We start from the raw sequence: 205,975 nt of genomic DNA, 5'->3' as shown, positions 1-205,975 counted from the left end.
GGTTCCATTTTCAGCACTTTGCAGAAGCATTTACAGAGTTGATACCAAACGGTGTCTCTCTCCAGTGTTGTGCTTCATTCCATTCTCCCTCCTCTCCAGCTGGGCAAACTCTGCCCATGCCAGCCTCCTGCCTGCGAGGGAGGAGGAAGCAAACGAAGCAGAAAACCTGACTTGGAAGCACCAGGAGGAGCTGCTTCCTGCCTGCTTTGCTGGCAGGAGGGAAGGAGCTGTTTGTACACCTCAAAAGGAGGAGAAGCTGGGAGCCCCTCAGACTATTTCATAGACCTGAAGAAAAAGATTCAGGATGCACGCCTGTTCTTTGTCCCTGTTACTTAGTAGAACCCCATTTATTCATTCAAGTTGCTTTTCCTGGGTTTATTTCATTTTAAATTAATAGACATCATCTCCTAACAGCCAGAAGCAAAGCTTTCAAATTAGCCCCTCTCGCTGAGCAAAGGTAGTCTAGTTTGATCTAAAGCAAGTTACTTTAACTCACCTTTTACTTCCAGCTTTCCAAGTGACCAGGGAAAGGCAAGATTTTTTGGAACGATGTTCTGGATGTAATGCTAGTGCTTTGTGGGCATCCCTAGTGTATTAATAGTGCTTGCAAGAAGATTGCCAGGGACATGAGCTGTAGTGTGCTAGGGACAGAGCGCTCTCCATGCACCGTGCCATGTCTCTGCCCTTGTTTCAGTGCAGGGCAGGATGGGCAAGAAGACATTTATCCTCTGTAAGAGATTTCTGGACCTTTTTTTTTTCCTCTCTCTCTCTCTCTCTTTTTTTTTTTTTTTTTTTTTTTTTGTATGCTGGCAGTTTTCTGATATGGTGCTTCCAGTGTTGGGAATGTACTATCAGAAGGAAAACAGGCTGATCTAATGTCAGCTCTGATTAAGGTATATATCTACTACCTAAAAGCTGTGATTGCTGTCTCTCCAGAAAGGAAATACAGCCTGTTCATTTCTGCTTTAAGCCTCCAGATGGCACATGATACCACCGTTCTTTCCAGGGAAAGCTTTTCCTGCCAGGCTGCTCGCTTTTTTACTTCCTTCCCAGATTCTGATAACCTCCCTCCACCACATATGCTGTTTCCCCTTCCTTCTCCTCACTCTGTAGGTGCAAAGCCTGTCTTCTCCAGCCCTGCCTAACGTCTCCTCCAGCCCTGGTGCATGTCAGTGATTAAGCCCAGGCCACCGTGCCTGTGTAAGGCTGTCTGCCTTCTCCACAGGGGCTAGGTACCTCATGCTCATCTGTAGAGTGTTGTACACCTGATCAGATGACTTTTTTCAGAAACTCTGAAGTTCAGCAATAGCCTGACAATGCCAAAGAATCCTTTGCTTCCTTGGGAAGTGCTCTTACACTTGAGTCTTGCTGATACTTAAACATTTTCTGATGGTGTGTGTAGTCTGAGGTGTAAGGGCTCTGGCTCCGACCAGCCTGGAGCTGGTTATTCCGCATTATCAGCTGTGTGCTTGTTTCCCAGTTTATCAGTCTGCTCTGCAGCTGTTCCCAGCAATAATGGATTTATAGGATTGCTAAACACAGTGCAGATACATCAATAAAGAGCAAACAATGACTTGCTTGCTCATACTGCTCAATATGAATAACAGTTAAAAGGCTATTTCAGTTAATGGATCTGTTGATGTGTGTGTGTAACACTAACAGTGATTCTTCCATGCCTTTTTTTGCATAAGTCCTTGGGGAGGTTTTAAATGCACCTTTCAAAGCATCCAGCAACATCTGCTGAGTTACTTTGGCTTCTTCCGTCTCCAGCCTAAAATACAGCGAGATTTCAATGCAAAGCTCTAGTGATGTATATGGTTTTTATGAGTGCAGCTATAATGGAGATGGCTGTGTGAGGGAGCTTCAGCAAATGCTCTAAATCTACAGAAGATGTATCTACAACTACCCAGCTGCTTACAAACTCTTCTGCTTTTGAATGAGGAATAAATCACAACTAGAAATAACACTTCACATCCAAACTTCTGATGCTTGTGTATCAGTACCAGTCCTGTGGAAGATCTGCTCTGAGCAGGATTTGGCCAGGCTGACCGGCTCTCAGCTGCTGCCCCCTGCCCTGAGCGATGCACCCAGCGCTGACAGTGACAGGCCAGGTTGGCACGTGCTGGAGGAAAGCTGAGCTCTGGAGGTCAGTTACCAAAATACAGAGAAAAATTTCTGAACAATAAGGGTCAATCCAATGTTTAAAACCATTGTAATTTAATAATAAACCATGTCTAAAGCTATTGTTCTTTCTTTGCATGATGATCTCCTAAAATGTGACTGAGATGCCAGCAAAACAGATTTCATAGTGTTAGCTGCAGCGAGACCATCAATATTTTCATTTGTCAAGCTCACTGCCAGCACATTAGTACCAGTCATGTTATTTCTGTTAAGACACTTAATGTTGCCACTTGGTATTTTGAAAATGAGCTTTTTTGGGTTTTAGAAAGCATTGCCTTTAAAAAATGCCCCCAAACAAAGATTTGAACAGTTCACAGTACCTGAAAAAAATCTTTCTTGGGAATTTCTTTCCATTTTATTTTTCACTGTTTGGACATTTTTTTAAAGCAGTTTAAAGTAAAGATGAATGTTGACTGTTTCAATCAGGATCTAAGAGTATATTCCATTTTTGTTTCTCTAAAATGTGTTTTGTAGTCAAGGGGACTGAAGCACTGAGAAATCCAAAGAAAGCACCAGTTTCAGTGGAACACGACCTTATCTCTGCTCCCCTACCCTTGCAAGTCAGATTAGAGAGGGAACGGAGGCATACCCAGAACAAACAGCTTGCACAGGGCCTTGGCAAACTGAGCTTACTTTTTTTTTTTTGAGCAAAATTAAGCACCCAGATAGAAAATGGTGGGACAGAGAATAGGGAATCTGACTATATCTGGATGTCAATCAGTAATACCCCTTCAAACTTTCTGCAGATTGTAACCTGAACTATGTAGAACCGAAGACAAATTACCGTAACACTGATAGCTCTCCTATGTGTAGATTTTGGTATTGAAATAGATCAATGCACATAAGATCTATTTTTTCCACAGTATTCTCTGATCTAATTTATAGATTTGAGTTAAGGCCTTATTTTAAGCAACTGTGGAAAGTATATGCTTTTTCCTGAAGAGCATTGCACTGAGCCATCCATCATGTGTATTTAGGTACTCAACTTTCCATTCCACAGCCAGAAGTTAGATATCTTTTTTTAATTTTTTTTTTCCTCTAGCCAAGTTACTTCAGTGCAAGGTAAGAATGCATGGCTGAGTAGGCTGATATTTTACAAATCAGTCTGAGGAAGGCAGAATGTTATTACCAAACCAGAGCCTTAAGGCTCTCTCAGAGTCACTGGCTTTAAATGATATTAGAAGTACATGGAAGTATTATTCTATAGAATACGGTCAATTGGTTCTAGATGAAACACTATTATAGTTGCAATTTATACATAAAGTGATCAATATGTTGTAAATGCTTTTACTAGGTAGAGCCAGAATCTGTATGAAAAAACAACCACCAGCACCACTGTCTGCAGAGGCTGCTCTCTCTGCCCTCAGAGAAAACACCACACTGCAATTTTTCCTGGGATTGGGCTTTCCCTCAGCGAACATTTCAACTTTCAAGGACTTTGTTGTTTAGTTTACTTTGGAAAAGGCAGAATGGCTCTGGAGGCATCAAGCTGGCTGCTTTCTGGACTGGGGACAGAGCTGCTGAGGAGGGAAGGACCATCTCCTGATGAGAGTTTGCATTCAATGATACGACCAGAGGCAGGACATAAATACAACCAGCAGCAGAGTGAGGCACAAGACAGCAGTGTGATGACCATGGTCACCCTAATAAGCAGCATTTGCAATTGTCTACCATTTTCTGGACTTCTTAGATACAAAAATTTTAGGAGACATTTGAAGGCAGTTTTGCAAAATGTTCAGAAGCAGTTCCCTTCAGCAACATGGGCGGAGTGGGAATAACATCAGAGGGGTTTGTGGACAATTCAAAGCCTGGACAATGTATGTTGGTATCATTAACAAAGACACACAATCACCTATGAAATACCACAAAAAAGATTGGCTAAATGAATTGACATCTTTTCCAGCAGCTGCATTGTGGGGCTGAATCGCTTTCCCATGGGCTGGGGGAAGCAGAATGCACTCTTGCTGTGCCAGAGCTGAGGGGCTCTGGTGGGGAAAACCTGCATGTTTCGCTGCAGGTGTATACTCCAAATATTCACAGAAGTGAGGGTGCAGTTCCTTTTCTTCTTGTTTCGCACAACAGAGAAGGGGAAAAATAAAGCATTTCCACATAGTTAAATAATTCCATTGCAATGAATATAACATCTCAATAACCTGGGACTGTACCAGAAACCAGCAGGCAAACAGCAGGGTGAGATTAGTGTGGAGTCTCTCATCAGCCTCCATAGGGAAGGCATCATGCTCCAAGCTGACAGTGGCCTTTTAACTGTGCTGGTGCGTAAGGAAAATTCTTACATGCTAATAGTCGAATTATGATTTCCCATGATTGAAAGTTAGGAGCTGCTAAGCATAACAAAGTGAGCTTCTCCTGCTCACTAGGATATCTGCCAGTGCTGTGATCAAATCATGGCTTTCCTTGGCCCACAGTCAGGAGCAAACTGCATATTCTTGATCAAAAGCACAGTCTGCTTGGGCGGAGACCATTTAATTATTGGTGACAAATCTGACAAAAGTCCTTTGAAGTGACAGTCTCAGGATGGCTCAATATTCGCATATGGGGGAATCAATTGACTAATTACAACAATAAATAACCTCAGCGATAAAACTGAAACATAAGGTGGGGGTCAGAGCTGTGCAGTCACAGGCAGCAGGCGTGACAGTCAGGCTAGGAGGACTTGCTGGTGCTGAAGACTGTGGGTGGGGGAAGACTTGTTTGGGGTAAATCAGTCATCCGAGGATGTGTCTGGCTTTTGGATCTGGTTCTTGCTATGCAAAAGCAGCTGAGGGGCCAGCCCAAGAAGTCACAGTGGACAGAGCAGCGTTTCTCTTCACCAGCAAGAGCTGGTGCCTTGCCAGCCTTGCAAAGGAGCTGGCAGGGCTCTGTCTCCATGTCATGGGCTGGTCCCCAGGAACAGCTGAGGGCCCTCCGTGCCAAGCAGCACCACAGCACAGGAAACCAGGAGATACTATAGGGCTGGAATGGATGGGAAAACCCAAAATAACTCGTACAGTTAAACGAAATGCCAACTACTCCTAAGTAACTTCACAGCAAGGGAAGAAAGCAAACAGAAAACACGGTGGTGATTAGGGTCTTGCTACACCTGGGCAAATCCCTCTGCCCTGGAAGCTGACTGTTTTAGTTGCAAGGACGGGTTTGTGAGCAGCCTGAGTATGCCTGCTGTCCCAAATCCTCCCTGCTCCGCTGGTAAACCAAAACCAGGCAGGCATCCTGAATGTGGCCGCAGGCCTGCTGCCTGCTAACGGGTGTGGGGAGGACTCATTTCAAAGGACGGAAGTCTTGGCACCCAGATGGATTCCCCTTTGGCAGCAGATGAAAGCCGTGTGGTTTCAGAACAAAGAGCTCGATTTTTGCATGTAGGAAATTAAGAGATCAGCTGAGTAATGTTATGCAAGCTGGAGGGGAAGCCTTAAAAGTTAAAAAAAGCACATTATACTTGATGCATTTGCCAGTGATGCTGACTGGGGCATTCTGTGCTAACTGAAGTTGCGATACAGCGCAGGTGAGGGTGCTGGGCCAGCAGAACAGTGGTGACAACAGATTTATACCTCTTCTACACTGCAGCACATCGCTGTCACTAAAAGGAGGAGAAACGGGGTTTTTAACACAAATCTGTTTGTGACTGTTTGGAAATGGGGGCTGGAATAAAATGCAAGCAGTGGTACCTAGTACTTAAATTATAGAAGCCAGTAATAATTCCTTCCTTTTTCTGAGTTTAGCTGTGCCTATGGACTTCCATGCTGGGGAGCTGACTCGGAAGGACCAGGCCGGCATCAAAGGTTTTCTTCTAAGGAAGGCTTCATGGCTCTCATGCACGATCCGGTTGAGCGTATACGTCAGTTAAAGCAAGGTTCCTGTGGCACTGACAGTTGCAAGCAACTTTTAAGATATGGGCTCACATAAAAAGCTACTGTGCTGTACATAGTACCTTATTCCATGGGTTTATACATAAGAGCGCCCTGAAAACAGCGGACTAAACACAGAGGTGGTACTACTGTGGAAGCAAAGATGTACCTGCCACCCTGAGGGTACGTACCTTGAGATGCAGAGATGTGGAGAAACCCGAGTGCGCTGGAGAGAGAAAAACACACAAGGAAATTGTCCATGTTGGCCACAAAAAACACATACAGCAAATCTAAAGAATAAATAGTGGAGAGACAGTCACGAAGCTAACAGGAGAGAAAAGAACAAGTACAAGACTTGTAGTTTGATGATTAATAATATACATTGAGTTGACCTTGGCTGGCTGGAGACCCTCACCCAACTGCTCTCCCACTCCCCCCCCCCCCCCCCCAACAGGATGGGGGAGAAAATAAGATAAAAAAGCTCATGGGCCGAAATAAAGACAGGCAGACTGCCTACAAATTACCATCATGGGCAAAATGGGCTCGGTGTGGGGAAAATTAATGTATTGCTGATTCAAATAGGTTTGGATAGTGAGAAACAAAGACAAATTAGAACACACACACACCCCTTTTCCTCAGGCTCAACTCTGCTCCCTCATTCCCAACTGGTCTGCCTGGGGAGGCGCAGGGTGATGGTGAGTGGGGCTGTGGCCAGCCATAACGGTCCCTCTCCGCCCTCCCTCCTCACACCTTCCTGGGCGGTGGGAGGGGGGATCCCTGCTCCAGCCACCCGAGCTCCCCCTGCCCCTCTTCCCCCACCCGGCCTGGCTGCTGGCAGGGCTGTTCCTCACACTCTGTCCCTCACTCCTCGCTGCCCGTGTGGCATTTTCTGGAGAACGTTTTCCCAGAGGTGCCACCATCTTGGCTGTCGGGCTGGGCAGTGCCCTATGGTGGGGCCGTTGAGGAACCGGCTGGGTCCAGCACGGGGCAGCCCCCGGCCGCCTCTCCTCACAGCGGCCGCCCCGTGGCGCCCCCGCCGCCAGCACCGGGGCACCAACACCTGGTGTGGACCTTCTCCTCACCACCACGCCGCCATTAGGCCCAGGCTCCTTGTCCGACCTGGCCACCACATCCAATCTACGCCGCTCCCTCCATTGCTCAAGACAGGACAGGCACGGCCCCGCAGCTGTCACCCAGCCCTGAGGTGGCGCCCGGCCCTTGTGTCACCCGGCGGGTAAGTCTCGCTCCTTCAGACGTTTCCCTTCCAATAGAAATGAAGTGAAAATGTTGCTGAGAGAAACAGGGAGCCCCATCCCAGGCACGAGCGCCCTCAGGGTCCTCTGGGGCTGGCGTTGCCCTGGAGCAGGTGGCAGGGGATGCTGAGGCAGCTCCTTGGGCCCCCCGCCACTTTGGGGGCTGAGGGGAGGTTGTTTTGGATCTCGCATTGGGGTTTCTGGGGCACGTGTTGGTGGCCGCGCCACATTTTTGGGGGTACACCGGGCTGTCCCCAGCCCACATCACCGGCTTGAGGGCCAGGAGGGTTGTTAGGGAGACCACAGCGAGGCTGACATTTCCATGCATCAGCTTCCTAGTCTAACACAGTGCTTCTATGCCTTCCCGAGGTCTGAACCAAACCGGTCAGTAAACACGCAGGATTTTGGGTTCTCTGGCAGAAGTTAGCAATGCCCAGAGCTGGGCCAGGCTGCAGGCTCACACCCTTGAGAGCTGGTGGCGATGAAGGGCTTGAGTTGATGAGTCGTGCTGATTGATCCTCTTGCAAGTGGAAGGGGAGAGGGGGTGAGGGTGGATGGATTCATGAATAATTAAACACTGAGATGGAGCAACATACATAATGCATGATAAATTAGTCCAAGCGCAGCAGAGGAAGCATGCGTAAAGTTTGTTTCAACAAGCATAAAATGGGGTGTGACAAGGTATTTATGCCAGAACAGCTGTTTGCTAAAATTTTTCATTTATTTATATGGATTTCCTCCCCCTCGCAGTTAGGGGTTCTGCTTAGAGTGGGACAGAAATCAGCAACTGAGCTGGAAAATAAATTGATTCCTGCTGGGTCCCAGTCCAGCACTCTCCCTGCCTGGGAGATCTCCGTCCTTGCTTGGTACTAGACTTTCCTATTTGATAATCTGATGCAATATTTCCCATGCTGAGAGTCAGCCCAGTCATTTGGGCAGCGGTTTGATTGCAGTTAAGGTGGGTAGGGTAACGCTCATAATTCCATGGAAACAGAGAGGCCCGTGTTCACTCACTCTAGCCTTTTCTGATCCCAGTTTCCCCAAATGTCTTCTTCCTTCCAAACTGTATTTGCTGTTGCAACATAAATTATTTATAATTTAAGATGTTACATTTATTACAGATGGTAATGAGTCTGCCAACCAGAGGGCATCGACTCTATACTGCAGTGTCAAACTGATTTAAGCGGGGGGCAGGGTGGTGTGTGTAAAAAAAACCCCGGTCCTTCCTTTTTTTAAACAAGCTTGGCAGGTCTGTTCAAATTCAGTTTTCCTGTAAATAACACTAAAGGCCAAAAGCTGCATTATTAGACTTGCAAAGTTGCTTCATCTGAATCAAAGTGAGTTCTGAGCAACATGACTTTTTTTTTTGCACTGTGAATCACTTAAGGTCTCCTTTCCTGTGTTAATGAATAAGCTAGGTATTTGTCATGATAGATCACAGGACACCATACACAGAAGGTGTTTGTTACAGATAGCTGGTACAGCTACTCTGACACAAAAAAAACCCAGCTTTGGCAGAGCTGGCTTCATCCCTTTCGCTCATGATGGGCTGCACATGGAGTAGGATTGTGTGAAGCCACCAGGAGCTGAGCACTGAGCCTTTCCTACCACTCCTGCACCCTTCACACGAGGGCTTACTGAAACACCAGTCCTTTCATCTTGTCTCTCCTTCCAAGCTCTACCCGCTCCAAAGCAGCCTTCCCCCTTAAAGCAAAGGCCACTGAGTGTCATGCCTGCTGACTTGCCTGCTCCAAGAGAGGGTATCTTACTTCTCACAGGTGTAAACAATACACAGGGAAATAATTTTCTGTTTCTCTCTGCAGGCTGCATTTTTCTACTCTAGGACTGATGCATGGTTTCTGGTGGGTATTGCATTTCTTTGCCTGGGATTGCACTTGGATTTCTCCATGTTTCTGGAGTTGACAGAACAGTACCCTCAAGCAGGGACTGCTTAAACTTGAGGTGGGGGAAAAAATAGTCTGAGTTCTTCTGATTGTTTTACTATTTTTTCCTATACGTGGTCTTTCATCATTCCTTGCTAGAAAGGGTAGAACTATGGAAAGTGACACTGTCCCGCTGTCACTTGTGCACAAAGTAGATGTGAGGGGTTGAGTATAAAACAGCTATATGTTCTCTTTAAACATTAAGGTCCTCTCTCTCTATCAAAATATAAATATTAAAAAAAACATGCAAATACTGAGCTCATAAAATATGCAAAAACAGGAGACTGCTATTAAAAGGCTTAGCCTGCACAATCCCCTCACTGAGGACACACAGATGCAGTTGCATATGCAGGTGCTGGAAGGGATGGGGAAGAGGGAAGCAGCTTTTGATCTTGCCTTACAGAGAAGCCCAATGCAGTTTTAACAGCCTTAGCTGTAACTACAAAGATATGCTTCAGTTCCTTGAAGTGTCGTAGGCTTCCTGCACGCTGCTGGGCTCTCCCTGTAGTAAGAAAGTAATGTAACTCTCCCAGAAGTAATGCCCTACTTCACAAAGCCATCCTAAGGATAAATGCACTAAAGAGAATAAAAATGTGCTATGGCAGGTAAAGCACAAGCATGCTATGGAAACTCCTCAGTGAGCAGGTTCAGCAGGCAAGCAGAGCTCTGCTTCTTTCTTTTTTTTTTTTTTCTTTCTCCAGGGTTTTTCCTCTTCAGCTGTTGCAATGACTCACTGATTTGCACCGCCACTCATGTTTTGGTTTCTGAAAAGCTTTAAGCACACAATTGTGATGACGAAGTGCCCTGTCAGCTGCCTCTAATTCAGCTAGATTTTTTTCTTCCTCTCCCTTCTCCTCCTAGTGCCTTAATCTAGATGGGCCTTACCACTTTAAAAATAAAGTGGGACACAGGGATGTGAGAGAGAAAAGGAAAATTTCTGAACTCCCTGCTCTGTTCCAAATTAATTAGAGCCGAAACCACCTCAAATATGTGTAGAAAGCAGCTTAGAAAATGCTCTCCATTACTGCATTTAAACACCAAATCTAAAGTTTATGGTAAATGATAAACCAAATTCTGCATCAGCAGCTCTCTGTGCAGTTTGACCACACTCGAAATGCACAGGAGGAGAAAATGTAGGTATTTACCGGGTTTCTAGTGCAATGTGCACAACTTGCAGAATAAATCAACACAATGCTTGCCAGTGGGATGGGATACAGCATAGCTGCCTGGCCAACTGATTTTTCTTTTATCAGGTATATGAAAACTAAGAAGTTCCTGGAGGCAGGGTGCTGTAGTAGGCTGCTTGGCATTCTGTTCTTTCGTATGCCACTGCTGTGGGTCCTGGCCTCCTGCTGGCTGTGTGCTCCCCTACTCCCAAAGGTATGGGGGCTCCTCAATTGTTTGTCATGTTTCCCTTAGTCTCCTTAAGACAGCTGCTTCCAGTAAGTGTATGTCCTGCTCCTCTTTGCAGTCAAGACACTGTTTTCCTAAGCTACTACTTGACAAGCCTCTTTCCACAGCACCAAGACCGCCTTTGAGGGAGCACCCAGCATGTAATTGCCTTCAGGGTGGCGTGTATTCCCTGCCCAGCACTGCCATTGAATGGACAATATGGTAGTGTACAGTGGCTTCAAATGAAACCCCATGTTTTCCAAAGATAGCAGAAGATCCCCAGCTGGAAGAAAAGCCTGTGTGAATTGGTGTGGGTCTATGCCAATTCACATCAAAGGAAAATCCAGATCATAAATGCTTGCACATGTAGCTTTCCAAGATCAGAGTACAAAGTCCAGGCTGTTGAATTCAGTTAGGCTGTGCCTCTGTGCTGCCTGATTCTAGCATTTAGGAGCCTCTTTTCCAGCTCCTCCAGTGTAACACAGCCTTCAGAGCTGTGGGGGTAACATCTTTGGTTTGTGGTCCTCCAAAGGGCTGTAGTATCAGCATGTAAAGAGAGCAGAAGCAGCACTGTCTCGCATAAATAAGTGAAAATACATCCATGTCAAAACAGGAGCTTAAAGGCAACGGCACATGAAAGGGAAAAGTGGCTATTGTTAATAACAGTCTTGCTGACCCTATTCTAATGTAACTCTTTTTTCCTTACCATTTGATTTTTCATTAAGAAACCCCTCCCATTTCAAGATGCAGTGTAGCTTTCTGCAAAATCTTAACTTTCCAAGGGGTTGTCTGCGCTACAGACAACTTTGTTCTCTAATACATATAGGTGAGGGTAAGTAATGTTACTGGTGAAGACTGGATGGTATTTTCTTTTCACTTGTATCAGGAGACTGAAATAAATGTTGCTGGAAACATGGGCCTTGGCCTGGACTGCCTTCAGATTGGGTGGCAAGTCAGCTTTGCAGATGAAGCACCTTGGTACAAAACGTCTCTGGAAACGTATCCAAATAGTTTTTACCTCAAAGAAGTTAGGAGAGGTAAATGCCAGCAAGGGAGCAAAACAGTGTGCAGAGACCACCTGTGCGTTTTCTCTATTAGGATTTCATAGCAAAATGGGCCATCTGCTGTTAAAATACACATTTTCAGACTGGTGACATACAGGCCTGGTCTTCCTCATAGTGATAATTTAGAAGTAAAGACCTCCTAAGGCCTTTCGTGACATGTTAACATGCATAACTGCAACGAATGCTTTGTCATCTTTAGGATTCACTGTAGGTTAGCTAACACATAGACTGACTTTTTTTTCCTAGTAAAGGCAAGACCTAAGGTTTCCCAGATGTCCCCAGATGTCAGCCGGCTCTGACTGCCGCCTCTGTGAAGTCTTTTTGTACGCTGGGATGTTTTGCTGCTGCTGTAGGACTGGCAGCGTGAAATCAAGGGCTCTTCCGAACAGCAATGAAGTCCAGGACAAACACATGGGTCTAAGGACAGAATGGCTTCATGCAGCCACTGCAGCAGGTCAAACTGTGGAAGATAAAATCGAGGTAAGATTTCAATGGTCTCCATACTGCCCACCACAAACAACATCTCTGTCCTCAAGTGAATGCTAGGTTGTTTGAGCTGTAATTCCCACTGCTCCCTACAAAGCTAGGTCTGATGTGGAACCCCCACTAGCAGCGTGAATTTGCGGCTCCGGATGTCGCTATACTGCTTCCCAGCACATGAGGCACCTGCTTGACTGATTCCTTTACCCTTGTCAGTGTTCAGAATAGCTATGCATCTCTTTTAGCCAGGCAAGTCAAGTGCAAGTTGTTTTTCATGTAGGATGACTGTGTACAGCAGCACAGGCAGGGGAAAGCTGAATTTTTGGAGAGCATACCCTTAGTATGGGGCAAAATGCTCACCCGCACTCTGATGCTGATTTTCTTCTTTATTGGCTGCTCCTGAGTCTGCAGCCGGAGGAACGGTCTCCTGTGGAACGGCAGCTTTAGACAATTTTATTGGCTGATGAATCTGATCTTGCCTGGCCACCTTCCAGAAACACTGACTTGCCCGAAATGAGAGTGAGGGGAAGGTTGCTCTGCCTGGGGCTGTAAAGCAATTGTTTCAAGACCAACGTAACACCCATGCCTTGCTGCACAGTAAGTATATAAAGATAGGTCCGTATACACACATATATATGTGTAAAGTGCTTTATAATATAACTGCTGACACAATTAAATGTGCAGATCCTGTGGACTGTGTCTTGTTTGCTGCTTAATTATGTGAAAATGTACTTGGTAAATTGCTTGCTGTCACAAAATGCTCAATTAACTGTTGCAATGATCTAAGTTGAAACACTGCATTTATCTCCTCCTCTGATTATTTCCTGTGCTGCAAGACATTGATTTAAGCTTTTTGCCACGAGACAACAAAATACAGCTGCAAGACGTTGATATTAAAATGTTTTCTTCAGCTTTATTCTTTTGCTAGTGGAAACTTAAAATACCAGAGCTGCTTGCTAATATTTGCTCAAGTCTTCTAAAAATTGCTGATTAATCTTGCCCTTTCTTTTTAAGGGTAACTTCTGTGAAGTTTGATGCTATGGGCTGTTTTGCAAATTGTCCTTTCAAGAGAGCAAAAATAGGGCAGAGCTAAGGAAGAGAATGTTTTTAATGTAGCCCCCAAAGTGTGTGGTGCTCAAAGTGGCAGGATACTGCATTGCACCTACATCAGTTGCAAACAGCTTTCCAGATGAACATTTCTAGAAGAGCCTCCAAAACTATTGCTACCTAAGGAATTGATGGTTGACCCACAGCACTAGAACAGATTGAAGGAATGCAGCTTTTTAGACTGCAGCAGCTCTATAATATTTAAAGATGCAGCTAATCCTGAGAGCACAGCATACCTGCTGCTTCAGAAGTGATACCAAATATTTTAAGTCTCACTCTAACAACCTGCAGAGTGGAGCTGGAAACTGTGACTTTTTGACAGCTTTGGGAAACAACCTTTTATCACTGTACTTGTTCAAAATACCTCTCTCTCATGTTTCATTGTTCTTTGTTAGGAGAGGTGGGGGAGGAAGTGGGGTGGCAGTGTTTTCTGCAAACAGATCCCCACTGAGCATAGTGCAGGGACAATATAGTATCCTCAGGGCTAAGACAAACTATTAATTTAAAAGATGAGTAAAGCTATATACAATCCCCAAACGCTTCCTGAGCTAGAACTTTCCATACTCTTCGGCTGTGCTTAGCACAGCTGTGTTGATGGCAATGATGCTTTTCTTTGTTGTTCTTCCAGAGGGCCAAGGGGAAACCTGATCAGCTTTATGATTTGCCTTGGCTGGAATAGCTTTGCAGTACCATACTGGCCTGGGATGCAATGGGTTCCTTAAGGAGCCAGAAATAGATGGCATGGTGCTGCCTATAGCCTCTTAAAATCACCTGCACCGCAGCTGCCTTTCCAACCTGTGTTTTAGTTATGTTTTGAGAACTATGGGAAGAGGTTGGAGCAGGAGGACCAAGTTTTGCAGGTGAAGGAGAGACATGTGCCTTGATTTGCAGCTGTAGTTGTAAGGAAGATTTTCCCCATTATGTCCAAGTAGGGAGGAGGGGAGGCTCACTTGGTGCAGTTCCTAGCTGTGTTTCAGCTGCAGGAGGAAATAACCTTGTTGAAGTGGCTCCCAAGACAAGTGGAATGGCTGTATACGAAGTCATGTAGCTCTGTTATCAGCTGCGGTTATGAGAGTGAAATAGGACCTTATCTTAATGAGAAATTATGCGGCAAATGTGTTTTAGTATGACTTTGGTGCAATTGTGCCAGGTAGCATTGACAAACTTTGGTGCTGTGTCTTCTAAACATTCATTTTGTTGGCCCTGTAAGTAGTCTAAACTACTTTTTTGCTTGCTTCTGTGTTTCTGCACTACTCCTGCTTCTGTTCTTGCTCGCTGAGGTTTCTAAGGGAGCCACAGGAAGCTGACATTCATACTTACTGGATTTCAAACATCACTTCTAGAAACCACAGGCACTGCCATTATATGGAAGGTGAGGCAGTATCTGCAAAACAGAATTTTCTAGTTTTATAGATGTGTTTGTAATTTCCTGGGATTTCATTGTAGAATTTCAATTAGTGTTTCTTTCAGGTTCAGATTTAATTTTAATACCTGTGGAAAACATAGTATTGACATACCAGTTTGGTACCTGTTCACCCTCCTGGAAAAGTTTTTTGTTTTAATGTCAGACATGCATCTGTGAATTTGCAATCTTTGGCTGTTGTAGGAAGGAAAAGGGGAGGAAACTGTGTATGAAGATGTGAATTCTGCTAGTTTTAGGTTTAGATGAGAAGCATTTGAAAGCAACCCATGGTAGAAATGGAGCTTTACCACTAAGAAGGATGCAACTTACTTGGGGGGGAATGCATGGTCCTCTTGTTTCTCCAAAGGGCTCATTGATACCCTGTTACTGGTATGCTGCTGGTGTGTTTCTGCAGGACAGCAATTGTGCAAGAGCTAAATAGAGGCTGCTTATTTATTTTTTGAGCATTTGCAATCACTCTAGGTGCCACAACAGTTAAAATGCTGGTGACTTCTGTCACTGTCAAGCCAAAGGTAGAGGTGGCCTCACTTTGGGCACCATGGAACCCAAGGAGCGTTCCTTGTGCCTGCGCTGTGCCGGTGGCCTCTGTGAGCAGTCTCCAGGAAGCGAGGGTGGGTCAGGGCCCTGTGGCAGGGCAAGGGATGAGGACAGGTCACATCAGGTGCGTCGCCCTTTCCTGGCCTGCTCCAGAGCTCGTAGGAGTGGAAGGCCACAACTGCAGCCAGCCTTAAAACAACGTGGCAGAGTTTTGCTGTTCTGCTGTCCGTCATCTGCTGAGGTGCTCTGCACCCCAGTTGCCTCCCTCAGCCTTGTAAATGTGCCAGGATCTTGATCTCCCAGTTTTCTTGGAGTAGATAAAAGATAAGGGCATTTCTAGCCCTTTTGCCTTGAGGGGGAAAATGGAGAAAAGTGGAAAAATCTCAGAAGAGGAGGCAACTAAAAATACCATAAAGCTTGTGATCTTTGTTAATGGTTATATTTGGCAATTCTGTAGAAATGGATCTGAGAGAAAACTATGATTCTCAGACTTTTAAAAAAGTATTTCTTTGGAAATGTTTTGTTTTTAAATTAAGATGTGAGTGAAAGTGGAAATACATTGATTTGTATTTTGACAGTTTAAAATAGCTTTTGCACAATGCTTTTACAATATGTTAGTTTAGAATGTGGACTTGCAAATTACAGTAGTATTTTAAAGCACTTGAAATTCAGAATGACACATAAACTGACTGCAGTGATTTTATTTTTATCTTGGTTGGTTTTGTGTTAGTTTGGATGTGAATTTGTATTTCTGTATATGTATATAAACATAATCCTATTAACATGTATGTAAGTAGGAAGCTGGTAGGCAATGTGCTTACATATATATCAGCATATTATTGAACCATAATATGAAATATTTACTACCAATATCCATTTGTAAACCTGATGTGCTGTGAATTCATGCTAGGAGTAATAAGGCAAGAAACTGTTTATGCTCTGTGATACAAATAGCCAGATCAACAATGGGAGTGAAAACTGGAATATTGTTCTTCAGTTTTAATTACAGCCTGACAAATGGTGCATTCATTTTTCATTGTTAATAAATGGCCCATATGGCATCCTTTGATCACATGCTCTGCAGCTTCTGCAACAGTAGGGCACTTATTTTCAGGGAACACAGAACATAACATTTAACCTGGGCTTTCTGAGCAGAAGATTGTCTAGAGTGAGAAAATGAACACTACCAGGAGAAGGTACCTTAGGTAGCTCAGAGTTTTCCAGTCTGAAGGCTTGGTGCATGTTGCACGCACCTCAGGAGCAGGGCCAGCAAATTCCTCACGTTCCAAATCAAACTGGGTAAAACCAGGAAGGATTTTTCCCCACCAGCAAAATTCTTTCTTTCACAGAATGTGTAAGGATGGTTTTTCCATAGTGCACAAGCCGGATTACAGGATGCCTGGCATGCAGGAACAGATGAAAACTAACCAGAGAAAGGGGCTTTATTTAGAAAGCAAAGCAAAGCAAAATTAGAATGTCTTTGTGTGTGAGAAATATGCATCACAAAAACACCACCAACCCAACCCGCCCCCCTGCACACCTCAGAATAAAGACAACCTATTTGCTTTTAATCACAGTATTTATCATACCTTTTAGAAACAAAACTGAAATCCATAGCCAGGACACCAGCTGGAGACATTCGGGAATATCTCCATGGAAATACCATCTTGGAAAGCAAAGCTTGCTGAAGTTTGCTCATTATTATCTTCAGAGCATTGCTGTTGGGGAGAAAACAGGAGCTAGGCGACAACTAGTCTCTCTGTTTTCTCACCCACTGTCACAACAGATGGATGGGTGATAGGATCTCTCCAGAGCAGCTCGTTTCCTCCCTTACAGTGTAGCTCTTGTAGCCACTTTGATCTGAGTGGGCAGCCAGTGTTTGGGGCCTTCCTGGGGCGTTTCTTCAAGAAAATGATACTGATTTTACACGACTCATATCTCTGACATAATCTTATGTGTTTACAAAGCATGCTTGTATGTATGCTTCTGTTTCCCCAAACACAAGAGGTTTCCTCCCTCACAGATTTCATGTGATCCTTCCAGGGGCAAGGAGATGCAGGAACGAAGCAGGGAGAAGGAGAGAGGGGAAAGCCTATTGGTCTCACTTTGGGAAAGCTTCATCAGTAAGGCAGCAACCTACAACCACTCATAACCTGCTGCAACACTGTCAGCCCCCCCAGAGTAGTTTGAACTTCTGGTTTGACAGTAGCCTATGACCAGACTGCACAGACTCACTCATTGCTCCATATAAGCAAAGATTTGTGTCCCCTTAACATTTTGCAAATGATGGGTACAACATGATAGCTTAAAACCCAAGGCAGATGGCGCATTTCCGTACCATACATCATTTCATATGTATGATGAAGTGTGGCTGGCTAAGTGTGTCCAGATGGGCATTGCTCCTTTGATGAAGAAATCATTAAAATGTGGCAATTTATGGGAATCTAGGCTAAAATAAGCTCTCACATAGAGTGTTAGTACAAGGCACAAAGTTGAAAAAATCATTCTCCACATATGTAACTAAAGTGGGGAAAAAAACCTTTAAAAGATTGTGTAATAATTTAAGTTACTTCTTCATGGAACTCAAATACAGGGCACTGAAAACACTGAAAACAAGGAGTGTTGTGAACTTTCAGCCAGTACTCTAGTGCTAATATAAAAAATGTTTTCCCAACATACCTGATTTCTCCTTTCAGCTGACTTTTTAGGAAGGATTTTTGAGGAAAATATTCTATCTGCTGTTACTTGCCTATAATTTTCAGGCTAGACTACAGAGGGATTATTGTTATATTGGTTTCCCTTCAGAGAGTTCTGCAATGTTTCATAAATCCAGATGACTGCTACATGTTTTAGGGAATAGGTAATTTGCCATGTGGAATATATGCTGGTCACTACCTCTGTTCTTAGAGGAGATGGCAGCTAACAAAAATGATGTCTAACAGGCTGTTTCAGACTGTGTGGAACGATCTGTCACCTCTGCAGGTTCTTGTAAATTGCTGTAGCTCAAGATTGGGGTAAAATGTTTAAAGTTGTCAGAAGTAGGTTTAAAGCCACGGACTTCCTAACTTTTAAAAGTGGTTTAGATTGGGGCTTATGCTGTTGAATCCTGTAATCACCTTTGAAATGTTTTTCTAGTCCATCTTCCTTGAATGAATAGAAAGTTCTTTACCAGAAGTAAAAAGTGCCTGACTTTGGCTACAAAGCATTGCTGATCATGAACTTGCTGAAATGTTATCTGTAAGGAGTAAAATTTGGAAGTGACTTGCTGAACTGATTAGATTGTCAGGGACAGTAATGGGTAAATGCCTCAGCCTTTGTAATATAAATGATTGCATTTGAAACTAAGCATGGGGGGAAAATGCACTTGTCTCAGGAAAGTAACAGTGAGCACTTGAATTATTTTTCCTTCTTCCAGAATCCACGACAGAAACAGGAATTTCCTCAAGCATTTCTATCACAGCAGATTAGGTTTTTATATTAAATGTTCCTGCCTGGGCTGCAAACCAAACCAAGCCTCATTCCTCTTGCCCTTATTTAATATGGTGGACATTGAAGTTTGATACAAAAAAGGAAACATTTAGTCAGCTTCTTACCCTCCTTTTGTGGTACAAGCCTCTGGGTGGAAGGACAAAGACATGATACATGAAAACAAGACTGATTTGTTTTCAAGTTTATGTTATATGTCAGCTCCAATATATGGGCATTGCACTTTCATCAGAGTACCACAGAAATGCCATGAAGACCCTATATGATGATTTCTGCATGAGAGCAAAGGTAACAAACTTGACCCAGTCAAGTCTATAATATATATAGACACCCACTGCAGCAACTTGCACCAACACAAGCTCTGAGTTGCAGGTAAGCCGTGTGGCTATATCTCGGCAGCTACTCCATACTTCATACTGCAGTTAAGCTGCACTGGCTTCTAGGAGGTTATTGCATTTGCATCAGGCATTTGCACTGGTGCAACAGCTGTGTTTCAGGCTTTCCCTGAACACCACAGAAACGCACCAGCTGGTCCCAGGAAAAGTCTCTTCTGTGTGAAGTTTTGGTAAAATATGCCTAGATTTCCGAAAAATAAAATTAAAAGGGAAGTAACACTGAGTAATCTGGGAGATGTCTTTCTATCCAGGCTTTATTAATAATTGTTTCCTACTGTGGTTATTTGCGTACATTTACTCAGCCCAGCAGAGCTATTTTCCTTGCTCTGGTTTTGTCTCATAAAATTCCACAGTATAGAGCTGTCACTCATGCTTGCCAGGGATGAAATGTTGGTGTGATGTAATTTAACTATAGGTAATGTGGCTTAATTAACACTTACAGTTTGTCTTTAATAGGCAGGTTTAGGATATGCAATTTTGTTTTGTAGTAACTTTCAATTTTTCTTTTACATCTTCCCTTTTCCACTGTAGCAGTGGAAAAAGAGCTCATGTGCTCTTTAGCTGTCATATGACCATGCAGCTCCACAGAGGTACAGGGAAGGCTCTGTTCAAGAAAAGTCAATGTATTGGGGGCAGGACACAGCAAATTAACTGGGACCCTGTTTTTCTAAAGGCTGATTTATGCCAACAAGGAGATCCTCATACAGTGTGAAGCAGCACTGCGCTGATCTCAACAGAGCTACTTTGTTTGGTGGCGGTTAAAAATCTGGTCCCAAGCACGTGTGATTCTCTCCTTATGCTGATGCAGTTATTACCGCTGTGCCTGGGGAAGGTTTTGCCTCTGCCTCTGCCTCTTCCTGTCCTCTCTTTATGGCCTAGCAACCCTACAATGCACTGTTTATCCCCTTGTTTTTTTGAAGGTTATCCATACTCAATGTGGTGAGCTGTGTTTGTGGCTGGGTGTTGCTACTTGTGTGAGCTTTGACGCCATGGGCTTGGTGGCAGAGGAAGCACAGCAGCACTGGCTTTGCTGCAGCCTTACTGCCTGTAACGGGACCCCAGGACCTGGTTTGTCCAGCTCAGCCCATGCTGCCATCTCACTTACTGCTTGCTTGGTTTGCCTCCACATACCAAGAGTGTGCTTTCCTCCCTGCAGCACAGCATGTTGAGGAGGTAGGAGTTACTCTGAGATGTGCTTCCCTGCCAGCAGTGGCTTATTGTGCTATATTGAACTGGTTTGCTTCTTACATATGGCTGCAGGAAAAGCCTGGCCCCATGCTGCTGCTTCTGCTCAGTTTATCATTTTAAAAGACATGGTCCGTTTGACTAGCAATCCTTCTGTGTTTGTAGGTTAGACAGAACTCCCTGTGGGTCAGCTTTACATCTTCAGCTGTAAATGTAGGTCAGCTGGCTGCTGTGCAGTATATTCCTTATCCTTAAAAGCACAGGTCCTCACATGCAACTTCACAGTACATTGCATTTGCTTGTCTTGTAAGAAAGCTCATTTTGCTAGCATAGCAAGTGGTTCAGCTGCTCTTGTGACATTAGCAGTACTGCCAGCATGGTAGCAAAATATTTTTCAGTCTATGTGTTGCAGACGTGTAATGAGAGCATTTTCTGCTGTTTCACTTGAGGGTTTTCCTGCCACTTTTTTTGGTAAGGAGACACTGATCTCACCCCTGTTAATGAAATCAATTATTATAGAGTGTGACAGTTGGTGCCTATAAAACAAAGTGAGTCCTTCAGCTTTTCTGCTGTGCTCAGGGTCTGTCTCTTCTGATGCTAAACCTAAGATTTGTTCATTCCTGCATCCTAGACAGCCCATCAGAGGTTTGAAGTCTAGATGTGAAAGAGATTTTCATGAGCTTGCAAGGAGCCAGTTGGGTTCAGTTACACTGCTGAAGGGCCTGCTGTTTCCTTTATAGCACACATTTGGTTTACATATCCCTGCCTGCAGACTCTAATCTTAGATATGACACTTAATATGCTTTGAATTTTTTTTAGTCCAGTTTCCTAAGAAGTTGAGGCTTCTGCAATCCTTATGCAAAAGGAGAAGCTCCAAAAGGTTTCCCAAAAAAGACAGCACAAACCAGCCAATGCTTTCATGAATTGAAAAAATTAAGTTTCACACAGAAGAAGTAGGACGGTGCGGGGCTCCCTTTGTCCATGGCTACAGGGACCTTCCAACTGCTTGTAGGATCACGACAAGGTACAGAGAAGATGGATGGTGTGGAGCTTCCTTTGTCCACAGCTGCAGGGACCTTCCAGCTGCTTGTAGGGCCATGGCAGGGTACAGACTGGGGCTCTGGATGACCTCCAGAGGTCCCTTCCAACCTCAACCATTCTGTGATTCTGTTGTCGATGTCGTATTAACTTTTCATCAAAATTTAGCAGAGGAGCACAGCTCTCAAAGGCAAACAAGTTATGACAAGTGTGTGCACTGGGGGAAGGCTGTAGCACAGAGGGAGCAGTTGGATGTCTTGATTGGCACAAGTATGCTTAGAGTCACCAAGTGTTCACAATACCCCAGAGCCACTGGTGGTTGGTGGATATAGAAAAAGAGTAAGGGGATACACTGGAGGAGACATATATGGAAATACAAGACCTATTAGGACTCTGTGGGGAGATAAGGAGGTGGTGTATCAATGCACAGGGTGTTTCTAGACTGATTACTCCTGCTGGCAGGACAACTTGTCTGCAGTATTTAGAGAGAAGGAGATGCAGATGTGGCTATAGTAGCTAACCAGGAAAGGAGTGTGGTCCCTTTTGTGTATCTTACATTTGTCTTCAACAAACCAAATTTGCAGAGACATCATCAGCATGGCCAGCAAAACAAACATAGTCTGTTTGTAATATAGTAATCCCTCTATTCAAATATAAGATAGGTTGGCAACTTTATTAGGGTAAAATTGTCTTTCTAACAAATGGAAACTTCTCAAAAAAAAAAAAATTATTTTTTCCCCAATCTGAAATTTCTTAATAACTGAGACTTGAAATATTACTGTTTTATTGAAATGAATTTATTTGGCTACCAGAAAGGGGAAAACAAATTCAGGAAAAAATAAGAAAAGGTTTTTTAAAATTAAATATCTTGCTTTTTTTTTGAGAAAATATCTCTGTATAGTAGTTTATTGAGATTATATGAAATGAAGTCAAATCTCATTAAAAATTGCTTGGTTCTATTCCTTCAATAGCAGGATGCTACTTTATCCTGCTTGTGAATCTTCAATTCACTGCTTTTTTTTTGCAACCTCTGTCTCCTCCTTGAGCACAAAACAGAAATGCAAAACCCCAAGTGGGAAACTGAAATCCCAGAATTCTACTGCAAACAAGTCTGCTAAAGTGATGCCAATTTCATAAGTCCTATGCAGGGCCACTTCACTTAAAAGAAAAGAAACTTTTAAGGGCATCCTTGAGATCAGTCTGACCTGTTACCTCTGAGGCAAGCTATCCTTCCTGGAGGACACCCTCAAGATGAGACCAATAGCTAAACATTTGAAAAAAGCAACCTCAGACTTTGGGGCAGAATTTTGCCTGGTACCATTTGGTGGGGTGCTGCCGAAGCCAGCTGAGTTCACCACCCAGTGGGTACCCAGTCCTGGGGGGAGATATTGATGACATTCATTGATCACTTACAAAGACAAGTGCCATTCAAGCTTCATTCAACTGTAAGTAAATACATGGTGCTCGCAGAGTAGTTACCATTTTCCTGCAGCAGAGAATTAGGCAATTTGGAACTTTAACCAATTTTCTTGCACAAAATTACAGGAGGATAAAGTAGGGCTTCATAATGGAAATGATGTAGCATTAAATATGGATTGTCCCTTGCCTCCCCATAAGAAACAAAAGACATTTTTTATCTGACAATTATGTAAAAACCCTGTATTTTTCCCCACATTTCCCTAACCATAAATAGCAAATCTTCAAGAGTAACTCTATATATCTTAGCAGCCGTTTCCATCTGGGAAAAGAAGCATTGCTGGTCAGATGTTAGAGCACTGGCCCAAGAAAATGTTGGGGAAATTCTGATCAAGGGCCAATTGCTGAGAATATATTACCAATCTGGAGGTATGACAGGCTGCCCAGCCTGCAGTGGAAGGCAGAGGCAAGCCTGTCCAACTTGGCCCTGGGTTCCCCATCAAAAAATCACTGGCAGGGTACATTGCAGCTTTCTGCATTGGTGCTCCTTGCTCTGCCAGCCAGGGATTTGCTCTTCCCTCTGCCCCCCACGGTGCAGCAGGATGTGGTTTGCCAAGTTCATCAGCTTCCTCTGGAAAAGGCATTTCTGGCCTGGCCATGGCTGCATGCAGAATAAGATTTATCTGAGCACTGCCAGAGCTGAAATTACTGGAGACAGGCTTTTGCATCTTCAGGGAGAGTCCCATGTACTGACCGTGGCCCAGCCTGCGTCAGCTGGACCACATCCCCAAAATCTCTGGGGTGGAGAAAGAAATGGCACCCCTCTGGAGAGAAGCTGACTGGTTTTGTGTGCACAAGGATCAGCCAGGTGCAACACAAAAGAGTTGTGCAGTAGCTGTTCAGACCCTCATGAGCAATGAGATGTCAGGGGATTCTTCCCTTGAAAGGCTCTGCAGAGAAATATTCCTCTAAAAATGCTTCACTGGAAACACATCTGCGATTATAATCTATTAAATAGATGTGAACTAGACTTCATTAGGAGTTTTGATGGGTCTAAGCAGTTTCAGGGCAGCAATCAGACTGTGACCTAACAAATCTGTCTCCTCTTTTACTCCTCCAGTAACTACCTGAAGTTGATTTGCTTTTGTTATAGGAGTCTATTTGGGCAGCAGTAAGCATGGGTGGGGAGCAGATGTTCAGTGAGCAGCAGAAATGGGGAGGAAAAGGGTTTTTCCAGTGGCTGCTATAACATTCTTGAATGGTGATGGGGAAGGTACCTGAGCTTTTATTGCTACTGCTAACACGTGCATGTGGCAGGAATTGGGAGGGGGAAGGATCTGCCTGCTTTGCTGTCAGCTGAGGGTCAGGCTGCCAGCAGCAAATGCTAACGGTGGCTGTTTTAAATCTGACTGTGTCAAGGTTTTGGAGGTGGAGGGAACATGCTTTTAGAGCCAGGGCAGTGACCTGGAAGGAAGCAGCAAAAGCACTGCCGACACTGGCAGCAGATGACATGTAGGTCAGAGGCAGCACGAAACAGAAGATGGTTGCTGGGCCAGGGCTGTCTGCCTTGGCTGGAGGTGGGCACAGGAAGCAAACTCTATGTGTTTCTATGTGGCCATGTCTCTGTGCTATGAATGTAAGAGGAGGGGGAGGAAGGAGTCTCCTCGGGCATTCGAACCAGGTGAGCTGAAGCACAGTGAGGGAAGTCAGGTGCAGTGGGTTTTTGGAGTCTTCTCACCAAAGATTGCAGTTTGGGAAGGAGCTGTCTGTCTTGCCTCCTACCAATGTGCCAGAAGGAGCTCCTTTCCCACGCCACCTGACTGCAGCCCGTGGGTGTTGGCAGCATGAGAGGATGCCATGTAGAGACACCCAAACTGCTTCCCTGTGGCTTTTTCTGGGCACCAGAAGCAGCATAACTGCCTTAGCTCAGCCTGAAGTCAGGGCTAAGTTAGCCTGCCTTTTAATGAGACTGATTCGGCTAGGTGGGGAGCAGTATCTGGAGGCTGTGCTGCTGGTTGCTCTTGACTTACCCTGACTGTGTCTGCCCAGCACTGCATCCTGCTGCGGGGAACGCTTATCAGAGATGACAGCACATCAGAGGTCAGCACTGGGACTGGAGGATAAGCAGATAACCATAATCTTTACATGAAAGAGGGAAATCAATCACTGAAACAACTTGTTGTGGACTCTTCACCACTTACAATTGCTAAATCAAGATGATATATGTTTTTTAAAATATAAAATACATATGTATGAGTTCAGTGGCATCTTCTGCCTTGTTCCAAACAAGAAGCCAGACTATGATCACAGTGATCTTTTCTGGCCTTATAAAAATGACTCTGTACATAATTTATAGAGTTACAATGAATATTAGAAGTTTATTATTAATTTTCTCTTGAAACATGTCTACTCTTATGTCTGGATCCTTACTCTGACACACAAGAACATTTAATAACAAGTTAGTTCTTCATAGCTAGTTAATGTGACCTTCATTTATTCTGGCATAAAAGGACTAACATTTTTCCAAGTATTTCATAATCTCCTTATAGAATTAAGCGTGGAAAGCTGAAGTGAAGTCTCAGAGTCCAGAACTGCTGAAGAACAGCGGACCTGGTATGAAATAAATTGTCTCCTTAATATTAGCAGAGTTGAGTATGACCAAACATGAATTTCAGTAAGATCAGGATTTATGTAAATTAGGGGACTTTGAATATGGAGCCAAAATCCTCTGAACAGATGGGAGGAGCTTCCCTGGAAAAGGTTTCACCATGTTTCAGGCCCATTAGGTCTGTTGCTTCTTTTCCATACACCTGCTCATTACTTCCAGCTGTGGCAATCAGCAGAAACAGTTATTTTTGAAGATGATTTGCTAGGATGTATCTATGTGTAGGTTACTAGTGATTCCAAGGAGGTAGCTCACCAGGGCTGCTCAGAGTAGAGCTGGATCTGGGGCTTCTGGCCCTCTGGTGTGCCCAGCTGCTGCCTTCCCAAATGCCTGAGCAGATGTGGGACCGGCACCAGGGTCCACTTTGGAGGGGACTGACACTGGAAGCAGGGCTGCCCATGGTGCCAGCACACCCTGCAAAAGGCCAGGAGGGCCTAAGGCATTGAACTTTGGGACCAGGCAAGGTGCCGCAAGTCAGGAGCACACTTCTGCGTGGCTTTGGCTCTGCTGTATTTGTAGTCAAGGAATTTTATAAACACCTTGTTCATGGTTAAGTGTTGTTGTCTTGTTAGTGACTGCCTCATGGAAGAGGGGCCAGTTGTATCCCAAAGTAAAATACATTTATCAGGAGCTTTGCAAATTAAATTACTACTTTACGTTAGACTTTTTTCCAGTGGTTGTGAATTCCTTGGGGATGCCTTGCTTTATTAACAAGAGAAGTGTGTACTCTGCCAGAAGCTGAGAAGAAATAGGTTACAGATTTCCGGAGGATAGGATTACAGAAGCCTTTGCAGCTGCTAAGGTATAGTTTAAACCTTTTCTGCCTGGGCATTGCAGGTGCTATGCTTGCCAGGTTGGGTCCCGGCCTAAGAATGTCAAACATCAGCTCTCACACACTAATTCTTTGCCTTGTGGTTTCCTGGTGTGTCAACAGAGGGAATACACTGCTCTGCTGTGCTCTTATATTGGTCCCAGTAAAGGTCCAAATATGCAAATTCAGGTCTACTGTAAGCTTTTTGCAAAAACTCTTATAAACTCACTGAACTGAATTGTCAATTGCTATAAACATGAATTATTCCACTGAAATGATTTCCAATGACTTCAGGATTTATGCCAGACATAGATAAGGCCAGCAACGTAGTGAAGTAAATTCAGAGAAATGGAGTTCAGTTGTTTTTAATTTGGGCAACAGAGCCCTTCTCTTCTATCAAACAAAAGACAATCCACTCTTTAGTTGTTTCTGGACATGCCCAGAGGCACTAATATTTTTGCAGCTTGATTTTTACCTCGTATTCCCTCTACTTTGAAGAACAATGTACCCTTAGCCTTGGCTTTTAAACTTGCAAACCTCTTCTCTGGCCTCACACTAAATATATTTTTATTAGATTATATTTGGCAGTGTCATAGTTTACAGACTTCGTTTTGGTAGACTATAATCTCAACCCTAGTGTGACAGTGTGTGCTTCATGGCACTGTGCAGAGTCTATGGAGGGAATGCAAGGATAGCTGGTCCCAACTCATAGCAATCCCAAGATTGCAACCAAGACACCGGCTACTCTCAAAAGAGAGCGCCCTGCCAAGGAGGTTTTATCACTGATTGTTCTTGGTGCCTTCCCTTGGTCAGGATTGAAGAGCTGGCTGTGGGGGAAGGTCCTAGAGCAGGTAGGATGGGGAAGAAGGAAAAACTCTACCATTACACCCTTCAGGAATACCTGGGCAGTCCTCATCTTTTCTCAGATTACTGTTTTAGAGACTGAATTTTGCTGTAACTGTGGGTCAACACTGGGGTAAGAACGAATTTCTTTATCTTTTTTTCAGTGTGTTACAGGAAAAGCCAGTTCTCTCTCCTTTCTGTGATTGTTTTTAGGATGGTGAAGAAGCCTTTGGCATAAGAAGGATGATTTTCCAATGAAATATAAAGGCAGGTCATACCTGGCTCCTTCTCAGCTGGTCTGTTGGTCTGTGCAGCAAGGTGCCAGGCAGTGTTGGCTAGTGTCTTTCTAGTAAAAAAAGGCAATCAAACTAGATTCTGAATGCTCCCCTTGTGAGGAGCTGCTTTAAACCCCTTCAGTTAACCAATTTTCTTGTGGAGATGTGATATCTGATGAACCTCTGCATAAAACCCAGGATATAATTGTATCTTTTAGTGTGGTTTGTTGCAGACCAAATTAAATCACTGGAGGAAGTCCAGCTCTCTTTCTCATAGCACTGCCTTAAAGATCATTGATTTTACACATGAATATAATGAACATAACGTTCTCAAAATTTTCAGCATTAATGTGAATGTTCTTCCATTGGAGTCAATCATAAAATGATCTTCATTTCAATGAAAACAAATCTGAAATGCCATGTCAGAAAAGCCTTCCAGGCAAATTTTAACTCTACAGAAGTCATTAACTTGTCAGACTAGCAGAGAGACTTTTTTATCTGACTTTAGACTCCTGGTTAGTAGGAATCTCCCAATAGTCAGTGGAGAGTGAGCATTTCCAGAGGGCAAATCATTGTACCCACCAGTGATGCCCTTTTTAAAATAGGATTAACTACACTGTGAAGATCTGGGTCACTGTGAACTGACTGGGGCGATTACACCATTGACTAGATGGCTATAGTTGCCTGTAGTTCACTCCAAATGTTTGTTCCTTACCATATATGCTTAGGTGCTTATAAAAAGGGTTCAACTTAATCAGTCTGTCTCTGTCAAAATGTGTGTATATATAGTTGCAGTTCATACTAGCAGAGATTTAATTTAAAAGAACTCAGATTACCCATTCTTTTAAAGCCTTCACCTTGATCACCTTGATCATGGCCAATTTTCTAGGCAATGAATGCAAATAATACTTTTATTTCTGTTTACATTTCCATTACACATTGCCTTTGCTACTCAGATATTTTTCTCCTTGTTTTTGTTTATTTGCTTTCTCATCTGTACTCCCAGAAAGCTGTAAGCTCTTGCAAGGCAGTGCTGGTTTAAAGCTTAGTGAAATCATGTCTCAGACATGTTCGTCTCAAAGCCCCATACTGCAGTGTTGTGACTCTCCCTCATGCTAGTGGGATTCATGCACCTCAAGTCTTGTATGCCATTTTGAAAATATTGGAGCAGATTTAGTCTTTTAAGGCATATTGTACTTCCTTCATTTCTTGGATGATTTCCATTTCTGAACAATGTGCTAATTTCTGTGCATTTAAGCCACTTGCTGTGGAGAGCAGCAGAAAGAAGCAATTTCCTGTAGTTATTCTGTCATTTCCATTCGAGTCAGGGCTAGAAGTGGGTGAATCTTGTTCAGCAAAAAATGTAAATTGAAAATCAGCAAAACACTTTGCAAATTTGTGTTGATTTTGCAAATAATTCAGGGAAGAGAAAAAAAAAGGTTTTATCTAAATATACCCCAAATCTTGAGCAGTATATCCTTTCTTATCAGGCCTTATTAACTGTGTTACCTGTAGACCTGAGTAATTTTCTCTGGTCAGGGACATGTTTTTCAGTCTCCTTTCTTTTTTATTCATTCACTTCGCATGGGAGACCCATTATGACTTTGTTGAAAGCTAAGGCTATATCTGCATGATACAGGGTTGGGCTGTGTAAAGACAGCAAGCTTGTTCTGCGCAGGGTACCCTGAGTGCCGGAGAAGTCAAATAGCTGTGGTGAATGATGCCAGTGTATCCTGTTTTTCAGCTGGGCTGGCAGAAAAGCTGTGTTGCTGGTATATGTTGTACTGCAAGACAAATTTACCGTCTTCTGGCTAAAACGCAGCTCCCTGCCTCAGTACTCCTGTAGCCTTCATGAAATGGCCAACATGACTCAGAAAGGCTCAAGCTTTGTCCTGGAACAACTTCCACAAACACGAAGCCAACCCTCAAAGACACGCACTGATGTGCACACACCCATTGCTAATTTGGGCACAGTAAATATCGTCCTAACATATCTATTGGCTTTCTCTGCCACTCTTTCTGAAGAACAAGAGGACTGCAGCGCAGGTTTAAGGGACAGTGTTTCTAACATGCAAATCAAATGCTTCAAGCCTGCAGAAAAACTAGTCACATCGCCTTCTCAGTACTAAAACTTCTACATAATCCTGACTGAAAAAAAAATTACATGAAGGTATAGTTCTGGAAATATATCTAGAGGTAGGCTCCAAGGGGAAGATTCTTTAAGGTTATTTTTATTCTTATAATCAGATGTCTGAGAAAGGAGGAAAATCTCTCTGCGGGAGTATAAAGTGCTTACCAGCTAATGAAATGGAATCAATATCAGGAATGTTAAGTGACTACATTATGTTCTCCATTAATTTGCTTTGCACTCATTTATCTTGAAGCCTCTTAAAAGAGCTGGTGATTGAAAAGACATATCTCTTGAAAGCGTAAGGTTTTATTCTTGAAAAGCGTCTATTGTTAACAGTCCCATGTGACAACCATCTAATTGTATCGTTGGTAGCACTGGGGTCTCATTTATCTTTTTTTAGTAATTCCAAGGTTTAGTTACATTAGCTTCTATTTGTACTAGTCAATCTCTCTGGGGCTGGAATAATATTCCCTCTCTAAAAAGCTCTTTCAGGGAGAAAAGGGCCATAAGGAAAATGAGAGAGCTCTATATTCTGGAGAGACATTTATCTCAGTCCTAAGGCTGGCACAAAGCTTACAAATCTCCTAAACCCTCCCTTTAAGCCTTCCCAAAAGGGATCTGACTCTGAACGCTTCCAGGTGTGGGTTCCCTGTGCAGGGCTGTGTTTCACTGCATAGGGCATTTCTGGAAGATGTGCCTAGAAGAAAAGTCAGAAGCATTAATGTGCAAAAGTAGCACCTTCCTTGTTTGTTTGCTTGGCTTTTTTAATCTCACCCCCCAAATTTTCTGAGAGTCAGGTGTGATATCTCTAAATGTGAGACAGCCAAAATCACCATGAAGAAGCTGGCTTAAAGTGAGCTGTGGTGGTGACCATGGCAAGCCTGCTGCCCAAGAGAAACGTCTAGTAAAGATAAGAAAGGCACACAATTTACAGGTAGAAGGCAGCATCTTGAACAGAAAGCATTGTTCTCTTTTATTTCTAGCACCTGAGCAGCCCCCATGCTGGCACATACTGGGCCCAGCCCTCAGCTGGTAGCCAAGGGATGGGCTTTTTCTTCCACTTTGCTAAGTGAGCACTGAGCTCAGCATGAGCGACAGCCCCCAGAGTGCCTTCCTATTAAAGATGTCCTCTGGTGCACTGCATGGGTCAGAGAGCAAAGCTTTGTCCAAACTTTGTGCTAGGTATTTCTGGAGTGTTTCTGACGGCTTGTCTCCTGTTTTTTAAATTCTGTTTGTACGAGACTATACAGGATCCAGAAAAGATTAAGCACAGCATTTTTTTTCCCCTCTTGGGATGGGGAGATAGGCCAGCAGCCTGCAGGCACTTTTCCTTAAAATTTATTGAAACCTTTCAGCTTCAACAGCTCTACATGTGCCTGTGCTGAACCAGACCTGCCCAACTAATTTTTTACAGGTGGAAAAATGAGGTGCCTGAAGTATTTGCACATGTGCCCAATGTATTGCAACCCACACTGTAACATTTTACCTTGAGCCATAGGCCCTTGTCCCATGCAAGAAAATGAGGTAGAATAAATAAGTGCAAAGCACTGATGCTTCTGAGATAGATTTATTCTAGCTAGCTGGAGATCAAGTAGTGCTGAAGCAGACTTTATGCTGCAAGGCAGTACAAGCCTGTCCAAGACCCTGAATATGGAAGTACTGAGTGATTATTTCAAAGATTTTACTGCGTGAAAGGTTACAGCTCCTGGGAAGAGGCAGGCTTTCCATCTGCACTCTTAAAGTCCCAGTGCAACGTCATACCTACGATGATTTTTCTTCCCTAGAATAAAGGGTGTGACAAAACTAATGGGTATTTTCCCATGTCAGTAGTGTTTTGGAGTGGTTTAGTGCATAAATACATTAGCAGTGGCTCCCATTAACCAAGGTAGTCGCACATGCTGAGTTTCATCAAGGCTTAATGACAAATACCATGGGCTAATCACTATCTTGTTTCTGTTAATTGTTAACAATTATGTTTTCCACTATCACCCACTTGCGCACACCACCCAGACTCACTAAGGTGTGTGTGTCCTCCCCACCCACCTAAGGTGGGTTCCCCCCCCACATCACCCTCTCACTTCTACTTCTCTTTATCTCACCATGGATGTTTTCCTCCCGCACTCCTACTCCTACAATTTGATCCTAGGCCCTCCTGTAGATGCCTGCTGTTGGTACATACAACAGTGGGGAATAGCGGCTTGCTGCTCTGGGAGGTCTTGCCTGTGCATTTGTGCTGGGCTAATTAATATCAAGCACCTCCATAGGGTTTAGTCTAGTACAAACAGATAACAAAAAGGAGGTCTTTCCCAGACCCTGGGTTTGACAAACAGGGAGAAGTGGAAGTGCATGCAAAGGGATTTGAAGAGACTGTGGTCAACATGGGTCTTCAGCTAGCATGGCATCAGCCAGACATGTGAAGCTGGCATTACTTTTAAAATAATTTAGGCCTGAGGTGAATATATTAGCCTTCCTTCCTCCCTGAATGTTGTCAAGGGAAAGGAGACTTTTATTTGGCTTCTAGAAAAGGGGCAGATCCTGAATATGGGAAGGGTTTTTGTGTGGGGGTTTTTTTCCTGTAGAGAATTCAAAGAGGATTTTCTGTTTTGGAAAACTGGAAGTTGACTCTCTTGACTGAAGAATGACAAAGGGAAAACAAGGTGAATATACATAACGCTGGGTTACCAAGAAGCTTTCTGGCATGCTGATTCTGTAAGCATCCCATTAGAAACTAGTTCTGAAGCAAGTTGTGGATCTTTTTATGTTCTTGTCTTACAGGGCAATTTAAACATCAAATGATTATCTATTCTGCTATCCATGATGTTGGTATGAATTAGTGTGCTATTTTTTTGTAGTATATAAAAAAGTGGTGAAATTGTCTTTTTCCTTTCTCTTTTTCTTTTTGATGTGGATTTCTTAGAAGTTGCTCCAGTTCTTATAGGTTCCAGAAGTTGGTGTGTTATTCTTCACTGAAATGAGCAATGTTAAGGCATAACCTACCTCATAACAGGGTGTTGTCTAATCTCAGCTCCACTTCAATGAGAGTGAAACACATGTTGAGCTATTTTGCTGAATTGCAGTATTTATGATTTAGACATACAACATCTTTTCTGATGTTTTACAGTAATAACAGTCTAAGAATATCTGGTCAGCCTGAATAACTCTTAGCAGTTACCAGCTGCTGCATTTTTCTGTGGAATCAGTTCATGTCATTCATTAAGTATCATTTAATGTTATGCACAAAGTTTGCTGCATTTTAGCTTTTGTCCCAAGAATTTGGGCTGTATTTTGGCCTCTGACTCCTGCAGAGTCATTGCTAGCTGATGAGAACCAGAGTAGGAAATGGCTGAAAAGACAAATTCTGTTTGTCATAATATAGCACAGTGTAATTTCTTGGTGAAAGATAACACCATTTGTTCTAACAGCTCATCGGCAGTAGCAGTTTACCTTCCACCCTGGAGTATATGATTTTGACCTCTTGCACCTCTTTTATACCAGTGTAGTTTTAAGAGCCTTAGTAGACTTTTGATTTAGGCACAAATGCAGCAATATGATTAAACACACATTGATTTCAATCAGGATGAAGCCTGTACTTAAAGCTAATTATGTACTTAAATATGCTGCTGAAGATGACTTTTCTACTGATTTATGCAAGGGGTAAATAGAGCCCCAAAATACATATGAAATAAGACAGGTATCTATTTCTTTTGAGATACCATATCCTATCTCCTCTTCTTTTTCCCATTTCTCTAGACTAAAAGACTATTTTTTTTTGGATTTCCAAAGACTTGATGATGGCATTTTCTGCAGCTATGCTGATGTCCCCAGATTTATGCCAATAAATCTAATCCATATGCTTTCCATCTTTCCTTAGCAGTCTCACTAGACCTACAGTAGCTGTTAAAGCAGTTTTGCTGCTAAAACTTCTGTTTTCTGGTTTTTGTTCTTTCTTTTGGAAAGACTGATGTCTACAGAGACTGTTAAACTTTAAATCTTCGGGTTTCTTCAGCCTCATAATTAGTGATGATGGGGCACTTGCTGCTCTCACAGAGCCTCTGCAGGATATACCAAGCCTGCCTGAGCTCAGTGAACTCTCTGCTCACTCCTTTGTGAGTGCAGCCAGCTCCTCTGCTCCAAAGATGTGGAGTAACAAGGGGAGGCCAAAGCCTTTGGGCTTTCACAGCACACTCTAGTATTGGAGCACTTTGCCTGTGTTCCACTGCTCTGATGTTTTCCAAAGCACAGGGCCTGACCCAGTGTGGGCAGACTGGGAGATCTGCTTAGCCGTGGCTAACTGGTGTGAAATTAGATGGTACCTCCAGCCTGTTCCTGCCTAACACTCTGTTTCTAGGATGGCTGTTCTGCACAGTCACTCTTGCTGTTAGTGGGAAGAGGCCCTCTTGCTGGCAGTTGCAGTAGAGCACCTGAACAAAGCCCAGGGAACAATTTTTTTGTTCATTTCCAGGCATGGTGCTTTGCTGAGGATTTATCTGACTTTGTGGCTACTCCAGGCTAGTAAATAATGCCTTATTGTAAGATATGGGAAGTCTTTCCCCATGCCAGGTCAACCTATAATGCCTCACAATCTACAATTGTGGAGAAAACTGAGATAACCTTTGCCCAGAAGTCACTGGACTGCTGCAATCAGGGCAATTCATCCACCCCTTACCTTGAAGTGTATTAAAACCACACAGTCTTTCCTGTTGAGCAGTGATAGTCAATAGCAAATATTAACTCAAAAGGTATAAATCTATGACAGGCCTTCTGGCACACTGCTTGATATGTCATGCTGAGTGTGGTTGTAATTCTACCCCAAGCCTTGGTGCTTTGCTGCCATGCCCTTGAGCTACTCGTTAATATCTGTGCAAAGTGCCTGAAATATGAGCTCACCAGAATATGCGTTGATAGCCAAATGATGTGCACCAGTGGCACACACTTCACTAGGTCCAGAGTGAGCATAGGCGGTTCAGTCTGCTTTGTTTGGTCACACTTTTTGTCTTCCCAAGACAAATGCATCCCTGCAAGCAGGGCAGAGAGGCATGTTACACCCCCAGTGCACAGGAGAGAGGCTGCAACCCCTTTAGTACATTTACACTTGGTGACAGAAGCATGCTTACTTCCTGCACCGGCATACCTGACAGCAGAAAGGGGATCCCTTCTAAGTCGTTTGCAAAAAGAAGGCATAACCTGGTTTTGAGGGTGGAGATACCAAAGTGCATGATGATGGGAAGGTGCTCCCCAGCCCTTTCTCTGGAGCACTAACCCAGAGCTGTGCAGCTCATGGTGAACCAGTGCTTCCAGGGGGATGATGCAGGATGCAGCCTATGGCAAAGGTTGCTAGTGAGAGCTCTAAAAAGAAAATGTGCAGAGTCCCTGAGGACAGCTGAGAGCAGTTCTTAAAGAGGTCAAACGTGAATCTTGATGTTTGCCTTGGAAACCTGCTCTCATGAGCTGCTTTCATTCTGTGTCTGTATAGAAACAACCCAGCATATTGGGGCCTCAGTTTGGCTCAGGCTGCCTCAATATCATGAGTGAAGAATAATCAGAAGATCCTGTCTCTTTAAAATAGAAAAGCCAGAAAATATTCTTGCTGAGCATTCTGGTTATCACAGAGGTTTACAATTTATGTGGTATTTGTCTTTTAACCCTGAAAAAAATGGGTAACCGCAAACTGTGTTCAGATGTGCAGGTAAGTTCTGATATACTGAACGAATCCAATACTCAGGAAAAGCTCTCTATGGCTTCCAATATATAATCTTGCCTAAGAAAAAAAATCAGGCTTGTGCCCAGAATATGTATTTGGGGATTTATAGGAGGGAGATAATACTCTAGTTTGAAAGGGAAGCAGGGACGTTTTGAGGGGCAATGTTTTTCTTCAGTGTCCAAACCAAGAGCTACAAGGGGACAACTCCCAGACCTGGCCCCATCTATTTAGCAAGAACTCATCAACTTAGGACCCAAGCACTAATTGATGCTGCTGATTGAAACAATTTACTTACGCAGTGGTGAACACACACATACAACCTCTACCCCTTGTGACTAGACACTCAGATCTTCAGGTGGCCAGGAAAGAAGCATGTGGAGATCAGTACTCCTCTGCTCTGGAGCCATAGGGTGAGCACAAACACGCAGGAAGTTCTCTCCTTTATTTTCAACTTTGTGGCAGTGTACTTAGCAGCTCTTAACACCTGGGCAAAGAGCTCAGACTTTGGCCACTGCAGAGAAGAATTGAAGGGAACCAATAGTGTAGCTATTCTTCAGTCCTCTTTTCTTTTTAAGCTATGCATGATTCATGGGTTACATTAGCATCCCTCCAACAGAAGGACATGGATCATTAATGTACCAGTCCAGAGGAGATGTGAGTGACAGCTTTCTGCTTTGATTACAAATCACATTGGTTTTGTTGCATAGGGCCAACCTTGTTTGTGGCTTTAGTCTGTGCAGCACTCCCCATTTACAAGTGAATTCTCCAGGCTCCGATGTGTTGTGCTAGATACACGTTCTTTATGAGGAAATCCTGCTGCTTCAGGAAAATGTGCACTGATGAAAGCAGTCAGCATTGGGCCAGCATACAGAAAGAGTTATGCAGAGTGGCTTAACTTGTTGGCATGCTAGAGCAGGTCACACTAATGTAATTGCTAGTGCTGACCTTCTGCCTTTGGGCATGGAGCTCAGTGTCTATGTTAGTGTTGCAGTACTGCCAGCTGCCCTGGGTGGAGAGGATGCCTGTCTCCCAGCTCACCTTTTGTTCAGGTCAGACAAAAGCATGCTGTGTGTCAAACTTGAAGAGCATCACAGACTTTAAATCATTTTTTTCACCCACTGTGTGTTCTCTTTGCAAAACAGTAGCTGCACAAGACATGAAGAATTGTTGCCTAAGGTGTCTGTTTTGACATTAAAAAGTTATAGATTAATAAATTAGTAAACAGGCCAGGGACAGGCAGACTGAAAATGCCAAGAAGTACCAGATAGATCGTTGGTGGAGCACAATGTGATCAAAGGTAAATTTATTTGAGATGGAGTATGCATATAGGAAAATCAGATGTTTCTACTGTTCTGAGTGGCTGTAAATTTGCACAGTATCCCCAACGTCTGGGGTTGTACATGCATGAGTGCTCAAGATCAGACCTCTTTGCTAAATGTGCTCTCTTTCTCAGTTAAGCTCCAGCCTATTCAGTGAGTTAATGCCCTGCCTAGCACAGCCTGCTTGTCTTCCCAGCACGTTCCCCTGAGAATGAATAGGGGGTGTCTTTCCCCCTGCAGTTGGGGGAACCTCGCTGTGTGCCCCTGTGCTCTGCGACTGGGGTTGCATGGGAGCGGGACTTGCAGTCCAGCCCCTTAAAGGGCTTCTGCCACAGTGAAATGCAAGTATTGTGCCCTGGAGTCACACCACAGCTGCATCTACAACTTGCCCTCAAGCAAAGATGAGATCACTGTCACTAATAATAAAATATTTTAATATAAATTTCCACCTTCATCTTTACTGCTCTTACAGGGAGGATCTTGCTGTTTAAGTGTGACTTCCCACCTCCCGCCAGTTAGCAATTTCAGGAAATCAAAATACGTGTTGGGAGACGTGAAAGCTTACAGATTTGTGGCCATCTGGGACTCATCTCCTGCCCAGTCTCCAGAAAGATCACACTTTTCAGGGTACTGCCTGCTGGCAGCTGCAGTGTGCTTGGGTAGCATTTCTTGTGTGCTCACCATTTCTTGGCAACCAGCTTCCAAATATCTCACTTGACTCCTACACATAGGTAAAAACAGCTGCAGAAAACTTAAGACTGGCTTGGTCTATTTTTGTCCCAGAAGGTGTCACTGAAGAGCCAGGAAAAGTGCAGGTTTAGTAATAGTCTTAACTAGGGTCTTAACTGCAGCCTCATGAAGTGGAGCCTGGAGAAGGTTAAAAGCAATTTGAAGCCAGAGATCCCTGCAGCTACCTGAGGACTGAAAAGCTGGGGATTTTTGCATCAGAGAATGAATACCCTGAAATTTGCAATGCTGTGTTATTCCTCAGCTAAATGATTCTTGGGAGGTGGTGGGAAGAGGTTCATGAGTTTGGAAGTGCTTTTTTATAACATACCTTTAAAGGAATATGTTTACCTTCTTGCTCTTCACTTCATACCTGTTGTGTCAACATTACATTATAAAGTGCAACCATCGTGCTTTTTTTGCAAAGTCTATGACTTTAGGCCTATTTGGAAAAGGTAGTTTGAGTTACTGTTTTAATAGTCTTTTCTCCAATTTTAAGTGTCTCATGAGACTTGATTTGATACATAAAGCAGAGACATTTAGGCTACGTGCCTCCATGATGGGTTTTGGAAAAAAATTCATCATTAATGTAGCTAGAGTAGAAAACCCTCTCAAAAGGATATTAAATACTCTGCTTTAGGCCAGTTTCTTAACTACTGAAGACCAGGCTGTGATATGATGTGGGGCTAAGATTATCCTACACCAGCCTACTGCATTTTGTTATTTCCTTCCCCAGAAACATCTGCTACTGTCTGAGGCAGGATAATGGACTAGACTATTGCACCCATGTTGCCATTCCTGTGCTTAAAAGAGAATAATTGGAGGGTCTTAAAAAAAAAAGAGATTTAGTTGATATGTTGAGCTATATAGCTGGTACATACCTAGCCAGTTCTCTGTTCTTCAGGGTACTGATGCTGCAGATCTTGTCCTTTTCTCTCAATTTCCAATAGCATGCCCTCAGCCAAGGCAGTTTATCTTGCCTATAATTTAATACACCACAGCTTTTTGAGATGTTGTTAGCTCTCTGAGATAAAGAGCAAAGGAAGGAGAGTCTTTAAGTTTTTCCCTGACTGACAGAGCTATGCTAGGTTCATTGCTCCAAAGGATTTCCAAGGTCTGAAGGAAGGAGTACAAAAAATAGGCCCAAATTCTCTAAAAAGTGTGTCATCTTACTTGATAAAAGCCACTCAAAATTTCATTTAAGAGAAGATTGAAATACTTTTCCTAAACCACCTCAGCACAGCTGCAGGTACATTTAATGGCAGAAATAGCATAAACTCATAGGAATGTATAAGAAAAACGTTATTGTTGTTTTAATAAAGAGAAAATAAGCTGGGAAAACCCATTTTTAACAACATAATAGAGTCTACACAGTGACATTCTGCTAAAAAGATATGTGGTCACAGTGAGGCAGTCCAGCAGAGGAGAGTTGCAGGTCTCAGTGCTGGAATTTTGCCATTTAATCTTTACTCTGGCAGATTAGCACAGAGATTACATAGCCTCTGTGCATTGTTATCCACAGAAATAAAAGCTATAAGAGTTTGTTCACTCATATTCCCCACTTTATTTATCCGTTTTTTATTTCAGCCACTAATCTGCTAAGGATTTCAGCCTTTAGCTCAGGATTATCAGAATGGCATTGTGAGTGGATAACATCTGTTTCAGCTTTCATCCGTCTAGAACACAAGCATTAATCACTAGAAATGGAGTGTGAAATGAAAAGAAGAGTTAAATGCACATTTGATTCTGAACACTCTCAGAGAAAATGTCTTTTGGGATCTGACCAGATAGAGAGCTTTGTTGTGCTATAGCTGGGGTTGCCAGTGCAGCTTGCATGCAAAGCCAGTCATATTATCTGACAGAAATTCTCCTTCTTTCAGTTTGTTTTAAAGACACAATAAAACTTTGTCCTGTCTATTTTAGAAGAAATGTTAAAAACAACAAACCCGAAAACAGTGTGTCTGTTTAGTTCAGTTTGGTTGTGGTTATCAGAGTGTGGAGAAAAATAATCTTCTCTTTCCAGGTTTTCTGTGCCCCAGTTGCTATCTCCAGCCCTGAGTGGTTGCAACCACATGCTGCAAATGGGTAGCTGTGGCCAGGCTCTCCTGGGGGAGGTGAAGAAAATATAGCGAAGACTAGGAACGCTCTTGGGCCAAGACACAATGGGCTGACTTAATAGGTCTTTTCCATCCAGAGTTTCTAGATTTTCACAGATCTTGGCTAGATTTGGTGAGGAACTGTGTTGATTCTTCTTACTGGTCTGGCATGCCTCATGGTAGCTGAACTCAAATTAATTTTTAAGTCATTTTAAGAACAATCACCAGCCCTGCCTGCATGGGAGCAATAGGCATGAGGTACCATGAGACTGCTTAATTTTCTCTCCAAGTTCAGTTGCTATTGTATACTTAAATCTTTTTTAGTGAACTTCATCCATCTCTAGTTTGCCCTTCCACCACACTTCCTCCTTTTGTCTGGTAAAGATTTGCCTTCCTAGCTAGAAATATGAGTCTCAAAAAGCAGCACTGTTGGAAGGAATGTACAGTCAGTAAATCAGTGTTTACGTGGTGTCAAAGAGCTACTGCAGAGAGACGTCTTGTTTCTTCAAGGAGGTTTGTGAAGGGCCATGAGTTTTACTCCTGTAAGCAAATTTTTGCAGAGTTAAGACCCTCACTTTGGGTGCTTTCTTGGGCTTGTGACTGACCATGTGTACTTCTCTGACAGTTGCATGGGAAATATTTACAGCACAATGGGCTAAATTTGCTCCGTTTTCTGAGGATTTATGCGTACCAGGTACCTTCTCTGCACTGGAAAACCTGTTGGGTGTTGTGGTGGCTCTGGAAAACTGGAGGTGGAAGACAGCTATATTAAAACCTAGCTGGTGGTATGTGTTTTGTATGTATGCCCTTTTGTAGAGGTGATTTCCATCTTTGCTTCTTACGTCATGAGATGCTTAGAAAACTGGCAGTAATTATTCTCTGAAACTTTCAGAGAAGGCTTCTCAGAGAATTCCTCCAAACCCACAGAATATAATTCATCCAGAGCAGTCAATACTACCTACTTCTGTAGTTTTAAAACCTCTTTTTTCATCCACAGACAGTTAACTGAGTTTGTCAAGGTGTAATTTCTGTGCAGTGCAATGAAATCAGCAGACTACCTGCCCTTGTTTCCTTTATCACTCCTCCCCCTTGTCATACTTCGAGATAAACTGTTCTTAGCATCTTAAGCTCTAGAAGTCCCTGAAGAAAGCCATTGCAGCTCATGAAAAACACCCTAACAACCCTTGCCCACCCATCAGGTCAGTGCTACACCTTGGGGGGGGGGGGGGTGCGCACTGGAAGTGCCCTGTTTCCAGAGCCTAAGAGGGGTGTCTCTCTCAGAACAAGAGAACCATATTAACAAGAGTATTATTTCTCTAGCATTTGAAAGCTGAGCCTACTTCTAACCTCTTCCAGAAAAATGACTTCATTTGGTGCCCTCCCCCCAACTTCCTTGCAGTTTCACTGTAGGTAGACTTAAATATATTGGTTTCATGGATACCAGCAGCCAAGCTCTGTATTCTGGGAAGCATTTCCACAGGCCTACGTCCTTTGGACCTTTGATTTCCTTGTGTGCTTTGTTGAGAAGTGAAATAGTTAATGTTTACTGGCATTACAGTTACAATACTTGTCAGCTGAGTTGGCATCCCTTCAAGCGAAGGTGAATATCATGCAGCAGAGCCATCAGTTCAGTCTCTTTTCAAACTTGGCTTATCAACATGGGGTAGTTATAATAGAAAGGGAAAGGGAGAGACTTTCAACCTCTGTCATTAAACCAGCAGTAGTTCCCAGGAGGACACTTTGTGTCTAAAATCAAGGCCTGCCCTTTTTACTTTATATTGCTGCATTAATTCTTTAAGCTATCCTGACAAAATCCATTCTTCACCTAAAATCAGAATGTCCACCCTGGTCTAACATGAGCCATTTAATTAGACCAGTATAACCAGGGAAAAAAATCTGCATAGACAAGCTCGCAGGTATCTATTTATATTCATTTTGTGTTTAGAAAGGTCCCTTCCCATTTGAACAGAACAGAATTTTCTTTTACGAGTGAGCTGAGAGTCTGCCAAGCAACTGCCAGACATCAAATCCTATGTGTTTTCTGGAGCAGATGCCATTTACCTGTGCTTTGAGTAAGAATTGAGAGTCTGCTCCCTCCCCAGACAGTGTTCTCCTACGTTTCCACCCGCAGTCTCCCTCTACCAAGCATACTGCTCCCATACCAAGCAAGCTTTTCTTTCTGTTAGAAAAAAGAGAGGAGAGGGGAAGAGAAGTTATTGCCAGTTTGTGGCCTTATGCTTTTGGGGTTATGTTATTTAGGGTATATCTTACTGGCTCTCTTATAAAAAAGGCATAGAAAGACCTTTATTAGTTTTTTTTCTAGGCAGGCAACAGCCTAAAGACAGAAATAGAGACACCGTCTGTGACTGATTTGTCTCTTCTCTAAAGGTAACTTTTCTTCTTTGCAGGTCCTTTTAGTTTTGGAAAATAATAGCTTCCATTCTAAAAACTCATTGGTATTTTTTGTGTTTTTTAAGGGAAAATCTAATGAACCCACAGGAAAGCAATAGAGGAGAACAAGTCAGTGACTGTTTCTCTCTACAAGTGATAAAGTGCAATACTGAACTGAAATAAAATGTTATTTATATCAGAATAGGAGTAATTGCAGTTCTAGACATGGTAGGTAAGACATCCATTTACGACAAGAGTTTAAAATGTAAGTAAACAAAGTCTGTGGGAAAGGCTCCACCCTGCAGATGGGGAACTGTGAGCGGGTAAAAGGTTCGGAGAGGCATTCAGTAGCAGAGGCCAGAACTGGGACCTGGTCTGAAAAGGACAATTTTTTCCTCACCAGACTCTCCTTTCTTTCCTTTGGGCTCTATGCTTTGTACCAGCTCACAGAGTAGGCTTTTTGAAACTATTTAGTATTCATCACAGATTAATTTTGTGAAAAGTAACATCTGTTCAGGGAGAAACTGTGTGTACATGTATAAGCAGGTTTCTAAGACACGTATTTGAGAGAAGAAGAGAAAACAGTTTTCCTCGAATATCCCTAAAATTTACCAACCCATTCAACATAATCCAGTGACCCAACCTCAGAGCAATCTTCTCAGGTAAAGAAAAAGAATATATAATGATCTCCAAACCTGCAGCTCACATCAAATGGCATTGCTCCATTCTAGATCTAGTCCATTATGTTTTTGCTGCCTGGTGAAAAGAATTTCCCACCACTGGCAAGTGGAATTTTTCAAAACCAATCTATATGCTGGACTTCACTCTGGCTTTAACCAGCATAGCCTTGTATCCGTGCTGCTGCTAATACTGGTCTCCTATGAGCTTCCTGACTGAGTCCAGAACTCCTGAATTTCATCTGGTTTCACTGGAAATTTTGACAGAGTTGTGGGGAGCATAGAGTTTTGCTGCAGAACCACAAGCTGGCTAAGATGCTTGGCACAGCACTCATGAAAATAAGCTGAATTTTAAGGTTTTAATATGACCCCACACCCAGGAAGCTTCATCTGGATTCTGCTCTGCTTTTAAAAAAAAACTATTTTGCTAAGGGTTACTCAAGGTACTTTTGCAAAGTACTACAAAGTTAGCTCTCCATGCTCAAATGCAATTATTTGACTCCCCCTGAGATCAGCTAAAGAGAATATTTTATTCTTCTCTTTATTCTACTCTCTCCTTTGTACCCAAGGACCTGATGGGAAGCACGACAAGGATTAAATGCATGTCATGGAGTCCCAGAGGATCTCTTGTTCTGGGTAGTAAGAGATCATTGATGGTCTTGAACTCTGGTTTCATTCAAATATGCCTGATGAACATTACTCCTCTAGTCCTGTAGTCATACAAATATAAATATGAATAATAACACTTTAACCTAACACATTCATATATTTCTAGGTCTATGTAACCACAGATAGCATTTGTTGTTCAAAACTATGGTATGTTTTTCACTGACTGACGTTTTAGAAAGACATCTGTTCTTAGAAGTTGGTCTTACTTTTAATGCCTGTATCTTTACTGTGAGAGTTCAAAGTGGCTGGCTCCTACATTTAACATGGTTCATCTTCAAAACAGTAGCGTAAAAACACCATATGATAGTGGTGGATTGAAGAAAGCAGCCTTTGGCTTGCACCCAGTGGAGGTCTGGGTGGAATATGGGGCTGCAGTGCTCCAGCTGTGGGTTCCGCTTCCAGCAGTGCCTCATGTGGGCTAGCTGCCCCGCTAGCTGCACAGACCCTAGGTGTAAAGTGCGGATGAGTAGCCCAACCCTCACTGCCACGTAGTAATAGAGGGAGCCTATGATAGAAGGGCTAAGCAATGTTCTCCAGGGCTTGTACAAACCCAAGGAGCTATTAACAGTCAGCAGATAAGGTGACATGTTATCCTAAAATCTGTCTCTGCATTCAGCAGTATTTTTTTCCACCCGTATCTCTTTCTTCAGTCAGCAGCCTGCTTATATCTCAGATGTGTCACTCTCTTTTTTTCAGACAGATCAGCAATGTGGTTTTGAGGTAAATCTCCAGATCGTCTTTGTTTACTGCTCTTTGATTCATACCCAGAGCAGTCTCAGAGTACATGCACCTGGACACCCTTCCAGTGAAACAGCATGGGAATATGTACTTTAGGAGCGTACCTCATTCACTGTAGCTGCTGACAGATGCTGACTTGATGGGAGCAGACTAAAGCTAGTCCAAAGCCAGCTCTCTGAAATGCAAATAGTGTGGATGTTGCATCCTCACTATCAATTTCTTCACCCTCCAGATCTGCTCCTGCTTGCTAGCGTAGCAACAGCATGAGAAAGCCACACACCGCAGCAAGTCTGATTTTACTGTATGAGAGAATCAGGAGACATAATATATGGCAGTGGAACAATAAAGTTCATCGGGGCTGAAAACAGCTGGGACATTAATAATTTTATTTGCAAAACGATGGAGCAAATATCTACACTTTTCTGTGGTCACCATCATATTTCCCAAGCTATTATTCCACTATTTCAAAACTCAAATAGTAGCTAAATCCAGCCATCCTCTGTGAGACTACCTTTGTGTTCGGACTTCAATAGCACAGATCTAATCAGTGACAGATCAAATCAGGTCCTCTATGGCATAAAAGAGATGGACGTTTTGCTCTGGAACAAACATTTGTGTGTTGCTCTTTTGGGCTGTAAGTCAGAGTATCATCTTTGATAGTGTTAGGTCTGTTCTGGGGAAACAGATTTTTTCTTCCAGGCTTCCCTCTTTTGTGTTTTACTTCTACAGTTGTAATTTGTGACAGGAACATTGGACAGTCTCCCTGCTTGAAGCAAAAGGAGGACAAAATACTGGCATCCCTCTGAGCAGACAAACTAGTAAGCCAGCTGCCCTTCAGCAGTAGCAGAAAATATTATTGTACTTTCTCTTCCTGATCTCTTTCAAGCCCCTGTGGCACGTGCAGGTGTCCTGTTTACAGGAGGCATCAGCAATAAGAAAGAATCCTTAAAATGAATTGCAACAGTCAAGGAGACTTTTTTGCTTGATCACGAATAGAGACAGAAGATGGATTTCAGAGACCAGAGCAAGAAAGAAGCTGTGAGAGGTTCCATAATTTATCAGAGATGAGCTGGCTGCAAGAGTGAGTCAAGAGTCAGGCAAAATAAAAAGGGTCAAGTGTGAGAACAAAAACATCCTGTAATGTTTGGAAGCAGCTGCAAGCTTGGGAATATGATATAGTGTTATTACTAAGCTACTAATAGATCAGATTTGTGACTCTCTGGCCTGACCTCCAGATCAATAGCATACGTTGGGTGTCAGGAGCTAGATTCAGTCATCTGTAAGTCAAAATGCCCCTCTCTGGAGAGAATGAAGTCATGAACAAAGCAGAACTAAGTTGTGACTTTCTGCCTGCCTAGATCCAGATCTGTCTATGGACAGAGTATCAATCAGTCAATAAATAAATAGATATGTGTAGAGAGATTGGTACCAGCCTATACAAAGATCTCTGTCTGTATCTATGAGTTTGATAATCAAACCCTTTCTAGAGAGATATGTGTTTATGTTTCTTCTCACTGTAATGTTTCCTGTATGACAACAGCACTCAGTCCAGACTGATTAAACTTGTTGGCATTTGTTCCAAAGTTTATCTGGGGCAGGAAGAAAAATAAACTAAAAAAACCTGGCTGTTTATAAAGTTTGACTTCATATGGACATTTCCCATTAGCTGTTGAGGAAACCTGTGATCATTCAGAAACATGTCAGCTATCCATACTGATGTGGATGTTCCAATCTTATCCAGCTATGCAAAAAGTTCATTTACATATATATTTGTATGCATGTATGCATATATTTGCATATACATTTATGTTTTAGTTTTATCCTTCAAGGCTTCATAACAGCTAGCTTGCTTTGCAATTAGCTTGAAATATGACCAAGAACAAGGGCTATTGGAATGTTTTTGAATAGCAAATTGGTTTCATGTCATGTCTTCTCAAGCGCTTTGAAATCTAGCCCAGATTTCACTGGACAATTTGTCAGATCATGGATATCTCGGCTGCTTTCCAGCCTGCTGCTAGCTGCAGAGGGAACCTTGCTCACCAGATCAGCTCAGTGTGTTGGGCTGCCATCTGAGAGGAGACTTGCAGTTAGTCACTAGCCAGGCCTGCAGGAGCAAATCAATGGCAACCAAACTCTTTGATCTATTTTTCACGCCAAAGCCATAATGGCAGCATTCAGCTTAATTTGTTATCTTAGACACTTAGAGGAAAACAAAATAGGCTCATGGTGCTTGATGTGAACAGCCTTCAGATAAGCAATAAGAAATTAGGACCTTGGGTAGTCACAGCTAAACCTCATTTGACTCCAGCTGTAGCAAGACCAAGGTGTGTGGAAGAACAGTCTTAGCTCCCAGCACAGACCTAAATCTAGGACTCCTGAGGGTGAGCCCCCTTGAAACAGAAGTTTATGTTAGCGAGGGTGCAGGGTAGGCAAGGTGATATCTGCTCAAGAAGTCTTGTTTAATATAAGATATCTGAGATCATGAAAGACCTCTCTGGGATGAGATCTGGGTAGAAGTAGTTGAAATGACACTGTGTTTAGACTCCTGAAAAACACCCTTGGGGTTAAGGTTATAGAAAGCAGACCACCACCCAAGCATATGACAGGTCCTATAGAGAAAACGAAGCAGGTGAGAACATGTGTCATCTTTTATCTTGTTACTGGCAGGTCTTCGAAATGGCCTCTGAAGCCTCTGCTGCATCTATTGCTGGAGTATCTTTCCTGAAAGCTCAAACCCCTTCTTACAGGGCCATCAGAGTGGCTCGTGAGCCCTTTGGAGGCTTAGCCCACTGGGTGAAATTCCTAGCCAGATAACCTCTTTACTGTAACACAAAGCCCAAACCCAGGCATTTGAAAATCTTCTGACCACAACATGTGGGTAAAGAAAGACCCTCAGATTGTTTACTTACCCCATCTTCTGTAGTACTGCTCCAGACAGGGAGCATGGCGCTCACATGATCAACATCCATCATTCACACAAAATGTCTCCTAAGCTGAATTCAAAGCAGTCCGTAGGGACTATTGCAGGTAGAAAACAACACAGCAGAAAAGGAGATGAAATACAGAGCAGCAGGTTCTAAACAAGATCTTAGAACTGTGTTATCTCCCCATCTCAGCAGCAGACTGACAAGAAGAAGGACAGGAGCTGGCCTGTGTTACTGTATGGTGAATATATTAGCCAGGAGAAAAGTTCTCGCTAGCAAAACACTCATGAAAGATTACCTCTGCTAACAGAGGAAAAAAACCCAACCAGAAACATCATCTCAGCAGGGAACACACACTAACAGACAGGAGCTGCTAAAGTAAGCAGAAGCGCCGTCTGAAGTATCAAAACACAGTGGCATTCTGCTCCTTTTGATGCTTGCCCACTGCCAGCTGTGAAGCCTTCATGCTGCTGCTTTTATGCTCTGCAATGTGATGTGATACTCTTTGCAGAGCTGATACTCACTGTATCTGTTACTCACCGTGCAGCCTCCTGTGTAGATCCCCAACTTTCACCAGTCATCAGTTGCTGAAAATTTTCCTCTGTCTTTTGCCACAAGAGGACTCCAATCTCCAGTGGCTCCTAGGGAGACGTTTGTGGTTTTTTTTCTAACTAACCTCCCCAGAGACCTGTTCTAGCAACCTTGCAATTAGGAACCTGGTTTAGCAGCAGCTCTTGATTTTAAAAATGTAAAATGAGCAAACATGTTTAGCTGTGGACTTACTTTTCAGAGCTCTAAACAGACTGACTACTATTTATTAACATGAAACACCAGCTATAGCATTAAATATTTTTGCTAAGGAACTTTGCACTGGAAAATGCATGTGGGTAAAAGTGATCTCTTTCTTATCATTAATTGTATACACCTGTGTTGAAGCTTATGGCTAATGATAAAGACCTGTGTTTAATAACTTCTTTTTTAACTTATTTCTTTTAAAGCTTCCTGCTTCTTGTCTCACTATGTGCCATGAGCTTAAGGGCAAGTATCTTGCAATGCTAACAACCATTCATATGATGTCTGATTAATGTGGTTATGGCTGTAGAGACATTGTACTAATTACAATGATAGGAATATGATTGTTCCTCTCAATTTCCACTTTAATAGAGGCCAATAAATATATCTGATGGCTTTTATGGTGTTTAATAAACTTTCTAGTCATAAACAGGAGCTTGTAGAACTATTGTAGATATGTTGTGAGATATAGGAAAGCATAAAATTCAAGTCTTGTGGACACTGCAAAATGAGTATGTATTTGCATTTCACATAGGTGGGGTCTGATCTCTGTTGGAGAGAAGAGGAGCTCAGCAGTTAGCAAAAGGTGAAGGATACAAAAAGGAAGATGCAGGGGAAAGTGCCGCAATAATTTCCTAGAGTAAACAGCAGACTGCTGACTTGAAATAACTGAGTGATCTGTCTGTTGCTGCAGCTCACCTCCCTGTCTGCCTTTATCACAATTTCTAAACAGCACTGGTACTGTGTTCTTGCACATCTCCTAGGGTTGTCATAAAAAGATATTAGATACTGTTTTTAAGTGCCCTGACTATTAAGCTCTCTGGGTTGCATTATTGGATTGTAAGGACTGGGGTAACACAACTGAATCCCTCTGACTTCACTCTCCCAGCACTACAATTACAGCTTATTGTGCTTTGCTGTTTTTGTTACCCTTGCTTATGATAGAGTTCACACCAGTTTACAAGCCCTCTTAGGACAGAGTTACATTGCTGTGGTGAGAAAGGTAAGTGTTGCAAACACTGGCAAATGCCCAAAGAAAATATCACAGCTGCAGACCCCCTAAAAGGAAGGCTGGTTTCTTGCAAAGGAGAGTGGAAGACAAAAGGGACCTCAGCCCTAACCGCCAGGTACATCCGTCAGCTTTTGTCAAAGGGATATGCCATATCTGGGGACACTGATGAATTAGCTTTAAGCTAGGGAGCTCAGATAGTGGTAGGACAGAAGCTGGTGCACACAGCAAACCTCACCCCAAATGCAGGGTTAGGTCATGAGGTTTGTACTCCACAGCTACCTCGTTAGGGTTTTACAGGCAGCTCAGGTATATCTGCAGGACCTGCAGATGGTGCAGGCAAGGTAATCATAACCCGCAGAGCCCGAGCAAATGTGTTGTCTGCTGAATGCCTGTTAACAGAACAGACACTAGAGGGCTGTGGAAAATAGTCTTTAAAAATATTAAGTGTTTGCATGGTTCAGTTTACTCACTTTTCTGTAGGGGATTTATAAGGGGGAGAACTGGCTCAGGTCCTGACTTTGACAGACAGACAGGGAAGTGATGGATGTTGCTCTTGTCTAACTGAGAGTCAGAGAACCTATCATCTGGTGCAAGGTCTGAAGACACAGCAAATCCAATTTCAGTGCTCCCTGGACCACATCAGAAATGCCATGGCTACATGATGCAAAGCATCAGTCTGATGTAAATTTTCTCTGATGGTCCAGTTTTACTTACAAAATATTGACATTTTAACTGGCAAGCCTTTTGCTCTGTGTATCCACATCACTAATGTCATATGTGCTATCCTAGAGGACACAGGAAAACATATTATTCTTTATCAGGGTCTGTAACTGTTATGACAAGGCTGTTTGTGGATGCTCTTTTTTTTATCAAATGAGCTCTGTGTGGTGATGTGGCAGTGAACAGACAAAATATTAATAATCATGGAATGATTGCCCAAGAAGAAAATAGTTTAGTGGAAAACTTTAGCCAAAACACTCTTAAAAGGGTTTTAAAAACTTTTAAAACAGAAGTCCTTGGGAAGTGGACTCTGAGACCCACTGTGACTTGTGTAGGGCTGCTAGAAACCCTAGATCTCTGTACCAAAGTAGCCAAGGAGCCACTTCTGTTGCCACAGCTGGACAAAGCCAATCTGGACACAGACAGCAGGATCAACGTCAAGCCTATATCGTTTAGGGAAAAAGCCATTTGAACCAGGCAAGGTGCTGGCAAACTACCTGGCTGCATTTGAGTGAGTCAACCCTAAAAGCAGAAGGGTGAAGGGAGTGGAGGGCACAGAGAGAAGCCTGGTGTGGCCTGGAGCAGATGGGGCAGGACGCAGCAGGGAGATACGCTATGAGCCAGGCTAAGTTGTTTCTGCCTTCAACACAGCGGCTCTGCCTGGCAGTGCCCTGAGCCAGGGTGACGACAGGCCTTGGCTCATGTTTGTTCTGGCATCTCCATGCAGTGTCCTGCCCCATTGCACAGTACAGGCTTGCTGTAGTGGTAAAATTTTGGTGAGGATTAAGTCAAAATCCCAACCGACTTGAAGGCAGCTGGAATCATGACAAGTCTCCACACCTTGCAGATGATGGCAGAAATCACTACAAATACAGGTGAGTTTAATAACTACTTGCCTATGCAAGTGATTCAGGGGCTTATTTAATGGTTAAAGAAGGACTATTGTGGCTCTTGAATAGTAGGGATGGCTTAGGCTGTGGGATCTGTTTATAGTCCTGTTTTGTACTAGAACTTCTAGGAAAGAGCAAAAATAGATGGTGAATTTTCTCTCCAGTACCATGCTGTACTCCTAGCTAGGTATAGTGCATATTGCTCTATGTCCCACCAAGCTCATTAGAAGAAAATCAGCTACCTCTACTGGCTAAGGTTAGGTGCCTGGATATAAGCGATGCAGGGTGAAGCCTTGTAGTGCGTGGATGGGCTGTAGCTGGCTGGAGGCAGTGAGTGAGAGAAATTATGTCCTGGTCCAAGCTGAGCTTGCAGCTTTGAATGAATTCAGGATTTTTCTCTTGGATCTGGGAGACCTTTTCAATTAATGAGTTGTTGCCCTTTAGAGTTGAAAGCTGGCTTCCTGGGTAGCATGGGGAACATCAGAGCTGGTTGGTCTTTGTCTTGGTATAGGGGCTGCACACACTAAAGAGAAAAAGGATCTAGCTTTTTTTGTGAAGGGTGGGATAGCAGAGCACTTCAGGCGTCTGGTTTAACACTTCTGGTTTCAGAAGCATGAGTCTGAGCTCCATGCTCGATTTTGCACCAAGGGCTCAGCTGTACGTGGGTGATTCAGACTTGGTGATCAAAGTCAGACGTGCATGTTGGTCACATTATCCTCTCATGTGATTTTGGTTTCAGAAAGTTTGTGTGCCTTTTAGCTCTGCTACTCTGAGTCTGGGTGGACTTTCGGCATTACCTTTTCCCATGGCAATGAAGGAGGCATGAAGTCCCTCTTAGCTTCCTGCTCTTGGTCCAGCACTGAACTGTGGGACCTGCAGGGTAGAGGGAAGAGGAAGCAGCAGTTAAATGCATGTGGCTGGGTTGTTTTCTGCTCGTGATGTTTTACCAGATACTGTACTGCCTGTAAAGTCATGCCTCCCCCAAGGGGCAGGCAGGCTGTGGCCAGGGATGCGATGATTGGACTGTCCTCCTCGTCTGGAGGAGCTTAGGGGTCTGTGCTTGCCATGGGATTGATTTTTCTCTCTGGACGCACAGGCGAAGCTGGGAGCGTGCCCGGCTGCTTGTCAGGGCTGCATATTGCACGGGTGCCTTTGAGTCACGGTGTCGGAGGAGGCATATGGCTGGATGCTGAGACAAAGTGCTCCTGCAGCTGGAGGGCTTCAGCGTGGCAACTTCCCCAGGTTGACTTTTCTCCATTACCTTGCACATGGCAATGGCATCAGTGAACCCCAAGGAAGGCTAGTTGCTTGCTTGGGGGGGGGTGTCTGCATGATTTTTGTTTAGGCGGTTGGGGTTGGATTTTTTGCTTTATTTACTCTGCCTTGGGTTCAGCCTCTCCCTGTGTCGAGGAGAAGAAAGAAACAAACTCCGGGGGGGGGGGGGGGGGGGGATCACAAACCAAACCGAGCCGAGCCCCAGCCGGGGCGGTCCCGGGGGCGCTGCGGCGGGCCCCGGCGCGGCGCGGAGAGCCGAGCACACCGCCCCCGCTCCGCGCCGATCCCGCCCGGATTTTGCACGTTTCCTTTCTTTTTTTTCTCCCTTTTTTTTTCCTCCCCCTTCTATTTTTTCCTCTATTCCCCCCTCTCTTCCCTCCCTCCCTCCCTCCCTCCCTCCCTAGCGTGGTTGGATCAGTCTTTTGGTATTTCCTGCCGCCGCTGCCTCCCCCCGAGCAGCTGTCCGGCCGCGGCCCGCCGCTCCGCGCTTTCCGTGCCGCGGGAGGAGAGGCTCCGCGGGGCCCACGCGTGTCCGCTCCACCCCATCCCACGCGTGTCCTGGCGGCGGCGATGCGGGCGGCGCGGCGGCGGCGGCCGGGCGCGGCGTGCTGAAGGCGGCGGCGCCGCGCGGGGGGCTCGGCCGCCCCGACCAGGTAAGACGCGCCGGGCTCCCCCCTTCTCCAGCCTGGGGGTCGGCTGTCTCCAAGCCCTTCACCCCTAAAAAGCCACTTCCCCCCGCCCGCCGTACCCCCAAAAGCCATCCTTCCAAAAATACCCTCTAAAAGCAAATATCTCCCCCCCCCCCCCCGCATTACCCCAATAAATCCACCCCCCCCCCCCAAGCCAGTCCTTCTTCCTGTCCCCCGCACAGCCAGGCTGCCTGTTTTTAACCATAACGTGGTACCCCCGAGTCGTCTTATGAGCGAGGCGATTCCAGTTAGAGGCTGAGCGTTGGCAGCTCTGGGAAGGTAACCCTGCTCTGCCCATGCTTTGTGCCCAGGCTGTGCGTAGCAAGGGTGTTTTGCTGTTTCTGTGTGTGCCTGTTGCAGTTTGGGGTTTGGTGGTGGGAGCTGTGGGGTGTCGTGTCCGTCGTTGTGTCCTGTCCCCCCCCCCAGCATCTGTGCATGGCAGGGCTGGACGGCCCGGTGTGTGGCTGGCATGGCATGGGGGATTGCAGGCTGTCAAGGTGACATCGTTTCTTTAGATGTGTGGGCATATCTGGTCAATGGAACCCATTTTTAACATACTTCTTCCAGGATGGTGAGGAAATAGTAAGGGGGCTGTCTGCACTGATACTAATTGGCTATGTGTAAGTGATGGTAGTATTACCTTTCTTATAGGCACTTGTACAGATACCATACTAGAGGCCATTTGCATTGCTATCTAAAAACCAGGTAGACCCGAGTTTGGAAATGCTTTTAGCTTGCACTAAGTACAGCAAGGCAGCATTCCTGGAGAAATAAATATATAAGCACATACAACTGTCTGCTGGATCAGAAACCATGTTTTTCAAGTGCCATGCATACCTAAAGTGCTGTAGTGTGAAACAATTGTTTAACATAAGTGAGGAGGAAACTTCTTTAAGCTGTGCAGTCACCTCTTCACTTCATCCAGCTGCAGCAGTATCTTTGTTGTCAAAATATTCCTTCCCTCTTTTTGCACTGATGCAGAAGATAGTAGTATTCAGCAATGTCTGTACAGCAGAGAGCAGCCGCTGCATTGGATGTGTCCCAGCTGCCACCTTTCTTCCTTGGCAGCAAGTTTCCAAAGAGGTGTGAGTGGGGAGGGAGGGAGATAAGTCTCAAGTCACGGTTTGCGGCAGCTTCCCCTCTGCGTGTGGTAAGTTTTCTTGCTGAAAGTGAAGAATGGGTGTTCTCTGCAGGGCAACTCATGGTGGGATCATAGGTGACCCTGAGAGTACGCTCGCCCCAGCCTGGTGAGGAGGGTGATGGCTGAGCTGGGCCAAAAGGCATGGGGACAGCAAAGGAGTCTGGTTCAGTGCCAGGGTTTAGTTTATGCCACTATTGATCAAGATAGGGATGGCAATTCTCTGATTCAAGGGAAAAAAATGCAGGCCTTAGTCCTGCCCGCAGCCTGTTTTGGTCTGAAGTGGACAACGTGAACCTAAGGAATGATTTAATCATGGTGCTACGTGAATGTAACTGAAAGGCGTATTTACTGCTGTAATCTTTTCATGGTACTTAATTTAATTTCCATGTGCTTTATTGCAACACTGATTCATCAGACGGGTGGGAGGGAGGCTTGTACAGTACAGGTGGTTCAGTTTCCATTGCTGGGTTAGGTATTTAGCAAGGTGCTTTCTGGGCTACAGCAGGGGAAAAATGGGTCCGTGTCCAATATGGCGTTGTGGTTTGGAATCTGGGATATGTGTAGGGAGAGGCCGTTCCTGTAATCTGTAATGGGCAGTGTTTGAAGTCAGTGTGCTGTGTTCAGAGCAAAACTCAGACTCGACTAATTCATACGGTGTTCATAGATCATAAAAGTTTTAGTTAAGCTGATCTGAATTGGGTTCGTCTATCTTCATGTCCAAGGGACCTGTTATCTGCTGGAGGCAATTGTGAGATTGTCAGTGTTGCCAGTGGTGCAGGTCTCTTAGGCCTGGATCAGGGGCTTAAGAGGTGAAAATGAGAGTGCCCTGAACTGTGTCAGCAGGGTCCTGCTGCTTCTGAGCCATGGAGCACAGACCTCCTTCTGCAACTGCACGGATTTGTGCTATTTGATCTCCCGTTTTATTTGAGGAAAAAGCTGCATTCAGTGTTTCTTCTCCTGACCTCCCTGCCTTTGGAGCATCAATAGCACAGTGTTTTCTCAGCCAGAAATGCTGCTCCTCACGCCTCCGCTCCTAAACATGAGATGTCTCTGGCAGCACATTGTAGGTGTTTGTGCATGCCTGCTGTGGTTACTAAGGTAAAGGAAACACAAGCAGCAGCTCAGGGAATGGGAACAGACAATCCAAATGCCAAGTACATGTGGGTTTAGGCAAGAATGATGGTGACCTGCTATGCCAGCCTGTCTCAGTGTGGGGCTGGGCTTGCTTACTCCTCATGCAGGCTCCTGACTGTCATTGCTGGCATTTGTGCTGTGCTTTCCAGAGCACCAAGCTTCTGAGACTGAGCAAACTCCTCCCAGGTGCTGCTGTGTGTGGAGCTCACAGCCCTCCTTACGGAGCAGTGTTGCTGTGGTACATTTAATTGTACAGGGCTGACTCTAAATCACAGGTTCGGCCCTCATCCCAGCCCCTCCTCACCACTGTGGTTCTTTCTGGCCATGCAATGAAGGAGGAAGGAGACAACCATCCTGAAAAACACCCTTTTGATAAGCAGCTGCTGAGCCTCTGTGGAGGGCTAAGGAGCAGTGTACATCCTGCCCAGACCTTCCCGCCTACTGCTTTATTGCTCCAGAGGATGAGCTGCTGAGGACCCAAATTCCAAGTGGTTCTCTTCACACCTGGCTACACACTGACCTGGCTTTGCAATCTCATCTTCCCATTGTACCTGCCTGCCTTCTTCATGTCTCCCCTGCCATGGTGATGGGTTACTCTTCAGGAGCAGTTTTCCCATCTGCAAAATTTACTATCCATGTGCTTCCGCTACAATACTGATCGGACACAGCACATTTTAGCATACTATATATTTTAAGCCAGCCTTCAATTAGTAGCAGCTCTGAGACTCCTTGTTGAAATGCTTCTCTCCATTGCTACTCTGGGGGTGGTGGGAGCAAAATTAATTCATGGATGCTCTCTCCCAAGCTTGGAACGTGAGATCAGGTGAGCCAGGAAATAGGAAAAACTTCTCAAAATAATGCCTGCTGACAGGAGTATTTTATCACTGAGGAACTCAAAAGCCAAGACTGCTTCAATAACTTTCACATTTCTGAATTACTGGAATACTGTTTCAAGGTGTAGGGGTGTCATGCTTGCATTGGGCTCTAGGTACTATATATGCATCTGTGTAATAAGAAAAGATCAAGGGATTAAAGGGGAATATTTTGCAAAATGGGAAGCAGCTGACAGCAGGCTACTAAGAGTTACCCTTAAATTGTTTCTGCCCATCATGAAAGGAGAATGATGTGGAAAACAGATTTTTTTTTTTTTTTTTTTTTTAGGTTAGAATAGTCCAGCCACTTATGTGTTTGATTTTTTTTTTTCTTGCAACCTGGATAAGAAATGTGGGCATATCCCTTGTTCCCTAGTCTCAGATAGCCTTGTATTGTGTTTGCAGAGCTATAGTTGAAGTTGTGCCATTAGTTCCTTTGTGCTCCTTTTGGATTGAAGGATTTATAGACATGTAAATCAAACTCTCAATTTAAAAGGCTCTTTTTTCCTCCTTGTTTAATAAACAGCTAGGTGTATACCTAGGCTTCCTTTTTGAAATGTGTCACTGAGGTCTGTGCTATGGGCCAATATCAATAGCCTCATTGTGCTGGCAGCCTTATTGATAATAGTTTTTGTATGTGTTTTGTTAAAGTTCAAGCCAAGTTTTGACTTCTTGGGAATTGGCTGTAGGGCTGTGTGAATTTGGGTGTTTTGGCAACCTGGTTACCATTTGCATGATTATAGTATCAGTGTAAAATTAACCAACTAAAGGCAAGAGAAATACACACATCCTTAATAAACTGGCACATGTGCAGCTATCCTTGTGGGGGGAAAAAACCCAACACTGAGTCTGCCTGCTGCATCCTGCCTAATCTGTCAATGAATCAATCAATGTGAAATTGTACCCCCAAGGAATAATGTAATAGCTATTTTGTGTGTATTCCCAAAATGGGATGCTACTGTAGTAGAGTCCCAAAGGGTATGCTGTCTAAATTGATCAGCAGAGGCTAAGATAAAAGCAGACTTGCTGCTTGTCTTTATAAGATGTGGAAGAGGCATTGAGTGATGAAATGTCTAGTTCTGTGTTGAGTGGAAAGCTTGAATGTGAACTTGGTCCTTCTGTATCCTAGCACTTTGAGCACAAAAACAGTGTCCTCCTAGCTCTCTTTCACTGCAAAAACCATGAGATTGCTCTAAGAGGCACTTTAATTTCCATGCTAATGCAGTTTGTTTCAGACAACTGTTCATGTGTTGTTGCTCCTTCCCACCTCCAGTGCTGCAGAGACAGTTTGGCTTTTGTTGTTTGATGCCAGTTAAGAGTGCAAAGCCTACACTAGTGTTGCACTATACAATTGTTTTGCTCTTTTCTCAGATTATAATGACAGGGAATTCTTACCACACGGCAAACAATTTCCATTTCCCAGTGACGAGAGGAAGGGAACTCTGCTGCATTGCATAGTGCGGGTAACTGTTACTCACCATGGTTAATCTTGGCAGAATGAAAAGAGCAATTTAATTTTAAGTCTTTTCTTTTTGTCTTTTTTCTTTTTGGTATGGCTTTCAGGATTAGGAGAGAATCACTTTTATGTAGTAATGGGAGGTGACTGAGGCTTTTTGACACTTTATCAAACATTCTGCAGTTTACTCAGGGAGCTGCCGCTGGCTCATCTGTAAAATCCCTGGAAGCTGAATGTGAAATTGTCACTGGAATTAATGCTGGGCTGGTGGGGGGTGGTGGTGGTGGTTATTCTGGTAAGCTCCTGGCATGGATGCAATTAGGTGAGATTTACATTCTATAAGATGAATCTTTCTGCCTTTTCTTGCTGTGTTGCTTTGAAAAGAATCTCATGCAATGCTGCAAGGCTGACAGTTGCTGATACAGGGAATAATTTTTTTTCCCCTTACCTTACTAAGGAAAGAAATCTCGATTTGCAGATTGTTTCAAGACCTTTTCTTTCATATGTGGGTCAAAGACAGTTCAGGTCTGAGCAATATAATTTTTTTTCCATAAAGTTGTAAATCCTTACTTGGATTATGAAGGCTTTCTGTAAACACTGAACGCACCATACAAATTGCAGCACTAGTGAGCAAGGCAATAATTTAAGCTGCCTTTCATGGAGCTCTCTGTTATTGTCGATCTAGAGCAGGACACAGGTGTGTTAGGCATGAAATACACAATCTTTGTACTTTTGAGTTTGGTTAAAATAGATTTTCTTCTTTCTGTTTTAACATCTGTTAATTTGGACTAACCTCCTTGTCTTGCTCGGCCTTTGTGACATCCCTCACTGAAGAGGAGATATAATTTGATAAGAAAGGATATAAATGGATTTTTTGTTTTGTTTTGTTTTAATTCAGGTTCTGTGGATGCAACCCAGGCCCTGTATTTTTTTGACTGGTGATCCACCCAGGCTTTGTTGCATATAATCACTCTGCTGTTACCACCTGAATTTCTCTCTGGACTCTAGGTCATGGGAGGCACATTGGCATACCTGCGCTCATTTATTCATACATCTATGCATTGCAGTAGACTCGGGGAGCTCTAGCTGCGGACAGGGCTGGAGGCTGTATAAACCAAGCCCAGACTGTCAGGCATCTAACCTAATTTTTTCCAGGCTGGTATTCAAGTTCTGGCTTGTGGAAACCCTCAGCGTAGGTGCCAAAAGCTTTCTTTTCCAAGAGGGTGAGGTGTGCTGAGAAGCTGGGAGGATCCCCTAGCCATGAGTGTATCTGAGAAGTGTGGTGTAGGGTCTCCTATTCCTGAGTGCCCCAAGAAGGTAGGTGGCCAGGGTGTATTAACTTCAGCTTCCCATGCCTTTTTCATCTTCTCTTATGTCTACTTGAATTACATGTTCTTTGGTGTCAAGGTCTATCTTTTATTGTAAGTCCACACAATGTCTAATGCAATGTGGCCTTGGCTTCTGCTGGGCTGTTCTGTAATATAAACAAAAATAATCCCATTGTGTAAGCAAGACACTGAATAACTCCTCTAAATTAGCTACAAGAGCGGGTGTGACAGTGCCAGTTTTATTCTCTACTCCGAACAGGTGCATCCTCATGAGGAAATAAAAGGTAGGTAGGGACCAAGTGAGAATCATTGAGCAACAACTGACTGTGACTCAGAAGCAATTTAACCACAATCATCCCCACAGTGCTAAAGATTTCTTTTCCCAGAAATGCACAATATGCTGTTCTCTGCTATAAAGCTGTTGTCAGTTGACATCATTGTGTTAATATGAGCCTTGCTGTTATTCACAAGATGCACAGTTAGCAGAGAGCAGGTCTAGTACCGGCTGCTAATTATTGCTAATGTTTTCCCAATTGTTGAACAACAATATAATAAAGATATGTCCTGCTTATTATTTTATTCCTGAAGGCTGGTATGCTTACATTGTGTTTAAAAATAATGCTTCTAATATCAGCTCAAGTATTACCAAGCCAGTGTTTGATTTATTTATGAGAACATAGAATGACCATTTACTAAGAGCCTCTCTTGGATACCTCTTGTAGATGCTTTGTCTTTTTTTTTTTTTTTTTTTTTTCTTTTCTGAGTAGCAGTGTAGAAATTAATTGCTTTAAACAGACTGGTTTTCTAGGAGAGATCTGTGTTTGGGATTATCACATCCTTCCATGGTACAGATGTGAATAGGCATGAAATCCATGTCTGCTTTGTCCTCACAAAAGAAATTTGACTGCAGTGGGATTGCTCTAAATAGGGACTTGTTTGTGTGAGTCAATGTTTGCAGAACTGGATCTTCCAAGCTTTTACCGCTTATCACCATATATTTATTAGATGGCATGTAAATGCATGTGGCTTCTTACCTGATTTCCTCCTGGTCTCTGTAGTTTGATCTCCTGTGTTGTGTTTGACATCTGATGCTCTTGACATCTGTGTGTTTTCCATTGACTGCACGGCAGCCAAGTGCTTTTTATCCTGTGTGTCTCAGAGAAATCACGTTGACAATACACCACTAGTCAGAGAGAACTTTTGCTGAAAGCACACAAAGGCAGTCATTTGCTGTGTTATTTTGTAAAATGCAAATTTTTTCCTCATATAAAAAACTGAAATTTTGTTGAGGTGAATGAAAGTGAACAGAGAATTGGTGCTTAAGTACTGTCTCTGCAATGCGAAAGGGACATTGTGCTATCATTAATGAGATTCTCCTGTTTTCCCGTGGAGATGTGGTATTGAATTTGGAAATGGAATTTGAACAATTTTCAGCTTTTCTGCTCACTGAATAGATACAAACCCTTATTGTTTAATAGCTAGATTAACTTTTAACTGATAGAGTTTCACAGAGGTAAGATAATAGCTCTGAAAAAGTAAGACTTTTTTCTAGACGCTATTTAATTTGCCATAATTATAATAAGTGCTAAATTGAAAGGGGCTTTTCTAGTTACGATGAGGATAATGAATGGTTGTGCATTATTACCATAGCCACGATGAGGGAAGAATGAAGAGATTTAAGTTTTGCTCCAGACAGAAAGAAAATCTACATCAATGTGGTCCTTGATGATTTATTTTCCCCTCTCTACTACCAACTCCCAGGTTTTGCTAGAAGAGTTTTCTGCCGTTTGTACCTCAGGGACCCAGCAGTTTTTTGAAATGAAACAGCAGGCATTCCAAGTGAAAATGGCTGTGGAAATAGAGTGGAGAAGCAGATTGCACCTTCAAGCCAAGCCTGGAGCTACATAAGCAGCGGCACTGCACGAAAAATCCTACTGCAGGAGTCAGCTCTGAAGGCACTGGATTGTAGCCTTGCTCTCTGGAGACTCTGCTCCCTCCGTGCTTTGCCCATGCTGCACGGCAAGGTGTAGTTTGCTGCTGTTTTCTGCTTGTAGCAAGTTGCAACAGCTCAGATCCCCAGGCTGGTTGAGTGGGTGCACACCAGCTCGCTGTGCCATCTGCCAGCACCTGCCTCTGCTGTTCCTCCCTGGCTGGAGCTGTGGGCCGCTTATGCAGACAGTCGCTTCCCTCTGGCTCCCTTGTTTGAGTGCCTGAGCAAATCACAAGGTGTGTTGAGTTGTGTATCCTGTGTAAAAACTCACCAGCTCTTTGTTTTGGCATGTTTGGTGCAAATAAGAATGGCATCTTTACGCTTTTAATGCGGAGCTGCTGTAAGCACACCCTGCCTCTCCATGTGGTAAGAGTGATTTATTTGGGACAGGATTTCACTGGGTCTTCAGAAGTTGAAACTGTCAAGGGGAAGCCAAAGCCTGTTCCCTCGTTTATTCACCTCTGTACCCTGGGGTCCAAGACACCACTTCTCAGCAGTATTCCTTCCACTGGCTTCTCTTGCTGTCCTGCTAGGACTGCTGCCAAGCTGATCCACAGGGACTTGTCCCACACAAGCATTTGTCTTCTGGGAATTGTACTCAGGCCATTCTCTTACCTCTCAAACTCTATCAAGAGTGCGCGTGATTGTACTTGACATTTGTGGTCTGGGCTGGATGTGAACCCCCGGGGAAAGGCAGTGTGTGAATTATTTAATCTCTTGAGCATTCCAGTCCCCTGTCTAAAAAGCATTAAGCAGTGTTGGGCTTTTTGCTTGATTTAATAGAGGGTCTGTGTCAGCCTCACTTGAACTTCAGAAAGCTGAGTATTTTGAGCACTAAAAGTTCATACCTTTGTTCCAAATTCCTTGGACTGCAACATGGGAGACCTACATCAATGTAAGCAGTGTCTGCTTCTAGGTGGGTCAGAAATATTCCTGATAAATGTTCTGTTTTCTTCCCTTCCCTCCCCTAGTAATTTGGTACTTCTGGATTCAGACAGGTTGAGGCAATGAAAGTAGGATAATGTTGTGGTTATGGCATTTGGCTTTGGATTCAGGAGATCAGTATTAGTTCCTGCTTCCATCACAGGCCTCCTGTAACTGTGGGGAGATTGCTTGCACCTTTGTGCCTCTGCACTGGAAAATAATGAACAGAAAGTAAGTTTTGGGATTGGGTTTTTGTTTATTTTCCTGTGTTGCTGGCCTACAAAACTGTGTTATGAGGGTAGGGAGAGGGTCTGATCTCTTCTCTGGGTTATTTGGCCTTGTCTGCCTGCCCTGGCCCAGCCAGAGTATGCCTGTTTACTCTCTGGTTAAAGCTAGTGGGAAATCTTCAGGCTCATCTTTTTGTTTTTTTCACTGCCACTTTTTCATCATGCTCTTTGCTTTCATTTAACATCAAAATTAAATGGTGAGTTAAGTAGCGTAGCTCTTAATAATGTTTTGAAAATGAGCTGAGCTGCACACATAGATGGTGCCCGCAGGAAGCCTTGAATTATACCATTGTATTTTTAATGGGCAATCCTACTGTGCTCCTAGCCGTTGGCTCAGTGAGTCTATCTTAGATGAGCTACAGATGAGACTCCCAGTACTGTAAATATCTGTACATTTAGTTTTGAGTACCAGAAAATGAAACAGCATATGAAATAATAAAAAGGTTTATTTTACTGAAGTCAGTAAAGCAATTTTTTTCTTTGGGCTGATTTGGAAACGGACCTTAGAAGAATTAAGTGGAGAATAAATGCAGTATTTAGAGGCTAGAAATGTTTAACAAGCAACACAAGCTGCCCATCGCAGGCTGCCCTGCTGCTTGCTTATAGCGCAGTGAGGTACGGCACTCAGCCTGGAGAAAGACTCTGCAGCACTTGGCATGGTGATCTGGTAAGGTGTTTATCTGGTGAGTAAGTGGGCTCAGGTAGGAAGGCTGGAGCTTGCTTTTTGGACAATTCAGCTTTTCTTTGCATCTGGGATTTTAAAGCCAGAAGTATCAGTCCTACTGATCTCATTTGACTTTGCATCTGCAAGCCACAGGATTTTAGCCTGGGATTCTTACCTCATGTCTAGTAACTTCTGGTTGAATTCCAGTATGTATCTTAGGCATGCAGTGCATTTTAATTTTTGTTGGTGATTCTTTTGTGCTCTTCAGCAACGTGTGCAAAGGGTAAATATCTTTACAATAAAAGATGTGTACTTTCTCTCTAATCTGGCTTTTTTCTAGCTTCATTTGTCCAGCTTTCTGACATCTTTTCCCTCTAAGTAATTGCAGTCTATGATCAGGTGATGCTTTAAGTGTCTTTGATTAGTTAAGTAGGTTGAACACCTTAAATCTCTCATTGCAGTTGATTTAAGACCTGGAGACAGCCTTGTGGTTTTTTGCTGAGTCCTTTCCAATTTTTCATGATGCTGTGTTTCAGGTAAAGATAAAGATTACATGTGTTATGCCAGCAGTGATCCTGCAGCTGCCACATACAGAAGTAAGGCTGCATTCTGGCTCTTGGTTTTTTGTTCCTTTCCCCCCTTGTTTATGCTTCCAGGAATTGAGCAAGCCCTGATCACCCATGGTATTGCACTTGGCATTCAGACTCTGTTATCTATAATTCTTTATAAATCAAAGCCATTTTGGAAAACTAAGGTACATGTCTGGACAGAGAAAAGGAGGTGTTTTGGTCTGGTATGTGGCAACACAATGTTATTTATCATAGGTTGTGCTCTCTGCACTTTAATAATCTGCTGACATTTTGTTAGTAATAAAAAGGTCAAGGAAAAAAGTTACTTCCTACAAATCATGGCATTTGATTGTTCTTATTATTAAACAGAGCATGGTTTCCTTGCAATGAAATTTCAGCCATCCACAGCTTTTTAAAAGATGAATTACCAGCTGGTACAAATGTATAAAAATAAAAGTTAGAGCAGCTTTCCCAAGCATCCTTGGTATGCCACTGGCCCCTGTCCCAGTGATTTGTCCTTTCCTGAAGTAGGATATAGGGAAGATGCAAGGAAAAAGTGTGCCTTGAACACTGAATACAGTAGCGAAAAGAAATGATCAGAAGTTGGTGCTTGGAAAGTGAGACATTAAGTTGATTTAAAAGGCTGCTAGAATCATCTCTCTGCTCTCAGGTTCACAAGATCTTATATATTCCTAATTTTTAGCAATAGTTTTCCATGTTACCTACGAAGAATCCTCTGTTACGTCCAAAGTACAGTAATTCAGTGAAATACACCATGGCATCCTTTTTTTTTTTTTTTTTTCTTTCCTTTGCCTCCGAACTTCCCTATTGATTTTTGTCTGAGATGCCTCAGTTTGAAACTGCAGTGCTGTTTTTCTTGTAACCCCAAATGGCCCTTACTGATAGAGAAATCATACTGTTGGAGGCAAGGCTGTGGCTTAAATATAACAGTAGTAGTTGGGCAGCAGATGAGTATTGGCAGTCAAGTTGGAGATGCTGTAACTGTGGCCATGATAGAGAGCATGGGTGGGTGTGTGAGAGCTTGAAGGGAAAGGTGCTGGTTCTTTGCAGGATTGCTGTTTGTAGGGGAGCAGGCACTTGTGGCAGGTTGATGAGTGTTAGTGCTGTGAATTAGGGTAGTTTGTTATTTTGCGCAGAGGCAGCGCAACTGGTGTATTTTTGTTAAAGGAAATGAACAGAAGTGTCTTGCAGGGGAGGAAAAAGTGTACCCCTCCTTCAAGTGTCTCTCTAGATATCTAAGAATGCATGCCTAGAAAGCTGAATTATAACAATTATATGGCTACAGTGGACAGAGGAATTGTGCTGCAGTTTTTACTGCTAAACCACCCTCAAAATGAATTTGAATGTAAATACTTTCAAAAAAGGGAGTGTTGAATGGTCTGTATTGGGGAAAACAGCATATGTAGTCTTTGGCTAAGTGAGTCAGGTTTTTTTTAGCGTTTTACAGTGTCATTGCATGAAAGTCCAGTGGGTAGAAGCTGCATATTTAGCTGCCCAAGAATTCAATATTACTGTTAATTGGTGTTGGAAACAAGCCAGATCCACTTGAAGTTGATTTATTTCAAAAAGTGCTGTTTTGCTGTTTGAATTACTTCAGCCAAAGCACTCTTGGGCAACTCAGTGGGTTTTACTTCTTTACAGAGCATTGTATGTGTTGGGACTCTGCATGTATTAGTCCTGGCAGTGGCTTCTGCATTATAAAAAGCTGAAATGTGCTGGAGCTGGAGTGAGCTGCTGGCTGTGTGAGGGCTGAGGGAGCATTCCCAGCTTCCTGCCATCCCAAGGGATATGGGGAGTCACATTCATGCCTGCTTTTCTAGCCTTTTATATTTAAATGTTTTAAAAGCTTATCATGCTTGTGCAGAATAACACAGTGTGTTTCTGTAGTTGCTTTCTACCAAACAAACATGTTGCTGCTCTTCACCCAGCAAATGTGTGCAGAGTACCTAAACAGACTTATTAGGAAACCCCTAAGGGTTTACATTTAGCACATGAAGTACAAAAATCTTGAGCTTTACCTTTAAAGAACCTTTTTCTTAGGATGATGTACATCTGGAGGTCATTTTTTCCAAAGATCATTTCTACTGCAAGAAAGGATGCAGAAGGTTTCCCTTGTGAAAGCATTGGATGTTGCTGTGTTTGGTTTTGTGTGCTGGTCTTCCTGCTATCTCAAGTATGTCTCTCAAAATACAGTCATTTCCACTCCGAAATTACTTCATTTAGCCTGCACTGTCTTTAGGCAGGTTTAGAGATGTATTGGTTTTGTGTGGCAAGGTTTTGGTAGCGGGGGGGGGGGGTTACAGGGGTGGCTTCTGTAAGAAGCTGCTGGAAGCTTCCCCTGTGTTCGAGAGAGCCAATACCAGCCAGCTCTAAGACGGACCTGCCGCTGGCCAAGGCTGAGCCAATCAGCGATAGTGGTAACGCCTCTGTGATAACATTTTTAAGAAGGGAAAAAAAGTTGGGACAGACGGAAACGGCAGCTGGAGAGAGGAGTGAGAACATGTAAGAGAAACAACCCTGCAGACCCCCAGGTCAGTGAAGAAGGAGGGGGAGGAGGTGCTCCAGGCACCAGAGCAGAGATTCCCCTGCAGCCCGTGGGGAAGACCATGGTGAGGCAGGCTGTCCCCCTGCAGCCCGGGGAGGACCCCACGCCGGAGCAGGTGGGTCCCCGAAGGAGGCTGTGACCCTGTGGGAACCCCGCGCTGGAGCATGCTCCTGGCAGGACCTGCGGATCTGTGGAGAGAGGAGCCCACGGAGCAGCTTTTCTGGCAGGACTTGTGACCCCGTGGGGGACCCACGCTGGAGCAGTGTGCTCCTGAAGGACTGCACGCTGTGGAAAGGACCCATGCTGGAGCAGTTTGTGAAGAACTGCAGCCCGTGGGAAGGACCCACGTTGGAGAAGTTTGTGGAGGACTGTCTCCCGTGGGAGGGACCCCACGCTGGAGCAGGGGAAGAGTGTGATGAGTCCTCCCCCTGAGGAGGATGAAGTGGCAGAAAATAATGTGATGAACTGACCATAAACCCCGTTCCCTGTCCCCCTGTGCCGCTGGGGGGGGTTGGTAGAGAATCCGGGAGTGAAGTTGTGCCTGGGAAGAAGGGAGGGGTGGAGGGAAGGTGTTCTGAGATTTGGTTTTATTTCTCATTACCCTACTCTGGTTGATTTGTAATAAATTGAGTTAATTTTCCCCAAGCTGAGTCTGTTTTGCCCATGACAGTAATTGGTGAGTGATCTCTCCTGTCCTTATCTTGACCCACAAGCTCTTTGTTATATTTTCTCTCCCCTGTCCAGCTGAGGAGGGGGAGTGATAGAACAGCTTTGGTGTTTGGTGGGCACATGGCGTCCATAAAAGTGGAAACTTTGAATGAGACTGGAGAAATGGGCCTAATTTCACAAAGGTCTGAGCTGAGTAGGAAGGGAGCAGGTGGGTAGGATGCTCTAGGGCAAACACATTGTGTAATGCTGGCGCCTGTGTACACATGACGGTGATATCTTTCTTACAAGTCTGATTGATGTTACATTTCTCATTAATCAGATACCAGTGTTATCTCATCCTGGGAATTTCTGTGGCTTGTCTCCACCACAGCTTAAAATTAGACTTAATGAGCAGCTTCTGGAAAGTGGGGAAAAGAGTATGTCATGGACCGCCACTGTTTTCAATCACAGGTGATTTTCTGGGCCTTTTCTTGGTGTTTTTACTAGTTCTTCATAGACTTTTGATGGATTGTTAACAAAAAAACCATTTATCAGGTTATGGTTTTTTTGTAAATGTAATTCAAGGAAATGTCTCCCACTTCTATTTAAAAACTAATAACAAATCAACCAGTTATGCAAATATCAGAGGCTATCTCAATGGTCACAGAAAAGAAAGATGGAGCCAAGGAAAGGACGGCGGGCTAAAACCATGGCATTTGAAACACTTTTTTGTTTTCATTTAGATATTTTTAGCTAATGCTGATTTCTCCTTTATGTGAGTTGACACGTTGTGTCAGTGCTAGAAGTTGCCGGTGTAGATGTCTGTCCCAGGGAAAAGATACCAACTGACATTGAATACATTCCAGGGACTGCTGGATAAAATGATGTTAAGGAAACATAAGGAATGCTTCTGCAGCTTTCCTTATTAGTAGTAATAAAACCCAGATTAAAAATTTCAGCCCCAGTTAAATCAGGGTTCAATTAGACTTGCAGTAGTCCAGTGCCTTTGCTTTATTTCCACAACTATCTTCCTGCTGTTTCAGACACCCCACTCAGGTAGACACCTGTTACTTTCCTTCCTTTGGTGCAGTCCTTCCCAGGAAAGGTGGTCTAAATACTGTCAAAGAAAGTGATAAATTGTTTCCAATCTCTCTTTAGCTTGAAATGGATTTTTTGATTCTATATATCCATTTAGGCCCTGATCTAAATCCCACTGAAGTCATTGGGGGCAGGGGGACACAAATGTTGGGAGCAAGAAGTAAATCAAGCCCATTTGTTGTACTCATGGCTTGAATATGTAAAGGCATTATCTTCGTACACATTTGGGCTTTCATTGTGGTCTTGTTTTCTGAGCCATGCACATTTCATGGACTGACAGTGTGAAGCAGTGGACCTGTAGAATGTCAGGGACCTGCCATGTTTGTAGGTACAAGCAGGACATGCCCTTTACTACGTGTTTATGAATTTTCCTGTATGCAAGACAGCAGCTGCTCTAGAAGTGTAAAATGATGCAAAATGCATGTAAAATCGGGGCAGAGAACCTTCCCCTGTCTCCCCCAGGGCATGCAGAGCTCAGGTACCTTGTGCTGAAAAGGTTTTCTTCCGTGAAGTTTTATCTGCACACTGGGGAGCCCTGGCTGGGTATGTATTCAGCACTGTCCCTTCTCGGGGCGAGGAAAGCTGGGAGCAGTGATACAACATCTTTTGTCAAAAAGAAATAGCACTAGACACACAAAAAAATCCCGTTCCTTGCAGGATAAGTGAAGGTGGCCCCAAGACTGCTATAATTTATGTGCTTTCCTTTTTTGATGCTGTCGCTGGGGAAAATAACAGTGTGCCTGCTTGCTGTCCAGAGATCTGCTGTGCCAAAGCAAATAATTGCAGCACGTGGCAAGCAGAGAAGGCACCAAGGTGTTTGATGGATGAGTGTTCCTCCCCCAAGCAGAGAGGAGTATTTGTGAGAAGCTAGTAATATACTGTGGTTGAAATGGCCCACTGCATAAAATTCCCACTCAAGTTGCCCAGCAGAGACTTGAACAGCTGGTGTAGGAACAGAAATCACTGTAGATAAATCAGGTTGGCACCTAAATGATTGTGGGCCCTGATCAGGCCATGTTACCATTTTGTCTTTGGTGGATGAAGTCAGGGAAGATTTCATTGTGCCATGACTAATATTTCCCCCAGCTCCTTCCCTTCCTCTTACAGCTGACTTAGTTCATCTGAAACAAGATGCTTGGCAAGTTATGCTACTGTTGAGATACTGATATTGCAGTAGTGTCCCAAAGCCCTTATCCTTGATCAGAGCAAGCTGCTGCTCAAACAGGTCCCAGAGAGCCGGTGGTGGAGGACAGCCATAAGCTGGCTGGAGACCTGGAGCGTCGATGTGGATGAGCGTGGCTGCTGAAGAGCTCTCCAGAAGTGAGAGCAGTTACAGCTAGCTGTGAGGGCAGAGGCAGGCTCCTGTGCTGTAATTACAGAGGCTGGTGTTTTAATTGCTACTACTTGCTTCAGAGGTGTGCTTGAAATTAAGAAGGTGCTTTACAATAGCAGCATTTAACTTTTCTGTCATATGCCTTTTTAATTGATCCGGGCTGGAATTTACTAAGGGAGGCTTCCTGAGCTGTGTAAATCCCTTGAAAGGGTGTGGGCACTGGGTTCCTAACTCTTCTGGAGGTGATTTGATGTTCCCCCTAAGCCAGAGTGATTGGGCTCCTCTGCACACCTGGTTGTGTAAGCCCACTGAGTCCCATGTATAAAACCCAATGACTACTTGAGCTGATCTGAGGGAAAGCTGGCCGAACTTTCTGTTGCATAAACCAAGGGATATCCCTGGAGGCCACCTGATTGCTGGATGTAAGGCAAGAGGAGAGAGAGGGGAAAGCCTGTGTGCAGTTAGGTGGGGCATTGAACTCTGCAGCCCTTTGAAAATTGCGGGTAGGAGAGTGAGCAAAACTGGCTTATTTCAAAGCTCCTAGCCATTCTTCCAGTTTTTTTCCAAATTTAAATAAGACAGAGACCACTTCAAGGCTGGAGAGACAGATTGCATATGACTAGATATTCAAAATTAAAGCTCTAGTATGCAGGTATAGTCAAAATAGCTGGGACAGTGCTTCTCAAAAAGTACTTTGCTCATCCATTTGTTAGGGATAATGTTGAATATTCAGGAAAATATTGTCAGTCTCAGAGATCCTGAAGTTGTTAGAAATTGTGAAGCTCAGCTTAAAAATAGAAACTTTAAGGAGGGAGGTTAAGGAGCCCTCTTTACTGTTAAATTTTTAAAATTCTAGCGTATGTTCCATGCACACTTCCAAGCTTTTCTCTCCAACCAGAAGAGGTTTTTTTCAGGTTTTACTAGCAAACAAACACACATTTTTTCAAAGCAATCCCCTAAGGTTTAAAAGGAAAAAAAATACTGTGAAATTGATTATGAAATGGCAAATCATAGCAGACCTAGTTGAAACACAGAATAGAGCCAACATCTCTTTAGTATCCTCTTTCACACTCCTGAAACCTTTGAAGTTTATGAATAGTAGCTTTAGTGCCAGAGGAAGCCATATGCTCATAGGACAACAAAATATATTAGACTTAGCTCCAAGATAACACTATGGGTGGGTCATAGGCCTCTCTATTGGCATGTAAACTGTGGGTACATGCAGATAAGAGCATGGATACAGGTTTGTCCATAGGAAGTGGTCAGTACCAGCACACTTACTTGTAGTCTGGTAGCAAGGTAGCCATGTGTGCCAGGTGGTCCTCCTGGGCTGCTGCATCTCCTTTCTCAGGAGCCAGGCAGAGTACATAGCAATGTGCATAACTATGTCTGGTACTTGGAGCGTGCTTGCAGGTGTCTTATACAGCACTATGCTGTGCTTTTGTTCACTTAATATGATTGGAAGACTTTATTCAGGATAACAGTCTTGCCAATTGATGTGGTGGTAATTAAAGTCCCTGTTATACATTATGTACTCACTATTGTACATTACGTACTCATTGGAGGAAGAAGGGAAAACAGGCGAGGAAATGCTAGCTTTGAAGAAGAGGAGTGGTTGTGCCAATTATCTTGGATGAGTTGTTCAGTGACAGTTAATCCATGTGAGTGAAAACAAGTCCTCTCTGATGCTATGCCAAGGTCAGGAATTTGAGCTCTATTTGGAGAGTGAAAGTTACAGTCTTGCAGATTAAAGCTCCTTGGAAGAAAACATCTTTATTGCATAAATTGAAGCAGAGCTTTTCTAACTCTGTCATCCATATAATCTTTTCCCCTTGACGCCCAGAAAAGGACCATGGCAGAGTAGAGCTAAGACCCCCTCATCTGAAGTGTTTGGCAGCGCAGGGATGTAACACAATGAGTTTGTGAAACTTGTCTTAGTGTGGGTATGCCCACGTGCATGCGTACACATGTGGGCTGCCAGAGGAGATCAAGCAATGTGGGTACTTGATTTTGTGGGAGAGCAACTACTGCAAAATACATTATCCTTTGCCATCTGTGGTGACAACAGAGCTGTACTGACTTATACCACCTGGAGCTCCTGCTCAGTATGCCGCTACATTTTTACCAGGTGGAAAATAGTCAAGTTCAGAAAGGTGACTAACTTTATTTTGTCCATGTTTTCTCATTTTGCAAATAGGGTTGAGTCAGCACTTGATAACGTTGGAGGTTGAGCTGCATTTGCAATACAGTTCTCCTACTAGCTGCTAATTTGGGGTATCTGGTTCATCCATATGAATCACTCTATTGTGCAGAACAAGGTCATTTTCCTCTCTGTCTCTGCCTTCTGTCTATCTAGCCGGACACCATCTCATAGACATTTGGTTCAATATCTGTGAAATCATTTTCAGTTCACTTCATATTTGGGTTATATGTGTCTGTCCATGTCCCCCTGCCCCCCTTGCCCTGTTATTGGCAGATATATTATATAGGCTATCCAGAAACTGACATTTCATTTTAGTCTCTGAAAAATAATGCTATAAATTCCACGATAGACTGCCATTTGTAGGACATGTGGTCTGTCATGCTAACCGAGGAGATGCCCCTTTATCTCATTATGTTGGCCTTGCTCATATGTGAACACATGCATTTTCCACTTGGTGGATAAGGAATTGGCTGGATGGTTGCACTCAAAGAGTTGTGGTCAACAGCTCAGCGTCCAAGTGGAGAGCGGTGATGGGTGGCGTTCCTCAGGGGTTGGTATTGGCACCAGCCCTGTTTAACATCTTTGTCAGTGAGATGGACAGTGGGATTGAGTGTACCCTCAGAAAGTTTGCCGACAGCACTAAGCTGTGTGGTGCGCTTGGCATGCTGGAGGGAAGAAGGGATGCCATGCAGAGGGACTTTGACAGGCTTGAGAGGTGGACCCGTGCAAACCTCATGAAGTTCAACAGGGCCAAGTGCAAGGTGCTGCACATGGGTCAGGGCAATCCCAGGCACAAATACAAGCTGGGTGATGACTGGATTGAGAGCAGCCCTGAGGAGAAGGACTTGGGGGTGTTCGTTGACAAGAAACTCAATGTGACCCAGTAATGTGCATTTGCAGCCCAGAAAGCCAACCGTATCCTGGGCTCATCTGGAGAAGTGTGACCAGCAGGTCAAGGGAGGTGTCTGTCCACCTCTACTTGGCTCTCGTGAGACCCCGCCTGGAATACTGCCTTGAGCTCTGGGGCCCCCAACATAAGAAAGACATGGACCTGTTGGAGCGAGTCCAGAGGAGGGTCACAAAGACGATCAGGGGGCTGGAGCACCTCTCCTATGAAGACAGGCTGAGGGAGTTGGGGTTGTTCAGCATGGAGAAGAGAAGGCCCTGGGAAAAACCTTATAGCAGCCTTCTGGTACCTAAAGGGGGCCTACAGGAGAGATAGGGAGGGACTTTTTACAAGGGCATGTAGTGATAGGACAAGGGGTAATGGCTTTAAGCTGAAGGAGGGTAAATTCAGATTAGATAAAAGGAAGAAGTTCTTCACTGTGAGGGTGGTGAGGCACTGGAACAGGTTGCCCAGAGAGGTTGTGGATGCCCCATCCCTGGCAGTGTTCAAGGCCAGGTTGGACGGGGCTTTGAGCAACCTTGTCTCGTGGAAGGTGTCCCTGCCCATGGCAGGGGGGTTGGAACTAGATGATCTTTAAGATCCCTTCCAACCCAAAACATTCTATGATTTTAGTATGTACTAGTACTGTGTATTTTAATATCCATAGCAGAGTATAAATACAGTACTTTCTGTATATAGCTTTTTTCCTTAATTTTGTATAAATGGTACTGGTTTTCATGCAGAGATTTCTATGTGTTCACTTGCCTGTACAGATGAGCGTGTAAGGTCCTGGATATGGAATCTCACTGACTTCATTATCCACTTACATTGGTGTGCTTGAAAGAAAGAGACCTCAGCATATAAGATGCCATCATATAGTTTACACTTGCCTCTCCTGGAACGTCTGTGTATAGAAGGGAATTGATGGCCTTAAAGATAGTTATCTCCAAGTATTAAGAGCTTGTTCATTGCAAAGAACAAGTTGGATAGATTGGTCCTTCAAATATGAAGTGTTGCTGGAGCTCGGCACCATCAGTACTTGTAGTGCAGTGTGAAAGCAAATACTGAGGCCCTGAACTCCTTTGCAAAACAGGATTGCTGTGTTCCAGGCAGTCCCGCTGGCGGGTGCCTCCACCAGCCCCAGGGTCACCCGTCCTTTGCAGCGTGGGTGCTCTGGCTGCCAGCCTCCTCTCTCCTCTGCTCTTCCCTGCAGTCTCCAGTGCAGCCTGATAAATTAGTCCTTCCAAGTTTGTTGTGGGAAATGGCTCCCAGCAGCTTCTTTCCTTATTGCTTGTCCATCCAGGGAAAGTCACTACCACTTGACTCTTTTCTAACCTATCCGTAAGTAACTTTTATTTGTCTCTCAGTCTTGGGCTTGTTTTTCCTTGCATGTTTGGGATGATACCCCCTTCTGGCACTGAAGCTTGCTTAATATGTACCAAATGCACTGGAAAACCTGAAGGGCATTCGGCTGTTTGGTTGGGGTAAAATACTGTTGTCAAACAGTAAGATTTTTCAAGTGGCAGTACCCCACTGCTCACACATAATTGAAACCAGGCTTTTCCAGAGTGTCTCACTTGCACAGGGATCTGCCAGTGCTGGAGAGCTGTGCGTACAGACACGCCCTGTAGTTGCGTAAATCCAGAATAAATCTAAGGGGGAGAAAGTCTATTAAAGTTATATTTTGGAAGGTAGAATTGTTGTTAGGGTTTTGAGGGTTGGGGGTTGTTAACTGTTGTGAACAGAAAAGCTGCCATTGCTCTGAAGTCTCTGTGAGTGTCCCTGAGAGGGGATGAGCCTGGGCAGTTTTGGGGATGAGGCTTGGGCTCCCTTTGCTGCTGCTGAACACAGGCACTCACACCAGTGCTGGGTGGTGTGTACCAAAGCCAACTGGGCAGAAGGGCAATGCAAATCAGATAAAGCAGGTTCTTGAACAGATTGAGCTCTATGCTTTACTAAATCGGAGTATAAATGTCAAATTCCTTATAAATACAAGGCAGTGCGCAGCTGCATTGAGCTAGTATAGCTGCTGTGGTCTGCTGGGTGGGAGAGCAGGGTCGAGCTGTTTCCCCATGAACCAGAAATATGGTGGTTGTGCTTCTCAAAAGCAATTATCTGCATTTCCCCCTGGCCTGAGGCAATGGGTCACCCCCTTCTTAGCATGGTGAAGAATGTGTCCAGTCAGCAATGGGGGAAATCCTGGAATAGCCCAGAAGTGCCAAGCATGCAAACACAATACCGGCATTGGCAAATCAGCGTGAATAGCTTCGGAGCCCTGTAATGTGGGCTGCAAATTGCAAGGCTGACTCCTTACAAAGACCACAGATCCATCCCTTTGCAATGTCAGGCCTTTGTCACCCAAAATAGGCTTTTGTCCTCCTTTTCCATGCACGCATGGAATGGAATTTTTTCTTTTTTGCTTTGTGTCATACAGTATAATTGGAAAGGAGTCTGGGCAGTTCACACTGAGAAGCTCAGCTAGGAAGAAAGGCTCCTTCCTAGTTGCTTGCTGACCAAAGACATGCAGGTGCAGTTGAGTTGCAGTCAAGGCAGGCAACCGAGAGACAGCTCTTGGAACTCCTCATAGAGTGTTACAATGCTCTCCCCTCTCTGCCCACTGCAATGCTGTGTATGTAGGGTCTAGGAGAACCACTACTGAGCAGTTATGTCTGAAACCCAAAACCTAAATTTCCCTTTTTAATGGCTTGAGTTGTGGCCCAGGCTGCCACTTTTGCATTTTCAATAATCGGATTGTGAGAATAGTCTCTCTCCCTCTAGCTTACCTGCATGAATGAGGCATGTATGGATCCTGTGCGAAAATATGGTATGTGGTGTTAGTAAGAGGGAGCTGTGATCCCCCTCAAGATCTCAGCTGTGGTGATTTTCTGAGTCTTGATTAGATGAGGTTGTGTGTGAGTTAAAAGTCTCAGAAAAGAAAGAAAAACCAAGTCTCTCTTTTTACATGCATGTGTGTATCACCAGAATTATAGCATGTACTGAAGTGTAGTCTATACTTAAGGTCTCGTCTGGTTTTGAGGTTGACAGCTGTGCTGTGCATGGTGCAGTGGGAGGAGATTCAGGGTGTGTCCAGTAGCATTTTTGTTCAGGTAAGGATTGTGCTTTGCAGATACAGTCTCCGCTTGTGGAGTAATCTTCACTTCCTGTGCTCTATTTCGTGTTGTGGAGCAGTCCTGGAGTATGCAAACTGGATTACCTTCAGGTGAAAATAAGTTGTACTTATGATAACCAGAAGAGATAGGCCAGAGTAAAACCTGTCCTGTAACTTGATTCCCTAATCTGGATTCATCTGCAGTCTCAGTAATTACAGTTCATGAGTTTGGATCTTTGTGTTTGCGAAAGACATCAGTCCATCAGCAGTCTTGGAGAAATCAGCCTGGTGTTAAAGTCATTGGTCCCTGTGCTGTGTGGGAGCCTGGAGGAGACAGGTTGTCTGAGGGCCTTTCACAAGTGTGGTGGAAGATTAATAGCCTTGAAGTATTGTGGATTATCACATTGCTCCTAAGTTTGGCCCCAGCAGAGTGGGACATATTTTTAATGTGGTCACTGGTGGTGTTGAGTTCTGAGCAATGTCAGAGCTCAGTTTTGTTCTCATGGGTCTTCTGTGCTCCAGGGCAAACTGGAGGGCTTTTAACCTTCTCAAAACTGGAGTTCAGTATTTGTGCTTTTTCTTGTAGCTAACACCTAAACTTATAGGAGGCAGTACTCTTGGGCTGTTTCAGTGTAATTATTACTAACAAATATCACAGAGGAAGCACAGAATACTGAAAATTATCTTGGCAGCAGAGTAGATGGAGAACAGACTTTCATTTGTAAATTTAATCTCTAAATATACTTTTTTCTTTTTAGATTGGGAACCTTTCCTATATCAATTAATTTCAGGTAAGAAAGGGTGGGTTGATGAGGGTTTAGTTTTTTGGTTTTGTTCTTATCTCACCATTCTACTCTCCTGGGTTAGCTGCATGTGCATAAGTTCCTTCTGTAGAAGGAGGCGTACAAACCCAACCAACTCCACCCTCCACTTTTTTTTTAAGGTATGAACATAAATGCTTCTTCCCCCTTTACTGGGAGGCCGGGCATGAGCACTGCGTAACTCTCTGAGTGAGTGGCAGAGGGAAGTGGATGTGTCACTGGTAATGGCAGGCTACCCAGCACTGAAAGGCACGCAAGAGTAGCTTTTTCTAAGTTTGCAGTGCCCTTCTCAGAAATGTCATGCGAGTCCCCTTTTCATATGCCAGCATCCCTTTCCAGTAAGTTGAAGGACACCCAGCAGCTCTTGTTTCCAGGATGAGACATGTGAAGGAAAGAGTGTATTTCTGGGAAGATATTAAATAAGTAAAAGCCCCACATCCAAGCATAACTTTAGGGGAAGAGGATTCCCCCCCCCATGTTAATATAGGTTGTAGTTGATTGGCTGTGTCACGTGTTATGCTTGAAAAGTCTACTAAGAGTCTCCTTAGCTTGATCAGAGTTGAATTTGACCAAGTTATTCATACCATGCTATTTTCTTATGCATCATAACATAGTGTCAGAGGCTGTACCAGTGAAATTAGGCCCTGGTTTTCTGGGACATATGAAAACCCAGAACTATACCCCTAAGAATTCACATTTGGGGGCCCAGTCCTGATACTTGCCCCACTGCCCCAACACTGTCACATCACTGGTGCCTTTGCAAAGCCCTGTGTGATTCAGCTGTAGGGCCAGAAATTCCGCTCCCATCTATTGGTCTGTAGGAGAGGGTCAAGACATTTTAAGGTGTGAGCAAAAATCCCCTACCAGCCCAAAAGAGAAAATGGTAACCAGAGTGTTAGGCTTCTGTTTTGGGGGAAGAAGACCAGCAGCAGGTGTGCAATCACTGCTTCACTGTCGTTGCTAATGCCTTAGCATTTATATCATGTTTTCTGCTTGGCCTTGGACAGGGGATTGTTTGCCATGTGAACCATTTGCTCATACCTTTCTAAAGCCAGGAAGTTTTAAAAATCTAACCATGCCAGTGTTTGAGTCAGCTCCGACCACCACTAAAGCCTTTGGCAGACTCTGAAAGAGGGCCAGAGCTCAGTGGCTCATCATCCCATCCCAGGGCTTTCTTTTGCAGGGATGCCCTCTGCAAGTGCTTCTCTCCATCTGCTCTTAGGCTATTGCCCTTTCTGGTTACACAGAAGCTGCACAGTCAGACCTCCAAGACATGGGGAAGGGTGTTAGTGTCCTGTATTTCATGGGACCTGTGGGATAAGGTCCTCTTGGTTGCAGTGAGGTGCATAGGTGTTAGTGGAACAGTGGAGCTGACCTCAATCCCAAAATCATCTTTGTGCTGCAGCTCTCTGCCGATGAAGTCCTTATTGGTGTAAAATGTTATATGGACCAGAAGCAGCTCGCAGCTGTCATCTGAAAAGGTTATGGTTTACCAGCGGCTTGAGTTTCCTTATTTTCATAATGTCGGGTGAACCTGTTTTAAATTTCACTGGGACAACCAGGAACACTGACTGATAACCTCAGAGCATCCTGTAGCTGAATCTTATGAGCAGATTTACAGTTAATAAAGTGGCAAGGCTTTTCACAGAACTCCTGAGGGGTAATGATGGAGATCCTCTTCAGCACTCTATGTATTATGTGAACAATGTTGCAAGTAATAGGTTGCTGTGAGGAGACGCTGATCCTTTTTTTCTTTAATATGCTCTTTGTTTTTTTTCTTTTAAATGGGGTGGGGAGGGGGGGGGGTTGTTTTTTGGTTTTTTTTATTATTATTATTATTTTTATTATTTTGGTGGTTAGCAAGTAGAAAGTTGTTCCTGCTGGGCTGGAACAGGCTGGTGTAGTCTAAGCTGTTGCTTGTTGACTTATCCTTGCACAACTCCCAGGAAAATGTACCGCAGGCTTTGTTCTATCTGGCTAAATGCCCCATCCTCTGTGAGGCACAAGTTGAATTAAGAAACAAATCTATTTTCTACAGTCTGGCTGTTGCTACTCAGTCAGACACTGTTAGAAACCATTTTAAACATGGATCCCAAAGCTGATTTCATGTCAAGTACAAATAGGTGCTAGAAAGTGATACCTCTGTAGCTAAAGGTTGAACGTGGTGTTGATTTTTCCCATCTTTGGTGCCAGCTTTGGAATATGAACACGGCCTGTGTCCTAGGCAGACTTGCTTGGTAATAAATACTTCCATGTATTATTCAGGTGCCTGAATTGGCAGCAGGATCCTTGGAGATCTTGGCTTACTCTTGAGAATTAAAATGTAGAAAATCAGTCTGAATTTTGCCAGCATACCTACCTACAAACAGCTCCAAGGTAGGAGTGGGATGGGGCTCCTGTAGTTTTGTGAATTCACCCTCCTTTGTTCTGTATCTCTGGGACTTGCTGGAAAGTAAATCTACTTTTCCTCAATCTGCATTTTAAAAGGAAGCTCTTTTGTTATGTGTGTGCGTTTCTGTTTTCTTTGGACCCCTCCACACACACACAATCTCCAAACTGTAACTACTATGGAACAAAAGCTCCTCTCCTTTTGTGTTCTTGACAGCACTAGGTTTTAAGCCCCCTCAGGGTGATATGAGTGGTGCTGAGCAGAGGGATCACAATGCAACCCTAACCTGGTGTCAGGGCTCCCATCCAGGCACTGGCAATAAAGATAGTGTCTCCTAAGCTTTGGGGATGGAAGAGCTTGGGAAACAAAGCACTGTTTTAGCAGATGCATGAGTTTAAACAAAATAAAGGGAAGCTGTCGGCCCTTTCCCCAGACACACTGGTGACTTGAGGTCAATACTGAGTCTGGGCACTACCACTAGGAGCCCAGGAGTCCAGAGGTATGTCTCTCAGCTGACCCAATCTGCTTCTCAAGGCTGAGATGAATCTGTGGTGGTGGTAGGGTTTATTGGTTAACTGCCAAGGTGTAGACTGTTGTGTCAACAGGGAAAGGTACCATGTGAAGATATATCATAAAAATTGAATTCCCTCTCCCTTAAGGTCATGAAATATGAAGCTGTTGGCCATGGAGCTCTGGGGGAAGTGATTAATGGGGACCTCAGAAATCTGAAAGCTGCACTGCTGAGCCTGTTGGCTATACGAGCTGAAAGGTCGTCCATCCCTACAACTGTGAGCTAATAGGAAATGTGAGATAGCATTGCTGCCTTGGCCTCTCCTCTGTCATCTCCCCCCCTCCTTTGCAGCTCAATCCAATCTCAAGATGGATCCAGAGTATAGATACAAGCTGGCAAATTTCTGAGTGAACAGTGTTCTTCCCCGCATCCCTTTGTTGTATCTGCACCAGCTCTGTTAAATGAGATATGCTTTGTGGAGCAGAAGTGTTTAAATGCATTTAGTAGTGACTTAGCTTAATTTCTTTTACTCCTCTGTCATTCTCAGAAATAGGCAGCAAGTGGTTGGATCATGTTGTTGCTATGGTGAGTTTTAAGATACACGTTTGATCATAGTTGATAGGTGCCAGCCAGCATCTCAATTCTAAGCCATCCATATGGTTCCAGACCAAAATATCTCTCTCTTGCTACTCTTCATTTTGTTGAACACTTAGCCAGCTAGCTCACAGACTACTGTGTCTTATTGTGCTGCTCTAAGGAATTGGATCAGGTGTGGTATTTCCTTTTCTCATTGGAGCAGCAGCTGGCAGAATTAAAGCTGAGTTTCTTTCCATTTGTGAGAGTAGTGGTCAGGTCACTGTATCTTCTTCAGAGCTGACTTTGGCAGTTCTTTAAGATTTGGGGTAAACAGTACATTAGGAGATGGGAGGAGAAAGGCTCTGTGTGGAGAAACATAGAATCATAGAATCATTTCGGTTGGAAAAGACCTTCAAGATCATCGAGTCCAACCATTAACCATGCCCCCTAAACCATGCCCTGGAGTACCCTGTCCACTCGCTTTTTGAATACCTCCAGGGATGGTGACTCAACCACTTCCCTGGGCAGCCCATTCCAATGTTTGACAACCCTCTCAGTAAAAAAATTTTTCCTAATATCTAACCTAAATCTCCCTTGCCTCAACTTGAGGCTATTTCCTCTTGTCCTATCTCCAGCCACCTGACAGAAGAGACCAACACCCACCTCACTACAACCCCCTTTCAGGTAGTTGTAGAGAGCGATAAGGTCTCCCCTCAGCCTCCTCTTTTCTAGACTGAACAACCCCAGATCCCTCAGCCGCTCCTCATAAGACTTGTGCTCAAGGCCCCTCACCAACTTGGTTGCCCTTCTCTGGAACCATCAGTGTAGACTTAGTGATTTAAATCGCTTATACCCTTGTCTCTTGCTTTTTTAGTCTTCCTGTTGCACTGTTCACTCATACCGAAGTGCATGTATATGCAGAAGTGATTTCCCTGAAATCAGGGGCCCTCTTATATGAACAAGTGTTTGCTGATGTGAGTATATTGCATAGTCAAGCCCTGGCATTTGTGTTGATCTATTCTGTAGTGGTGGGGAAGTGTTGTGCTGCTCAGTATTGACTCTTCTAGCCAATTCAGCAGCAGAATTAATTGGAAGGAAGAATCCTGTTTGATTTTTCCTTTGGTACCAGCTGCAAGAAAAGGCCCTACTGATAAACATTGCAGTGCATGCAGATTAGGGTCATACTGTGATGTACCCTTGATGGTGAAGTGTAAGGAGAGAAAGTGAAGGCTTCGGAGGGGTGATAGGAGGAATCAGAAAGTGTTCCTCATTAGACTGTGGGAATATGAGTGTTTGCACACTGAGAGCCCAAGAACCAGGTGGGACTGGTTTCCAAGAAACAGTGTTTCCAGATAAGCAAGCACTTCATGTATGGTACTTTAAAAAAGCATCTGGAAACTCCTCAGCAGAAGTGAAGCAGCAGATAAATGAGGTTGCCTGGCTTAAAATCAGCCTCTTCTTGGGTGAAGCATCTTAGTAAAGGAGTAACTTTAATATCAGTAATACCAGTGTTGTCCTTAATGAACATGGAAAGGACCCTTTCTGCTCATGGACTTCAGGATTGTTACCAGAGGGTTTTGCTGAGGTAGCTGGCTTCAGGTTACCTCCTGTAGATTTAGCTATTTAATGTGAACTTCTGGGTATGTGAAATAAGATGCCGTGATTCCTCCCCTGAAAATCAGTAGCAGAACTCCTACTACAGACAGAGGAGACAAGGTCAGATGCTTTTGTCCCAGCAAGCATAATTAAGTGTACAAAATGATTCAGCTAGGAATATGTCTGGAGTGGCAGCTCATCCCATCTGCCTTGATTATGTTGGCCAAAGAGGAGCCCATAGCTCCAAAGCCTTACTAAACCACTTGAATCTTCTCACTGAATTGAAAGCAAAAGCCCTGCTGAGGTCAGGGGGCCTTGGGGATCACCCAGTTTTAGGCAAATATCTGAAAGTTACTAACGCATTTTAGCTTGCCTGTATTACTTGGAGATGATGCAGGAATGACTGGATTTGTGCAAAAATGTGGGAGCAAGTGCTGTAATTCAGAAACACTGTCAAAAATCAGCATTTTCCTTGTTCCTGTTTGGGGGAAGTCTGGCCTGCTGATTTAGCAATGCTGCTCTGCAGCAAGGTGCTGGTTTTCTGGCCTTTGACTTTGCTTGTTCTGCAATGGTTAAATGCCTCCTACCTCTGAAAATATTTTGCTGTCCTGTGTGGTTTTATACAAATATGACTGAAAAGCCAAGTGACAGGGAATGTGGTGCTCAGTTATTTTCAGTGATTTATGCTCTGGTTTATCCAGTGAGGCAGCCTACGTACCCGAGAGAACAGTCTGAATATCTGTGTGAGCAGAGATCAGATAGCGGTCTGCCATGGCTTGCTGGGCTGGAGGGCTTAATCAGCTATTAGAAGATGATATTAGGAAATACAATTTACAAAGAGACTCTGTTCAGAGAGTTTTGAGTCTTTTGTCAGTTCTAATAGAATATTCAAGAGGAAGTTTGCAATTTCAGTCTAATCCTTTTGGTTTTATTTTTCATTTTTGTGTGCTTGTTTTTCTGCCAAGCAATTGCCCGCTGCAACTATTTGCTAGGGCTTGCTTATCTAGGCTTCTGTTATTATCCTGGTTGAATATTATTATTTACTGGTATGGTAATACCTAGAGCTTCTGATCTGGGATCAAAGCTCCATTGTGCTAGATATGACGCAGACCTATTTTATTATAGACGAGTATTCACTGTCCTAGGAATGTATGGGCTTACCTTATGATATCAAGAAGGGATAGGACAAGGTAACAGGAAAACATTCACATGCAATATAATAAGTAATGGTCAATGCACACCAGCTGTCTTGTTTTGAAATGGCAAAGGTTTGTGCCTGCAAAAAAAAATTATAATGGCTAGAAAATGTTATTTTCCTCAGCAAAACAGCAATTATCAAAGTTTTTTCATTTTTGTTGCCTCTGCGAAATACTTGCAGTGCTTTTTCAGTGCAGAACGGTTTTTGCTACTATTTTCGGGACTACAGCCAACTTCACCCATCAGTGGACACAAGAGGTTTCTTTTAAACAGAAATTAGGAAATCCCAGGGAAGAAGTTTGCATGACAAACTTTAGTCAAATGTATACTCCTTTGAATTAAAACCTGGCCTGAGCCTTGAGTAAGTCCTTGCTTTGGTCCAGATCCTGCAACCTTCTGCATCTTCTGACCACTTCTGCAAAGCAGTTGGCACGGCTCGTGACTCCTACTTCACATAAGTCTGCTACAATTGTATTACAAGAGGCAGCATCACCAACCTTAAAGGCATTAAATGGATATGGTTTTTGGATAAATCTGAGTATTTGTCATATGCTGAACTGGACAGTAGCATTAGCGAGGCTGGGAATGGGCTGGTTCATGTGCAGCCCTACCAAGAAGGACCAGAGTCATTGCGGACACAATGTTAAAGATGAGCCAACATTGTGAACAAGGCAAACTACATGCTGGGCTGCACTATGAAGAGCATTGCCAGCAGATTGAAGGAGATTAATATTTTCTTCTACCATTTGGTGCCCTCCCACTTCAGGGGGGTTGTGGAGAAGCTGAAGGGGCCCAAACCTGCTGACCACATTTGGTGTGCGAGAACAGCAGTAGCAGTGAGTTTGAGCCATTTTCAGAGTATGACAAAGTGAAAGCTGAATTGTGTCCCAGCAAGCACAAAGTCTAGGAATTTCCTGTTCTGTGGGAATGAAGGTTTGAAATGTTACCTTCCCCATCCTAAATGCCTTCTCAGCAAGCCTGCCTGTACCACTGGGATTTGTCCACCTAAGTCTGGTGGTGTCCTTAGAAAAAAATCAGCTTTTGCATTATCAGCCTCAATAGGAGGGTGCCTAAAGCTTGCAGGGTCAGGTTTGTTTTGTTTGTTGTCTTGTTTTGGGATTTATTTTTTTCCTTTTTTTGGAACAACAGTGTATTTCTCCTGCCAGCAGGGAGGCAAACATCTTATCCACCTTGGAACTGTGCAGCCTGCACTTCTGTTCTTCTGCTGGCTCCCACACTTGGCTTTCTGTTGTTGCTGCTGCTGGTGAGCTTAATTTCAGAGGCTTAGCAGACAGATCCAAATTTAGGTCTCTCTGCCTTTAAAACAGAACAAAGTCTACAGAAGGCATTTTTTAGGGTAGCTATTCAGAATAGCTAATAACAGAGGCTTATTGGCTGCGCGTGAGACTACATGGCATCCCTGGACACAGCTGTGCTGGGCACTTGGCTTTTCTTCTTTTATGCCTTCATTACTTGCCATGGTGATGGCCCTAGGTGACAGCAGTCCCAGGGAGAAGTTGGGAGCAGAAGCCTCCAGCCAGGCTTGATGTGGGACTAGAGTTACTTTTACTTCTCAAGGCTCTGGATCACCTCATCCCACCCAGGCCTGTTTCCTTGCTCAACTTACATACCGATCTCCTGATGCATCTCCTCTCTTCTTCATATTCCTAGTGAAATGCTGGTGCAGTGAGTTTTATTCTAACCTGGCAGGGAAAGATGTTTCCTGAGCGGAAGATAGCATAAAAGGGTGGAGCAGAGATAATTTTGCTAATGCAAACTGGATTAGTGTATACCTTTGTAAGGACTGTAGCCAGGAGGGCTGTATTATGTAGCTCTTAGACTGCTTTGAATTGCAGAATGATTGGAGATAGGAGCTGGGGCATTTTAAGAATCAGAGAGCCATTTCTGGCTTGTTTGGGTAGAGTTGAGAAGCAAGAGGGAGGGGGCTGAAAATGAACAGGCTGGGGAGAAGCTTAATGTGGCATGTAACTAATTGCAAGACAAATGTTGTTGTCTTGTATGCGTGTTAATTATTTTATTTTAAAATTGGCTAGCAGTTAACTACTTATTACTTGAAGTCCTTTATGTCTTCAGTTTAAAATCTAAACTGTAAGGGAATTCAAGAGCTCTCCACAGTTGACTAGAAGCACATTTTAAAAGGTAGCCTGCAAGCTTGAATTTAGTTCACTTTGCCTATGTTCTTTGGTAAACGTGTAGCTTCAGGAGTCTACCTGTAGGTGTGTCTGGTTACTGTATTTTTTTCTTCTTAGATTTTTAAGTAGCTAATAGTTGAGTAAGCGAAAGCTGGGCAAAGGTATTGTGTTATTATCGGTTGCTTTATTCAATACTCAAGCCTCCTTCACTTTTTTCTTTAAAGGGATTTGAGCCTGACAGCCTGCTGGGTTGTATAATGGCTGTGCCAGGTGAGTAGCACCCTGTGCCACAGCTGCCAACTGCATGCTGCACCCACCTTCCTCTCCTTCCAAAATACTGCTCTGGCTCTGGAAATGTCTACATTTGAACCTGGTCCAGGTCTTGTGACAGTTCTTTACATGGCTTCTTGAATGCACAAGTTTAGCCAGAAAATAATGAAATATGCTTTGAATCTTGCCTCACATGCTGAAGATCTGTGGGAGGAAGATGGTAGTAGCTACTTGAATGATTTCCAATGTTGCATGTAAGTCTTGGGTGGAATTAAACTGCTATAAAATGAGCTACTGCCACAGGAGCAATGTAGTAATGATTTCAGGGTGCTGAAGAATGCTTAGTCAGGATTTGGGAGAATAGCCACGCTGGACCATTACCTCCTGTGCCTTTGTTTCTTGTTTTTCTATCATGATGTTCCTGCTTATGGCCTTAACATCAGTGAGTGAGACGTGGGAAGGAGCTAAGGATGCCTTTAGAACTGTGAGGCATTTCAGTGCGGTGATAAATGGCAGAAATGACTCCTGAACTGTCCTTTGAAGAATTTCACCCTTCTGTTTGATACTACTTGCTCTGTGCTGCTTCTTCCTGTGCTGAAATGATTGCTGTTGAGGATACAGCTGTGAAAAGGAGCTGGGAGTGTGGCTGGTTTGTCTTTATCAGCAAATGCTATGCTTGAGGGGGGATTTGGGGTAGGTTGGGTAAAGGAACAGAGGCCCAGAGTCCTCCCCTTAAACTTCAGGCTCTTCAGTGAGGTATGAAGGGTACGGGGCTGTTGCTGGTCTCCAAGCATCTCTCAAGGGTAATTCTTTGCAGGGGTATTGGTAATAAGATTGCATAAATCTGGACCAAAGTGTGTCATCTTTATGCCATTAGCTCCATCCCCAGCCTAATTCAGAAGGGACCAGAGAACCATCTTTTTTCTATTTTAGGGTCAAATACCTCCTTTGCTGGCATTTCTATCCTTGGTTCATTGAAATTAGAACTGTTCTGTAAGACCTCAGCCATTCATTAAGCTAACAAACCAGTCCTGATTTTAATTTCTGTGGCCGGAATTTAATTTTGCACAAGCCCTGGTGCACAGGAAGCTTATAGACACTTCTGTGATTGCCTTTCAGCGGGCTCATTGGTACTTATGCCACAATATTGTTATTACTAGCAGGGACACACTAATGCCTTCGTACTTAAACCTGTCTAGGAATCTATTAATGGGGTGGCCTTCTTTCAAATTGCAAAGAGGAGCAAAAGCTCATCAGACAGTGTAAATGGTGATAATTTCAGCAAATGCTTTCTGTGTAAGGAGATTGATGTTTTAAGTGTCTCGGCAAATTGGTAATGATGATCGGCAATTCTCTACCATTCTTCACAAAGGAACAGGTCCTTGAAAGAAGCAATTAAGTGCAGCCACCTTCTAGACTGAGCTAATGCAGACGTTTCCTGTTGTCCTCTAAGTTAACTATTAGACCTACAAGTCATGTTTAATGAGCTTTCTGCTTCTAGACCAGCAAGGAGCCTGCAATGAAGCTGGGGAAATGTGACCAGCATTATGGCAAGTGCCTACTGCAGCTTTCAAATTACACTGGACAAAGCTGTGATTTCCTCATAGTGGAAATGGGATAAACCAGGAGATGAGCAATAATTCTGCAGCAGCTGCTGTTCCTGTCGTGCTGTTTGCTCATCTTACAGGTAGCAACTGCAGAATGAACATCAGCTGGTTCCCTAATGCAACATATGGAAAGATTACAACTTGGATGTCTGTGTACATCTTGACTCTGTATTCATAAACGTGAGGAAGAGATCTAAATCAAAGGTAAAAATGAATGCAGTATTATGTAGAAGCTTCAGTGTAGGGCTCCTTTTACTTTGCTACAGGAGACATCATTAGCACGGTCTATATGTTGCAGTAGCCCCTGAACAGCTTCACCTGCCCAGCTGCAAGATGATCAAATTTAAAGCCCTGATTGAGTAGGGAAACCCAGAGAGCAGTTTCCAGATTCATTGTTCTGTTTAACAACAAAACTCAGCTTCCTGGTTCAGTCTCCTTCTGAGCCAATGTAAACTTCTTGCACCCACAGTGTCCTTTCACAGGGTGATCCTGCTTGTGTGAAGAACAGAGATGCTGTCAGCTTTGCTGTGTAGACTCAAGGTCCTGCCTTGGAAAAGACAGCAAGCAATCAGTTGTTATCCACATGGATGCTGGTCATACTTTTACAGACCTTTCTTTTGTCCCCCTAAGTCAGGTGTTTTCCAGACTAGTAAGCACATGTGTTTATGTAGGTATCTGTTGTCCTTTATTATAGGCTTCACAAAGTTGCCAGACACAAACATTAGTGATATAGGCCTGTAGTTCCCCAGATCCTCCCAAAATCTTTTCTAAAGGCTTTATGTTTTTCACTTTCCAGTAATCCAGCTATCTCAACTATGAGTGTTCTTAAAATTCTCAAGTGAATGCCATCTAGTCCTGATTTGTTACTATTCCTTTTTCCTGTTTGTACCAGAAGTCCTCTTGTGATCATTGAAATTTCAGATAGATCCTGAAAAGGCTCCACTGTGAGAACCTCCCCAGTTTCTGTTTGTGTTTCTCTTGCAATTAGATCTACGGAGGTTTTAATGGATATGGTTTTTGTTACTTACTTGAAAGAGCTTTTAGATTAATTCCTGCTGTAAAGAATATCAAGAGCCTAGCTATGTTTCTTTCCCCTGTTTGTCACATTTTATTTTCACGTCGTTTCAGTTCTCTTTAAAAGGAGAAAAAAAGCCCAGACAAACATCTCACACTTGGGATGGTTTTTGTTGCTCTGGCAAGGCAAAGGGATCTTCAGATTTGGAAAATTACATTTATGTCTTTTTACCCTGACAGATCAGTGGAAAACAGTTGCTGCTGTAAACGAGAATTACACCCCATAGTTTTCTTCTGGCAAGACAGAGAATACTTTAATACAGATACGTAGTACTTAAATTGTTCATAAAAGTCACTTCATTGCTCTAAATGTAAGCGGTCACATTTAAAGAAAAATTAAGTGCTGCTCTTTCCACATTGAAGACAGCTCATCTAGGTATGACTTACTTCTCTCCTGCGTTTACCCAGTTCCATCTCATAAGACCATCTATCTTTTGATTGTGATGGGACTGAACTTTGTGCAGACAGGCTCACAGCTCACTTTCACACTGTGAAGACAGCTTATGGCTTTTCACATTGATTTCTCTGTGCCATTATAATGTCATCAGCTTGTTTTCATCCCCTGGAGGTATGCAGAAATGCAAACGCTAACCTAGCGCTCTCAATTTCTAGAAGTAGCTGAAGCCACTGAGTTTTGTATGGAACTAAATTTCTTTCCATATCATCTGTTGTAACATGGAGTCTTCGAAATGGTACCCAAATCGCGCAATTGGCAGGCAGGTAAATGACATTTCAGCACACAGGGCAAATTTTTTTTGCCTCTACTCTGATTTCAAATTGCAACATTTTGGTTGCATTTTTTGCAAGTCCAAGCAGGATAGTAAATACTGAATTGCCAATGCTAGTGAAAAAGTGTGCTTTAGGCTTCCTCAGCACCTGAGCTGTTTTAACAATCAGCTCTCTTAATTTGTTGTTGGGCTTTTTATAAATGTCTTCACTTTTCATGTTTTTGTTATCATGAGAGCTAGAAGCCTGTATTTGCTTAAATAAAAGCTGATATGATTTGTATTCACATGTCCCCAAGAACACAGACTTGAGGAAATGTACTGAATCCCTTTAAATTGAAAATGAAATGGCAAGTTTTCACAACAAAGTAAATGGTACAATACCAACACTTTATTATTTTATAAATGTATTTTTTATTATTATGTAACACTGGTTTCTGAACTTTTCAATAGGAAAAAAGAAATTTAGGATGTTCAAAGCTGGGTGCCTTGGAGCTGCGAGGTCCTCTAGGCACTTGTATAAAAACTGTTGGCTTTCAGAAGTGCTGACTCTTGCAATAGCTGCTGGAGTTGGTAAAATCTGTGGCTGCCTTTGAAAACCAGGCGGGTTTTGTTCAGGTGAGCAGATGTGGAGTTAGACATGGACATCTGGGCATCACATTCTGGAATTAGGTCTGCAGTATCATCTTTACTCCCCAGTCTGCCTCTCCACCTTGTTTGTGTTCACCTGTAGCTTGGTCTTTCATCTGCTGAAGCCACTGACAAAACTCCTTTTTTTTTGTTTGTTTTGGGTTTTTTTTCCCCAGTATGGCATGATTGGGCTGTATACTCTTCTATCTTTTAATCTAAGATCCGGTAAGGTAAACAGGAAGACTCCAACTGACTTTGGAAAGTTTTAGGCCAGATCCTTTCATGATTCTCTCTAATCACCTGCGGAAAGTTGTATGAAGAGGCAATTCCTGATAACTTTCCTGAAGTTCCCTTTGCTTTTAGAGATCATTCCATTATTTTAATAAGGCCAACACCAAGGTAAGTGTGGTATTAGCTGAGAGGTTGTTAGCTTTGATGTTTATTAGTGCAGCAGACGTTACTGGAGTTCCTTTTGGTTATATACTTGTGTTTGTAAAATTTGGCAGGAGGTACCAGGAAGAAAGGTAGGCATTCTGACTTGGGCATATGAACTGAAAGAAAATAAATCGAGTTTCAAGTCACAAAGTTTCCTGTCCAATGCAGTGTTATACCTCATAACACAGAATACAGTGAATACAAGAGCCCCAAACTACATTTGAGATCCAGTTGAAGCCCATCTTCCCAGACTAGATGGGAAGACTGAAAATATTCAGTATTTGGGAGGTTGCAGAAACATTTATTGAAGGTGAGAAAGTTTCAAGGCTGAAAGAGGCGCCTAGTAATAATATCCCAGAGCTCAGGTAATTTATAGGCCTTTACATGCTGAAGGCTATTGTTGATGACAGTTTTACACCCAGACTCAAGCAAGTAGTCCTGCTCTGCAAACCACTGATGTACATTTTAGTCTACATAGGCTTGATTAGCCTATACCCTGCTGGTGCTTTGTGTGCTTAGATACTTGTGTTTTGCTGAACTGGAATATTTAAGCATGCACTTGAATATTTTGCTGAATTGCTGCTATAGAAAGGTGGTATAAATTGAGCTTATGTCATTTCTAAAACATTGCAATGAGTACTTCAGAGAAAGATGCTTCTCTGGATCCTTTTATGCTAGCACTTATGTAGTAGGGTTTTTTGGTGTTTTGTTTCTCAAAGTTAGACATTCTGTCACATTATTCTTATACTGTGTTAATTCTTTTTGCTTTTCATTCAGAGACATTTTTGGAGACTGTATTCTTCTGTTAAGTGAAATAAAACTTTAATCTATCCTTAGACATCTCAGACAATGACATCTATTTATTTTCAGCTGAGGACATTTTGTTTTGAACTATTAGTCTCAAGATTTATTTCTGCATTTCCCTGTCTCCTTTTCATCAGATCTAAATGCAGAGTCATGATTGTTCTCCTTCAGTGTCCTCTCTTCTTGGTTTCAGTTTGATTACAGCTACACCAGGAATACTGTCTTGAAATCCAGACCCCAAATATGTGGCTTTCTTCCACTGAGTGAAGTACATTCTTCCATGAAATCCAATGTGCAAAGTGATTTCTGGGCATGAGCCAAAAAGGATTCACAGATGTGGAGTGGTCAAGATTTTTCAAATGTCAGTCCTGATTTCAGGTTATCTTAAGTCTCTGATATGTCACTTGGAAGTGCTGGAGAAGATCCTGGCTTGCAAAATGTGGCTGCTGAGCTCTTTGAAATTAGGATCTCTTACGTTCTCTCCACTTTGGATGTCCAAGTTGTTAGGTGCTTTTCACCACTGATATAACAAAAATGGCCCATTCTTTTTTCCTCAAACTGAGGAATATGACTGACACTCTTAAATAACTAAGGAAGACTGTTAGCTATATTCAGAGAAGTGTGAGGTCTGTTTCTCTTTCAAATTTGCAGTTTATTTAAAACTAATTATTGAAAGTCCTAACCACTTGTATATGTCTGTAAGCTGAGGTGCCTGTGGAATCTGTCTTTTCTGTATCTAAAGGAGGAGACATAGGTGTATTGCACTGATGGATAAGTGGCAGACAGAGTTGTTACTTGTAGGCAAAGAAATAAAACTGTATTATATGTCTATCCCATCTGTTGTGGAGAGATGCCAAATAGCACCAAGACTTGGGGTGTAGGTTCATATCACACTCAGCTGATGTGAGGGCCAGCTGCCCCTCCATTGACCTCCCTTTACATCGCCATTTGCTCTTGTCTCTTTTTCTGAACTGGTACCCATGCACATAAAAAAAGGTCCTACAAAACCATCTATTTATTTTGGGATGGTTAAACTCCCTGAATCAGCTCACTGTGCCTCTCAGCGAAGATGCAAGAGCTTGGAGCTGCCTTCCCTCCCAGTGAGGAGCAGACATTACCCCTCTTGGGAGCAGCTCTCTGTCGAAGCCATGCTGTTGTGTGATGAAGCCTGCATCCCAGGAGCAAAGCCTGTGTCCTGGGTTCACAGTCCCACCTTGGGATGCTTTGGATGGCCAAAAGCCAGGGAGGGTGCACCAGGCCCACTCTTACTATCTCTGCAGTCAGTTGGGTAGGAGGGAGGATTGCTGCTATGGGGCAGTTCAGACCAGGGACTGGCAGGCTTTTCTGAGCCATCATGTGGAGGAGATGATTACTGATTCATAAAGAAGGGACCAAAGTGAGTATATTCCCAGCCAGCTTTCATAAATGTGCTCCTAAATCTCACTGTCTGAAACCTTCCACCACAGACATTTACTCACCAGCGTTCTGGATCATCCTAGCTGTTTTGACGTATGGTATTTAGAGGCAAACATCCAGCCTAGCCTCTGTTTCACAAAAGTTCAGTAATCACTGCAAATCATTGTGCGTATAGTTTGGAATTGCAGTTTAGATGGTTCTGAAATGACCCTTGAAAATGCTATTAAGTGAGGCTGTGGGCAAGGATGAATCAGTTCTCACTGTTTGAAATCCTCTGGGCTGGTTAAAATAGTGATTGATGTTTTCTCTTACACAGTCCAGTCATCTTCCCAAGCATTTTACTGAGCTGTATCTTCTGGAAATTGATGGATAAGCTCTGGACAATCTTGCTACCGCGGTTGTAAAAGGTATTACTCCCTGCTCCTGTTTCTTTCCTGGGGGTACTGGACTCAGAAACAGCGGATGGAAACATGCATTAGTAGCTGCAGTAAAAAATCCAGCATCTCAGCCTAAAAACACTTCTTAAGCTGCCCCAAGGAAATTCTTCAAAGCCAGGGCACAGTTAGCACCCCTGTTTAAGACAGGGCACAGCTCCTTTGTTAATGTTGCATTCTCAGGTATACCATTGTAAAGCTTAATTGATTTTTCTTAAGCTGGCTTTTTTTTGTTTGTTTTGACAAGGACTGGAGAAAAGCCAAAGTGGTATCTGCTGGGCCTTTCCCTCCCTAGGGTGTTTGGGGGCAGGAGGCATGGAGGCTTCTCTTAAAATGCACGGTACAATTCCAGATGATTTAAACAGACTAAGAACCAACTTCACGCTCTTGTCTCAGATAGGTGTCTTGCTAAGTTGTTGCTTTCCTTTTCCTGTCACGTTAGGCCTGGGGTAGCTGATATTTTCCTTTAGGCCCCAGTTCTGGGAACTAGGGGATTGCCCAGAAATGCAACCAGTGCTGAAACATCTTGAATATCTTGCCTCTCCTACTTGAAAAAGAGGAAGGAAATAAAAGAACAGAAAAATTACTATATTTTAAAATCTCATGGTTTTGTTGTTTGGTTTTTTGTTGTGTGTTGGGTTTTTTTTGTTGGTTTGGGGTTTTTTTTTGTTTGGTTGGGGTTTTTTTTTGTTAGCCTCGTGAGTTTTATGGTTTGACTCATGAGTATATAGTGCTGTGTCTTGGCAGTTCTGTGAGCATGCAGGAGTCTTTTGGCCGTCATGGGGAGTTATGCTGAAGGGCAAATACAGCCTCATAATTATTCTAGTTTTTCTGTACAAGCCAGATGCCTTAGTGTCTGGAACTGCATAGTTTCCAAGCTTCCGTGATGTTCCCCCTCATGTCTTGTGACATCTCCAGCAGGAAAACAGAAGATAATGTTAGCCAACCAGCTAGGTATTCTGGGCAGATTGCTCTTGCTTAGTGCTGTGGTGCTGTGTAACAGGATGTTGTTTCTTTTTTCATGTTGCTACCTGGTCTGCTTGGAAGAAGATGATGGTATCTATTTCAAAAGCACTGTTTACGCATGTATCCTTTGTCCTCAGCATGTTGGTTATACTTCAAGGTGAGAGAAACTTCTCTCTAGGAAGAACTTATGTGGGAAACAGGAGCTGCATTTTTAGCACAGAAGCTCCAAACAATCTTGGTCATCTGGAATGGGACACTTATGGGGTTTTGACTTTTTAAATAGGGGCTCCATCCTGGAAGCTCTTGTTGCTTCACAAAGCAAAGTCATGGCCAAGGATCTCAATGAAGAGCTGTCAAACATGGGCTTGCTGTAAAGTGATATGGAGTTTCCTGACACAGAGCAGCTCTCCTGCAGACTTTCCACGTGCCCTGCACCCCAGGGTGTGGGGCTCCATTTCTCAGCTTGGTCTTGACAAACATTCTCTCTCCTGTGAGTCTTACCCAGAGCCTGTCTCTTTGAAGGTGAAGTCAGTAGCAACACCTGTAATCTCTGATGCTTACTGATTCTGGGGGTGGAGAGTGGTTTCAGGGCTCCATATTAAGAATTTGTTGCAGTGTAATGAACCAGGCGTCATCTCGCCTCTTAAATCAGAGAGCCCAGGAAAAATTGTCTCACTGCTGTCTCTTCAGGACAATGTTGGCAGACGAACTGGACACTCTGTGGCCTCTGCAGACTATGACAGCAGCACAAATCATGACCTAGAGGACAGTAATTGTAGCTAAATTATTCCCTTACTGCTTCTATCAGCAGCATTTTTCATTTCACAGACGTGGCTTTTGTCCGACACCCGTGCTCTCTTTCTATTCTGCTGATAATCCTCCAGTTGCATGTTTTCTTTATACATCTCCTGTTGTATTATTTTTCTTGCTGGAAAAGCCTTTCACATGCCAGCAAGGAGTTTCACTCTCAGAATATGTATTTTGAAAAAAATCTCCATGCAAAGACCAACTTTGCTTTTATAACAGATGTCTGTTTGTCAATCCAGACACAAAACAGGTAATGACTTGGGATCTTGCCGGTAACCCCCATTCCTCCACCTATAATAGTGAGATAATGTGTTGCAAATTAACTCTTTGTCTTATACTGGCAGATCCCAGAAGAATCTCCAAATGTGTTTGCTGAGTTTGTAAAACACTGTTAATGTAGATCGATCTCTCCCTTTCTTCACAGACACCCCCATGTTGAGTTGTGGGCTTAGGTTTTATTTCTGAATTAAATTCAGTAGCCAGGAATAGGAGAGGAGAAAAATTAAGAGCTGGGAGAAGATTTTGCTGGTTGTGATTTGAGAAGGAATAATGGAACAGATACTTTGGGCCAGATACAACAGTCTATTTAGGTTCTTAATTCTAAGTGAAATAAATGGAAAAGCCAATAAAATACAGACCCATTCTGATGAAATCAATGGTAACATAAGGAATGTAACATAAGGAATGTAAATAGCTTGTTGAATATGGTCCCTACTGTGGTTTATGAGGAAAACGGATGAGAAAGTTCTTCCATCAAAACATGTCCGTATTGTAGTAACAAAAATGAAGATGTGAGTATGAACCAAGCAAATGGGAAGCAAAAAATTAGTTTCTCTTCTCTTTTGAACAAAAGCAAGCAGGATAAAAAGTGTCTTTTGGTACTAGAAATCTCTATGCTAAGTTTCAGCCAGGGAAGAATGTTATTTGCACCAGGTAAAAACATGTTCCAAATTCCAGAAAATGAGTCCTTAGTATGGAAATGCTGGTCCAGTCCTGAGTACAGCTCTATAAATAACACATTAAAAAGAACAAAACCAAATCTCTTTAAACCACTCCCAGTGGTCTGCATTAGATGAACTACAACTGGCAGAAGCAGAGATATTAAATCTTTAATCACTTTCACAAAGAGGGGGAGACCTCTAAAGATGTATAGCTCTCTAAGATTGAGCCACTTTTAGGAATTATTAATTTAAATTTGACCACCAAAGCCTTTTTGTTCTTTCTAAATAGTTGTAACCTGGAGAATACTAAAAGGTCTACTTTTCTCAGAATGTATGCTGATGTGATCTTAGCTGAGACATCTGTCTGCGTACATTGAAATACAGTGTGAGCTATGGGAGAGAAGATGAATTTTAGCCAAAGATAAATACGAACAGTGCATTTCAAGCTTTAGCAGAACATATTTCTGGTCACAGCCTAATAGGCAGCTGTCTCTTGGTTGCAGCATTGCTTTGGCTCCTGCCAAATGGGCGAAGGTGACGTGCTTTAAATTTTTCTGCCAATTTTAGAGTCCTGCTACTTTGAGCATCTCTGCATTTGTTGAGCAGTGCACACGTGTATTCCTGCTCCTTCTGAGGGCACTCTTTGTGCAGGTGTCCTGCATTGAGACTATCCATCAGTCTTTGCAGAATGAGAGCATAAATCATTTACAAATTAAGAGACTGAGATGCAATACAGTGCTACAGATGCAGTACTGTATAAAGTACTGTTAATTGACGTGGCTGTTGCAAAAGCATCTACTCAAATGTATTTACTTTGCCCACTGTTCCTGGATTTAATGGACAAAACCTGTCATAAAATAAGTGCAAGTAGTTAGCAAATCAGGTTTTTCATTGTCAGTTCTGCTCATGTGGAATATAAGCGACCTCTTGGAATGTATGTAGATAGATCAGGTCCTTGGATGATCAAATTCAGCCCAGTTCCTCTGGAATGAGAAATTCAGTGGGAGACATAAGAGACAGACCAAACTGCAGCTGAAAATTATTTGACATGTCTCTCTGTAAGGTTCTATAAGGTGCTTAAAACTGCTCAAATGGTGTTGATGGAGGGCAGTTCTGTAAGGAGCCAGGCATTCTGAGCCGCTCCAAATGATGTGAGCTGAAGGTCTGGCTCATTAAAGCTGATAGTCACAGGTCCTGAGGATGCATACGCATAGCTACCTTAAACATGCTGTGGGAGAAAATACCTTTTTGAGCATGAATATGTGCTAGTATCTTTCTTCATGTCCTCTTCCGTATATGTGTGTGTATATACATGCATATATGTATTTACATGTTTATATTTGAGAAAAGGGAAGAGGTGCAATATACTTCAATTAGCTTATTTCATATTTGCATGTCTTTAAGAGAGTTGTGTGTCAGAGGTAGCAGAAGGAAGGGTTAGAGTTGGGAGCACTGCCTTGGAGCTAGGAGAATGTGCAGTTTGTTACTAGATGCAAACAATTTCAGGCTAGTGAAAATGGTCAGATATAATTTTAATAACCCTGGGAAGATCACTGGTTTGACTGTCTTCTCATTATGTGCCTTGGGAATGGACTCAATGAGATTGCTGGTGTGTTCTTTTATTAGTTTGCCTTTCTATTACAGCAAAGCTGATGGGCTTACAGCATTAGGCTTTTTTTGCAGGAGATGCTGAATGAATGTGTAGAAAACAGCAATCTCAGAATACTGTCAGTTCATTGCTGTTAACAAGTGGGGAGCTGGTCCTGATGCAGGACCAAAATGAAGTTGCCTTCAGTTCAACATGAGTCATGTGAAACAAATACTCTGCAATTCTGAGTGAATGACTCCTCCCTCTTGCACTTCATCCAAACCAATTCAAAAAGCCACATCATCAACTGGAAAGAAAATGCTTGCAGTCACGAAGCAAGCAGGGCACCAAAAGGGGTCTGTTTAATCATTTTCATGTGTTGCTAATGGGAAAATACAGAAAGCAAGTCGTCTGCAGTAGCAGGCATTTTTAAGGCTCCCACAAGCCAAGGTTTTTTAATGCTTATATGACTGCACAGTAATTGGTGTCATAACTTTTACTGGTCACTGTCCTGCAGAGAAATTACAGTCTGTACCTGAGAGATGCAGTCAGAGCTCTTGCCCCAGGGTGTTTCATGTCATAGCCCAGACCCGATATAACATAGGCAGCAGAAGGTTAACGGGACAGAAAGCAGAAAATATAATCAGGAGACCTGGGGGTGACAGTAGGGGAGGGAACAGTCACATCTTGCAACCAAATCCATCTGAAGAGTCATGTCAGACTGCTGAAGATAACTGGTTCATAAGATCAGTTAGTCACCTGGAGAGCTCCATAACCAGAGACTATCCTTATAAGAGTGGTTGTGATAGAAAATGTAGAAATCCTGGACTGAAACTTATATTTGAAGTATATTGGGAGTTTTGAACATACGACAACTATTTTAGAACGTAATATGTACCATATACTGCTGCTGACTTTTGGTGTTGCATATTTCCCTCGTCTTTCTCAGTTCACAGACTAATTTTCCCAGCTGTGTGGCAGCAAAACCACTCCTAGTCACCAGGTCAGTTGATACTGGGTTTTTGTTAGCAAATAACATTGCTTCCACTGGTCCCAGCAGAGGTTTTCTTGGTCATTTGAAACACAAAGGCAATCTAATGTTTTCCTCTGTTTGGTAAATCTCCTTAGGCCTGTCTCAAGGTACCAAGGGGTACAAGACCTGGGATCTCATTTATCTTACAAAGTACCTACCTACTTATGAAATTAGTCCATGTGGTCAGCCAACTTGTGTTCTGGACTGAGATTCTTGGTTAGGTGTCACTGTGGGTTAGGTGTCACTGTGGGCTGCTGCCCTAGAAAAGTGGTTTGAAATTGAAAGAAGTCCAAAGAAGCTTTTCTTGGTTGGTCCTGCCCAAACTGGCATTGCGGTGTGTTAGTCGCAGTCCTCGGATATATATTGCCATTTAATTTTTAGGGCTCTTTCTGTTTTACAGCAGTCATAACTGCTTGCAAGGGGGGAAAAAAACCCCAACTACATTATGAAGTAGATTAACTTTCATTTCAGTTGCCCTTTTCCTCTCAGTGCCTTCCATCATTGCCAGGAACCTCTGTCTCAGGCAGCACATTGAAAACAAAAGCCTAAACTTTTCCTTGTTACCGTTCTGGGTGAGCTGTCGTGTATAAACCAGCAGTACCTTTTGCAGTGATTTTTCACGTTGACAGCAAGCAGATACTGTTTGTTTACCTTAGTCATTCTACAGGAGGCAGGGCTGGGGGAATGTCAGCTTATTTTCTGAAATGCTAGCCTTTTCAGCTGAGAGCTTTCACTTTGCTATATGTTCAGAGCTGTTGGTGCATTTGGGGAAAGCCTGCTAGTTTGGGGTCATTTTGAATAAGTACCTACCTAACAGCTGTTTATGAAAAATTGCTACTTTGCATAATTTTTGCATATTTTTTTGTCTCATTCGTTCTAAAGGCCAGCTTTCGTAATATATGTTAAGGGTACAAATCATGTTTGCTGAAGCCTGTTAAAACCACAGAAAATAGCCCTGTGTTTCACTGTAAGAGGTGTTTCCCTCTGATCAGTTATGGTGTCTTCTGAAACCAGAGAAGTTCCCCTCCTGAAGAAGAGGTTGATTCTGATTTGCTTGTCTTAAAAATAGCGTAGTGCAGAGCATGGGTTTGGTTTTGCAGCTTTCTCTCCATGTAGTTCCAAGCTGACAAGATGCTTGTTTATGAAACTGAGAGCTTGAATATCTGGCTGTTATCAAAATGCCAGTGCTATAATTGGGAGCATATGCTAAAAGAGTTGAAAAATGTAAGAAGGCCTTTTACATGATTAAGTCCACTTCCTTACAAAGATATGACAGATTCCAATAAAGGTTTTTCTCCAGCATTAAAGTGACACTGCAGTGATTAGAACCAAAAAGCTCCTCTCTCAGTTTTTCACATGCTTGCTCGCACAAATAATTTTTGAATTGGAGAAAACATGATAAAATAAGTGTTTGATCATTTTGGAGTTTTTGAAGTCATAAAATGATGCTTTTCTCCATTTTTGTGTTTAGAAATTTGAGTAATACAGAAAACTTGTCTGTAAAAGTTTACATGGCCTTCAGCAAGGACAGGCTCCTGGAACTGCCTGTAGAAAGTTGTTCTAGAGACGTGAGGTTTTAAATGAGAGCTACATCCCCAGTAGCGCAGCAACGTTCTTGCTCTTTATACATTGGCAATGCTCTTCCAGATGGCAGAGGTTTGAATCCTGCACGGTCTGAACAGGAACACACACATAGCAGAGTCCAAACACAGCTGTGCTTATTTCAGCCCTTACGCATTCAGATGCCCCTGGATGTGCTTGTTATGTGTATGTGAGACCTGTCAAATAGACTCACTCATTGGCTTATGCTTTGTAATCAGATGTATGTGGGAAGCTTACAGTGACAGGCCCCTCTTTTGCAAACGTTTGCACACTTCAGTAATTTCACTGGTGTGAATAGGTCTGTTAGGCAGGAAAGCACTTGAGGCTTTTCATTTTTTCAACTTGGGGGAGTTTTAGTTTGAAAGACAGGCTGAGGGGACTCTCTCCTTTGTCTTGGACACAGTCTGAATAGGATTCTTTTCTGTCACTTAATATTATTCCTGCAGGAGTGAAGTGAAAGAAGAGAACTTAAGATATGTAGAGACCTGTATACATAAATGTTAGATTCAGATATAGGTATAGATGTAGATGGAACTAAGAGGAATGATCACAGAAATGAAGTTACTTATCAGTGTAAAACCAGGAATGAAGAAAAGATTTGGAGATTAGTCCAAGTTTAATAAAAGTCATTGCTGTATGCCCTCTTGAAATGCTGTATCTTTGCTAGAACCCCCCTAAGGTGCAAAATGTCACACAGCATTTCATATAGGCAAGATAGATGACAGTACCTCCAGGTACTGGGTTTCTGTAGGGGTTCTGCCCTTGCTTATCTTCCTCTCTTGACTTGTGTGTTGTTATATTATGGCTAATTACATCATAAGAGATCAAAGGGGTTTTTTCCAAATCTTGTTATCTGGCCACAAAGTTGCTGGTAGCCCATTTAAGGTTTTATTTGTTTCCCTTTCACTGAGTGACTGCAAATTGAGAACTTCCTCCTAAGTGGTCCCTTTGAAAAATGCTGATGTGATTCCTGCCCCTTCCCATGCTCTAGCTGTGAAAAGCTCCCTGCTTGTGTGGAATGACCCTCCAGGCAGTGTGCCGGTGAGCGTCCATTCTATACATTGTGATGGAAAGCAATGGGAAAAGGTAATTAGAGTGGGATTTAATGTGATACATCAAGCATCTGTGAGATTGAGTTTACAGCTGCAGATTGGAGCATATTATGCCTTCAGCTCGATTGATCTATTAATTTTACAAACTTTATACCCATGAAGAGAGACACATGACAGCACTCAGGACTGCAGTACCCCATTTATTTGCAGACAGATTACCATACTCAAAGCAGGGACATGTGCTTTTTTGCTGCCTTGCCTTGCCAGCGTACCTCATCTTTGAACTGGGGGGATCACAAGAGAGGTGGAAGGGCAGACTGTGAGTAAAGTACTAGGAAGCAGCTTCTGCTCCACCGAGATTATTGGGGGGGTTGCCACCGAGTTCAGAGTGAATAACATCCGGTCCTAGACTGTGTTCTTGGAGACTTAGTTCTGGTTGTATCGTCCCTTCTATCTTACTCCATTGTTCTCAGTACACCTCCAGCCTTCAGTGTGCCAAGGCCAGGCTCCCAGTTGATAGCTGGAAAGGCTCAGTGTGGAAGATATGTCCTTTGTCCAACCTGTGTGTGGTTCTGAGCTGTTGGTGGCTTGTTTTGGATCTGCTGCCATGTAAGCTAGGTTCAGCTGCCATTGATTTTACCTTCCTTCACTTGTGAAGTGGCTGCACCAGCAGTTAATGCCTGAGCCCCTTCAGTGGTGGGTTGGAAGGCTGGAATGAAAATGCACAGCTTGGCCAAATTTCGGTACTTTTCCATAGGAGCAGCGCTAGGCTGTATTTGTAAGTTCCTGCTTCCAAAAGCGGGGGTGGGGGGATGTCAGGGGAGGGTTTCAGTACTGAAGTTTTCAAAGAGAAGGTCTCTGGCTAGTGTGCAAAATTCACAGTATCTCTACTTATTCATAGAAATCACTGATTATCTCTGGTTGAAATATCCTTTAAACCAGCCCTAAGGCAGGTAACTGAGATGCTGAATTTCAACACAAATAGTTGAAATTCAGTTGAGTAGAAGTCCTCTACTGGGAAGTCTTGGGTAACTTTAATTATAAGCTATTGTCGTGATGTTAATAAGTTTGTCTACCACTGCCCATGGCACTCTTGTTCTTAGTGTAAATAAATGAGTCAGATGAAGCATTAGGAAAAACCATGTAACTGTAGAGATGATGAATCAGTAGAAGAGGCTGTGGAGGAAAAGCTGTGCAGTTTTCCTCACTGGAGGTCTTTAAGAGCATCCTGGAGAAATACCTGCCAGGCATGAGCTGAGTACACTCAGTCTTGCTTTGGGCAGAGGCATGGGGAAGAAATGCATTACAGGACTTTTTGAGATCTCTTTCAGCCTGTGATGGAAGGATAACATGTTCATGAGTTAGTAACCATTTCACATAATTTTCTCACATGTCTGTCACTTCTACATAATGAATGTTGCCTTAAAAGCTAATTTGCTTTCCCTTGCAGCACCCTATCAAAAAGGCACCATAACTATAGTTAATTGGCCCTCCCTGCCAGGTGCAGTAGATTAAGGATAACAGTGAGTGATACAGGTTCAGAAAACCCAACAAACAGGAGATGCTCTGCTGAGTGTCCTTGTAGCTTTGTGTGGGTAACGGCAGCTGTTGTGGAACAGAGCAGAGATCACCCTGTTTGCAGGAAGCATTTGGGTGGAAAGCATATCAGCTGGTGTTTGTTGCTGTGTACCTACCAAATGGAAGTCTTCTGGGGCAGCTGCTTCTGCATGATGATCTGCTAGTGTTTGGGGTTGGTTTTTGTTGTACTTCTGCGGATAAAGGCAGCAAGCACAGCCAACTGCTATACAGCCACAAAGAGACATAGTGGTAAAGGTCTAGGATTGCATCTTGCATTTACGCCACATAGCATGTATCAAGAGTCACTGCAGTGGCATTTCTCAAATGTTACAGTCTTGCCTGCTGCATCAAATTCTGCTCCAGGTCATGAGTTGCAAATCTTGAAAACCTCCAAACTTGGGATTCTCCCCTTCCCTCCCAATATTTCCATTTGTGCATGAGGCTTCCACATGCAGCTGCAGCCAGTCTTGGGGGAGAGAGTAGCACAGCCTTTACCCAAGTGCATCCCTGCATGGGTACTTTAGTGGTAGAAGGGTACAAGGGTACTTCAAACAGCTGTTTAGGAGCCAAAATTGCATAGCCAAAGGTAGTGCTCCCTTCCCAAAAAAGGGTATACGTGAGGGGAATGGAAAGGAGCTTCAGTGCATGTTTTCACTTGCTGCCTTTAGGTGTCTGACTTCGATGTCTGCCCTAAGAGTATAGGGATGCTAGTGTCCTGCTAAGAGAGGCTGCTGCTTTGAGTCACTGTTGGCAGGAGCCTCTCTCCTTCCACTAAAACCAGAGAGACTAATTTCCTAATTTAGGAGCCATAATTAGTTACCAGAAGTTGGGCAATGTAAATACCAGCAACAAGGATCCTCCTGAAAGAGGAGAGCACTGCTAGAATGCTTACCTACTGGATGTACAGTTCTTGGGATTCTGCTGCAGATGGGGCATGATTTACGGCCACCTGAAAGCTGCCATAACTACTCTGGGGTTGAATTTGCCATTAGCTATTATTAAAATTAGGCTCCTGTGTTGTGGTGTATAACTAGGTTTATTCTCAGTGTATGTGTGTTAGTACTGCTGATCTTCCCAGGTCCTAGTCTGCTCCTAGTAGATGTCTGCTTGGAAAGCCTGGGTATCATTTTTGGTTGATATTGTGGTCTCTCTGCAGGCTGGAGCAATAGTCTTTTTGCTCCTTAGTTCCCCTGCTGCTGGAGTTGCATGTCAGGGATTTGCATAGCAGAGAGCTAGAGAAGAAAAGTAGGGCAGGATTTGGGCTGCTGCTTGTTTTCCATCAGTCTTCTTGTTAATGCTATTCCAGGCATAAGATGCACCCTGAGTCTGCTCTATTCCACCTGCTAATAGTTTCAACTCTTTTTCCAGTTTAAGGGTTTTTTTCTTTTCAGTCTGAGATTTATACTTTTATTTGTGAACCGAGCAGCCTGAAAGTTGGGGATGTAGTTTGCTGCCAAGAAGTAGGGTGAGTGTAAAGAAAGGGCTGTTGGTAATGCCTTATGTTGTGTGACGTGTGACAGTTTCAGGTAGGAGGAAGAAAGCTGGGAAATAAAATGCTGAGCTGCTTACATACCTTAGCTTGTCTTTGCTTGGAAAGCCCACCACATTTGGAAAATGATTGCAAGGAATCACTACCTGGGTGGTCATTTAGGTGGTGAACACATCTTCAAAAAATATGTTCTTCCAAATTAAAGGCATCTGCATAGGGTTGTAATTTTTGGAATAACACCCCTTGTGAACAAGTCTGACAGTATGTCAAGACTTCTCATGAGATCAGAAACCAAATGTGTTCATGGTTTGCCCAACAGGAAGAGTGAAAGTCCCCACCCTACCTGTTTGTACACTTAAACATGGACTAGAAAACAGAAATGCAGAAGGTGTGGGGTTTGGAGTTTTATTTTTAACTTCCAATCCCATGTTACATCCACAAGACCATCAGATCTGTAGGACAAGGTGTTGCATGTGTCGAGTCATCTGGATATTCAGCATCAGTGCTGACTACACCAGCTGACCCTTTCCAAGTGTGGTTACACTTAAAGTGTTCTGGAGCAAACAAAGCTGAAGTGGTCAGAATGAAGCTGTGAGAGAAGCTGAAGTGGGAGAGATTTTTCCCTTGTATTAGAAAGTTAAAGCAAAGTGTTTGGTTTCATTTTTGACTGCTTGTTATTTCTGGAAACATCAGTACTATCATGCTGGTAAGAGATTTGTGGAGTGTTGCAGGAGTTCATTTCATTCAGATCCTTTTGTACTGCATAATAATAGGTTAGTAAGAGAGAAATTTAGGACAATATGTGCAAAAATGTTACTTTTCTGCAAAGTGATGGTGTTAATTACTTCAACGTCCTGCAAAAGCTGTTGTGGGCACTTACACAGGATACCTGTTCGGCCCTCAGACCACTTTAGGGCATTGTGTAGGGCAATAGGTAACTGGCTGCTTAGGGCAGGACCCCGGGCTGTTGTTTGGTGTGAGGACAGCAGGAAGTATCGGCTCCAGGATGGGTTATTACCATGTCCAATGCCCTTTTTAGATATTTGAAACTTACTGACTCAATATGTTCATCAGCAAACACTTGTGGCAGGCTGTCATGTGTTCAACGTACCTGTGCGTGTATATCTGTCATTTAAATTATGTAAAGCAGAGGACACAGGAATCGCATTCCCTGCTTACCTAAAGACACTGAATCCACTCTGTACACAAGGTAAAAATCCACTTTTTCCCTTTTTTCTTTTTTTTTTTTGTGTGTGTGTAATAGTCTTTCTAAAGATAAGACACACCTAAAACATGAGTCAGTTCCCTACATGCCATTAGTCTCATATATGCAATAGTAGAAGGCCACCTCTTTCTGATAACTGGAAAGAAACAGATTTTTGTATCACCTTTGCTCACCATGAGTAGTACCTTACTCATCATAACCACCCATTCAGATCAGTCAGGCTATTTGTGGAGTACAGCATTAATCACTGTGTGGGAGACTATCAGAGATTGGTCCCTATTAAAAAAGATACCTCTTGCACTAGAATGGTTCCAGTGGGATTACCTCATTTATTCAGGGAACATTTGTGAAAACAACTCCCTGTTGTAAATGAATTGTGATTTCAATGGAGCAGTGTCCAGCTGTGGCAGCTTAGGAACCACTGCTCTGCTCTTAACTTAGGTGCATGGACTCAGACTGTCCTGGAAAAGAAACCTGCATGGATTTTATGGTGTGCTGTGATTCCAGCTTTCACCAGGGCAGGATCTGAACCCTGATGCTTCATAATTATTGTTTTATTTGCATTGATAAAGATGCCTGGATTTGTTAGCTCCTTCAATGTTCAATTGATCTGAGTAGTCTAATTAAAGGAAATTTTCTTCTGTTTTGGTAAAAGTCAACTCAGTGCACAGAGCTCGTGAGATGCCAAGAAGATGTGTTTTTCTGAAGCCAGAGCTCTGTTTTGTGTCAATGTCATGTAAGGACTGTGAGGTGAGTTGATGGAAGAAGAGGGAAGCCCTTTTTTCGTCAGGAAAATCCTAGCAGTGATTTTGTTTAAGACCAGATACTGCCGTAGCTCACTGGTGACTCAGGATCAAAGAGAAGCTTTTGCTAGCTTAGTGACTGGAAGTGCTCCCAGATGGAGACTGCAGTATTAAGAGCAACTTGCTGGTTTTGAGCCAGCAGAAATTTAGCTATTGTTCTCTTTAGGGAGAATGAACACCTAGTGCTTTTCACAGTTCTGATATATTTAATTTTTGTAACATAATTTCTATGAAGTGAATGTAAAAATATTTCATTTATAGCCTCTGTAGCGCAATATGGAGTAGTCAGAGTTTGAGGTCAAATCGTCAGTCATGCTGTGTAGCTTCATTGGAGTGTTCCCCTGGAAAGGTGTAGAAGACCGCATGTTCACTTTTGATTCGCTTCCTTTGCGGTGTGCATGACTGGGTCCAGCCTGGGATGCAGAGCCTCTTACAGGCCACCAGAAGGTGCCTGCAGTTCCTTCGTGTCTCAGTAGTGCTTGTCCATCTAGAGAAGGGCATGATAGGGGAATTTCCTATTTTAGTTTCCTGGAGGAACCTACCAATTGACATTAAGCTCTTGTGAAGTATAAATTTTTGCAGTCATGATTGATTTTTCTAGTTTGATTCTATCACTTCGAAGTTACTTTTAATGCATGTTCATAACCTTAACTATGCCTCTCCACACACCATAAGTTAATCTGTACTACTACCTTGCTGATTAAATTGCAGTGATCTTTTTTGTTTATAAGCAGAAAATTTTGATATGCAAGAGTTGAGATGCAGTAATAGGAATTTTCTGATGCTTTTTATGCATGGAATTATAGCACCAAACTTTCTCAATCTTGAGCTTTCTCTTTTGTTATAGGTAATGTATCTACATAGATAATATTTTTTTTCCTGTGAATGATTTTTTTTTAATATAAATTTTCCATTCATTGTCCATTAATATCATTTGGCACAAAGACAGACTAATTGCATGGGCAGGCACAGTGATAGGTATATAAATCTTTCCTAGTGACAGTGTCTTGAAATAGCAATCAATTAAGATATCATCACTGCTAATATTGTGGGTAGATCTTGCTGCCTTTCTGTCAGGATGAGTATTGTGTTGAATCCATACATGTGTGTATGCATATATATGTATTAGTGTGCGTGTGTAATATATTGTCGTGGTTTAACCCCAGCCAGCAACTAAACACCACGCAGCCGCTCACTCACTCCCCCCCACCCAGTGGGATGGGGGAGAAAATTGGGAAAAGAAGCAAAACCCGTGGGTTGAGATAAGAACGGTTTAATAGAACAGAAAAGAAGAAACTAATAATGATAATGATAACACTAATAAAATGACAACAGCAATAATGAAAGGATTGGAATGTACAAATGATGCGCAGTGCAATTGCTCACCACCTGCCGACCGACACCCAGCCAGTCCCCGAGCAGTGATTCCCCCGCCCCCACTTCCCAATTCCTATACTAGATGGGACATCACATGGTATGGAATACCCCGTTGGCCAGTTTGGGTCAGGTGCCCTGGCTGTGTCCTGTGCCAGCTTCTTGTGCCTCTCCAGCTTTTCTCGCTGGCTGGGCATGAGAAGCTGAAAAATCCTTGACTTTAGTCTAAACACTACTGAGCAACAACTGAAAACATCAGTGTTATCAACATTCTTCACATACTGAACTCAAAACATAGCACTGTACCAGCTACTAGGAAGACAGTTAACTCTATCCCAGCTGAAACCAGGACATATATACATGTATGTATTGTGTGTGCAGTTGTGGAGAGTTTGTGTTGGATCCTTCTGCCACTGAACCATTAGGGTATGGTGGATGTTATCACATAGCCAGAGATTTAAGCAAAAACCAGCCTCTTGGCTACTTTCTGTCCAGCTTCATCCACATTGTAACACCTCCGTTGTGCTGTCACTGTCAGCTGTTGCCCAGAGCACTCAGGAGGGAGACGAAGGCCTCGACTGTGAGGAGTGTGATGGTGTCAGCCCAACTGGTCCTGCCTGCAGATCTGGGTGGGTTGGGCGCAGATGGCACTGAACGCGTTTCAGCCCCGTTCACTGGTGCATTTTGCAGGTTTGGCTTTCCCCAAGCACCGCCTTAATGCCATGGTCCTGCAAAGCATGTTCTGGTCCTGAGCTTGTAATGTGGATGTGGCCCTTCCAGGCCACATTAAGCTATCCGAGGCCTATTTAACATCCCTGGAAATCCTGACCTGGGGTTCACCAGCTGTGAACTCAAGATTTGAAGCCAGATTTCAAGGGATTAAATGTACACTTGGCTTGTTTTATTTCTTGACTGATTTCTACCACCAGGTCCCAGGTTAGCCACCTGCTTGCCTGTCCCCACAGGGAAGCACTTTGCACCATTTCTCCTGTTGTCAGACCCTAAACTGAATAATGGCAGTCCGTGAACTCAGTCCACTTGGAAAAGCCGTAAAATGCATAGACCAGGAGCAGTGGGCATGAGGACTACATAGGTCTTGTCTTCCACTGTTGTGGTCACGAGCTGATCGATGCAGGGAGCTGCAGAGAAAGAGCATTTGTGTTGCCCTTCCTCCACTGCCACGTTCCAGCTATGGGATCACAGCTCACAATCTGTTTTTGCATTCACTGATGTATTTACTCTGTTTAATAAAAGAAAAAATATTCCAGAAGCCAACACAGCTCAGATGTGTCAGTTCTGGTTCCCCACTTTCTTGAGTGGATCTCCCCTTCTTGCCCATGCTGCCACTGGGTCACCAATGGGACAAGTCTGGGGACTCGGCACCAGGGAATCTCTGAGTCACTGATGGCACAGCTGCAGAAAAGGATTTTTCTTGGCAGAAGAGTCTATAACAGGCTTATCTCTAGTTTCAGAGAAAAAATCCTTTGGCAAACGAGTTACATTGCCACTTTAAAAATGGCATGTTCTGTCAGAAACATTTCTTCTGAGCACTCTTGCTTTAGATTTAGAAACATGCCCTTTGATGTGGAGAGCAGACTTGGGGCCAGAGGTCCTTCTTTTGGGTGTCCACCCTTTCAAGGGAAAGGCTATTTTCTAAATCACAGGGTTCAAGCCTGACTGTCTTCATTCTGACAAAGTTAGCTGCCACATGTCATACTCCTGAGCCTCTGGCACATACAGCACTCTCCTAGCTGGAGTGCAGGCACTGGCGGTTCTCTTTGGTTGCGAGTCATTCCCTCCTTGCTGTGCAGCCACTCTGCTTAACCACAGGAGCACAGTTTAAAACCAGAAGCCAATGAAACACATGATACCCAGCTATCTGTAGCATGAAATGGTATGTTAGCTCTTCAAAGACAGCCTCGAGCCTCACGGTTGCCCTCTTGAACAGATCCTGCTCTCTGCTAAACATAAAAAGACATCATGTAAATAGCCTCACTTGCATCAAAGTCAGTTCACCAGCTGTGGATCTGGCTCCATTTGTCTGGTACGTTCTTTACCAACAGAGATAATGGTATTTAAAGTAACCTTTACTGAGGTTTTTGACTCTCTCTGTTGTTTCTTACTGCATCTGGCTCTGTTATTGGCTTTCTTACCATTCCTATAACATCTTTTTCTTTCTGGGAGCTGGTTTAAAAGCAAAACCTTGTAGATCTGAAAGCATTAAAGCAAAAGGGTTCATGAACAGGGAGCAGAACAGGCTGTTTCTGACTCTGGTTGCTTATAGCTGGATTCAAAAAAAGCTGACACATCGGTTATCTTGTATGCAGTCCCATGGTTCTGGCTTCATTTTAAGCTACAATACACAATGTTTGTCTCTGTAAAAGGCCACAATGAAAACAAAAGTGTTGGAAGAAATAAGGTGGTTTACTTTTTATGGGTGTTCCTTCCTTCCTAGTTTAATGAAACACTGTATCCTCATGTAGCTCCAGACAATAAACTCATCTTTAAGCAGTTACATTAAACTGCTCATTAGGCTTAATTTGCATTAACTGTAAGTGCCCAATACATTCAACTAGTCAGCACTGGCTGTGCTGAAAAAACTGACCATTGAACAAGTTATTGGCATGGTCTGAAGTACATGGTTTTTATTGTGTAAAGTAGGATCAAAGTCATGTTAGGAGGCATGAAAATTACTTCAGTCTACCAAGTTTTCTGATACAAACCCACAAGCTTTTGAACATTTGAAAGCTGAGTTTCTGAAGGTTTTGATAAATATGTCTTTTGCTGGAATTTGTTAAATCTGAATAAATCTTACCAAGAAAAGCCTTTCTTGTGCCATTTTATCCTCAGTGGCCCTGTTTCTTATCAGAAGTCCTCTGTGGTATGCTACTATAAAGAAGTACTTAGAACAAAACGTCTTGGCACCAAGCACTAAGTGTGAATCTGAAAATGGACAAAAGCTGTGGATGCAGTTACAATTTTTGCAAATGAGTGATTGGATTTGGAACAAAACCCTTCCAAAGCTGCGGAGACATGCTGTTTCATGGAAGCAGGCTGACACTGCTGAGAAGGCAAGGTCACGATTTAATAAACAACACTTTTTCATTCTCCCTTCTTAATTGCAGAAGTCAGTTGGAGTTCAGCTCTTGCCTGTTAGGCAACAGGGAAAAACAATTTCCTCTTTGTCGCTTTTGCTGTCTTTTTCTCACAGTATGTATAAAACTAAAGGGTGATTTTTTCCTACCTCTTTCAGTAACTAAAGTTACAGCAAACAATTCAGGATTGCACATAATAATGACAGGTCAGTGTGTTTAGAAAGTTTACTTTTCCTTGTAGCAGCCTGCACATGTTTCACCATACGGAGTTTTTCAATCTAAACCTCCTGTTGTGCTCTATAGCTGGTGGGAGCAGAGGAGAGGACTTGGGTGGGCAAGCAGCACCCTTGTCCTGCCTTCACTCTGCGCTGGGGTGCAGTGGCCTCTGAAAAGGGTCCCAGTAGCTTCTGCCCTGATTTTCAACAGGCTGAGCATCTGGTTTGCCTGGTTTAGTGACCCATTTGCCCATGGCTTACTGAACTCGCCCAGCCATGGCCGTTGTCCTTCAGTTCTCAACCCAGCAGCTCTTGGGGCTGCCAGTCCTCTTCATCTCTTTTCTGCTGGCAGCAGTTGGGTAGTTGGGCTTGCCCATCTACTTTTCCCCTGTTTGCCCCCGATGTGGGGCTGATCTTTGTAGGGTAGTGTTGCTCTGGCAGCGCAGTCCTGCTCTTGCTGCAAGTGAACCATGCTGCTGTAATTCCTCAAGACTGGGCTGGGTGCTGCAGAGGGTTCTGTGTGCATGTGAGTCCTCATGGGGTGTGTCGCTAGACTCTCTGTACCTTCCAGCTTGGCTAGAGCTTTGCTGGTTTCCGTGGGCATGAAACTGCATCTTGGTTCACAGTTCTGTGGTGGCTTTTACTTTTCAAAGACAAACTCTCTCCTATTCTTTCCTTCTCCTTTGCAGATTTGCAGTCTGCCTTGAAGAAAGAGACTTCTTCCTGCAGTTTTTTTTATTAAAATAAACTGAGGAAAAAGAACAACCTCCCAAAATCAAAACACTCTCATTTATTGGCACCATGGCAGTGATTCAGGCTAACTGGTTGCCAAGCACAAATCCTCTCTTGACTACATCGTGTCATTTGGGAATATCATTACAATAGTGCACATTTCACACAGTGGTATTTCCTCAGTGTCCTAGCCCTGGAAAACCTCCTGTTACTGGACACTCACCAAATTGTTAATGGAGAATTTGGAAGCAGCGATCAGATGTGGCAAGATTTATAGACACATTAGCTATCTTCTTGCTTCTTCCTGGATCATGGGACCTAATACTTGGAAAAAGGTTTGCATTTTCTCCAAAACTAGGGCCCAAAGGCCCAGACCTACCTGTACTTTCTAGCAGGCTTATTTTTCATAGCTACATTCCCAGAAACAGGTGCGGAGAATGTAAAAAAGGTATTTCCAAGATTAGCCTGTTAGCCAGAAACATCCTGGGAAGAGTAATTTGCCTAGAGGGATGGGTGGTGAACATATTCTTGCTGCTCTTAGTTCTCCCCCATTGCTGCCATTTGAGGCTTCTCTATTATTTTCTGATAGCTTTTATTTTCAGATGCTTTTCTGGCTAGCTGTCCTTGCAAGCCTCTCTTGACTCCTGGGATCCTGGATTCTTTGAACTATAAGAAATACTGGCTGTAATTCTTTCACTCTCTCTTTTTTAAAAAAAAAAGTATCTTCAAGTGTCTGTCTGTGAATCTCCAGAATGGTACCTCTCTAATCTGATCCTTCCATTGCTGCTAGAGTATAACACCTTGCATTTTCTCACTTTTCTACCTTGTATACCTTGTACAGTATTTTACTGCTTAGGTACAGTGGAGCCCCTGTGAGGGCATGAAGATATGGCTTTTCTGAAAGTCAGCTCTGTAGTGGAATAGCAAAGCATCACATGCATTGATAGTGGTGGTGGCAGGGAAGTTCCTGTGTTGTATAATAGATGTTAATGCTACAGATCAGTCAAGTTCTGAATTTGTGTTCTTTCAGGGGACTGTATTCATAGAAAAGCCCGCAGTCACCTTTTCAGACCTGGTTATGGCATCGGTGCTGTTGCTAATTCTATTATGCTTCAGGAATGAGAGTGCTCTGATTTAGAAAGATTACTTTCTTTACATGAGCTAAATTGCTGACAGCGGCAGCATTGCTGGTCAAAAGCAGCATCCCATCAAAGCTGTACTTCACATAAAGCAGCAAGCATGCCTTAGTACTGTCAATAACCCACTTCCTGTGGGTCTATTAATTTGCAGACAGAAAAGGGTGCTATTTAGGCAAAAGGCGCTCTTTAGCATGTAGGACTGTTAGCATAATAAAGGAGGGTTGGCATATCTCCAGCCTGCTCCCTCTGACCCAGGGCTTCCTCAAAAGCAAAGCTGTGGTGGTTTCAGTGCGAGAGAGCAGACCCTTCCCAGAGGAGCTCCTTCTCCCAGCTGGTGCTTGGGGCAGCCAGGAGCACGTCTGCACGCTGATTTCCTTGTCACCAGTGTAAATCAGGAGTGACTTCAGTGAAGCCACAGGAGCAGGCCATTGTCACACGCAACTGAGAGAAATAGGATTAAATGAAAGAACTGGGATAAATTATACTTCTTGTGTGAAATGCTGTCACTGCTGAAGTTGTTGTCAGAACCTTATTTGGTTTCTATGGCCTCTGTTTTATACCTATGGTTGTCTTGATATATCTGAATGTCAAATAAAAACTGCAACAGCCATTTTAAATATAGGAGAGGCTTGAGATGAGTGTATGGAATTAGGGAAATAGCAGGAGATTTGTTTGGCTGCCGTATTGGTAAAGTCACTGGCGCAACCTATTAAGAATTGTCTTAAATCATAGCAGTAAAAGCATGTATTTTTTTGTTTGAAATGTTAGTTTCTATACTTTTTTTTTATGTATGGCATGATAAGGAGCTGGTTAAGACTTGGCCCTGTTTACAGAGCATCTTGGAAGCTGTTTAAGAAAACAGGTGAATTAATTATATTTGTTTAAAAAAATAGCTTTAGTTTGAAAATAGCATGAGAAGGTGCAGCATGAAAGATATTGTAAGAATGTTTGAGAACAGCAATTTAGAACCAAAAGTTTTTTCTTTATCAAAATTCTGGATATAAAATGGTTTAATCTGCTGCTTACTAGAAACCGAGAGCTTGCCTGTGTCATTCCAAAATGTGCAGTTGTGAAAATGTGCAGTTAATGGGGAGTCTGGAAGCAGTGAGAAAGCATGGCCAAGCACACACCAGAAGGCAATTCTTCCTCTGTCTCCTCCTCATCTTGCTTAATGGAAAAGCAGCTCTGTAGAGCCTGGCATGTTGCTTTTGTGTCAATATGTGTGTGTTTGCACTCTGTAACCACTGAAAAAATGCAAAGCCCAAATCTCTTTCACCTCAATGATATTTCAAAAGGATTCCAGATTTACAATGAGAAAGAAAAATATGTTGTTTCTGGCTTGTCTGCTTTGGTTTGGTCTTTTTAGAGCTAGAAATACACCATGCAGAGTGTACAAACAGGGGAAGGCCTGGTAGGCTCAGTTGTGCTAAGCCATCCTTTCCAGAGCCACTGGAGAAGACGTCATGGCATCTCCGCACTGGGATGGCCAAAGGCTCCTGGGGCTGGAGGGCTGAGCAGGGATGTAGGGAGTCTCTCCCAGCACTGCCTACATCCTGCTGCCTGGCCAGAAGAGGGTTAAAGGACTGCCCATCCGCTCCGTGATTCAGAGGGATTTGAAGGAAAAAGGTGTGCCTTTTTTTTCCAGGAAATCAGAAGACACAAAGAGAGATGCATTTGCTACTTCGGTGTAGGAAGAAGCTGTGTTTTATGTTACTTGAGCATTGTCTTTGGCTAAGTAAGTCACGCCCAGAGGAAAAGGGCCGGCGTAGACTTTGAGGCGGGAGTGTGCTGAGATTTTCCTAGCCAGGTTAACAAGCTCTTCCCAATTTGTAGTGTCTTTGAAAGCAGCTTCGCTACTGGACCATGAGCTGCTCTTTGTTCTGTTTTTACACTGTTAATTTAGCAACACAAAGCTGCATGTGCTACTTGCCCTTTTTCTAACAGCATTTAATAGTGGTCTGTTGTCCACAGTTGTTTGACTGTTGTCTTTTATTTTTTGAAGATCAAGATGTTTCACATGCTTTTGAGGAAGGCAAACAGTACAGCCAAACTTAAAAAGAAAATCACCTGGTATAAGCTTGAGGACCCAGACGTGCTTTTCCAAGTACAGGAAGGAAGCTGTTGCTCGGCAGAAATGGAGCATAAACAAAGAAAGAAACAGTGGGAACGTGATTACCAGGCACGTGGAAAACAACTTTCAAGCAAGTCTCTTTAAGATCAAGAAGCGTTAAGACTGATCCTGTCCGCACTGACCCCAAGCAAGTTACCACTGACCAAAGTCCAGCCGAGCGGTATGAGCTAGCAAGAGAGCAACCACATACCAGTTTGCAGAACTAGGCTGTGTAAGGAAGAGGCAGGACACCTTAGAAGGGAGGTGTAATAGCTTCCTTCTGGGAAGAAATTTGAGAATTTCCTCTTGGTGTGGCTGAGATGGTGGAGGTAGCTGCGTCATTGCTCACAAGTAATGCAGTGGCAGTTTCCCTCTCCGGACTGTCATGCCCTGCATGGAGCCAGCGACTCTTGTGGCTGCCAAGGGCAGACCACAGTCCAAAACAGTTTGTGGGGAGCCTCCAGGTTGCTGTGACATTAGTGGTTCAATACAGTGAAGGGCTTGCTTAGAGCTGCCTCTGCATCTACCCGTTCAAAAATTCCTCACCGTCTCTCAGAGGCGACCGGCTGCAGCGCTGTTGGATTTGCTGGCATTGCTGCAAATGTCAAACAGCCTGAGCAAGTGCTAAAGACTGACTTATCTTTGCAGTGCAGGGCAATGAAAACGGGGGAATTATGAACCAAAGGAATCATAGGGCTGGAAGGGACCTGCAGAGACCATCAAACCTTTTTCCTGGACAAAACTGTTCCTGGCAGCTCCTTGTCTCTTGTGCCCTCGAAAATCCCTTGTGCCTTCACAACTAGCATGGCCTCGGGGTATCCTTCCCAGCCAGGAGCCCGCCTGCATCCTCTTGGCTCAATGGAGACCTCAGACCCCTTGTAGTGCCAGTTGCTTGTGAGCCTTTCTTTTCAAATTCATCCCAATTTTTTCTTTCAGCTCATAATGCCCAATCACAGAGGGCTCCTTTAACAACTGTCTGAAAGCGAGAAAAACAATCTTGTCTGGACACTGGCTCCCAGACCCCAGATGCGCTGGGTGGATTTACTGCGCCCCTGGCCCAGACCATTTCTAGTACATGCAGTAAAAATAAGTTACTTTCCACTCTTTGTGTCATTTACTGCCAGAACTTACTGCATGATTTCTCTGCCCTCTTAAATGAGGCTGGGCTTTTTTCTGTGCACATTGTGTACCCCTGCTTGGTTACCGCAAGACACGTAGGCAGTGTCTCTGGGTGCCCTGGTTCTCCCAGCCCCGTGTGGGAGAGGGGCTGCAGATCCCTAGCCTCAGCATTGATCCTTGCATGGAGCCTGCAGGGTGTATCACTTCCTCCAAGGTGGCAGCGTTAGGATCCCAGCAGTGTTCGTGCTGCCTGACACATGAGCATTGCCTCCCACAAGGATTTCAACAGCTTCCCACAGCGACAGTGTCTCTGATAGCTGAAATTTCTGATCTAATAAAAGATCTTCATGTCTCAGCAGATGTGGCGACTTCAGCAAACTATGGACTGTCAAGTGTAGAAGGTGGTGTTTATGCATACGTTTTAATCCTTGTTTACATAGTAGTTTGAAGGTGTAAAATACCTCGGAAATGCTGGCTTCTTATTGTTACTATTATCACTGTCATCTTAATTTTGCATCATTTTGAATATCAGTTATTCATGAGAAATCAGTGCAACAAGTGGGAGTTCTTCCAAAGCTTTTTAGTTCATATTGTTTTCAGTCACATCAAGCCAGATGTCTTGGAGGAATCCGATCTGACACAAACCCAGACAAGTCACTGTAAAACTGTATACAGCAAGACACAGGCTGATACACTGCAGCTGGTGACACCAGCCGATATAGATGTTATTTGCAAAACTGTTCCTTCACTGTGAGACTGTGAGGGCCAGGAGAGAGCACATGCTGCAGAGAACAGCAGCAACACAAACAGCCTTGGGAGCAAGCTTTGGCTGAGGTGTGTGTTTTGTGCTTGTCACTTAATTTAGCAATATCGGGAAAACCCACGCAGGAAAAACATTCGGATATTTTCCAGACGCGGAATGATGCAGGAAGAAGCGGGGCTGTAATTAAGCATGCTTGCCTACTAAAATATGTGTACAATTGCTACAGGATACTGTAACTAGCAACATCTATCAGACTATTTTTAAAGCTAAAGCAGTCATACTGTGCTAGTGTGCGCGATGTCTGCGCCTGTGCTTGGCAAACCTGCCTCTGCATGGCAGGTTTAGGTTCTGTGCAGCTTAGGAAATGATGCTTTTACTGTGCTCAGCTGCATCAGCTGAGAAATCTTTGTCAAACTCGGGTGTATCTGAGTCCTGCGCAGAATGCACCGAGTGATTTCCACCACTGCCAGCCCACTGTTGCAAGGATTTACTTTATTCCTTACAAATTAATTACAGAAAAGAGTGAACTGGGTATTTTTTTTCTGATTGCACAGTGATTCTGTGTGCTAAGAAGCCACTAAAAAGAAACAGAAAGAGTGCAAGAGATTATGTGTGACAGGAATACAGTCTGTCAGAGTTGCAGATTATTTATTGCTGGTGTGCTTTGATAAGTGGCTGCAACTGGCTCTAATTTTCTTGGTGCTGCCCAGCTGCTTTGATCAGCAATGAAACTGTTAACAGTGCTGACAATTAAATTATTGTCGATGGGCATTGCAGTTTAAACTTCCCCTGACAAACAGCAGCAGATCACACCCATCAGGGCTGTCATTTCAGGCTTTCTTTGGACATGCTGCTGGGTTGAATCATGCTGCGCTTCTTTTCAGGATTTTCTTCCACAGTCACTGTGGTTAGAGAGTCGCTCTGGTTTTCTGAGCGAGAGCTGGGATCATAGACAGCGTGCTGGCAGCATGTGGGAGGTGTGTTTCATTGCCATGTGCCCCTGGAGCAGAGACTTTGAGTGCGGGTGTCTTCTCTGGGTCCTGTGCTGATCTGCAGCTTGGAGGAGTGTAGCATCCAGGAGGGGACCAGAAAGCCTCTGTGCACGTAGCAGGCGGCGAGGATCTGGGGTAGGGATGGTGGCTCTGAATGCAGGTGTCTCGTGGGAGAGGAGAGTGATTGCCATCTGAGACAGTGAGTGCTGCGGTGAGTGTCCTTTCTGCCTCCTTCCCTGAGACTGATCCCAGCCTTTCTACTTTCCTATAGCTCTTTAAAATCCTCCCTTCATGTAGGCTCACTCTTTATGCCTTACAGTCTCTCCTTTTTTACCTGCCCTCCTCTCCTCCCCTCTTCTCTCATTCCCCTCCTTCCAGTCTCCCCTTCTTTCATTGTTTCCATCCCTGTGCTTCTGAGGCTGGACGTGTCTCATGCAAATGCAGTGGGTTCTTTGAACATTTGTAGCCTTATGTTTTGGGAACTGTTGACTGGCAGGAACTGTCTATAATGGATTTAGAAGTACCTAAACACCCTATTTGCATTTCTGCCTGTCTGCTCAAAAATACTGGCACTCAGCTCCCTTGAGGCTTGAATTCTGCTAGAAGCAGCTGTGGCAGTAGCATTCTGTGATTTGCTTCATCAGTTGACATTTTCACGAATTTGGTCTGATATAACGAGGTTGGCCATTTTACTGCCCTCTGCTGCTAAATAACTTGGGTAACTTCTCACCTGTCTAAAGGGATGGAGTCCCCTAGATGTAACTGGCTTTATTAGTGAGAGTCCACATGAAAGTATGCCTCCTCCTTATGTTGTTGTTGTTATTATTGTTATTTATTATTATTATTCAGTGGTATCTTGATTTGTGGTATATTTTATTAAGCTAAACCCCTGATCAGCCCAGTTCTGCTCTGTGTCTAGATTGCATGTAGAATTAGGAGTTTTAGTAGTGATTTCAAGATCAGGAGCAAGTCCTCTACAAAATTAGGTCTTGTCTATGTAAACAAGTTGCACTACTTTTAACTACTGTTCTGTAACATTGATATAACCCTCCCCTAGTGTGAATTCAGGTACGCCAGTATAAACATGCTTATACCAGCGTAGCTTGTTCCCCTGTGGGAAAGCAGAACAAGCTGTTCCAGTATAGAGCACTTTTATTTGGCTCTGATTATATCCACACTTTCCTTGTATTGGCAGAAATATACCAGCAAATAATACTTGTAATTTAACATGGGTGAACTGGTACAAAGTCATGTATAGAACAAGTCTTGGTCTGCAGACTGCCTCAATAACTCCTTGACAAGCGAGTGTTGAATGTGCCGTGTATTCATAATCTTGTCTTTGTGACTGGAGGTACAGTGGAAAGACTTAGTGTTACTGTTATTATGTATTCACAGTTAAGAAACTAAGAACTGGTCAGTGTTGGCTATAAAGTCATGACTGTGAGTCATGGCTGTAGTTTATTTTTAAATAAAGTACATAAGACTATATTCACTTTCAGACTGGTTGCTGACCTTTGTTTTTATTTGCAGCATATTGGTAATGTAAGAGGGCCATGGCAGAGATGCAAATTCCAGTAATGCTTACTTGGAAGTGCCTTTGAGCTGGCAGGGAAATACAGAGGTGTTCTAGCAACGTTGAAAATCTGAGTCCTGAAAAGCCACTTGCAACAGTGAAAAGTGAGTGCCTGGTGGCTGTGAAATACTCAGCATTCATATCTGTGGTCATCTGCCTCAGTCATCGGCAGGGCAGGGCAGTCCGGAGATCAATGGGCAACAGGTACAGAGAGAAACTTTAAAAAATTCCAATTGGATACTATAATCCCAAATATCATGATTTATTGGTGGTTTTTTCCCAGTACTGCTGCTAATCTAGATGATCGGTATGTGCCTTGTAGCAAGAACCATGTAGGAAAGACTCCTGGTGTTTCAGGCAAAGGAGAAATACATTTGGTAATGGGAAACACTTTGTATTCAGAGTAATTGGGGGAAGGCAGTGCCACCAACAGACTAGGGTCTTCTGGAGAGGAACTGTCTTAATTGCACATGACTGACAGGTGTTTGGAAACTTGGGACCCAACTAAAACTTCTAGGTTTTCTTCTACTACAGCGTAAATAAATGGATATGACCCTTTTCTTCTGCAAGGTAAGAGGTTATTTTAAGACAGGTTGATGGTGAGGTAAAGGAGTCTGTGGGGAGGAGAAGCTGGTGCTGTTAGGAGACTGCAAAGTTTTGTGGGGAGGAATGTGCTTTATTGTGCTGCATGTTGGCACAGTTACCTTGCTGGGCTGTTGAGGGAAATAAATCTTCATGGAACCTAATAGTTTCCTCCTATGAGTTAGTGTCACCTCCATCTCATTTAATTCCCACCTTTGCTTATTGTGAGTGCCATTTCAACGCTGCGTTTCTCAACTTCATTACCTCCAGACTGAGCACTGCTTCGGCAGCAGCTTTCTGAACTGCAAGTGGCTTGTTTCACGGAGCATGGAGGAAAGCTTCTTTGCTGTTTTTTCTCCAAGCTCATTGACTCCCCATGACTCTGACAATGGTGGTGGAGGTGGCTGCCATGAGTGGGGCTGGGGCTCGGGCTCTTGCCTGCAGGCTGGGGCTGCGACTGTGTGGTGCTGGGGCTGTTGGGGTGGCACAGGCAGGCAGCAGTTGGTAAAACTGGCATATGGTCATCAAGAGCAAGCAGCTGACCTTGGTCAAATCTGCAGTTGGGTTGTAACCCAGCTCACCCTGATCTTTGCTGCTGCTTTCTAGGAGGAGAGTGATCTGTGACGGTCCTTTTGCTAGTTTAGATTACTTCTCTCCTTGAGCTGACTCATGGGTTTTGCCTGCTCTCTTGGCATCAGGTGGGAGCCACAGGCTGTCAACAGCTGATCTTTCTCCTTAAAGAGTCCAGCAACATTGGCAGCCCTGGAAGGAGAGGCAGAGGCGTCAGACAGGTCCTTGCCTGCAGTTCTTGGCAGCGAGGCTTGCAGTCAGGACAGTTTACATGGGGTTGACAGACAGAAGCACTATCAGCTCAGCCCTGCTCCCACAGGAATCTGCAGAATCCATTGTTGAGCTGTTTTGAAAAGCTCCTTTTAATTGTCTCGTTGCCTCCACTTTTAACCAGATATGAAATTGTTCATTATAAAACACCTAATCGTCCTTACAGCAATTGCATCACTGGTGTCTGTGGTGATGCATTATGAGCTGCACAGGAGAGAAGTCATTAATATCCGTTTTTATACATTTCCGTAAAGATGAAGAGATGACAGCAGTGGAAGATTTAGTTTTGCTGGGAAAGACACTGAATGAGCTGACCTGATCAAGGGGAAGACATTAAAATGTTACACTCTTTAGTTTTCTCTGCTTCACTCAACCTTTAGCTGGTGTAGTCTGTTGCTCTTTAGCAAATATGTTTGGGTCCAAGTGCTGTCTCTGATGGTTAGAAAACCAATATGCTTTTTCAGGCAGGGGAAATTATTTATTATGTGTTTGTACAGCTCCTAGCACTTTTGGTTGCTGTGCCGACTGATTGCTAATAGTCGAGCAATAGTATTTATTACTGGCAGCTGGTAATGGGAGTCTCTGTTTATGCCCTGTAGGGGAACTTGGTATGTGCGCACAGCCATGGGATGTTAAAGGTTTTGTACCTTTTAGAGGCACCACAAAGTCTGTACAGGCCATCTAGCCTTCTGCCATTTTAAGTGCTTCCTTACTTCATTTCAGAGATATTTGTTTATTCCTTCCCTTGTTACCCTCCCAAGCTTTTCACATCTTTTCCATCTGGGCTCTTGTGTTTACAAACTCTTCTGCATTTGGAGCTTGTAGGCAGCAACCACTTTGAAGCCTACTTTTGTAATACAGTCCAAATAGTTGCCGGAAAGCACAATGGGCTCTCGTTCTCCTCCACCACCTCCTTACGGCATTGCAGGTCTCTCTGAGATTGCCTCCCTTCTACCTGTTGGATGCTCAGCCCTGTGCTCACCGCTGTAGGTCAGCATCACCCTGCTAAGGAGGCCACAAAACTTCCCTGATTTATACAGCCTGGGGATCTGGCACAGCACAGTTGCTATTGAAATATTTTCATTTGTCTTGGTTTGTTTCTCTTGAAAAGTTATAGTGTGGCAACTCTAAGTCCTGTTTTGTAACACCCACACAGCTGAAGCCTATCACTTTTTTTCTGGTGTGGAAAAGATGAGCTGGTCAGCCCTGAGCAGGGCTGAAGTCCGGCCTCATAAAAACTGTCACCTTTTAGCCATTCTCCTTGCCACTTCCTTTTCGTAGCGGAGATAATGGGAGTGTTTCCTGCTAGCTCCTGTCTCCCTGTGATAAATTGCTGTGTCCTTATTGGAAAGCATTGTATGGCTGCTCTTAGCACTGCGATAAAGAAAATGCTGTGAATTGGCTGCATTGTGTTTGGCTTCCTTTCAGCCAGGGCCAGTCTGGATGCTGAGGACCTGATCTTCCTTCTGTGCCAGACATCAGCTTGTGTTTTTGTGGGAGGCAGGGATTTTTGTTTGTTTGTTTAAAGCCACCTTTACATTTTTGACATGGAGTTGTTGAAGGTCCGTGTGATCCATAAATCTATAGATCGGGGTCTGCAGGTGCCCCTTGTTCTCCATATCCTCCTTTGCACTCTCCTCCCTCCCTTGTGGCAATGCTGGAGCTGGCGTAGATGTCCTTGTGTTGGTGGTGTGCTGCATGGATAGCGCTTTCCTTACCCTCCCCAGCTGGGAATTCCCAGCTCTCCAGGCAGGGGTGCTTTTGACCCCCCTTGTATTTCCAGTTGTCAGTGCTTGTAGCAAGGAGGGTTTGTAGCCGAGCAGTACTGTTTTGTTTCAGTTTGGGTTTTTTTTTGCTTGGATCTTTCCATTCAGTGACAAAAAAAGACAGTGTCAGTATAGGTTAGCTTTCAAGTGATGAGAAGAGTCCTCTTTCTGAATTCCACAGCTTTCAGATTTGTTGTCTTTTGTCAAGAGCTGTATCGTCAGGTTTGCTGCCCACGAGATGAGGAGCCAGATCCTGCCATGGCTTACGCTGGCATCAGCAAGGAGGAATTTCACTGCCACCATCGGTACTATTTCAGTATAAAAGCAGTATGAGGGAAAGGTGACTCAGGTCTTCGGTATCAGGTGTTTCCAACTAATTACCATTGAAATGTATTAGAAGCTCTAAAAAAGGAAGCTTGCAATCACTACAAAGCACATTTAAGTCACTTGGGGACCTTCCTTTTTTATTGAAATGAATTCAGAGGCAAAATGCACACTTCGTCGTAACTGCTTTCTTGCTGGGATTCTCCAGGGCTTTAGCTTATGGCTGATAACTCACACAAAGCGTTTCTGTCTGGCTTATGCCTGGCACGTACACAGCTGCATCTGGTAGTGGGACAGTTGTACGAGTAGCAGAGTAGCCACTGGCAAAAATATTGGGGTAGTATTATTTGAACAGGTAGGAGGAGATCAGGAAAGGCAAATGCACGGTTAAATTTGTATGACATGAGTGTGTTCACTCACCTTTGTGCCTAAAGCTGCCTAAAGCTCCCTCCAGCTGAATCAAAGGAAAGCGCCAGTGCAAAGAGTTTATCCTGTCTCCTTGTTTTCACCAGGTAAGTCACAGATGAACTAGGAGAGAAGAAAGGACTGAGGTAGGCGCAGAAAGGTTTTGGCTTGAGAACTGAGGCTGAGAGTGGGTTTCATTGTGCGTGCTGCATCAGCCTGTGCGCGGTTTGAGTCCTTTGGGCTCATTTAACACAGCATAAATTCCACCCTAAATGCTCTTTGTGGGTTGTCTAGTTTCCTTCCTCCCACAGAGATTTTTAATTAAAAATCTAGGACCAAAATAACTGCAGTGCCATCTTTTAACTATTGTTGAAGGAAGAGCTTGATGCTCTCATCTCTGAGAAACAGTGAAGTTTATGCAAAAATACACAATATATTAATTTCCTGTAGAATTTCAGGGAGAGTGGCTGTATCAGAGGAAGTATAGGTGGATGCTAAATTTAAATCACTGTACAGCAGATCTTGGTATACTACAGCGCCCAGAAGTCTGAAAAGCTAAACAGGGGCATATAAGGATCTTTTAAAAAATAGATCCACTTCCTTAAAATTTATTTGGCCCTGTTTATTCAGCCCTCCTTGTGAAGGCCCCTGAAGTTTACAGAGCCTGTCTGAATCTGACAAGAGAAACAATAAAGTAGAGGAGCGGAAAATTCAGCATGATTGGAGCACCATGGGATGTGGTCATTTCTCCATCACTTAGCTGTTCTTGAGAACCAGTTGAGCCAGGTCGGCTATAATTTAGTGGGCTTGGGGTCAGAGCCATTGGGTGGAAATATAGTTTGTGCTTATACAGGATGTCAAGGTAGAAATATACTTCTAATCTAAAATTCTTGGCATTTAGGATTGTCCATTTCGTTCTTTGTGACCGTGTGTTTGGGGCAGTGAATGCTCATGACATAAATAACCTGAAACTGATTCTGGAAAATCTTTGTGAAATTGAGCAGCACTTGTTTTCTCTCTTGTAAGATGGTTTGTAAACAACCTTTCCTGCCCTTACCTTTGCCTTTACTGCCATGTTGCAGTTTCTTTTTGAGCCTGAGTCTGAAAATGGCTCAATGGGACTTGAGATAGAAGTCTGATTTTGTTTTACTTTGTTACAAGGGGGCAATATTTCACAAACAAGGGAATAATGTCAGGAGGACACTATCAAGCATGAAAGCAGGTATTAAAATTAGCTTGGTATTTCCTAGTAATTGTGTGGTGGGAGTGTAGCCCCAAGGCACAATCTTTTCTAAATTTAATTATATAAAGGCAGAGGTGGATATCATAGAAAGCCATCAGTGAGGCTTGCAGTCGTCTGGTTTTTTTTAAATGTCATTAAAGCTTGAAGTAAGATTCTTCCATTAAAAGGGAATATGATCTCATTATGTGATTTAGATAGCGATTTGAGGCTGTAATGACGCTCTTTAATATGTTCTTTTTAAAGAAAAATATCAAGGCAAGAATTGACCTTGAAGATTTGGCCTGCTTGCAAATGACGTAACTGCATGCCTGTCCAAAGCAATGCGTTCTTGTCATGGCTTTATATCTCCGATAGCTTTAGCTAGAACAACTAAGTGAATTTCTCATTTATGTTTCCATGTACCTGACACCATATTTCCCTCACTGCCCTGGGCTTATCCCAAATCCTGTCACCCCCTGCAAAGGGCCATGCTCATTGGAGCCCTCCTGCAGGCAGTGGGGATGCCAGATGCCATGCGGAGCCAGGCTCCCTCTTCCCAAGGCCTGCCACAGGGACTCCATCAGGGCAATCCTTACTGCAGCCTGGGGTCTCTAGCCCCTAAAGTACCACTAGAAAAACTGGGTTATTAAAAAGCTGTTCTCTTAGGTAGTCAGCTACAGTTTAAAAGGATTGTATGGGAGGTCGTTGGAGGGTATTACTAACAATTAGTGTGCATAAAAACTTCAGGGCACAGGGGACTGTGGGGTATCTGTTCCCCAAGTAGTGTACTGAGTTATGGATAATTACTGGAAAGCTCAATGTGCCAAAGGTGGACGTGGTTTACCATTATGCAACTCATTAATACTGTTCATGGTACTTAGAGACTTGCTCCCTGAAATGCTCAGGCTTGGAGACATTGTGTTCACAGTGTGCCTCAAACAAAAAATGTCACTGGTGGATGAGCTATCAATATTAATAACCGCAATAAAAAGGAAGCAGAGCACTTCAAATCTGTTTTTAAGCTGAGATATTTTGAGTCATATGTCCAATGTTTTCACCTTTGGGCCTAATATTATTTGTATTGAAATTCATAACTGAGTCCTTATTTCCTTAACTAGCACAAAACTTTTAACACTGTTTTTTAGTGCCTAACCTCATACTGTGTCTCTGTGCCTGAGCTTCACACCTGCGGAAGTCAAAGGAAGTGTTGCCTTTTGGCTTGGGCAAGTGCTGCCAAACTGCTGCAGGCTGGCCAGGAGTTGTGCCCACACTTCCAGCACAAGCAGCAGAGATTCAAGGGTCATCTGTATTGCAAGTGAGGTGTGATGATGGCTTATATCTGCTCACCTGAACACTTGAAAAAGCTTGCTCAGTAGCAGACATCAGTGTGGATTTCAGAATGATCTGGCTATGTTGTGCTTGCCTGATTTCTCAGATAGAATTTCTAGCCTGCCTTGCATGCCTTACCAATGTAGCCCATGCCTTTAGCCCTACTCCAGCTAGCTAGCTCAAAGGTAATTTATGTATGTGTGCCTGAGTTGCGTTTATACCTTAATTTTGATGTAAATGTATCTCCAGCAGCCTCTTGAGTTCACTGCTGAGAAGCAGCTGTGATAGCCACATGAATCCTTGTGTCATCTATACGAAACTTTAATTTAAAGAAGTGTATAAATATTTCTAGATAAACAGACGTTTAGAGGCAGAGAGCTGATTCCTGAGTTTGTTTCAAGGTGGATCCTTACTGGAATTTCTTGGCTAGTGTGTTACAAAAACTGCAGCAGGGGATCAATTGTGATCTGTGATGGCACGTTTCTTCCCATATGTTGCACATGTGCTTGGTTGTACAATATGTTTTGGTTGGGAGTCTTTGCTAACCTGCATTTTGACTTTGTTTTCCTGCTTAAAAGAATGCCAACTGGAGATATCTGTAACAAATAATGGTAAACTTTAAATAAAAATTCAATAAGATGGAAAAGCATTCAGGTGCTTGTTATATGCTTAACAGGTGTGATTTACCTTTTGTTTGTCTTCAGTTGATTGTATTAGTACATGGGATTAAAGGGCTGAAGAGTATTCAAAGAAAGCACCTTACCTTCCTGCATAGATTGGTGCTTCAAGAAAATACCTTTGTATGAGCTTTACTCAGTAGAGATGCCTTCAGAAATCGGGGCCTAAAGGAGATTATGCAAAGTATGATTTACTGAAAATAAAGTGAGGGACTAAGACAAAGGTCTGCAGGAAAGGTGCTCGCTCCTGTCTTTCACTGACTGTTGGGGACTTTCTCACCCTTCTGGTAGTGTGGGGAAAACCTTCAATTCTGCACGCACCTGCTGTTATCGGGGAAATAATCAATGTTGATATACTAGTTGTAATTAACAGCAAGTGAGGTATCATCTATGCAGTTAGCAAGGGGAAAGACCAGTGAAGTTGCTAAGTCAGGAGAAGCCCCTCAGTGCTAGTGGGAGATTTAATATGCTTTGTTAAATTAATAGCCTTCTGCATAACAATCAGTTTGCAGTTTAAAGGGCAGAAGAGGTGGATGTAAAAAACCTTAAGCATTCATTTCAGTGACCTACTCGATATTCTTAGTTGGAAGAAATTGCTAGCATAATGTTTACAGAGTAAATTGCAAGTGTTTTAAGACAAAAAAACACATGAGGATTGTGTGTTTAATACTTACTGCAATGCCCATTTCTAAGCCATAAGGTTGCAGTGATCCCTATTCCCAAACACAACATGGCTTTAGTGATGGGCTGGTGTTTGCTCACGGGAGATGTTTATCCAAACTGGAGATGATTCTGAAGATGAGGTTTTCCTAAACATCAAATAAAAATGTTTTGCCCTTTGTGACCCTACCTTCAAATTCCTTAGTCCTGAGTTAAATAGGGATCCCCAAAATGAATGATCTGGGATGTTTTTTCCTCTGTGTAGGCATTCAGTGCTGGGTTTTGCTTGTAGTTGTTCTGTTTGTGGTCTTTGTACATAATGCTCACCATAGAGAGAGATTAGCTGTGAGAAGATTATGCATCTAAGTGCTGCTAGTGTGCCTAAAGCTGCAGTTCTGGTGCATACAAAGGAAACATTAATCAAGACACCTTACAGAGAATTAAGGGAGAAAATAGTTTTGCCTCCTGATTACTACATAATTTTCACTGCCCAGTGCCGGAAAAAGCAGGCAGAGAAGCAGATCACGGTAGAAAGAGATTGTTCTTCTGTTCTTAGCGCAAGAGCAGATTGCTTGGGGTGGCTGTGGTAGGCAACTTCCACAAAAACAGCACAAGAGAGGCAGCTTTAAGGACTCTGCAGGGCATGTGAGCTTTGAGTTAGGTTGTAGGGATGAACTAGCCATACTCCTGAGCTTGCTGAAGCAGCTGAGAGAAATCCTTCCTGTTGCATATAATCTTAATAAAGCCACCTGTAGCTTTAGCTTTCTGTAACTTGGTTCCTTTGTGACAGATGGGTGTCTCCAGCAACCTGCATTATTTGATTTTCCAGCTTGGACTGATCATAAAGTCAAGTAATATGGTACACAGCAGAGGGTATGGCAATCCTAAAAATTGAAGCACTCCTGCAGTACCAGTATTTCAGTGTATTCATCTGGAGTGCATGGAGGACTGAAAGAGTGGGGCCCCATTGAGCTGCTGGGACTGATTTGGGATCCAGCAGAGCAGGACACAGTCTTGGAGGAACATACTGGCAACCACCACTGGTGAGGAAAGGTCCCCTTGCCAGCACCACAGAGAAATAGCTGACCCTCATAATTCTGGGGAATAGCTGACACTTATTGTGAAGCTTCATTGCTTCAGGTTCCAGCTAACAGCATGGCAGCCCAAAATATTCAGTGTCAGCTGCAGTATGTGTGTTTTGCCATACCACTAACCAAAAAACATGGATTAGGTAGAGAAAAAAATTGCCTGTGCAGGCACTTTTCACTGTATCAGGTTCTATTTAACTGTTAGTAGGGGGTTGGTTGTCCAATTACCTATCTTATAAATAGGTATTTTAGGAAAAGCTTCCACAAACAGATTTCACAGACTTTCTGAATTGATTGTAGTTCTTTAGCTGTTGTGAATTACCAGTGCACCACTGAACTAATCATTTACCCTTGTTGAGGATCTGTGCTGCTGTTTTTCCTTGTGAATACTTAGGACTGTAATCGCTAGAAATGTATCTGCTAACAATTTGCCTTCTCTTTTCATTCATGAAATTTTTACCTCCTCAGGGTTAATTGAATCAGGAAATGTCAGTATCTTTAGATTTAATTTTCCTTATTGATGCGGATTCTGGAGTGAATGACCGCTGTGAATACAAAATATGGTTTAATTTGATTTCTGGGAAATATTTAGTGACCAGAAAAAGAGGAGGTTGTTTGAAACAAGCTTTGAGTAAATTAAGAGCCCCCCCTAACTAGCTCAGCCTTCTTGACTATACGAAACCCATAATTAACTATTTCTAAAGAGTTCATATTTCCAGTCTATTTTAAAATGCTGGAAATGAGAGTAAGCAAACCAACCTACCCACCAGTTTGCAAAGGGTAGGGGCAGCATAACATCTGCACAGTGTTTAGCTGTGTGGTAATTACAGGAACTTAGAAAATTTAAAGATGGAGCCAGGAAAATTCCATCCCCAAAAGGCTCGAGCCCAATGCTGAAAGCTGCCACTATCTTCCCAGCAAGTGCAAAAGGCCCAAAATGCAGAGCAGCCATGTGAAAGGCATCTCTGCACCAACACTGATCATCTGTACATGTATTAGTCACTGCCTTCACGTAAAATGGGTCTGGTGCCAGAATAAGAGAGTGCTGGCTGTTCCCATTTGCTTTAATGGCAGCCACGAGGTTTGCTGATAAAATAACTTTTATTCTTGCCCCATTGCTCTTTCATTGGCTGTTCCTGAAGCTGCCTGGGAATGAAAGTCCCATTAGGTGCTTGCACCCTGTGAAGTTCACCACTTCCATTGTCCTGTGTTTCACAGGGGTTTGACGCAGACTTTCCATCTGCTATATTTTTCATTTTTACAAAAGAAAGTGGTCTCAAAGACAGGGTTAGGAAGAAGTTTGTTTCTTGGTGCTGAATTATTTATTCCTATTTAAGCTCTGGCAAACACCCACATTTAATAGCCCATTACTGCTTAGAGAGATGTCAACGCAAAAGGGGCAATCCTGAAAAATACTGTCTTTAGTGGCTCTGTCAATACTCTCTGTATTACCTTTCCTTCATTTTTATGATCAAGAGCACAGAATAGAAGGCCAGAAAAAGCTGCAAACTTCAGGGCACTTTAATCTACCAAGACTAGCAACCAGATAAATACATGCAAGAGCTTGAGTGAAGACTTCTCACAATGAGGTTAGCTTCCTAAGAGAGCTTATGGATTCTGCATCAGTTTATGTCTTCAAATCAAGACATCAGGTCTTTTTAGGACAATTCTCCATCTCATTGGCCAGATTTGGAGGGAATGCAGGAGCAGTGGGCGAAATTTGTTGTCTTGTATTACATATGTGGTTTGGTAACATAATGGCAATTTTTGGCCCTTTGCAATTCTGGCCCAATTTTGATTTTAACCTTCCCTCTATTCCCTGAGCCCTGGCAGAACTCGTTTCTGTGAAGCATCTGCCATATCCTGAAGCAACCTCCAAAATACTGATTTAGAAGTATCATGGAATCACAGAACGGTTTGGGTTGGAAGGGACCTTAAAGATTATCTAGTTCCAACCCCCCTGCCATGGGCAGGGACACCTTCCACGAGACAAGGTTGCCCAAAGCCCCGTCCAACCTGGCCTTGAACACTGCCAGGGATGGGGCATCCACAGCCTCTCTGGGCAACCTGTTCCAGTGCCTCACCACCCTCACAGTGAAGAACTTCTTCCTTATATCTAATCTGAATCTACCCTCCTTCAGCTTAAAGCCATTACCCCTTGTCCTATCACTACATGCCCTTGTAAAAAGTCCCTCCCCATCTTTCTTGTAGGCCCCCTTATAGGTACTGGAAGGATGCTATAAGGTTTTTCCCAGGGCCTTCTCTTCTCCATGCTGAACAACCCCAACTCCCTCAGCCTGTCCTCATAAGAGAGGTGCTCCAGCCCCCTGATCGTCTTTGTGACCCTCCTCTGGACTCGCTCCAACAGGTCCATGTCTTTCTTATGTTGGGAGCCCTAAGGCTGAAGGCAATATCCAGGTGGGGTCTCATGAGAGCAGAGTAGAGGTGGACAATCACTTCCCTCGACCTGCTGGTCATGCTTGTCTAGATGCAGCCCAGGATACGGTTGGCTTTCTGGGCTGCAAATGCACATTACTGGGTCACATTGAGTTTCTTGTCAACGAACACCCCCAAGTCCTTCTCCTCAGGGCTGCTCTCAATCCAGTCATCACCCAGCCTGTATTTATGCTTGGGATTGCCCCGACCCACGTGCAGGACCGTGGACTTGGCCTTGTTGGACTTCATGAGGTTTGCGCGAGCCCATATCTCAAGCTTGTCAGGGTCCCTCTGGATGGCATCCCTTCTTCCCTCCAGCGTGTCGAGCGCGCCACACAGCTTGGTGTTGTCAGCAAACTTGCTGAGGGTGCACTCAATCCCACTGTCCGTGTCACTGACAAAGATGTTAAACAGCATGGGTCCCGATACCGACACCTGAGGAACGCCACTTGTCACTGCTCTCCACTTGGGCATTGAGCTGCTTGAGCGCGACTGTCCAGCCAATTCCTCATCCACCAAGTGGTCCATCTGTCAAATGCATGTCTCTCCAATTTAGAGACAAGGATGTTGCGCAGGACAGTGTCAAATGCTTTGCACAAGTCCAGGTAAACTGGGTTTCAGAACAGCAGTGTTGCCTTCAAATCAGCCATGAAAGCTTTCAGGCTCATGTCTAGAAGTGTGTCTTCTATGGTTGCTTATTTCTTATCAGATAAATAGATTTAGTACAAGGTTATGTTCTTGGAACCCTTTACGCCCTATCTCACACAGAGGATTCTGGGCAGAGGCTGGATTATTTAGGTGTCTAAAGAGCCCTGTTGTGAAAAACACTGAACACACCTCCCACCTTCCTGTTACATCCCTTTGGAAAATTGCCCCTGGCATCTACTGTTCAGCATCCCCTACAACTCTCATGAGCTTTATGTAATTTGAAGCCAGCTTGGGCAGGCAGACCCTTATGGACAGTATAACAAGTAGCTCTCTGAGTAAGTGAGCTAATGAAGCCTCATTTTCTTATGGATTTGTGGCTTATGTTGGATTCGCTGATGTTTGCTAATACCTGGGTTCATAGTACTGCCCTTCTTTCCGAGGACAATGATACAGTTTCCGTCCTTCCTTTAGCCATTCATTTTCCCATAAATTTTAAGAAGCCAATATTTTCAAGTTTTCTAATGCCTGGTACAAAAGTCATTGGGAGGGAGGATAAAACAAGATAGATACAGATGCAGACACACACAGAGATATCTTGGAAACCAAGCCAAACATTTCAGGTGTATTACAGAATCTTAGTAGTGTGAACTACATTTTCTCCCACCAAGAAGAAAAGCATCAGATTTATAAAAAAACCCCAAATACAAAAAAAGTCCTTTTCTACGATTTTGTGCTGCACTTTGCACTGCATAACAAGGTAAAATCTTGTAGGCTGAGTCCGTCTATCTCAGCCTTTCTCTGAAAAAATGTCATGGTAATCTAAGATGGTACAATCTCAGGGAATGAACTGCAGGCCAACAATTCTTCTCTTTTACCCAAAATAAAGGAACAGTAAGTTGAACTGCGCACACACCATACAGCACACTGAATGAGAGGCTCTGCTGCTGTCAGCTTCTAGTTGGAGTGAAGCCCATGAAAATGTAGATGGCATAAGAGCCTGCCTGGATGGGGGTCAAATGTAGGAAGGATCTGTGCCCGTGAGCTGGAGCAATGCAATGTTAGATGATCTTTGAAAAACAGGTTGGGGTGTTGGTGACACAGCACGTTGCATGGTTGTGTGTGGTGTGTGGCTGGCAGACAGACACATTGCCACTGCTGCTTCTGAGGGAGCTTCGGTCACTGGAGGTCCTCAGCCAAAAAGGAACCCATTAAGAGGAACTTACTCAAATTCATCTTTGTGGTCAAAAAGAGATGAGCTGCTGCCACAAGTTTGTATTAAGATATGTAAGAGAAGAGCTAGACCAAATTATGGACTAGAGAAAAGTCTTTTTCCTTTGTCATTACCCAGTGGCTGTTCCCAGTTGATCCAGATTTCTTGCTGTCAAGCTCATGGCTTAAGTAAGTGTGGGAATGAGAGAGCATCAGCACAATAATTCTGTCAATTATCCCGTGGTTGAATAGTGTGAAATAATAGGTGAGGGAAACATTAGAGTATTGGTCTCTCTGCATAATACATATAGTAGCAGTTGAAAGAAATTGTGTTCTGGTATGTCTGATCCAGTGTACAGCATGCTCTTGCTCTGGTGTCTGGAGGGGTTTTGCCACCGACATCAGTGTGAGCTGGCTGGCAGTTCTGCACTGACATGGCTCATGGTATTGCTGAGACAAAATTATGCTGAATGCAGCCTTTTTGTTACCCTGTCAAGAAGAGTCTCCACCATGAGAGCAGGGCGTAAGACCTGGATGGGTGAATGTTTTATGTTTGTAACTTGTTCCCCAGCCTGCTTTCCACTGGGTAGACCTGTGATTTTGGAAAGCCTTCCTGCACAATTGGCTCAGCCTCACCAGGTCACTGCTTTTTGGGGAGAATATCCCATGGATCTGCTTTTGCTCCGAGCCACTTACGAGCAATTCCAGAGGTGAAGAGTTGAGATGGCCTTTCTGGGAACAACTGCAGAAAATAGCTCAGTGTTAGCATTCCAAACCCAGCTATTTAGACCTGGATTATTTTTAAATATTTTGCTTTCAGACACGTAACTAGCTGCATTTTCCTCCTCCCTCTCTTTTCTTTTTTTAAAGTTAGCTTTAATTTTGCATCTTTTCCCCACCCAGGTGTATGCAATCAAGAGCGTCTATGCAAAAAGAGGGTTATTTACATTGCTAAATGTTAGGTAGCTATGTTACCTGCTGCTTTGGAGATGCCGTTGGCCACAATGGGAACCTGGGGACATTTTGAGCCCGGACATATGTTTGCAGGGTGGTTTTGCTGGGCAGTTGAATTGACAGGAGGCAGGGCAGCAGCGAGTGGAAAGTGCTTCAGTCACCTCATTTCACCCGGCTGTCATCACATGTCATTGGCCTGAAACACAGCCTTGCGTGAGGCACTATGCAAAGGGTTGGTCTGTGGCAGCTGTGTCCAGCATGCAATGTCCTGGTGCCCAAATACAAAGTCTTTCACCGAGAGTTGTGTGAAGTGGTTGTGGAGAAATGCTGCTGCTGAATCTGTAGTGTCTAACAGCCACTTCACAGGGGGCCATGTGATAACATGTAGGGCTTTTAGGGAATGTTGTGTCCTCAGAGCACTGCACAGACCTTAATTCATCCTCCGTGGATGATGTGGGCCCAGCAGGGGACATGCGTCCCCTTCAAATTGCAGCTGTGTGGCCTGGGGGCCATTAGCCCCTTTTTGGATGTTACAGACCCTCACATCTGATGGCCAACCCATCCCAGCATGGTAAGCTGGGTTCAGAAAGATCTGCTGCTCAAAGTGGTTTTGGTAACCCATGTTCATTGTTGGAGTACAGACTGGTTTAGATCAAATTAAGCTCTTGGGAGCTGAGGCCATCTCTTGCAGGAAAGGAGCAGATTCTCTCTTGCCATGTAAATCACAGCTAGTTTATAAAGTTGATGTAGCCTGCCGTGTAAATAAATTTTAAAAAATTGCAAAACCTGAAACAGTGGGACTGCCTTCTACAGGGATTAGCAAGGGAGGTGGAGGGACAGAGCTCAAATAAAACACAGGAGGGGAGTTTCTTACACTGGGATACGTTCATGGTGTCTCCTTGTGCGGTGTCTCAGCTGTGAAGCCTGAGGTCCAAGAGGCCACTGAGGGTTCCCCATTAAATTGGGGTGTTTGGGCCAGCGCAAGCACTGGGGTGGTACTGGCAGCAGGAAGGGTGGGACAGGATGTTCTAGCCCGTAATCACCCCGTTTTCCACCTAGTGTCACGCAGGTCACTTTACATGCATGCTGGTCCTGCCCTCCCGAACTGCACTGCAACTCTGGGCAACTTTATCCCGCTTGCTTTCCCAGTAGCCTAAAAGAGATGGGAAAACAGGAGGCTCTTTTCAGGAAACGTGTACCATCCTAAAGGGTTTTTCTTACCACAGTAACTGTCCCCTGGAGAAGCAGCAGACCTTGTGGTCTGTAATGCCCACCCGCCTGACCAGGGTGAAGAGATGGATGAATCGTTCTACAAGCGGCTGGCAGTAGTCTCAGAATCGTGTGCACTTGTCCTTGTGGGGGACTTTAACTTTCCAGACATCTGCTGGAAATACAACACAGCAGTGAGTAAACAATCTAGGAGGTTCCTGGAGTGTGTGGAAGATAACTTCTTCACACAGCTGGTGGGTGAGCCAACCAGGGGAGGAGCCTTGCTAGATCTGTTGTTTACGAACAGGGAAGGACTGGTGGGAGGTGTGATGGTTGGAGGCCGTCTTGGGCTTAGTGACCATGAAATGATAGAATTTTCAATTCTTGGTGAGGCAAAGAAGGTGGTCAGCAAAACCACCACTATGGACTTCCGGAGGGCTAACTTTGGCCTCTTCAAGGCACTGGTTGAGAGAGTCCCTTGGGAGACGGTCCTGAAGGGCAAAGGGGTCCAGGAGGGATGGACATTCTTTAAAAAGGAAATCTTAATGGCTCAGGACCAGGCTATTCCCATGTACCGCAAGTCGAACCGCCCAGGAAAACAACCAGCCTGGCTGAATGGGGAGCTTTTGCTAGGACTTAAGAAAAAAAGGAGAGTTTATCATCTCTGGAGGAAAGGGCGGGCAACTTGGGAGGAGTACAGGGATCTTGTTAGATCATATAGAGAGAAAATTAGAAAGGCAAAAGCTCAGCTAGAACTAAATCTGGCCACTATCGTAAGGGACAACAAAAAATGTTTTTACAAATATGTTAACAGTAAAAAGAATCCCAAGGAGAATATCTTTCCTTTAATGGATACAGAAGGGAACGTAGCAACCAGTGATGAGGAAAAGGCCGAGGTACTTAATGCCTTCTTTGCCTCAGTCTTTAATAGGGAGTCCAGTCATCCTCAGGGTACTCCACCTCATGAGCTGGAAGGTAAGGATGAAGAGCATAACATACCCCCCTTAATCCAGGAGGAATTAGTTAGGGACCTGCTACGCCATCTGGACACTCACAAATCTATGGGACCTGATGGGATCCATCCAAGAGTACTGAGGGAACTGGCAGAGGTCCTTGCCAAGCCACTCTCTATCATCTATCAGCGTTCCTGGTCAACAGGGGAGGTCCCAGAGGACTGGAGGCTTGCCAATGTGACTCCCATTTATAAGAAGGGTCGGAGGGAGGATCCGGGGAACTACAGGCCTGTCAGCCTGACCTCGGTACCGGGAAAGATTATGGAACGGTTTGTTTTGAAAGCACTCACATGGCAAGTCCAGGATAAGAGGGGGATCAGGCCCAGTCAGCATGGGTTTACGAAAGGCAGGTCCTGCTTGACCAACCTGATCTCCTTCTATGACCAGGTGACCCGCCTAGTGGATGAGGGAAAGGCTGTCGATGTTATTTTCCTAGACTTCAGCAAGGCCTTTGACACTGTCTCTCATGGCATACTCCTTGAGAAGCTGGCGTCTCGTGGCCTGGATAAGTGCACTATTCACTGGGTGAAAAACTGGCTGGATGGCCGAGCCCAGAGGGTAGTGGTGAATGGGGTGAAATCCAGTTGGCGGCGGGTCACAAGTGCTGTTCCCCAGGGCTCGGTGTTGGGCCCTGTTCTGTTTAATATCTTTATTGATGATTTGGATGAGGGAATTGAGTGCACCCTCAGCAAGCTTGCAGACGACACCAAGTTGGGAGGCAGGGTCGATCTGTTTGAGGGTAGGGAGGCTCTACAGAGAGATCTGGACAGGCTGGCTCGATGGGCTGAGGCCAATTGTATGAGGTTCAACAAGGCCAAGTGCCGGGTCCTGCACTTCGGTCACGGCAACCCCATGCAGCGCTACAGGCTTGGGGAAGAGTGGCTGGAAAGCTGCCCGGCAGAGAAAGACCTGGGGGTGCTGGTTGACAGCCGGCTGAATGTGAGCCAGCAGTGTGCCCAGGTGGCCAAGAAGGCCAATCGCATCCTGGCCTGTATCAGGAACAGTGTGGCCAGCAGGAACAGGGAGGTGGTTGTTCCCCTGTACTGGGCACTGGTGAGGCCGCACCTCGAGTCCTGTGTTCAGTTTTGGGCCCCTCACTACAGGAAAGACATTGAGCTGCTAGAGCGTGTCCAGAGAAGGGCAACGAAGTTGGTGAGGGGCCTTGAGCACAAGTCTTATGAGGAGCGGCTGAGGGATCTGGGGTTGTTCAGTCTAGAAAAGAGAGGCTGAGGGGAGACCTTATCGCTCTCTACAACTACCTGAAAGGGGGTTGTAGTGAGGTGGGTGCTGGTCTCTTCTGTCAGGTGGCTGGAGATAGGACAAGAGGAAATGGCCTCAAGTTGAGGCAAGGGAGATTTAGGTTAGATATTAGGAAAAATTTTTTTACTGAGAGGGTTGTCAAACATTGGAATGGGCTGCGCAGGGAAGTGGTTGATTCACCATCCCTGGAGGTATTAAAAAAGCGAGTGGACAGGGTACTCCAGGGCATGGTTTAGGGGGCATGGTTAATGGTTGGACTCGATGATCTTGAAGGTCTTTTCCAACCGAAATGATTCTATGATTCTTACTGCTAGCAAAAGCCCTGCCTCTGGCTGCACATGGGGAGAGAATAAAGCTTGTAACTCAGGAAGGAGACAGTCATAATATCTGTTTGTAACGAGTAAGAAAGAACTGCTTGTTGGGAGGGTATAAAAGAAACCTTTAATTCCAGCCAGGATAGCCTAATGCGTTAGCCAAGTGGTGGTAAAGAGCACAGTACCACCAGGCTCTTGTATGGGGATGCACAGAGGCTTTTGGGGAGACAAATGCTGTTCTTTACCCTCACAGAGCAGCAAGGTTTATCTTATTGATCAAACTGCAAGGCTGATCTAAATGCCATTTTAAAGAAAACTGAAATTATTTATATGTGCTGTAATTGGAAATAAGGGCAGGAATGGCACTGGTGTTATCTCTGCTTGCTGCTCTCTGCAGCCAATGCAGCTGGTCTTCCTCCATGCAGCTCAGATTAAATGTTGATTTTTGCAGAGATGGTGTAACTCTGCTGACACCAATGGAGTTATGTTTATGAAAAAGACTCCAAAACCTTAAAGAAAAACCAAGTGCATTTTAGCTGCTGTGCACTGGATAGACCCAGTGAGTAGCCATTATCGTAGATAGATCCTTGTAGGTAGGAGGAGGATGTTATACTGACTGGATTCACCAAGGAGCAGTGTCCTGCTTCCCTGCAGTTTGCAAATACTGAGTGTCAGCAAATCAGTAATTGTAGCTTCAAATTAATATCACTTTCTTTTTTTTTCTGCATAGCCTTCTGGCACTCTATAAAAAGATCTGGCACACTACATAGGATTAGGCGGCTTTGAAGCAGCGGAGTCATCTGGGTGTGAAACTTTGATTTCCTGTGTCTTGATATGAACTGTTATTTCTATCTTTCCTTTTCAGAAAACCCCCACAGCTCATGCCATGAAGGAGGAGAACTTTCTTCGTCGCAGGTTCTCCCTCTGTCCGGCCTCGTCCACCCCTCAGAAGGTCGATCCTCGCAAGCTGACACGCAATCTGTTCTTTGGGGCCGACAATGACATCTACCCACTCAGCCCAGGTTGGTTTCTGGTGTGTCAGTGCAGAAAGTAGAATGTCTCAGGTGCTTGACTGCAAGTAGATATTTCAGCCTCCTGTCAGGAAACAAAGAGAAACAAGTTAATATGAAAGAGAGAGACAAGCTGTTGCAACACAGGTATTACTGGATTGCAGACAGTGCTGCTTTCATGACGCTATTGTCTTTCTTTGCCATGGTGTTAAGTGGGAACAGAGGGCATCAGAGTTGGGGTTCATAGCGGTTTGAACACTGCGTGGCCTCACATTTCAAAAATGACTGATGTTTTCGGGCACTTCCACTTTGCGGCACTTGATGTGTTTCATCTTAAGCATTGGACTTGTTTAAGATTTACTGGCCCCATTTGCAGATGTTTAATGGCAGGTTTCCCCTCTTCAGATTTAGAGCCCAGGATAAATATTACAAGAGCAGACTTTCCGTGGTTAATGTTCTGTAAATACCTACAAGCACTACAAGTACCAGGAATCTTGACAGGCTGCAGTGAATGGCAGACTGGCTTTAAACATTCTCTTTTTGTCTTTTTTGCTTTGAATTTCCTAGCACCCTTTTTGAAGGAAATAGATCTCATTTTATTGTTTCAGAATTTGTTGCTCACAATAAACATTCATGTCTTTCCTTGATTGCAGTCTGCAAACAATGCTTCCGTTCCAATCTGTAAACAAGTGCTTCAGGGACCAGTCACAAGTTTGTAGAGCTGTCATTTGCAGCTGCCATGTCAGTGCTAAATAATCAAATCTCACAGCACCTTCGTGAGCTCTCAAAACACTGATATCTAGAGAAAGAACATAGCATCTGTCAAAAGGTTTCAGTGTTCATATAGATGTAATACCCCACAGACTCTCTGGGCTTTGCAGATGTAGAGCAAAACCGGGTCTGGGTTTCCTGAGCTAATTGTCTTTAAGTGCAAAGGTTTCAAGGGCCTCCGATTTCACAGGTATTTCTATTTTGGGTGTCTGCTTCAAGGCAATGGGAAGCATATTTTCAGCAGTGCTGACTAACCCTGGCTGTCACTGAGGTCACTGGAAGCTTCAACAACGTTTTGGTAATCAAATTGAAAACAATTTAAAATGGGACACCTAAAATCTCATATATTTCAAACCTGTAGGGACTTCTGAACAGCTAGCTGCCCATAAGTACAGTCCATACAAATGTGTGGTAAGTAAATAGCTGTTTCACTTCTGCTATCCTTGGGAGCTGAAGGGCTAATTTTTCAGGCTGTAGCCACTTCCCCTTGCTTCAGGGAGATGGAGAGCCATAACTTAGAGTTTGCCCATTCTTCAGTTTTTACCAGCATTTTCAGTGCTAAAAAAGTTACTGACTTCCTCACAGAGGTATTTCAGTGCTGTAATATTTCAGAAACCAGGGAAAGTTGAGGGTTTCAGCGTGGAGGAGGTAACTGGAAGAGTTTGTCTCTTCCTCAACCTCCCCACCACCTTGTTTCTCCTCGATCCCTGCTGGCAGCCGGACCAAACAGCCTTTGCTGGGCTCAGCAGAACAAGTGCCTTGAGCCACGCTGGAGCTTCTGTTCTGCTGCACAGTTCTCCCAAGTAACCTCCAGCACTGGCGTCAGCGAGGGCGGTAGCCCTCTGTATTGCAAAGGGAGAGCATAGGCCAAAGAGTTTGTAAGAGAATATTCCTTTTAAACAAACAGAAGTTACTGCTTCAGCCAGGGGATTTCTTGCAAAGAGTCTGTGTTTTTGTCTATCCTTACACTTTTTTTTACTCCATTTCTTTCCTGGTCCCCACAGAGCTGCCTTGTCTCTTTGTTTTCCTCACATTTCCTGTAAGAATTAACTGTCATTCTTCACATTCAGTTGCCATTTCCCGTGGTGGGCTCACCTTTCACTCCTTTGCTGCTGCTTCTGCCTTGTTTTCCTCTGAGCCTTGTGTGCTTCCTTCCCACCTTCTCCCATCCCTCTGAAGGATGCTGCTATCACCAGAGAAGCCACAGGTCTATATCCATAAGCTGCATATGCACAGTATTTCTCTGTCCCCATTTTTCTCTGTTGTTTTACGTGAACTTTCAGTTCTCGAGGCTTTTCCAGTGGTCAGTGTTTTGCTGCCTGACCCCAGCAGACTTTCTTTATGAGGCCACTGGACCAATCGTGTTGGGTGGGTGCTGTGGGCAGTGTAGGCAGCAAAGCCCAGTGATTTCCTGCCAGGAATTTGGTTGGTTGCGAGGTGGCTGGAGCTGCAGGTCTCACAGCACCAACACCTAGGATTAGCCCTCCAACAACAAAGGTGCGCAAGTAAATAATTCAGTGAGAAGGGAGTGACAGACTTTACACCTCAGGCAAGCTATGCCATGAAGATTCAGTTCAGCAAGAGGATTTTTTTTGAAAGGAACCATATGGGAAATGCAGAGGGCACTATCTGAAATAACACTTTGGACTTTTTGCCTCTTGCTTGCATACAAAAATGCTAATGATTCTGGTAACTAAAAGAAATTTGAGGAAGACATTTTCTTTTTATAGGAATTTCACAAACTAGAGAGACATCATGAATTCATGTTCCTTGCCGATGTCTGTCTTTCACTTAGCAATAAGGAGAGAGAATCTTTATTTTCCCTTTCAGAGGGTAGGAAGTGTATTGAGGGAGTAGCTAAAAGAACTTTTAGAGAATCTCTCTTTTTGACTAGGCTGCGAGATCACACAGTGTCTTTAAATAAAAATTTAGATTAGCTTATCTGCATCCTAGGAGGTGCACTTTCATGAATACAGGAATTTTACTGTGATAGATACATGGAGCTAAATTTCAGTCTGATGTACACATTGGGCCATGTGGTTGATATTTACAGCAGTAACGGGTTTTATTCGTGATAGTTTTGCCACACATCAGAGCCTGTATTTCCTCTTGTAGTTACCCAGATACTTTATCAGAAAGCCTATAAAATAATAGTTCATGCTATGTGGAGCTAATCAGGAATTCCTCAATAAGCCAGTAACTATGCTTCCCGTTACCATTGATCAGTCATGCTTGCTGCATCATTCTTTATAAAGGGGAAAGGCAAGTGCACCTGTAGGATTGATGCCCAGCAGAAAACTGAAGAAAAGGAATAGTTACTGTTCTGGAAAGGAACTAAATATTTATTTTTCCTGTGCATGACAGTAATGGGATAAAAGAAGGTATCAGTAATTCTACTCTGTAACTGCCAAGACTGGAGTGTTGGCAGTTTTCTTCACAATGTGATGAAGGCTGTTTGCATAAGCACGGCTGATTCCCTTCCCAAAATCTTTTTCGTTATTTGGTGCAAAACTTTTGGGTTACTTTGCGGAGGACCCTTCTTTGCATGCCCTGCTAGCAGCCAGCACTTCAGGTCAGAAGAGATTCAGCTCTATTTCTGTTGTGGGCATTATGTTTTCTTGATCAGGGAGATAAGAACTTCAGCTTCTATAGCCAGTTAATATTTAGCGTCTTTCATGTTTTAACCACCAACAACCTGTAGCTGGTTTCCTATTTATTTTCTCGAGGTGGCTATGTCTGTTGTGCTCTCGGTAGGACTCTTGCTTTTGGGCTTTCTGTGCACTTAACTATGTGTGCAGGTTTTTGAGAAACTTGCACATCATTGCAATGAAGTTTGCTTTCCAAACAAGGGCTGGCACTCTCCTTCCACATGGCTGCAGCAAGTCTGCTTGAGACAGACAGCAAAGATAGCTCTCCTCCGAAAACCAGCCTTTCCCTCACAAGTGCCAATAGGCTTAACAAGTTTGGCATAAGAAACCAGTATATGGTGCTCCGTAAACATATCTTATGAATCCTTGTAAATGATATGGTAAGAGTGAACCGTTGCATGTTTCCATTTTTCATAATACTGTGTGAGCAGGATGGTCCAGAACCTCAGGAACAGTGAAAATCTCATTATTCAGGTGCAAACCCTGTTAACTGTATTACTGAGAGAAGGCAGAAATCTCTCATGTCCAGGTTTTTGGTATGGATACCAGCTTGGAGTTAAGCTTTCTTTAAGAAATAAGGCATAATAAAGAATGGATGTGAATTCTGTTATGCTAATAGACACCATTCCCTCGGAGTAGGCAGCAGCTGATTCCCATTAACTTTACTTGAACTTTTAGGCCATATGTTATTTTCCCATACATACGCTGAAAAAACTCTTAATGGGAAACAAGTGCAGCAGCTACATGGCTTTGTGAGGTTATTCCAACCTCCTATGCCTCTGTCAGGGAGAGTTGGGCTATAGAGAGGAAAGCACCATCAGAGAAATAAAAAGTATGGAGGTAACAGGTTCTAATCCATGCACAGCAGTGCTTATGGCCATCCCACTTGTCCTGGTAGCACAAGTGGACTGTCAAATATCCGGCCACTCGGGATTTTCTCCTGCCCATGGACATTAGGTTTCCACGTGCATTATTTAGGGCTCAGTGTTTCAAGGGGAGGAGTGACAGTTAAGAAACTAGGTTAAGATATAGGTTCCCTGTTGTCGCACTGCCTTCCTGTGTGACTGCGTAGGTCCTTCCTCTGCTTCAGTTCCCCACACAAGCAATGCACGTGCTGTCCCTCTTCTCCCAGGCTTGGAACTGTTTGCTTTCTCTGTCAGCACGGCTGTGTGCACGTGGCACAGCGCAGCACTATGCCACGGGGTGAGAAACACATCTGAAACCCCCACCACCCTTAGTCACCATGTGGAAAGTTGAACACCTTCTAGGAACAGTTGTCCCACAAAACCTTTTCTTAAATTTAAGAGTCGATACCATAAACTGCCTGCTGATGCCTGTAAAAAGGGCATGGTTTTTGTCCTGTCTCTTTACCAGTGAAAAACTCTGTAGCATAGTTGCAGTTCTGGTTATAATGGGACGTGCTTGTTCTCTCACATGTCCCGTAATGGAAGTGCAGAACATGGCCAGGAGTATATTTATTTTTTAATAAGCTTCCGTGGCTGGCTTTTCTAATGGTGCTTGGCTTCTTAAATGGCTGCTCTGAAAACTCCAGGGGACATTATGTTTTCTGACACATCTGTGGCAACTTCTGCTGACTTCAGGAGAATCAGGATTTTCCTTGGTGGTTTTAGATTTGGTGGTGTTTCCAAGACTGGCCCACACAATGTTTAAAAGCATTTTTAACAGTTCCCATGTTTGCAGTGTGCTACAAATGGATTATATTTCACTGTTTCAGTGGTTCTTTACTGCGTCCAGTATTCTGAAGCTCTGACTGCTAACAATTTTGAGAAAAAAACTACATTGCAATTGGATAACAATGACTGTCTTGGCACTAAAAGCTAGTCTCATCAGATGCTATTTTTTGGCTTTTTTTAATGGAAGCTCTATGCTTTCTTTTACTGTAAGGACATGATTACAGTTGGCAAAAAACAGCATTTGTCATTACATTTTATTGCTTGGACTCACACACTCATACTACTATATAATGTGTATAATGTACTGCAAGTTTAGTATATTCAGGTACTGGAAATATAGGTCTACAATGATTGTAAAATACCATAGTGACAATAAATACTACTTGCTAATTGAAAATGTTTCTTATTTTAACAAATACTTTGGTCACAAGACATTGATCTTCTGCAGGTTTTTTTCTAATTTTGTTTTACTAATTATGTCTAGATGGTGTTCTGTCTCCTGTAATGTTTTATGATCATGCTTATTATTTGTCAAACAAAGTGTACTGTCAAGTGCATCTGTGTACAGTTGCCAGATACTGACCAAGGAGGATAATGTATTGAATAGCTGCTTATTAACTGAATTCCATTTATTATTTGCATTGAATGAGGCATGGGGTATGTAAGAAAAGAACAGACTGTGGTAATGTAATTAAAGACTGCATCATAATGCAGACACAGAAGGGAGCTGATTAAGGATGCATAAGTAATCTTATTTCTGTTTTTTTCCAGCCTTCATATGCTGGACTTTGCAACCATCATGTTGGTTTACCATGGTGTTTTGAGACCTAACTTTTAAGCCATACTTGTTGCATAGCCCAAGCATGTTGATCCAGGCTATTTCAAGCTCTGCAATATCCCTCTCTGTGATCCTGGTGTGCCTGCTCCTGCTCATGACAGCTTCTCTTGCTTGCTGTTAGCAGTAGCCCTTCTAACGCCATGAGTAGCCATAGTTTTGCACAGGATTTCTCTGTTTCTGAATCACATTTATTTGTTGCAGGAAAAGACGTGGAAGGAAACAGCCCGTCGGCACTGAAGGATGAGACACCACAGACTCCAAACTCCATTAGTAAGGTACTGTGGGATAGGGATCCATCCCTAGTCTTGCTTTCATTTCTTCTCAGGCTGTTATTAATCATTCTTACTCTCTTTTTTTTAAAGTCATTGAGAAAGCCTCTCCCTCTGTTCCTGCAGGAACTGTGTGTGCATGTTTCGAGAGAAAGAAAATGAGTGTTTTTGCATGGTTGGGATGACAGAGAAGCCCACACTTTCCTCTGACTTGATAGCACCTACCACAGAAGAACCCTGTTAATTTGGGCCTCATTTGGCAGTGTAATTAGATACGAATAATTATGGTTGAAATGTTGATTTTGTCAGCAGAGGTGTCTCCTGCTGTTCCTGATCAGCAACCTTAATTGTTTTGGAAGAGAAAGCTGTAATATTTAGTGTAGTGCACAGCATCCGAAACTGTGAGTCGAGATCCTGGGAGAGAGCTCTGGGGATTGGTGTGACAGGAAAGGAACGCAAACTAACCAACTGTTGTGGTTTAACCCCAGCCAGCAACTAAGCCCCACACAGCCGCTCACTCAGTCCCCCCTGGTGGGATAGGGGAGAGAATCGGAAGAGTCAAAGTGAGAAAACTCATGGGTTGAGATAAAGACAGTTTAATAGGTAAAGCAAAAGCCGCACGCACAAGCAAAGCAAAACAAGGAATTTGGTCACCACGTCCCATCAGCAGGCAGGTGGTCAGCCATCTGTAGGAAAGCAGGGCTTCATCACACATAACGATGACTTGGGAAGACAAATGCCGTAACTCCGAATGTCCGCCCCTTCCTTCTTCCCCCAGCTTTATATGCTGAGCATGACGACATATGGTCTGGGATATCCCTTTGGTCAGTTGGGGTCAGCTGTCCCAGCTGTGTCCCCTCCCAACTCCTTGTACACCTGCAGCCTGCTCACTGGTGGGATGGGATGGGAAGCAGAAGAGGCCTTGACTCTGTGTAAGCGCTGCTCAGCAATAACGAAAACACCCCTGTGTTATCCACTCTGTTTCCAGCACAAATTCAAAGCACAGCCCCATACCAGCTACTATGAAGAAAAGTTATTGTACCCCTGCCAAAATCAGCATATTTTCCACCCCTTATTCCATACCATCTACATCATGCTCAGGTTCCACACTATCCAATACATCATCATTAACCCCTACCACCCTTCCCATCCTTTGATATAATACACAGATATCATTCCCTTAGTCTATGGAGCACCCCTGTAAAATGTCCATAAATGTCCACAAATGTTCACAAAATGTCCATTGAGTTCATTTAGTCCATGACTTTGGGCTCCATCTGTTATGGTGGTCACTCAGGACAGGAGAGGTGGTGTGTTACATGGAGTTACTGTGCATCAAAGCCAGCTCAGGGTGGGTCACTGCTGCACTTGTACTGCTTCTTGTAAGACTTGTCCTCCACAGATTCGGGTGGCTCCTGCTATAGTAATTCCTATAACATGCAACTCAAATCACGGGTTACAACAATTTCAAGGTATTTCCATTACAGTCTCCACCCCTGGTCCCTTTGGGCCAGGTTATGGGGTTTAACATTGCAATGAACTCCTCCCCTTGCTCCTAGCCTGGCTAGCAACAAGGGGTTCCTGCTATAGTAATTCCCATAACATGCAACTCAAATCCTGGGTTACAATTTAAAGGTATTTCCTTTACAGTCTCCACCCCTGGTCCCTTTGGACCAGACCATTGGGTTTAACATTGCAATGAACTCCTCCCCTTGCCCCTCCTCCAGCTTAGACTTATCCACTGACTGTGGTCCCTTAGGGGTATACCTGCTCCATGTGGAGCCTTACCTATGAGCCACAGCCTCTCCAGGGGTGTACCTGCTGCAGCATAGACTTATCTACAGGTACAGTCACTTTGAGGTGCACCTGTTCCAGCGTGGCCTTATCCATGGGGCACAATGCCTTCAGAGATAAACCTGCTCCAGCATGGCCTTACCCACAGCCACAGTCCTTTCAGGAGTGACCGTGGTCCAACATGGCCTTACCCATTTCCTGAACACAACATTTCCATCTAGCCTGTTATGGAGAAGTGAAACTGGATCTAAAGGCTCTGGATCTGGTTGTTCAAAACCTGGCTCTACATCTACAGTTACTGAGTGCCTGGGTTTGATTTCCTGTAGAGATGGAATCAACCTTATAAATTAGATCTGGCTTTGAGATTCATGTATGGGCTTTTTTGGCTGTGGCTCTGTAACATGTTTCTGGAGGGTAACTAGAAATAGAAGCAAGGCCTTTTAATAAATTTTTAACTAAATTTATTCAACTATGAAGCTATAAAATGCAAATGACACCAACTGAAATGAAAATGTAACATGAAGGAAGCAGCTACAGACAAGTGATTTTTTTAAAATACATGAAAATAGGCTCTGCATCTTCAAATACATTTGGCTGTGCTTGCCTGGAGCTTGCAGGTTGTTCTGCCAGGATGTCCTGGCAGAGGTCAGCACAAGGAGGTGGCAATGATTGGAGCTTTAGGACTATGCAACAAGGGCTCGTGTACATGTCCTCTGCTATTGCTGGAACCTGGCAAGCTGCAAACCGACCTTGGTTTTGCTTTTTCAGGCAGGTTCCTCACGGAAACCCAGCCTCCCACTTCTGGCAGCAGAGAAGCCCAAGAACCAGGTAACTGCATCCAGGGCTTTATCAGATGTTTTGCACGCCTTACAAGGACTAGTGTTAAATTCCCAATGACTTGGGAATGTAAAGAAGAAGGACTTTTTCTGGACAGGACAACTCAGAGCACTAAAATGCTGTCCAAAAGGGAGTTTGATTTCTGAGATGCAGGATGAACGTAAGAGTAGGAATGTATTTATGAGAGGTATCTGGATGAGAGCATGCCTCAGCTGTGTTTTCCCAGCCTCAGGGCCTGCCTTGCTGTTTAGTCTCCTACAGGTGTGTTTTGGAAAGGTGAAGCACCCTTGGAAGATTTGGGTGCCCACTTAGATTTCTGCCATGCTTTGTGTGCACCTGGGAGGTGTTGGTGAGTCTCTCCTTGACGGTGTCAAGAGCAGTTATTAAGGAGAGATAAGAGAAAATGCACAGCATGAAACAACTGCATCAGATTTGTGCTTCAGAACAAATGGGGGTCTGAACCTGGACACAAGCTTTGCTTTCACCAACCCAAGACTTTGCTTTTACAATAGTCAAATTCGCTCTGAAACACCAGTGGACTAAAAGCAGATATGAGGACCCCAAAACACCAAACTTCAGCTTGCCTACTCATTTTCAGTGTTGCAGGCAATTGCTTTGGCTACTGAATGGGGCAGAGCTAGGTTTTTCTTTCCTGCCTGAATGTTCTGCTTAGACACATAATGTTTGATTCAGCAACTTTCTACCTCACTGGACCTGTGCTGTAGCGCCTGTCATTCTCACTTCATTCTGCTTCGCCTTGCTGTGTTGTACACTACCTTGTTCTTCTCCAGCCACGTAACTTTTCTTCTGTCTTGCTTTGCAGTGGCAGTGGCAGTAGGGAGTCTCTATTGTGAAATGTCTTGTACCTTAAAAATTTAGGCAAACTGGTAGTCAGTTTGCTTATTATTTCATTTTTCACGTCCACTCAGGTCTAAGGCTATAAAATGAAACTGCACTGTCAGGTGTCCAGAACTGTAAGTAGGGATGTGTCACAGTATTTCAGTTTAAAAATAAATAGTGATTCCACCTACTTGAACCAAAGGAAAGAGTGTGTGCTAATTGGGTCATGTTTAGACTCCTGATAGCAGGGGGGGAAACAATTTTTAGAAACCAAACTGTGGGGTGTACAGGTTTAATTAATGGATTCAGAAGTAAATGTTCTAGGTTACAGATCCAGGCCATGAATACTTACGCTTCTTTTGGCACAGTAGATATAACAAACCTTGTTGGAAATCAGTGTTCCTTCAGCAGCACTATTTTGATGTACCATACCACACTGACTTTTTTCACCCAGTAATGAGAAGGAAAGGAAAGCTAGTCGAGTGATTCAGTCCCTGGACTGGGGCTTGGGGGGCCTTGAATTCCCAGCTCTGACTTGGAGTCCCTGCATTTCCCCAGGCAGATTAACGGCATTTCTGTTTCACATCTTCATCAGTGAGATGGAAACATTTCTACATTTTGTTCACTCAGGCCATATCCACACTGCATGATGGAGCAGTCTGCAGGTTTCCCAGGTTAGCAGACACCAAGCAGAATATCTCATAAAACCCCTGTAAACATCTGTGAACTTGTGAGCTGTGAAGCCGTTTAACTGCAACCACACTACCCTATGCTCATAGGTGGACTACTAGTCTATGTCTGAGATGTGAACACATCCCAATCTGTATCTGTACAGACAGTAAAATATTTGATGCTGGAACATGTGCTGCAACACAGTGTGTTTGTGCAGTTCTTAGCAATGTACATTTCTGATTTCAGTTGTGACTTCTCACCCCAAATTTTATTAAAACAAATTTAAGGCACGGTTCAGCTACATATTGCATTGCTAACTTTCCTGCAGCATATTTTCTCCTGTTTCATTTTTTAAGTGGAGTCTCTTTCATCTTCTTTTTCAAGGGGAAAAAAAAATAGCTTATCTATTTCAGATTGTTTCTCATGTTAGTTTCTCTCTTTCTTAGAGCCTTTTAGCCTTGTTTTCTGGGACCAGTGCTTATAGTGGGGTGTGAAAGTATCATAGAACTGTCTCTAAGCCTCAAGCTTGTCTCTGCAGCCAGGTAGTACAGTTAGCACACGCCTGATAGTGACAGGAGATGCCTTTCTCTCATTTTGTGCCTCATTTGGCACTGTTAACATCCTTTAAGGCACCTTTTATTGCAGTATGCAGTGTTGCATTTTCCCTTTCTTCCCTTCCTATGCTTACCTATTTATTCTACTGGCTGGAGAGCAGCTGGGGTCTCTTTATGCATGCAGAGACCACAAAGAATTGAAGTGTATTTTAAGGGATAGTCAGAAAAATCTTGAAGCTGGCACTCAGTGGTACTTCACTCTTTTCAGTCCCCTACTGATGCCACAATGAACTCTAAAATTATCACATTGTAGAAGCGTGGCTGTTGCGTGCACAGTTATATGACATATGAGAGGGCAAAGCTTAGATTGCTTTCTTCATCGTGAATGAGTTTTTCTACATGCTTGAATTGTTCAAGTCTTTGTTGTGTGATTTGTAATCTGAAATATGAATCTAAGTGGCTGCTAGAAATTTATTTTAGCTGTAAAGTAGTTTGAAACAGCTCATACCAATCACTTGAGATATAAGCTACAACTCCGATGCTGTTTCAAACTCATCCTTCTAGATCCATGAATCATGTTCTTAACCTCTGACTTAATTCCAGCCATGGTTACATTCAGGAATATCATAAAAGATCATTCACAACTCTGGCAGCCTACAAGGGTACCTTTCCTTCTGTTCTGCCTTAGCTAGCAAACTGAGGAATCGGTTGTCAGAGAGATCCAGATGTTGCAGGAATCACCTCATAGAGGCTCAGGAGCAAAAGTTCCCCTGTGCGTGCTAAGCACAGTTTTATAGGAGAACCTGGCCCTTCCAGGTGATGGTATGCTTCACTGGACCCTTGCTGGCTTTTCATTACTGTACTTTATGCTGTCAATGTCGTGGATGGAATTATTTTGGAGCTAGTTGTCTCTATCAAGACTTACATTCAGTTCCTGTGCCCTGGCTCCGGTACACCCTGCTTCTTCAATTCCGTGTGCAGCTTTTTAGGGTAATCACTGTTGTCCACAGAGGGCTTTGCAGCTGATTTCAAGTGAGCAGAGATGTAGCCTGGAGTATCCTGGGAAAATCACATAGAAGAGGGGTGGGATTTTGCACTCAGGCAGGAAACATGGAGCATCCCTAATTTGTGTAGGTGCATACAAGCCCTGAAACTCCCAGGTGCCTCACAGAGGGGAAGGTAGACAGTAGTAACTGTTCGCCTACAGAAATGAATTTTCAAAGTTGTTAACTTTGGGTAAGCCACAGCAGTCCTGTCATGTCACCTTGAGTCACTGGTGATCATAATTCCTTACTCTAGTGTTTCTGATAGGGGAGGTGAGGGTAAATGGAGGTGCTAAAATTGAAATTATTTATTAAACAATTTAGCAAAGCATATTTTAAGCTGAAAGTCCAATTGTTTTTCATTGCTTACTTTATTCATTTGTTTAAATTCAGGCTAGGAACAAAAGCTATGCCTATAGCTAGAGGGGAAAGCAAAGCTTTGCTTCAGATTTCTGCTTAGCACTACAACTGTATCAATCATGTGAAACAGCATCTATCTCAGTGTGCAACTTCCCATCTCACCTAAAATGTTGTTTAAATATTCTTAACGTGGAGAATGTTCTTCCCACAGAAGGCACATTTAAATGATCAAATAGAAATCCCATGAGGTCTGTGACTTTAATTACTGTAATCTGACGCAATGGAGCAAAGCATTCCACTAAACAGTAGTATAGCTTGATATGTGGAGTTGCTTGGATAGCTGAATTTCACCAATGATTTTCCCCAGATATTGCTGTCGTGTCAGCTATTTATTTGTACAGGCTTTTCAATTTGTGCTAATCATTGTGCTGTTTCAGTGTTATAAACACAGTTGCTGTGTCTTTGTAACTTTGTTGAAATAAGAGGGATTTTTTTTTTTTCTTTTTGCAAACTAGAAAGGTTTAGGTGAAGATTATTCAACTTGCTGTAAAGCAGCACATTAATTGAAGGGTAAACTTTCCTAATGCAAAGCTTGTTTGTCAGTAAGAATCATTTCACTGACTACTGTGCTTTGGATGAGCTGTTAATTCACAACAAAATAAAGAAGTTTTTAAAAAGAACTGTTTATAGTAAACTGAAAACAAAATTGTTTAAATGTGATTGAGATATCTGTGAATATTCACATCAGTAACAAGAAGCTCTTCACTTCTAATGTTAAACCCAGCTTTTCCATGTTTATACTACTTCAGGAACTTCTGTTTAATTTATTTTATTTCTGCAGTAATACAGATCTGTAGCAATTACATGTGGAAAAGATACTGGAGAAATTACATGTGAGCAAGGATGTCTTCCATGTGATGACTATTTTTGCTTTTGTGAAACGTAACTTATGACCCCAGCTACTTTTGTTCTGCCTTCAAATTCCCATCTGATTTTGTCTTTCTCTCACTTGGATGCAAAGAAGAAAAAAGAGTGACTTGTAAGCTGTCACTGCTGTTCACGTGCAGACCGCAGCTTGAGAATGGCTTTATTTAAATGTTTCTGATTTGGAATAATTCTGTCTTTTTGTCTCTCATTACACATTTTTTGTGTTCGTCCTGCGCAGCAAGGATTGCTTGCGCTAAACAACAGGATATTCCTCCTGATGTTATCCAAGGCACAGTGTGCTGATGCGCTGGCATCCTCCACACCACAGTCCATCACGGCCTGTTTCTCTGTGAAATGATTTGGTTCCTCTTGGAAATGAAGTCACCAAAAAGATACTGGATCAGAACAGCACCATTGTGAGGACTCTCTCTGCTCTTTTACTAAGCCTAGCAGAAGTGTAAGGGTATTGTGATAACTGCTAACAATCAGCAGTGGATCTCCAGAGCTTCATGACTGAGATGAAAGTGAACAGAAACTTAACTGGGATAAAAAGCATGTCTCTGAGTACAGTAAAGCCTGTTGTCAGCCGGCAAGGTCATCACTCAGTCCTGGAAAGGACAGATCTGGTTAGAGGACTAGAGAGGCACAACAGTTTCTTACCCCTGCAAGTGCTGCTGCATGCCCTGGTAAAAGTTTTTGGCAGATTAACAGTCTTCTCTCCTTATAATTATGAGAACCAGTATATGGAAAACATACCTATTGCTTTCTTATTAGAATATTCCAGTGGGTTTTTTTAATTTTAAAAAGGACACCAATTTCCTACCCTCCCATTGTACAAAGTCTCATCTCTCGTTAATATCGTTCACAGGTTGCTGCAGAGAGTGGGGGCCAGATTCTGATATCCTGCACAAGCATTATCCCAGTGTCATTGAAAGATTTGCTGTGATGACAAATGGCTTCTCTTAGTTTTCTGTCAGGCTGAGAAAGGCAGGGCAATAGAAGGACATCATTAAATGCTCTTGATGTGTCTTAGCAATGTAAGGTCCTACTATATCTTAGGGATCTTTAGAGCTGATGGCCCGGTTTTACTGAATCTTATATATCCCATGAGGTACAATCAAAACTATTAAGACAGATTCATGTAAAAGCATGAAATTATATTACTTCAAGTCACTTAGCAGGTTAAACCTGGAGGAACTGTACGTTGCTATCAGCAGCATGGGGGCCTATGGTATGCAGTCCTGGGGCCTTAGATCACACCTTTCCTGTGAAAAGGCAGGAACTTTAAACCCAGAAATGCAATGCTTTTCACTCTGTAGACCTGGAAATCACCTGCAAGCAAACTGCTATTTGGGATCTGTGATGTTGCATCCTCATAAGCACAACAAGAAGCAAAGTTGGCAGGGAGAAGCACTCAGTTTGCCTTGTTAAAAAAGTAACTGGGGAACAGCGTCAAGTTTCCAAAACCAGAAGTCCTAGGTCAGGCACATCTGAAAGCTTGTCCATGGCTCCTGATTAAAACCATGGCTAGGTTTTAGTAAAATTTTCTCTCTCTTCATAAAGCTTAGTCATTTTATAACCATCTCGGGGAGCTGTGCTATCTGTCACACAGCTGGTACATCACAGTTTTTGGGACATGGCAGCACAGATATTTATTTTCCCATGCCTAGAAATTCTTATGTAGGCAGTGAGGGACTTATGCTACTGCTTCTTTCTCATCCATTCTTAAGCCTGCCTTAGTGTGCACCATCCCTGTGACCATGTTTCCCTTTACAAGCAAGGTTAGCAAATTCATCATGTCTGGATGGAGCTCAGACATAGGGGAGGCAGTGCCTGAAGGAAGCAGCACAGTGGTTCAGGAGCCCACCACAGCAGCCTCCAAGGCTGTTAATCCAGCTGCTTTGACCAAGTGAAAGACCAGTTTGTAACGATTTTGGACACGTTTCACTGTGTTTATTGAGCTCCTAAAGGCTATGGTGGTGTAAGGGGAGATTATCCCTTCATCCACTGTTGGGTGCCGTGGCTTTGTAACATGCATAGCAGTAGTGGCTGGCGTCGGGCATGCGGTGTCCTTGGTCACGGAGCTATGAGTCAGCTCTCCTGAAGAGACAGAATCAATGTCTCTCAGTGTTAACGTCCCAGGGTTGCAGTCTTGTGGTTGCTTAACTCTATTTTTAGCATGACCCAGAGGGACTCCGAGGAGGAGGCAGGTGTGGCTGGTAGAGCAGTGAAAGTGCCTCTGTCTGTGTTAATGCCGGTTCCCCATGAGCAGCAGATTTAGGGCTCAGGTTTGCATGGTTTGTGGTGGTTGTTGGAAGCTTTTCTGTATTCATCTTCAGGTAAATTTCCTCAAGCCACATGAGCTTAGGGGCCAAAATTTTATTCTTTATATAAGATGTAATTGTCTAGACAGCAAGCGACTGTAGCTTGTTTTAATTAGTTAGGCAAAAAGCATTCATTATATCCTGATGATCTGCAGACACCTGAGCAGGATTTCCTTTTTTTCGGGGACATCTGTGCTTTTTCTGCTTCTCATGCTGGCTAATGAGGAATAGTACGCAGTGTTTCTCTCTGTGTCTGATCTCTCGGACTGGAGGGAGTGAAATTACCAATAAACAGTTGGCTCATAGTTGTATCTCAAGGACAGGACATTCTCCCTCCTAATTGGGAGAAAGGGGGAGAATTCTTCTGACCAGTTTCAGAGGACACACGTCTCAAATCATGAAAGCATAATCTCCTAATAATTCCAAAGGATTCTTGCTCAGAGACACTTAAGCACTTGGAAACGTTTCCTCATAAAGAAGCTTGTAGCATATCTCCCAAATGTCTACCACTGCCCTTTGAAATGTGACAAAGACCCTGTGGGCACAGTTCTCTGCTCAGACATCATATCTGTGCAGTGGTCCCCACCATAAATCTTGTGGTTTTAAAGTGAAGTCCCATGTGCCGAAACACAAAATGTGCATCAGAGACGGCATTGCAGGTAGAGGAGGCAGGCTTAGCTTTCTATTAAAAGAAAAATGACAAGTATTGAATAGTTTGCAGGCGTCCAAGACCTGGCATTTTCTTTGAGTGGATCCAATGCCAAGTTGACTTGTAAACTGGACAGTCAGATCAGGGACTTCATTGGTCTTTATGCGCCATCGCAGAGTTTTCATTTCTGTATTTATTCTTAAGTATCACATGTAGCTTTGTTTTTAGTGAAAGACTACTATAAGGGTATATGAGAACAAGTAATAGGTTCTACAGTGACCCTGGCTCTGTTGCAGATGGCACCTTCTGCCCCTAATTTTTAATCCTGCATCACCCACAAAGAGTTTTGCTCAGTTGAGCATGCACCCTTATTTCCCATTTTTGCTCCTGCCACAGTCTCCAAAGCATAGTTGATGGCCTGTTTGCTGTGATCTGGTCATGTATTTGTGTGGTTTTATCCAAGTCATGTGAAAAGGACTGATCTGTCTGTCATTAAATATTTTCCTGCTTGCATAATGTTCAGGATGGTTTGTGGCTATAGTAGCCAGAGAGGTTTCTGTGTCACTGGGAGGGAAAAAGAAAGTGGGTCTCTCAAAACTGAAGGCGCTGTAAAACAATTACATCAACTCATGACATAAAGGAGAGATAGTCTGAGAGCCCAGTGGGTTTGTTTCACATCATAGCAGTGAATTTATAAATGAGAACTATATTTGATACATTTTTTCCTTAGTACAGCTCATTTTTGTGTCATACTCATTAAATCAAGGTGGCCAAGGGCTGAGCTTTTTTATAAAACTGTCATGCATAAGTAGGAGAGACAGTGCCTGACCCCGAAAGATCACAGTCTGAATGCATCAGACACTTGAAAGGTTGGAAGGAAAAGAGGTACAGAGAGAGGAAGTCATTTCCCCAAGGTCACATAAAAAGCAGGAGAGTTCAGACTATACCATAACTCTCACGCCACTAACCCTCCCCAGGTTTTGGACAATTTGCTGGCAGTACCTATCCAAGTAAGGGTCCTCGTCGTGAGTTGGGCTCCAGAGAGCTATACTCTTTAAGCGTACATTAATTTGGGAACAGTAACATTGTGACCATGTCTAACAAAAGTAAAGCATTTTTTCAGCCCATCAGCACAATCATGAGATCAGTCTGTAGCCTCTGAAAATTAATTTAAACAGCACTGACACTATCAAACATGATTTGAAGTGACTGTGTATTTTGTGCCTTGCTTCACGAGGCCAAGATGATGATGATTTCCTGTATTATCTGTAACATGATTAGGTCATTTCTTGCCCACTCATGTTTCTGGACATTTCAGCCAGGGCAACAGTCATTGCCAATATCAATTCTAGTTCTGAAATATCTATACCAGCTTCCCCATAATTTTTATTCCAGTAATTGAAATGCTTTCAGATCTGAAAAGAGATGGGCAGTTTTCAAAATTAGGAATAAGAACAGGGGTTTGGCGTTTTGGTTTTGTTTTTTTTTTTTTTTTTTACCAAGATTAATGTCTGCATGGGAGAAATATGAAGAAAATTTGGTGGGGAATTTTCCAACTATGAATATAAAAAGAAAGTTTGGACTGCACTGCAAATATGCATTTTCTGTGCCTGCCTAGTGTTCTGCTGCTGAAGTCTGCAATCAGCTCTTTCATGGATTCCTGGAAGTTACAAACCACTCTTCATTAGAGCATAACTTGAACTTCTTCATGTTAACACATTCCTATTTCCTCTCTCCCTCTTTTTTTTAGATCGAGTATAAGCTTTGCAATGGGTCTGACAAAGAGTGTGTGTCTCCCACAGCCAAATTCACGAAGAAGGAAACACTAAAGGTATGTGCAAAAGCAGCCAAGTCAGCATCAGCTGACTTCCTTTTACAAAACAAGTAGTACCTTCCAAACAAACCATTGGGAACTACTCTGAGTCATTTCCCAAGACCCAGAGAAGCCTCTGACTATTCTAGGAATCATTATAGGCCAAAGGCATTTACAGGCTTTATATATATAGGATTAGATTATATATTGCAAACAGAACAAATCAGTGTAATTATTTCACTCTATTCGTATGTTCCAGAGTCATTAGGTACCTCAAGAGGATTGTAATCCTTCATTGGTCTTGTTGGAAGGGTATGCCTAGGCAATCTGAGCAAATTATTGTTTGAATACTTGCTTGTCTACCAAACCAAAAGTATAAATAATTTGGTTTGGATGAAATTAGATTTAATCTCTTTAATTTGAGGGGTGGGGAGGACTGGGGTATTCAGCCTCTTTCCATTCCCCCCAAAGAAAAGCCAAATTAGATTATGTTTAGTGGAACTTCAGGAGCAAAGAAAATACCTGCTATCTCATTATGTTTTTGTTCTTCCTTGTGCTCATTTCTGGGGAACCTGTGCTGGGTCAAGTTCTAGCTGTGCTATACATAGCTGTCCTTAATGCATTATGTTCTTTCCTCCCCAAAAGAGGCCATGATTACAGCTGCTATATTTTCTCTGTTGTCAACCAGGTACAGAAAAAAAATTACAGACAAGAGAAGAAAAGAGCTACCAAACAACTCTTCAGTGCGCTAAAGGATCCCAGTGTAGTGATCACAGCAGACTGGCTGAAGGTATTTAATACAGACCATCACTTCTGAGGCTGTAGGAAAAATAAGTGAGAAGTAGTTGATGTGTCTGAGACTTATGCACTAACACTTTTTTGAATGAAGGTAGACTGAATAATTTTGAGTTGAAGTTACTGTAAAGCTGTACTTAAATAACTGCTGTAAAAGTAGAGTTATGGGGAATATTTACTTTCTATCTTGACCTAACTCAGTCTATCTATTCCATGTCCTTAAGTAGCAACAAGGTCTCAAAAAGTGTGTAGTACAAAAGGAACTGATGATGTTTCTTTCTTCCGCTCTGAAAGAGTCTGGTGGCCTCTTCCCGTAGATGTGGTTTTGTACTGAAGAGGGACTAGACAGAGTAACAGCCTGGAAAAGGGCAGATACAGCTTGTTCTATTGACAGTTGGATTTTATGTTGTCACAGCACAGAACAAAACATATTGGACCTGATGACAACTGTAATTTCTCCTTGTGCAAAGACTCAACTTGTGACAGGTTCTCATTGAAGTCCTGAAAGTTTGTATGTGGCAAAATAAATTTGGATTAACATTGAGAGATGTTACCTTTGAGCACTGTTTTTCTCCTTGTTTGGGGCCATTTAGTCTTCTCGACTAATGGTGAATTGGCTGCCCCTTTTATAATAGCAAAACTTAATTTCCAAACATAGCCAAACACATAGCTCTTTTAAAAAAAAAAAGTAATTCAGGGATTTCATGAAACAATACAATTGCATTTGACCCGTGTGAGAAACCTCCAACATTGTTCTACAATCAGTTTTAAAGGCCAGAAAAGTGAGATGCGTATGGTTTGTTTGAGAAATTAGATTGGCAACAGAATGTTTCCATAGTGTTTAGTGTTGATGACAGATAAATATTGAGATTTTTTTAAATACAGAATACCTGTTTCATGTTTGCTGTGGCTGGAAATTTCTGGTTCAGCAACAAGTAGTGCTGAGCCACAAAACCAGAACACTGACATAAGACTTGAGGTTTGGCCCATGTACATTGAAGACAAGAAGACTTTAGGCAAAATCTAACCTTACTGAGAAACTCCCCCATTCTTAAAGATATTATATTTAATATATGCTATCAGTTTTAATGTATTCTATACAAAAGAGAGCGTGCATTGAACTTGACAGAGAAATAAACCAGCTGGAGAGGGTGCTTTTAAAAATGGGGTATTTGACAAAACCCATTAATAGCTCTGTTCTGCAGAACACTATTAAAATGACTTATTAGTCAAGTTAGACTAGCTACAACATTTTTCTATGCAATGTTCTAATTGGCATGTCCTCCATGATTATTAACAAATCACTTTCACATAGGCCAGCCCTGCTGGCTGCCTAAAAAATTAAGCAAGCTGCTAACAGTAAGCCAGTAATAAAAATATGAAGACTAGATTCTGATGGCCAGATTTACAAGGTCTGGGATTTTGCTATGAGATCCCTAAGACTCTTCAGATAATGCAGTGTATTTTCCTAAGGTAGTGTATCGTAGTGTGGCCTTGGGAGAAACACATACTGGAAATACTGTATAAATACTGAATAAATGCTGTTTTTCTTTTAAGGAGCAACGTAAATGCAACTTTTTGTTCTCTCTCTGCTTCCCTCCAGATTCGTGGGACTCTGAAGAGTTGGACCAAGCTGTGGTGTGTTCTGAAACCAGGAGTGCTGCTGATTTATAAGACACCAAAGATCGGACAGTGGGTTGGGACAATCTTGCTCCATTCTTGTGAGCTGATCGAGAGACCCTCCAAAAAGGATGGCTTCTGTTTTAAACTTTTTCATCCTTTGGATCAATCAATCTGGGCTGTAAAGGTAACAATCCTGATGAGTCAAACAACCTCTTCTTAGTTGCCAAAGTGTCTGAGCACTAGTATTATCTAGGATTGATATTATCTAGGTTTGTAATTATTCAGTTGCTGTTAATGATGGTGAATTGACTACATAAAAAGATTAAAGACACCGAAGCTTGATGTCATGATATGACACCAAAGGGACGTGGTGCATTGTGATTAGTTATACAAATGTGTCATTCTTGGTGTATAGATGCATGCCTAGGCTGAGGAGAGGGGAAACATGTTAGTGCAGGAAGAAAGATCAATACCTAGAAGCTGTATCAAGCCATGGCCTACATCTTTAAAATGAGATGAGAAATAGACCCAATTAACTGACTTCCCCAAAACAAGGACACACAAAGCACTAAATGCTTTGCACAACACTGGAAGAGGGCTGGCAAAGTGACAAAAAACAGATTAATAATTTGATTTTTTTTTCCTAATGCCTCTGAGGTTTGGGCTTGTTTGCAGTGGACTTGGAACTCAGTGGTCTGCTCAAGCCTTGACTGTTCCACAGAAGTGTAACTTTGGATAGGTTGCCTTAATTTTCTCTTCTTTGAAATGGAAATAGGAAGGTTTTCTCCCCTTCACTTTGAGTTGTTCTTCAGTCTGTTTTTACTCAGAGGCTGAGACGGTCTCTTCCTGTACCCACAGTAGCTCCTGCCGTGACCTCTGGATCTCCCTGTAACGCAAATGATTAATAGTTTCTCATACTTCTGAAAATAACTCCTTGCAAATTTTAAAGAGCTGCATTTCTTTTTCTTCTTTCCTTTAAGAATAGGCAAAAAGCAAAGAATTATCTAATGCCTATGAGCAAAGAGGAAGACCCCAGTGCCTCCTGAGAGGCACTGAAAGCAACATCTGTTGGATACCCTGAAGACAAAACTTAAATGTTCTTGAACTCTTGTTTCCCTATTAAAGACAGTGATTCAGCAGAGTTATTGCAAACATAAATTCTCTGGGAGACATCACCAGTGTAAGCAAGGCATTACAAGCTAGTGCCTTGCTGCAAGGTGGTCAGCGGAGTGAATCTACTTGGAAAGACTCACGCAAGAGTGGAGAAGGCATTTGTCATTGGCATCAAGATCTAACAAAATGGACGGGAAGCCCTGTGGGAGCAGATCAAGTAGGCTCACTCCTGCTCATCCCTGCAGTTAATTGAACAGTTTTAAACACAGCTATACAATCACTATAAAAAGTCTTGCAATTTTCAATAAGGTAGGAGGAGAGAATTAAAATTAACCTCAACAACAAGGGGTAAGAGCTGCTGTTTTCTGACAGTAGCTCAGCTCTGATCTCTGCGTAGATGCATTGCTTTTGCTTGAAGTCCCAAAGGCTTCATTGCTACCTTGCTTCTTATTCAGTTTTGAGGGTTTTGATGCTTTTTTAATTCAGAGCATACACCCAAGAAGGTTATGGATCATTTGCTGTCATCAACAAAAAAAATTCTTTTAACTTGACAGGTCACCTGAATTCTTCTGAAAAGTAGAGTCAGGAGAGGTAGTGAAAAAGTAGAATCAAAAGTGCAGTCAGGTGCTGAAAAGTAGTGTTGCTGACAGATATGAAGTGTTGTGCTAGAATGCCCTTCCCTTGATATGAATCATCCAAAAGAAAGAGTAGCTTTTATCAATATGTATATGTGGTTTTGTGTGTGTATGTATATCTAATTCTCGTGTCTCTTGACAAAATATATGACAGAAATAGGAATTAGTATATTAAATATGAAGGGAATATATCTCTGAAAATGTTTGTGTAATAGAGGAAGTCCCAAGACATTTGAATTTTTAAGTCAAAGTAATATTCTAAGTCACTTGAGACAGATATTTAGAAAGCTACATTTGAGCTGCATAGTAGGATATTTCCTGAAACCTGAGTTTGGCCTGGGTTATTATGTGTGATAGATGCTTTCAGCCACAAGGTGAACACCAAAATACGTATCGAGAAGAAATCCACCAGTGAACTGCTTGATGTCAAAGAAGCTGTCTGCACTCTGACAACAGTTTAAGGCTGAAACTGCTAAAAATACTGTTTCAGTTTATGTCATTTCATGGCCTTCTTTTAAAGCAACTGGAGCAGAATTGACTGATCTAAATTGGTTATGTATAACTGTGCAAAGAAAGCCTGTTTCTCATGAAATATATATTAGCCCAAGCAAAAAAAGCAAAAAGCCCAAGTTACTGTCCATCACAATAGAAATAAGATCTGACTAAACAACTTTCAATTTTGGCTAAGATGGCTTGTGAAATTTTCAAGGATTTTCCAGACTAGAGTTGATGGTCCAGCTTTGATTCACATCAGTGGACTCACAGCTAACCCAGGGTAATTAATGAGCACCTTTGTATGTGTTGGCCTGGCTGCTCAGCAGATGTTTGTATTTAACAGCGGGGTTCAGCCCTGTAATGAATGTCTGGTTCAAGCACTGCCCTAGGCATTTATAGTTGTGCTAACCAATTAAATTTGGTTTGCAGGCATTTAACTTCAGTTAGAGCAAGATGAAATTTTGGGGTGCCTTTCAAATGGTAGCTAGGTAAGATGTAAGATCATCACTAATAGTTGAAGGCTAAATATGTGCATCAGGGAACTGGTTTTCCTATAAAGCTCTCTGGTGTCTAGAGCTATCTTAGAAGCATATCGCTGACGGGAGAGAGTCCTTTGTTCTACACTGCTTCCCTGGCTTTTCAAGCTATCAGCTGGCAGGGTTTGCCTGGCTGTCCCCCAAAAATATCCTGAAATAGTTCGTATTTGCCTTTGAGCTTGCTCAGAAGCTAGCTGAACAACGTGGTGTAGGAAGGCTTTTATTGACTACAGCTTGTTCTGACATTTGTTTAGAGTGCTAAATGAGTTGGGCTCAGACCCACTGAATCTGGGAATATATATAATTTGAATTTTGTTGATTTTAAGAACTTTGAGTCATTTCTTTAAAGAATAAATTTCTAGTAATGGGCTTGTGCTGCTGCTTTTACAGTTGTTTGTTCTACTCCATAATACAACACAGTTTCATCTTCATCCTTACAGTTATCCATAGTACTGTTAATGAAAGGGACTTTTTCCCCTTTTTTAAGCTTTGTTTTACGACTCTCCAAGACTAGATGTCCTGTCATACTATCTAAACCAGTGTGAGTCCACTCCATTTTTCAAAGCCTAATCAACCCCTATTCAATAATGCCTTTTGAGCCCCAAACCAGATGTAAAGACAGGAATGATCTGAAGATGATCCTTTCTTAGTTGTACTGTCTAGAAGCTGCAGCTCAGCTCCAGGTCCTAGTGTAGGAGGGATAACATTCACTTTTAGTGAGAGACGTTCATTGCCTTAGAGGTCTTAGACTCTAAACAGGCATGATACTCAGAGGCTGGGAGGCAGAAAGCATCATTATCTCTGCCACGCAGATACAGAACCTCATTTACTCTGTGGAGATGTTGACTTTATTTTTATGGCTTCCTCTCTTTTCTTCTTCTCCTCTTCTTTTTGTGGGAAACAGCCCCCTCCATGTATGAACATGCCTTACTATTGAATACGTTTCCTTGACAGAGTGACCTGGCTGCTCCTTGTGTTTATCCACATGCCTAAATGTCTGTTAAAACCTTGCGTTATTCCCTCCTTCCCTTCTCCCCGCCTTTTTTAATAATGGTTCCCTGGATCTGTACTGTTTCGTTGTGGAGATTTTCCTCCAACAGAGCAAATATCAACCTCTGCACTGAAAACACAAGTAATGGTGTTATCAAGAGTTCTCGAACACCCCGCTCAGCTGCAAGCTACTGAAAGGGAAAAATGCCATTGGGAATGATGCCTGATTGCATTAAAGTCACTAGTAATGTCTTAAGCTGCTCTGCTCTGGTTTACTAATCAAATCTCAACCTTGCCAGTCCTGACTATTAAGCCTTTAAACAGTCTTAATTTTGTGAACCTCTTGTGGGAGAGGGGAGGGGGAAAAAGAAGTGAGCAACAAGGATCCCAATTTCTTCTGGCAGCAGCAGAACCCCACAGATGTGAAGAGAAGGAGCTAGACTGGAGACTGTTGTCTTCTCATCACTGCATCTTTGTGGCGTACACTCAGATACAATTTGATGCTTGCACTCTTCATTCTTTCCAAATCTTGGTTTCCTGAGTGGAACTCAAAAATCCAGATAAAACTACCGTTTAACTACTAGACACTTGTATACAGGAGCAGTTTTCAGTAGCAGTCACAGTTTTCCTGCTTACAAACTAATGCTAGGGCAAAGTCCTTTCAAGGAGCAGGATGGGATACTATAAAGGCCCATGTAAGGGAGGAGAGTCATACTCAAATACAAAAATTTGCCTACAGATTTTCAGCGTTGTGTCGTATACTCTAGATACTCAAGGAAATCTGTTTTCGAGCATCCTGCAGTTGGCATAGTGGTCATGCTCTGCATTTATTTCTGGCATGATGTCTGCATATTTGGAAAAGGATCTGCTTTCAAGTTGTTTGTTACAAAGTGAGGAAGAGAAGGAACTGGAGGAGGCTGGGTGTCACTTTGGAAATGCAAGGGAGGAGGAGGGACTCCTATTTATTTTAGCCAGGTCGTGGCATAAAGTCCACACTGTGGAAAGTATGAAGCTGTGCTCACTAGGTACAGGAACTGCTTTTTCTTAGCAGCTTCTGGAACTCAAGAGAGGAGAAAACAGGGAGGAGATCAAGGTGGGAGCCTGTGGTTCTGCGCAAAGAAGTGCCTAATCCAAGATTGACTCTGCCTCCCTGGGAATCATTTCTGGAGGGTCATGCTGAAGGGCTTGTGGCAGGATGTTTACAAGACACTATAATCTTTTTTGCCACAGCTCCTAAACTAAAGGCAACGTAAACAAGCAGAGCCTGTTTTTGTTAAAGCCTGAAGTGGCCGTCACCCCAGGCACCACAGCATAAAGGTTCTCAAAGGGTCAGGAAGTAGAGGGGAAGGGCTGCAACCCAGCAGCACGTGCCCAGGCTGGGAGACCTTTGGTCCTCAGCCTGTGGTTTTCCCTGTCTCCTCCTTTCCCACAGACAGGTTTGCAAGATGGAGTTTCCCCTTTGTTTCCTTCCAGAAAAGCTGCTGTTGCTTCTCTGCGAGAGGCACTCACAGCACAAGTTGTGGGCTCTGCCACTTTTATGGTGACACATAAAGGGTGTTTCATTGCTAGTGTACATGCACCACATGGAACAGTCCATTCAGGTGTTGCACTGTTGTGGTTTAACCCCAGCCAGCAACTAAGCCCCACACAGCCACTCGCTCATTCCTCCCATGGTGGGGTAGGGGAGAGAATTGGAAGAGTCAAAGTGAGAAAACTCATGGGTTGAGATAAAGACAGTTTAATAGGTAAAGCAAAAGCCGCACGCACAAGCAAAGCAAAACAAGGAATTCCTTCACCACTTCTCATCAGCAGGCAGGTGTTCAGCCATCTACAGGAAAGCAGGGCTCCATCACACCAAACGGTGACTTGGAAAGACAAACGCCATCACTCCGAGTGTTCCCCCCTTCCTCCTTCTTCCCCTAGCTTTATATGCTGAGCATGACATCATATGGTCTGGAATATCCCTTTGGTCAGTTGGGGTCAGCTGTCCCAGCTGTGTCCCCTCCCAACTTCTTGTGCACCCCCAGCCTGCTCACTGGTGGGGTGGGCTGAGAAGCAGAAGAGGCCTTGACTCTGTGTAAGCACTGCTCAGCAGTAACGAAAACATCCCTGTGTTATCCACACTGTTTCCAGCACAAATCCAAAGCACAGCCCCATACCAGCTACTATGAAGAAAATTTACTGTACCCCTGCCAAAACCAGCACATGCACAAAGATGGCTAATAGCAAATATTTGACTGTTTTTGTCCCAAGCGACAGGAATGAGATTCTTCCATTCCTGAGGATCTGAATAAACAGAGTAGGTTTGGGGCTGAGCACAGGTTAGACCAAGCCCCATTTGCGTCAGAGCTCATTACTGCTTTGGAGCTGCAGCAGCAATATCATGATTACTAATGAGTCTCTCTAAATTACTCCATCTGCTCCTTCATTCTTTTCTATCACAAACACACTCTGCCCAGGAAGGGTAGAAAGACGTTGAACGGTCCATTGCATCTTCTGTGCCTTATGTCTTTTTGTCTGTGTGCGTTTCCAGGGCCCAAAGGGAGAAAATGTTGGTTCGATCACTCAGCCTCTTCCCAGCAGCTACCTGATTTTCAGAGCAGCCTCTGAATCAGATGGTAAGTTTTCGTCTTTGTTTGCTTTCTCCAGATCACATACTCTGTGCTAGTAAAGAAAATAGGTTGATGCAAAAAAAATTGGTATGTAAAGGAAAAAAATGGCGGCTCACCCAGCTTGAGATGCTGTTCGTTAGCAATGGGCAGAATAGGTCAAGCAGACTATAGTCACATTTCATATTCCTCACTGAACAGCCACCTTTCTGGCCATGTGTATGGAAGAAGGACCTAGGCTTGTAGCTGGGGAAAAAACACTAAGTCAGTATATACTAAGGATGAAAGTAATTGATCCCAAAATTGGGATGAGGGGGAGGCTTAACTGTTTCCTCAGTTCAGCAGAGACTTTAGTGGATTATTTGCCTACGTCTTACACTGGGTAGGGATCTGTTGGAGGAAAATGACATAGTAATATTGAAGAACTGTTGATAGATGTCTCTCAGCCACCAGAATTTTCCTGTAGACTTGCTGTACCTTGGTTTACAGTATAGCAGGCCCAGATGCTGGTGACTCCACATGTAAAATACCATTCTGGGAATTCACAAAATTATGGAAAGTAAATTTAGGTCAATATATAACAGGCATGCCAGTTGCTATGTGAAAATCTCTATAAATTACTTTAGTGGACCTAAAATATCAGTGATTTATAAGTAGATAAGAAGATTAAAAACATGTTTTCATTCCATTTGACCTTCAGACTACTGTAATTTTTTTTTTTTTGCCATAGTAAATTAACCCAGGCTGTTCATTTTATGGATATTTTTCACCCACCCCACCAAGGGTGCTCATGTAGCCCATGTGCTCCTTTGGGTCTCATCTACAATAACTTCAAGGACACAAGGATTTTTTATGGAGCACAGTGGGCTTTGAAAGCAGTGTGTCCTTCTGGTCCAGTGATTAAGTTTTACATATTCCTAAAGGCTGGAAATGGGACAATGCCAAATGCACCTTTGACATGGCACTTAGAATAGGAGGAAACGATCTTTCATTACAGGCTTGGCGTGCTGTTCTTCCTACTACTGTGCAAAGAGGGCTGTTCATAGTGAGGGATACCATCTCGACACTGAAGGCTGCTTGCAGATGTCAGTGTAGTGAAATGTTATGAAAATAAGTGGAACTTGTATAGAGCCATAGAAGCACATCTATTTCTTTGAATATTATGCTTTTGCAGCTTATGGAACAGTACATCTTATTTTTTTAAAGGAATACAGGATTCCAACCTGGCTCCAAATATCACCTGTCTAGAAAAGGACAGATTGATACAATAGTCTCTTGGGAAAAAAAAGTGCTGTTGGGGTAGAGCTGCTAAATTACAGGCATTTCAAACCTGGTTATGCAGACAGCCCGCAGAATAGATATACGGAACAGTCCCACGGAGTTCTTAGGCAACCAAATAGCTTCAACAACTGTCTGTCAATCCAGATTTTCTAAATTATTATTTTCTTAGAGATCCATGTAACTTGTCTTTCCATTAACTTAATTAGAAAATGTGCAAAGTGACCAATGTGGTCATTGTATGTGTTCAAGACAAATTGCTGTCTCATAAAGTACTTTTTTTATGGCATTTCAGCTATCTTCTAAATAAAAACTTTCATTCTGGTGGAAACCTAATGATTAAACCTTAAAGCCAGCCTGGCAAAGAGACCTGTGGCTGAACTTCTACTCTCTCTTTTTACGATGACTGCCATAGGCCAGTTATGTGGAGTAGAGTAGCTTTAGATTTGTTCTAACTAACCTTACCCATAAAGGCTCCCAAGCTAGCAATAGCTCCCAAGAGATCATCAGAGGTAAGACATTTCTAGGTGTGATCTCTCTGTCTGGCACCACATGCTGAAAAAGTACAAAAGTGACCATATCTGTCACATGAGAATTTTCAGTATTTAAATGCCTGAGGGAAGCTTTCTGCCCAGTGAATTATTACATGTCTCTGGTACCATAAGAGCTTAAAATAGTGAGTTACTGGAATGTATTTTTAAAGCCAAGATGTTGGCCAATATTCTTGGGAAGCACTCAGAGGCCAAGCAGATCAAAGTAGAGTTACTTTAGGGTTTAGAATGATTTCCCTTTACTTTGCTGCTTCTCTACAGTAGGGTCTTAAGGCTAGATGGAAAGCTAATGCGATCAAGGGAAGGAGGAGGAACTGAGGTGCCTCTCAATCAAATATCATAAACGTGTATGTAGAAAATGACTAGGCCTTTTGGTTAAGGATGAAATAATATATGCTCTTGAACAGCAGTAGCAATGCCCTAGAGCCACAGGTTTGGAGCACCCACATTATGCCTGGTAGATCCTGAGAGTCTGAGGAGGTGACTGTGACAGCTGACCTGAAGTGAAGCTTTGGGATCTGTCCATTTAGCAGTGGACTTCATGAAAAAAATTGATATAGTATTGCACCAGAAATACTAGCATGAAAAATGGTGTAGTTTTCAGCTGAATGAGAGTATCTGACTTCACAGCTGAGGTCAGTGAGCTGTGAGAAGTGGCTGTACCTTGTGCAGGAGGGGAAGGATGTGAGTCTGCAGACAAGAGGGAAGAACAGCTCATACACTCAGGCTAGCCTCCCTCCCAAGAGCTGTCCTGGCATGGTGACTGTGCTATGCTCCTTTTGTTTGTTAGCCTTTGTGGGGGCAGTTTGGAGGTATCTGCTCCATTGAGCAGTGTAGACGTCCTGACAAATGGCCAAACACGTGGGTGTCACACTTGGAGATGAGTGACTTGGAAACGATATTAATGTCAGTAGGTGGTGTAAAACATAAGCAGACAAGGACACAAGGAATAGAAACTGTTACATTTGAAGAAATCTGTATAAACTGCAGCAAATTAAGGTTCGTACTTTGCAATTAATACAATTTGATTTTAAGCCCAGAAGACACTACTGAAATGGTTGTAGACTGTTATGTATCTTTACCTGTTGTAAAGAGGTGTCTCCAAGAAGGTGTACCTGAGTTTGTTTCATTTCTTTAATGCACTGGACAAACATAGAGGATGCAATTATGGTCAAGAGAGATAGAAGATTAAGGTAAAATGAGCTAAGCTAGCTGACACAAATGGGTCAGGTGGAGTCTGTTCCCTTGCATAATGTTAGCATATATTTGTAGTATGTTCACGTCTCCTCCGTAGGTGCAATATTGTGTGAATCTACAGCATCTCTGAGGAGGTGTCCTGACCACATTCTTCTTAATGCAGTCTGCCATGTTAGTGGTGGAAAATGAACCACAGAGCATTTGGCAAATTTAACAGTAATTCATGGAGGCCTCTGACGTGCTGGGGAATATTGAGTTGCAGCATATGTTAGTTGTACAGTTCTGCTATCCAGGCAACTGTATCATGATCAGCAGCTACATGGCCTAGTTTTTCCTCTCAACATTTCAGAATCCCTTTTTTCCCCTCTGCCGTACCATCTGTGACATACTGTTGGTAGGATTTAAGGTCCTGACTTCTGGACAGCCTGCAGAATGACCACCAAGCTACAGTAGATTTCACATTCACAGACCACAGCAGCAGTCTGCTTTGTAATGCATTTTAAAGACATCTGGAAGGTCGTGTCAGCCTACAGGGCTCAACCTGTACAGACACAGGGTCTTTCTTTCTTTCCAGTTTCAGAAAAGAAAATTGCTTTTTCCAAACCAGTGACTGTGTATGCATTTCAGATTTATGCTGATGAGTGGCTTAGAATTAGTAGTTCAAACCTGTCCCAAGCTTCCTGCCTGAACTGTTCTGGGCCTGCCCCTGAGATCACCAAACCAGTGCCCCAGACCTCCTAAACATTTTGAGTCACCTGCTTAAATCTCATAGTACAGATCTCCACCTGGCCACAGGCACTGCCGCCAAAGGGGTTCCTAGGGGAATTCAAAGTGGCAGATTACCAAGGGTTAAAGGCTTAACAGTGGAATTGTAAACCACACTTATATTTTGTTCCTTATGTCTGTTCTCTCCTTCAGGCATGCTTTGGGTAGTCTCCATTGTCTGGTGTGGATGGAGTTGATTGGAAATCCTGATGGTCTGGCTTACAGTGTTGTTGTTTCTTTGCTAGGCATCTGGCCCTTCCCCCAGAATTGATGCTTTGATCTGGGGAGGAAATTAGATTATTGAAATAAGGGTCACACACAGAAGCGATGAACCAGGATGAAGATTGCAATTTGAAACCAAGGTCACAGTGAAATATATCACTGGATCCTGGAAGTAGTGGAAAAAATAGAAGTTACCTTCTTAGCTTTATGTCTGCCTTTTGTATTCCTTAGACCTTTCACAGCAGTTTAAAATCCAGGCATTTGCAACCAGACTTCATTTAGCTCCGTGTATAAATTGCACCTGCAGCTAATTGAGAGATCGCATCCTTGCATCTTGACAGCCAAAGTGTAAAAAATCATGCACGCAGGCATCCAAGTGGTACAGCAAAATAAGCAGTCAGCTGAATACGATGACCTTAATGTTCACTGACTGAACCAAATCAGCCTCTTCCTCATCATTCGTGATTTGTGTGCACTTGAGCAAGAATTCATCGTTTCCAGGTGACAGTCTACTTCAGGTTGATTTTTAAAAGCATCTATCTTGTAAGTGTGAGGCATGAGGCCAAAAGCTGGATGACTTTAATAATTCAAGAAGAATAATATTCCCTTAGTGATGCCTCTGTGGAGAAATGTATGGTTACTAGGTGTGAGGCTTTTGAAGTCTTAATTGGCAAGAGATTCATCCCAGCCATTCTGTAGCTACCGGAATGCAATGGAAAAAAAAGTATAGTCCCAGACTGAGATTTTGGTGTGCAACAATGTGATTCCATCTCGAGCATATTTTTGTTATTGGTGAGTGCTGAGAGAACATTGGCTGGCTCCTCTGTGATCAGCTGTTGCAAAATGTGGCAGATAAATTTGGCACGTCAAACTATGAGTCGTTCTAGGTGAATGATGGTAACTGTAAAGAATTTCAAAGCTGAATAGCTTAGTGTTTTCAATACTGCCTGGTTTTTTTTCTATGGGATATTGTTGTAATTTTAGATCTGTTCGAAGACTCGGACAGACTCAAATTATTCCTTGAACTGAGCCTAGGTTAGCAGCATAAGCAACCTTTGGTTATTTTGTTTTGTTTCTCTTCCAAGGGGGAGAGGAAATGGTTTTTGTCACTTGGTTTTAGTAGTTCCTTTTGTCTGAAAAAAAGAGTTGGTGCGAGCCTGCTCCTGTTCAGCCTTGCAGCTTCCAGGTTTCTGCATGGTGCTCGCAGTGCCCTGTGGAGCCGGGAAGCATCCTTCAAGGAGCTATAGTGATTCCCATCTGCACAGCTGTACTGCAGGAGTCATCTCAAAGGACCACAAGGTGCTTTTCCAGCCTGCTGAGCCAAAAGGCCTGGAGAAAGTATGTGGAAGGTTTCAAAACATATGTGGGATGCATGTTCGGCTTTGTTTTTGTGAAGTCAAGGCAACACACGTCCTTTATTAGCTTTTATTTTCCCAAACCTTTCAAGAGGGAAGGAACTTAGGAACCCAGCTGAGTTTAACTGATTTTTCATGAGTTTCCTTTTTCAGATTGTCACTGAGGCCTGTCGTCATTTTACTGTAAACACATATAACAGAAAAAGGGTTACAGGCCTACTCAGGGGAGACACCTCTGTTTCATCTTTCTTTTTTTTTTCCAGTGAGCACAGCTGAATGATGTGCAGATGTATTCCTCTGACGTCCCACTTTCCTGGGACATCTGTCACATGTCAAATGCTGTGATCATCATTGCTAAAGTGATGTAGCGAATGGATATTGAAACCAGTGATCAGTGCAAGGAGAGAGGCTGCTACAAGAGAGCAGGAACCCAAGCTAGTGCTAGCACTCTGGCAGGACATCCACTCTTGGCACTTCAGGAGCAGCCTTGTCAAAGAGTCTCACTTTTCCCCCACTGTTCCTGGAGGGAGCCAAAGGTGGCTGGGCAACCCACGCACCTGAGCAGTTCAAGTGCCAAAAGATGGGTGATGTGAAATGTTCTCCCTGTGTCAGCTGCCAGTATGAGTGATCTAGCTGGACTTGACTTTGCACGTCAGAGTTGGGGATCTTCTCTGGGTGGGGTGTCATTTCTCCCCGCTATTATCCTCACTGACAACTCTGTTAGTGTGGATGAAAGATTTCTGTTGCTGAGTTTTGTAAACCCTTCTATGTGGCTTGTGAGATATATGGGAGCATTATGTGTAGATGGACTATTTTACCCTCTCCTTCTTTCATCCTTCCCCCTCTGCAGCCCAGGTAAGAGCCAGAGCTTACTCTGCAGGCTGCCCCTTGGAAGTCAGTGACAAAATACTGAATACAATGAAGAAAGGGTCAAGCTCAGAAATAATATTTGAAAGGGAATAATTAGTTCACAGCTCCCAAGCAGAAGGAGGTAATGCAGGTGTTTTTAAGACAACATGATTTCTGCAGACATTGTCCAAAAGTAATCATTGTGGTGGATAGAGTAATATATTATTTGATATAAGAAGAGCTTGAAAGCCTGTGGGGAGATTCTGCCATAGGCTGACAATATGCTCTTGGGTTTTTCTTCAGAATTTAAACACATGCTTGTTTTAAGCCACAATTTGTGGAAAATGATAACTAATAATTGATTACAGTGTTTTACACTGCAGCTTTAAAAACCTCAAGTCTTCTAAAACAATACACTAACTCCTTCGCAGCTCTTTTTTGATTCCCTTATATGCATCATATTGGACTGCCATTCCTTTCAGAAGGAACCCACATTTTGCATCCTTCTCTGATCTAATTACCTTGCATACAAAAAAGCCAACTTGAGTCAACCACTCAGAATTAGAAAACGTGAGAATTAAGGTGTCGTGGTTTAACCCCAGCCAGCAACTAAGCCCCACACAGCCACTCGCTCATTCCTCCCATGATGGGATAGGGGAGAGAATCGGAAGAGTCGAAGTGAGAAAACTCATGGGTTGAGATAAAGACAGTTTAATAGGTAAAGCAAAAGCTGCACACACAAGCAAAGCAAAGCAAAACAAGGAATTCCTTCACCACTTCCCATCAGCAGGCAGGTGTTCAGCCATCTCCAGGACAGCAGGGCTCCATCACACGTAACCGTTACTTGGGAAGACAAACGCCTTCACTCCAAACGTCCCCCCCTTCCTCCTTCTTCCCCAGGTTTACATGCTGAGCATGACATCATATGGTCTGGGATATCCCTTTGGTCAGTTGGGGTCAGCTGTCCCAGCTGTGTCCCCTCCCAACTCCTTGTACACCTGCAGCCTGCTCACTGGTGGGATGGGATGGGAAGCAGAAGAGGCCTTGACTCTGTGTAAGCACTGCTCAGCAGTAACGAAAACACCCCTGTGTTATCCACACTGTTTCCAGCACAAATCCAAAGCACAGCCCCATACCAGCTACTATGAAGAAAATTAACTCTATCCCTGCCAAAACCAGCACATAAGGTAACCATGAAGCCTTCATGCAGACTACCATGACTACAGATGACAGCCTTTAATTATGTGACCACATACTTTTTTCCCCTTCTGCAGTTCCTGAGGGAGTGAGTAGACTTGTCAGGTAAGCAATTAAGTAATCCAAATGCTAGCATTTTTGTATCATTTTCACAGTAAAGGAGAATATTACTCAATAGCAAGATCACTCAAATGTAAAAACATTTCATGTAGGCCTTTAGCAAGGAAACAGGCTTATCTTGTGTGCAATCCCTGAAATTGAGAGGGTATAATTTTACGGTGTTATGCTGCAATTAACACACCTTTGACTTGCAGAGAATGTAACCTTTTCATTTGCAGAGGAAATCCGGAATTTTATATCTGGTTTTGTTGCATATATGTGTTTGGATTCACAGCACCACCTGATGGCTGAAGGCCTATATCTTAGTTTGGGGATGCTGTGCGTCCCTTGAATTCAATTTCTGTTAGAAATGAAAACAAGGGCATACACTGATGCCATTTCTGTGTTCTGCAGGGCACAGGTAATGCTGACTGCTAATGCACAGCAAGTTCCTCTAAAGCTTTGTGTCTCTGCCTTGGAATGTTAATTTTTTTTTTTTTTTTTTTACTTTAGGCTCCTTGAATAAAGCTTCAAAAAAGATTCAAGTTACTCATAACCCCTTCCATGGAGTTATCTAGAGATAAAAACCCTAGATATGTTATGCAGAAATTTCCTCTGGTAATGTGGTGGACCCCAAAGGTTTGACCAAGCTTGTAAGCTCATGTTAGTACCAGTGAACACCTGTGGCAGTGGTGGTGGAGGGGGTGAGAGAGCTGCCTGTGGGGTCACGGCCAGCGTGGCCCGCTCTGCCTACAGCCCCGGAGAGGAGTGGGCTGCAGGGACACAGTAAGGGAGGTGGCTGAGGGAGACTTTGGGGTCACCCTTGCCGCCCCAGTTAGAAAGCGTAAACGTAGCCAGCATGTTGCCATAACCGTCATAACATCTATACATGAGTGCTGCAGGGTGCTGAAGAGCTGACCTCCATTGCTGCTCCAAAGTGCTCATGCTGCTACAAATCAAGCTACCTATCAAAGCACCTGATTTTACAAACCCATTTAATATAAAAATATCTTGACATATGCAGCATTTCCAAATGTCAAATCATGCAGTTCTCACTCTGCAGAAGTGGAAAAGAAAAGCAAAGGTAAAGAGAGAGGAAAGTCAAAAGAGGTGAGCCTAAGCGGGAGTGTGCTCCCTTGTATGGAACAGCTGGAAACAGGTTTTCATCTTGGTGGGTTTGGGGGAGAGGGGATATGTAGGAAGAAGTGGAGTTGTGTTCAGCGCAGCCATTAACTCTAATAGGTTATCCATGCAAATCCTCCACATGGCGAGAAGGGAATAAATCTCTGCGTGTAAAGCCTTAATGCAAGAATATTTGTTAAATACAAAATAGTGTGAAATCAATTCCAACAGCCTTGAACCTTCCTAATCTGTTATTAACCATTATTTGTGATTTTATTATTAAATCATAAGCTGATGCTGAAGGAATTTATGGGATGAAATTAGAATAAGTGACTGGACTCTGCATTCAAGTGCAATTCTTCAAAGTTTGGGGTTTTTTTTCTCTCTTTTACTGGTTGCAGCTTTGTATCAAAGGAAGCACTGAAAGCTACTCAGATTTATAAACATTTCTTTATATACATCTGATCTGGATTTTTTTTTAAACTTTCGTTGATCTTCTTGTAGAGCCAAATTTTGGTTATATCAAAGTTGATGGGAATTCTGCCCAAGAGAACAGCAGGATTGCAGTGAGATTTATGCATATGCTTGATGCTAAGTGTGTGATAGAATTGAATGTATTGGAAACATTTCCCAAATGGGACCTAGAAATGAATGTGGTCCAGGGAAAACCTGTTTGTAGCACTTGCCATTGCTAGAGCAAAATCCTTTTGTTTTCTTCACTGCCTCTCCAGCACACTTCTAATTATTGCAAAATATATTCTGAGGAGTGTAATGAAGAGCTCTGTTTTACATGCTTGAAATTAGAGGATAACTCCCTTGATACTTCAATTCTTGAATGTTCAGCCAATTTGCAGGTGTCCTGGCTTCATTAATGACTGCACTGCAGAAGCATGCTATTTTCAGGTGCTTCCAAGAATACAGCAACTCCAGCATTGTGGTGGTTAGGCTTTAACACTAACACACAGCTTTGTAGTCTTGTATGGATCATTGCAAAAGGAGCCAAGGGTCAGTTTGGATTCCCGTGCTTTTCATTTGCTGCCTGCCTTTGAGACCTACGCAGGCCTTAAGAAAATCCAGTGAGACTATGCATAGGAACTGCAATTTGTCTCATCTCTGTGCCATGCTTATAGTTTCTGGTATTTGCAAAGTAGACCCTTCAGGTAAAGATTTTTTGTGACAAGGAAAACTGATGCTCCACCCAGATTATCTGATGAACTGGGCAGGGAGAAGGAATGGAGAAAAGGAAAAAAAATACAGACAAAGAGGAAAAATAAACATCCTGACAAGCAACTCCCTCTGATTGTAATCACTCTGGCAAGTATTGATCATCCTGGCTCTTGTTTGGAGTGATTGTTATTGCAGCACTACCCCCTGCATGGGACCCCCGAGCCGGCTTGTAGTTCAGTGATCCCATACTAAGCAGGGGCCTCTCCTGCACAGCGCCTCAGTATCTCCCTGCCATTGGGTAGTGTGTGTGTTAGGGATGCCAAATGCTGAACATGTTTTTGGGGTGTAGTACTGGCAGATATGAGCTACTAGGTGGTTTGAAAGCACCATACCTGCACACATTTCCTGCATCTCGGACAAAATCAGGAAGGGGCAACAGGGGATGTGAATAGGTTGTGAGAGATCAGAGGAAGAGATGCTATTAGGGCAGGGGGAGTTGGGTTGAGCTTCCCACTGTATTACCCGTGCAGGTGTATCACTCATGCAGCCGCTGAAACACACCATTTCTGGCAAGATAACCTAGGGATTATATATATGAAAAATAGATTATTGTCCACAGTGACTTCCTGAATTATAATGAGCTTTACTCCCAGGCAAGAAGCTTTTGAGAAGTAATGCATGAATTGTCTTATTTACTCTCCTGTGCTTAAATAATTCCTTTTGTTTTCACAGGCCGATGCTGGCTGGATGCTTTGGAACTTGCCCTGCGTTGCTCCAGCCTCTTCCGGCTCAGTGCCTCCAAGCAGGGCAAGGATGGAGAAATGAACTGCTCGAGCGATTCCGCGCATGCAGGGCTCAACCACCTCTTGCACACAAGCGCTATCTCAGACCAGGAGTTCTTCCAGTAAGATGGGGCTATCACTTCTTAATGCACAGAGAGGTGTTGCATGGCTCACACTTGGTCATTGTTTTAACTGTAGCATAATCTAGCCAGAGTCCACTAAGGAAACCTGTTTAAAAACCAGCCTGTATGTTCTTCTGCTGTATCCATCACCAATATATGGGTTTGGTGCATATGAGGTTTGTTGTCACTTAATGCTTGAGCGCACAGACTGGGGGGAACCTCAGCTGTGTTTGTGTGTACATAAACAATTTTCTTCTGTCCCCTGCTTGGGCCAAAATGCTGTCTGGAGATGCTGGCGTGAAAAACGGCTTGCCTGAGTAAAGATCGCAGAATCTATCTGCTAGAGTAGACCTGTAGTTACACAGACACAATCACTAACAATGTCTGTCTGTTGGCTAGCACATACGGCTCTGAGTCTGATCTATTTTTTAATAATGTGTTCTCTTTTCTAATAATACTGTGTCATAGTCAGCAGAGTGCACACACTGCATCCTTAGTTTTATAATTACTTTCTCGCTCTACAGGGGTTTTGAGTGGTTTCCAATTTCTTCCTTGATGCATCAGATAAATTTTTACATAAGGGAAAAAAGTCCCCACAGCCTTCTTTCTATTCATATTCCTAGTATTACTGCAGCATTTTGGAACAACTCACATCAAAGCTCTGTAAACATTAAAAAATCCCAGGCCTTATCTATTGCTTATAGCTAAATAGGCAACTTCAGAAATCCTTCTGGTATAGACACTTGGCCTTTGGAGAGGGAACTAGGAGATGTAGTGTCTATTTCTAGTTCTGCTGATATGAATTTGACTCTTAGGGCTCACAGCAATGCACCATTGGTTACACAGTTTTTAGGGTAGCAGTTCCTCCAGTCTGCAAAGATGATGCCTTGCACAGTGGGACCTCACCTTCAAGTGGTTTTCTTAGGCTCTGTTATAACAACAGCAGGGATCTGAGTCCTCTTCAGAGTATCGAGGTATCTCTGGTCCCATGGGACCAAAGGGGTGGCAGCATTTTGGTCTGCCCTTTGCTCTGAAAGTCTCTGGTATTCCCGGCATGTGTTCTCTAGTCCTGCTGTTAGGGATTTTAGCTAGAGTTTGAAGAAGAGCTTTACTGAAGAGCAATGGGAGAAGAGAAGGAAATCTGATGTTACCAGGGCATGTGCCCTAGTACTTGTGCAAGTACTTCTATTGTTCTTGGGCTTCTTCCATAATACTTTACTTTCTAATTTCTTTCTGCTTAAGAGAGTCTCTCAGGACTGTGACTGCTGTGATAATGAATCCAGGAATGCAGTGGACTTGTTTTTCAGCTAATGGATGTGTGTACAGATGTCCAATATTAAAATGGAGCCTGTGGCACTGAGAACATTCAGGCAGACCCATGGCTACTGTAAGGAAGTGCTGAAGATAAGAGTTAAAACTGTATTAAAGTATTTTTTCAAAATATGATGTGTAAATGACACTTAAACGATGCCTCTGTTTCACCTCTTAGCTGTTCAACATCAAAAGCCCTCTTGAATTACGGGGCTCAGCAGTAGCACACGTGGCAGAGTTTTCAGCAGGACAGAGTACCCACAACTGGAACCAGATTTTTCTGACAGGCTCAGATTTTAGCTGAGTCTGATTCAAGCTGGGTGTTCAGCATCTGGTCGTCTGGACAATACATGCTCCTTTCTGAGTCCTACCACTGGTTTTAATGTGTACCCAGACTTTCCCCAGTGCTTAAAGCCCAGGGGAGTTTGATGCTTGCGGGACAGGGGGACAACTTGCTGTCATCCCTGCAGGAATAAAGAACATTTAAATACGGGGAATGCAAAACCAAAACTGTGCAAGTGCTGAGCAAAGGGTTTTTGGTTTGCCACTGACAGTGGCTTCCTCATAGGGATTCAATCATTCTAATTAAATGCCTTCCCTACAGGGAATCTTACCAATTAAATTGGCACGCTGTTGTTAGGAGGCCAGTTAACTACATTTAACTCTATCTTCAAATTAACCAAACTACTCTGTCAAGAAAAGAAAAAGAAAAGGGAGATGATGGATATTATAGGGAGAACAAAACCCAAGGGAGTTGGCAAAGGCGAATCTTTGTTGAGCCAAAGCTGCATTTTCTGCTGGCTGCTTTGCTCCTTTCCTGCTGGGAAAGAAGTCAAGATTATGCAGTGATTTTAAAATCTGTGTATTTAGTAGCATATAAAAATGAGAGGGAGAGAACTGTACAAGTGAATCAAAGGCTGAAGTACTGTGTAAATCTGTGATTTTTAGACAAGAGGCCTTTAGGGCATTAGGCACTCTTCTGTTTAATATGAAGTTGTATTTCTTGTGGCTTCCATGTCTTATCTCCAGCAACCCCAGGAATCTGGCTGGTTTACTTGTTTGACAAGAGCCAAAGGTTTGTTTTGCTTTGTTTAGAAGAGTGGTATCAAACCCAAAGAAGTCCTGCTCACTGACTGAAGCTTCCAGGAATGCCCTTAGGGAATAAAGCACTGGTATAAGACAGCTCCAATGTGCTGAAAAAGTAAATTAGCCATGAAACATGCGAAGTTATTCATGTTCATGGTAGAAATCCAGTGTTGACTACTAGCATAGTCATTCTCTCCCAGCTTTTAAAGCCTGGTCCAAATCCCATTGGAAGCCCTACGAAGTCTTTACATTGATTTTAGTTCAAGCTCATGGTGTGGCTTTTGTTTTTAGGATATCGTACATATTCAGTGATGATTCTGTTTGGAGGAATAGAAAAGCCTGGCTCCACTTCATCTCAAATTTGTTCCTCAGAATGAGGAGCATCTGTTTTCCCTTTGGTTCCCCAGAGCGGCTCATTGGCTCTGGATGTGTTAAATCTTGCCTTGTTTGTGGCTGGTGGGTAATCAGTGCGCAGTTGAGAGGGATTTCATGTGAATTGAATTCCCTCTTGGACTAAATCTAAAATCCTTAAAAAATAATGGCGGGGAGTGGAGGAAACTAAGAAAAGTAATTTGCTCCACTGAAACTTCAAGTATTTCCCAAATGTGAGGCACGCGAGACTGAAAAATGCTTGCTCTTCTTATGAATGTGAAATAGAAACAAGTGCTACTTCTCAGCCATGAACCATAAACCTTGTAATGAACTGTTCTTTCAAGCATTTTTACCCCATGGAGAAAACTTTCACTAGGTAAGGGAGCATAGAAACCACAGACAAACACTCACATATTTAGCTGATCATTGAAAAATTAAGAAATAAATTATGTATTTAAATGATCAGCAACTAATAACTAGTAACTTCATGGATCTACCATCCAGGAAGTATCTGTGCTGAGGAATCATGGGATAATCTCTCTAGACAGCTCTCTCCTCACCTTTTTTCTCCTTTATGATCTTAAACTCATGCGTGTGCTGTACTCTATGCTTCCAGTGTATTTGGTTATTGGTCATTACACTTGCTAGTTGCTAGCTAAAATAAAGAAGTAACATCCTGGCACTAGAGCAATGAATGTCTAATAGCACGTAATATCTAATAGCAAATGAATAGTGCTGGAGTATAGTGGTCATTGACTCTCTGATTTATGATCTTAGTTTTATTTTACAGTAGAACTGTAAATTAAAAAACCTTGTAATTTATATATATACATACATAGACATATATGCATACATACTTATATATACAAATGGACTTAAAAGAAAGATTTTCTAAAGGCACAGAACACTGTAGACGACACTTTCAAAAGAACTCTAGAAACTGAGCTTCTCCAGCAACTGAGCTGTGACTGTCACAATGTGGCTTGCTTGGTGTGTTAAAAATCATGAGCTTATTTCAGTGCATAGTTGGAAGTTGAGATCTTCTGAAAAGCTGATGCCAGTTCTGTGTTTTGACTCTTCTGTTGTTTTTTTTTTTAATCTGGCTCTAACTAGCAATGACTAATTATCTTTTTTTTGTAAAAAAAGAAAAGAGGGATAACAAGGAATGGGAACTTTCAGTATTAATCTATAATCAAAATTGCAACATGCCCAGAAGAATGGCCTGAGAAAAGGCCCATCATGGAGACACTTCAAGCTTGACAGAACATTACCATGTACTGAGGAGAGAAATCTTGCTTTGAGAGGGAGATGGACTACAGGAAGTAACAGAACTCTTCAAGATCCAGGGCCTGTTTAGATCCTCTGAAACTCTGTGTATAGCTGGAAATCTTTTCTTATTGCTCTATCCAAGAGCAATTTTCCCTGAGGACTTGGGTAAGAAAATTTCCGAGGAAGGTCAAGGTGAGAAGGTCAGCACCCGAGAGCTAAGCTAGGCCATGAAAGAGGTGATATGTGTATGAAGACATGTATGAATAGGGAAGACTGAAGTCCATGCTAAATATCACTTGAAAAAACAGGCATTTAGTGAATACTTTTCAGCATCTGACCTCTGGCCCATCTAATCACGTTTGCCATCTGTCATATGAACTGCATCTGCTTTTTCAAATGGAGATGCTATAGGCTACTTGAGAGAGAATTTTTGGCTTTCTCCTCATTCTCTAAAGCCTGGATCACTGAGCATGAAGCTTCCTACACCTTGCACGGTTTCCCTTGGATGCTGTTATAATCTTGGTATTCTTCTTACATATAATTGTCTGCTCCATGCTTTCAGCTGAGTTCTTCCACACAGCATTATGTGGGGGAAGCACTTTCCCCAGGTTAGTTTGGGTATGAGTGTGTGTGTGTGTGTATGTGTGTGCACGTGTGAAAATACTTGCTTCTACTGATTTTTAAATTTGCCTTTTCTAGTGTAGGGCTGACTTAGGACCACCATCTGTTGAAATGAAGTAGCAGTAGTACTGAAAAGAAAATGTATCCCATAATGTCATATTTTTCCCAAATGCTACAATCCACTGATTTGTTTCTGTAAAGGGAAAAATCTCTCCTGATTGACACTTCAGTTCTCTAATCAGCAGTGAACAGTTGTTAGCATGTGCTCTGTATCCCTCCAGTATGTGGGCTCCCATCCGGAGCCAGCGGTAACTCTGTGGGTAAGTGGAGCTCTGTGGCAGATTGTGCAAAGTGCAGTTTGGAGGGGAGAATTCTGATGGATGATATCTCAGTTTCCATGATAAAACCCCTGCTATTCAGGAGATTAATGTCTTATACTGTCCTGGGCTGCACACCCTATTTTGAGTCCTGGGGGGTGTTTTTACTTTATCTAAAAGGCTTTAAGTAATCTGGCTTTGTAAATCAAATTGAAGCAAATAATGAACTGTGTGTTGCAGTTTGAATGAATCAGCCCTGGAGAACCACCACCATTTGGAAAATGATGCTTTTTCGGACAAGTCTGAGAGAGACAATGTAGAAGAGTCGGAGAATGAAACTCATGAGAACAGCCGGAAGACAAATGAAAGTGAGAGCGATCAGTCAGAAACCCACGGAGACGTCTCTCCAGGAAGGAAAGGGACGACTTATATTGAACAGATCTATGAGGAATTTGGGGAGGTAAAAGAAAAAAAAACTATTTTAATCACTGCCTGTTTCTGTTAAAATGTCTCTGTTCATAGTATTTGTCATTCACCCTTTTAGATGCATAGCAGTTAAGAACCAGCTTTGTAAGTTCCAGTGTTTTACAGATAAAGCAATGCACAGCTTTCTGCTAAATTATGTTGAATTATCATGTGCTCTAATAATTATGTGTTATAAACAGCAGCTCTGCTACTGTGCTTTGGCGTGTTTCCAGCATCAGCGATTGCTTTAACCAGTTACTGCATTAAAGAGCTGCATAGCATTGGCACAGTGCTTTGTGGAGCCAGTGTGAGGGGGAATTATTATTCTGGGCATGTGTCCTGGCCAATTAGGATGCTCAATGCTTGCATGATACAAAATATGATACTTTCCTTTTTTCATTATGTGTGGAACATTCTTTTTGTGTGTCCTAATGGAGCATTTGAGCCACTTGATTCCTAAATGACAGTTTCTTGTAGGAAAGCCATTTCTCATGTCATTTAACAGCAGGAGAATGCGTGTCTGTTCCGTATAAGAGCCTTTGTTAGCTGGATGTCACTGTGACACCTCTGAGGAAGGCAGTGGTAGAGAGCTGAGGGAGCTGAGTGTGTTGGGTTAGAATCAGTCCAGGCATGCAGTGGAGGAGCTCTGCTCCAGTGCCAGGAGGGCTCTGAGCAGTTCCCTTGCCTATTGCTTTGAACAAGGAAGCTGAAGTCCCAACTTTTTTCCTTCTTAAAAATGTTATCACAGAGGCGTTACCACTATTGCTGATTGGCTCGGCCTTGGCCGGCGGCGGGTCCGTCTTAGAGCCGGCTGGTATGGGCTCTCTCGAACACAGGGGAAGCTTCCAGCAGCTTCTTACAGAAGCCACCCCTGTAACCCCCCCCGCTACCAAAACCTTGCCACACAAAACCAATACATTCCACCCCTCGCCTCTGTGCATCACATTTTTAAGAACTATCATTAAAATCTACATTCATCACACAAAATCTTCACTCACATCAACAAAAAAGAATTCCCCACACCAAAATCAAAATAATATCATCACAAAACCGACAAAAAGTGGACAATTTACACACAATCCACCCCTCGTCCCTTCACCACAATTACAACAATAAAAATTCCCTGCTCGTCATGCAGCTCTTAACTCTCTAGCTGCGTTCAGACCATGTTTTGCCCGTTACCTCTCTCAGTTACTATCCTTATCTCAAATTCCTCACTTGCCCGCATTCTCCACCAAAAAGACTGTGATGGGTTAACCCTGGCTGGACGCCAGGTGCCCACCAGAGCTGTTCTATCACTCCCCCTCCTTCTCAACTGGACAGGGGAGAGAAAATATAACAAAGAGCTTGTGGGTCGAGATAAGCATAGGAGAGATCACTCACCAATTACCGTCACGGGCAAAACAGACTCAGTTTGGGGAAAAATTAACTTGATTTATTACAAATCAACCGGAGTAGGGTAATGAGAAATAAAACCAAATCTCAGAACACCTTCCCTCCACCCCTCCCCTCTTCCCGGGCACAACTTCACTCCTGGATTCTCTACCACCCACCCAGCGGCACAGGGGGACGGGGATGGGGTTTACGGTCAGTTCATCACACGTTATTTTCTGCCGCTTCATCCTCCTCAGGGGGAGGACTCATCACACTCTTCCCCTGCTCCAGCGTGGGGTCCCTCCCACGGGAGACAGTCCTCCACGAACTTCTCCAACGTGGGTCCTTCCCACGGGCTGCAGTTCTTCACGAACTGCTCCAGCATGGGTCCTTTCCACGGTGTGCAGTCCTTCAGGCACAGACTGCTCCAGCGTGGGCCCCCCACGGGGTCACAAGTCCTGCCAGAAAATCTGCTCTGTGGGCTCCTCTCTCCACAGATCCGCAGGTCCTGCCAGGAGCCTGCTCCAGCGCGGGGTTCCCACGGGGTCACAGCCTCCTTCAGGAACCCACCTGCTCCGGCGTGGGGTCCTCCACGGGCTGCAGGTGGATATCTGCTCCACCGTGGACCTCCATGGGCTGCAGGGGGACAGCCTGCCTCACCGTGGTCTTCCCCACGGGCTGCAGGGGAATCTCTGCTCCGGCGCCTGGAGCATCTCCTCCCCCTCCTTCTTCACTGACCTTGGTGTCCGCAGGGTTGTTTCTCTTACATGTTCTCACTCCTCTCTCCGGCTGCCGAATACCGCCGTCCCAACTTTTTTCCTTCTTAAAAATGTTATCACAGAGGCGTTACCACTATCGCTGATTGGCTCGGCCTTGGCCGGCGGCGGGTCCGTCTTAGAGCCGGCTGGTATTGGCTCTCTCGAACACAGGGGAAGCTTCCAGCAGCTTCTTACAGAAGCCACCCCTGTAACCCCCCCCGCTACCAAAACCTTGCCACACAAAACCAATACATGCTTCAAAGAAAACCACTTTGCTAGAAAGCTGTTTCTTTCTTGTGTGTATTTGCTGCCATTTTGGATGTCAGGGGTGAGGTGCAAGCCCCTGCTGTAGAAATTGTGCTTGCAAACAGAACTGTTGCCTACAGACACCAACTCCCCTTTTGTGCATCTCTCCCCTCAAATCCCACCCCAGACACACAGCAAATGGTAACTGAGTCCAAACAGGGGATTTTGAATATAGCTGAGGAACTAAGCAACAGCAAAATTACGGCAAACTTAATTTCTATCAGCTGCTTATTCTGAAATGACCTTTTGCCACTTGACAAACTTGTCCTAGAAGTATTTGTAGGGCAGGCTGATATTTTGGTGCTTGAATGAGCCTTAGAGGCAGCACTGATGTGTGTATGTGGGTGTGTGAGAGTGACAGAGATCTCTGCAGTGTTACATTAAAATAAAATAAATGCAGTACGAACCAAATAGAAAGGACTAAATTTCTGCTGTAGAGAGTGACACTTTGTGTAGCGTAACATAAGGCTAGCCACAGTGTGGCTGCTCTGGCAGAGGTAACATCCAGTGGGCTTTCAAAAAGAGTTGCCGTGCAGCCTTGGCCATTAGAAGTTTTACTAGATTTCTGTTGTTGGCCAAGAGATGGGGCTGTCATCACCTGAGACACACAGATAGGACTGGTTGTTGAGTCTTATCCCACTGGTGACAGTAACATAAGGAAAAGTAGGTTGTATGCAATGACATGGTTTGCTATCAGCAATGGGCTGAGATGTATCAAGGTAAACACCTGCCAGTTAATAACATTAACTGTCATCTTAAACTGCAGCTGCTGTCCTTCAGTCTGTGTGTACAGTTCAGATTTGGCAGGACAAAGGTCACAGATGCAAACCATCACTGTTAAATCTTCAGCTTGGCTTTGAAAGCTCATTTGAAAGCTGTGCACGTATGTATGTGCATCTGTATGCATTTGAAAGGTGCGTGCTTGTGCATCTGATGTTCCAGCTTTACCTTGTTTGCAGTAGGAATGTGAAGGCAGAGACAGGTGTCAGAAGGACTTTGAGATTGCAAAAGTTGGTCTAGAATACAAAAAAGATACCTCCTCAGTAGGTAGATTGATAACCAAAACCCCTTTTTTCCCCCAAGCTTTTAGTTTTAACAAGTTATAAAAAGGGTTATTGAGGGTGTTGTATTTTAGGGGAAAGCAAACCAGAAATGACTTGAAGTTGTTCTCATCCTCCTGCACCTTCTTCTCCATCCCTTTTCATCCATCCCTTCTGCAGTGATTCGTTCTGAGTAACACTTTGTATGGCAATTTGCCAATACACGCACACTTGAGAACCTGGATAAATAATGAAAGTTCTGACAGACCCATATGTATTGTAAGCCCTAGCTGACGCTGTGGTATTACATTCTTCAATGGTTCCCATTTCTTCCTGGAGGTTCAAGCTGTGTATTGCGTCAGACTGTCACAAGAAGAATGGTATGATGATGGAAAAGCAGTGAAATTAAAAAGCTTTGTTGTGCCTCAATCTGAAATTCCACTCAGCCTGCAAGCTGGACTTACTGTGTTTCTGCATGACTAGTAAAAGGGCTGATTGGGAGCCAACAGGATAGTGCTGGGAATGCTCAGGTGGTGAAAATGAGTGTTTAGTGATTTACACCATCTGCAAATCCTGTCAGGATATGCTATGTGTCCTCTCCCAAACCACAGGCCATTCCGGGAGTGGATCTGTGCCCTTTTTCTCATAGAAATCTCTTGCCTAAAAACCGTAGAAAGCCTAAGTGTTCTCTTTCATTGTTAAATTATGATGCCTAGGATGCATTAAAATAACATTCATCTTTGAAAATTTAGTTTCATTTTCTTTCTCCAGTGGCTTGAAAGGCCCATTCCCCTGTGTTAAACCTCATGTAGCCCCACTGAATGCAGAGGAGCTACACAGTTATAGCTCAAACCACAACATGATCCCTGGCTTTTTTACCGTTACCTGCACTTCTGCTGCAAAGGGCACTGAGCAGCCTTGGGGGGTGCTGTAGTTTTTGTGCATGTTGCCTGACAGTGGGGCCTTCACTGTACTTACACTACCAGTTTGTCTTATTTTGAACGTGGAGGACTGCTTCCATTCTTTGTTGATTACTCCTTTATCTCCTAAATTTTTCTACACGTATAATAGTAAATCTTACAGTCTCTCATTTGCTGAGAATGGGACTGAGAGGAGCTTCTTGTATGCATCCACCAGGCCACAGCGATGCTGTAACAGCCTTGGGCATGTCCGCACGTCCTGAGGGACTGCAGTGCAGAGTCCCCTTGGTTAATGTCAGTCCAGGTTGGCCCATCGCAGTCCTGAGGTGTGTGGAGGCAGTGGCTCAGGAAGGAGCACAGCAGAGGTGTGCTCCCTGCCTCGTGCCAGCTCTCGCAGAGGCCCAGGGCTTCCTGTACCACCCGCTTTAGTGCTTTGGGGATTCACTTCTGAGACAGAGCTGATGTCTCTTTGCAGTGGTGTAGCTGAGCATTCACCCTTGTGCCAAGGCCAGGTATGCCTGGGTGAGCTTGGGCCCTGCAAGTAAATGCATCTGCAAGAAATGGTTTTCCTGTTTCTGCCCTGAACTTCCCTTTTCCCACCGCAGACAGGTGAATCATCTCAAACAGAAACCGTCTCTGAGGAGAACAAGAGCCTGATGTGGATCCTGCTGAAGCAGCTGCGGCCCGGCATGGACCTGTCACGGGTGGTGCTGCCCACCTTCATCCTGGAGCCACGCTCATTCCTTAACAAACTCTCTGATTACTACTACCATGCTGACCTGCTTTCCCAGTAAGCAGTGTGCAGAGCGTGCCCAACGTGGGCACTTTTCTTATATTTGTGAAAATGTGTTACATTGTTAGCTTGGTGCTGGCTGGGGTGCGTTTGTATGCTTGAAAGGCTCCCAAGTAATACCCAGTTCGCTGGATTCAACGTAAAGCAAGCCAGGTGCCAGCTGCAGTGACCTTTTAAAGAGGGACTGCTGCCAGTGAGGGGCAAGGAACCGAAGCAAACAGTTAAATTCCAGACAAAACTACCTTTGCACATGCACGTGTTTGCCAGCATTGGCTGGAACTGATGGGGATTCAGCTCATGCCTTTGAGCATCTCGCAACAGAGCTGTGCCACCTTCTGGTGTACTTGTGTGCAGAGGGGAATAGGACAGAGAGCAAACAGAATTGAGCAAGCACTTCTGCCCCCCAAAGCAATATAATTATGTTGGTTGATAAACAAATAAGAAACATCTAACACCCATTGATGAGAGAGACCTGCTGGGAGCAGCAGAGTAGAAAACAGAAAATGTTATGCTTGCAGGTTGGACCAGCCTTCTCAATGAGATATGCCTGGTGTATTTTAAAACCAGTGTGCGCAATATTCAAATAGCAGCCCTAGTTACTCATGTTTGTTCCACTGCCTCTGGGTAACTTTAGAATTGTGGTATTTTCAAGCCTTTTTGTGGTATCTGTAACATCTGAAGTTAAGGAAATGGTTCTCCTCAGTGCTGAGGTCTAAGAAAACTTCAAGGCTTTTGGAGGTTTTGTTAAATAAATCTCTTTGTGGTACGGATGATCCTTCTAAATGGATTTTGCAAGAACTTATGCAGGTTGATTTTCAAATCTGACTAAATGGTTGGAAATACCAAGAACTCTATTGTTTATGTGTACTTCCCACTTCATCTTTGAGCAGGGAGGAGTTGGACGAGATGACTTTGAGAAGTCCCTTCCAACCTAAATTATTGTATGAAATCTCAAAGTACTGAAAGAGGCCATGTAGCACATCAGCTTTAAAGATCTTTTAAGGAAGAGGGAAACAAAGAAAAAGAGAGAAAAATAGAATTGCCTTTGATTTTGGTGGCATAAGTATTATTGGTTTTATGACTTACACTGTACTATTAGCTGTTACTAAATGCTAGTGTGAGTAGCAGTCCCACATTAACATACTTGAATGTCCAATCAAACCTGATACACTTCAGAAATTTTATTAGGCTTTTTGCAGGAGTGCAGGGCAAGGGGTGCCACTTTTTAAGAGTTTATGTGTGTGTTGTATGATGTATGTTACTAAAAAAAAATTATTTCTGCCAGCAGACTCCTTTTTCACTGGCAGCAGCACAGAAGTTACTTCCCTTTAGTACTGGGGAAATTAATAATGAAATTAATGTTATTATACTGGTATGAAATGAATGTGATGTGTGAACAGTATAAAGAGGATTTATGTTCTGTCCTGCAGGGCTGTCCTTGAAGATGATCCATACAGTCGAATAAAGCAAGTTTTGAGGTGGTATCTGTCCGGCTTCTATAAGAAGCCAAAGGTAAAAGTATGCATGAAGTTGGGGTTGTAACAGGCATTGAAATCTTCTGCTATGGTTGTATATTTCTTTATTGCCTTTCCTTAGACACTTTACCTTTTCTATTGTTCAGAAGACTTTGCCCATTACTTTTAACACTGAAGTTGCATTTGGTTTTGGAGTAGATATTGAGTGCAAAATAGTGTTGATCATCTCAGAGCTTTTGCACTGGACAGTTAGAAGGCAAAACTAGCCACCACCAAGTAACATGTTCTCAGATGCCAGATTTTTCCCTTGGCTGAAAGCAGGTCTCCTTTCTCTTTTCAGGCCTATTAGTACCATAGTGTCGTGTTTCCACATCAGTATGCACCTGCTGCATATAGTAGCAGAAATAATAAAGTTTGATCGTCTTGTAAAGTTTTGATCAGGCAGAAGATTCAGTTGGCAAGAACAGCAGACAAATCCATGGCTCAGATGAAAAGATTAGATTAGGAGGATATATGTAACCGGTTCTTTGGTTTCGGTTCTTGTGATTGACTTAGTTTAAAACATCAGGGAGAAAATTATTACGTTGTTCTGTGGCCGTCTCTGTAAAGTTGGATTGCAAATCTTCATTTGTAGCAGGTTTTGATTGCTTTGCTTTTCAGGGAATAAAAAAGCCATACAACCCTATTCTGGGAGAGACGTTTCGCTGCTGTTGGTTTCACCCTCAGACGAACAGTCACACATTTTACATAGCAGAACAGGTAAGCTGCCTTATTTGGATGCTCAGGTGTTGCAAGCAGCAGCCTGCTTGCACCTCCGTACATAGGAACACGCTCCACATCTCACCCTGGGAGAGGAAGTTGGAGTTTTGTGTAAATATCTAGAGTGGGACATGGGATAAACTAGCTGCTGATCTTTTTTCTCTTTAGATTTACAAAGACTACTGTGAGCTTTGGCAGGCACTCAAGACTACAAAAGCAGGTCTCCCATATATAACATTAGCCTGTTCAATAAAGATCTTTTCCATGGGGTTCTGCCCTACTGTTTTCTTATTGTTAATAAAACATTGTTGTGGTTTGTGTTGCCTCTGTCAAAAAGGGGCTTAAAACACATGACCAAATCCTACCTTCCTTTATTGCTAAACTTTCTGTAATGATGTTAATAGGAGTAAATTGAGGGCTTATCTCTATATCTCTGGGGATGAATGAAAGGCAGAGCTCACAAGTAAACTGGCCTGACAAAATTTAGTTTGAGATTTACGGTGCTAATAAAGGGATCTGAGGACCATGTGGACTTTGGTACAAGGACTCCCTGTTTCACATACATTTTTCCTATTTAATCAAAGAAGTTTTATTTCATTTTATTTTATTCAAGCCACTGCATCCATTTTATGGAGTTTATTCAGATGCTGCCAAAAAGTTCTGCACTGTCATTTATTGTGTTGAAAATCTGACAGTGTACCTGTTGGCCTAAAGTGATTTCAAATGCACAAGGACAAGAAAATACCGGGTGGGGGAGAAAGTTTACATATATAATGTCCCCATATATAATGGTCTCTCATACGATGTTCCCTCCTTTAACACTGAGGTTAATGGTACGGATGGAGCTTAGAGGTCTCTGCTCAGTCCTGCGGCCTCTGTCTTGCACTTTCCCTAGAGCATGTGTAACACTGTGTGAGGCTGTGTATGCACCCTCTGCTCTGCTTAATCTGCAAAGACTGCTGTAAATGACCTGTGCCTATTTTTCTTCTAGGTCTCCCATCATCCGCCCGTGTCAGCTTTTCATGTCAGCAATAGGAAGGACGGATTCTGCATTACTGGCAGCATTCTAGCTAGGTCCAAGTTTTATGGTAAGGCATTAAGCCTCTTCATCTTCCAGGTGACATCATGGCATTGGTTTTGGTTTGTTTTTCAATCACTCCTGAGCATGTTGAGAGTTAAGAACAAAGAAATGCTTAAGAGATCTACCACCAGGACACCCTAATTCCTTGTCTTGGCTCTCCTGGGTTTTCCCCATTTCCACCATTTCAGTGGGAGATCACACTGATGTTAAAAAAAAAAAAAAATCAGATAGAAAAAATGTGAGCTTTAAAAACCTGCTTTTCAGAAAGCAGAGGTTCATGACAATGTATGGGCAACTGGTTGTCAGACGACTTTGCATATGCTCACAGATGAGTAATTTTATAGCTATCTGATCATTCAACTGACTATTGCAAAAGTCTCTGTATAAATGTAACCAATTCTGTAGCTCTCAGATTTCTGAAACTTGAACCCTAGAGCTTCAAGATGCCCTTGAATCTTGTAATCTCAATAGAGACAGCACAACTGCAGGCTCTGAAACAGTGTTGCTATTTGAAATAGGTTTTTTGTTTGGGCAAACACCTCTTAAGTACTATCCTCTGGTAAAGGTATTTGCTGAAACACTTGTAAATAGTCATTGCTGTCCTTCTGGCAGTTTTATTTGTTATTTGGGATCATACAAAATCAGAAAAGTTGTGAGAACAGAAGGACCTGATAAACTTCTAAACACTGGAACTGCTTTCTGCATCCCACTAATGACTTATTTAATCTACTGCCCTTTCTGCAACAGGGGCTAAATGCCAGAGCAAATATGAGCCATACAGCAGAGAGTTTATTAGAACTGCCTGCCTCCAACAGTAAATGATTTGCAAGGTCCTGAATTATTAGCATTTCATACCTCTTCTTTCATTAGTGACTTACATTTAAATTGAAATGTTTTTCTAAAGTAGGATGAGTGACCAAGTATAACATGCATTTTTTAACATATATGTATTTGTTCTTTTAAATTCTAGGTAACTCACTTTCTGCAGTGTTGGATGGGAAAGCAAAACTTACTTTTCTAAACAGGGGGGAAGATTATATAATTACTATGCCATACGCCCACTGTAAAGGTAAGTTATGACTGTTCAAATAGGAAGCAAACAGAAAAAATAATACAATGGTATCTTACTGACTAACTTTGCACTGACTCTCTTCTTCTCTCTCGAATACCTGGCATCGCGGGGACTGGTAATTCCAGGGAGCAGTTGCTCCACACATGAGTCATAGCACTTAACAGAAGACTGGTAATCCTCATTGAATTCTTTTTGATTTGTCTGTGCAGAGCTGAGGACAGAATTAGGCCCATCTAAGTTAGTTTTAACACTATTTAGAAATAAAAAAATACCGTGTATATGCACTGCAGATGAAGTGAAGATGGAACGAATGAGAGTACATTTCTGAGCTTCTGAGGATAAAAAGGTTTTCTAATGTTAACAGTGAAATGATTTAATATATTTTCTGGCTTTTTGAGAATAAACGAAATTCCTGATTTCTCTTCTCTTTGTTACTCTAATCATGATATTCCTCAGTGTATGAGCTGCCTCAGTGAGGCTGATACCTGTTACCATGTGGCTTTGCTCTGTTGAGCTGAATGTGCACTGAAGCCAGGGGAGGGTTGCTGATTCACTGCTGTAACTTTGCATTTCTCCTTAGGAAGCTAAGTGTCAGTGGCATTTCCACCATGGTGATAAAATCAATCCTGCAGCAGTTTGATCTAATTTTGGGTTCTGAATATTTTTGGCATGTCGACCTCTAAGTTAATATTTATGAAAGGTCTAGCTACCTGAAAACAGTTTCTTCTGTAAATTACACCCTCTGTGAACTATTCCTGTGCATAAATCTTTTTCATGTCAATTTTTCTTTTTCTGCAAATGACCTTTTCAGAAAATGGTAAGCATGTGTAAAAAGGAGTCCCCTATATGACTGCTTGTCTCCCAGATTCTGCTGAATCCCATTACAGCTCCTCTCTGCCCCATCCACCCTGTGATAAGTGACTGGGTCTATTTAAGCACTAGTATAAATGAAGCTGCTGGGCACAACTTTCATTATTTTTCCTTTCCCACCTTCAGCTTGCCACAGATGCACTATCAGCACCTGTGAGTCGAGCTATTTCATAGCTGGTGTAATAAGTGGGGAACATGGACTCAGGGGAGGATTCTTCATGCTTATAGTAAAGAGCCATTTCCCAGAAGCTTCGGTTTCTGTCTTTTCAAAACTTTAAGCCAAGTAGTGAATTTCACAGCGTCTCAGCAAGAGCCAGTTTGAGTTGAGAAAGCAGATTTCTTCCACTGGGCCCTCTCTTAAGTCTCTTTTTTCCCTTTCAGGACTTTTATATGGTACCATGACAATGGAGCTTGGAGGCAAAGTTACCATTGACTGTGAGAAAACTAACCACAGGGCAGAAGTGGAATTCAAGCTAAAGGTAAGAGACATTGTGGCCCCCATTTTGAACGCATCTCAGGCTTGGCCCTGCGCTCCAGGCAAGGTTTGACCATACACACCGGATCACTTAGGTACCAGCAATGTATGCATGCACCACAGGGTGGCCTACCCGGATAGGAGGCATCATCCTGCAGTCAGTTTTGCCTAGTGCAACTCGATTTGAACCCAGGAAGCCTGAGTTTTACATACGATGTGACTTGTTCACTGCCACTCACCTGGCCAAACTCTGTTCTGAATGTTTGGCAATGACAGCGTGGCTGCTGTTTAGGAAGGTACGATTATTTTTGCTTGCAAAATACAGTGAGGTGTACAAACTACTTTGAGGCAAGTTAGGATGTGGATCTTTGGTGTAGCTCTCCAGTAGCCATCACATATGTACTCTTACCTCGCAGGTATTACAATGATTTGTACCTTGTGTTTCTCAAAGCTACAGGACCTTGCCTTGACGGTGGGGTGGGAGCCCATTTTCAGGCAGATAATTTTGAATGGCTATCACACTGACGTGTCGCACTGTCATTGCCTTGTACTGACTTGTTCATGTAGCTATTCCCTCCCCTAGAAAGCCTGGTGATGACCTGTAACTTTTCTTGGACAGTTAACTTGCTTTTTAAGGAGCATCCATTCCTCTTCTGTTCCAACAAACAATTTCTTGCCTGGGCATAAAATGAAAGATGGAGAACTGAGAGCCTGCAGGACTTTAGAACTGCAGCCTTAGCCGACATAAATGGGAGAGATTACTGGAGTTAGGGGAGTCTTTTGCAGGCTGCGTTTTTTCTGGGGGCAGTAATAATTTTCTGTCTTTATTTGCCCTTACAAAGTGAACTGTTGCCCCATGCACTTCCTTCATATTTGCATATACTTGTCTTTAAAGCCTGTTCTTCCCATAAACCTGATATACTGTGTTGAGGCCAATGGAGTATTTCCCTGACTTCGGTCAGGGTCATCTCAAACCTACAAACACTTACTTCAGAGCTTAAAATGCAGACCCTTCTTTTCTGGCTTGAAAACAATACACTTAGTCCAAACATGACTCAGAAAGGTCCCTGTGGCTTAATTACATGCTCTGCTTTGAATATTTCTTAGCCACCTTTTTTAGTAGAATTGTGAGAAGTTATAGGTAAACCGCATAACTTTGTTATTCATTTGGATATGTACCAATTCTGTGCTGGATTTCATACATTGATTCTTGAGATACTTGTGATTTTTTTTCCCTGGGTGTTGTGGGAAATTTGGTTTTATATTGTTATTAAAAAAAAAAAAAAGTTCCTCTGCACACATGTTATTGGAAAGTAGCTGTTAAAATGTCTGAAGAAATGTTGTGTGGTGTGAATGGAAGAGCTGGTCACTCTATCACTGCTGCTTCCTGTGTTTGGCAGGCAGGAGGTGAGGGGAATTTTCCATTGTTCTGAGAATCTTTTCCTTGACTCTGGAAATACCCTTTTTCTTTTTTTGTTTGCTGCTGACGACACCTTCTTCACACTGGAGGCTTCACACAGATGCAGCCATCAGCAGTGCCACACTGCTGTTGCTGTCCCATAAGCAGGAAAAGTCACCAACTGCATTAGTGCTGCTCCTTTTCTTTGGACAACGCTGCAAGTGTAAGGGTGCAAACTGTAATGAGATTCTGGACAATGGGAAGGACTTGCCCACATACACTTATCCCCATGTCTAGCTGACAATAAATGTTTTTGCAATGAAGGCAAGGCCTTGCACTGCTGAATGTTAATGCACCTGAAGGCTTATCTCCCTTCCTGCAGCTCCTACAGTGATTTTGGTATTGCAAACAAAAGGAGGAAGGCACAATGCTAGACAGTCAAAATCCATGTTAGAATTCATTCTGCCTTTCCCCAGAAATAGTAGAAATCAAGCAGGTTGCACTTTCCTTCCCTCCTGCTGCATCACTGTGTTTGGCTCCCTTCCAGTTCTCACTAGACTGATCATATTTTCTATTTCTATTCTCCCCTGACAGCCCTTCTTCGGTGGCAGCACAAGCATTAATCAAATCTCTGGGAAGATTAAATCAGGAGAAGAAGTGTTAGCAAGTCTCAATGGACACTGGGTAACATACGATAATCAAAGTTGCTGACAGTTTAAGTGCGCGTGGCAGCAGGGTGCGTGGGAGGACTGGCAGCCCTTGGCAGGCTCCCTGCCTTGGAGCAGGGCTGCAGAGGGCCCGTGTCCTGTCTCTTCCCACCATCCCCAGGGAGTGCAGGCAAGCAGAGCTTTCCAGGCCACACCTCTCAAGGTCATTCACGCTTCCGTAGTCCCATCCACCTGCAGTGCAAGTAACGCTCGCGCTCCCAGAGCCTGGACCAAAGCTGGGAACAGTGAGGAGGGTTTCCATCAAAGCCAGTGGCTCTGTCTTTAGGGTCCCAGGCTTAGGACAGGCACTCATGGCAGGAGGCATACTGTGTCTTATGTGTGATTGTGAAAATCATGAGGCTTCCTTTTGTCTTGTTGTGTTCAATACTTCCCCAGCTACAGCAGTATCAGGGAAGAACTTCATGGGGTTTTAAAATTAACTATTTTCACAACAAACCTTTGTGGTAGAAGACAGTTATTCCTCTGTTCATGAGGTGAAGGGCAGAGGCATAGATTCGGTCAGGGTCTATCTGTATGGGCAGCTCAGAACAGTCAGCAGAGCAGCTAGCACCTTTGCACACCTCATATCCACAAGTAAATCACTCAAAGGCATCCTTAAGCCAAAATCCAGCAAGAATAAAGTTGCATGGTGAAGGATGTAGTCTAGAGTTTTGGTTGGGAATTCCTGGTAACGGAGGCAAAAGCAGTGAGCCCTGGCTTTGGGCTGGACACTTAGGTATTTATCTCAGCTACATTTAGACATCTACATCTTTGTTATAGTTGACCCATGCTCCCTTTCCAGTCCATAGAAATTACCGCTTCTGAGACAAGATTTGTCTCATCCTAAAGGAGGTATTTAAAGTAGGTCAGGTGAAATGTGCCTGGATAAAGCCCTTCTATAGTAAGGTCCTAACCACAGCGTAGCCTTTGGTACTGGACTCCTCCCCTCAGGCAATCTGTCTTTTTACATAAAAAGCTAACGACCATTTTGAAATTGGGAGGCTTGCCCTTTCTAGGCGTATACAAGGAGATTTGCTCTCTGTGCCTGGGTAGCTTTTCCATCCTGAGCTCCCTTTCCTGCAGGATGAGCCTTGGCAATTGTGAGTTGTGCTGGGCTGTGGAGTACCTTGTCTGCGGTGGGTCCTGCAAACACCATCCACGAAAGCATGTAATTGAGTGGCTCCCTGGGGGTGCCGAGCCACATGGTTGTGTGCTGCTCAGCTTCCAGCCTTCTGTGTTTGGGTTTTATCAGCCTGAAAGTAATTTATTCCTCCCTTGTTCTTTGTGCTGGTCGTTTGTGGTGCACAAAATTAGAATTATGTATAAAAGAAGTTAAATGGCTTTGAAAGGGTGGCTCCATAAGCCACTGTTTGCAGTTGTGTGCTGTGAATACAGTAGCTGCTCTGCAGTGGTAGGGATGTTGTTTGCTCTCCCTCCCTGCTGAGAGTATTGGCCCGCTCTCCTGAGCTCTGCAGGCTTTTCTCTGGCACCGTCCAGTTTCCTGACAGAAACCCTCACAGCTGAAAGGCTAATTCTCTGCCTCAGGACCTGAAAACCCACCTGAATAAAGAAGGAAAGCAAATCCCAATGCTTTTCAGCCCCAGGATCAAAGCAGCAGCTGAGTCCTTGTATATATGCCCCTTAGAGATGCACGTAGTGATGTTTGATAATGCCTGCCTGCCTCCTATTCACAGCTGGCGGGCTCTTGGGGACCTGAGATCTGTCCTGGAACTGGCACCTCAGGACATGGCAGAGGAAGTCCTGATGGAGACTTTGAGGAGGGATGAGAGTCCCTCAGGGTTGAAGGAGTTTCACAGCTGAAGATGTGGGAAGTGGACTTTTGAGGCATGCATCAGGGACCGCGGCAGGGGAAGAAATGCAGCAGCTGGAACACAAAGAAATTAGGCAGCGACAGGCAAAGCCAATAGCCGTGACCTAAATAAGGTTTGCATGATACTCATACCACATCCAGGCAGCTGAATGGCACCAATGCACGTGCTGTTCAGCAGCTGTAATCGTCTGATTCATTTCACTTGCAGTCACAGTCGTGCTGTTCACTATATGCTCTGTAAACTACCCTGTCTGGCTCCGTGGTATTGCTGCATTTGTGCGCAAGGCTGGGAAGCAGCTTAGTTAAGCAGGGACACAGCAATATTGTCTAGCCAGCCTCAGAGCAGAGAAGTGCTGCTTAATAGTTGGTTGCCAAGTAAATTGACAAGGAATAAGGACAAAAGACCCCTGGCATTTTGAAGTGCCAAATGAAATTCAGGAGCAATAATAGAAAAACCTGGCTAAACTGAAAAAAAAAAAAGTGAAAGCATATCTCAGCTTTAGCTCTCCTTTCTAGAGAGGATGGTATTTCAGTAAGCTCTGCATGAGATTTCAGCATTGAGGAATAGAAGAAAGACTGGAAAAGGAGCTAGGGATCTTGTTTGTATGTGCTGGGTGGGGAAAGAAGAGCATCTTAGGGCTTCTGTGGGTACCCTTGTCTGGGGACAAGACTAACAAAAGGGACCAGGTCCCTCTCTAATTCTTCTCTGATTAATTCAGCCAGTGTTTCCGGGAATGCCTCATCTCACTCATTTCAGAAACGTTCAGGAAGTGTTCAGTGCGATTTAATGGGACAGAGGAGGAAAGAAGCCTTCTAACCAAGCCCTATCCCTGATCATCATCCGGAAGCAGCTGCCATTTGTCAGGATTATTTTCTGCCTTGTGTTTCTGATTGTCATTAACCTTTTCACTTAATTTTCCTTCTTAGGATGGGGAAGTACATATAAATGAGTTGAAAAACGGGAATGCGGAAATGTTCTGGAACCCGACCAGTGAAGTACGAAGGCAGAGACTGAAGCGCCATATTGTGCTGTTTGAGGAGCAGACAGACTTTGAGTCGGAGAGGTAAGGAGCTCTGGGAACATCCTGCTGCCGCTTCCCCACTGGAAGCAGGGCTTTGATCAAAAGGCTCCAATTCATCAGCACAGTCCTGGAAAGGCAGTGACCCACTTTGCCTGCACATATTACCCAGCCATTTACCTGTTTTTTTCCAGTCTATTAACTCTGGAGTATTTCCATGAAGTATAGCTCTGAAATAACCAGGGAGCTGGGCTGAGAAATAGTGGATGCTACATTTTATCTGCTAAAATAACAACTCTCCCAGAACTCCAGAGATCATGAACAGAGTCTCTGTAACTGCTGGAACATTTTATGGAAGCGCAAGATGTCAATCTGAGGCTAGATGTCTTGTTAAGAAGGGTTGTTTCAACCACAGGCTCTTAAACTAGATGCAGGAAAGTCCTGGCATGAGCAGAGCAGCAGTTTGAACCACATAACAGGATTTTATGAGAGAATGTAATTAAACAGACATTTAACCCTGCCTCATAATCTCATCTGAGGTCTCCAGTGAAGTCTCCACCATTTTTTAAGGTAATCTAGATTACCTAAAAATAGAGTCCTGGCACATGACTTAGGAAATGGAAGGAATGACTACCTGACGCAATGAGCATCCCCGAGCCGGTTCTTGAGGTGGAACAGCTAGAGAACACCATGTGGCACTGGCCTCAAACCAGCTAGTCCGGCCATCTCACCAATATGGTTAGCCAGTACCAGCTAGCATCCCAAGCCAGTACATGCAGTTTGCTGCCTGGTTCTGCATTACACTGGCCACTTCCCTGTGGGCATCTAATTTGGGTGTTGCATCACATCACACTCAGAAGATTCCCCTTTTAATGGGTAAAGAGAGGGTTTGCATAAAAATAAAAACACATGAACCTTTAGTTTGTTCTGGACAGCAGTGGACAATATGGGCAATAAAGTCTGTATTTGTAACTTACAGTTGTGCAATTGCCATTGTCACAGAGCAGAGCAGACCGCAGCACATTTCTCTATTAATCCTCTGAAGAAGGTTCTTTTAAAGGAGACAAGAAATCTCGGTCTTGCGGACAAAGAATCTCCATTTCTCTGTTTACCGTGGTACTGCCAGAGTTGACTCCCTTTGCTACATCAGAGATTAATAATGATACATGCATCCAGGGGAAGGAGGCAAAAGGAAAAATTCTAGAGATCCCTAAAAGACATTCCACCAAGCTCCTTATTATGCTGCCAGTTGCATGAATAAATTACCATCTAATCCAGGTTACTTTCTGCCTGAATTGCTTAGTCTTTCCTGCAGTGCTGAAAATCACCTATTTTCACAAATGCTGGAGAGTCTCTGAAGCTCATACCATCATGCAGCTCACCATGGAGGGTCTCATTGTCTGACACATGCAGCTCTCGATGGAGTAATTTGCCCTTGTCAAACAATTTTGTGCATGTCCCTCTGAAGTTCTTAGAATTAGAGGACTCGCTCTTTACACCACTGCATTCCTTAGGACTGACTCTTTACACCACCGCAGTATTTTCTCAGGCTGTTATTTTCACTCCTCCCTCCCCCACCCCCACCACTTTGAGTTTGAATTGAGTTTCCTTCCTTTGTTTCTGGGAGAAAAGATTCATACACAGGAAAATGGGAGTGACGTGTCAAAAAGGACAGAAAAGCGTTCCTCTGCCTTCAGTTAATTATCTAAGAGGCTACTTTTTTGGAAGTGTTGTGTTAACATATGGTGATAGAAATATAATGAAAGCATCAGTAACCCTTTTAAATTAAGAGCTTCCCAGCAAGCTCCAAATTAAATGCAGTAACATATTCATCTTCTAAATGGAGGACTGGTGTTTTGTGGAGCTGGGAATACTGGAACAGCCTGGATCTCCAGTGCTTATTCTAACTGCTAAACCACTCGGTAATGTTTTGGGAGGGCTAGCTGCTAATCTCAGAAGTATTTCCAATCTGAAATGAAGATCAGAGTGCTCTGATTAAAGGAACTGTTGAGAGGCCTATCAGAGCTTGGCTATAGTAAAAAAAAAAAAAAAAAGTAATGATTTTTCCCTCATAAAAGGCAGATCCTCCCCTCTGGGCAGAGGCTCAGTGAGACATCATATGACAGATCACGTATCTTTTGGCAGCTGAAAACAAATACGAGTGAAAGCCTGTCTCCGTGCTTGCAGTTTGTGAGCACAAGTATGTGTCCGTTTGTTGCAGATTGAGTCAGCTTCCTACAGATCTGGTTGCTAATCCTATATAGAAGTACAACATTGCATGTGCAGCTGCAAGCTGTGCACACGAATTCGTTTTCCAATGCTTCTGAACTTTAAATATAAAGCCTTTGTTTCAGGGATAGACATTAACACAAAGGCTCCTAAACATAAATGATTGAAAGGGTGAGAAAGAAAACAGATTCTCCATTATACATCAAACACCTCTAAAGAGGCCACTGACCTCAATGAATTGAGCATAACTATCTTATAACTCACACAGACAGCACTGAAGATTTTAATGAATATTGTAGGGGATGTTATCTAAGGGAAAGTTCCCCCGTTCTTCAGTAGGTCATTGTATACAGCATTCAGTGTTGCCATTCTCATAACACTCCTTTACAAGCCAAAACTAAGGCTGAGCAATCCTATTACAGTTCCTTCGGAGTATCAATAGACCAGAAAAGCGTCAGCTCTAAGGTTCCAGCTGGAAAAATGCATTGTTGGTTTTAAGGTGGATTAACTTGCTTCCCTCCTTATTTCTAGGCTTTGGCAGCATGTTACCAGTGCGATAAACAAAGGCGATCAACACAAGGCAACGCAGGAAAAATTTGTGCTGGAAGAGGAGCAGAGGAATGCTGCCCGGGAGCGGAGAGAGAACGGCACAGAATGGAAACCACTGCTCTTCCGCCACGATGCCACGACTAACGAATGGCACTACAAATATGAGGAGTGAGTGGTGGGGTTGGGGGTTATGAGCAGACCTCGTTGCTTGAGTCCCCAGGGATGCAAGCGAGGTTACAGACCTGTAATTCAGGTCCTGCCACTCCCCAGACTGTGTCCTGGGCTTGCTCTTTCTGAGCTCCATGTCATTCTTAGAATACGTATTCCTGATACTAATTGGGAATAGCTGGAAATGAGGGCCTGGCAGTGGAAAGTCTGCTATGCCATTGGTACAAATCCCTATTGCTGCAATCAAGTGTGGAATCATTCAGCAGAGGTTTTCTGCACTCTGTGAGCAGAGTTGACAACTGTGCTCTCCTCCCCTGGCAAGAAGGGTGAAGCCTCTGGAGACTGAACCTCCCTCATTTATTGCTAGGAACTGTGAATGGAGAGGGAAGTGTCTGTTACTCCTCACACTCCATCTGTGGAAACTCCGGTTGCTGTCAGGGGTGAATGCCTGCCCTGATGCATGTGGAGTTAGTGTATTGCTCTTAACACACCTGGTGTGTTAATTCCTGCTTTTCTGATGTTTTTTCCTTTGGTCTCAAAAGTTTAAGACCTTGGGATCCTTTGAACGACATTGCCCAATTCGAGAAGAATGGGATACTTCAGACCATGGAAAGACACTTATCCACAAGGATGTCAAACCATAAAACAACATGCATAAACAATCAAATTACACGGCACAAGGTAAAAAGCCTGTTTTTGAGAATATAATATTCTTTAAGACTGTTTAGATATGTAGCCCTTTTCTGCAGCATTTTCATGTAAGCACAGCATAGGCTGAAAGGTTTGTTTTGGGTAAATATAGCTTATGACTCTAGACCTGCAATATTATCCATTATTAACTCCAAATAATTGTAATTCTTGGTTGACATGTCCATATTTTGGTATTTTTCTTCTACCCAGTGCTAGTGACAGTGACTCATACTGGGTTTTGCACATGACTGAGCTGTACATTACTGTTTGGTGTTTCCAAAACAGAAAACTTCCCATAGTGAGGGTGTGAGCAAGGTTTTGGAGTACCCAACTGAGATCCTGCAGCTTCAGTTTTGTCTTTGCCATCTGCCTTTACCGCTTACTTCCTCTTAGACAAGGCAAGAACGTAGACAAGGACTCCATCCTCTCCCTTAAACAGGGATGATACTTTCTTATTTCGTTGCATTCATCTTTGGAGTGATATACGTCATTCATAAAATGCTTTGTAAATGTAGAACTGCTGAACTAGCTAGACACAGCCCATATTACACTGAGTAACTTGTATCTTATTATGAACATAGACTATTCTTTTATAATACCTCAGATCTGAACGTCTCTGAAACAATGGGTAAGTTGAGGTTCATAACTGCTTTTCAGACCCTCCAGTGAGAAGTGTTTGAATCAATGTGTTTGGTTTACCCATTCAAGAGGTAGGGAGAAGCTTTCCAAAGTGCATCAGGAAATTAGGTATTAAAGTTCTGTGATGTTTAAATCTTTGGGGCATCTTCTGAAAAATCTTCCCCAGGAAATTCTATTCTAAATTTTTCTTCTTTTCATCCTTTCTCTTATGTATCTGGTTGGTGGGTATGCAACTCAGCAAAAGAACTATATAATTCTTCACTAGTATGTGTCAGTTAAAGCTACAACAAGAATAATTTGGATGGGTGTCTTAAGGATGTTATCATTTGAGGAAATTCTTCTGTGTGGGGCATGTGTGTAATATCCTTAACTAGCTGCCAGGAGCCCAACTACTAGCAATTGCTGAGAAAACAATCAAACTTCGCAATCTCACAGATACTCCCCAGCACCCCAAACTATTTTGTTTAAAGCCAGGCAGAAAACTCTTTAATTTGACAGTGACCAAGTCTCTTTTAATCCCTGTTTTATCCAGAGGTCTGCCAAAGACTGTAGGCGTCGCAAAGCCAGTGATCAGCCGTCCAACCACAGCCAGAATACAGAGAGCAGCTGTTCAACGCCAGAGTCGGTGCAGGAGCTCTCAGATGATGATGGCAAGTATTTGGCTATCACTGGGTCAGGCTTTTAATTTTCTTCCCTCAGTATCTTATTCCTTTAAGCCAGGCAGGCCTGGGACATTTCCCAGCCCAGTTAATACCATGGGCCCATAGCCCAGAGGCAAACACAGAGAATGTTCTGCTTTTCTCTTCACCATACATACTGCTTCTCTTTCTGCCTTACACTATCCATGCCAACAAGGGCTTCCCAATTCCTGGCACAAACACATTGGAAAAATACACTGACATTCCAGTCAACGGATAGGAAACAGGCTTTGTTTCTCATTCCCTTTTCTCAGCCTTTGTTGGAGGTGACCTTGAACGTTTCAGAGATGGGGGCTGGTGTGAGCATTCCATTTGCCTCCCCTCAGCTGGGGAGCATGCTGCAAAAATTGGTTCCTGAGAGCTGAGAAGGGGCCCCAGGCCAGCGTCACGGGACCAGTTCCATTGACCTGGGTCTTTAGGGTGGAAGATTCTGTCCCCTGTCTCTTTCTCCCCATGTTTCCTCCTGAAAGCGTCCGCCTGGCTGTGAGAATTTGATCACAACCAGCCAATTCCTGGGTGAACCTGCTTTGTTTTTCATCACCACCACCAGAGATGGTGGTGCAAAACATAATGTCCTTCAATGCTTTGCCGCAGGGTTTGATAGCCTGTGCGCTCAGTGCGGGAAAGAAATGAATCACCTGAAGGAAATTCATTCAGCCGTCTTATCCCTACAGAGAGCCCAACAGGACATACACAGGTAACTACTTTCTTTCATCAAATCAATGATCTTAATGGGCTAAAAATAGCCTGTGATATTTAACTCCTCCACTAAGGCCTTTGGAGTGTCCTTATCAGCTGCGGGGCAGTAGTTAACAACTGTTTCAATAGGTAACCTGTTAACACAGCGGAAAGGCAAACTCACCCCCTACTTGAAACAGTGAGGAAATGTCTTCATCTTAAGACTCTCTTTATGGGGCAAAAACCATTACCTCAGCCTGTTAAGCACCTCTTGGCACTCCCAACTGCAAAACAGCTGCAAAAGTTGGGAGGGGCTGGGCTAGGTCCTGGCTATAAGTAAATCTCTGCTAGGGAAGAAGGTGTGGCGTCTCCCTTCTCATCAAGTATGTTATGAATGTGCTCAGTTTTCTGCAGAGATGCAGGTGTGTGGTCTGAAAACTGGGCTCCTTGGGTGAAAAGCACTAAATTCCCACTTTTTGTGTAAATTGCTAGTTGCTGTCTGAGGGATGCAGTGAGCACACCTGCTTAACCTACTGCTGGCAAAGGGCTTTGCCCCACAGACCTTTGTGGGGAGGGCAGGGGAGGTATTAACTGCCACACCTGCTCCAGGGAGCCCTGCTGATTCCCCTCTCCATCAGGAGTATTATCCAGTCCTCCTGAGGCTTCAGTGGGGTGGGATCACACATGAGGTCCACTGCTTCTGGATGCAGGAGCCATCGGTGATATGGCTTTAGCTTTTCTGTGCTGCTCTTGGGGGTATCCAGGGCAAGTTCTTGTATTTGGGAAGGTTGAGGCATAGGTTTGTGAGTGGGTGCTGGGTGAAGGGATTTCTTGGGGTTTGTGCACTTACACCTTCTCATGCCAACCAGCATGCTCTGCCTGATCCAGCAGCAGCCAGAAGTATTTATCTTTCTGTTAAAAAGAGGGGAGGTAAAGTCTGCGGGGCAGAGTCCTGTACCCGTGAGGCTGTCTCTGAAGCACAGGGATCCCTCCCACTGTGGAAGCTCTGGGTATGCGCACACGTGTGAATGCAAACCTCCCTCCGACACGCAAATAAACATACTGCTTTCTTTTCCAGAAACCTCAGTGCTCTGAACAAAAAGTCCTTCCACAGGAAGGTCACTTCTGAAAGCTTCCTCCTGGACTCTCGCTGTTGGTTTCTCCTCTGCATCTTTCTTACGTGTCAACTATTCATTAATTATGTCTTCAAATAAAATCACTTCGTTTGGCAGCAATAACGATTACTGGCTGCAGGAGGGGGGCCACTCGCACAAGGAGCTCAGCGAGGCACCAAAGCACTTTAGAACCAACGTGGCAGAGGTGGAAGAAAGTTGAAAAACAAGGTTTAAAAGGGACCTAGGAACCTGCAAAACTTTGTTCCTGCAGATATGTAATTTTTGCCTTTTACATGTACATCTTCAAGGACCTCTTAACCTGTACGGGCCTTAATGCTGAAGCCAAATGTAGCTTTAACTGTGCAATTTGTTTTCTATGTCTTGTCATTTTCTGATGCAATTAATAATTACCCAGCAGTATTGGTACCCCCAAAATGTTAAACACCCCAGCGTTTTGGAAAGGTCATGCCGGCCTGGGTCATAGCTCTACGAGTGAGGGAGTGCAGCTGGGGAGCTGTAAAGAACTGATGTCCACGGTTCTTGTCCGGCTGCCTTTAATTATGGGAGGGAGCACACTTGGTCCAAAAAATCCACCCCTGGGATATTAAGTCATGATCTGTTTTGTCAGCACACGCAGAATGGGACCTCAGGATGTGTTTTATTTTCCATTCCACGGGAACTGTAAATATGCACAATTTCCTAGAGCCATTCCTCTTTAGGAAATGGGAAGTATTCAGTGAAAGCTCCTCGTTTGGTTATGGAGCTGACTGGTGTCCTGGATCCGGCCCATAGAGTGTAATGTCAGACACGCCTGTTTGTAAAACCTGGTCACTTATTGTTATTATTTGCTATATGGCTGTTTTATAATATCACACACTAGCATTGTAGAGAGGAATCCACTGCCCCAGGACAGATGAGAAGGACGGGAGCGGTATAGGTGTACGTGTGTTTGGTTGTAGGCACATTTATTGTCAAAGGTCAGGAAGGAGGAAGGGCTTTGCCACTGCATTGTTCAACTCTGTTAATAGTCTTCCTATTTTACACCATTTTTTAAAGATTTGCAATATTTTCTGTAGACTGCGGACAATACTAAGCCTTTCTTTTCTGGCCTGAAGTAGTTCCAAGTGGTAAGTACTGCTATATATACAGCCTTAAAATACTTAGTGGTGGTGCCAGTCTGGGCTATCTTTCAATGTAAATGTTTCCAAATTTTTAAGTACATTCCTCATCATATTCCCCAGTTAGGGGAAACCTGTTTGTGCTTGATATGTTGAAATAAAACTACACACAACTTTCAGTGGCAGTCTATCTGACAAATTATTTCTGTGTTTGAACTCAGTTTTGTGTTTTGTAGCATTTTACAAGTAAACTCTTAGGCCATGCTTTTTAGAGGAAAAGCTACAGGAAAAGGCCTTCAAGAATCTCAGACATAGGCCGTAAGTTAGAACAGCAGCAGCACTTTGACACTCCTCTAGTTCAAATTGTCCATGTCTTTTCCTCAAATTAGAAAGAAAAGTGGTTGCCTTGATTTTCACTGTTGTACACATAAATGTACAGACTTGTCTTGAACTCAGAAAACCTTTTTATTAAGGAGGTAACTTGATGATAGAGAATAGATAGTTCCATGGAGGGAACCACAACTCTCTGACATGAACAGACAGGATAAGAGCTGGCATCTGGAAGCTGACATTCAAGAACTAGATCACAAACAATAAAGGGTGAGAGTGATTTTGTTATTAGCAAGTCTCCAGAAAACCACAGGATTCTTCATCCTTGAGGAATCATCTTTGAAGAATATCAACATTATCGATCTAGATCAGGTGCCTTTTTGAAGGACATCATCCTAGTCACTCCTTTCTGAGGAAGTCTGACCCGTGCTGCATGTGGTGTAAACCTCAGAGAGAGAGGATCCCCCTGGCCTCTGCCTGTGAAAGAATGCCCAGGTGCTAATAACGCCTGCCTGGCTACACAAAGTCCCGTAAGCACCTTGAAAGTGTCAGCTCCTAATGCTGCGCAAACTCGTCTGCTAATTTCCTGCCTAAATCTCCCTCTGAATGCGTAAGCAAGTCAGCACATCTCTGGCCTGTCAGCACAGCTTTCCTCATCACACATATCCCCCTTTGGGACCACTGATAGGAGCCTCTCCTCTTCTGCAGGGATATTTACATTTCCAGGGTACAAATGTACTCTGGGTTTGAGAAATGGTTACTTAAAAAAAAATATAAAAAATCCCCAAACCCACCTGTGCTGAACAGGGAGCCTTCAGTAGGTGTAAAGCGAATGCTTGAAATTCTTTGGATCGTTTCCATTTTACCAAACTATGCACCCACAGGGATTTCACTGGGACTTGTTACTGCAGTTAAATAAAATAAACGCTGTTACCACGAGAGGAGCAGTTCAATGAAAGGAACTATTAACCTACATAAACTAATTATGCATCAGCAGAGGTGGAGTTTCTAACATTTACTGCTGCCGCCGCAGGGGATTAAAAAATAATCCAAAAAGGAACAATCTAAAATCCTCGTGCCATTAATTTTAATCCAATTTCAACATCTGGAGGTGAATGTTCCTACGTGCCAGTTAGATGCACATGGAGGATGAAAGGTATTCTTGAGGAAAATCATGGCCAGAAATGTTATTCCTCGAGGAGGAATGACTGCTGTTGAAAAAGTCAAGAACCCTTTTAGCGCCTTAGAAAACCCAGTTATGCAGCCAGTTTGTGAGTTTTGGGGAAAATTCTCCTTTCACCTTTTGCCCCTCCTTTTCGCGATCAGCGAGTAGCCCTTCAGCAACAACACGTGAGCTTTGGGCGGAGAGACACGAATTGGGCCGTTTCCTAACGTGGTTTCCTCCTGCTCTTAATAGGTGCAAAGCACGGTACCGGGGCACGTCCTAACGCACGACGTGGCGTTCCGCGACTCCGGTGGGTGGGCAGTGTGTCACTAGGGCACACACTCTCCGCTCGTCCCGCTTCTCCTCCCCGCGGGCTCTGAAGCCCCGGAGCGGCGGGGGCGGGGGGCGGCCGCGAACCCGCCCCGGGGGCGGATAAAGCGGGGGCGGCGGCACCGCCCCGAGGCCGTGCCGGGAGGAGCGGAGAGCGCAGCGGGGCCGCGCCGGGCGCTGCTATGGGAGCCGCAGGGCTGGCGGGGTGGCTGCTGCTGGTGAGTGCCGGGGCCGGGCCGGGGGGACGGGACCTCTGTGGCTGGAGCCGCTGTTTGCGGGCAGGGGCACGTCCTCCGCCTGCTCGCCGCGAGTGGAGCTGGCACCTGGCCGCAGCCAGCCCCCAAATCCCTCCTGGTTGGGGGGGGGGGGGGGCAATCTTCCTCCAAGTCCAGCGTGGAGGAGCCTCGTGGGGTTTTCTCCCCTCCTCTTCCTCAAGAAACTTTAGTAACTTCCCCTAACTCTTTTTTTTTTTTCGAGTCACTTGAAGTTTTGGGAATCCTGAGTTAATACAGCTCTCCTAAGCCTAAACAGGGTAAGGGAGCGCAGCTCCCGTGCAGTTAACCCAGCCCCGGGTTGCGGGGAGGCCCCGGAGCGGGGGGACGGGACGGGACACACACACAGGTAGCGCCTTTCCCGAGTCTCTCCCTAGCGCAGTCGCTGCCGCCCTTCGTTCTCTCCTCGGAAAAAAGAAAATTACAAGTCAGGAGTGAGGTCTTTAACAGTTCTCACGCTATCCAGTTGTGAAATTGGTGGTTTTATCAACTACGCGATTACGGGGAAGACTTTCAGTCCCCCCGGGGAGAGAGTTGAAAGAGCAGAGCTGCGGAAGCCGGGGAGTGGGGACTCCTGATTTCAGCTTAGAAATTGGCCGCTGATGGCAATTAGCGACGGGGAGCTCCGTGGCCGTCCCTTCCCCCCTCCTGCCCCCGTTTTACCGCTTTCTCTCACGTGTGTGTTCTAAGCGAGGGCTGTACCTCGGTGGCCCGAAACCCGCGGCGGTGGAGCTCCCCGCTCGTCTCCTTGCGAAGCACCTGGCTCTCCGGGGCTGGGAGGCTGGTCCTGGCGGCCCCTCCGCCGGAGGCTTGCCGAGGGGTGTGCGTCCCGCAGGTTTCTTAAAAAAAAAAAAAAAAAAAAAAAAAAAAAATTCCTAATGCTCCTGTGGCTACAGTAAGTTATTTTTGTTAATGACTCAAGTACTTGTTCCCTGCTTAAGATTACAGACCCAGCAAGAAATGTTGGCTGAGGTCTCTGGGGCGTTTCCTCTGTTTTACTGGAGAAAGACTAACGCTGACCCTCCTGAATTAAAAAGACGGGAG

General features: G+C 43.5%; 1 protein-coding gene across 5 annotated transcripts; it reads left to right on the top strand.

Moving 5' to 3' along the window:
• Positions 1-12,751: 12,751 nt before the first annotated feature.
• Positions 12,752-203,013, top strand: OSBPL5 (oxysterol binding protein like 5). 5 transcript variants are annotated; one of them, XM_052811125.1, is made up of 23 exons: positions 50,987-51,385; positions 135,951-136,107; positions 142,248-142,321; positions 144,878-144,937; positions 154,066-154,146; positions 154,817-154,918; positions 156,527-156,730; positions 162,849-162,933; positions 173,459-173,630; positions 178,847-179,066; positions 184,075-184,259; positions 185,693-185,774; positions 186,398-186,496; positions 187,488-187,584; positions 188,548-188,646; positions 189,901-189,998; positions 191,988-192,077; positions 194,859-194,995; positions 197,711-197,896; positions 198,439-198,577; positions 199,758-199,875; positions 200,518-200,620; positions 201,680-203,013. In XM_052811125.1, the coding sequence occupies exons 1-23, from the start codon at positions 51,209-51,211 to the stop codon at positions 201,813-201,815; spliced, it is 2,901 nt and encodes a 966-aa protein (XP_052667085.1). In that variant the 5' UTR covers positions 50,987-51,208; the 3' UTR covers positions 201,816-203,013. The 5 variants fall into 5 exon arrangements, with proteins under 5 accessions (XP_052667081.1, XP_052667085.1, XP_052667084.1 ...); XM_052811121.1 differs by lacking the exons at positions 50,987-51,385; positions 200,518-200,620; positions 201,680-203,013 and adding an exon at positions 12,752-12,773 and having other exon boundaries at positions 199,758-200,450; XM_052811124.1 differs by lacking the exons at positions 50,987-51,385; positions 200,518-200,620; positions 201,680-203,013 and adding an exon at positions 51,844-52,071 and having other exon boundaries at positions 199,758-200,450.
• Positions 203,014-205,975: the final 2,962 nt, after the last annotated feature.

The sequence above is a fragment of the Harpia harpyja genome, chromosome 16, assembly GCF_026419915.1.
Source record: "Harpia harpyja isolate bHarHar1 chromosome 16, bHarHar1 primary haplotype, whole genome shotgun sequence".
Taxonomy (NCBI): domain Eukaryota; kingdom Metazoa; phylum Chordata; class Aves; order Accipitriformes; family Accipitridae; genus Harpia; species Harpia harpyja.
This window is presented reverse-complemented; position numbering and strand designations above follow the sequence as displayed.

What these genes read in the sequence shown, in the direction of transcription:
- OSBPL5 (XM_052811125.1), top strand. Translation starts at nt 51,209, where the DNA reads ATGGGATTGATTTTTCTCTCTGGACGCACAGGCGAAGCTGGGAGCGTG. An exon ending in CAAGTCTCAATGGACACTGG is followed by an intron (nt 192,078 to 194,858) that starts GTAACATACGAT and finishes TTTCCTTCTTAG; the next exon opens with GATGGGGAAGTACATATAAA. An exon ending in ACAGACTTTGAGTCGGAGAG is followed by an intron (nt 194,996 to 197,710) that starts GTAAGGAGCTCT and finishes CCTTATTTCTAG; the next exon opens with GCTTTGGCAGCATGTTACCA.